Source organism: Bufo gargarizans, chromosome 4 (assembly GCF_014858855.1).
Source record: "Bufo gargarizans isolate SCDJY-AF-19 chromosome 4, ASM1485885v1, whole genome shotgun sequence".
NCBI classification, from domain to species: domain Eukaryota; kingdom Metazoa; phylum Chordata; class Amphibia; order Anura; family Bufonidae; genus Bufo; species Bufo gargarizans.
The window spans coordinates 104,511,114-104,799,471 of NC_058083.1; the positions used below are offsets into that span (position 1 = coordinate 104,511,114).

At 44.4% G+C, this 288,358-nt stretch overlaps 1 protein-coding gene across 2 annotated transcripts; it reads right to left on the reverse strand.

Annotated features, from left to right (window-relative positions):
• Positions 1 to 728: 728 nt before the first annotated feature.
• Positions 729 to 240,013, reverse strand: LOC122934932 (beta-galactoside alpha-2,6-sialyltransferase 1-like). 2 transcript variants are annotated; one of them, XM_044290608.1, is made up of 7 exons: positions 239,797 to 240,013; positions 220,008 to 220,195; positions 151,586 to 152,187; positions 147,245 to 147,342; positions 63,055 to 63,156; positions 3,704 to 3,878; positions 729 to 1,999 (listed from the first exon to the last, which is right to left on the reverse strand). In XM_044290608.1, exons 3-7 carry the CDS (start codon positions 152,142 to 152,144, stop codon positions 1,749 to 1,751), a joined length of 1,185 nt encoding a protein of 394 aa, XP_044146543.1. In that variant the 5' UTR covers positions 152,145 to 152,187; positions 220,008 to 220,195; positions 239,797 to 240,013; the 3' UTR covers positions 729 to 1,748. The 2 variants fall into 2 exon arrangements, with proteins under 2 accessions (XP_044146543.1, XP_044146542.1); XM_044290607.1 differs by lacking the exon at positions 220,008 to 220,195.
• Positions 240,014 to 288,358: the final 48,345 nt, after the last annotated feature.

A 288,358-nucleotide genomic window follows, 5' to 3' on the forward strand; every position in this document is an offset into this window, starting at 1 on the left:
TGTCTTAACATGCTGAGTCTAGCCAGCATCATGATGTTCTGTGCAGGTTGGTAAAAAGAGGCATGTCTACTGGCTGGCAACCCACGCTACGCCACTGCCAGTACATCACTTTAATAGTTACTATGTAACTAAACTAACAGAATTTGTTCTAGGAATTTTTATGCAGATGGGTGTACATAGTTGCCAACTGTCCCAAATTTACAGAGACTGTCCTTGATTTTCAAAGGCATATTTGGGCATTCCAGGGCCAAAAATGGGTGGAGCTAATAATAACCCTGCACATAAGTTGGAGTTTCCAGGAAGAGGGCGAGATTTGGGATGCCCCATTTTTACCAACCTAAACGCTGGAGTATGAGAGTAGCAAGATGAAGTAACAGCTGGACAGAAAGAACAGATCTAGGGAAGGCTTCTTAAGACAGTATGAAGAAGGGAAGACACTAGTTGTTAGTGACAGGTTGAAGAGGTGGGTTAGGTCTGGGATAAGCAAAGTGGTAACATTAAGGATGAGGTGGGATGGGATTAGGCACAGTTGTTGAGGTAGCATTTGCATTGTATGGTAGAAAGCTTTTCCTCAGCAATAGTGGAGAATGAGGTTATGTGGGAAGAGACCTGAGTAGTCAGCATCTGCAGTTTCCTCTTCCAAAGTACCAGCTATTGATTCCACTTGGTTTAGAGATGAATGAATTGTTTCTAAACTAACTGGATTGATTACAAATTTCACCCAAAAATATTCAAACAAATCTAAATTTTATTTAGACTTGGACAAATTGCGTAAGAAGATGCCCAACAACATTTTACTTTGAGAACTCGCAGGCAAAACGGGAGGGAGGAAGAAAATGAAGGATAACAGAACACTGGGTACCTCACATTTATTCACTTTATAATGTGAGCAACGATGGGATTGCGCAGTAAAACAGAGGGCACCACACATCCGCGAGACTTCGGAAAGTCAAGAGGGGGCGTCACTCAAAGTCAAGAGGGGGCGTAGTTACCTTGACTTGAAGCAAGTTGGCCGCTGCCCCCTTCACTGCAAGCTGACGTGCAAATTAGCCCGGACGGAGGATAAAAGATCGTTTTCTGACCTTATGCAGCATCGGGCTGCAGGATGAAAAGTATGATTAGTATCACACTGCGGGCTACCCTGAGGCACTGCTGGCGAGTTTACATGCCTTTAGGAGGTGACAGGTTCCCTTTAATTGGATGAATTATGTCAGTGATGACTTTCTCTGTATGGCGCTGCTAAACAAGTTTGCCCTACCGGTATATGCAGTAATCAGCAAGAAATAGATTGCAGTGCATGTGAGGTGCATCAGTTCACTTGAGATATGGTAAGAACGTCTTTCCTGGATTTGTTAGTCTGCACAACCTATAATCTTCCACTTCTGTTAGTCATTGACTTAAGGAAATATGTCTATATTAGGTGTATTTCTGGAGCAGATTGTGGTGCAAAGGTTCTTTGCGCCACAATCTGCGACTTTTCTCCGCTCACTCAAGGTCTACAAAAGTGGTTGTGGCGTGGCCAAGGAAAGGGGACGGGTTGGCAGGCCCATCTTATTCATCATTTTCTATGTCTGTTTTAGGCATAGAGAATGGTCTAAATCTACGCCAACAAGGGAGCTGGAGTAGATTTAGAAGCAGCGGTGGATCCGCCAAAGATATGTAAAGGCTGGCGCCTCTAAATAACATTGGCGGGTCCACTGTCAGCGCAGGGCCTTATTAAGACCGGTCTAAATGATCCTCCATATTCGCTACCCTGCTTTAGGCAAATGCTGCCTCATTCCAGGCAAGGTCACTTTGCCTTTCTCATAAACATCTTCCTTAGTTCCTTGGTTGAGTTTTTTAAATAAATTTTTCTCGTAGATAAGTGGATGGTAAGCTCCAAAAGTACAGGCAGAGTCAACGTTTGGTTTGAAATAATAACACCGGTCTGTTTGACGTAAAGATGGCAGAAATTCATAGACGTTGACTTTCTCACAAATATTCATCATCAACAGGATCCCTGTACGGAGAGAACAAATATTCATTGGTTCAAATTGTTGTCTCATAGTCTTCTAAATTGTACTTCACTAAATTGTACTGTGAGAAAACAGTTTAAAGGGCTAATTAGAAAGAAAAAAAAGGAAAATTAGGCCAGCAGAAGTGAAGTGAACTTGGATGGGTCATCCCCATGGACACGGAGGCTTTATTGCCATGAACGGTGGCTATATGGCTCCCGTGTGCTGCCATGTTGATTCTGCCAGGTGACATTGTTATGGAGCTATTCTGCCTGTACACCCTCTATTGCTGTGCATGCCAAGCTTCACTCTATATTTCTGTCCCTTTTACATAATCATTAATAAGTGCTTGTAGGATTAGCAAGTGGCTCTAGGGGTCCTCTATAAAGGTTATGTGCAAGTTTTATAGCATACAAAAGTTGGGATATTTTGGACGAATAACATTTTGAACAAACATGTGCAACTTTTTGCCTTTCTCCACCGCTGTCACCACTTTTTGGTTAAGTGGGCAGAGTTTATAAGATGCGCAGGGGCACCACAGCCCAATGAATTTACTAGTATTAGCACCAAAAATATTGCGCACATTATAACAGAAAACTTTCTAGTATACAGGCCATCACAGATTTAAAGGGGTTGCCGTGGTTCAGAACTGAACCTGGATACATCCCCATTTTCACCCGGGCAGCCCATCTGACATGAGCATCAGAGCATTTTATGCTCTGATGCTTTCCCTTGCCCTGCAAGGCCCTGCAAGGGCTTTTTCTGGAGATTCGGTAACGCACCAGGCTCTCCATGGGTTAGCTAGGAGGGAGCTTCCGCCTAGCAGTAAGCCCAGTGATGTCACTGACAGTAATGGCCGGGCTTTAGAGATGCCCTAGCTTGTAAAATGGTTAGGGCAGAGCTAACGCCTGTCCATTAGTGCTGGTGATGTCGCCAGGAACATTGCTAGGTGAAAGCCTCTGCCTAGCAGTGTAAAAATGTAAACAAAATAGCCCTTGCTTTGCGCAATTCCCCATGAAATTCCCCGATGCTCATGTCAGAGGGGCTGAGTGGGGGAAGAAGAAGGGGATATGTCCATTTAATAAATGTGTCCTTTAACACATTTATTAAGAGGCCTGTATCTCATAATAAATGGGTCACTTCTTACTGTAGCGGGCTTTTTACTAAGACTGGTGTGTGAAACATCAGTCTTTAGTAAATAGAGCCCCTATGAGTTCAGAAAGGTTATTCATTTGATACTATGAAGGTACAATTCACACAGCAGAGCCATATGCAAAGAGACTGTATGGCAGTGCACAGAGGCCACACAGCTGCCTAGTATGGGGCAACATTACCTTCATGTGCCACCACACAGACTCCATTGGGTGCCTAATAAGCAAAGATATTCTCCAGTATAAACAATGGGGAGCATAGCTCTGTACATAGAAGGAGAATGAAAAATTCTGTATGGAATCCGACTGAACAAAAACCTCCAGATGCCTCTCAGGCAGACTGGGGTACAGTAGAGGTCTCATGCACTTGAATGGGAACACTACTTACAAATTGAAGATGTGTTTGTATAAAGCCCAAGGCTGGATTCACACCGACAGTTTTTTTTAGCCAAACACAGGAGTGGATACAGAAGGAAGGAAATGTATAAAGGAAAAACTCATCTCATCTACCACATTTTGAATTTGTAAAAAAAAAACAACTATTTTCTATATTCTCACCGATAGACCCTGATGATGGAGGATTTGGTTGGATTTGTTCTGGTGAGTTCTCTTGAATGATGTTCCACAGTTGCCAAAGTGTTTGTGGTTTCAGGATATAAAACAGCTGCTTTGGGTTCGCTATTCGATGTTTCCTATATGGCTCAAAGAATTTGAATTCCGGCTTCTTATACCACTTAGGAGAAAAATGAGACAATCAATAGACTATATATATATGTATTGAACAGGATATGGGGTATACACACTGACGCTAACTGATGCAATGTCTGGGTCAGGTGCAAATTATAGTCTATGTTTTGTAGTTGTTCGTGACGCCAATTGGAACGTGCGCAGGGTACTATCACAGGGCCCTCCCAAGGTCTTATAACGCACGTCCCAGGTTAGGAATGCCAGAGTGGTGTAATGTCTCTGTATGGCAGTGGTAAATGTGTCAACGGTGTCTCCTACCTGAATACGGCTGGACTCCTGGCTCACTAGCAATAAATTGAGTGTAGTGATAGGAGGAGTAATAGGGGGATTTGGCAGCATATCCAGACCTCTCTAACTATCCTCCTGGCCAGCACAGGTGTCACTTTTGGCTTCCGACCACATCCTCTGAGATTTTCCACAGTGCAGAACATCTTGTATTTTTTGCTCAAATGCAAATAAAAGCTGAGAAATATTTTTTTTTCCACAATAATGCCTCTTATACATCGTCTTATTATGTTTTGGGAGACACCTATGTCATTTCCCGTCAAAAAAATACTTGCTGGTTGAATAAAAGTAACTTTAAAGGGTTTCTACCACATCGTTTTGACAAATTTAGCTGTCAGACACTAGCGATCCGTGTCTGCTCTACCAAACAATGCTATTATAATAGCTTTTTGTGCAGCCGTTTCCATAAAAAACTAGCTTTTATTGATATGCTAATGAGCCTCTAGGTGCTATGCGGGCATCTTTTCAGCACCTAGAGGCTCGGTCTACCTTCACAAAATGCCGCCCAGCGCGACCCTCCAGCCCACCCATCTCCTCTGGAATGCGATCCTACCTCTGAGTCAGCGGACAAATTCTCGCGCCTGCGCCGTGCGCATCTGTCTTCGGCGCAGTGAATGTCTGACCGCTGCCTGCACAGACATCTCGGTCATCGGCGCAGGCGCAGTGGAGATGTCTGTGCAGGGAGCGGTCAGACATTCACTGCGCCTGCGCCGAAGACGCGCAGGCCCGCCATCCAGAGGAGATGGGCGGGCTGGAGGGACGCGCTGGGCGGCATTTTGTGAAGGTAGACCAAGCCTCTAGGTGCTAAAAAGATGCCCCCATAGCACCTAGAGGCTCATTAGCATATCAATAAAAGTTCATTTTTTATGGAAACGGCTGCACAAAACGCTATTATAATAGCATTGTTTGGTAGAGCAGACACTAGCGGATCGCTAGTGTCTGACAGCTAAATTTGTCAAAACGATGTGGTAGAAACCCTTTAAGCTTAATTTGCCATGGGTATGAATAATTATGGGCAGCACTGTATATATATATATATATATATATATATACATATATATACAGTGCTATTGAATAAAACTCACAACACACATATAACAAGTGAGGGTAAAGGTACATGGAGGGTACATAAGGGAGGACAATTTTATGTTCCATAAGGTGGCCCTCAAGGACTGGGCAGAAACACATAGTATTACCATGCCACTGTTAGAGGATACAAAGATAGATAGAGTAGAAGTTGAAGAGCAAGGGAACCTGTCTGAGGTAGAAGAGTCTGATGCAGCATTAGTCTAGCCTCAAACAAATATAGCCCAAGCAGATGAACAAAGATGTTCATCACGTGCCAGAAAACAGATCTCAAAAATGCTGGAAAATTTAGAGCAAGAGGCAGCATTAAAGGAGAAAAAGTTTGCCCGGATGTATGATAGGTTGGTAAGGCTGATTAGTCAGCCTGCATTTGTGGGAGGGGCGGAGGCTCTTCATATACGAGCCACACCCTCACTCACAGGTGTGTGTTTTCAGGTGCACAGCTGCCGCTGGGTGTCATTAGCACACTAGGTTCTCTGGTGGTAGGAGTCTTTCTTTGCAGCATGGAGCTTGTTATTTTGCTCTCTGCTACCTTAGCATGCACGCGCCATACTACGTAAGTAGGTTGGGCCGGGGCCGTCTCTCCAGGCCGGTCGGATCCGACTTTGCTAGCGAACGGGAGGCTTCGCCTCAGAATCTGCTACCTCAGGTTTGCTCGTTTGGGCCTAAATACTTCCATTTGCTTTTCATTTTTGTCTGTTGGTAATAAGAGTTGGTTCCTATAAATCTTACAAGTTTCACTTTGCTTCGTTCGTCTCGTATGAAAAGTTTCTTTACAGCAATCCGGCTGAAGTAAGAGTTACCCGGGCTGCACCTGACGTCATGTTTGGAGATCGGACGCAGCGTTTATTGTTTAGGCCTTTTGCTGTAGCTGTTCCTTGCCATGTGTCTCCCCCCCCCCCCTTCTTCCCCCCGCTACCACCATCTTTAAACTTCATGTATTTCACTTTCGTAAGCCGTGTACCGGGGTGGGCTCCCCAGGATACAGCAAAGTCACAGACATGGAAGCATCACTGACACCAGCTTTATATGCAAGAATATAAACTTTACTTTGGAAACAGTATTAACACAAGTACAAACAGTATAAGTAATACCCCAGGCCCACAGTCACCGTCCCTGTCCGAGGGACAGGCCTAGCCTGCTGGCGTACACAGCTGAGCCTACAAGTCGCACTGTGCCGCTATAGAAGACACACCTAACCGGTGGCAGACGCAGCAGAGCCTGCAAGTCAATTACTGCACTGCAGTCTAGTACAGTAAGGCCTAACAAAGCTATAACCCTATCTAACTAGCGCATACAAGGCCTAGGCTAGTCTCTGTTACTTTAGGCGCCAAACAGTGAAGTACAATTGGTAATCAGATGTACTGACCTGCATCCGTTCTGGGCCCTAGGATGCCGCTTACCCAGGATGGCCACCAAGCTCTCAGCAACCGTGCGGCCTTGCTTGATGCTAAGGTTTTCTGTCCACACACTGGAACTGGTCTTCCTGGGACAACCTCTCTTTCAAAGTGCTGGATCCAGACAGGGGACAGCAGATGTTCTCCTTCCTTTGAGTATCCATTCACTGCCGGACATCTGCAAGCCAGGATGGAATCGGATTCAGCCCCTCACAGCACAATCCTTCCACCATGTCAGATCAACACTTACTGGTTCACCCAGAAGCATGCTGACTGTGCTGCAAAACAGCAGCCTCTAGTGCCCAGAATGCCAAATGACAGCTCCAGTACAATTTAAACATAAATATACAGGCAGAGCTTCTCCACAATCTCATACTTTCATGCTCCGCTGTTATCCTGAGCGGCATTTACACTTTCGGCTTTTATTTAATGTCTTATGCTGCATCGGCACGTCTTCACTGTACTGCACTTTTCTACTCTTGGTTCGTATTCACTCAGATTGGTCTCACACTCAAGCTGCGCTCACCTGTTGGCTGTTACATCTCATTCCATCCCCAGCCGACAGCCGGATCCGTATTACATGCCTGTTATTACATGTTGTATACTCGGCTTACAGCCATAGCTGCTACTGTTACTCCGTTTTCATGCTCTGGACGCACCACCCTGGTGTTCCCACCTTGCTCCACTCACAACCAGAGCTGCGTTTATACCAATCTTCATGCTCTGCTTATACCCAAAGTTGTGTTCACAGTTCTACTGCTACACCAGGTTGTATACCCCACTCACCAAAGCCGCTTTCCATGTCTGCGGTCACATCAAGTTAATATTCCGTTCACATCCAAAGCTGCGTCCGCATGTCTGCTTTTCACATCTTGTCCTATACTTCTTTCACTACTAGAGCTGGGTCCACATGTCTGCTTTCGCATCACGTCAATACTCTGCTCACTTTCAGGTTGCATTTATACGTCTTTATACCATGCTTTTCATGCGCCTATACCATGTTTTTAGGTACCACTCACATCCAAAGCTGCATTCACCCATTTGTTGTTACATCATGTGTTGTACTCTGCTCCCACTCAAGCTGCATTCTCCTGTTTATTGCTACATCATGGTTTTGCTCAATCTCACCGGGGCAGTCTGCACCCACCGCTCTGGTACCTCTCTCCTGACAAACATAACTGCGTTCTTTTCAGGCTTACGTTCCCTTCCTCGGTGGTCTGTCACATTCCATAGGCCTAGTTTCTGTTTAATCCTGTTTCGTATTTACTCAGACTGGTCTCCTGCCCCAGTTCACCAAACAGCTCCTCAGCGGAGGTCAGTGGGCCGATAGGAGTACGTTTTCTGCTATGTTTGCACAAGCTGTTCATTTGTTTGTCACGATATGAGACTTCTCTTAGCGAACTCGCAATGCCCCAGGCATTTCATGTTTACGTTTATGGTTCGCGGTGGTTAGTGTTTTATGTATGCACGTGCTTCGGATTACTAATGTCTATATTTTTACCGCCTGTTGGCAGTCATGTTCCTTAGGCCACCTTCTAACCAATCCAATCATTCAAGTCGCTTCATATGCCATCAGGTCCGGCTTACGTTTTAATTACTTATCGTCACCGCAACGTCATCCCTCTGGCTTCGGGGGCCCTATGACCGATCCGGCCTCATGGCTCCGGGGGCCCCTTGACCGCTTTTCATGTTTTGTTTGTTAAGGGTACGACATGGTTGTAGGCTGGTTAGTGTCCCAGGTTTCTGTTGGAGGTTATGCGAGTCCATGTCTTTGTCTTTCTAGGTTCTCGAGTCCCGGTTGCTTACTAAACCCGTTGGGTTAAGGCCCAATCTTTTCCCCAGCCGTCCTTAATTCTAAGGTTCGCATCCCGGCGGCTGCCCGGCCCCATGGGCCCCTGGTGGTTGCTTCAGCCCCATGGCTTCAGGGGTCTGACCAATGGTTGTCTGTCCACCTGTGCAGCTATGCTTTTGAATGACTCATATCTTTACCTGCTTATGTTATTAATTTGAGTTAATGTCCGTTATTATCTCCATTTTCTGTCACGTTTCCCTTCGTCTTTTCAGGTCATGCAGTTGAACTATTGGGGTCACCTTCCACGTTGGTCAGGTCTCGTTCCCAACGATATTTCGCCTTGCATGTTATTCAGGCCACGTAGTTTATCTTGGGTATCACCTGCCACATCGGTCAGGCTCATGGTTTAATTCACGTGCACCTTATTCATGTCACTTTTCATAGTTATAATTCTTAAAAAAAAAAAAAAAAAATGGCTTTGGGGGCCCGACGACTGCTTCGGCCCCATGGCTTTAGGGGCCCGACGACTGCTTCGGCCCCATGGCTTCGGGGGCCCGACGACTGCTTCGGCCCATGGCTTCGGGGGCCCGATGACTGCTTCGGCCCCATGGCTTCGGGGGCCCGACGACTGCTTCGGCCCCATGGCTTCGGGGGCCCGACGACTGCTTCGGCCCCATGGCTTCGGGGGCCCGACGACTGCTTCGGCTCCCATGGCTTCGGGGGCCCGACGACTGCTTCGGCCCCATGGCTTCGGGGGCCCGACGACTGCTTCGGCCCCATGGCTTCGGGGGCCCGACGACTGCTTCGGCCCCATGGCTTTGGGGGCCCGACGACTGCTTCGGCCCCATGGCTTCGGGGGCCCGACGACTGCTTCGGCCCCATGGCTTCGGGGGCCCGACGACTGCTTCGGCCCCATGGCTTCGGGGGCCCGACGACTGCTTCGGCCCCATGGCTTCGGGGGCCCGACGACTGCTTCAGCTCCATGGCTTCGGGGGCCCGACGACTGCTTCGGCCCCATGGCTTCGGGGGCCCGACGACTGCTTCGGCCCCATGGCTTCGGGGGCCCGACGACTGCTTCGGCCCCATGGCTTCGGGGGCCCGACGACTGCTTCGGCCCCATGGCTTCGGGGGCCCGACGACTGCTTCGGCCCCATGGCTTCGGGGGCCCGACGACTGCTTCGGCCCCATGGCTTCGGGGGCCCGACGACTGCTTCGGCCCCATGGCTTCGGGGGCCCGACGACTGCTTCGGCCCCATGGCTTCGGGGGCCCGATGACTGCTTCGGCCCCATGGCTTCGGGGGCCCGACGACTGCTTCGGCCCCATGGCTTTGGGGGCCCGACGACTGCTTCGGCCCCATGGCTTCGGGGGCCCGACGACTGCTTCGGCCCCATGGCTTCGGGGGCCCGACGACTGTTTTCAAACCAGCTGGGCTGATTGCCTGGTTGGTTGTCCATCTGTGCATCTAGGCTGATTTGGCCCCTATGTATCGCACACATACCTGCTTCCCTAATTTCCTAATAATCCATGTTGATCGCTCCATGTTGATCCATGGCTTCGGGGGCCCGACGACTGCTTCGGCCCCATGGCTTCGGGGGCCCGACGACCTGCTTCGGCCCCATGGCTTCGGGGGCCCGACGACCTGCTTCGGCCCCATGGCTTCGGGGGCCCGACGACCTGCTTCGGCCCCATGGCTTCGGGGGCCCGACGACCTGCTTCGGCCCCATGGCTTCGGGGGCCCGACGACCTGCTTCGGCCCCATAGCTTCGGGGGCCCGACGACCTGCTTCGGCCCCATGGCTTCGGGGGCCCGACGACCTGCTTCGGCCCCTTGGCTTCGGGGGCACGACGACTGTTTTCAGTCCTGCTGGGCTGATTGCCTGGTTGGTTGTCCATCTGTGCATCTAGGCTGGCCCCTATGTATCGCACACATACCTGCTTCCCTAATTTCCTAATAATACATGTTGATCGCTCCATGTTGATCCATGGCTTCGGGGGCCCGACGACTGCTTCGGCCCCATGGCTTCGGGGGCCCGATGACTGCTTCGGCCCTATGGCTTCGGGGGCCCGACGACTGCTTCGGCCCTATGGCTTCGGGGGCCGACGACTGCTTCGGCCCCATGGCTTCGGGGGCCCGACGACTGCTTCGGCCCCATGGCCCCTATGTATCGCATACATACCTGCTTCCCTAATAATCCACGTTGATCGCTCATTTTATGTTTTGACCGCAAACTGGTCCGGTTCGCCCTACAGCATTATTGTCATGTCTTACGCAGATATTTCGTCTTTCTTTAATTGTTCATGCTTTCGTTCAGGTCCTGCCAGAGGAAGAACAAGTAGGGCAATTCGCTCTAGCATTTCAGTCTCTGATTGTAGTTGATCATATCTTGTCAACCAGGTCCCCACGCAAAGTCTTTGCCTTTTTACCACGACCAGGAATTCATTTTCGCCAGTAGCTTCATTGCATTGCATTCCCTCACTCATGGGAGGGCATAGACAGAATCTTGTATATTATGGCTTCATAGCTTCTTGCCGCACTAACCTCCGACTCCCTACAACCACGCTGAATCGGATTTTGGACAAGGTCCAGCATTTTCTCACGGTAGAAGATTCAGATAGTAGGTCGGTCTTCACGTCTCAAGCGTAAAAACAATTCTCAGGGGCGCACAGTAGAACAAAGCGCGGATAGCTGTTGTCTGGGTAACTATTCAAGGATTCTCTTCCTATCTACATGGTTCTTTTTGGCCCTCATTCCTGCATAGTCTAGGCAGTTAGGTTTTGGTCCCATGATCTCCTGACGCTAGGGCATTGCCAGTACTCACACTAGAACCAAACTTTACAAGTTTCAGTTGGTTTTTATGATCCATTTCACAACGTTTTCTCGGTCCTCCATTCCGCTTTTGTGCAATATCCGCAATATTGAGCATCATGTCTCTGGCCTTGTCATCCACAAGATGGGTTGTAGGTTTCCTACTGCTCTTGCCTCACATACCCCGAATTTTCGCTCTAGATCCCGGATGCCTTGCAGTTGGCTTGGGGATTAGTTTGTACATGCCATTCAAATTCCTCTTCTACCCTACTTGGCTTGGTTTTTGCCCACTTATAGGCCTACCCACGATCATGGCTTAGGGCACACAACAAGCCATTTAGTGAGGTCAGCTAAGACACGCCTAGCTGGGTTAGGTTGTTCCCGTTGTTTTCTCCCTAGGGTTTTCCGGATACCTCTTGGCCGTAGCCATGACCACAAGTTGGTAAGGCTGATTAGTCAGCCTGCATTTGTGGGAGGGGCGGAGGCTCTTCATATACGAGCCACACCCTCACTCACAGGTGTGTGTTTTCAGGTGCCCCACCCTCCCTCCCTTATCTTCTCATTTCCACAGGGTATGCCCACTTATAGGCCTACCCACGATCATGGCTTAGGGCACACAACAAGCCATTTAGTGAGGTCAGCTAAGACACGCCTAGCTGGGTTAGGTTGTTCCCGTTGTTTTCTCCCTAGGGTTTTCCGGATACCTCTTGGCCGTAGCCATGACCACAAGTGGCAATTATACATTAAAGACATTCGTAGAAACATAGAAACATAGAATGTGTCAGCAGATAAGAACCATTTGGCCCATCTAGTCTGCCCAATATACTAAATACTATGGATAGCCCCTGGCCCTATCTTATATGACGGATGGCCTTATGCCTATTCCATGCATGCTTAAACTCCTTCACTGTATTTGCAGCTACCACTTCTGCAGGAAGGGTATTCCATGCTTCCACTACTCTCTCAGTAAAGTAATACTTCCTGATATTACTTTTAAACCTTTGCCCCTCTAATTTAAAACTATGTCCTCTTGTAGCAGTTTTTCTACTTTTAAATATTCTCTCCTCTTTTACCTTGTTGATTCCCTTTATGTATTTAAAAGTTTCTATCATAACCAAATGGAAAGAACATGGCACAACGGCAAACCTGCCAAGAGACGGCCGTCCACCAAAACTCATGGACCAGGCAAGGAGGGCATTAATCAGAGAGGCAGCACAGAGACCTAAGGTAACCTAGGTAAAGCTGCAGAGTTCAAATGGCAAGTAGTAAAGAGAGTTGAAAAAGAAGTTGCGGCACTCACCGAAGTGTGTCAAAGCTTTCTTTTTATTGTAGCTTCCTCAGCAGGTAGCGAACAGGATCCGGGGCGGACACATAGTTGCAGACAGCGACGGCCGTTTCGCGCGCTAGGACGCGCTTCCTCAGGCCACTGATTACGTCATTGCGCTTCCGTGCGCTTTATACAGGTGGAAACAGGGGACGGCCGACGCCGTCAGCAAGTACCTCACTCCACCGGATGTGACGTATAAAATACAAGCAAAACAACAGGTATGATTGCAATCTGGGGATTAATTGAATCAGAAAAAGAAGGGAGCAAGACATATTGAACATGTAGGGAAAGGGCGATTGTACAAGTATACATAAGAAACAAATGGCAAAATGACATCTCTTAAATTGCAGTCTACGAGGGATGAAATAACTGGTATAAGTGGCGGCGATAGATTACGATTCCCGACTAAGGACCATCTACTCGTTAGCACATCAAAGATTCTCCTTGGAGATCATGGAACTGGTACTGACACGGGACCAGCAAGAATATACCCATGTCATAGAACAACTAAGCAAGGCAAAGGAGGAGTTAAAAAAACGACTCATGGAGTCGCAATTCCTTGGATTTGAAAGAAGACTCAACAAAAAACTACTCGCCACACAAGCCGACATTAAAGACCGAAAGAGGGACAAATTTATCAGAGACAAAAGTGATTATGAGGCTGACCGTGTCTTTGACTGGGGCAAAAAACGAAATCGCCCTAAACGGGCCCCTCGAAGAGGGCGCCACAATTTCTGGGCCACCGACTCAGAATCCAGCGCCTCTGAGGGAAATGAAGCCAATCAAGTTGAAGATACAACTATCCCTTTAGAAAAGGCACGAGAAGGGGGCGTGGCAGACGCGGAACAGCAAGGGAGAGGAACCAGAAAGTCGACAAGAAGAAGACGCCAGGTCTCCTGGCGACAGTAGTTCCTGACGAACTCTTTGTCCAAACACCTCCTGAAAATGTGGTTCTCAATCTCACAGGCCTTGAACTGCCCCAGGGCTGTATCCCACTCCTCAATCGGGGGCTGGGATACAGCCTACCTGGGCGGTTCAGCCTGGTCGATTTTGAGATAGATCTGTTCTTGTCTATCCGCAAGTTATATCTTAAGCCGCCTCCCAGGCCCTCGAGCCCTTACAGGGGGAGGTCCCAGCCACTATGTCACTTACTGACTTTCATCTGTCTGATAAATTCAGTGATGAAGAAATTTCCTGTATCCATTTCCTCTCCAGCACTGAACCAGATGAATCCACAGACGCAGTACAACATTTCAGTAGATTTACAGGAGGCATCAGGTCCACCTTCCTTCCTCCCATGCCGGCCGGCTCACCAATTGATCTGTTCCACAAGCAAGTTTTGAAAGAAATGCGTGCGTTGGTGTATCCAGCAGCACCTTCCAACCTCACGGTGGAAGAATCTCATGCTTTATTGTGGTTAGAGAAGCAACAAAATATGGTGATTAAGCCGGCCGACAAGGGAGGGAATGTGGTCCTGATGTCTAGGGAGTATTATATGGAGGAGGCCAATAGACAGTTGGGAGATAACACAGTTTATATGAAGTTAAGGGGGAACCCGATACCTGAAATATCCTCCAAGCTCTGTCGGTTTATTGATCAGTACATATATAACGGATTTTTACCTAAAAATATTAGGGATAAACTTGTGCCAGCCTTCCCAAAAATTCCCACTTGGTACTTTGTACCTAAAATCCATAAATCCCTTACCCGACCTCCGGGACGTCCTATCGTGGCAGGCATCGGTTCAGTGCTGGAACCATTATCAGGCTATATTGACTGGCTCCTTAGACCACTACTAGGGAGTACTCCGACATACCTTAAGGACACGGGAGACTTCCTCCGGGCACTCCGCAGCGTAGAGTGGCGGGAGGAATTCAGTCTCGTGTCCTTGGATGTCGAGAGTCTTTACACCAGAATCCCCCATGATCTGGGGTTGAAGGCTGTTGACACAGTCTTGAGTAGAAGCAATAAGAGTGGGGTCTTCATTGATTTTGTCCACAAGGCACTGGACCTTGTTCTATCGAACAATGTCTTCCAGTTTGATGGACAGTGGTACCGCCAGGTACTAGGTACGGCTATGGGCACGCCAGTCTCGTGCACATTCGCCAACCTGTACCTGGCGGTATTCGAGGAGACCTACATTTTCGCAGTGGATAACCCCTATGTGAGCCATATTAGCCTTCTTTTAAGATATGTGGATGATGTTTTTCTGGTCTGGTCGGGGAGCGAGGAGTCGTGTCGTGCATTTGTTGATTATCTCAATACATGCAATCGCATGAACATGAAGTTCACCATCAATTTTGGTGGTGAAGCTCTGGATTTTCTAGATGTACATGTTACGGTAAAAGATGGAGTGGTACACACCTGTGGCCACCGTAAACCGACAGCGACTAACTCGCTCCTCCACCAGACCAGCTTCCACCCACCCTCAGTTAAACGCGCAGTTCCATATGGGCAGTTCGTCCGCCTGCGCAGGATAAATGATACGGATGAAGGTTTTCACCGCCAAGCTGGGGAACTCAGAGCCAGACTCATCAGTAGGGGCTATCCACTGCGAGAAGTCTCCGCAGCTTTATTAAAAGCGTTTTCACTTGATCGCAATTCTTTGCTCACCGAACGGAGTAACATTAATAAATCCCCACGTTTTGCATTTGCCTTTCAATACAGCCCGGTCGCTGAAATGACGCGGCAGATTATTAATCGGAATTGGGACCTTCTCAAGGGAGACCCCACTCTTAATAGCTTCACTGAAAATAGACCCTTGGTCACATTCAAAAGGTGCCCCACAATTAAAGACAAGTTAGTTAGAAGTGTCTTTTCTTCACCTCGTGAAGAAATTTGGTTGAAAAAACCTTTGGGCAATTTTAGATGTGGCCATTGCTCCTTCTGCGCACTTAACGTCGGCTCTAGGTATTTAACAATAGGTGGTGTATCACACACAGTACGGGATTTTATTAACTGCCGTACGTCCTATGTAGTGTATGTGGTTTTCTGTCCTTGTAAACACTTCTACATCGGAAAGACAATTCGCCCCCTCTTTGAGCGCATTCGCGAACATATTGGCTCAATTAGATCAGGCAGAGGCAGTCCACGCCTCATAGAGCATGTCCGCATGGCCCACGACGCGTATCCGCGTTGCCTCTCCTTTGCAGGCATAGAGCATGTCCGCCCCATCCCTCGGGGTGGTGACCGGCATCGCCTGCTCCTGCAGAGGGAGGCAAGGTGGATCATGCGCACGCAGGCCATGCAGGCGGTGGGTATGAATGATAGAAATGACATGTCTGTGTTTCTATGAACCTTCATGCGCTCGTATTTGCGGTGTGTTTTTTTCGCGACTTGTCCTTCCCATGTAGAAGCGAACCCTCCCCCTTTTTGGTTCTCATGGCAAACTGTGCTAATTTGATGAGGCCCTTATATATATATAACGAGTAGATGGTCCTTAGTCGGGAATCGTAATCTATCGCCGCCACTTATACCAGTTATTTCATCCCTCGTAGACTGCAATTTAAGAGATGTCATTTTGCCATTTGTTTCTTATGTATACTTGTACAATCGCCCTTTCCCTACATGTTCAATATGTCTTGCTCCCTTCTTTTTCTGATTCAATTAATCCCCAGATTGCAATCATACCTGTTGTTTTGCTTGTATTTTATACGTCACATCCGGTGGAGTGAGGTACTTGCTGACGGCGTCGGCCGTCCCCTGTTTCCACCTGTATAAAGCGCACGGAAGCGCAATGACGTAATCAGTGGCCTGAGGAAGCGCGTCCTAGCGCGCGAAACGGCCGTCGCTGTCTGCAACTATGTGTCCGCCCCGGATCCTGTTCGCTACCTGCTGAGGAAGCTACAATAAAAAGAAAGCTTTGACACACTTCGGTGAGTGCCGCAACTTCTTTTTCAACTCTCTTTACTACTTGCCATTTGTCTGCTATCAAGCTACTGTTTTGCCGAGCACCACATTGAGAAGCAATTTATACTGCATGTGGCCCGGTTCTAATACGGCCTGATCAGTGTATGCAGTGCCGCCTGACAATTATCTGCATCTCTCTAAATTTATTAAAGCTGCAGAGTTCCACAGCAGAGACTGGAGTATCTGTACATAGGACGACAATAAGCTGTACGCTCCATAGAGTTAGGCTTTATGAGTGGCCAGAAGAAAGCCATTACTTTCAGCTAAAAACAAAAAGGCACATTATGCTAAAGATAAAAATTATAAAAGCTAAAGCAAAAAAGTATAAAAGGGAACTTCAGTGATATGGTAGCGATGGTAGAAGAATCCGAATCAGAGTTTATGGCAGCATATGTCAACCTGTGGTTGTTTACAACACCTTCCCAGGATATTGTAAGGAACATGGACACATGTACTGCGGTCACTAAAGATTTAGTAAAGCTCATGAGAAAACTATCATCTGCAGCAAACTACAGTGCTTTTCAAAAGTATTGACCCCCTTGACTTTTTTCGTATTTTAGTACATTACAGCCTTAAGTTCAATGTTTTGTTAATCTGAATTTTATGTGATGGATCATAACACAATAGTCTAAGTTAGTGAAGCTAAATGAGAAAAATATATAAATAAAACTATTGTTTAGAAATAGAAAACAGAAAATTGCCATGTGCGTATGTATTCACCCCCTTTGTTAGGAAGCCCATAAAAAGCTCTGGTGCAACCAATTACCTTCAGAAGTCACATAATTAGTGAAATGATGTCCACCTGTGTGCAATCTAAGTGTCACATGATCTGTCATTACATATACACACCTTTTTTGAAAGGCCCCAAAGTCTACAACACCTAAGCAAGAGGCATCACTAACCAAACACTGCCATGAAGACCAAGGAACTCTCCAAACAAGTAAGGGACAATGTTGTTAAGAAGTCAGGGTTAGGTTACAAAAAATATCAACATTTTTGATGATCCCCAGGAGACGGCCGCCCACCAAAACTCACAGACCGGGCAAGCAGGGCATTAATCAGAGAGGCAGCACAGAGACCTAAGGTAACCCAGGTAAAGCTGCAGAGTTCCACAGCAGAGACTGGAGTATCTGTACATAGGACAACAATAAGCCGTACGCGCCATAGAGTTGGGCTTTATGTCAGAATGGCCAGAAGAAAGCCATTACTTTCAGCTAAAAACAAAAAGGCACGTTATGAGTTTGCGAAAAGGCATCATGCTCTGGTCTGATGAGACTAAAGGGTTAACTGCCTGAATGAGACGCTTAAAAATACTTTTATTTAATTACATTTAAAATGTGTGGCTATCCACCAGAATTGCACTTGTCAGGCTGACTTATGGAGGAGTGGCTCACACTTTGTTATATATATATGGTGCAGCCAAACTCATCCACAGTAACAGAAATAGTGTATCCAGCAGGAGGAGCTTGACTTAATACTCCAGTGTAATTGGAACACTAAAATCAGCGCTTCCAAACACAAAGTACAAACTGCTGTCACTTATTTTAAATAGCGGCTAAAGAGACGCACTGTAGATTTGCACCAGCGTATGTTGGCAGCACTCTATAGATGACAGGAGGTGTGTGTGGAACGTATTCTTAATAGGCAAAGTGCTTTCTATGTGCTGCACTTAACATCTAGTAACCCATAACGTCCCCCACACTGCAAATACCTGTCATATATAGACCATAAGTTCTCTGCCTAATATCGCGTTCACGCGAAGCATTTCTATGTCACCACCACCAGGGTGACATGTCATCAGGAGCTTAGGATGTGTAATGTAACAGTGGATTGCCCTCTTAACTCGGCATGTTTCCACTTTCAAAGATCACAGGGAAGATACTTCACGCCGAAGTTGGCGCACGAGCAGCGAGATCGATCAAAGCCTCCAGCTCTAATACGGCCATAGCGGCCGCCGAGAGCCGCTCTGAAGTAGAAAAGGCCACACCCACTGGCAGAGCTAGCGGCAGCGGAGATACAGCAATAAGGAGTGGTAAGTCCTCTATAACATCGCTGCCTTATCTAAGATCACTTAGGCACCAGAGGGATAATATGTTTAATGGTATGAATGGGCTAGATATACAGGGATAATCATGAAATGTACGCCACTGTACACAGGCAACCCCAGGAAGTATGTGACTGACAACACAGGTCACCACTGATGATACAAATATATGGTGGTTACTGCTTACAACCTCTGCATCCAGCGTTACCAATAGCAACCTGGGTCAAACTAGACTAAACTAAAACAGGTACAATCAATGGGGTCCATTATTTGTATTCTATAATATAACTCACATACCTACAGTACAGACCAAAAGTTTGGACACACCTTCTCATTCAAAGAGTTTTCTTTATTTTCATGACTATGAAAATTGTAGATTCACACTGAAGGCATCAAAACTATGAATTAACACATGTGGAATTATATACATAACAAAAAACTGTGAAACAACTGAAAATATGTCATATTCTAGGTTCTTCAAAGTAGCCACCTTTTGCTTTGATAACTGCTTTGCACACTCTTGGCATTCTCTTGATGAGCTTCATGAGGTAGTCACCTGAAATGGTTTTCACTTCACAGGTGTGCCCTGTCAGGTTTAATAAATGGGATTTCTTGCCTTATAAATGGGGTTGGGACCATCAGTTGCGTTGTAGAGAAGTCAGGTGGATACACAGCTGATAGTCCTACTGAATAGACTGTTAGAATTTGTATTATGGCAAGAAAAAAGCAGCTAAGTAAAGAAAAACGAGTGGCCATCATTACTTTAAGAAATGAAGGTCAGTCAGTCCGAAAAATTGGGAAAACTTTGAAAGTGTCCCCAAGTGCAGTCACAAAAACCATCAAGCGCTACAAAGAAACTGTCTCACATGCGGACCGCCCCAGGAAAGGAAGACCAAGAGTCACCTCTGCTGCGGAGGATAAGTTCATCCGAGTCACCAGCCTCAGAAATCACAGGTTAACAGCAGCTCAGATTAGAGACCAGGTCAATGCCACACAGAGTTCTAGCAGCAGACACATCTCTGGAAAAACTGTTAAGAGGAGACTGTGTGAATCAGGCCTTCATGGTAGAATATCTGCTAGGAAACCACTGCTAAGGACAGGCAACAAACAGAAGAGACTTGTTTGGGCTAAAGAACACAAGGAATGGACATTAGACCAGTGGAAATCTGTGCTTTGGTCTAATGAGTCCAAATTTCAGATCTTTGGTTCCAACCACCGTGTCATTGTGCGACGCAGAAAAGGTGAACGGATGGACTCTACATGCCTGGTTCCCACCGTGAAGCATGGAGGAGGAGGTGTGATGGTGTGGGGGTGCTTTGCTGGTGACACTGTTGGGGATTTATTCAAAATTGAAGGCATACTGAACCAGCATGGCTACCACAGCATCTTGCAGCGGCATGCTATACCATCCGGTTTGCGTTTAGTTGGACTATTATTTATTTTTCAACAGGACAATGACCCCAAACACACCTCCAGGCTGTGTAAGGGTTATTTGACCATGCAGGAGAGTGATGGGGTGCTGCGCAAGATGGCCTCTACAGTCACCGGACCTGAACCCAATCGAGATGGTTTGGGGTGAGCTGGACCGCAGAGTGAAGGCAAAAGGGCCAACAAGTGCTAAGCATCTCTGGGAACTCCTTCAAGACTGTTGGAAGACCATTTCAGGTGACTACCTCTTGAAGCTCATCAAGAGAATGCCAAGAGAGTACTTTGAAGAACCTAGAATATGACATATTTTTAGTTGTTTCACACTTTTTTATTATGTATATAATTCCACATGTGTTAATTCATGAAAATGAAAATAAAGAAAACTCTTTGAATGAGAAGGTGTGTCCAAACTTTTCGTCTGTACTGTATATCCTAGATATTCACATATTGGGGTAAAAATATAGTATTATAGATATAAATTCACAGGGGACATATTGGTCCCCAAATAACATGGATAAAGGAATAAAAGAATGGGGAGAAAAGAAAAAGATGAAGTGGAAAATGGAACCAACATATGTATTAGGAGACATCCATCCCCCACTTAAATATGCGTTTAGATGAAACATGTATATGAAATGTAGTCATTCAGACCAAAGGGTTTAACAGTCTGTAATGTAAAGGTCCATTTGGTCTCCTTCTGCAGCAGGAGGTTATCAACATTCCCCCCCCCCCCTCTTGGCGATACCGGAACATGTTCCATCCCTTGAAAGGTCACACACTGCTTTACTTCTGGATTAAACTCTGGATTAAGCTTACAGCTTTTTACTTCTGGAAAAACTTCTGGATTAAGCTTGCTGCTTTTCCAAGACTGCTTTACCAAGAGCTGATCTACAAGAGCATTGGAGATATTCAGGAGAAACTCAGGAGGTAATCTGGAGGTGGATACAATTTAAACAAGTAAGATTTGTTTGTTTAAAATCTTTCCCCTCTGTACAATGGCAGACCTGGTTCTGTGCAGGAATTGTTGTGCTTTTATTTCAGGTTCCACTCTTCAGAGGTTTGGATACTGTCTGATCTGTAGACAGCTCTCCATAATGCAGCCGGAAATTACCTTTTTGAAATATGAGATTTTTTAATTAACCACTAAACAAACTCAGGCTGAGAACATTGCAATTCCACTGCCACAGAGGCACCCTAGAAATGGAAGATGGGTTACTGTAGGTTCTGGTAGACTGAGAGTTGTGGATAGAAGGCATGTACCACAGTCTGTGGCTCTCCATAATTCATTTGCAGCACTTTCAGAGTGCAAGACCAACATGGAGGATGGCTTAAGCACAGTGAGTGAGGAACAATCATCTCCCATGCCTAAAGTATGTAAGACTGCAGCCAAAGACAAAAAGGAGAAGGTGAGGATTGATAGTAAGCAGCTGTTGGTGGGCGATTCCATCATAAGAGGTGTGAAGTTTGAGGAGAATGGTGTTGTGAGATTTCTCCCTGGTGCTACTGCTAGCAGGGATAGACAATGGATCCTTAATATTGTTAGGCAAGCAAAGCAGGAAAGGGAAGTGGATGTTATTCTCCATCTTGGGACAAACGATCTGGCTTGCAATGAGGTTTCAAAGGTGAAAGAAGCTTTTCACACATTGGAAAGGATATACGGGAGGTTGCATCAACTGTTTCATTCTCTGCAGTTTTGCCTGTGCATAACCTTCAGCATGACAGGAAGATGCGCATTAAGGAATTGAATGTATGGCTCGGTGAATGGTGTCTGAACCAAGGGTTTGGCTTTGTGTCTCATGTTAGCTCTTGTTGGAATGGAAAAGAACTGTACAAGAAAGATGGTTTGCATCTTTCTCTCAAGGGAACGAATGTCGTCGGTGAACAGTTCCAAGTATTTGCTAAGAAGCATTTAAACTAGGAAAGGGGGGCAAAAGAGTGATAATCCAGCAGTCCAACTGCCCCCCGGAACAATGCCAGAAGAGGCCAGTAGCACAAAGGTTAAGAAATGACAAGCTCAGAGTCTTGTCTACAAATGCTCGCAGTCTAGGGAATAAGATCAATGAACTAAAGGCATCTGAGAATATAGATGTAGTGGCTGTTACTGAGACGTGGTTCAAGGGGAGTACTGACTGGGATACATCAATACCTGGGTTCTCTCTATACAGGAAAGACAGAGAAGGCAAGAAGGGGGAGGGGTGGCCCCATGTGAAAGATAGCATAAAATCTAATTTGATACAAGTTAACGAGAACAATTTAGAGTCAGTTTGGGTTACCTTGCAGCTTGATAATCATAAAGTAACTCGTGTAGGTGTGATATATAGACCACCTAGCCAAGTCAAAGAATTAGATGATCTACTAGTTGAGGAAATAGCTAAAATGACATTGAAGGGGGAAGTTATCATTATGGGAGACTTCAATCTTCCACATGTAAACTGGAAAACCAAAATAGCTAGTTCTGCCAGGAGTACAGATATTCCAGGGATGCAGTCCGGAAAGGCGTCTGGTACGAGGTCCTGGAAGACGTACAGCGTCGGCTTGGTGAGGAGCAGTGGTTGTAGATGCGAGTGGCCCTGCGAATGCCCCTTCTGGGAGAGCAGCCCCTGGATGAGTGCGTGACAGAACTCGAGAGCCTGGAATGGAAGGAGATTTGGCTAGGCGACGCCTACCAGGTGGTACTTGATTCGGCACTCCCCCTGGATGGCTGAGCACGACAGACCCGAGGGTGAGGATTATGATGGCCCTGGCCTGTTTGAGGCCTTCGCAGAACCAGAGTTTGGAGATGCTGGAGAGTCCCGGTTCTGGGATATCTATGACTACAGGGAGGCTATGCATGATTGGGCTACAGCGAGAGAGGTAAGACAAGACCTGACATCTCTAGTGACAAAGGAGTGGGAGCAGGATCAGGATTACCAATACTTATTCAGCTCAATTCGGCCCCAATATACACTGCCAGAGAGCTGGATGGCAGTCCCAGACCTACAACCCTACAGCTGGGAAGACCCGACTGAAGTATCCCCTGCTTCAGTACCAGCTGCGGCGGTAGGGGACCTCATAAACTGGTCCTGGGGGAACCCCATATGGCAGGTGGAGATGGGACCGAGATCTCTCCACCGGCCCTACAGGGATGCAGGGCAGTCGGCCCAGATCCCCAATGGCAGCCGGAGTTTCAGGGAGTAAGGACAGTCGGTCCTGCTCCCCAGCGGCAGTATGTTTTGCAGGGAGAGGAGTGCGTCGTCTTCATTCCCCAGCGGCAGTGTACCTTGAAGGAAGAGGAGAGAATCGGTCTCTCTCCCCAACCACAGGGGGACAGCACCCCTAACTCCGATGGTGCAGATGGAACCGCGGTCTCTCCACCAGACCTACAGGGATGCTGGACGGCCAGTACAGATCCCCCACCAACCCCGCAGGAATGCCAGGAGGAGGAGGAGGTAAGCGATCCCTCCTCTCCACAGCCAATCTCCAACAAGTTCCTGGGGGTAGGATTCCCTGACCCCATACCAGCAGAAGAGCTGGCATCTGGGCAGAGCGCAGTTGGCCTCTGGCCTCCCCTATCCTCTTGTCCAGAGTGTGACTCCCCACAGGCTACCCCAGCAGAAGAGTTGGCATCTGGGCAGAGCGCAGTCAGCCTCTGCCCTCCCCTATCCTCTTGTCCAGAGCCTGACTCCCCACATGCTACCCCAGCGGAAGAGCTGGTATCTAGGCAGAGTGCAGTTGGCCTCTGCCCTCCCCTATCCTCTTGTCTAGAGCCTGACTCCCCACAGACTAGCCTAGCTGATGTGCTGGCACTAGGGCAGAGTACCGCTGATCCCTGCCCACAAAGCAACCTCCACTCCAAGCCAGGGAGCAACACAGAGACCCGGAGTACCAGTTACCAACATAACCTTGGTAGACTCACTGGACAGAGACAGGCTACCAAATTCAACAGGTCCAGTATGTGGTTGTGGGTGGACTGTCAGACTGTGCTGGATAACCAACTGTGTTTCGGATGCCTAAGAAAAGGCCATGTTACTAAGGATTTTAAGAAAAAGGCCACATGCAGCGTTTTCAAAGGACACCATCCTACACCACTACATGAAGAACGTCCAAAGAAAGATAAATCCTCAATGCCTAAAGATACTGAGGAAGGAAAGAAAATATTGGTATTCTCTTTCAGAGTGAGGAAAGGAGAAAGCAATCAATGGCTGTACCAGTGTGCATTTAAAATCCTAAACGGAGGAACAAGAAGGTATACACCTATGCACTACTGGATGCCCAGAGTGACGTTACCTTCATTGATAAAGAAATCTGCAAGAAATTACAAGTGGCTACAGAACCAGTGAAGCTCAAACTCACCACAATGATGGATAGAGACACATTAGTGTCACTGGACTGAGAGAGGACTTCATTCAAACTGCACATTAGATCTATCTCCAGCTTATACAAAAGATGATATACCTCTAGATTGAGATTGCATACCTACCTGTGAAACAGGTAATGAATGGGAGCACCTATCTGTCATATCTCATGAAATGTCCCTGCTGAAGGAGTTTGGTGTTGGACTGTTGATAGGTTACGATTGTCCCGAAGCCTTGGTACCACGACAGGTAATCACAGAAGGAAAAGGCTGAACCCTACGCTGTTCAAACTGATCTAGGATGGGGTGTTGTTGGAGGAAAACAGCAGATTGCAAACTCAAGACAGGTGACAGGTTTGTGTCATCGAATATCTGTCCAAGAGTTACCAACTGTAAGTCGAGTAAAAGTAATCAAGATCCTTGAATCTGACTTTGCAGATATAAGTTCTAAAGAAAAGAGTGTATCACAAGAAGACATAAAGTACGAGAACGACCTCGTCTGCCGAATAACAGAAATCTTGCCCTAGCAAGATTTAAATGTTTAAAGAAAAAGATTGGAAGAGACCCCAAATTCAAGCAGGATTATTTGAAATTCATGGAAGGCATCCTTGAAAAAGGACATGCAGAGAAAGTTAATAATCAGCCTAAAGAAGGAGAAGTGTGGTACATCCCACATCAAGGTTTTTACCACTCAAAGAAACCAGATAATATTAGAGTAGTATTTGATTGCTCAGCAAAGTACAATGGTGTTGCATTGAATGATCATCTACTAAAAGGACCAGATCTTACAAACACTATGCCTGGAGTACTCTGTAGATTCAGAAAGTATCCTGTAGCAGTCATGTGTGACATTGAGAAGATGTTCCACCAGTTTCATGTGAAGAATGAAGATAGAGAATTCCTGAGGTTTCTATGGTGGGAAGATGGAGATACAGACACAAAGCCAGCAGAATACAGAATGAAAGTGCACTTATTTGGGGCATCATCATCTCCAGGTTGTGCAAATTATAGTTTGAAATACCCGGCTAATCAGAATGAAAAGGATTGCCAGTCAGCAGCAAATTTTCTGAAGAAAAACTTTTATGTAGATGATGGTCTCATAAGTGAAATAAAGCCAACAGTTATGCACAAGAGGAAACCTGCGCCTTCACAAATTCATCTCAAACAACAGAGAGGTACTGGAATCTATCAGTGACTCTGAATGTGCAGCAACAATGAAGAATGTAGATCTCAATTATGATCATCTTCCAGTTCAGAACGTACTTGGATTTGGATGGAATGTAGAGAACGACTTCTTTGAAGTAGCTATTGAAGAGCAAGTTGAAACTAGACGAACCATTCCTTCCGCAGTGGCTTCTATTTTTGATCCATTGGTATTCTTGGCCCCAGTAATCCTCAGAGCAAAATAAATACTACAAGATTTATGCAGACAGAAGTTGAGATGAGATGAGCCCATACCTGAAAATTTGAGGCCAAGGTGGGAGAGTTGGATAAGAAACTTGCAAAACTTGAGAGAAGTTCGGATACACAGATGTCTTGTACCTCATGATTTCGGAAAGTACAAGAAAATAGAACTTCATCATTTTTCAGATGCCAGTAGTTATGGTTATGGTCAGGAGAAGAAAATATACACTGTGCCCTGGTTATGGGGAAGGCCAGAGTTGTATCTACCAGTATTCAGACAATACCAAGACTTGAACTGGCAGCAGCCGTAGTTTCAGCATCAGTAAGCAAGTTTCTGAAAGAAGAATTGGAATTAAAAATAGATGAAGAATACTTTTGGACAGACTCACAAGATGTCCTAGGATACATAAACAACAAAGCTCGGAGATTCCATATTTTTGTCGCCATTGAGATAATTCAGGAGATAACAAATCCGGAACATTGGCATCACATTGACACAAAGCATAACCCTGCAGATTATGCTTCAAGAGGCCTGAATGTAGCAGAATTGGAAAATTTTAATTGGTTCATAGGTCCAGCGTTCCTTTGGGAAAATGAAATCACGCTCAGTGAAGGTTACACAGAATTGTCTATGGGTTAACCAGAAGTAAAAGTTGTACAAACAATGAGCACTGCTGCCAAGTGTCAAGATGACATACTTGAAAGACTAGCCAGATGTTCAAAATGGAATACGGTCATAAATGTAGTAGCTTGAATTCAACGTTTGGCAAAGGGAATTATAAAGAAATAATTGTTGAATGTAGAGGAAAGACTGAAAGCTAAAGGAAAAGTCATAATACTCCTTCAACAGAGATTCTACAGTAAAGAGTTGAAGAGACTTAGTCAAAAACCGAAAAGGCTTTCAAACAACCATCCATTGTACAAGCTAAATCTTGTTCTGCAGGATGGTATACTGAAGATGGGAGGGAAACTGCAAAATGCATAGTTACCTAGCAGAGTGAAGTATCTGACAATTCTACCCAAAAATTCTACCTTCACAAGATTGATTATTGATCACTACCACAACATATCCTTGCATCAAGGAAGAAGCTTTATCCAAAGCTGTTTGAGAGTAGGTTGTTACTGGATTGTGAAAGGAAGCAAAGTTACAGAAAAGTATATAAGTAAATGTGTAGTCTGTAGAAAGGCACAAAGACCTACAGAAGAACAGATTTACCGGCACATCGTGTAAACCCATCACCATTAGGGATGAGCAAACCCGAACTGTATAGTTCGGGTTCATACCGAATTTTGGGGTGTCCATAACACGGACCTGAACCCGAACATTTTAGTAAAAGTCCGGGTTCGGGTTCGGTGTTCGTCGCTTTCTTGGCGCTTTTTGAAAGGCTGCAAAGCAGCCAAACAACAAGCGTCATACTACTTGCCCCAAGAGGCCGTCACAGCCATGCCTACTATTGGCATGGCTGTGATTGGCCAGTGCAGCATGTGACCCAGCCTCTATTTAAGCTGGAGTCACGTAGCGCCGCACGTCACTCTGCTCTGATCAGTGTAGGGAGAGGTTGCAGCTGCGACGTTAGGGCGAGATTTAATTCAGTGATCGATCTACAGCTGTGGATGATTGAACTGCTGCTATTCAATTGCTCACTGTTTTTAGGCTGCCCAGAGAGTTTTTCATTCACTTTTTTCTGGGGTGATCGGCGGCCATTTTGTGTCTTGTGGTGCGACAGCACAAGCTGCCACCAAGTACATTTGACCATCAATAGTGTGGTTATTTTTTGGCTATATCCTACATCAGGGTCAAGCTGTCACCAAGTGCATTTAACCATCAATAGTGTGGTTATTTTTTGGCTATATACTACATATGGGGCAAGCTGTCACCAAGTGCATTTAACCATCAATAGTGTGGTTATTTTTTGGCTATATACTACATATGGGGCAAGCTGTCACCAAGTTCATTTAACCATCAATAGTGTGGATATTTTTTGGCTATATCCTAAATATGGGGCAAGCTGTCACCAAATGCATTTAACCCTCAATAGTGTGGTTATTTTTTGGCTATATCCTACACCAGGTTCAAGCTGTCACCAAGTGCAATTAACCATCAATAGTGTGGTTATTTTTTGGCTATATCCTACATCAGGGTCAAGCTGTCATCAAGTGCATTGGTTATTTTTTGGCTATATCCCACATCAGGGGCAAGCTGTCACCAAGTGCATTTAACCATCAATAGTGTGTTTTTTTTGGCTATATCCTACATCAGGAGCTTGGCTGTGCATGCTATTTTATTGAGGGGTGAAATACAATTGCCAAAATAGCAGTACCCTAAATATGGTGTTTCAGCTGTGGCCAGCCAATTGTAATACTGTCTGCTGTCTGGCAAAGGATATATTTTTGTTCTGGGTTGAAATACAATTCCCAACTTAGCAATTTCCTAAATTTGTGGTTTTTGCTGTATCAGGGCTACTTTAAATCTATTCATTAAAAGGGTATATAAGATTCAAGGTGCAGATAGGGTCATTCTCAATAACTTCACACACACGCTACTGTGCATTTCCAAGTCTAATTCTGTCTGTAAACGTATACCTTTCACCCAGCGCCTAAATAATAGGCCTCAAATTTACATTAATCTAAATCTGTCGTTATTGCTGTGGCTGGTCAAGTTATTTAGTGTTCGTCAAAGCACAGTTTTTGTTCTGGGTTGAAATACAATTCCCAATTTAACAATTTCCTAAATTAGTGTTTTCTGCTGTATCAAACCTACTTTAAATCTATCCATAAAAGGGTATATTAGATTCAAGGTGCTGATAGGGTCATCCACAATAACTTCACACGCTACCGTGCATTTCCAAGTCTAATTCTGTCCGTAAATGTATACCTGTCATCCAGAGCCTAAATACTAGGCCTCAAATTTATATTCAGCTAAATCTGTCGTTACTGCTGTGCCTTTATTAGTGTAATACGGTATCTAAATAAATAGCCAGATAGTGTTAGGTGTCTGTAAAAAAAAGGCCTGAATTTGAATTCAATACATTGGGACAAATAATATTTTTCTTATTGTGGTGAACGGTAACAATGAGAAAAACATCTAGTAAGGGACGCGGACATGGTCGTGGTGGTGTTAGTGGACCCTCTGGTGCTGGGAGAGGATGTGGCCGTTCTGCCACAGCCACACGTCCTAGTGTACCAACTACCTCAGGTCCCAGTAGCCGCCATAATTTACAGCGATATTTGGTGGGGCCCAATGCCGTTCTAAGGATGGTAAGGCCTGAGCAGGTACAGGCATTAGTCAATTGGGTGGCCGACAGTGGATCCAGCACGTTCACATTATCTCCCACCCAGTCTTCTGCAGAAAGCGCACAGATGGCACTTGAAAACCAAGCCCATCAGTCTGTCACATCACCCCCATGCATACCAGGGAAACTGTCTGAGCCTCAAGTTATGCAGCAGTCTCCTATGCTGTTTGAAGACTCCGCTGGCAGGGTTTCCCAAGGGCATCCACCTAGCCCTTCCCCAGCGGTGGAAGACATAGAATGCACTGACGCACAACCACTTATGTTTCCTGATGATGAGGACATGGGAATACCACCTCAGCACGTCTCTGATGATGACGAAACACAGGTGCCAACTGCTGCGTCTTTCTGCAGTGTGCAGACTGAACAGGAGGTCAGGGATCAAAACTGGGTGGAAGACGATGCAAGGGACGATGAGGTCCTAGACCCCACATGGAATGAAGGTCGTGCCACTGACTTTCACAGTTCGGAGGAAGAGGCAGTGGTGAGACCGAGCCAACAGCGTAGCAAAAGAGGGAGCAGTGGGCAAAAGCAGAACACCCGCCGCCAAGAGACTCCGCCTGCTACTGACCGCCGCCACCTGGGACCGAGCACCCCAAAGGCAGCTTCAAGGAGTTCCCTGGCATGGCACTTCTTCAAACAATGTGCTGACGACAAGACCCGAGTGGTTTGCACGCTGTGCCATCAGAGCCTGAAGCGAGGCATTAACGTTCTGAACCTTAGCACAACCTGCATGATCAGGCACCTGCATGCAAAGAATGAACTGCAGTGGAGTAAACACCTTAAAAACAAGGAAGTCGCTCAGGCTCCCCCTGCTACCTCTTCTGCTGCTGCCGCCTCGGCCTCTTCTGCTGCTGCCGCCTCGGCCTCTTCCTCCGCCTCTGGAGTAACATTGGCACCTGCCGCCCAGCAAACAGGGGATGTACCACCAACACCACCACCTCCGTCACCAAGCATCTCAACCATGTCACACGCCAGCGTTCAGCTCTCCATCTCACAAACATTTGAGAGAAAGCGTAAATTCCCACCTAGCCACCCTCGATCCCTGGCCCTGAATGCCAGCATTTCTAAACTACTGGCCTATGAAATGCTGTAATTTATGCTGGTGGACACAGACAGCTTCAAACAGCTCATGTTGCTTGCTGTCCCAAAGTATGTTGTTCCCAGCCGGCACTACTTCTCCAAGAGAGCCGTGCCTTCCCTGCACAACCAAGTATCCGATAAAATCAAGTGTGCACTGCGCAACGCCATCTGTGGCAAGGTCCACCTAACCACAGATACGTGGACCAGTAAGCACGGCCAGGGACGCTATATCTCCCTAACTGCACACTGGGTAAATGTAGTGGCGGCTGGGCCCCAGGCGGAGAGCTGTTTGGCGCACGTCCTTCCGCCGCCAAGGATCGCAGGGCAACATTCTTTGCCTCCTGCTGCCACCTCCTCCTACTCAGCTTCCTCCTCCTCTTCTTCCATCTGCTCATCCAGTCAGCCACACACCTTCACCACCAACTTCAGCACAGCCCGGGGTAAACGTCAGAAGGCCATTCTGAAACTCATATGTTTGGGGGACAGGCCCCACACCACACAGGAGTTGTGGCGGGGTATAGAACAACAGACCGACGAGTGGTTGCTGCCGGTGAGCCTCAAGCCCGGCCTGGTGGTGTGCGATAATGGGCGAAATCTCGTTGCAGCTCTGGGACTAGCCTGTTTGACGCACATCCCTTGCCTGGGGCATGTGCTGAATTTGGTGGTGCAGAAGTTCATTCACAACTACCCCGACATGTCAGAGCTGCTGCATAAAGTGCGGGCCGTCTGTTCGCGCTTCCGGCGTTCACATCCTGCCGCTGCTCGCCTGTCTGCGCTACAGCGTAACTTCGGCCTTCCCGCTCACCGCCTCATATGCGACGTGCCCACCAGGTGGAACTCCACCTTGCACATGCTGGACAGACTGTGCGAGCAGCAGCAGGCCATAGTGGAGTTTCAGCTGCAGCACGCACAGGTCAGTCGCACTGCAGAACAGCACCACTTCACCACCAATGACTGGGCCTCCATGCAAGACCTGTGTGCCCTGTTGCGCTGTTTCGAGTACTCCACCAACATAGCCAGTGGCGATGACGCAGTTATCAGCGTTACAATACCACTTCTATGTCTCCTTGAGAAAACACTTAGGGCGATGATGGAAGAGGAGGTGGCCCAGGAGGAGGAGGAAGAGGGGTCATTTTTAGCACTTTCAGGTCAGTCTCTTAGAAGTGACTCAGAGGGAGGTTTTTTGTAACAGCAGAGGCCAGGTACAAATGTGGCCAGTCAGGGCCCACTACTGGAGGACGAGGAGGATGAGGATGAGGAGGAGGTGGAGGAGGATATAGATAAGGCATGGTCACAGCGGGGTGGCACCCAACGCAGCTCGGGCCCATCACTGGTGCGTGGCTGGGGGGAAACGCAGGACGATACGCCTCCCACAGAGTACAGCGTGTCCTTACCTCTGGGCAGCCTTGCACACATGAGCAACTACATGCTGCAGTGCCTGCGCAACGACAGCAGAGTTGCCCACATTTTAACGTGTGCGGACTACTGGGTTGCTACCCTGCTGGATCCACGGTACAAAGATAATGTGCCCACCTTACTTCCTGCACTGGAGCGTGATAGGAAGATGCGCGAGTACAAGCGCACGTTGGTAGACGCGCTACTGAGAGCATTCCCAAATGTCACAGGGGAACAAGTGGAAGCCCAAGGCCAAGGCAGAGGAGGAGCAAGAGGTCGCCAAGGCAGCTGTGTCACGGCCAGCTCCTCTGAGGGCAGGGTTAGCATGGCAGAGATGTGGAAAAGTTTTGTCAACATGCCACAGCTAACTGCACCACCACCTAATACGCAACATGTTAGCAGGAGGCAACATTTCACTAACATGGTGGAACAGTACGTGTGCACACCCCTCCACGTACTGACTGATGGTTCGGCCCCATTCAACTTCTGGGTCTCTAAATTGTCCACGTGGCCAGAGCTAGCCTTTTATGCCTTGGAGGTGCTGGCCTGCCTGGCGGCCAGCGTTTTGTCTGAACGTGTATTCAGCACGGCAGGGGGCGTCATTACAGACAAACGCAGCCGTCTGTCTACAGCCAATGTGGACAAGCTGACGTTCATAAAAATGAACCAGGCATGGATCCCACAGGCCTGTCCATCCCTTGTGCAGATTAGACATTAACTACCTCCCCTTAACCTTATATTATTGTACTCCAGGGCACTTCCTCATTCAATCCTATTTTTTTTTTTTTTTTACCATTATATTGCGGGGCAACCCAAAGTTGAATGAAGCTCTCCTCTGTCTGGGTGCCGGGGCCTAAATATATGACAATGGACTGTTCCAGTGTTGGGTGACGTGAAGCATGATTCTCTGCTATGACATGCAGACTGATTCTCTGCTGACATGAAGCCAGATTCTCTGTTACGGGACCTCTCTCCTCTGCCTGGGTGCCAGGGCCTAAATTTATGACAATGGACTGTTACAGTGGTGGGTGACGTGAAGCATGATTCTCTGCTATGATATGAAGACTGATTCTCAGCTGACATGAAGCCAGATTCTCTGTTACGGGACCTTTCTCCTCTGCCTGGGCCTAAATATCTGACAATGGACTGTTCCAGTGTTGGGTGATGTAAAGCCTCATTCTCTGCTATGACATGAAGACTGATTCTCTGCTGACATGAAGCTAGATTCTCTGTTACGGGACCTCTCTCCTCTGCCTAGGTGCCGGGGCCTAAATTTATGACAATGGACTGTTACAGTGGTGGGTGACGTGAAGCATGATTCTCTGCTATGATATTAAGACTGATTCTCTGCTGACATGAAGCCAGATTCTCTGTTACGGGACCTCTCTCCTCTGCCTGGGTGCCGGGGCCTAAATTTATGACAATGGACTGTTACAGTGGTGGGTGACGTGAAGCTTGATTCTCTGCTATGATATTAAGACTGATTCTCTGCTGACATGAAGCCAGATTCTCTGTTACAGGACCTCTCTCCTCTGCCTGGGTGTCACGGCTGGTGGTGGGGGAAACCCCCAGCCGTGCGGTGCCTGGAGATGGTAGGGTTACCCCTTGGCCGGGACCACAGAGTTAGGGAGCAGGTCACCTCCTATTGCATCCCTAACGCTGACCCTGTCTACTGTCAGTATGAGCCGACCTTGGTGGTAGGAGGGCTCATACGCCGGAACCTAAAAGTCCCTGCAAGCCCTCAAGTCAGCCCTGAACTAGGGGACAGAGTAAGACGACCTGCTCCTCCTAGACACGGAGGAGCAGGAGTCTCAACGGCCAAGCAACACAGGGGATACAAAAACAGCTATGGCAGTGGCAGTCAAATGGAACCAACTCATCACTCACCTGCCACAGACAACACAACCAGGAATCCATTTGCAGGTGCTGTAAGTACAAGACAACAACGGACACAGCACACACCAGACATCACACAGGAACCCTGGACCATAAGCTGCAATAACACAAAACCCCCCACACACCTAGATAACACAGTGTAACAAAAAAATTAAACTTATGACCGGAAGGGTGGCCCTTACAAGAAGGATGGAATCCACAGGAGGCTGCTTCAGCCAAGCATGACTGAAAGCAACCTACTGAGCTGTGCTCCAGACACAGGCTTTATAGGGCAAAGTGGCCACACCCACCGGTCAACCACTCCCAGTGACAAAACACACACACTGGGAAGGAAGTTAACCTTTCCAGCACACAGAAGGGAAAACACACATACAGGGGAAGTGACCAACCTGATCACCCTGTGGCTGTTGCCGCTGGCAACAGCATGGGTGGCAGCCGTCCTGGGAGACAGCCCGAAGGCCGAGACACTGCCACCACATGTACATAATACCAAACGTTGCCACGGGCAGCCACAGTGAAAGGACGATGTCCGTGCGCACCAAACAACTACAAGTGCACACCAGACATACAAACGAAGTGCATCCACACACGCACACAACTCCCCGGGAACCGCACACATGGCTGTTGTCCGCGGCAACCGCACTGAGGCCAACTACAATATGCCTCAGCTGCGGTTGAAACAACAACCACAACCGCGGGCAACTGTATGCGGCTCCCAAGGAGTCACGACCATAACCGTGGCCGTGACACTGGGTGTCTGGGCCTAAATATCTGACAATGGACTGTTCCAGTGTTAGGTGACGTGAAGCATGATTCTCTGCTATGATATGAAGACTGATTGTCTGCTGACATGAAGCCAGATTCTCTTTTACGGGACCTCTCTCCTCTGCCTGAGTGCCTGGGCCTAAATATCTGACAATGGACTGTTCCAGTGTTGGGTGACGTGAAGCATGATTCTCTATTATGATATGAAGACTGATTCTCTGCTGACATAAAGCCAGATTCTCTGTTACGGGACCTCTCTCCTCTGCCTGGGTGCCTAGGCCTAAATATCTGACAATGGACTGTTCCAGTGTTGGGTGACGTGAAGCATGATTCTCTGCTATGACATGAAGACTGATTCTCTGCTGACATGAAGCCAGATTCTCTGTTACGGGACCTCTCTCCTCTGCCTGGGTGCCGGGACCTAAATTTATGACAATGGACTGTTACAGTGGTGGGTGACGTGAAGCCTGATTCTCTGCTATGACAAGAAGACTGATTCTCTGCTGACATGAAGCCAGATTCTCTGTTATGGGACCTCTCTCCTCTGCCTGGGTGCCGGGGCCTAAATATATGACAATGGACTGTTACAGTGGTGGGTGACGTGAAGCCTGATTCTCTGCTATGGGACCTCTCTCCAATTGATTTTGGTTAATTTTTATTTATTTTATTTTTATTTTTATTCATTTCCCTATCCACATTTGTTTGCAGGGGACCTACATGTTGATTCCTTTTGCAGCCCTCTAGCCCTTTCCTGGGCTGTTTTACAGCCTCTTTAGTGCCGAAAAGTTCGGGTCCCCATTGACTTTAATGGGGTTCGGGACAAAGTTCGGGTCGGGTTCGGATCTCGAACCCGAACATTTCCGGGAAGTGCGGCCGAACTTCTCGAACCCGAACATCCAGGTGTTCGCTCAACTCTAATCACCATAATTTATTTATAGAGGAATGGATTGTTTTGGCCCATTCATCACCAAACAGAACCGCAAGGAGTACAAGAGATATGGACTAATATTTACATGTCTAAGCTCCAGAGCAATTCACCTGGAAATGTTAGAAGATATTTCAACAGACATATTCATAAACGCCTTGAGATGTTTCATAGCCATTAGAGGTACCGTCAGAGAGCTTAGACCTGACCAAGAATCTAATTTTGTCAGAGCAAGAATGAATTGAAGAAAACTCTAAAAGAGATTGATAAAGAAAAAGTAACATTTGTTAGAGAAACAGTGTGATTTTCATATGAATGCGCCACATGCAAGCCATACAGGAGGAGTTTGGGAAAGACAAATCAGAACTGTGAGAAATATGTTAAGGTTAGTGTTGAAAAAGAATGCCGGAAGAATATATGATGCTTCACTTAGGACCCTATTCTATGAAGTAATGTCTATTGTTAACAGTTGTCCACTTACAGTTGATAACATCAGCCACCCAACAAGTTTGGACCCTTTACTTCACCTTAAGTTTGATTACATACAGCCACCACCTGGCAACTTCACCAAAGAGGATTCATATGCTAAAAGGAGATGGCGAAGACTTCAATATCTATCAGATCAGTTTTGGACTAGATGGAGGAAAGAGTACTTAGCCAATCTTATGCTAAGAAGTAAATGGCAAACACCCAGAAGAAATGTCCAAGTTGGTGACATAGTGTTAGTGAAAGAAGAAGATTTAGCTAGAAGTCACTGGAAATTGGCCAAAGTTCTAGAAGTTCAAAAGGATGAAGACAAACTAGTAAGAAGAGTGTTGTTACAAATAGGAGACTCAAAACTTGACAAAAAAGGAAAACGTCTCACTACTCCACTCAAGTTGGAACACCCTATACAGAAGTTAGTTGTTCTACTTGAGAGTGATAAAAGACACTTGGAAGTTGAGAAACTGATGGAAAATTCTTCAAATTCATGTTCAAGTCCTACCTCTAAGAAGATAGAATTATAGGTAATTTTGGTGGGAGTGTAGCTGGCCAGCTAAGACCTGTCCTAGTTTGTTAATATAGCTTCTATGTGTATACAGCTAGACCTGCCAATAGCCTTAATACAGTTCCTATGTTTATGTGTTAAAGACAAAAGTAGAGTTATTTACTATGACATCATGTCATATAACTGTTATATACCGTATTGTGTTCACAGAAGCAGAAAATATAATATGCCTTTAAGAGTCATTATATAATGTAGGGTAAGCTCAATGACACAGCAGAAACAACAGAAAGCATAGGGTTAATCTGTTGTTGCTGGGCAGGAGTCTAAACAGATCATAGCCAACCTCACACACAGTGTCATGACCATGTTTATGGCCGTGACTCCTTGGGAGCCGCATACAGTTGCCCGCGGTTTGGTTTGGTTTGTTGTGTCAACCGCAGCTTGGGGCACTTTGCTGTCTGCCTCAAGTGCGGTTGCCGCGGACAACAGGTATGTGTGCAGTTGCCTTTGAGTTGTGTGTGTGTATGTATGCACTCTGAATGTCTGGTGTGCACTCTGTTTTATGTTTGGTGTGCACTCTGACATTTTCCCTTCACTGTAGCTGCCCGTGGCAACGTTTGGTTTGATGTACATGTGGTGGCAGTGTCTCGGCCTTTTGGCCGGCTCCCAGGACACGTTTGCCACACAAGTCGTTGTCAACGGTAACAGCTGCAGTGAGTATTTGTGTGTATTTCCCTTTATGTTGTCTCACTACACTTCCTGGTGTTGGAAGGGTTAATTCTCTTCTGTGTGTGTGATCACTGGGTGTGTCTGTGTGGGTGTGACTACTTGGGCCTATAAAGCCTCAGTGTTAATCTCCAGTCTGAGGGGTACTTCAGCCATGCCTAGCTGGAGTAGCCTCCTGTGTTATTTCACCTGCCAGTTGGGGCCACCCTTGCGGTCATAAGTTTAAGTTTAAGTTTATGTGTGATGTTTAAGTTGATGTTTTCCTTTATTATTCAGTGCAGCTATGGATCTGGGTTCCTGTGTGTGGATGTGTGTGTGCTGTGTCCATTGGTGTTTGGGTGTGGACACTTGCTGTATTGCACGGGATCTAGTCTGTGTGTCTGTGGCAGGTAGGTGTGGAAGTGCTTTTCAGCCTCCTGGCATATCCATAGGCTGTTTATGTTCTTTTCCCTTTGCAGCTTGGCTAGTGAGACTCCTGTTCCTCCGTGCCTAGGAGGAACAGGTCGTCTTACCCTGCTCCTTGTTCCAGGGCAATCCTGAGGGCTAGCAGGGACCCCAAGGCATCCGGTGTATGAGCCCTCCCACCTTCAGGGTTGGCTCATATGGTTAGGAGTCAGGGTCAGGTTAGGGACGCGATAGGAGGTGACCTGCTCCCTAATTCTGTCGTCCTGGCCAAGCAGCGCATAACATCTTCTGGCATCACACGGCTGAGGGTTTTCTCCAGCAGGAGCTGCTAGAAATCATTATTCACTAGAGAAAGGAGCTGACCAGACACACAGTTCCAGTCAGAGTCCAGTTTTATGGGAACAAGAGGCCAAAATAGGTATTTAGAACAGTTATATAATGTTCATATTGTTAGTATTGTGATTAGAACTGTATACTGAACCAGTTATATGTGTTTACTTACAGTTCCACCAAATTACAAATACAAATTGCAAGCATACAATTGTAAATTGCATCCAATTGCAAACTACAAAGTTCACAATCCAAATTCAAATTCCATATTGCAATACAAATTGCATACAACCATACCAGATCATACTCAACCAATCTGCAAATAGTTACTGCTAACTGCAAGTAGAACTATTAGTTAGACCTCAGATATACCTCTCAGCGAGATCATAAAGTGCTTAATAACTTAAAGTGACAGTACAGATACTCAACAGAGAAATATATCCACCGTTTTATGTTGAATGACAAGATTGAACAGTTGAACCACCATCTTATGCATACCGCCATTTTATGAATCTTTATGCAACAGGTGTTTTGTACATGGACTATCTGCTGCGGAGGCGGCAGTGTTATATGAAGAAAAGTTGAAGTTAATAAATAAATTATTTCAAGCATTTGGTGTGCTCTTGAAACCTACTGTTTCCATAGGATGGCGCTAGAGGAATTACAGAGTAATAGACTGGTTAGAATAAAAAGTCAGAGATACCAAAATTCTTCTAATGCCACAGCGCAAAAGGCACTTCATAGTGCTGCGCCTGCCACACCCTGATGCACCCTAACAGTAGAAACTCCCAAAAAGTGACCCCATTTTGGAAACTAAGGGTTAAGGTGCCAGTTTTATTGGTACTATTTTGGGGTACATATATTTTTTTAATTGCTCTATATTACGTATTTTGTGAGGCAAGGTAACAAAAAAATGGCTTGTTTGGCACTGTTTTTAATTTTTATTTTTTACAACATTCATCTGACAGGGTAGACCATGTGCTATTTTTATTATGATATCAAATATGTCTACTTTCTTTGTTTGTTTGTTTTCAGTTTTACATCATAAAGCATTTTTGAAAACAAAATGTTTTTGTGTCTCCATTTTCTGAACGCCATATTGTTTTTATTTTTCTGACGATTGTCTTGTGCAGGATCTCGTTTTTTGCAGGAAGATTTGACATTTTATTGGTACCATTTTTGGGTGCATATGATTTTTTGATCATTTATTATTATACTTTATGGGGCAAAGTGACCAAAAAAATTGGTTGTTTTAGCACAGTTTTTATTTATTTATTTTTACAGCATTCACCTGAGGGGTTAGCTCATGTGACATTTTTATAGAGCAGATCGTTATGGACGTGGCAATACCTAATGTGTACACTTTTTCTTATTTAAGTTTTACACAATAATAGCATTTTTGAAACCAAAAAAATGATGTTTTAGTGTCTCTATAGTCTGAATGTCTTAGTTAGGGTCTCATTTTGGTGAGATTGGTACTATCTTGGGGGGCATATGCCTTCTTGATCTCTTGGTGTTGCACTTTATGTGATGTTAGGTGCCAAAAAATGGCTTTTTTGGCACTGTTTACATTTTTTATTTTATTTACGATGTTCACCTGAAGGGTTAGATCATGTGATATTTTTATAGAGCAGATCGTTACGGATGCGGCGATACCTAAAATGTAAACTTTTTTAATTTATTTCACTTTAACACAATAATAGCAGTTTTGAAGCAAAAAAACACATATTTTAGTGTCTCAATTGTCTGAGAGTCGTAGTTTTTTTTTTTTGACCGATTGTCTAAGGTGGGCTCTCATTCTTTGCGGGATGAGGTGACGGTTTGATTGGTACTATTTTGGGGGGCAGACACCTTTCTTATCGCTTGGTGTTGCAATTTTTGTGATGTAAGATGACAAAAAATGCATTTGTTTTTATTTTTATGGTGTTTATGGATGGGGTGGATCATATGATATATTTATATAGCCGGTCGTTACGGACGCGGCATTTCCAAATATGTCTATTTATTATTATTTTTTCTATTTTTAACTTTTTTTTATGAATTACCTTATTTTTCGCCCTATTAGAAGCACCGGCCCATAAGACACACCTAGGTTTTAGAGGAGGACAATAATAAAAAAATATTTTCCTTTATACCTCAGGTCAGATGATCAATCAGACCCCCAATGTTAATCAGAACTCAGATCAGACCCACCAACCTTCAGCCATCCCTCATGTCAGCCATCTATCAGCCCTCATGTCAGCCATCTATCAGCCATCATGTCAGCCATCTATCAGCCCTCATGTCAGCCATCTATCAGTCCTCATGTCAGCCATCAATCAGCCCTCATGTCAGCTATCCATCAGCCCTCATGTCAGCCATCAGCCCTTATGTCAGCCCCCTGCCATCAGCCCAAATAAAATAAAAAACCTACTTACCTCTCCTGCTCCTGGACACTACCGCTCCTCACCATGATCCGCTTCATCCTGCTGTTGGCTGTCCTCTGTGAACACTGTGTGCAGCCCTGCACAGCTGATAGCCGAGGACCAGGAAACGGTGAGTACAGAGTCTTCACCACTTACTGATCCTCTGGAAGCACTTCATTATGATGCGCCCCATAAGACGCAGGGGCATTTTTCACCCACTTTGGGGGGGTGCGTCTTATGTGGTGAAAAAAACAGTAATTGGGGATTAATTTCTTTTTGCATGTGAAACTTTTTTTTTAACACTTTTTGTCCCCCATAAGGTCATACAAGACCTCTGGGGGACATTTAACTTCTTTTTACTTTTTTTCACTATTGATTTCTCCTATAACTGGGGCTGACATAGTAGCCCCAGTTACAGTGGAAAAACAGCCTACAGAGCTGTACAGCAGAATACAGTGCTGTACAGCCTCAGTGCATGGCTGATCAAGGTCTATGGAAAACACAACAGCTCCTGCACTCTCCTGGCCCCGGCAGTCACACAACCACCGGGCCGGGACAGGAAGCGCATAGCGCTTCCTGATCTGTATACACAGCGGACGTTGAGCTCTGTGTATACAGCTATCTAGAAAGCAGGGACACCTGGGAACTGTCCCTGCCTTCTCTTTGGGTTTCCCTGCTGTCAATAGCGTGCAGCTGCCATCTCTGAATTGATGTTCCAGAACGTCCATTCAGAGATAAACATCCACCCATAGGACGTTTATATCCTATGGGCGAATGTGAAGTGGTTAAGATTGTCTTCTTGTGACACATCATACTTCATGTTAGTGGAAAATTTGAGTCGATAAATTTTACCTTTCCAAATTCAAAAATTCTCAATTTTCTAAAATTGAAATTCTCTGCTTTTACGGTGGATAGTAGTAATGAACTAAAATAGTTATTACTTAACATTTCCCATACCGTATGTCTACTTTATGTTGGCATCATTTTGTAAATGTTATTTTATTTTTTAGGACGTTAGAAGGTTCAGAAGATAATTTTAACATTTTTAAGAAAATTTCCTAAACCAATTCAGTTTTTAAGTCACTTTGTGTGGAATTCAAAATAGAAACCCCCCTAAATGACCCCATTTTAGAAACTACACTGGTGAAATTTTTCAAAACTCATTCTAGAAACAGTTTACCCTGTTTATCCCACATTTCAAAATGTCACTTTTTTTGCTCATTTTCTATTTCAAACCAATCTTCCTGCAAAAAAGCAAGGTTTTACACCCAAACAAACCTCGAGATGTATTACTCTGATTCTTCAGTTTAAAGAAATACCCCATATATCATTATAAACTGTTATAAACTGTTATGCTATTGCATTTGAAGACATCCTAATGCAAACCTACAGGAAATCCCTAAAAAGTGAACCCATGTTGGAAATTACAACCCCCCTCCTCTCCCAAAGAATCTTTCAAGGGGGCAGTGTGCACTTTATTTCATAGAAAAAATAAATATTTGGCAGTGAAAATGAAAATTACATATTTTACAAGAAAATGTCACTTTATGCCCAAATTTTTCATTTTAGCAAGGGATAACAGAAGAAAATGCCCTCCACTATGTTTTATGCATTTTCTTCTGAATACAACTGCTGTATGGACACACCACAGTGCTTAGAATAGAAGAAGCACTATATGGCTTTTGGAGGGCAAATTTTGCTGGGACGTTTTTTTGATGCCATGTCCCATTTGAAGAGACCCTAAGGTACTCTTAGAAAGGAAACCACCAAAAAGTGACTCTATTTTGAAAACTACATCGCTCAAGGCATTCATTGAGGGTGTGGTGAGTGTATTGAAACACCAAGCGTTTCATAAAATATAGAAACACTTGGCTGCGAAAATGAAAAATAATTTTTTTTCCAATAAAATGTTTCTTTAGGCCCCTTTCACACGAGCGAGTATTCCGCGTGGGTGAAAAGAGTGATGCAAACGCATTGCGCCCGCACGGAATCCAGAACCATTCATTTTAATGGGGCTGTGTACATGTCCGTTGGTTTTCACGCATCACTTGTGCGTTGCGTAAAAATCACAGCATGTTCTATATTTTGCGATTTTCACACAACGCTGGCCCCATAGAAGTGAATAGAGCTGCGTGAAAATCGCATCCGCAAGCAAGTGTGGATGAGATGTGTTTTTCACGGATAGTTGCTAAGAGATGTTGTTTGTATACCTTGAAAACTGAACGCGGTTGCAGACAAAACTGAATGATTTTGTTTGCAAAATTGCACATTTTTCAGCATTTGCAACACATCCGGACCTAATCCGCACACGCTCGTCTGCAAGGGGTTGTAGACCCAAAAATTTTCAATTTCACAAGGGGTAACAAAATAAAATGCACAAGCAACTTGTTATGCAATTTTACTGAACACGGAGACACCCTATTTGTGATCGTAGACTGCTGTTTGGGAACATGACTGCGTTCAGAAGAGAAGGAGCAACATATAGATTTCCTAACATGGAATTTGCTTAGATTGTTTTTAGGGGCCATAACTTTTTTTTTTGTTGTTGACTGAGCTGTGTGCGAGCTAGTTTTTTGTGGGAGATGCTGTAGTTTTGTTTGTACTATTTTGGGGTACATTTGACTTTTTATTACTTTTTATACCATTTTTGGGGAGGCAAAAATTGCCACCAATGTAGCTGTCTGAGGGCTTGTTTTTTGCAGGACGGAATGCAGTTTTTATTGGTACCATTTTGGGGTAAATAATAATTGTTTTAACCCTTTTTAAACCATTTTTTGGGAGGTGAGGGGCAATTTTTTTTTTAATGGGATTTTCTATGCAATATATATTTAAAGGGATTCTGTCATCTCGTTTAACTTATAGAGCTGCGGACATGCACGGCTAGATCGCCGCTAGCATGTCTGCAATATACCTGTCCTATAGGGCTGTGTTCTTTTATTGTGTTTAAAAAATGAAGGTTAGTACAGGCCCTTGAGCTCCTTACCAGGGTCATTTACATATCTATAAAATCATTTTTTAAACACAATAATAGCACACAGCCCTATAGGACAGGTATATTGCGGACATGCTAGTGGCGATCTAGCTGTGCATGTTCGCATCTCTATAAGCTAAAACGAGGTGACAGAATCCATTTAATGATAACTTTATTCTGTAGGTCAAAAAGGTTATGGTGATATCACATTTATGTAGTTTTTTACATGTTTTACTACTTTTTTCAGCGTAAAATGATTTTTTTAATTAAAAATAAGTTATATTTTGCATTGCCACATGCTAACGCCCATAACATTTTAATTTTTGAGGGCTTTTTTTGGAGTACAAATTGACGGTTTTATTGGTGCCATTTTGGGGTACATATAACTTTTTGGTCATTTTTTATACCATTTTGAGGTGAGATGGACAAAAATTGCAATTCCGTCATTGTTTTTCTTTTTTTTTTGCTATGCCGTTCACTGTGCAGAATAAGTAATGTGATTATTCTATAGATCAGGTTGTTACGGATGTGGCGATACCAATCATGTGTACTGTATTAAAAAAAATTCTTTTCATTTTTAACCAATTATAAATAAAAATGAAAAAAGCTATATTTTTCATATATATATATATATATATATATATATATTATTTATTTATATATAAATATATTTTTAAATTTTTTTAAAAACATGTTTGGTATCCAAACCCACTTGGTTCTTGAAGATCCAGTGGATCTGATGGCAGTACAATACACTACAATAGTGGGGATCAAAACCTGTGACTGACATTACTATCCTCTGTTGGCTAGTCTGTACAGACTTTCCAATCAGAGCCATCGCCAGCTTGGGACTGCTCTCATTGGTCCCGGGGCCGGTTAGCTGAGATCCTTGGCTTTGTGTAAGGCCTCATGCACACGACCGTATGTATTTTGCGGTACGCAAAAAACGGATCCGCACAAAATACGGATGACATCCGTGTGCATTCCGTATTTTGTGGAACGGAACAGCTGGCCCTTCATAGAACAGTACTATACTTGTCCGTAATGCAGACAATAATAGGACATGCTCTACTTTTTTGCAGAATGGAAATACAGACATACAGAAAGGAATGCTCACAGATTAACTTCCGTTTTTTTGCAGACCCATTGAAAAGAATAGTTCCGCATATGGTCTGCAAAAAAAACGGAATGGATAAGGAAAGATAATACGTTTGTGTGCATGAGCCCTAACAGTCGCGATCTCAGAACTGTCACCATGTATATACATACAGTGACAGTTTAGTGCCATGACAAATATATTCGTCACATAGCATTACGAGGTTAAACATCAACCCTCCCCTGATAATTTTTGAAAACTTTAGAATATGAAATAGCATGAGACATTTTCCGGCACGGTGTCTTTTTAAACATGCTGTATGATAACACCGTTGAATGTACGTTTACCAATTGCCTTTTCCCACATCGACTCATTTATAAGAGATTTTTAGATGAAAAAGAATGCTAAAAAATACACATAATTGGTGTTGCCAGGTCCTTAATGACCTGATCTATAAGATGATCATCGTACTAATCGCACGTGGTGAATGCTGTTGAAAAATAAAATAAAACAATGGAGGAATTGCTTTTATTTTTGCCTCTCCTCCCAAAAAAAGTTAGAAAAAGTTATCAAAAAGTCATATGTATCCCAAAATTATACCAATAAAAACTACAGCCCATCCTGCAAAAAAATATAGAAAAATGTATGGATCTTAGGTATGTCGATGCAAAAAAAAAGATTTTTAATAAAAAGTGATTTTAAGATTTAAAAGTAATAAAACATGAAAAAAAAATAGAAATTTGGTATTGCCATAACTGTATCAATCCACGGAATAAAATTATCCTATCAAATGTACAACATGGAGAACCCCCTAAAAACTAAAAATTAAGAACACTGACAGAATTGCAAATTTTGTCTACTTCACCTTCTAAAAAAATTAAATAAAAAGCGATCAAAAAGTCATAAACACCCCAAAATGGCATCAGTTAAAATAAAAGATCGCACCGCAAAAAATGAGCCTTCACTCAGCTCCGTATACATAAATACAAAAAAGGTAAAGGGGTCAAAATATGGTGACTAAAAGAAAAAAATGTTTCCAAGGTTTTTTTTTCAGTCTTAAAATGTAAGAAAAAATATACATATGTGGTGTCGCTGGATTCGTTCTGACATGGAGAATAAAAGTAACTTGTCAGTTTTATCGCATATCAAACGCCATAAATAAAAAAAAAACTGTAAAACTGTGCCAGAATTTCCAATTCCATCCCATTTGGATTTTTTTTTTCCTGCTTCCCACTACATCACATTGGTGGCCCTGACATGGCTATGTGAATAGCATAATAAAAAAGGTATGGCTCTGAGAAGGCAGGGAGCGCAAAACGAAAACGCTTGACTGATGGCTAACCTCCGGCACTCCAGCTGTGGCGAAACTACGACTCCCGGCATGCTACATTCATTTCTATAGAGTTCTTAGAACAGCCAAGCAAGTGTACATCTTGGGAGTCATAGTTTTACCACAGCTGGCGTGCCGGAGGTTAACCATCACAGTCTTGGATAAGTAAAAGCATTCCATAGTTATTAGCACATAAAGTGACACATGTCAGATTTTCAAAAAGAGGCTTGGTCACAAAGATAAAAAATGGCATGTCTTGAAGAGGTTAATGACCTACGTGACCTAGAACATGCGGACCACAATGAGGTCTATAAATAGGATTAGGATGTAGACCATCATGCAACGCCTGGTTTTATAGTGAGAAACAGAAGTATTTGAACACCCTGCGATTTTGCAAGTTCTACCACTTAGAAATCATGGAGGGGTCTGAAATTCACATTGTAGGTGCATTCCCACTCTGAGAGACAGATTTATTTATTTTTTATCAGGAAATCACATTGTATGATTTTTATAGAATTTATGTGTCTTGCACTGCTGAACATAAGTATTTGAACACCTGAGAAACAGCAAGAATTCTGGCTCTCAAAGACATGTTACTTTGCCTTTAAAAAGTCCACCTCTACTCCACTCATTAATCTAACTTAGTAGCACCTGTCTGAGCTATTTAAAGACACCTGTCCACCCCACAGTCAGTCAGATGCCAACTATTACCATGGGCAAAACCAAAGAGCTGTCAAAAGACACCAGAGACAAAATTGTGGACCTCCACAAAGCTGGAAAGGGCTACGGGGTAATTGCCAAGCAGCTTGGTGAAAATAGATCAGCTGTTGGAGCAATTGTTAGAAAATGGAAGAGGCTAAAGACGACTGTCAGTCTCCCTAGGACTGGGGCTCCATGCAAGATCTCACCTCGTGGGGTATCATTGATGATAAGGAAGGCGAGGAATCATCCCAGAACTACAAGGGAGGAGCTGGTCAATGACATGAAGAGAGCTGTTACCACAGTTTCAAACATCACTGTCGGTAGAACACTACGCTGTCATGGTTTCAAATCATACATTGCACGGAAAGTACCCCTGCTCAATTCATCACATGTCTAGGCCCGTCTGAAGTTTGCCAATGACCATCTGGATGATCCAGAGGAGGCATAAGAGAAAGTCATGTGGTCAGATAAGACCAAAGTAGAACTTTTTGGTCTAAACTTCACTCGTCGTGTTTGGAGGAAAAAGAAGGATGAGTTGCATCCCAAGAACATCATCCCTACCGTGAAGCATGGGGGTGGTAACATGATGCTTTGGGGGTGCTTTTCTGCGAAGGGGACAGGACGACTGCACTGTATTAAGCAGAGGATGAATGGGGCCATTTATTGTGAGATTTTGAGCAACAACCTCCTTCCCTCAGTCAGAGGATTGAAGATGGGTCGTGTGTGGGTCTTCCAACATGGCAACGAACCGAAGCACACAGCCAGGATAACCAAGGAGTGGCTCTGTAAGAAGCATATCAAGGTTCTGGAGTGGCCTAGCCAGTCTCCAAACCTAAATCCAATAGAACATCTTTGGAGGGAGCTGAAACTCTGTTGCTCAGCGACAGCCCCTAAACCTGACAGATCTAGATGAGATCTGTGTGGTGGAGTGGGCCAAAAATCCCTGTTGCAGTGTGTGCAAACCTGGTCAAGAATTACAGGAAACATTTGACCTCTGTAATTGCAAATAAAGGCTTCTGTACCAAATATTAACACTAATTTTCTCAGGTGTCAGCAGTGCTAGACAAAAAAATTCTTTAAAAATCATACAATGTGATTTCTTGATTTTCTTATTTATTCTGTTTCTAAGAGATGGAATGCGCCTACAATGTGAATTTCAGACCCCTCCATGATTTCTAAGTGGGAGAACTTGCAAAATCGCAGGGTGTTCAAATACTTTTGTTCCTCACTTTAAATGAAGCTTATAGGTAGACTAGGAAACCAGGTCTACATCAGTTGCCAGCACATATAAGGTCTCATGCACACAGCTGTTGTGCGGCCATTCCATGCATTGGGGACCGCAATTTGCGGTCCCCAATGCACGGGCAACATCCGTGTGGCGGCCAGGATGGATTGAGACCCATTCAACTTGAATGGGTCTGTGACCCATCCACATCGTAAAAAATAGAACATGTTGAACAAGTGAATGGGTCCACATCCGTGATGCGGGGTGCACATGGCTGGTGCCTGTGTATTTCGGCCCCGCTGTATGCGGGCAGCAATACGGCCACGGCCAGGCAACAGCCATGTGCATGAGCCCTAAGCCTGATCTATGAATGCTCCAAGCCTGGTGGTAAATCAGACATATATTTAGAACCAGAACACAGGTCTAAAAAAAACTGCCATAAAAAATGACCCCCTCTGAGTCCTAGGAGGGTAGAGGGGGTGTTGATCGGGCATGCTCAGCCGAACACCAGTTAGGCACGAGCATCGCTATGGTCGGCCGGACACCGCGTGTGCTCGAGCGCGATGCTCTAGTCAGTGTATTAAAATACAATTTAGCATCTATTTCAGAATTGTTTTTGAACTCCCAACCCCTTGTACATTAGAGGCAAGGACCTTATCCACTCAGTTATAAATCTGAATGCTAAACTGTGCCAAAAGAAAACTCATAGAAGTTTCTGATGTAGTGAGTATTCCTATTCAGCAGAAGACTTATTTTATATTTCTGTGCAGGTCAACATGCAGCTCTATAGTGCAGTGACATTTATACATACAGTCGCAAGAAAAAGTATGTGAACCCTTTGAAATGATATGGATTTCTGCACAAATTGGTCATAAAATGTGATTTGATCTTCATCTAAGTCACAACAATAGACAATTACAGTCTGCTTAAACTAATAACACACAAATAATTAAATGTTACCATATTTTTTTTGAACACACCATGTAAACATTCACAGTGAAGGTGGAAAAAGTATGTAAACCCCTAGACTAATGACATCTCCAAGAGCTAATTGGAGTGAGGTGCCAGCCAACTGGAGTCCAATCAATGAGATGAGATTGGAGGTGTTGGTTACAGCTGCCCTGCTCTATAAAAAAAAAAACACACACATCAGTTCTGGGTTTGCTTTTCACAAGAAGCATTGCCTGATGTGAATGATGCCTCGCACAAAAGAGCTCTCAGAAGACCTACGATTAAGAATTGTTGACTTGCATAAAGCTGGAAAGGGATAAAAAAGTATCTCCAAAAGCCTTGCTGTTCATTAGTCCACGGTAAGACAAATTGTCTATAAATGGAGAAAGGTCAGCACTGCTGCTACTCTCCCTATGAGTGGCTGTCCTGTAAAGATGACTGCAAGAGCACTGCACAGACTGCTCAATGAGGTGAAAAAGGATCCTAGAGTGTCAGATCAAGACTAACAAAAGTCTCTGGCATATGCCAACATCCCTGTTAGCGAATCTACGATACATAAAACACTAAACAAGAATGGATTTTGTCGTGCCCGACAATTTCATGGGAGGATACCACAGAGGAATCCACTGCTGTCCAAAAAAAACATTGCTGCACGTTTACAGTTTGCACAAGAGCACCTGGATGTTCCACAGCAGTACTGGCAAAATATTCTGTGGACAGATGAAACCAAAGTTGTGTTGTTTGGAAGAAACACATGACACTATGTGTGGAGAAAAAGAGGCACAGCACACCAACAACAAAACCTCATCCCAACTGTAAAGTATGGTGGTGGGGGCATCATGGTTTGGGGCTACTTTGCTGTGTCAGGGCCTGGATGGATTGCTATCATCGAAATAAAAATGAATTCCCAATTTTATCAAGACATTTTGCAGGAGAACTTAAGGCCATCTGTCCACAAGCTGAAGCTCAACAGAGGACGGGTGTTGCAACAGGACAACGACCCAAAGCATAGAAGTAAATCAACAACAGAATGGCTTAAACAGTAGAAAATACGCCTTCTGGAGTGGCCCAGTCAGAGTCCTGACCTCAACCCAATTGAGATGCTGTGGCATGACCTCAAGAAAGCGATTCACACCAGACATCCCAAGAATATTGCTGAACTGAAACAGTTCTGTAAAGAGGAATGGTCAAGAATTTTTTCCTGACCATTGTGTCATCATTGTCTGATCTGCAACTACAGAAAATGTTTGGTTGAAGTTATTGCTGCCAAAAGAGGTTCAACCAGTTATTAAATCCAAGAGTTTACATACTTTTTCCACCTGCACTGTGAATGTTTTCATGGTGTGTTCATTAAAAATTCCATCACCCGGAGACGAGAGATAAAGTTTTATCAGCTGCCAGAGGCCTCTCCGCTTTACCGGGGCTACCTACATCAGTCCACCTGTATGCGGACTTAGCCCCATCTACACTCCACAGGAGGCGGGAAATGAGGCCGGTCACTCAGGCCCTACAGAAGGCGCAAATCAGGTACAGATGTGGTTTTCCCTTTAACCTAACTTTCCAACTAAATTCCCCACCTCATACGGTCCGGTCACCGTCAGAGGGGCTAGAAGCACTACAACGGGCCGGGATACAATGCGACCTGCAAAATCCATCAATTTCCACGCCGCTAACACAGCGGCCGGTGAGAGTATGGACTAAAGTTACTCCAGCCTCTACTGGTTCGAACACACCGAGGTTCACCTGACCTATACTTAATGCACCATACCCAGCGCTTTGCTGAGGACGTTTACCTCTCTCAGGTCCTGTTTTATATAAGTCTCTTAATATATGACCTAGAAATGTGCACATGGTTATGTTATTTTCTTATAGGGTATCGGCGATGCAGATTTTCATGCTGACCCTAATCATGGGTTTATGTGGAAGGATATTGTCCGCCGTGGTTTGGCTGACTTTGCTTCTACATCTGCTAACCAAACATGTTATAAGTTATGGGCCTCACAGCTCTTTTTGTTTTTCTACGTTAGTTTTTGCCCTTTTTATGTTGTTCTATCCTATTGACTTAGAGGCAATATGTACACGATTTGGAAAAATGTGATGATTCGGATTATTGAGCGGGAGGCATGTCTGAGTGCAGATGACGTTGGGTGTCTTCCTATAAACGGTTTCTCCCCCTAAATCTATACAATGTGTAAATTCTTAACTCATAATGTGAGGGGATTCAATTCCCCTAGGAAGAGGAAAGCAGCCTTTGCTATACACCTTAAACACACGCCCAACGTCATCTGTCTGCAGGAGACCCATTTCACTCCTACTTCCCATCCAAAATACAAGTATACCAGATACTATTCATCCACCTTCACTTCAAAGTGTAGAGGAGTGATCATCCTGCTGAGGAATTCCTTTCCTATAACTGTCACCCACTCACATATAGACCCAGAGGGGAGGTTTGTTATTCTGGTAGGGACCTGCAGAGGAGAAGTTTTATGTTTGGTTAATACTTACGCCCCCACTGTAGGCCCCATTTCATTTCTGGAGAGTATGGGTAAAATAATTGAGATGCTCTCCTACCAAAAAATAATTTGGTGCGGTGACTTCAATTTAGTTCTTCATCCTGTGCTGGACCGTTCAGCTCCACAACCCACCCCACGTCCCAAAGCCCAGACAAGCAGGATTAATCAAGTCCTACAGTCCCTCTCCTTAGCTGATACGTGGAGGGAATATAACGGCCCACAAAGTTGCTATACGTACTACTCCCCTGCACATCACATTTACTCTCGTATAGATTTGATTTTAGCATCCACTTCCAGTCTTCCCAGTTTGTTCTACTCCAGGCACCTAGTATCTTTCTGGTCAGACCATGATATGGTCATTTCTGATTTTACATTACCCCACCAAAACTACACCAGACCACCCTGGAGACTGAATGAATCCATCCTGACCCAACCTGCGATACTCACTCAATTGCAGGAGGATATCTCACACTTCTTTACCGATAATGCCTCCCCTGAAATTGATCCTATGATGCTATGGTTAACACATAAGGCATTTGTTAGGGGCAAACTGATAAGTATTGCGTCCAAACGAAAGAGAGAGCGTACCCAGACCCAAGTTAACCTTGAATCAAAACTGAACAAACTAGTATGGGCACACCCGAGATCCCCATCATTATACCTCATAAAAGCCATTAAAGATGTGAAACAGCAACTAAACATGATCCTCACTAACAACACGGAAAAGGCCCTTCGCTGGACAGGATCCTTCTATTACAGATATGCTAATAAGCCAGACAAATCTCAAGCTAGTCAGCTTAAAGCGAAACAAAATACTAACCAAGTATTTCAAATACGTACTCGATCAGATCAAGTCTCCTCCCATCCAGATTCCATCTACAAAACTTTCCACAAATACTATGAGCAACTCTACACCGCCCCTAGAGGGTACTCTGATTCTCAGATTGAGAATTTTATATCTTCAATAAGATTACCCATATTAACACCAGAGTCACAGTCAGAATTGTGTAAACCAGTTTCAGAAGAAGAAGTGACACATGCAATTAAGTCCCTCAAACTGGGAAAAGCTCCAGGCCCAGATGGATACTCCGCCCTCTACTATAAAAAGCTGGCCCCCGTACTTACCCCCCATATTACTAACCTCTGCAATCAGCTAATGCAGGGATCCACACCCCCTGAAGAATTTCTCAATGCTGCAATCACGGTTATCCCTTGCTCTCATCCAACTATGAGCCAATCTCACTACTGAACATAGACAACAAACTCTTTACCTCAATACTAGCAAATAGACTCAATACATTTCTCCCAGACCTTATCCACAGAGATCAGGTGGGGTTTATCCTGGGTAGAGAGGCACCTGACAACATTAGGAAAATCATGAATACCATACAGTCCTCTAATACAAACAAGACCCCATTGGCTCTCCTGGCGCTGGATATTGAGAAGGCTTTTGATACTGTCACCTGGCCTTACCTCTATAAAGTCCTCACTGCAATGGGCATTAAGGGCCCCTTTCTTATGGCTATCCAAGCACTATATTCCAAACCAAAAGCTAGTCTTAAAGGGAACCTGTCACCTGGATTTTGGGTATAGAGCTGAGGACATGGGCTGCTAGATGGCCGCTAGCACATCCGCAATACCCAGTCCCCATAGCTCTGTGTGCTTTTATTATGTATAAAACCCGATTTGATACATATGCAAATTAACCTGAGATGATTCAGAGCTTGAAAATGTGACTCTTCTCTGGTCACACAAGTAAGATATGACTCTTTTATGTTAATTTGCATATGTATCAAATCGTTTTTTTGACACAATAAAAGCACACAGAGCTATAGGGACTGTGTATTGCGGATGTGCTATCGGCGATCTAGCAACCCATGTCCTCAGCTCTATACACAAAATCTCAGTGACAGGTTCCCTTTAAACTCCCTACCACACTGGCCCACCCTATCCTGATTGGGAGGGGAATGAAGCAGGGTTGCCCACTCTCCCCAGCTTTGTTTGCCCTAGCCATTGAACCCCTAGCAATCCACATACGATCTCATAGTGACATTAAAGGATTATCAATTGGAAAAACTGAATATAAACTAAGTCTTTTTGCTGACAACTTATTATTATCGATCACCAACAACATTATGAGTGAGGGCCTGCTGCCGCTTTGCTGACTCTAGATAACCTGGGGCCGATCGCAAGTCCCCCTGACGGCGACGATGCATTCGGATGTCTTGTCTATTAACTTTTGATGTTATTGTCAGCGCAAACCATGTTGACTACGGGTTGAGGGGTAATCAGGGTTTGATTCCGGAGAGGGAGCCTGAGAAACAGCTATGGCTACCACATCCAAGCAAGGCATTGTGCGCACAAATTACCTATTGGGTATAATTAGGTGAGGGCTTGCAGGTGAGCTGACCCGGTAAAAGATTCACATCCATATGTGGTGGGACTAACCAATCTATGACAATTCCCACTCACCCGGGATCCTGCCCTAGCTTTATTATCATTAGGTATAGATACATTTACCTTTCTACATGCTATCATTATCTCTCATGTGTCTATAGCAGTAAGACACAAAATTGCCTTATCATGGAAAACTCAAACTCCTATACATATCTCTACTATTATCAAAATGGTTAACGAACAGTGTTGGTATGAGAAGATGTCTGCCTCGGCATTCAATTACTTAAATAAACACCTAGTTAGATGGGAAATCTGGACTTCATCCACATTATACTCACCAACTTCTTAAGTGCTCCTATATGATCTAAGTATCTTAATGTGTACTGCTATATATAGCAATGTATTTTCAATGCGTATACATTACTACAAATATTGTATTTTGCTTATACAAAGCCCTTACTCCTTTCATCTACCACTTAGATGATCTGACGCTCGATATTTGCCTTGTGATATAACAAAATATAACTACATACGTGATGTTATGATATATTCCTTCAAGTAACTTTATTAATGTTTTTTTACACTATAAATAACTTGTAAACTGCTGCCATGTCGGGTACCATTTTCTGACCTAATGTATGTAACTGAACATATATGGCACACAAAAATAAAAATGATGTTTTAAAAAAAAAGAAAGAATGAATCAGTTTGGCTCCATTCCGCCTCTATTCCACTTTGGAGGCAGACACCAAAACGGTGCTTGACGAAACTGAGCCAAATGGATACGTCCTGAAACACAATGTAAGTCAATGGGGACGGATCCGTTTTCACTGATACAACATGGCACAATAGAAAACGGATCCATCCCCCATTGACTTTCAAGATAGATCCGTTTTGGCTATGTTAAAGCTAATGCGGTTGTATTATCTGAACGGATGCGTTTGTGCAGATCCATGACGGATCTGCACCAAACGCGAGTGTGAAAGTAGCCTAACCTAGTGGATGGCCAGTTTGTCCGTATGCATGGTTTGACAACAAGCGCATTAGACAAAAATATTTCTGTGTTTGCGATTGATTCCACCCCTCTATCTCAAAAGTGTCTGTCTCAAATGGTGCAGGACATTCGTCTAAAGGTGGGAGATTCTCATATTGAATCAATTTCATGTTTTGTGCTGGAGGGTTTGCCTGCTCCTCTGGTGCTAGGTTTACCATGGTTAACCAAACATAACCCTACCATCGATGTGAGACAGATTCTCGATTGGAGTGATTACTGCATTGACAACTGTCTCAGCAAGTCGCTTTCTGTTGTAAGTACTAAAATGTTACCTTCTTTCCTTTCAGATTTTTCTGATATTTCTCTGAGGGTGGATACCAGGAGTTGCCTCCTCATTGGGAGTATGATTGCCCCATCAACCTTATTCCCAGGGCTAGATTGCCAAAGTCTCGGTTGTATAATCTTTCTGAACCAGAAAGAGTAGCCAAGCAAGAGTATATCACCGAGAGTTTGGCTAGGGCCTCTTTCACACGACTGTATGGCTTTTTCAGGGTTTTGCAGTCTGTTTTTCACAGATCCGTTGTTCCGTTTTTTGTTTCCATTGTCTTTCTGTTTCCGTTCCGTTTTTTTCGTATGGTATATACAGTATACAGTCATTACATAGAAAAAATTGGGCTGGGCATAACATTTTTAATAGATGGTTCCGCAAAAACAGAATGGATACGGAAGACATACAAATGCATTTCCGTATGGGTTCTGTTTTTTTTGCGGACCCATTGACTTGAATGAAGCAACGGAACATGAATTGCGGGCAATAATAGGACATGTTCTATCTTTCAACGGAACGGAAAAACGGAAATACGGAAATGGGATGCATGCGGAGTACATTCCGTTTTTATTTCGGAACCATTGAAAGGAATGGTTCCGTATATGGACCGTATATGGAAAGCAAAAAACGGCCCATAAATGGAAAAGAGTGTGAAAGAGGCCTAAAGGTCATATTAGACCTTCTAAATCACCAGTGGCTGCAGGCTTCTTCTTTGTTAAAAAAAAAGGATGGAACTCTTAGGCCATGTTTGGACTTCCATGAGCTTAATTGCATCACTATCCGTGATCCCTATTCCCTTCCTTTGATCCCAGATTTATTCAATCAGATTGTCGGTGCCAAGGTGTTCTCTAAATTGGATTTGAGGGGGGCATATAATCTGGTAAGAATCAAGGAAGGGGACGAATGGAAAACGGCCTTTAATACTCCTGAGGGTCAATTTGAGAATCTGGTCATGCCTTTTGGTTTGACCAATTCCCAAACTCTTGGCGCACCTTCACCAGTAGCTCAGGCAAATTGGGATAGGTTTTGAGAACCGCTGAACCACAAAGTTTAAGACATGGGCTAGGCATGGGATGTGTGTGAGCTTGCCGAGCTAAAAAGCCGCCACCAATTTACGGCCATTATTAGACACAACCATGCTTGGTTCTAGGTTGAGTGGCGAGAGCCACAGCTCAGTCTGGTCTCTTATCCCTTGCCACAGCTCTGCGGCAGTGTACTGTTTGTCCCCTAAGCATATCAGCTTCAGCACGGCTTGTTGCCACTTCCCCACTGCAGTGCTACACTGCTTCCGGCTATTGACTGATGACTGACTGGTGCTGCACGCAAATAATTTGAAGGGGGAAGTGGAGGAGGAGGAGGAGGAGGAGGAGAAGTGGTTGGAGCCACTAACGTAGGTGCTGGCAGCAACCCTGATCAACGTAGGGCCTGCAATCCTTGGAATCGATAGCGCCTGTGCCATCCCAGGGTACAACTCACTCCCGGCCTCCACAACATTCACCCAGTTAGCCGTCAGGGAAATGTAGCATCCTTGATCGAATGCACTTGTCCATGTGTCCGTGGTTAAGTGGAACTTCCCAGTAACTGCGTTGGTCAGGGCACGTGTGATCTTAAGCGACACATGTTGGTGTAAAGCAGGAATAGCACACCTTGAAAAATAGTGGCGGCTGGGGACTGCGTAACGCAGGACGGCCGCCGACATGAAGCTGCGGAAGGCTTCAGTGTCCACAAGACTAAATGGCAACGTTTCCAGGGCCAGTAATTTGGAAAGCTGCGCATCTAGTGCTATGGGCTGTGGGTGGGTGGCTAGGTATCTGCGCTTGTGTTCAAATGCCTGGGGTAAGAACATTTGTACGCTAAGCTGGGACACGGAAGTGGATGTGGTCGCTGATGGTTCTTGCAAAGGTCCAGGTGCAAGGCAGGAGGCATCCTGGCCTGCACATTCAAGAGGGGATTGGCCAGCACGTGACACAGGGGAAGAGGAGGCAGTGGTGTGACCCGCAAAAACAGATTGTGGACCCAGGCATTCGGACCACCTATTACAGTGATTTTATGCCATGTGATGGATCATGCTGGTGGTGGTGAGGTAGATAGTGTTCACACCCCTGCTCAGTTGCAAATTACAATTCTTTTGTCGTCCACACTTTCCTCAAAAAAGCGCCAGACTGCTGAACACCTACCCCTGTTTGACATGGCCCGCCTTCTCCCTTTTGCCACCCCACTGCCTCTTCCAGCCTGTTGCAGTCCTGCAGATCCCTCCCCCTCTGTACTGCTGTCCTTGCTCAGCTTTCCACCTTCCCAGGTTGGGTCAGTGACTTCATCGTCCACCACCTCCTCTTCCATTTCCTCACTCTGTGCTCATCCGCCTGACTTGTTGACCTAATCACAACCTCAGTTATTGATAACTGTGTCTCATCCTCTTCCTCAACCTCTTGAGACAGTAATTGCTGTTGAGTTATTGGCAACTGTATCTCATCATCATCCACCTCATTAAACAGTAATTGCCGTTCCCCATCGTCATCTTCTTGACTGTGGATGCTCAAGAGTTTGGGAATTAAGGCACAAGATCTGTCCCCTTTCAAGCATGCTTGGCGAGAGGACCAAATCAAGGAATGGCGAGGAAAAGAGGTCCTCGGAATATCCGAGCATGGGATCACATGTTTGGCCAGACTCTCTAAGGTGGAAGGAATATAAAGACTGGACTTGGTGGAAGACAGGGTGGTGCTTAACCAACTGGTAGTATTATCGGCTGCAATCCAACCGACCACCTGGTCGCACTGGTCTGACTTCAAGAGTGATGTCCTGCGTTGTCCTGCAAACTGGGACATGATGCTAGGTATCGTTGATGACTGTTTTTCTTGTGCTCTGGCAGCAGGCACAGTTTCAACATGCCCAGGGCCACGGCTTCTGCGTGCACCATCATCATCACGACCACTTCCCCCGTCCCTTACTGCTCACCTTCTTCATTTTAAATGTGATATATGCTTTAAAGTATGTCACATGTACAGTAACGTAGGATTTTGAAGTGTATGCGCCAAATTTTTTTAAAAGGTATTTGGGATGTGGAAACGTCAAACAGGAGAAATCCCGCAGATAATGTCAATACTGTCACCAGCGGCTAGTAAAAAATTACAGGGAATGTCACAGGTATTTGGGATGCGGAAACTTTATACAGGAGAGGTACCACCGGTAATGTCACTGTCCAAAGCGTGTACGTAAAAAGTACTCTGTATGTCACAGATAACATTTTTAGGCGCACACGTTACACTGCAGATGTGGCACTGGTAATCTCACTGTCCGCAACGGACACCATCTACAGAAATAGCACACTGGATGTCACCGATATTTTAGGTATGCGCACACTTTACACAGGAGATGTGGTGAGGATAATTTAACTGTTCGCAGCGGACACCGTCTACGGAAAAAGTACTTTGGATGTCACTGTTATTTTAGGGATGCACACACTTTACACAGGAGATGTGGCGCAGAAAATTTAACTGTTCGCAGCGGACACAGATATTTTAGAGATGTGCACACTTGAAAAGGTTTCTGTCACCTGAAAAATGGGTATGAAGCTGGCTGACATTAGCGATGTGCTAATGTCAGCTGAACATAACTATATTATTGACATTTCACTGGCTTTATTGAGAAAAACTAACTTTTATAATATGCTAATTCACCTCTAGTAGCAGGAGGGCATTGATCCTGCTCCTAGAGGCTCCGTTTGCCTACCTTTTTTCACGCCCTTCTTCTCTTGATTGACAGGGCCAGGCAGCCCTGCTCTACTCCCGCCGGCCGTGTCTGCAGTGTAAATCTCGCACTGTTCATTATTCGGCACAGGCGCAGTAAGAAAGCCAGCAGCCGCCGAGCGTCCTTCCCTCATTGCACCTGCATCGAATACTGAACTTCGCAAGATTTACACTGCAGATATGGCCGGCGGGAGGAGAGAAGCGCTGCCTTGCCCTGTCAATCAAGAGAAGAAGGATGTGAAAAGAGGTGGGCAAACGGAGCCTCTAGGAGTAGGTTCAACGCCCCCCCCCCCCCCCTGCTCCTAGAGGCAAATTAGCATATTATAAAGCACATTGCTAATGTCAGCCAGCTTTTCAGGTGTCACCCATTTTTCAGGTGACAGAAACCCTTTAAACAGTAGATGTGACGCGGATAATTTAACTGTCCGCAGTGGACACTGTCTACAGAAAAAGTACATTGGATGTCACTGATATTTTAGGAATGCGCACACTTTCCACAGGAGATGTGGTGCTGATAATTTAACTGTCCGCAGCGGCCTATAAGAAGCTATTTAGCGCAGGATGCGCTAAAAATATATATTGCTGCTGTCACACACAATAGTCCTTTTAAAGGCCTTTTGAGTCTCTGAAAAATTTTCTAATAAAAATCTTCCAATAACACTCCCTACACTCTGTCCCTTCCTATGCACAGCTCTCCCTAATACTGAGCAATTTAGTGCAGGTTGCGCTACAAACATAGTGAATATTGCTGCTATCACACACAATAGTCCTTAAAAGGACTTTTGGGTCTGTGAAAAGTTTTTGTAATAAAAATCTTCCAATAATACTCTATACAATGTCTTTCCCTTTCTATGCTCAGGTCTCCCTGACTAAGACTGAGCCAAGCACATGTCATTAGGTGCTTTATAGCAGTGTTCCCCAACTCCAGTCCTCAGTGCCCACCTGCCAGTCATGTTTTCAGGATTTCCTTAGTATTCAGCAGGTGATATAATTAGTGTCAATGCCTCAAGACTTACCACAGGTCTTCATTCTGTGAGATATTCTCAAATCATGACCTGTAGGTGGGCCCTGAGGACTGGAGTTGGGGAACACTACTTTATGGCAAGAAACTAATAGTGGCTCTCCCAATTACTCGCCCTGGATTAGTGCTCTGTCTATAGTGACTCACCCAGCCACTAGTGTGCAAAAGAATTCAAATGAATAAACACTAGGCAGGCACTTAATATCTGGGTAATACAAATTATGTGTTTATTGATGAATAAAAATGTTGTTTATTTGATAATGATTTTAAAACTTGGATTAGACTAAAAAGTGATTAAAAGGGTTGGCAGGATAAAAATGTATGATGGGTAGTAGTGATTCATATATCATTGATTGATGTGTCTTTTAATAAGTTGGTGGTTGAAGTTCGATCATAGATATGAATACCTAATGCGATTTTGTTGGTTGCAGGTAAATGTCCAAGGGAGTGAAAAAATTGTAATAGTGATAAAAATGATGAAAAAATTATCAAATAATAATAATAATAATAATAATAGTAGGTGATGATAGGAATAAGGTAAAATGATAAATAGATCAAAAATAGAATAAGGGAAGGATGAAGGATACAAAAGAAACTTTAGTCGATGAAGTAGATGTGTAGTTGGGTTATTCCAATGTCAATTATAGATGCTTAGTAAAATGAGTGGTGTGCGCCAGCAGGGTGAGTGATGGTTATGCCAAGAAAGCAGTGTATAGTAATAGGGACTAGTTATTACTCAGTGTGTTTGATGGCTCAATGTCCGCTATTGTCGGTGGTGTCCCATATGGCAATTAGCTAATACTCACCCTGCAGTCAGACTTTTCGCTGTGTGATAGCAGTGCTGGATTCAGTAATAGTCCCCGGCATCTTGCTGCTTCACGTTGTATGTTTGCGCGATCTGTGTAGCTGGCTTGGCGTCTCATGTGATCTGTCACGTGGTTTCCTCTGTGCCGGTCAGCTGATGCTGATGCTTCTATCCTGCGATATGTTGATCCTATTGTTTTCTTCTGGTTATGCAGAAATCCAAAATCCTTCAATAACGGTGTGGGTAATGGTGGGTATCACCTATGAGACTATACACCATTACCCACACCGTCATTGAAGGATTTCTGATTTCTGCATAACCAGAAGAAAACAATAGGATCAACATATCGCAGGATAGAAGCATCAGCATCAGCTGACCGGCACAGAGGAAACCACGTGACAGATCACATGAGACGCCAAGCCAGCTACACAGATCGCGCAAACATACAACGTGAAGCAGCAAGATGCCGGGGACTATTACTGAATCCAGCACTGCTATCACACAGCGAAAAGTCTGACTGCAGGTTGAGTACTAGCTAATTGCCATATGGGACGCCACCGACAATAGCGGACATTGAGCCATCAAACACACAGTGAGTAATATCTAGTCCCTATTACTATACACAGTTTTCTTGGCATAACCATCACTCACCCTGCTGGCGCACACCACTCATTTTACTAAGCATCTATAATTGACATTGGAATAACCCAACTACACATCTACTTCATCGACTAAAGTTTCTTTTGTATCTTTCATCCTTCCCTTATTCTATGTTTCATCTATTTATCATTTTACCTTATTCCTATCATCACCTACTATTATTACTATATAATAATATATGTAAATATATTATGGCTAAAAACTTATATATACATAAATGTTTCTGCCGGGATTCAAACTTGTACATTAGAGTCAAGGATGTTAACCACTACACTATAGAGCAGGGATCAGCAACCTTCGGCACTCCAGCTGTGGTGAAACTACGACTCCCAGCATGCACACTTGCTTAGCTATTTTCAGAACTCCCATAAAAGTGAATTAGCATGCTGGGAGTCGTAGTTTCAACACATCTGGAGTGCCGAAGGTTGCTGACCGCTGCTATAGAGCTACATGTTAATCTACACAGAAATATAAAATAAGTCTTCTGCTGAATAGGAATACTTACTACATCAGAAACTTCTATGAGGTTTTTCGGACACAGTTTAGCATTCAGCTTTATAGCTGAGTGGATAAGATGCTTTTCTCTAATGTGCAACATTGGGAGTTCAAATCCTGGCAGAAATTAGATTTAAATACCCTGGGGTGTCCCCAAGCACTGACTCCATATATGCATATACAGTCATGTGAAAAAATTAGGACACCCTTTGAAAGCATGTGGTTTTTTGTAACATTTTTAATAAAAGGTTATTTCATCTCCGTTTCAACAATACAGAGAGATTAAAGTAATCCAACTAAACAAAGAAAACTGAAGAAAAGTCTTTTCAAGATCTTCTGTAAATGTCATTCTACAAAAATGCCTATTCTAACTGAGGAAAAAGATAGGACACCCTCACATGTATTCCCTCTTAAATTGGCTCAGATCTCACACAGGTATATCACACCAGGTGCACATAATTAGTAGATCGTTACTCTGCATGTTGAATGAGGCTTGCCCTATTTAAACCTCAGACATTTAGTTTGGTGTGCTCCTGACTGTTGAAGTGAGAGTGAGCACCATGGTGAGAGCAAAAGAGCTGTCAGAGGACTTCAGAAAAAAGATTGTAGCAGCCTATGAGTCTGGGAAGGGATTTAAAAAGATCTCAAAAGATTTTGAAATCAGCCATTCCACTGTCCGGAAGATAGTCTACAAGTGGAGGGCTTTCAAAACAACTGCCAACATGCCCAGGACTGGTCGCCCCAGCAAGTTCACCCCAAGAGCAGACCGCAAGATGCTAAAAGAGGTCTCCAAAAACCCTAAAGTGTCATCTCGATAACTACAGCAGGCTCTGGCTACTGTTGATGTAGAAGTACATGCCTCTACAATCAGAAAGAGACTGTACAAGTTTAACTTGCATGGGAGGTGTGCAAGGAGGAAACCTTTGCTTTCCAAGAGAAACATCGAGGCCAGACTGACATTTGCCAGAGATAAAGTTGACAAAGACCAGGACTTCTGGAATAATGTTCTTTGGACAGATGAGTCCAAAATTGAATAATTTGGACACAACAACAGAGGACATGTTTGGCGTAAACCAAACACAGCATTCCAAGAAAAGAACCTCATACCAACTGTGAAGCATGGAGGTGGAAGTGTCATGGTTTGGGGCTGCTTTGCTGCAGCAGGACCTGGTCAGCTCACCATCATAGAATCCACGATGAATTCTACTGTGTATCAGAAGGTGCTTGAAGAACATGTGAGACCATCAGTTAGAAAATTAAAGCTGAAGCGGAACTGGACCATGCAACATGACAATGACCCAAAACATACTAGTAAATCAACCAAAGATTGGCTGAAAAAGAAGAAATGGAGAGTCCTGGAATGGCCAAGTCAAAGTCCAGATTTGAATCCCATTGAGATGCTGTGGGGTGACTTGAAAAGGGCTGTACGTGCAAGAAACCCCTCAAACATCTCACAGCTGAAAAAGTTCTGCATTGAGGAGTGGGGTAAAATTTCCTCAGACCGATGTCGAAGACTGGTAGATGGCTACAAGAACCGTCTCACTGCAGTTATTTCAGCCAAAGGAGGTAACACTCGCTATTAGGGGCAAGGGTGTCCTATCTTTTTCCTCAGTTAGAATAGGCATTTTTGTAGAATGACATTTACAGAAGATCTTGAAAAGACTTTTCTTCAGTTTTCTTTGTTTAGTCGGATTACTTTAATCTCTCTGTATTGTTGAAACGGAGATGAAATAACCTGACTGTAACTCTATATGGAGTCAGAGCAGGGACTCCTAATCTGAACTAGAGTCTGACCCCCTCCCCTCTTCAGAGCAGGAGGTGCCTGGGGTTCTCCTATTGACTTCCACTACTGGTTTGCTTATCCATAATATGCATATAAAAAAATACTTTCAGGACATGTTCATTTTACCTGATATATATCAGCATCATATGGAGCAGGATCCCACATGATCAATATCACATTTTTATATATACGATTTTCCAGGAAATGGTGATCGACCCTCGTAACGACCTGCAAGCAAGAGAAACATTATAAGATCTTATTATAATATAATAATATATTTATTGCATGTATTATACTACCATTGAATAAAAAAAAATAAGAACCCAGATAGAAATTTTGGATCGTTGCAAAACTTGGCATGCAGTTATATCTCAAGCAGAGATTTAAATGATTACAGGTGTCGTCTGATATCCTGTTCCCTTCCCCCCACTTGCTGCCCCCTCGTTTAGGAGGCTGTAATTGATGGGTCACATCCTCATTTTATGAATGAAGCGATTATAGAAGCATTGATAAAGCTAGGTTAGGAACCATTTTCTCTGACTTTTAGGCTAGGGCTAGACCGTGACATGTGTCGCGCAACTTCTTATCGCCGAAAAGTTACGCAACATTTTTTTATGCTAGTCAATGGTGTCGCACTGTGGCATGCTGAGACTGTGACACGACAATTGGAAAAAATCCATCTAAGGCCCCATGCACACGGCCGTGTTTCACAGCCGTGTGCGGGCCGTGGAACCGCGGCCTGGATCCCTCCTGAGAGCAGGAGCGCACGGCGTCACTGGTTGCTATGACGCCGTGCGCTCCCTGCTGCCGCCGCAATACAGTAGTACACTGGTATGATCTATACCAGTGTATTACTGTACTGTGCCGGCAGCAGGGAGCGCACGGCGTCATAGCAACCAGTGACGCCGTGCGCTCCTGCTCTCAGGAGGGATCCAGGCCGCGGTTCCACGGCCCGCACACGGCCGTGTGCATGGGGCCTAAAATTGATTTTTGTACGACATGTCGCTGTGTAGCCCTAGCCTTCCAGGCCTATATCAGTTCTGCCTTGTGATGTCAAAATCTTGGAGAAAGCATTAGACATTATTCTTGTAAGGGCTCATGCACACAACCATATTTTCTTTCCGTGTCAGTTCCGGTTGCTTTGCAGCCTGTATGCGGAACCATTCACTTCAACGGGTCCACAAAAAAACTGAAATTACGAAATTACTCCGTGTGCATTCCTTTTCCATATGTCCGCAAGTTAATTCTGCAAAAAAATGTCCTATTCTTGTTCATTTTGTGGACAAGGACAGGCATTGTTACAATAGGTCCGCAAAAAAAAAACAACGGATGCAACACGGATGACACAGGATTGTCTTCTGTTTTTTTTTGCGGATCCGTGTTATGCGGACCACAAAATACATACAGCTGTGTGCATGAGCCCTAAGGCTAGATTCACACTACCGTATGTGTTTTGCGTTCTGCAAATTGCAGATCTACAACAAAAAAAAAAACTGATGGCGTCCGTATGGCATCCGTTTTTTTTTGCGGAGCCATTGTAACAATGCGGTCCGCATTTTTTCTGGACCCATTGAAATGAATGAGTCCTCATCCCCAAAAAATGGAACGGACGCGGAAACAAAATACGTTCGTGTGAATGTAGCCTAAAGGTGATCTCCTCTTTTGTTCAATCTGCATCTATGGCAGATATTCCTATAGCTATAAATACATGTCATTTGTATTTGTACTTCCATTATTTCCAATAATAATTAATAGTGTTGCGCGATTCAAAGTTAACAAAGTGGAATTCGATCCAAATTTCAGGAACAATTTGATTAAGCTGAATTTCCTGGCGCTTAATGCTAACGAATGAAAACCCAAAACATATCTTATCCATTTGATCATGGAAAGAATGTCACGGCCATCTTGACTGAAGAAAACATGGCAATTCTCACATCACCACATCATCACGCTGGGTGGGCGCGGTGACGTAATCTCGAATGACTTCACTGCGCAGCGCGATGACATGGGGACATCACATGTCAGCAAACACGAGAATTGGCATGTTTACTTCAATCAAGATGGCCGTGACGTCCTCTCTGCGATCAAATCGATGTATTTTTTTGTTTTAACCCCTGGATGCGTTGAATGCAGCATCTGAGGGGTTAAATGATAGGGAGCAGTGCGATTGCTGTTCCCCCTTCATTACCCCCACTCCTTACAATGGGATGCGATTTGTTACGGAGTAATTCCTAACATTTTTGTTAACTTTGTTATTTTTTTTAAACTTTGCTCATCTCTACTTAATAATGTTGCCATTCATACAGCGTCTGAAATTAAATAATGAAGCGACAAGTTTCTTCTTGATATGGAACCTTTATGGAAAACATGGCTGGGTAGCTGCACATGGATTACCCCTATTAAACAGAGCTAATCTGGAGGTCAATCCATGACATCACAAACTGCAAATCCATGGCTAAAATCCATGGCAGAAAACCTTATGCCATACCAAGACTATTGCAAAACAGGAAAATAAAAAATACACAAGAGGTATATCAAATAAGATGGTACAATATAATGTTATATCCACTCAGAGGTGTAGCATGGGGGGGCAGGGGGGGAACATTGTACCGGGCACCAAATTGCAGGGGGCGCCAGTCAGCAGGCAGTAAAATGAGGGTATTAGGCAGTTAAACGGCACAAGGATCACAAATATGTGCTAGTGACAGTCTGCACCGGGTCGCCCAAACACAGGCCACAAGCAGTGAAGAAGAGTGAGTATTTTCTGACTCCAAGTAGGATAATGGAATCAACACCTTTGACCCCATGCTGGGTATAATGACCTCTGACCCCATGCTGGGTATAATTACCAGATGTTGATTCAGTTACATATTTATTCCCAGAGAATTCTTGTACAGTCACTCAGAATTGAGAAAGCTCGTTGGAAGAACGAGTGAAACGTTTTCAAGAAATCTCCAGTAAGTCCAGTTGCCTTGATTTATTCTTTACAGATATACCATGACCTGGATGAATGAGAACCTTCACAGACACTATGGGGGTGGAGAGGACGGAGGAGGATTACTATATATATATATATATATATATATATATATATAGAGAGAGAGAGAGAGAGATAGAGAGAGAGGGCCATAATGATATGGTTTCACTTTGTCTGTGTGCTGCTGGTATGTCCACACTTCCTGTTCAGGTGTGGATCATGTGACCTTTACCTTTCCATTTTTAGTCTGACTTTACCCATCACTCCTTGCTCTGGATAGCTTCATTTGGTTTTGGAAGAGCTGGAGTGTGGTTCTTGTTGAAGGAACAGATTGTCTTTGCTCTGTCATTACCTTTAGGGCATCCAAGGGTCACCAGGGTTTTCTAGGTTCCTGTGTATGGGCATCTCTACCATCGAGAGGTTCCCATACAGATAGGAGTTAGAACCAAGAGCAGGGTTTTATAGGTGGTGAGCCTTTTCCTTCCCTAGCGGTGAGGCTTAGTGTCTTTACCCTTCCTTCTTGTTGTCTTTTGGTGTTCTCCCCTATTACATCCTTGACACTGCCACATTGGAACTTATGCCCTCAGAGGGCGAAGTGATAGTGCTACTCAACTTGCACAGTAAAGAGCGCATTAGAGCAGCGGAGCACCAGCAAATACCACCATACAGCAACTGTTCCCTGAGTGAGCAAGCAAGACATCTCAGCGGATCTACCATAAAGGCCATAAAAACGTGCATTAGTCAAACTGTAGCTGACTCTTAAAGTGGCAGAACAGCAAAGGCAAGATAGTCAGAGAAAGAGCGCCATCCCTCCTGCGATCCCTAGAAAGAGAAAGGGATGCCTGGAGGGAGGCCAAAGTCCAGAGCTACTGCTACTGCAGTCAGCTAGTTTACCGCCACTAGGCCCAAAGCCTGCAGCTGCGTATCCAAGCCAGTGCATCGCAAGTCATCAGAGATTATTGCAAGTCATCACAGATCATCACAAGTCATCACAAAGCATCACAAGTCTGCACAGAGCATCACAACTCAGCGCAGAGCATCGCAAGCCTCCACAAGGCGATGCAAGTCAGCACAGAACATCACAAGCAGCATATCCAAGTCAGCGCATCGCAAGTCTGCACAGAGCATCGCAAGTCAGCGCAGAGCATCTCATCATATCAAGAATAGACACGTCTCTCTTAAGATTGACATTTGTTCCTGCTCTTCAGAATAAGGTCAGAGCTTTCCTTTTAGTACTTATCATTGCATATAGGCTTTGGCATAAAGAGATAATTTTGTTTTCAGAAAAATACTTTAAAGTAAAACAAAGGACAGTTTGTATTACATGGACTCTATTGCATTTAAAGTAAAAGTCATTTATTGCCTTCATTTTATCGCTGTTACATTTAAAGTGAGAGTCATTTATTTCTGCATTTGTCAATATTGCATTTAAAGTCAAAGGACTCTTAATATTCGTATTGATTGCCAGTACTGCATTTAAAGTAAAATGTCTGAGCTTGGTATTACCATGCCACTGTTAGAGGATACAAAGATAGATAGAGTAGAGGGGGAAGAGCAAGGAAACCTGTCGGAGGTAGAAGAGTCTGATATAGCATTAGTCCTGCCTCAAACAAATATAGCCCAAGCAGATGAACTAAGACGTTCATCACGTGCCAGAAAACCGACCCCAAAGAAGCTGGAAAATTTGGAGCAAGAAGCAGCACTAAAAGGAAAAAAGTTTGCCAGAATGTATGGTGAATGGAAATTATACATTAACCCCTTCCCGACCGCAATCTGTATATATACGTGATAGCTGCACATACCCCGTGCAGCTACCACGTATATATACGTTCTGGCAGTTCTTTAATCTAAGCGCTGCAAAGCGTTTGGATTAAAGCTTCTGCCCTTGCCCTGTATGCTGTCACGGACAGCATACAGTGCAGTAATGCCAGCAAGGGACCAATCAGAGTGGTCCCTTGCCAGCAATCAATACGATTGGTTAGTCTGTGAAGACTAACCAATCGGATCGTGGCAGTGTTAAAACGCCGGTTTCAGACTCTGATCTGCGCTCTGCAGATCAGAGCCTGAAATCAGTGTCCTCGTGCCCCTTCCCCAATCCATGCAGCCCCCCCATCTGTGCAGCGCCCCCCCGCCCCCGATCTGTGCAGACACCCCCCGATCTGTGCAGCCCATCTGTGCCCCTCCATCTGTTCCCCATCTTTCACAGTGCTGCCCCCTCCTTGAGTCTGCCCCCTGCTGGCATGACACCCTCCCTCTCCACCCCCTTCCAGCACTGCCCCCGTCTGCCCCCCTGCTGTGTTTGATGGCGGCGGCTCCATTCCTGCGCCGCCGCCATCATCAGAGTGTCAGCTCTATGCTGACACTCTGCTGTAAGTTCTGTAACCCCATAGATGCCGCGGAATCCATGGGGTTAATAGAGGGAGGGGGCTCCCTCTCTCCACCATCGGGGCTGCTGCGCGATAATCCGCTGTTGCCACCTACAGGGCATCTGAATATATTACACTTTGCAATGCAAGAGCATTGCAAAGTATAGTACAGCCATCAGCCCCACTGGATCCTAATGATCCAAGAGGGACTTGATAAAAAAAAATGTGAAAAAATAAATAAAAGTAAAAATTAATAAATAAAAATGTTAAAAAAAGCCTTTTCCTATAAAAAATGAAAAATAAAAAAATGCACATATCAGGTATCACCGCGTCCATAACAACCATCTCTATAAAGATATCACATGATAGACCCCGCCTGATAAACACCATTAAAAAAACCATTTTTGTCACCTTACATCACAAAAAGTGCAACAGCAAGCGATAGAACAGACGTATAACCCCCAAAATAGTACCAATCAAACCGTCACCTTGTCCCACAAAAAATGATACCCTATTTAAGACAATCGCCAAAAAAATACAAAAGCTATGGCTCTATAGAGACACTAAAACATAATTTTTTTGGTTTCAGAAATGCTATTATTGTGTAAAACTTAAATAAATAAGAAAAAGTATACATATTCGGTATTGCCACGTCCGCAACGATCTTCTCTATAAAACTATCACATGACCTAACTCCTAACTATCACATGACCTAACTCCTCAGATGAACGCTGTAAAAATAAATAGATGAAAACTGTTCCAAAACAGCCAATTTTTGGGTCACCTTGCCGCATAAAGTGTAATAATGATTGATCAAAAAATCCTATGTACCCAAAAATGTGACCAATAAAAACCTCAACACTTTCTGCAAAAACGAGCCCCTGCACAAGACGATCGGCAGAAAAATAAAAAACATATGGCGTTCAGAAAACCAATCCAGCACAATCTGCCTTCCAAAAACCGGATGGCATTCCTTTCCTTCTGCGCCCTGCCGTGTGCCCGTACAGCAGTTTACAACCACATGTGGGGTGTTTATGTAAACCACGGAATCAGGGTAATAAATATTGAGTTTTGTTTGGCTGTTAACCCTCAATGTGTTAAAGAATTTTTTTTTAGAAAATGGAAAATGTGAAATTTTGAAATTTAATCTCCATTTTCCTTTAATTCTTGTGGAACGTCTAAATAGTTAACAAAGTTTGTAAAATCAGTTTTGAGTAACTTGAGGGGTGTAGTTTCTACAATTAGGTCATTTATGGGGGTTTCCACTATGTAAGCCCCACAAAGTGACTTCAGACCTGAACTGGTCCTTAAAAAGTGGGTTTTGGAAATTCTTAAAAATTGTAAGAATTGCTTCTAAACTTCTAAGCCTTCTAACGTCCTAAAAAAATAAAATGACAGTTCCAAAATGATGCCAACATAAAGTAGACATATGGGGAATGTTAAGTAATAAATGTTTTATTAGGTATGACTTTCTGTTTTAGAAGCAGAGAAATTTTAATTTGGAAAATTGTGAATTTTTCCAAATTTTTGGTAAATTTGGAATTTTTTCATAAATAAAGGTGAAATATATTGACTCAAATATATGACTATCATGAAGTACAATGTGTCACGAGAAAACAATCTCAGAATGGCATGGATAAGTAAAAGTGTTCCAAAGCTATTACCACATAAAGTGACGCATGTCAGATTTGCAAATTTTGACCTGGACACTGGGGCATCAATGACCCTTCGTCATGAAAGGGTTAAAGACATTCGTAAAAAGCTAAAGCAAGAAAGTATAAAAGAGAACTTGAGTAATATGGTAGAGATGGTAGAAGAATCTGAATCAGCGCTTATGACAGCATATGTCAACCTGTTGTCATTTACAACACCTTCCCAGGATATTGTAAGGAATGTGGACACAGGTACTGCCGTCACTAAAGATTTGGTAAAGCTCATGAGAGAACTATCATCTGCAGAAAACTATGATGAAGTTAAAGCAAGAAGTAGAATGAATGAGCTTTTTATGAGAGACTATGCTAGGTCCTTAGGTGGTACCACAATTTCAAGTGTGACTTCCTTGGCTAGAAGAAGTGCCACCCATATATCAGAGTCCTCAAATACTTCAGCCAAAAGAAAGGAATTAGCTGAACAACTTGCTGTCAAGAGAGCAGAAATTGAAATGGAAACTGCCATCAAGGTGCAGCGCCAACTGATGGCTGAAAATGATGCATAACACCATCAGATGGTAGCTTAAATCGAGGCGCAGCGCCAACAGGTGAAAAGTTTTAAAAGGCAAAAAGAAGTTTAGATACTAGAAGCCAGACTCAGAATACATGAGAAGGATATGAGTCAGAGTAGTCATAGGTTCAAATCTGTACTAAGTGAAGAAACAGACTCCTACTTTCCTTCATATGCCCAGGAGAATGGAAGGAAATCTCCAGCATGTAGTGAAGAAATAAGTTATTATCCTTCCATCCCTGCTCATAAAAACAAAGAGAGGCCTAGTCCACTGTTAGGAAAAAGGTGTGTGAATTTACCCTCTATCTCTACCAGAAAAGATAAAGAAAAAGACTCATCTAATTCAAAACTAAGTGAGAAAATAGAACCGGATGATTCTATTGCTAGATGTCACGGCAATGCTCAGGAGAGTGTTACAACTATTGTCCCAACAGGACAACAGAGAACAGTCCTCACTAGACTTCCCGTGTCGGCACCCACTGTATTTTCAGGAGACGTACTGAAGTTCATAGAGTGGAAGGCAAGTTTTGAAATTATAATTGAGCAGTTATTCTACCTTCAGAGATATGTTAATGGAGAAGCAAAGAAAATTCTTGAATTGCAGACGAGCGTGTCCGGATAAGGTCTGAATGCATTGCGGCAAACCAGTGTGAGTAGGTAAGCAATTGCAGACAGTTTTTATCGCGCGAGTGCAATGCAAAAAACTGAATGCAGTACGCGGACCCGAACTTCTTCACAGAAGTTCAGGTTTGGGTTTAAGGTTGTGTAGATTGTATTATTTTCCCTTATAACATGGTTATAAGGGAAATAATAGCATTCTGAATACAGAATGCATAGTACAATAGGGCTGGAGGGGTTAACCCCTTAAGGACTCAGCCCTATTTCACCTTAAGGACTTGGCCATTTTTTGCAAATCTGACCAGTGTCACTTTAAGTAGTGATAACTTTAAAACGCTTTGACTTATCCAGGAAAAATTAGCAAATTTCAAAGTTTCTCTACTTCTGCAATACATAGTATTACCCCCAACAATTGTGATGACTTTACATTCCCCATATGTCTACTTCATGTTTGAATTATTTTGGGAATGATATTTTATTTTTTGGGGATGTTACAAGGTTTAGAACTTTAGAAGCAAATATTGAAATTTTTCAGAAATTTACAAAAACCCAATTTTTAGGGACCACTGCAGCTCTAAAGTCACTTTCGAGGCTTACATAATAGAAACCACCCAAAAATGATCCCATTCTATAAACTACACCCCTCAAGGTATACAAAACTGATTTTACAAACTTCGTTAACCCTTTAGGTGTTGCACAAGAGTTATTGGCAAATGGGGATGAAATTTGAGAATTTCATTTTTTTTGCTTGATTTTCCATTTTAACCCATTTTTTCCACTAACAAAGCAAGGGTTAACAGCCAAACAAGACTGTATCTTTATTTCCCTGACTCTGCCGTTTACAGAAACACCCCATATGTGGCCGGAAACTACTGTACGGCCACACAGCGGGGCGTAGAGTGAAAGGTGCACCGTTTGGTTTTTGGAAGGCAGATTTTGCTGGACTGGTTTATTTACACCATGTCCCATTTGAAGCCCCCTGATGCACCCCTAGAGTAGAAACTCCCTAAACGTGTACCATCTAAGAAACTACACCCCTCAAGGTATTCAAAACTGATTTTACAAACTTTGTTAACCCTTTAGGTGTTGCACAAGATTTAATGGAACATAGAGATACAATTTAGAAATTTCACTTTTTGGGCAGATTTTCCATTTTAATATTTTTTTCAAGTAACAAAGCAAGGGTTAACAGCCACACAAAACTCAATATTTATGGCCCTGATTCTGTAGTTTACAGAAACACCTCATATGTGGTTGTAAACTGCTGTACGGGCACACGGCAGGGCGCAGAAGGAAAGGAATGCCATACGGTTTTTGGAAGGCAGATTTTGCTGGACTGTTTTTTTTTTTTTACACCATGTCCCATTTGAAGCCCCCCTGATGCACCCCTAGAGTAGAAACTCCAAAAAAGTTGCCCCATTTTAGAAACTACGGTATAGGGTGGCAGTTTTGTTGGTACTAGTTTAGGGTACATATGATTTTTGTTTGCTCTATAAGTCTATATTACTTTTTTTGTGCGGCAAGGTAACAAGTAGAGTTGAGCGAACACCTGGATGTTCGGGTTCGAGAAGTTCGGCCGAACATCCCGGAAATGTTCGGGTTCGGGATCCGAACCCGATCCGAACTTCGTCCCGAACCCGAACCCCATTGAAGTCAATGGGGACCCGAACTTTTCGGCACTAAAAAGGCTGTAAAACAGCCCAGGAAAGAGCTAGAGGGCTGCAAAAGGCAGCAACATGTAGGTAATTCCCCTGCAAACAAATGTGGATAGGGAAATGAATTAAAATAAAAATTAAATAAATAAAAATTAACCAAAATCAATTGGAGAGAGGTTCCATAGCAGAGAATCTGGCTTCCCGTCACCCACCACTGGAACAGTCCATTCTCAGATATTTAGGCCCCGGCACCCAGGCAGAGGAGAGAGGTCCCGTAACAGAGAATCTGTCTTCATGTCAGCAGAGAATTAGTCTGCATGTCATAGCAGAGAATGAGGCTTCACGTCAGCCACCACTGCAACAGTCCATTGGCATATATTTAGGCCCAGCACACACACAGGCAGAGGAGAGAGGTCCCGTAACAGAGAATCTGGCTTCATGTCAGCAGAGAATCAGTCTGCATGTCATAGCAGAGAATCAGGCTTCACGTCAGCCACCACTGCAACAGTCCATTGTCATAAATTTAGGCCCAGCACCCAGGCAGAGGAGAGAGGTCCCGTAACAGAGAATCTGGCTTCATGTCAGCAGAGAATCAGTCTTCATATCATAGCAGAGAATCAGGCTTCACGTCACCCACCACTGTAAGAGTCAATTTTCATAAATTTAGGCCCAGAACCCAGGCAGAGGAGAAAGGTCCCGTAACAGACAATCTGGCTTCATGTCAGCAGAGAATCAGTCTTCATATCATAGCAGAGAATCAGGCTTCACGTCACCCACCACTGTAAGAGTCAATTTTCATAAATTTAGGCCCAGAACCCAGGCAGAGGAGAAAGGTCCCGTAACAGACAATCTGGCTTCATGTCAGCAGAGAATCAGTCTTCATATCATAGCAGAGAATCAGGCTTCACGTCACCCACCACTGTAAGAGTCAATTTTCATAAATTTAGGCCCAGAACCCAGGCAGAGGAGAAAGGTCCCGTAACAGACAATCTGGCTTCATGTCAGCAGAGAATCAGTCTTCATATCATAGCAGAGAATCAGGCTTCACGTCACCCACCACTGTAAGAGTCAATTTTCATAAATTTAGGCCCAGAACCCAGGCAGAGGAGAAAGGTCCCGTAACAGACAATCTGGCTTCATGTCAGCAGAGAATCAGTCTTCATATCATAGCAGAGAATCAGGCTTCACGTCACCCACCACTGTAAGAGTCAATTTTCATAAATTTAGGCCCAGAACCCAGGCAGAGGAGAAAGGTCCCGTAACAGACAATCTGGCTTCATGTCAGCAGAGAATCAGTCTTCATATCATAGCAGAGAATCAGGCTTCACGTCACCCACCACTGTAAGAGTCAATTTTCATAAATTTAGGCCCAGAACCCAGGCAGAGGAGAAAGGTCCCGTAACAGACAATCTGGCTTCATGTCAGCAGAGAATCAGTCTTCATATCATAGCAGAGAATCAGGCTTCACGTCACCCACCACTGTAAGAGTCAATTTTCATAAATTTAGGCCCAGAACCCAGGTAGAGGAGAAAGGTCCCGTAACAGACAATCTGGCTTCATGACAGCAGAGAATCAGTCTGCATGTCATAGCAGAGAATCAGGCTTCACGTCAGCCACCACTGCAACAGTCCATTGTCATAAATTTAGGCCCAGCACCCAGGCAGAGGAGAGAGGTCCCGTAAAAGAGGATCTGGCTTCATGTCAGCAGAGAATCAGTCTGCATGTCATAGCAGAGAATCAGGCTTCACGTCAGCCACCACTGCAACAGTCCATTGTCATAAATTTAGGCCCAGCACCCAGGCAGAGGAGAGAGGTCCCGTAACAGAGGATCTGGCTTCATGTCAGCAGAGAATCAGTCTGCATGTCATAGCAGAGAATCAGGCTTCACGTCAGCCACCACTGCAACAGTCCATTGTCATAAATTTAGGCCCAGCACCCAGGCAGAGGAGAGAGGTCCCGTAACAGACAATCTGGCTTCATGTCAGCAGAGAATTAGTCTGCATGTCATAGCAGAGAATCAGGCTTCATGTCAGCCACCACTGCAACAGTCCATTGGCATATATTTAGGCCTAGCACACAGGCAGAGGAGAGGTTCATTCAACTTTGGGTAGCATCGCAATATAATGGTAAAATGAAAATAAAAATAGGATTGAATGAGGAAGTGCCCTGGAGTCCAATAATATATGGTTATGGGGAGGTAGTTAATGTCTAATCTGGACAAGGGACGGACAGGTCCTGTGGGATCCATGCCTGGTTCATTTTTATGAACGTCAGCTTGTCCACATTGGCTGTAGACAGGCGGCTGCGTTTGTCTGTAATGACGCCCCCTGCCGTGCTGAATACACGTTCAGACAAAACGCTGGCTGCCGGGCAGGCCAGCACCTCCAAGGCATAAAAGGCTAGCTCTGGCCACGTGGACAATTTAGAGACCCAGAAGTTGAATGGGGCCGAACCATCAGTCAGTACGTGGAGGGGTGTGCACACGTACTGTTCCACCATGTTAGTGAAATGTTGCCTCCTGCTAACACGTTGCGTATCAGGTGGTGGTGCAGTTAGCTGTGGCGTGTTGACAAAAGTTTTCCACATCTCTGCCATGCTAACCCTGCCCTCAGAGGAGCTGGCCGTGACACAGCTGCCTTGGCGACCTCTTGCTCCTCCTCTGCCTTGGCCTTGGGCTTCCACTTGTTCCCCTGTGACATTTGGGAATGCTCTCAGTAGCGCGTCTACCAACGTGCGCTTGTACTCGCGCATCTTCCTATCACGCTCCAGTGCAGGAAGTAAGGTGGGCACATTGTCTTTGTAGCGTGGATCCAGCAGGGTGGCAACCCAGTAGTCCGCACAGGTTAAAATGTGGGCAACTCTGCTGTCGTTGCGCAGGCACTGCAGCATGTAGTCGCTCATGTGTGCCAGGCTGCCCAGGGGTAAGGACAAGCTGTCCTCTGTGGGAGGCGTATCGTCATCGTCCTGCCTTTCCCCCCAGCCACGCACCAGTGATGGACCCGAGCTGCGTTGGGTGCCACCCCGCTGTGACCATGCTTCATCCTCATCCTCCTCCACCTCCTCCTCATCCTCGTCCTCCTCGTCCTCCAGTAGTCGGCCCTGGCTGGCCACATTTGTACCTGGCCTCTGCTGTTGCAAAAAACCTCCCTCTGAGTCACTTCGAAGAGACTGGCCTGAAAGTGCTAAAAATGACCCCTCTTCCTCATCCTCCTCCTCCTCCTCCTGGGCCACCTCCTGTTCCATCATCGCCCTAAGTGTTTTCTCAAGGAGACATAGAAGTGGTATTGTAACGCTGATAACGGTGTCATCGCCACTGGCCATGTTGGTGGAGTACTCGAAACAGCGCAACAGGGCACACAGGTCTCGCATGGAGGCCCAGTCATTGGTGGTGAAGTGGTGCTGTTCTGTAGTGCGACTGACCCGTGCGTGCTGCAGCTGAAACTCCACTATGGCCTGCTGCTGCTCGCACAGTCTGTCCAGCATGTGCAAGGTGGAGTTCCACCTGGTGGGCACGTCGCATATGAGGCGGTGAGCGGGAAGGCCGAAGTTACGCTGTAGCGCAGACAGGCGAGCAGCGGCAGGATGTGAACGCCGGAAGCGCGAACAGACGGCCCGCACTTTATGCAGCAGCTCTGACATGTCGGGGTAGTTGTGAATGAACTTCTGCACCACCAAATTCAGCACATGCGCCAAGCAAGGGATGTGCGTCAAATTGGCTAGTCCCAGAGCTGCAACGAGATTTCGCCCATTATCACACACCACCAGGCCGGGCTTGAGGCTCACCGGCAGCAACCACTCGTCGGTCTGTTGTTCAATACCCCGCCACAACTCCTGTGCGGTGTGGGGCCTGTCCCCCAAACATATGAGTTTCAGAATGGCCTGCTGACGTTTACCCCGGGCTGTGCTGAAGTTGGTGGTGAAGGTGTGTGGCTGACTGGATGAGCAGGTGGAAGAAGAGGAGGAGGAAGCCGAGAAGGAGGAGGTGGCAACAGGAGGCAAAGAATGTTGCCCTGCGATCCTTGGCGGCGGCAGGACGTGCGCCAAACAGCTCTCCGCCTGGGGCCCAGCTGCCACTACATTTACCCAGTGTGCAGTTAGGGAGATATAGCGTCCCTGGCCGTGCTTACTGGTCCACGTATCTGTGGTTAGGTGGACCTTGCTACAGATGGCGTTGCGCAGTGCACACTTGATTTTATCGGATACTTGGTTGTGCAGGGAAGGCACGGCTCTCTTGGAGAAGTAGTGCCGGCTGGGAACAACATACTGTGGGACAGCAAGCGACATGAGCTGTTTGAAGCTGTCTGTGTCCACCAGCCTAAATGACAGCATTTCATAGGCCAGTAGTTTAGAAATGCTGGCATTCAGGGCCAGGGATCGAGGGTGGCTAGGTGGGAATTTACGCTTTCTATCAAATGTTTGTGAGATGGAGAGCTGAACGCTGGCGTGTGACATGGTTGAGACGCTTGGTGACGGAGGTGGTGGTGGTGGTGTTGGTGGTACATCCCCTGTTTGCTGGGCGGCAGGTGCCAACGTTCCTCCAGAGGCGGAGGAAGAGGCCGAGGCGGCAGCAGCAGAATAGGCCGAGGCGGCAGCAGCAGAAGAGGTAGCAGGGGGAGCCTGAGTGACTTCCTTGGTTTTAAGGTGTTTACTCCACTGCAGTTCATGCTTTGCATGCAGGTGCCTGGTCATGCAGGTTGTGCTCAGGTTCAGAACGTTAATGCCTCGCTTCAGGCTCTGATGGCACAGCGTGCAAACCACTCGGGTCTTGTCGTCAGCACATTGTTTGAAGAAGTGCCATGCCAGGGAACTCCTTGAAGCTGCCTTTGGGGTGCTCGGTCCCAGATGGCGGCGGTCAGTAGCAGGCGGAGTCTCTTGGCGGCGGGTGTTCTGCTTTTGCCCACTGCTCCCTCTTTTGCTACGCTGTTGGCTCGGTCTCACCACTGCCTCTTCCTCCGAACTGTGAAAGTCAGTGGCACGACCTTCATTCCATGTGGGGTCTAGGACCTCATCGTCCCCTGCATCGTCTTCCACCCAGTCTTGATCCCAGACCTCCTGTTCAGTCTGCACACTGCAGAAAGACGCAGCAGTTGGCACCTGTGTTTCGTCATCATCAGAGACATGCTGAGGTGGTATTCCCATGTCCTCATCATCAGGAAACATAAGTGGTTGTGCGTCAGTGCATTCTATGTCTTTCACCGCTGGGGAAGGGCTAGGTGGATGCCCTTGGGAAACCCTGCCAGCGGAGTCTTCAAACAGCATAAGAGACTGCTGCATAACTTGAGGCTGAGACAGTTTCCCTGGTATGCATGGGGGTGATGTGACAGACTGATGGGGTTGGTTTTCAGGCGCCATCTGTGCGCTTTCTGCAGAAGACTGGGTGGGAGATAATGTGAACGTGCTGGATCCACTGTCGGCCACCCAATTGACTAATGCCTGTACCTGCTCAGGCCTTACCATCCTTAGAACGGCATTGGGCCCCACCATATATCGCTGTAAATTCTGGCGGCTACTGGGACCTGAGGTAGTTGGTACACTAGGACGTGTGGATGTGGCAGAACGGCCACGTCCTCTCCCAGCACCAGAGGGTCCACTAACACCACCACGACCATGTCCACGTCCGCGTCCCTTACTAGATGTTTTTCTCATTGTTATGGTTCACCACAACAACAAATATATTATTTGGCCCAATGTATTGTATTCAAATTCAGCGGGATATAAATTTGAGGCCTAGTATTTAGGCGCTGGGTGACCGGTATGGATTTAGTGACAGAATTAGACTTGGAAATGCACAGAAGCGTGTGTGTGAAGTTATTCTGAATGACCCAATGTGCACCTTGAATATTATATACCCTTTTTGGGATAGATTTCAAATAGCTCTGATATAGCAGGAACCACTAAATTATGAAATTGCTAAATTGGGAATTGTACTTCAACCCAGAACAAAAAATGTGCTTTGACGGGCACTAAATAACTTTCCCAGCTACAACAGGACAGCGGTAACGAGAGATTTAGAGGGATTTAAATTTGAGGCCTAGTATTTAGGCGCTGGGTGACAGGTATGGGTTTAGTGACAGAATTAGACTTGGAAATACACAGTAGCGGGTGTGTGTGAAGTTATTCTGAATGACTCAATGTGCACCTTCAATATTATATACCCTTTTTGGGATAGATTTCAAATAGCTCTGATATAGCAGGAACCACTAAATTATGAAATTGCTAAATTGGGAATTGTACTTCAACCCAGAACAAAAAATGTGCTTTGACGGACACTAAATATCTTGCCCAGCAACAACAGTACAGCGGTAACGAGAGATTTAGCGGGATATAAATTTGAGGCCTAGTATTTAGGCGCTGGGTCACCGGTATGGATTTAGTGACAGAATTAGACTTGGAAATGCACAGAAGCGTGTGTGTGAAGTTATTCTGAATGACCCTATGTGCACCTTCAATATTATATACCCTTTTAGGGATAGATTTCAAATAGCTCTGATATAGCAGAAACCACTAAATTATGAAATTGCTAAATTGGGAATTGTACTTCAACCCAGAACAAAAAATGTGCTTTGACGGACACTAAATATCTTGCCCAGCAACAACAGTACAGCGGTGGGTAACGAGAGATTTAGAGGGATTTAAATTTGAGGCCTAGTATTTAGGCGCTGGGTCACCGGTATGGATTTAGTGACAGAATTAGACTTGGAAATGCACAGAAGCGTGTGTGTGAAGTTATTCTGAATGACCCTATGTGCACCTTCAATATTATATACCCTTTTAGGGATAGATTTCAAATAGCTCTGATATAGCAGAAACCACTAAATTATGAAATTGCTAAATTGGGAATTGTACTTCAACCCAGAACAAAAAATGTGCTTTGACGGACACTAAATATCTTGCCCAGCAACAACAGTACAGCGGTGGGTAACGAGAGATTTAGAGGGATTTAAATTTGAGGCCTAGTATTTAGGCGCTGGGTCACCGGTATGGATTTAGTGACAGAATTAGACTTGGAAATGCACAGAAGCGTGTGTGTGAAGTTATTCTGAATGACCCTATGTGCACCTTCAATATTATATACCCTTTTAGGGATAGATTTCAAATAGCTCTGATATAGCAGAAACCACTAAATTATGAAATTGCTAAATTGGGAATTGTACTTCAACCCAGAACAAAAAATGTGCTTTGACGGACACTAAATATCTTGCCCAGCAACAACAGTACAGCGGTGGGTAACGAGAGATTTAGAGGGATTTAAATTTGAGGCCTAGTATTTAGGCGCTGGGTCACCGGTATGGATTTAGTGACAGAATTAGACTTGGAAATGCACAGAAGCGTGTGTGTGAAGTTATTCTGAATGACCCTATGTGCACCTTCAATATTATATACCCTTTTAGGGATAGATTTCAAATAGCTCTGATATAGCAGAAACCACTAAATTATGAAATTGCTAAATTGGGAATTGTACTTCAACCCAGAACAAAAAATGTGCTTTGACGGACACTAAATATCTTGCCCAGCAACAACAGTACAGCGGTGGGTAACGAGAGATTTAGAGGGATTTAAATTTGAGGCCTAGTATTTAGGCGCTGGGTCACCGGTATGGATTTAGTGACAGAATTAGACTTGGAAATGCACAGAAGCGTGTGTGTGAAGTTATTCTGAATGACCCTATGTGCACCTTCAATATTATATACCCTTTTAGGGATAGATTTCAAATAGCTCTGATATAGCAGAAACCACTAAATTATGAAATTGCTAAATTGGGAATTGTACTTCAACCCAGAACAAAAAATGTGCTTTGACGGACACTAAATATCTTGCCCAGCAACAACAGTACAGCGGTGGGTAACGAGAGATTTAGAGGGATTTAAATTTGAGGCCTAGTATTTAGGCGCTGGGTCACCGGTATGGATTTAGTGACAGAATTAGACTTGGAAATGCACAGAAGCGTGTGTGTGAAGTTATTCTGAATGACCCTATGTGCACCTTCAATATTATATACCCTTTTAGGGATAGATTTCAAATAGCTCTGATATAGCAGAAACCACTAAATTATGAAATTGCTAAATTGGGAATTGTACTTCAACCCAGAACAAAAAATGTGCTTTGACGGACACTAAATATCTTGCCCAGCAACAACAGTACAGCGGTGGGTAACGAGAGATTTAGAGGGATTTAAATTTGAGGCCTAGTATTTAGGCGCTGGGTCACCGGTATGGATTTAGTGACAGAATTAGACTTGGAAATGCACAGAAGCGTGTGTGTGAAGTTATTCTGAATGACCCTATGTGCACCTTCAATATTATATACCCTTTTAGGGATAGATTTCAAATAGCTCTGATATAGCAGAAACCACTAAATTATGAAATTGCTAAATTGGGAATTGTACTTCAACCCAGAACAAAAAATGTGCTTTGACGGACACTAAATATCTTGCCCAGCAACAACAGTACAGCGGTAACGAGAGATTTAGAGGGATTTAAATTTGAGGCCTAGTATTTAGGCGCTGGGTGACAGGTATGGGTTTAGTGACAGAATTAGACTTGGAAATACACAGTAGCGGGTGTGTGTGAAGTTATTCTGAATGACCCAATGTGCACCTTCAATATTATATACCCTTTTAGGGATAGATTCCAAATAGCTCTGATATAGCAGGAACCACTAAATTATGAAATTGCTAAATTGGGAATTGTACTTCAACCCAGAACAAAAAATGTGCTTTGACGGACACTAAATATCTTGCCCAGCAACAACAGTACAGCGGTAACGAGAGATTTAGAGGGATTTAAATTTGAGGCCTAGTATTTAGGCGCTGGGTGACAGGTATGGGTTTAGTGACAGAATTAGACTTGGAAATACACAGTAGCGGGTGTGTGTGAAGTTATTCTGAATGACCCAATGTGCACCTTCAATATTATATACCCTTTTAGGGATAGATTCCAAATAGCTCTGATATAGCAGGAACCACTAAATTATGAAATTGCTAAATTGGGAATTGTACTTCAACCCAGAACAAAAAATGTGCTTTGACGGACACTAAATATCTTGCCCAGCAACAACAGTACAGCGGTAACGAGAGATTTAGAGGGATTTAAATTTGAGGCCTAGTATTTAGGCGCTGGGTGACAGGTATGGGTTTAGTGACAGAATTAGACTTGGAAATACACAGTAGCGGGTGTGTGTGAAGTTATTCTGAATGACCCAATGTGCACCTTCAATATTATATACCCTTTTAGGGATAGATTCCAAATAGCTCTGATATAGCAGGAACCACTAAATTATGAAATTGCTAAATTGGGAATTGTACTTCAACCCAGAACAAAAAATGTGCTTTGACGGACACTAAATATCTTGCCCAGCAACAACAGTACAGCGGTAACGAGAGATTTAGAGGGATTTAAATTTGAGGCCTAGTATTTAGGCGCTGGGTGACAGGTATGGGTTTAGTGACAGAATTAGACTTGGAAATACACAGTAGCGGGTGTGTGTGAAGTTATTCTGAATGACCCAATGTGCACCTTCAATATTATATACCCTTTTTGGGATAGATTTCAAATAGCTCTGATATAGCAGGAACCACTAAATTATGAAATTGCTAAATTGGGAATTGTATTTCAACCCAGAACAAGAAATGTGCTTGAACGGACACTAAATAACTCGCCCAGCTACAGCACTAGGGACAGATTTAGCTGGATATAAATTTGAGGCCTAGTATTTAGGCGCTGGGTGACCGGTATGGATTTAGTGACAGAATTAGACTGGGATATGGCCAAAAAATAAACAGACTATTGCTGGTTAAATGCACTTGGTGTGACAGCTTCACCCTGATGTAGGCTTTAGCCAAAAAACAACCACACCATTGAGGGTTAAATGCACTTGGTGACAGGCGCAGCTTGCCCCTGATTTTGTATATGGCCAAAAAATGAACAGACTATTGCTGGTTAAATGCACTTGGTGTGACAGCTTCACCCTGATGTAGGCTTTAGCCAAAAAACAACCACACCATTGAGGGTTAAATGCACTTGGTGACAGGCGCAGCTTGCCCCTGATTTTGTATATGGCCAAAAAATGAACAGACTATTGCTGGTTAAATGCACTTGGTGTCACAGCTTCACCCTGATGTAGGCTTTAGCCAAAAAACAACCACACCATTGAGGGTTAAATGCACTTGGTGACAGGCGCAGCTTGCCCCTGATTTTGTATATGGCCAAAAAATGAACAGACTATTGCTGGTTAAATGCACTTGGTGTGACAGCTTCACCCTGATGTAGGCTTTAGCCAAAAAACAACCACACCATTGAGGGTTAAATGCACTTGGTCGCAGCTTGTGCTGGCGCACCACAAGACACAAAATGGCCGCCGATCACCCCAGAAAAATGAGACTGACAAACGGTCTGTGCAGCCTAAAAACAGTGAGCAATTGAGGATCAGCAGCTCAATGATCCACAGCTGCAGATCGATCAGTTAATCAAGTCCTTTGGAGGAGTTAATCTGCCTAATCTCGCCCTACTGTCGCAGCCGCAACCTCTCCCTACGCTAATCAGAGCAGAGTGACGGGCGGCGCTATGTGACTCCAGCTTAAATAGAGGCTGGGTCACATGGTGCTCTGGCCAATCACAGCCATGCCAATAGTAGGCATGGCTGTGATGGCCTCTTGGGGCAAGTAGTATGACGCTTGTTGATTGGCTGCTTTGCAGCCTTTCAAAAAGCGCCAAGAAAGCGTCACAAAAGCGCCAAGAAAGCGACGAACACCGAACCCGAACCCGGACTTTTACGAAAATGTCCGGGTTCGGGTCCGTGTCACGGACACCCCAAAATTCGGTACGAACCCGAACTATACAGTTCGAGTTCGCTCATCCCTAGTAACAAGAAATAGCTTTTTGGCACTGTTTTTTTTTTGTTATTTACAACATTCATCTAAAAGGTTAGATCATGTAGTAATTTTATAGAGCAGGTTGTCACGGACGCGGTGATACCTAATATGTATACAATTTTTTTTATTTATGTAAGTTTTACACAATGATTTCATTTTTGAAGCAAAAAAAGTGTGTGTCTCTATAGCCTAAGAGCCATAGTTTTTTTCAGTCTTTGGGCGATTATCTTAAGTAGGGTCTCATTTTTTGCAGGATGAGATGGCTGTTTAATTGGCACTATTTTGGGGTGCATATGACTTTTTGATTGCTTGCTATTGCACTTTTTGTGATGTAAGATGGACAAAAAATGGCTTTTTTAAAACCGTTTTTATTTTTTTACGGTGGTCACCTGAGGGGTTAACTCATGTGATATTTTTATAGAGACGGTCGATACGGACACGGCGATACCTAATATGCATAATTTTTTTTAAAGTCTAAAGGCCATAGTTTTTTCAGTTTTTGGGCTATTATCTTGGGTAGGGTCTCATTTTTTGCAGGATGAGATGACGGTTTGATTGGCACTATTTTGGCGTACATGCGACTTTTTAAATCACTTTTATTACCTTTTTTGGGAAGTAAGGTGGGCAAAATTTAAATTTTCTCATAGTTTTTATTTTTTTATTTTTATGGCGTTCACCATGCAGGGAAAGTAACATGACAGTTTTATATATCAGGTCGTTACGGACGCGGCGATACCAAACATGTGTAGGGAATATTTTTTTTTTCATTTTTAATCAGTGATAAATGTGTTTTTCGATTTTTACTTTTTTCACTTTTTTTATCTTTTCTTTTTACCCAGACCCACTTGGGTCTTGAAGATCCAGTGGGTCTGATGTCTGTATAATACAGTACTGTACAATATATATTGTACTGTACTGTATTTTACTTACACTTTGTCTGAACAGATCTATGCCTTTAGCACAGATCTGTTCAGCACCATGGACAGCAGGATGCCTGAGAAGACGTCCTGTTGCCATGGGAACCTTCCCCGTCTGCGAAATTGTGGCCAGACGGGGAAGGTTCACTTTAAACTCATGACGTACCGGTACGTAATGGGTCCTTAAGGACTCGGGATCTATGCCATACCGGTACGTCATGGGTCCCTAAGGGGTTAAAGAAAAAATTCAAAATAATTTAATTCACCTTAATCCACTTGTTCGCGCAGCCGGCATCTCTTCTGTCCTCTTTTTTGAGGAATAGGACCTTTGATGACGTCACTGCGCTCATCAGATGGTCCATCACATGATCTTTTACCATGGTGATGGAACATGTGATGAGCGCAGTGACGTCATCAAAGGTCCTTTTCCTGTGCACAGCAAAGAAGAAGACAGAAGAGATGCCGGCTGCGTGATCAAGTGGATTAAGGTGAGTTATATTATTTTTTATTTAATTTTTACCCCTCCAGCCCTATTGTACTATGCATTCTGTATTCAGAATGCTATTATTTTCCCTTATAACCATGTTATAAGGGAAAATAATAATGATCGGGTCCCCATCCCGATCGTCTACTAGCAACTGTGCGTGAAAATCGCACCGCATCCGCACTTGCTTACGGATGCTTGCGATTTCCAGGCAGCCCCATTCAATTTTATAGGGCCTGCTTTGCGTGAAAAATGCAGAATATAGAACATGCTGCGATTTTCAAGCAACGCACAAGTGATGCATGAAAATCACCGCTCATGTGCACAGCCCCATAGAAATGTGGGTGCAATGCATTCACGTCACGCATTAAACCCGCATGGAAAACACGCTCGTGTGAAAGGGGCCTTATATAGAAAAGACGAAGAAGCCTGCAAGCAAGCTTGGGAAAAATTTTATGCAAAATATGGTCATTAGTGATGGACGAACATCTGCTGGGACGGTTTGCGAACTCGATCGCGCAAACGTGATCAAATGTTCGCGAACCGGGTCCCATTCATTTTAATGGCAGGCGAACCTGAAAAACCTTCAGCTGATATTTGCAGCCAAGAAATAATTACTAGAAGTGCACAAATAGTCCCACAACATGGACAGTGACATACCAGATGTATTATTCGAATTTGCGATCTCCAATCATTATTTTTTTCAATGCGAAATATCGGTAATTTCATTTTCGCGCACGCGCATGCGCAAATGCACTATAAAGAAAGTATATTGTCATACATAGAAAGTATATTATAACATTGTACAAGGAAGGCAATCCATTAGAATATACATAAAGATAAAACGTAACCTTTAATAATTTTACTATGAGGGTCCATTCACACGTCCGTAAGTGTTTTGGGGATCCGCAAAGCACGGACACTAGCAATGTGCATTTTGCAATTTGTGGACCTCACATCGACGGCACTATAATAGAAAATGTATAATATTGTATACTGTGCAATTGCAGACAAGAATAGGACATGTTCTATTTTTTTGCAGAAACGAAAGTGTGGATCCGCAAATGCGGAGGCGGACAGCACATTCCGGTCCCATTGAAAATGAATTGGTCTGCACCGTTCCTCAAATCTGCGGAACATAGGCATCTCAATACTGCAAACGTGTGAATGGAAAAGATATCCCTCAAAATGAAAATAAATTAAATTATTAAAGTTAAGCAAAAAGCATAGATGTGGTAGGCAATAACAAGGGTTCAGCAGTAGGGATGAGCGAACCCAAACTGTATAGTTCGGGTTCGTACCGAATTTTGGGGTGTCCGTGACACGGACCCGAACCCGAACATTTTAGTAAAAGTCCGGGTTCGGTGTTCGTCGTTTTCTTGGCGCTTTTTGAAAGGCTACAAAGCAGCCAATCAACAAGCGTCATACTACTTGCCCCAAGAGGCCATCACAGCCATGCCTACTATTGGCATGGCTGTGATTGGCCAGTGCAGCATGTGACCCAGCCTCTATTTAAGCAGGAGTCACGTAGCGCTGCACGTCACTCTGCTCTGATCAGTGTAGAGAGAGCTTGCAGCTGCGACTGTTAGAGCGAGATTAGGCAGTGATTTACTCCTCCAAAAGACTTAAGTCAGTGATCGATCAACAGCTGTGGATCATTGAACTGCTGTGCATTTAACCATCAATAGTGTGGTTATTTTTTGGCTATATCCTACATCAGGGTCAAGCTGTCACCAAGTGCATTTAACCATCAATAGTGTGGTTATTTTTTGGCTATATCCTACATATGGGGCAAGCTGTCACCAAGTGCATTTAACCATCAATAGTGTGGTTATTTTTTGGCTATATCCTGCATCAGGGGCAAGCTGTCACCAAGTGCATTTAACCATCAATAGTGTGGTTATTTTTTGGCTATATCCTACATCAGGGGCTTGGCTGTGCTTGCTATTTTATTAGGGGTGAAATACAATTGCCAAAATAGCAGTACCCTAAATCTGGTGTTTCAGCTGTGGCCAGCCAATTGTAATACTGTCTGCTGTCTGGCAAAGGATATATTTTTGTTCAGGGTTGAAATACAATTCCCAACTTAGCAATTTCCTAAATTAGTGGTTTCTGCTGTATCAGGGCTACTTTAAATCTATTCATTAAAAGGGTATATTAGATTCAAGGTGCTGATAGGGTCATTCTCAATAACTTCACACACACGCTACTGTGCAATTCCAAGTCTAATTCTGTCTGTAAACGTATACCTGTCACCCAGTGCCTAAATAATAGGCATCAAATTTATATTCACCTAAATCTGTGGTTATTGCTGTGGCTGGTCAAGTTATTTAGTGTCCGTCAAATCACAGTTTTTGTTCTGGGTTGAAATACAATTCCCAACTTAGCAATTCTCTAAATTAGTGGTTTCTGCTGTATCAGGCCTACTTTAAATATATCCCTAAAATGGTATATTAGATTCAAGGTGCAGATAGGGTCATTCTCAATAACTTCACACACACGCTACTGTGTATTTCAAAGTCTAATTCTGTCTGTAAACGTATACCTGTCACCCAGCGCCTAAATAATAGGCCTCAAATTTATATTCATCTAAATCTGTGGTTATTGCTGTGGCTGGTCAAGTTAGTTAGTGTCCGTCAAAGCACAGTTTTTGTTCTGGTTTGAAATACAATTCCCAACTTAGCAATTCTCTAAATTAGTGGTTTCTGCTATATCAGGCCTACTTTAACTCTATCCCTAAAAGGGTATATTAGATTCAAGGTGCTGATAGGGTCATTCTTAATAACTTCACACACACGCTACTGTGCAATTCCAAGTCTAATTCTGTCTGTAAACGTATACCTGTCACCCGGTGCCTAAATAATAGGCCTCAAATTTATATTCAGCTAAATCTGTGGTTATTGCTGTGGCTGGTCAAGTTATTTTGTGTCCGTCAAAGCACAGTTTTTGTTCTGGGTTGAAATACAATTCCCAGCTTAGCAATTCTCTAAATTAGTGGTTTCTACTGTATCAGACCTACTTTAAATCTATCCCTAAAAGGGTATATTAGATTCAAGGTGCTGATAGGGTCATCCAAAATAACTTCACACACACGCTACCGTGCATTTCCAAGTCCAATTCTGTCCGTAAACGTATACCTGTCATCCAGCGCCTAAATACTAGGCTTCAAATTTATATTCAGCTAAATCTGTCGTTACTGCTGTGCCTTTATTAGTGTTAGGTGTCTGTAAAAAAAGGCCTGAATTTGAATTCAATACATTGGGCCAAATAATATTTTTCTTATTGTGGTGAACAGAAACAATGAGGAAAACATCTAGTAAGGGACGCGGACATGGTCGCGGTGGTGTTAGTGGACCCTCTGGTGCTGGGAGAGGACGTGGCCTTTCTGCCACAGCCACACGTCCTAGTGTACCAACTACCTCAGGTCCCAGTAGCCGCCATAATTTACAGCGATATTTGGTGGGGCCCAATGCCGTTCTAAGGATGGTAAGGACTGAACAGGTACAGGCATTAGTCAATTGGGTGGCCGACAGTGGATCCAGCACGTTCACATTATCTCCCACCCAGTCTTCTGCAGAAAGAGCACAGATGGCGCCTGAAAACCAACCCCATCAGTCTGTCACATCACCCCCATGCATACCAGGGAAACTGTCTGAGCCTCCAGTTATGCAGCAGTCTCTTATGCTGTTTGAAGACTCCGCTGGCACGGTTTCTTAAGGGCATCCACCTAGCCCTTCCCCAGCGGTGAAAGACATAGAATGCACTGACGCACAACTACTTATGTTTCCTGATGATGAGGACATGGGAATACCACCTTAGCACGTCTCTGATGATGACGAAACACAGGTGCCAACTGCTGCGTCTTTCTGCAGTGTGCAGACTTAACAGGAGGTCAGGGATCAAGACTGGGTGGAAGACGATGCAGGGGATGATGAGGTCCTAGACCCCACATGGAATGAAGGTCGTGCCACTGACTTTCACAGTTCGGAGGAAGAGGCAGTGGTGAGACCGAGCCAACAGCGTAGCAAAAGAGGGAGCAGTGGGCAAAGCAGAACACCCGCCACCAAGAGACTCCGCCTGCTACTGACCGCCGCCATCTGGGATCGAGCACCCCAAAGGCAGCTTCAAGGAGTTCCCTGGCATGGCACTTCTTCAAACAATGTGCTGACGACAAGACCCGAGTGGTTTGCATGCTGTGCCATCAGAGCCTGAAGCGAGGCATTAACGTTCTGAACCTTAGCACATCCAGCATGACCAGGCACCTGCATGCAAAGCATGAACTGCAGTGGAGTAAACACCTTAAAAACAAGGAAGTCACTCAGGCTCCCCCTGCTACCTCTTTTGCTGCTGCCGCCTCGGCCTCTTCTGCTGCTGCCGCCTCGGCCTCTTCCTCCGCCTCTGGAGGAACGTTGACCCCTGCCACCCAGCAAACAGAGGATGTACCACCAACACCACCACCACCTCCGTCACCAAGCATCTCAACCGTCACCAAGCATCTCAACCATGTCACACGCCAGCTTTCAGCTCTCCATCTCACAAACATTTGAGAGAAAGCGTAAATTCCCATCTAGCCACCCTCGATCCCTGGCCCTGAATGCCAGCATTTCTAAACTACTGGCCTATGAAATGCTGTCATTTAGGCTGGTGGACACAGACAGCTTCAAACAGCTCATGTCGCTTGCTGTCCCACAGTATGTTGTTCCCAGCCGGCACTACTTCTCCAAGAGAGCCGTGCTTTTCCTGCACAACCAAGTATCCAATAAAATCAAGTGTGCACTGCGCAACGCCTTCTGTGGCAAGGTCCACCTAACCACAGATACGTGTACCAGTAAGCACGGCCAGGGACGCTATATCTCCCTAACTGCACACTGGGTAAATGTAGTGGCGGCTGGGCCCCAGGCGGAGAGCTGTTTGGCGCATGTCCTTCCGCCGCCAAGGATCGCAGGGCAACATTCATTGCCTCCTGTTGCCTCCTCCTTCTACTCGGCTTCCTCCTCCTCTTCTTCCACCTGCTCATCCAGTCAGCCACACACCTTCACCACCAACTTCAGCACAGCCCGGGGTAAACGTCAGCAGGCCATTCTGAAACTCATATGTTTGGGGGACAGGCCCCACACCGCACAGGAGTTGTGGCGGGGTATAGAACAACAGACTGACGAGTGGTTGCTGCCGGTGAGCCTCAAGCCCGGCCTGGTGGTGTGCGATAATGGGCGAAATCTCGTTGCAGCTCTGGGACTAGCCGGTTTGACGCACATCCCTTGCCTGGCTCATGTGCTGAATTTGGTGGTGCAGAAGTTCATGCACAACTACCCCGACATGTCAGAGCTGCTGCATAAAGTGCGGGCTGTCTGTTCGCGCTTCCGGCATTCACATCCTGCCGCTGCTCATCTGTCTGCGCTACAGCGTAACTTCAGCCTTACCGCTCACCGCCTCATATGCGACGTGCCCACCAGGTGGAACTCCACCTTGCACATGCTGGACAGACTGTGCAAGCAGCAGTAGGCCATAGTGGAGTTTCAGTTGCAGCACGCACGGGTCAGTCGCACTGCGGAACAGCACCACTTCACCACCAATGACTGGGCCTCCATGCGAGACCTGTGTGCCCTGTTGCGCTGTTTCGAGTGCTCCACCAACATGGCCAGTGGCGATGACACAGTTATCAGCGTTACAATACCACTTCTATGTCTCCTTGAGAAAACACTTAGGGCAAAGATGGAAAAGGAGGTGGCCCAGGAGGAGGAGGAGGAGGAAGAGGGGTCATTTTTAGCACTTTCAGGCCAGTCTCTTCGAAGTGACTCAGAGGGAGGTTTTTTGCAACAGCAGAGGCCAGGTACAAATGTGGCCAGCCAGGGCCCACTACTGGAGGACGAGGAGGACGAGGATGAGGAGGTGGAGGAGGATGAGGATGAAGCATGGTCACAGCGGGGTGGCACCCAATGCAGCTCGGGCCCATCACTGGTGCTGGGGGGAAACGCAGGACGATGACGATATGCCTCCCACAGAGGACAGCTTGTCCTTACCTCTGGGAAGCCCGGCACACATGAGCGACTACATGCTGCAGTGCCTGCGCAACGACAGCAGAGTTGCCCACATTTTAACGTGTGTGGACTACTGGGTTGCCACCCTGCTGGATCCACGGTTCAAAGACAATGTGCCCACCTTACTTCCCGCACTGGAGCGTGATAGGAAGATGCTCGAGTACAAGCGCACGTTGGTAGACGAGCATTCCCAAATGTCACAGGGGAACAAGTGGAAGCCCAAGGCCAAGGCAGAGGAGGAGTAAGAGGTCGCCAAGGCAGCTGTGTCACGGCCAGCTCCTCTGAGGGCAGGGTTAGCATGGCAGAGATGTGGAAAAGTTTTGTCAACACGCCACAGCTAACTGCACCACCACCTGATACGCAACGTGTTAGCAGGAGGCAACATTTCACTAACGTGGTGGAACAGTACGTGTGCACACCCCTCCACGTACTGACTGATGGTTCGGCCCCATTCAACTTCTGGGTCTCTAAATTGTCCACGTGGCCAGAGCTAGCCTTTTATGCCTTGGAGGTGCTGGCCTGCCCGGCGACCAGCGTTTTGTCTGAACGTGTATTCAGCACGGCAGGGGGCGTCATTACAGACAAACGCAGCCGCCTGTCTACAGCCAATGTGGACAAGCTGACGTTCATAAAAATGAACCAGGCATGGATCCCACAGGACCTGTCCATCCCTTGTGCAGATTAGACATTAACTACCTCCCCTTAACCATATATTATTGTACTCCAGGGCACTTCCTCATTCAATCCTATTTTTATTTTCATTTTACCATTATATTGCGGGGTAACCCAAAGTTGAATGAAGCTCTCCTCTGTCTGGGTGCCGGGGCCTAAATACTGTATATGACAATGGACTGTTCCAGTGTTGGGTGACGTGAAGCATGATTCTCTGCTATGACATAAAGACTGATTCTCTGCTGACATGAAGACTGATTCTCTGTTACGGGACCTCTCTCCTCTGCCTGGGTGCGTGGGCCTAAATATCTGACAATGGACTGTTCCAGTGTTGGGTGACGTAAAGCATGATTCTCTGCTATGACATGAAGACTGATTCTCTGCTGACATGTAGCCAGATTCTCTGTTATGGGACCTCTCTCTTCTGCCTGGGTGCCAGGGCCTAAATATATGACAATGGACTGTTACAGTGGTGGGTGACGTGAAGCCAGAGTCTCTGCTATGGGACCTCTTTCCAATTGATATTGGTTAATTTTTATTTATTTTATTTTTATTTTTATTCATTTCCTTATCCACATTTGTTTGCAGGGGATTTACCTACATGTTGCTGCCTTTTGCAGCCCTCTAGTCCTATTCTGGGCTGTATTACAGCCTTTTTAGTGCCGAAAAGTTCGGGTCCCCATTGACTTCAATGGGGTTCAGGACGAAGTTCAGGTTGGGTTCGGGACGAAGTTCAGGTTGGGTTCGGATCCCGAACCCAAACATTTCCGGGAAGTTCGGCCGAACTTCTCGAACCCGAACATCTAGGTGTTCGCTTAACTCTACTCAGCAGCACTAAATCAGGTGCTCGGCAGCACCAAATCAGATGTCCTACCACAATCCGGGGGGTTCCAGTGTACATCCATGAATCCGGAAAGATAAGCAAAAAAAAAATCTATCCCTGGGCTAGATGATGATGTGGTATTGAAGGACCGGGTGGGCAAAAAACTGTCCCTGATATTGCCCTACAGGGGGGTGCTATTCTGGCACCGATAGCTTAAAAACAGACCACCCGCCCTTAAAAGAGCGACCCCGTCTGGAACCTTACCCTAAAAAAATTGCCCTAGTAAGCCCCTAGTCCCTAGGCCCCTGACTTCCAGGTGATCACTATATAGATCTATGGGTTTTTGACACATTAGAAAAGTATATTATAAGCATATCGCACCCCTCTGTGTATCACACATATCGATAGTACACCTATACTAGTCCTTAAAATGATTTTTGTGGCCCTATTTGCTAGCGTTTGGTGTCCCTGCTCCACACAGCAACCTCTCTCTTGTGGCCCTATTAGCTAGCGTTTGGTGTCCCTGCTCCACACAGCAACCTCTCCCTACACTGGCAAAACACTGAATGTAAAATGGCGGCCAGATCTGGTTTATTTATAAGGTAGGGGGTATGTCCACGTACTGAAACGTCTCAATTGGTTGTCCTGTACCACCTGATGGATGTGTCATGGGTCAAAGTTCTTCACAATGTAAAAGAATATGGCAGGCGCGAATTTCTCCATATGTTCGCATGTTCGGCGAATCGCGAACACGCAAAGTTTGCCGTGAAACGACCGCCGGGCGAACCGCAAGGCCATCTCTAATGGTCATCCTTTCTTAGTACAAAGAGATTTTAGAGAGAAATTGAATAACTGGCCTAAAATAGGTCAAGAACACTTCAAACTCCAAGAGTACGGTGACTTCCTGCAAGCATGCAGCAATGCCATCCCACATGTTCAAGGACTGGAAGTTCTGAACGACTATCTAGAAAATCACAGGATGCTAACTAAGCTACCTCAAGAAATGGCTTCTAGATGGAATCGCTATGTGACTGAACAGTTAAATCTAGGCTAGAACTTCCCGAGTTTTAAAAAGTTCTCTGAGTTTGTCAATAAGGGAGTACGGATAGTATGTAATCCAGTAACATCCTCTTACATCTTAAAATCCTTAGAAGAAAGGCCTGCAAGAGAGATAAGACGTGCAAGAGCCACAAGCTTTGCAACCAACACAGCAGCTAAAGGTCCAGATACCTACGAGAGCAAGTTCAAAGTCACTACTGGGATCAGTAGAGAGAAAGAACTGAAAAATCTTCAGACTACCTTCAAGTGTATGTTCTGTGGAGAGAACTACTCCATACATAAGTGCCAACAATTGAAGGCAAGGTGTTCCAGGCTGGATAACCAACTATGTTTCGGATGCCTAAGAAAAGGCCATGTTACTAAGGAGTGTAAAGAAAAAGGCCACATGCAGCATTTGCAAAGGACGCCATTCTACACCACTTACGTGAAAAACATCCAAAGAAGGATAAATCCTCAATATCTAAAGATACTGAGGAAGAAAAGAAAGTATCGGTATTCTCTTGCAGAGTGTGGGAAGGAGAAAGCAACTGCACATCAATGGTTGTACCAGTGTGCATTTCAAATCCTAAAAGGAGGCAGAAGAAGGTATACACCTATGAGCTACTGGATGGCCAGAGTGATGTCAGCTTCATTGATCAAGCAATATGCAAATTACAAGTGGCTACTGAACCAGTGAAGCTCAAACTCACTACAATGACAGGGAGAGACACATTAGTGAACAGTCAAAGGGTCAAAGGACTGAGAGTTAGAGGACTGTATTCAAACTGCACAATACTGTAGATCTACCTCCAGCTTATACAAAAGACGATATACCTCTAGATCGAGATCGCATACCTACATGTGAAACAGCAAATGAATGGGAGCACCTATCTGTCATATCTTATGAAATGTCCCTGCTGAAGGAGTTTGGTGTTGGACTGTTGATAGGCTAGGTGCCATGAATGGTAATCGCAGGAGGAAAGGTTGAACCCTACGCTGTTCAAACTGATCTAGGATGGGGTGTTGTTGGAGAAAAACAGCAGATCGCAAACTCAAGACAGGTGACAGGATTGTGTCATCGAATATCTGTCCTAGAGTTACCAACTGTAAGTCCAGCAAAAGTAATCAAGATCTTTGAATCCAACTTTGCAGATTCAAAGTTCTAAAGAAAATAGTGTATCTTAAGAAGACATAAAGGTCGTACACACTCTAGAAGAAAGTATTCAGCAGAATCAACAAGGTCATCTTGAAAAGCCCTTACCTTTTAGAGAATGACCTTGACTGCCAATTAACATAAATCTTGCCCTAGCGAGAAAAAGATGGGAAGAGATCCTAAATTCAAGCAGAATTATTTGAAATTAACGGACGGAAGGCATCCTCAAAGAAGGACATGAATAGAAAGTTAATAAACCTAAAGAAGAAGGAGTGTGGTACCTCCAACATCAAGGTGTTTACCACTCAAACAAACCAGATATGATTATAGTAGTATTTGATTGCTCAGAAAAGTACAATGGTGTTGCATTGAATGATCATCTACTAAAAGGACCAAATCTTACAAACACTGCCTGGAGTGCTCTGAAGATTCAGAAAGTATCCTGTAGAGGTCATGTGTGACGTTGAAAAGATGTTACACAGTTTTCATGTGAAAAATGAAGATATAAACTTCCTGAGGTTTCTATGGTGGGAGGAAGGAGATACAGATTCAGAGCCAGCACTTTTTTGGAGCAGCATCAGCTCCAGGTTGCGGCAATTATAGTATGAAGTACTTGGCCACTCAGAATGAAAAGGATAGCCCTTCAGCAGCAACTTTTCTAACGAAAAACTTTTATGTAGATGATAGTGTCATAAGTCTAGAGTCTACAGAATCTGCAATCAAACTAGTAAAAGAAAGCCAAGAGTTATGCGCAAGAGGAAACCAGCGCCTTCACAAATTCATTTCAAACAACAGAGAGGTACTGGAATCAATCAGTGAGTCTGAACGTGCAGAAACAATGAAGAATGTAGATCTCAATTATGATCATCTTCCAGTACAGAACATACTTGGATTGGATTGGAATGTAGAGAACGACAAGTTCTTCTTTGAAGTATCTATTGAAGAGGAAAGTTGCAACTAGATGAACCATTCTTCATTCTTTCAGTGGCTTCTGTATTTGATCCATTGGGATTCTTGGCCCCAGTAATCCTCAGAGCAAAAGAAATACTACAATAATTCTGCAGACAGAAGTTTGGATGGGATGAGCACATACCTGAAAATTTGAGGCCAAGGTGGGAGAGTTGAATAAGAGACTTGCAAAACTTGAGAATGGTTCGATACTAAGATGTTTTGTACCTCATGATTTTGGAAAGTATAAAAACATAGAACTTAATAATTTTTCAGATACCAGTAGTTATGGTTATGGTCAGTGCTCCTACATCAGAGTAATAGGAGAAGAAAAGATACACTGTGGCCTGGTTATGGGGTAGGCCAGAGTTGCACCTACCAGTATTCTGACAATACCAAGACTTGAACTGACAGCAGCCGTAGTTTCAGCATCAGTAAGCAAGTTTCTGAGTGAAAAATTGGAATTGAAAATAGATGAAGAATATTTTGGACAGACTCACAAGTTGGCCTAGTATACATAAACAACGAAGCTCGAAGATTCCATATCTTTGTCGCCAACAGAGTTGAGAAAATTTGGGAAATTAATTCTGAACATTGGCATCACATTGACTAAAAGCATAACCCAAGCAGATCATGCTTCAAGATGCCTGAATGTAACAGAATTGAAAATTTCTAACTGGTTCACAGGCCCAGAGTTCCTTTGGGAAAAGGAAATCACGCCCAGTAAAGGTTACACAGAATTGTCAATGGGTGATCCAGAAGTAAAAGTTATATAAACATTGAGCACTGCTGCCAAGTGTCAAGATGACATACTTGAAAGACTAGCCAGATGTTCAAAATGGAAAACAGTCATAAACGTAGTAGCTCGAATTCAACGTTTAGCAAAAGGGAATCAGAAAGAAGGAATTGTTGAATGTAGAAAAAAAAATAAAAGCTGAAGAAACAGTCATAAGACTCATTCAACAGAGATTCTACAGTGAGGAGGTGAAAAGACTTAGTCAAGAACCTAAAAGGTTTCCAAACAACCACCCATTGTACAAGTTTAATCTTGTTCTACAGGGTGGTATATTGAAGGTGGGAGGGAGACTGGAAAATGCATTGTTACTTAGCAGAGTGAAGCATCCAGCAATTCTAGCCCAAAACTCTACCTTCACTAGATTGATTATTGATCACTACCACAACATATCCTTGCATCAAGGAAGAAGCTTTACCCAAAGCGGTTTGAGAGAAGGTGGTTACTGTATTGTGAAAGGAAGCTAAATTATTGCAAAGTATATAAGTAAATGTGTAGTCTGCAGAAAGGCACGTAGACCTACCGAAGAACAAAGAATGGCAGATTTACTGGCAGATCGTGTAAACCCATCACCATAATGTCTTTATCGCAAAATGGATTGCTTTGGCCCATTAATCACCATGCAAAACGGCAAGGAGTACAAGAGATATGGATTAATATTTACATGTCTGAGTTCCAGAGTGATTCACCTGGAAATGTTAGAAGATATGTCAACTGACGCATTCATCAACGTCTTCAGATGTTTCATAGCCATTAGAGGTACTGTCAGAGAGTTTAGATCTGACCAACGATCTAATTTTGAGCATTTGTTAGAGAAACAGCGTGATTTTCATACGAATGTTCAACATGCAAGCCATACAGGAGGAGTTTGAGAAAGACAAATCAGAACTGTGAGAAATGTGCCGAAAGAATAGATGTGTATTCACTTAGGACCCTATTCTATGAAGTAATGTCTATTGTTAACAGTCGTCCACTAACTGTTGATAACATCAATGATCCAACAAGTTTGGACCCTTTACCTCCCAACCATCTACTTCACCTTAAGTCGGATTACATACAGCGGCCGCCTGGCAGGTTCACCAAAGAGGATTTATATGCTAAAAGGAGATGGCGAAGATTTTAATATTTTTCAGAACTGTTTTTGAAAAGATGGAGGAAAGAGTACTTAGCCAATCTGATGCTAAGGAGTAAATGGCAAACACCCAGAAGAAATGTCCAAGTTGGTGACATAGTGTTAGTAAAAGAAGATTTACCTAGAAGTCAATGAAAATTGGCCAAAGTTCTAGAAGTTCAAAAGGATGAAGATAAACTAGTAAGAAGAGTGTTGTTACAAATAGGAGACTCAAAACTTGACAGTAAAGGAAAACGTCTCACTACTCCACTCAAGTTGGAACATCCTATACAGAAGTTAGTTGTTCTACTTGAGAGTGATAAAAGACACTTGGAAGTTAAGAACCTGATGGAAAATTCCTCAAATTCATGTTCAAGTCCAACCACTAAAAACATAGAATTATAGGTAATTTTGGTGGGCGTGTAGCTGGCCAGCTAAGACCTGTCCAGGTTGCTAGGATAGCTTATATGTGTATATAGCTAAACCTGCCAATAGCCTAAATAAAGTTCCTATGTTTATGTGTTAAAGACATTAGCAGATTTATTTACTGTGACATTATGTTGTGGATGTCATATAACTGTTATAATTTGTGTTCATAGAAGCAGAAAAAGATAATATGCCTTTTAAAATGCATTTTGTAATGGAAGGTAGGCTCAGTGACACAGCAGAAACAACATAAAGTATAGTGTTAATCTGTTGTTGCTGGGCAAAAGTCTAGACCAATAACAGCCAGGTTCTCACACAGCAAGAGCTTTCACCAATCACAGCCAGCCTCACACACAGCCTGTCTGGGAATTGCCCCAGCTCCTGCGGCTAGAATCATTATTCACCAGACAGGAGCTGAAGAGACATTCACTCCACTGAAAGCTGAGTTTTATGAAAACAAGAGGCCAATATAGGTATTTATAACAGTTATATAATGTTCATATTATTAGTTTTGTGTTTACTGAACTAGATATATATGTATTTACTTACAGTTCTACCAATTGCAACCATACAATTTCAAGCTACAACTTGCAAGCATTTAGATTCCATATTGCAATCCAAAGTGCACACAGCCATACAAGATCATACTCAACAAATCTGCAAACAGTCACTGCATACTGCAAGTGAACTATTAGTTAGACCTCAGATATACATATTAGAGAGATCATAAAGTGCTTAAATAACTTAAAGTGAGAGTACAGATACTCAGGAGAGAAATATATCCACCATTTTATGTTGAATGACAAGATTGAACAGTTTAACCACCATCTTATGCATACCGCCATTTTGTAATACCTTTTAAACACGTGTTTTGTACATGGACTATCTGCTGCGGAGGTGGCAGTGTTATATATGAAGAAAAGTTGAAGTTAATAAAGAAGTTATTTTAAGCATTTGGTGTGCTCTTTAAACCTACTGTTTCCATAGAATGGCGCTAGAGGTATTACAGAGTAATAGACAGTCTGGTTAGACTATGAAGTGAGAAATACCAAAATTCTTCTAATGCCACATCGCAAAAGGCACTTCATAGTGCTGCGCCTGCTACAAAGGGGGTTAGTCAGCAAATCCCAGTGCGCAGGTGCACACCGCCATGGCAAAGACTTGGAGGAAAAAAAGATAGCGCTAATGCTACGCTTATTTATAAAGTGAGATGCTTGGCCAATGCATTTTGTACAAAACCATCTGAGCCTGTCTGCCGAACATCAAGGCGATCTCTGTTAGACGGGTCCTAACACTAAATACTACCTGTTATGAGCCATAATGGCTGCCATAAAGTTCAGGGAGTGTTGGATACACATGAATGCTGGATCCACTCTGCTTTTTACCATTTTTGGAGCCATAATGCCTCCATTACAAGGGATGCAGGTACCAACATGCATGCCGAGCCCACTCTATACCTTTCCTTGTGCCAGACAGCTTCCAATGAATGTAGTGAGAGCAGGCAACAGCTTTATACTGAAACTAATTAAAATCAACCTATGGGGCAGACAGGCTAATCGTCAAACATGTAACCCGTGGCACCCTTGTGGATTTGGTGTTACCGCCATGGATTGCATCCAGGCCTGCCTCTTCTTCTCCTCCTTCTACTCCATACTTTGTCTCCTCCTCGGTTGACTCCACCTTTTCCGCTGCTACCGCCTTTTCAGCTGCACCCCTCAAGGTCCCCAAAACCTATTCGACGTGCCAGGTGAGACATTGCCATGAAGTACTGCGGCTGTTGAGCCTGGAAGCCAAGAGCCACACTGGTCCTGCACTGCTTTCAGCTCTGCGGTCACAGGCCGATCAGTGGTTAACCCTGCTCAATTTGACATTGGTAAAGTGGTGTGTGGCAACTATGCCAATCTGCTGAGCATGCTGAAACAGGACAAAATTACACACGTATCGTGTATGGCACACGTCCTGATCTTAGTCGTGCAGCAATTCATTGCCAAATACCCCTGGTCGAGGACGTCTTGCGGCAGGCCAGGAAAATCTATGGCCATTTTAGAAGATCTTACACAGCCATGGTTCGCCTTGCTGATGTTCAGTGGCGACACAACCTGCCCATCAGATGTCTGATTTGTGACAGTCCGACCTGCTGGAACTCCACCTTGTATATGCTTGATAGGCTTCTCCAGCAGCAATGTGCCGTTAACGACTACCTGTACGAACTTTTCAGCAGGACAGGTTCTGGGGAGCTTGGTTTCTTTTCACTGTGCCAGTGGCTGCTCATGCAGACTTCTGCGGCCATTTGATGAGATCACCAGCCAGGGCACTATTAGTGAAATCGTACCTTACGCCTTCTTTCTGGAGCATGCATTGTGTCGTGTCATTGATCAAGCCATCAAGGAGCAGGAGTTGGAAGATGAGGAAGTCACAATGCTAAATGAATTCCCGGGGGGCTACTCCATCTGAGACAAGTCAGCAGGAGTCAGAAGAGGAGTCAGGGGAGGATAGTGGCTGGGGGGAGGAGGAGCAAGAAGAGCAGGCTTTGAGGGGAACTTTAAATTTTTTGGGTATTCCTGGTGTTGTCCATGGCTGGGGGAGGAGACCGAGGACGACATTCTCCTGGGCGATGAGCAGAAGCCAGGGCGCTCCACCGCCTCCAATTTAGTGCAAATTGGAGCCTTCATGTTCCAGTGTATGAAGAGGGACCCCCATATAAAAAGCATAAAGGGCAAGGACCAGTACTGGGTGTCACTACCAGAGCTTTGAGACGTTCTCATAGCTCTGTTTCCACACCCCTGTGATGATGTCACTGCTAGAGCTAGGAGGAGTTCTCTTCCCTGTTTCTCCGCCTCTGTGATGAGGTCTTTACTTTTGGTTTCCTTCCTCCCAGCTGTTCCTCCTGTGTTTGATTTCGCTGCCTTTAAATCGCCCCTCCTCCTTTGTAGAGGTGCGGATTATACTCTTCATTTTGAGCTGTATCTCTCGCTTGAGTGTCTTCACCTGTATTACTTCTCTTCACTGGATCTGTGTCCTGCTGATGCGAGTACTTCAGATATCGTCTGCTGACTTCGGATCTGTTTGCACTGTGATGCAGCACCTCAGTTAAGTGTACAGACATTGTGTTTATCTGTTCTTTGCTGACTGGATCCGAGGCGACCCCGGTTCCGTCCATATACTGAGCAGGGCACCGGTGGCCGTGCCCCTTCCACTATTGTAGGGGTTTCAGTGGTCTTCAGCCTTAGGTACGCGGGCATGTCTCGATCTACCATTCGGATCCGGACATGCGCATAGCAGCTTAGGGAGAGCTTTTAGGGTCTGGCAGGGGTCACCCTTATTCCTCCCTAGAGTGGGTCCGTCAGTTGTTATTCTCTGTGTACACTCTTGTTGCTCATTTACAGCCGTGACATTATAATCCACCAAACCGTCCTTTTTTGACATGGATCCGCTTTCTGACCTGGTTGACCGCATGCAGGGTCTTTCTTTGGAGGTAGCGGATCTCCGTCAATCTATGACTCAGCTTCAAGCACTGGGCTCTGCTCCGGCCCATGGAGTCTGTTTTGAGCCAAAGGTCTCACTTCCGGAGACGTTCTCCGGGGGCAGTGAGAATTTTGTTTGTTTCAGAGAGGCATGCAAACTCCATTTTTGCTTGTGTCCCCATTCCTCTGGTAATGAGGAACAGAGGGTGAGGATTGTCATCTCCCTGCTCAGGGGTAATCCTCAGACTTGGGCTTTTTCCTTGCCATCGGGGGATCCCTCCCTTCGATCCGTAGAAAGATTTTTTTTAGCCCTGGGGCAGATATATGATGACCCGGATCGTGTTGCTCTGGCTGAATCTAACTTACGTTTGTTATGCCAGGACAAACTGTCTACTGAGCTTTATTGTTCCGAATTTCGGAGATGGGCAGCTGATACAGGTTGGAATGATGCTGCACTCCGGAGTCAGTTCTCTCATGGTCTCTCAGAGAGATTGAAAGATGCGTTTGCTTTCCATGAGAGACCAACGTCCTTAGAGTCTGCCATGTCATTGGCGGTACGCCTTGACAGGCGTCTAAGAGAAAGAAACGAGACCTCTCTGTCCAGTCATTTTCAGTCTAGGGGCAGTGGTGCGGACTCATTTAGTGTGCAGGGGCCTCATCCTCTCTCGGTTCCCTCTGTGGAGGAGCCCATGCAGCTAGGTCGACTTGCCCCAGATAAAGGAGGATTTAGTCCTCAGAGAATGGTGTGTTTTTGTTGTGGGGGCATAGGTCATTTTGCTAATGTTTGTCCGTCTAGGAGATTCTTGAACTGTACTAAGAGTTATAATAAGAGAAAGACCTCAAAAAGTAAATCATCAAATTCTGCTTCATCTGCTACTTTGGGCAAAGTTGATGTAGGAATTGATGCTTTTCCTCTGACCTGCAGTTCCCGTTTTCTCCTTTCTGCCAGGGTAGCGCTAGGGAGCAAAGTAATTTCTTGTGAAATTTTTGTCGATAGTGGAGCGACCGTCAATCTTATTGATGCTCAATTTGTAGCTATGCATGGTTTTCAGGTTTGCACATTAGAAAAGGATATACATGTTTTTACTATTGACTCTGCTCCACTCTCACAGAGATCCCTGAAGGGCATTGTTCACAATATCCGGTTAGCAATAGGTGACACTCATGTGGAGGATCTATCTTGTTTTGTCCTTAACGGATTGCCTTCTCCTCTAGTTTTGGGGTTACCATGGCTTATTAGACATAACCCCACTATTGATTGGCAAGGAAGGCAAATAATTGAGTGGAGTGAGTTTTGTAGAGAGAATTGTCTCTCAGCGATTTTTGCAGAGGTGTCTACTAAAACGGTGCCATCATTTCTCTCTGAGTTCTCGGACGTGTTTTCTGAGAGCGGTGTTCAGGAGCTACCTCCTCACCGGGAGTTTGACTGTGCCATTAACCTCATTCCCGGCGCCAAACTGCCAAAAGCACGCCTCTACAACCTCTCACAACCGGAAAGAATCGCAATGCGAACTTATATTTCTGAGAGTCTCGATAAGGGGCATATTCGTCCCTCAAAATCTCCTGTTGCCCCGGTTTTTTTTTTGTTAAAAAGAAAGATGGCTCTCTGAGACCTTGCCTAGATTTTAGGGAGCTGAACCGTATCACGATTCGCGATCCCTATCCTCTTCCTCTGATCCCGGACCTCTTCAACCAAATTGTTGGGGCCAAGGTTTTTTCCAAGTTGGATTTGAGAGGCGCATACAACCTGGTCAGGGTCAGAGAGGGGGATGAATGGAAAACGGCCTTTAATACCCCTAATGGGCATTTTGAGAATCTCGTTATGCCTTTCGGCCTGATGAATGCTCCAGCCGTCTTTCAGCATTTTGTTAACAGCATTTTCTACCATTTAATGGGGAAATTTGTATTGGTGTATCTTGATGATATTTTGATTTTTTTCCCCTGATGTTCAGACCCATCAGGATCATCTTTTTCAGGTTCTGCGGATTCTGCGGGAGAATAAATTGTACGCCAAGCTGGAGAAATGTGTTTTTATGGTATCGGAGATTCAATTTCTGGGTTTTTTCCTCTCTGCTTCTGGTTTTCTCATGGATCCGGAGAAGGTCCGTGCTGTGCTGGAGTGGGAGCTTCCTGAGAATCAGAAGGCATTGATGCGCTTTCTGGGTTTTGCGAACTATTACAGAAAGTTCATTTTCAATTATTCCTCTGTTGTCAAACCCCTCACTGACATGACAAAAAAGGGGGCGGATTTTTCCTCTTGGTCGGAGGAGGCGCTTGCAGCTTTTTCTAAGATTAAAAAGAGTTTTGCGTCTGCTCCCGTCTTGGTGCATCCCAATGTTTCCTTACTTTTTATTGTTGAGGTGGATGCTTCCGAGGTGGGTGTGGGGGTAGTTGTTTCTGCCCTGTATTCTGATTTGGAGGCCGAGGTCCAGGCTGCCCAGACTGAGGTACCTCTCTGTTGTCCTCCTGGGAAGTTGTTTGTGCCTCCTAAGTTACGTCACAAACTCTTCAAGTAACATCATGATACCGTTCTTGCTGGTCACCCCGGGAGTAGAGCCACGGTAGATCTCATTGCTCGGAGATTTTGGTGGCCGGCTCTCCGTAAGTCGGTGTAGGGTTTTGTGGCTGCTTGTGAGACGTGCGCTCGCGCTAAGGTCCCTCGTTCTCGGCCTTCAGGTCCCCTTCTCCCGTTACCCATACCTTCCCGTCCTTGGACACACCTCTCCATGGACTTTATCACGGATCTTCCTCGTTCCTCAGGGAAGTCGGTGATCCTGGTGGTGGTGGACCGTTTTAGCAAGATGGCTCATTTCGTACCCTTCCCTGGTTTACCCAGTGCTAAAACGTTGGCGCAAGCTTTTGTCGACCATATTGTTAAATTACATGGCATTCCCTCGGATATTGTTTCCGATAGAGGCACGCAGTTTGTGTCCAGATTCTGGAAGGCTTTGTGTTCTCGTCTGGGGGTTCGGCTGTCCTTCTCTTCTGCTTTTCACCCGCAGTCGAATGGTCAGACTGAGTGCGTCAACCAGAATCTGGAGACATATTTGCGCTGTTTTGTGGCAGAGAACCAGGAGTATTGGTGATTATTTCTCCCTCTTGCTGAGTTTGCTCTGAACAACCGTCGTGAGGAATCTTCTGATAAGTCACCATTCTTCGGTGCATATGGGTTCCATCCGCAGTTTGGGACATTCTCGGGAGGCGCTCCCTCCGGTTTGCCTGAGGAGGAGAGATTTTCCTCGTCTTTGTCTACCATTTGGCAAAAGATTCAGAGTAATCTTAGAAAGATGAGTGAGAAATATAAGCGTGTGGCTGATAAGAGACGTATGCCTGGTCCGGACCTGAATGTGGGTGATCTGGTGTGGTTGTCTACAAAAAATATTAAACTGAAGGTTCCCTCCTGGAAATTGGGTCCCAAGTTCATTGGCCCTTATAAAATCTTGTCAGTCATCAATCCTGTTGCCTTCCGTCTTGATCTTCCACGGGTTTGGAAGATACATAATGTATTTCACAGGGCTCTTTTAAAACCATATGTCCAGCCCACGGTACCCTCCTCTTTGCCTCCTCCTCCGATTTTGGTTGATGGCAATCTGGAGTTTGAGGTTTCCAGAATTGTGGACTCTCGCATTGTCCGCAGTTCTCTTCAGTACCTCGTTCATTGGAGGGGTTATGGTCCTGAGGAGAGGATGTGGGTTCTGGTGTCGTACATTAAAGCCACTCGCCTCGTCAGGGCATTTCATAGGGCTCATCCTGATAAGGTGGGTCCTGGGTGTCCGGAGTCCACCTGTAGAGGGGGGGGGGGGGGTACTGTCACTACCAGAGCTTTGAGACATTCTCATAGCTCTGTTTCCACACCCCTGTGATGATGTCACTACTAGAGCTAGGAGGAGTTCTCTTCCCTGTTTCTCCGCCTCTGTGATGAGGTCTTTACTTTTGGTTTCCTTCCTCCCAGCTGTTCCTCCTGTGTTTGATTTTGCTGCCTTTAAATCACCCCTCCTCCTTTGTAGAGGTGTGGATTATACTCTTCATCTTGAGCTGTATCTCTCGCTTGAGTGTCTTCACCTGTGTTACTTCTCTTCACTGGATCTGTATCCTGCTGATGCGAGTACTTCAGATATCGTCTGCTGACTTCGGATCTGTTTGCACTGCGGCTGCAGCACCTCAGTTAAGTGTACAGACATTGTGTTTATCTGTTCTTTGCTGACTGGATCCGAGGCGACCCCGGTTCCGTCCATATACTGAGCAGGGCACCGGTGGCCGTGCCCCTTCCACTATTGTAGGGGTTTCAGTGGTCTTCAGCCTTAGGTACGCGGGCATGTCTCGATCTACCATTCGTATCCGGACATGCGCATAACAGCTTAGGGAGAGCTTTTAGGGTCTGGCAGGGGGTCACCCTTATTCCTCCCTAGAGTGGGTCCGTCAGTTGTTATTCTCTGTGTACATTCTTGTTGCTCATTTACAGCCGTGACACTGGGTGGCAACATACTTAAACCCCGGTACAAACACAAAATGGCGGACATGTTGCCAGCATCACAGAAGGCTGTCAGAATGCAGCATGTTCAGGCCTTGCTGCGAGAGATGCTGCATTCTGCTGTTGTGGGTGCTGGCAGAGGAATTTCCATCCATAGCGAAACAGGTGCGGGTACCAATCCTACCACGCCTGCAAGAAGAGGGCGGTTTAAAGATGTGTTGGTCACTTCAGATATGAGATCATTCTTGCAGCCAACCCATTGACACCCACCCTCCGGATCCAGCCTCAGGGAACGCCTAGGCCGACGGGTGTCCGACTACAACGGGTTAACGGCCGATGTGGACGCTCTGAGAAGCGAGGAACCACATGACTACTGAATGTGCAGGCTTGACCTGTGGCCAGAGCTGGCACAATTTGTCATGGAACTCTTGGCTTGCCCCTCGTCGAGTGTCCTGTCCAAAAGGACGTTCAGTGCAGCAGGGGGGATCGTGACCGATAAGCGCACTCGCCTAGCTCACGACAGTGTGGACTACCTCACATTTCTAAAAATGAATGTGGCATAGATCTCGGAGGAAATCAACACCTGTGACAAATAAAGAATGATCCTTGTCTTATGTATACAGTCAGGTCTAAAAATATATTGGAACATTGACACAATTCTAACATGTATGGCTCTATACACCACCACAATGCATTTGAAATGAAACAAACAAGATGTGCTTTAACTGCAGACTGTCAGATTTAATTTGAGGGTATTTACATCCAAATCAGGTGAACGGTGCAGGAATTACAGCAGTTTGCATATGTGCCTCCCACTTGTTAAGGGACCAAAAGTAATGGGACAGAATAATAATCATAAATCAAACTTTCACTTATTAATACTTGGTTGCAAATCCTTTGTAGTCAATTACAGCCTGAAGTCTGGAACGCATAGACATCACCAGATGCTGGGTTTCATCCCTGGTGATGCTCTGCCAGGCCTCTACTGCAACTCTTCAGTTCCTGCTTGTTCTTGAGGCATTTTCCCTTCAGTTTTGTCTTCAGCAGGTGAAATGCATGCTCAATCGGATTCAAGTCAGGTGATTGACTTGGCCATTGCATAACAATCCACTTCTTTCCCTTAAAAAACTCTTTGGTTGCTTTTGCAGTATGCTTTGGGTCATTGTCCATCTGCACTGTGAAGCGCCGTCCAATGAGTTCTGAAGCATTTGGCTGAATATGAGCAGATAATATTGCCAGAAACACTTCAGAATTCATCTTGCTGCTTTTGTCAGCAGTCACATAAACAATAAAAACAAGAGAACCAGTTCCATTAGCAGCCATACATGTCTACGCCATGACACTACCACCACCATGCTTCATGATGAGGTGGAATGCTTAGGATCATGAGCAGTTCCTTTCCTTCTTCATACTCTTCTCGTCCTATCACTCTGGTACAAGTTGATTTTGGTCTCATCTGTTCATAGGATATTGTTCCAGAACTGTGAAGGCTTTTTTAGATGTCGTTTGGCAAACTCTAATCTGACCTTCCTGTTTTTGAGGCTCACCATTGGTTTACATCTTGTGGTGAACCCTCTGTATTCACTCTGGTGAAGTCTTCTCTTGATTGTTGAATTTGACACACATACACCTACCTCCTAGAGAGTAATCTTGATCTGGTAAAGAATTCTTTGTTCATCCACCACAGTTGTTTTTCGTGGTCTTCCGGATCTTTTTGTGTTGCTGAGCTCACCGATGCGTTCCTTCTTTTTAAGGCTACTTTCACACTAGCGTTCGGCTGTCCGCTCGTGATCTCCGTTTGAAGGGGCTCACGAGCGGACCCGAACGCTTCCGTCCAGCCCTGATGCAGTCTGAATGGATGCGGATCCGCTCAGACTGCATCAGTCTGGCGGCGTTCAGCCTCCGCTCCGCTCGCCTCCGCACGGACAGGCGGACAGCTGAACGCTGCTTGCAGCGTTCGGGTGTCCGCCTGGCCGTGCGGAGGCGTGCAGATCCGTCCAGACTTACAATGTAAGTCAATGGGGACGGATCCGTTTGAAGATGCCACAATATGGCTCAATCTTCAAGCGGATCCGTCCCCCATTGACTTTACATTGAAAGTCTGGACGGATCCGTCCGAGGCTATTTTCACACTTAGCTTTTATATGCCAATATAATGCAGACGGATCCGTTCTGAACGGAGCCTCCGTCTGCATTATTATGATCGGATCCGTTCAGAACGGATCCGATCGAACGCTAGTGTGAAAGTAGCCTTAGAATGTTCCAAAAAAGGTTTTTGGGCCATGCCTAATGTTTTTGCTATCTCTCTGATGGGCATCCGAAACACAGTTAGTTATCCAGTACAAATGTTTTCTTTTTTTCTGGGGACTTCATCTTCAATTGTTGGCACTTATGTATGGAGTGGTTCTCTCCACAGAACATACACTTGTAGGTAGTCTAAAGATTTTTCGGTTCTTTCTCTCTACTGATCCCAGTAGTGACTTTGAACTTGCTCTCGTAGGTATCTGGACCTCTAGCTGCTCTGTTGGTTGCAAAGCTAGTTGCCCTTGCACATCTTATTTCTCTTACAGGCCTTTCTTCTAAGGATTTTAAGACGTAAGATGATGTTACTGGATTACATGCCATCTGTGCTTCCTCATTGACAAACTCAGAGAACTTGGGAAGTTCTTACCTAGATCTAACTGTTTAGTCACATAGCGATTCCATCTAGAAGCCACTTCTTCAGGTAGCTTAGCATCCTGTGGTTTTCCAGATAGTCGTTCAGTACTTCCAGTCCTTGAACATGTGGGATGGCATTGTTGCATACTTGCAGGAAGTCACCATACTTTTGGAGTCTGAAGTGTTCTTTAGGACCTATTTTAGGCCAGTTATTCAGTTTCTCTTTAAAGACTCTTTGTACTAAGAAAGGATGGCCATATCTTGCATTCAATTTTCCCAAGCTTGTTTGTAGGCTTCTTCATCTTTTCTATATAAGTTACCTTCAAAAACTTCCTCAGCTTCTCCACCAACATATCTCTGAAGGTAGAATAACTTGTCAACTGGACTCAAGCAATGATGCTCAATGATCATTTCAAAACTTGCCTTCCACTCTATGAACTTCAGTACATCTCCTGAAAATACAGTGGGTTCCGGAACGGGAAGTCTAGCGAGGATTGTTCTCTGTGGTTTTGCTGGGAGAATGGTTGTAACACTCTCCTGAGGATTACCATGGCATCTAGGAATAGAATCATCCGGTTCTATTTTCTCACTTACTTTTGAATTAGGTGAGTCCTTTTCTTTATCTTTTCCTGTAGAGATAGAGGGTAAATTCACACACCTTTTTCCTAACACTGGACTAGGCCTCTCTTTGTTTTTATGAGCAGGGATGGAAGGATAATAACTTATTTCTTCACTAGATGCTGGAGATTTTCTTACATTCTCATACGAAGGAAAGTAAGAGTCTGTTTCTTCACTTAGTACAGATTTGAACCTATGACTACTCTGACTCATTTCATCCTCATGTACTCTGAGTCTGGATTCTATGATCTTAACTTCTTTCTGCCTTTCAGAACTTTACATCTGTTGGCACTGTGCCTCGATTTAAGCTACCATCTGATGGTGTTGTGCATCCTTTTCAGCTTTCTTTTCAGCCATCAGTTGGCACTGCACCTCGATGGCAGCTTCCATTTCAATTTCTGCTCTCTTGACAGCAAGTTGTTCAGCGAATTCCTTTCTTTTGGCTGAAGTATTTGAGGACTCTGATATATGGGTGGCACTTCTGCTAGCGAAGGAAGTCACACTTGAGATTGTGGTACCACCTAATAACCTAGCATAGTCTCTCATAAAAAGCTCATTCATTCTACTTCTTGTATTACCTTCATAATAGTTTTCTGCAGATGATAGTTCTCTCATGAGCTTTACCAAATCCTTAGTGACCGCAATACATGTGTCCATGTTCCTTACAATACCCTGGGAAGGTGTCGTAAATGACCACAGGTTGACATATGCTGCCATAAGCTCTGATTCTGATTCTTCTACAGTCTCTACCATATCACTTAAGTTTCATTTTATACTTTCTTGCTTTAGCTTTTTATACATTTTTATCTTTGGGCCAATTTTCTTATTAGATCATTATTGAAGTTTAAGTTTTATATTGATCATCTGGCTACTCTTGTTGTACAATTTAGGTGGTCTATTTCAATTATCTAGCTATCTCTGCTGCTTATTTATACTTTTTACAAATGCCTTTAATGTATAATTTTCATTTATCATACACTCTGGCAAACTTTTTTCCTTTCGGTGCTGCTTCTTGCTTCAAATTTTCCAGCTTCTTTGGGGTCAGTTTTCTGGCACGTGATGAATGTCTTAGTTCATCTGCTTGGGCTATATTTGTTTGAGGCAAGACTAATGCTATATTAGATTCTTCTACCTCAGACAGATTCCCTTGCTCTTCCCCCTCTACTCTATCTATCTTTGTATCCTCTAACAGTGGCATGGTAATACTAGGCTCAGACATTTGACTTTAAATGCAATACTGACAATCAATACGAATATTAAGAGTCCTTTCACTTTAAATGCAATACTGACAGATGTAGAAATAAATGACTGTCACTTTAAATACAACAGCAATAAATATCAGGCAATACATGGATTTCACTTTTAATACATTAGAGTCCGTGTACTACAAACTGTCCTTTGTTTTTATTTAACATCTCTTATTTCTGAACACAAAAAATTTCTCTTTATGCCAAAGCCTATATGCAATGATAAGTAATTAAAGGAAAGCTCTGGCCTTATTCTGAAGAGCAGGAACAAATTTCAATCTTAAGGGAGACATGTCTTTTCTTGATATGATGCGATGCTTGCGCTGACTTGCGATGCTCTGTTATGACTTGCGATGCTCTACGCTTAGTTGTTATGCTCTGTGCAGACTTGCGATGCTTTGCAATGACTTACGATGATCTGTGATGACTTGCGATGATTTGCGTTAATCTGGACACGCTGCTGCAGGCTTTGGGCCTAGTGGCAGGAAAATAGCTGGCTGCAGTACTTGGTCTCTCCGTGGAGAGCGGTGCAGGCACTCTATCTCTGGACTTTGGCATCCCACCATGCATCTCTTTCTCTCTCTAGAGATCGCAGGAGGGTTGACTATTTTGCCTTTGCCGTTCTGCCACTTTGAGAGTCAGCTGCAGTTTGACTAATGCGCACATTCTATGGCATTTATGGTAGCTCCGCTGAGATGTCTTTGCTTGCTCACTCAGGGAACATTTGCTGCGCGGCGGTATATCCTGGCGCTCCGCTGCTCTAATGTGCTCTTTATTGTGCAAGTTGAGGAGCGCTATTGCTTCGCCCTCTGAGGGCAATAGTTCCACTGTGGCAGGTGCAGCACTATGAAGTGTCTTTTGCGCTGTGGCATTAGAAGAATTTTGATATCTCTGACTTTTAGTCTAACCAGACTGTCTATTACTCTGTAATTCTTCTAGCTCCGTTCTATGGAAAGAGTAGGTTTAAAGAGCACACCAAATGCTTGAAATAACTTCTTTATTAACTTCAACTTTTCATCATATGACACTGCCACCTCAACAGCAGATAGTCCATGTACATAACACGTGTTGAAAAGATATTACAAAATGGCGATATGATTAAGATGGTGGTTCAACGGTTCAATCTTGTCATTCAACATAAAATGGTGGATATATTTCTCTCTTGAGTATCTGTACTCTCGCTTTAACTTATTTAAGCACTGTATGATCTCTCTGAGTGGTATATCTGAAGTATAACTAATAGTTCTGCTTGCTCAACTTGGTTTGCAGTTTGCAGTATGCAATTGCTAATAATCTGGTATGAGCATTTCGCAGTTTGTATGCAATTTGTATGGAATCTGGTTTGTATGCTTGCAATTTGTATTTGCAATTGTAGTTTGCAATTTGTATTTGCGATTGGTGGAACTGTAAGTAAACACATATATATATATATATATATATAGTTCAGTATACAGTTCTAAACACAATACTAACAATAGGAACATTGTATAACTGTTCTAAATACCTATTTTGGCATCTTGTTCTCATAAAACTGGACTCTGACTGGAACTATGTGTCTGTTCAGCTCCTCTCTCTGGTGAGTAATGATTTCAGCAGCTCCTGCTAGGGGAATTCCTAGACAGGCTGTCTGTGAGGCTCGCTGTGATTGGTGAAAACTCTTGCTGTGTGAGAAGCTGGCTGTGATTGGTCTAGACTTCTGCCTAGCAACAATAGATTAACAATATGATTTCTGTTGTTTCTGCTGTGTCACTGAGCTTACCTTACATTACAAAATGAATCTTAAAGGCATATTATCTTTTTCTGCTTCTGTTAACACAAAATATAACAGTTATATGACATCTAAAACATGATGTCACAGTAAGTAACGCTGCTTTTTCTTTAACACATAAACATAGGAACTATATTTAGGTTATTATCAGGATTAGCTGTATACACTTATAAGCTATACTAGCAACCTAGGACAGGTCTTAGCTGGTCAGCTACTCTAACGTAGGTGCTGGCGGAAACCCTGATGGAATTAGGGCCCGCAATCCTTGGCGTCGGTAGCACCTGTGCCATCCCAGGGTACGACTCTCTCCCAGCCTCCACAACATTCACCCAGTGTGTCATCAGGGAAATATAGTGTCCCTGGCCGATAGCACTTGTCCATGTGTCAGTGGTTAAATGGACCTTCCCAGTAACTGCATTGGTCAGGGCACAGTTGATGTTATAGGACACATGCTGGTGTATGGTGGGCATGGTACACCGTGAAACTGTCACCGCCACTTCTGTGAGAAGGTCTGTTAGATAATCTTCTCTACCTGCATGAAGTTCTTTGTTTTGGTTTCACTTTGTCATCTCCTTTCCTTCTCCCAGCTGTCACCTATTTACACTTTGCGGTTTATACTTCTTCTTGGATTGTGTTCACTGCTGGATGCTGCTTCTGCTGATTCCTCAGATAAGTCTGTTTCCTTTATCTGTGTTTCCTTGCTAGCTTGATTCTAGGTGACCCTGACTCCGTCCGTATTAAGTGCAGTGAGCCAGTGGTCGTGTCCCCTCACTATTATAGGGTTTTCAGGTGTCATCAGACTGCGGAAGGCCTCAGTGTCCACAAGCTTAAATGGCAACATTTCCAGTAATTTTGAAAGTTGTGCATTTAATGCTATGGCCTGTGGGTGGGTGGTTGGGTATTTGTGCTTCTGTTCAAATGCCTGGGGTAAGGACATTTGTACACTGCGCTGGGACATGGAAGTGGATGTGTTCGCTGATGGTGCTTGCAAAGGTCCAGGTGCAGGGTGGGAGGCATCCAGGCCTGCGCCTTTGACATGGGATTGGATAGCTGGTAATACAGGGGAAGAGGAGGCAGTGGTGTGACCCACAGACACAGATTGTGGACCCAGGCGTTCGGCCCACCTATTACGGTGCTTTGGTGCCATGTGGCGGATCATGCTGGTGGTGGTGAGGTAGTGTTTATGCCCCTGCTCATTTTCGTACGGCACAAGTTGCAAATGACAATTCTTTTATCGTCCGCACTTTCATCAAAAAAGAGCCAGACTGTGAAACACTAACCCCTTGGCAAGGGAGAGTTCAGCAAGGGGGTGCTCTGGGGAACAGTTGCGGGCCTGTTAGGTGTGGCCCGCCTTCTTCCTTTTGCTACCCCACTTCATCTTCCAGCCTTTTGCGGTCCTGCGGATCCCTCACCCTCTGTACTGCTGTTCTCGCTTGGTTTGCCACCTTCCCAGGTTGGGTTAGTGACTTCATCATCCACCACCTCCTCTTCCACTTCCTCACTGTGCTCATTCTCCTGACTTGCTGACCTAACAGCAACCTCAGTTATTGACAACAGTGTCTCATCCTCATCATCAACCTCTTGAGACACTAATTGCCGTTGACTTATTGGCAACTGTGTCTTATCATTATGATCCACCTTGTGAAATCCTAATTTCCGTTCCCCACCGTCATTATTCTGACTCAGATTGTTGTAATAGCGATTTATACCTAGTGAGACCTCTATGCCTAGCCTGTATGAGCAGATATAATCACTGCGGACAATCCATATCAGATAGCTTGAACTCACCAACACCAAGTTTATCCGAGTAAGTTGCTTTATTCTGTAGCCAGATAACAGACTACAGCAGAAAACAGATGGATTTTGATGTTGTGCGGTGTTGTGTGGTCAAAAGATGATGGTTTTGCAAGCTAGCATGAGAATACAAGTGTACCTGTTGAATCCCAGGAGCAGAATGAAGAAAACAAGAAGTGAGGTACACAGAAGAAGGGATGGAGCAAATAAATGAATGACATATGATGAACAGAAAAAACAAAGTGCATTACCAAAAACAGCCACTAGATTTGAGCATATGACAAAATATAGAATATATGAATAGTTCAACAAAATAAATTATATAGATTTAACTGCGTAGCAGCACAGTCATCTTCTTGTGACTGTGGATTCTCAAGAGTTTGGGAATCAGGACACAAGATCTCATGTTCCTCTTCAAGCGGGCTTGTCGAGAGGCCCAAATAAAGGAATGGCACTGATCACTTGTTTGGCAAGACTCTTCATGGTGGGAGGAAGGATGATCAGGGTGAGGATTGTGTTGACCAGACTTTTGGCTACTGAGACTGGACTTGGTGGAAGACTGGGGGTGCTTAACTGGCTGGAATTATTATCTGCTGCAATCCAACCGACCACCTGGTCGCACTGATCTGACTTTGAAAGTGTTGTCCTGCGCCACCCTTCAAACTGGGACATGAAGCTAGGTATCGTGGATGTTTTTTTTTTTCTTGTGCTCTGGCAGCAGGCTCAGTTTCAACGCGCCCAGGGCCACAGCCTCTGCGTGCACCATCAGCATCTCGGCCACTTCCCTGTCCCTTACTGCTCGACTTCTTCATATTAAATGTTATATATGCATTAAAGTTTGTCACATGTACAGTAGCGTAGGATTTGTAAGTGTATGCGCAAATAAATAAAAAAAAGGTAATTGGGATGTGGAAACGTCACACAGGAGATATACCGCAGATAATGTCGCTGATGTCAGTAGCAGCTAATCTAAAATTACAGGAAATGTCACAGGTATTTGGGATGTGGAAAGGTTGCACATGAGATGTACCCCAGGTAATGTCACTGTAGGCAGCAGACACCGTCTATGGAAAAAATACACTTTATTTCACTGATATTATAGGGATGCGCACACTTTACACAGGAGATGTAGCACTGCTAATTTCACTTTCCGCAGAGGACAAAGTCTACGGAAAAATTACACTGGATGTCACAGATATTTTTGGGATGCACACATGTTACACAGGAGAAATACTGCAGATAATGTCGCTGATGTCAGAAGTGGCTAATATAAAATTACAGGGAATGTCACAGGTATTTGGGATGTGAAAACATTACACAGGAGATGTACCCCAGGTAATGTCACTGTCCGCATAGCATCCACATTATGGTGGATGCTATGGGGAAGGGGGAAAGGAGTACTATGGGGTCATCTATGGGGGACACTAAGAAGGGGTATTTTATACTTGCAAATTATGGGGGACACTGAGGCATCTACTGGGGCACTATATAGGGACATTTTATACTGGTACATTATGGGGGGCACTATGGGGACATTAGCTCAACTGGGGACATTAAAGAGGGGTATTTTTTGCACTGGCACACATTGTAAGGAGGCATTTTTTTGTACTGTCACATTATGCAGAGAACTATTACTACTGGGTGGCATCATGGTGGGCTTTGTTACTACTGAGGTTCTATGGGGAACATGATTACTAGTATTGGCACAATGGGGACATTATTACTTCTGGGGCACAGTGGGGACAAGTTGGGGGCACCACTATTACTACCAGGTGTGCTCTAGCAGAGAATTATTTTGGGAGCAGTATTACTGTGGGGCACCTTGGCACAGTATCAGCTTATCATAGTTATTTTTAGGGGACGTTATGTTTACACTATTAGTGTCAGGGACACTATTTGCTGGGCGCGGTTATTTTTGGACACTGAGTGCCAATAATTATTAAAGGGCACTATCTGCATGGTACTAGTATTATCAGGGGGTGTATCTGTTTCTGCAGTATAATATTGGGGAGCACAGCGGCACAGTATTGGGGGTGATAGGATGATTTGTCCAGAAGATGGGAGGATGATGGAAAAGTAGTAAACTAAGATTATTTTTGACAAACTGCAGAGATGAAAAATGGCTGAAAAATGGTGGTCTGGTCTTAAAGGAGAAGATGAGGAAAGAGAACATCTACATCAAAGGAGACATCACTGGATGTAAGAGGTATGTGTGCTGTATTTCCCTGTATGTTCTGTAGTGATATACGTAATGTTAGGAGTGAAAGGGTTAGGGGTTAGCTTTTTCAATTTTTGCCTCAGGCAGCAGAAAGGCTGGGTGCACCCCTGAGTACACATAACATAAAATGGCTACTAATTCTGGCAAGAAGAAGGGAGGGGGCGGGCAGCAGAACAGGGCAACATGTAGGGAGACAAGAGGGACAATGCAGTACAGAAGTTACATTAATGCAAATAATCCATGACATGGGACATGACACGCTTGTCTAAATAAATGTGCCCATTTGTTACATCATTTCATTCCGGCTGATCAGATTAGTTCTATGCCTATTGTTCACATTCAGCCTAGCGCTGGATAGCATCCAATACTGTAGTGTTAAAAACAGGTGCACTTTCAGCAGTAAACGAGACTAATAAAACTAGACTAACTCAGCATTTTTGCGACTAAAAATAGTCGCAAACACTATAGTGAATGTGCCCAATTTTCTCCAGTGACAAAGCTTGATTTGTATGTGGTAGTTGAAGATTCCTTCTTATGTTATTTTGTTTTTAACTAGTATTATGTATTTAATTATGGTAATGAATTATGCAAATGAAGAACAGGTGCTTGACTTGCCACACTATTAGGCAGCAATGTTTATAATGACAGTCTATGGTGGAACATGCACAAAAGTCCATCCAAGTATGTTGCTTGTTGCAGTGCAACACCATAGACTTTCATTACATAAAATGTTGCACAACATTACTGCGACATGAATGTCATGCGGCATAAGTCGCTGGGTAGTTGTACCCCTTTGTCGCGCAACTGTAACGCCCCCAAGCGGCATTACCACTCCTACATCCTGCTTCTGTCTGTATATGCAATAACCATGTCATCTCATGCTTTTATTCCAGGTCCTCCATGTAGTGTGCATCTATTCCTATGCATTAGTGTTTGCACATGCAATAACCTGGTTCCCCAGCGGGTGGCAGCATACTTGGCAAGCTATTCTACAGAGTGTGGAAACGGGCTTTCCAGCTCTCTTAGACTCTCCTCCAAGGAGAAAATATGATCTAGTTAGAACCAGTTGGTTCCTGTACTGCATGCTGTAGGGAGAAACGTAGATGCTCGTCCCTGTGGGACTGACCTCTCCCTAAAGGCCAGCCAGGAAGAAGTTCCCAGGATTACAGTAATAGACAGACTTAGAACAACAACATCAAGCAGAAATGAAAGCATTCCTATTTGATATTGCTGACATAGCAGTGCTGAGAGAGTGCACTACAGTTTTAGCAGAGAAAAGTTTGTTTTGCAGAAGCTGTTTGCCAAAGTCCTGCTAAATCCTGTTGGTAACCAAGACAAGTTCTGTGGATTGTTTGGATTACCGTTTATTACAAGTAAAAGCAATTGTTCAATGTTTAAACAAGTCTGGACTCAACTTTATTTCTACACTATCCAAGTTAATTACCCCTATTGCACTGCTTCAGGCGACCAAGTCTAGGATCCAACCATATCCAGGTAAAGAGCACCGTGACATGTGGAACACAACACCTTCAGGTATATTGTGGTCACTTTTACACCATCCTGGCAATCCTACACCTGGGTACCATCAATTCACTTAAAGGGAGCCTTGTGCTTCCGTTGCTGGAAGGCAACTGGCGTCACGACTACTTACACAAACAGAGGGACATATAATCGTAAAAACCTCTTGAAGGGTAAGGGATACCCCACACGCTGAACCTGTCCGTTGCATCATTTGGTGTCACAAACAGGATTTTGATAATGCAAAACTGTATGCCATAAAAATATAAAGCCTAATTTACCGCAAAGTGATTAATCAGCCATCTTTAACCTTGATGACACCGCTTCTTCTACAGTTCAGAAGCGGGAAAGACGAGAGGTCCAGCCCTGCCTACAGGGAGCAACTTCACAGTAAAGAGAAGGGAAGTGGCATCTCCGCCCCCAAAGCTCCTCCTTCGTCTTCAGCTCACACCAGCACCAGGGAAGACAAAGGAAATCAACGGTGCCCTTACAGGAAGTGAAGCGGCGGCCATCTTGGAAAAGGGCAAAGGCAGTTCTCTCTTCACCGAATCCCGAGAAACTCCATCCAGAGATCTGATTGAGTACTGCTGGGGAAAATAACTTTATTAAAGACCCTTTGGGACTGTTATCTGTCTGCCAGAGCATTATACTCCCCAAAATGCACAGTCGCAGCAACTATTAAAGGAGTCACACACCAATTCAGCTGCCGTTGCCCATAGCAACATGCACAAAAACGCAATCTAGCCTATATTTACCCTTCTAGTCTGGTAGAAAATACCCAAAAGCCATGTCTGACAGTGAAGATAACAACCAGTCAGACTGCAGCAATCCACCTGCGGCAGCCGCATGCGACATGCCTCTTGCTATGCAGGGGCGTAGCTAAAGTCTCATGGGCCCTGGTGCAAAAGTTCAACTTGGGCCCCCCTTCCTCATTGCTTTGTGGCAAGGGGTAGAGAAGCACATAGTCTTCACGCTGCGCACTCCCACTCCCCTCCAGCCAGAGGTGTAACTTGACCAGCATGCATTTTCTATAATACTGGTGTCTTCTTATGCACCACAACGGTCTTTGAGCCCCCTCAGGCTCCTGGGCCCAGTAGCGACTGCTACCTCTGCACCCCCTATAGCTACACCCCTGACTATGTGATTATCAATATAGGCATGCAAGCAAAGGACCAGTCCAAGTCTGTGTAGGCGGATCCAACTTGACAGAAGGCAAGGGCAAAACAGGTATTCAGGGGCCAGTGATGCCACAGTGCAGCACAAAATACTTCCGCCCCCACTGCAGTAGAACTCAGGAGGGCACCTGGTGCTCCTAGCATTAAATAATGCTGACAGCACCAGAGTGTTATGTACCCATCCAACGGCTGTGAGGAGGGCTCGGGCGGCCCCCAGGGGTAGGCAACCTCCGGCACTCCAGCTGTTGTGAAACTACAACTCCCAGCAGTCATAATTGCTCTGCTCTTAGAACTGCTGGGAATTGCAGTTCGACAACAGCTGGGGTGCCGAAGGTGGCTGACCCCTGATGTAGGGTCTGTGACAGGTCTGCCCTTACCCCCCCCCAACGAGTTCTAGCCAGGAGCATGATATGATGGTGGTTAGGGCTCATGCACACAGCTTTCAAATATATATAATGAAAGCGATAATTGGGAGGAATATGCGGTGTCAGGCCATTGCTAAAATACATGAAGCCCACCGGGGCACTCGGGAAAGCGACATTTGATATTTGCCATTCGGTGTTCTTGGAAAGGAGGGTGACCACCTTTTTTGCGCGCAGTAATGACAGACATATTGCTTAAGACTCATAGTCATTGGTTTATTATTATTTTTTAACTTTTATTTTTGAAGAAAATTTTCCACAGCTCACAGATAGAACATTTTCCCTCAGAGCCTATGTTCATTTTTGAGGGCTATTTTCCCTCAGCACAGTTCAGTCATTAATCCCAATTCATCCCTGTTTACTAAAACTTCCCCCCGACGTTAGTCTCCACACCTCCCCATTGACTGCGACCTTCATCTGTATTATAAAGTACTGTAGAGGGCCCGGCCAGAGGCTGTTCAAAACTCACCTCGCGCCGCCAGCCACCGCACGTCCGCACAGTCACTGCCGCCTGCTGCTTCTGAGTGTCTGACTGGGAGGGAGCCGGAGATGCGCGGAAACCATGCCTCCGGGCGGCTCCTCCTCACTCAGTCACTCAGACCTCACTCAATGTCTGCTTCCGCGGCCGCCCCCTCTGACACACGTGAGCTGCCTACTGCGCTGCGCCGTGCGCACTGCCCCCGGTACTATTAGATCACATTTTGAATAGGAGGCGGTGGGGGGGCTGTGGGCCCCCTGGCTAAGGGGCCCGGTCGCAATTGCGACCGCTGCAACCCCTGTAGCTACGCTACTGTTGCTATGCCATATTACTTTGGAGAACCCTGGCTCCCACGTTATGCAGGAGAATCCCATTCACTGAGGGAATTCCGCGATAAAATGCTGGCTAAGTTTAAACTATATCCAGTATCTCAGGACCAGAAAGTTGAAATCCTGATTGGTTAGTTACAGGGAGCTGCCCTCCGAGAGGTCAAGTCCTGGCCCCAGCTAGAGCGAAAAACAGCTTAACAGATCCTAGACTGACCTTTGACACTAGGACCGCCTCTGAACTGAAGATGCGTTTCTTTGGGACAGCAGTCCACAGAGTCATTAAGACACTTTGCCCTATCCCTCCAAGAAGCTATGCGGTCAGTTATCCAGCTAGATCTCCATAAAGCTGAGGGACAAGATCAGACCCTCAGAATGAAGTTTATCGAAGGTGTCCTTGACGAACCTCTAAAACGCCAGCTTAAGATGCTGTAGGTTCAACACCTGGATATCCCGTTCTTAGATTTTAAGGAGCTTGCTATTGACATCCTGGGGAGCAATCACCACTCTGAACCGCCTGAAGATAGGAAGGCCTGGCCCATCCTGCAATCCACTGTCCATGGCCAGATAGCGGAGTGTGGGGCCCAGCCACCTGTCCCAGATGCTGTGGAAGCCCTGATTGCCCAAGTTGCTCGCCTAGCTGAGAATATGGAGAGAATGAGGAAGCAGCTAGAGACTGGAATAGCAGCCCCAGGCCAAGTAAGGGACCACTACACCCAGAAACCGCCCTCCACCTGGTCCGCTAGAGGATCGACGTTGACCAATTGGTGGGTTGTCAAGCCCTCTGCATCAACACACCGGGAAACCGAAGTGCCGGTATTGTCAGAAGTATGGACACACTGAAGATAATTGCTAGCAGTTAAACGAATATCCCCTGAGGCCAAAGACCGCCCCTCAGGAGGAAGAATACTAGGTCCCCAAGATCCAGCCTTTATGCCTAGATATGTGGGAGGCCGCCCTGTGATTGAGGTTAGCATCAACTGATTAACGTTTTCTACTTTGATCGACACCGGATCTGAAGTAACTACCATCCGCCGATCAGCATTCGAAATATGCCTCAAAGGAGCCCAGTTGACACAGCCCCTGAAATCCTGGATGCACATCAGAGCAACTAACGGCCAAACTGTACCCATCCTAGGTTATTGGGAACCCATCTTACGGATTGAAGATACCGAACTCCTACACCAGGGAGCAATCGTGATCCAAGTTCCAGATGACGATAAAGAGCCTGTTGTCCTTGGGATGAATGTAATCGGGAACTGTTACACGAAAGTGCAAGAAGCCTTGAAGAAAACCCTACTAACAGCACCCAGTGCGACTCAACATGTCATAAGCCAGACCCTCCAAGTGTTAAATGCTCCACAAAAATTCAGTAACCGACTGTCACGGCGGACAAGCACTAAGACAAACAGAAAAACCAAAAACCGGGCTCTGAGCGAGAAGCAGGGGAAGGGTCACCTCCTAGCTGATCCCTGACCTCTCTCCCTGCACTGCTCAGCCCACGGGCAGACCTTAGTGGTAGTAATGCTGTGTCCTCGTGCCTAGGCTAATACACCCTAACTTCCCAGAGATGGTGAAAAGGGGAAATAGGAGCACCCTGCTTGCACAGAACCTGGATGGGAGAGAAGATATAAACACAACTAACAGAGTAAACAACAAGAACAGAAACCACACTTATCTTAACAGAGCTGGGGCAGCAAACCTTCCTTGCTTGATTCCTAGGCCAGACTTATTTCTATAACCCGCTCAGGGCACTGGAAATGAAAGCCATTTAAACTAATGACCCCACCCAGTGCACCTGATGGGAGGCGGATCCAGCACGACTCCAAAACAAACACTAAAGACATGCTGCTATTCTGGCCGACCTCCGCATATAGTCAGATCCGGGCATAACACCGACAGGGAGAAATCTGCCACGTTTGCATCAACGATGCTCAACCTATTAGACTTCAACTTGGAGCAGACACCCTGATATGGTGCCGAGCTTGCATCGGGGTCCAAGGTCAGGATTACCAGGCCCTTGTGGAGCCCCAACAATTACAGGATCACCCTCTTGTCTGAGTCACCCGGAGTCTGGTCACTGTTCGTGGAAAAGTACCCATCCGCTTTGTCAATCTAAGTGATGAAACTGTGGAACTAAATAAATATTATCCAGTGGCGAGTCTACGTCATGTCCGTCTACAAGACATCCTGGATTCCTCTACTGCTGCTGCACAGCAATCGCTTCAAATAGCGGATGCAGCCAAAGATCCGTCTGAACTACTTTTGTGGGCTGAACTACACATTGGAGATGCCACCACCTCTGCCAAACAACTCAAAGGTGTGTTGGACTTAGCCAATGAGCACCACCAAGTCTTCAGTAAATACCCCTTTGACTATAGTCAGATGAGCTTAATAAAACACACTATTCCCACTGGCACTCACCCTCCAATCAAAGAAAGATATTGGCCAGTACCTCCTGCCCTATACCAGCAGGTGAAGAAGATGATTCAGGACATGAAAACAGCCAATGTCATCCAGGATATTCCCCTTAGGTACCCTTGGAACTTACCCTAAGCACAAGCTGAGGGCGGCTTGCCTCTTAAGTAAGGGGGAATGTAACTCCCCCAAGCGGCATTACATCCCGCTACTGTCTGTATATGCAATAACCATGTAATCTTATGCCTTTATTACAGGTCATCAGTGTAGTGTGCATCTATTCCTATGCATTAGTGTTTGTTCATGTAATAACCTGGTTTTCCAGTGGGTGGCAGCATACTTGGCAATGCTACTCTACAGAGGGTGGGACCTGGCTTAACAGCTCTCTTAGACTCTCCTCCAAGAAGAAAGTACAATCTAGTTAGAACCAGTTAGTTACTGTACTCCATACTGTAGGGAGAAACGCAGATGCTTGTCCCTGTGGGACTGAGCTCTCCCTAAAAGCCAGCCAGGACAAGAAGTTCCTAGGATCACAGTGAGAGACAGACTTACAACAACAGCATCAAGCATAAAGGAAAGCATTCCTATTTAATATTGCTGACATAGCAGAGCTGATAGAGTACACTACAGATTCAGCAGAGAGAAGTTTGTTTTGCAGAAGTTGTTTGCCTGCCAAAGTCCTGCTAAAACCTGTTGGGAACCAAGACAAGTTCTGTGGATTGTTTGAATTACCGTTTATTACAAGTAAAAGCAATTGTTCAATGTTTAACCAAATCTGTACTCAACTTTATTTCTACACTATCCAAGTTAACTACCCCTATTGCTTCAGACGACCACGTCTAGGAATCCAACTGTATCCAGGTAAGGAGCACTGTGACACGTGCAACACAACATCTTCAGGGATATTGTGGGCACTTCTACACCACCCTGGCAATCCTACACCTGGATACCAACAATTCACTTGAAGGGAGCCTTGTGCTTCCGTTGCTGGAAGGCAACTGGCATCATGACTACTTACTCAAACAGAGGGACATATAATCGTAAAAACCTCTTAAAGGGTAAGGGATACCCCAAAAGCTGAACCCGTCCATTGCACAACAAATGTCGTCATGTAGCCCTAGCCTAAGTAACACAGCTGTGTTTATTCTGCATTTTGTGAAATGGAATGACCTGCCCCTAATAGTGTTGTCCTATCCATATTCGTAATGCAGACAATAATAGGACTGAGGAAGCACAGGAAGCGTGAAACGGCTGTTGCCTTTTGATGTGCTGTACCCGCATCCACCATGTTTTTAGAAATGGAACAATATAAGCTGTATTGGACAATAATAGGGCATGTGGATGTATAGACATGGAATGTACACATTCCATTTTCGGCCCTGGGTCATTTTCTGGTCCTGTTGAAGTGAATGTCTGCAAAAAAAAAACTGGACTGGACACACACAAAAAAAAAACGTTTGTGTGCATGGGCCCTAAAAGTGAATTATGTTCTGTGCATTGAGAAAGGTCAACGGTATGATCAAAACACATTTGTTGTACCTAGCAGTACAGGAATTTTCTTATGTGATTTTTCAATAAAAGGAGTTGCTTTTATCTTGGTGTTGGATCAATACTTTGGTTAAACACACTGCACTGTCAGATTTGTCATGCTTTTGAAAAGTGAAAATATTCTAAAATGATCCCTTTTTTAGGGAAGATGTCTGTTGGTGTTTATACACACAATGTGGTATCAGAAGACACAATAGCTTGTATTTAACAAGTGGTCCAAAAATGTTTGTATTATAGTGCCGGCCATGTGCAATTTGCAGATCTGCAAAACACTTACGGATGAATGAATGGACCCTTAACTGGTAGGATACCAGCACCGTATATGTACGGCTCTGGGAACTGGGTCAGAAATCCCAGCGCCGTACAGCTAAGGTGCGCTAATTGGGCGGCCGCAGCTCTTGTGCCCTCCCGATCAGCTGCAGTGGTCCGGCAGTCACTGATAGCTGCTGACTGCGGCACGTGCGGTATCCTGACATGTTAATGTGTCCATTGGGTCCCTGCGCTGCCGTGATAGGAACCCGTTCCCCAGGCATCGTGGCTGCCATCCGTGACAGCCTGTGAGATACAGCCCCCTGGATCTCATAGACAGGAAGGCTGTAATTGTACAAACCGGATTCCAAAAAAGTTGGGACACTAAACAAATTGTGAATAAAAACTGAATGCAATGATGTGGAGATGGCAAATGTCAATATTTTATTTGTAATAGAACGTAGATGACAGATCAAATGTTTAATCCGAGTAAATGTATCATTTTAAAGGAAAAATACGTTGATTTAAATTTTCACGGTGTCAACAAATCCCCAAAAAGTTGGGACAAGTAGCAATAAGAGGCTGGAAAAAGTAAATTTGAGCATAACGAAGAGCTGGAAGACCAATTAACACTAATTAGGTCAATTGGAAACATGATTGGGTATAAAAAGAGCTTCTCAGAGTGGCAGTGTCTCTCAGAAGCCAAGATGGGTAGAGAATCACCAATTCCCACGATGTTGCGCAGAAAGATAGTGGAGCAATATCAGAAAGGTGTTACCTAGCAAAAAATTGCAAAGACTTTGCATCTATCATCATCAACTGTGCATAACATCATCCGAAGATTCAGAGAATCTGGAACAATCTCTGTGCGTAAGGGTCAAGGCCGTAAAACCATACTGGATGCCCGTGATCTCCGGGCCCTTAAATGACACTGCACCACAAACAGGAATGCTACTGTAAAGGAAATCACAGAATGGGCTCAGGAATAATTCCAGAAACCATTGTCAGTGAACACAATCCACTGTGCCATCCGCCGTTGCCAGCTGAAACTCTACAGTGCAAAGAAGAAGCCATTTCTAAGCAAGATCCACAAGCTCAGGCGTTTTCACTGGGCCTGGGATCATTTAAAATGGAGTGTGGCAAAATGAAAGACTGTTCTGTGGTCAGACGAGTCACGATTCGAAGTTCTTTTTGGAAATCTGGGACGCCATGTCATCCGGACCAAAGAGGACAAGGACAACCCAAGTTGTTATCAACGCTCAGTTCAGAAGCCTGCATCTCTGATGGTATGGGGTTGCATGAGTGCGTGTGGCATGGGCAGCTTGCATGTCTTGCGTGTGGCATGGGCAGCTTGCAATTATCTTGTTGAAAAATGCAGGGTCTTCCCTGAAAGATGATATTCTGCCACAGATGTACGTTAGAGATTATCCCCTGATTGGTTGTGAGTGATAGCCCCTGTACAAGCAATGGTAGATAGCTGAACTCACTAATATCTCCAGATATAGGCACCAGTTGCATGTGATGATCCAGTGAGGAGAATACAATGGTGAAACTTTGAAATGCAGGGAAATGAGGGTATGCTAGAGGATATTAGAGGTTAAAAAGAATAGCTCTCACCATCTTGAAGGTCTGCGACAAAGAGGAAGTACGAAGGACCTTACAGAGGATGTGATGTCACAAAAGAGGGAGGAGAGCAATGCAATGGAAATTTACATAACACACTATAAATGGTATTATAAGAATAACCAAAGGGTGGCAGCGTTACACAACATAGTAAATGATAATATAATGCAAACACAACAATTGTAGAATACAAGAATAAAGGCTGGAACAGCACACTCCCCGTCTGAAATCCTTGGATTTCACTATATATGCAACTACAGAAATGTCCATGAAATGTTGGAACCTGAAAGACAAAAAACAAACAAAAAAAAACATACTGGAAATGGTGAACTGGAACAGTCCAACGCCTTGGTTCTTCTGGTTGCCAGGAATAAAGTTCCTCAAGTAAAGAATCATTCCTCCACGGGTAAGAGAAGAACAATCTCAGATGCAGGCCTGATAAAGGATTTGGGATGGCCTTGTTTTGCGATGGTCACTTCCACCTTGCGAACTTTGCCATCTTCACTGATGAAGACCTTTGAGATGAGTCCCATGGGCCAGGAGTTTCTTTCCACCTTTTGGTCTTTCATGAGTACAAGATCTCCTATCTGTAAGTTTGGCTTGACCTGTTGCCACTTTCTACGTGCTTGAAGAAGCGTTAAATACTCCTTTTTCCACCTTCTCCAGAAACAGTCGGCCAGATGTTGAACGTGCTTCCACTGTTTCAGATATATGTTACTAGAAGAGGACTCTTCAGGTGGATTAGGAACAGATCCAAACTTCTGAGTGAGAAGAGTTGCTGGAGTAAGAATGGCAGGGGATTCTGGATCCATAGATACAGGTACAAGAGGTCTTGAGTTGACAATAGCAGATACCTCAGCCAGGAAGGTAGTCAAAGTCTCATGGGTGAGCCTTGAGAAGTTTGAGTTCATAAGCATACAGTCCAATATTTTGCGGGTGATGCCTATCATTCTTTCCCATGAACCGCCCATATGAGAGGCATACGGGGGGTTAAAGATCCATGTACAACCATTATTGGCTAAGTAGTCTTGAACTGGTTTAGAGTGAATTTGCAACTCTCGACAGGCTCCTATGAAGTTGGTTCCACAGTCAGATCTTATTTGCTTTACTGGTCCTCTGATGGCGAGGAATCGTCTTAAAGCATTGATGAAGCTAGAAGCGTCCATGGATTCTATTGCTTCAATGTGTATAGCACGTACACTTAAGCATGTAAACAACACTGCCCATCGTTTGCTTTCTGCATGACCACCTCTGGTCTTACGTGCAGTGACTGTCCATGGCCCAAAGACATCCAGACCAACATAAGTGAACAGTGGTTCGGTGCTTGTCCTATCAACTGGCAAATCAGACATTTGTTGATGTTGTAATTTTCCTCTCGCCTTGCGACAGTTAATGCAATGGTGAATAATATGAGCAACCTGTCTTTTTGCTCCCACTATCCAAAGACCTGCGGCTCTTAAAGCGCCCTCAGTGAAATGTCGGCCTTGATGCTGGACTCTTTCATGATAATGCCGTATCAACAGTGTAGTAACGTGGTGTTTGGCAGGAATAATAAGGGGATTCATTTCTGCAATCTCTAGCTTAGCCTTGTTTAGACAACCACCAACTCTTAGCATGCCACGATCATCAATTACTGGTTTCAAGTTGACAATGGGGCTGCCTTTTGGCATATCTTGCTTGTCATGTATACATTTCAGTTCCATTTTAAAGGCACTCTGCTGTACGTTACCTATCACAAGCAATTCACTTAGAATAATGTCTTCTGCCGTTAGAGGTTTATGGCACAGGTGCCAACTGCGACAGTCAGTGTTATGCTTCTCAGCATGAAAACAATGAACAATGTGGACTAACCTTGCAATGATGTGAATGAGTCTTGACCATCTAGAGAAGCGTTCAAAGCGATGACAGCCCAAGCCAGCGCTCCTTTCAGACTTGGTGACGAAGGTACTAACTTCAGGCCGAATCTCTGGATCTTCATGAGGGTCCTGGAGACTGAAGACGTCTTGGATAGGAGTTTCTTCATTCTGGTTCAGCAGAAACTCTGGACCTGTCAACCAAGAAGAAGTTGCAGAGACTCTTCCAGATTCCGGTCTGGTGGCGCAATCTGCAGGATTGAGATGAGATGTAACATAGTGCCACTGTTCAGGTTTAGAGGATCTTCTAACCCTTTTGATGCGGTTACTGACATAAACGTAGAAGCGTTGTGACTGGTTGTAGATGTAACCCAGGACAACCTTACTGTCTGTGTAAAATTGAATGTCATCCACCTGAATATCCAGCTCACGTTGTATAAAGTCCGCAATCTCTACGGCTAGCACAGTCCCACAAAGTTCGAGTCTAGGAATGATGTGCTCAGGTTTTGGAGCTAATTTTGCCTTTCCAAACAGAAATCCAACATGTGCTTGATTGGAATAGTCTATTACCTTTAAATAAGCAGCAGCTGCGATGGCTTCAGTAGACGCATCTGAGAAGATGTGGATTTCTCTCCTCCGAGTGGCTGTAAGGGATGTTGGAGTGTAACACCTTGGTATGTGAATACTGTCTAATGCATGCAAGCATTCCTTCCACAACTCCCACTTTTGTTGTTTGTCAGAGGGCAGTGGAGCATCCCAGTCAGATACAGACTCTGAGAACTGTCTTAACAGGAATTTGCCTTGTACAGTCAAAGGTGCCACAAATCCCAGGGGCTCATATAGGCTGTTCACCACTGAGAGAACTCCACGTTTAGTAAATGGTTTATCTGCACAGTTAACTTGAAATCCAAGGGAGTCATTTGCTAAGTCCCACCTTAGGCCCAGACTTCTCTGTACTGGTGGATTATCTATCCCTAGATTCAAATCTCTGAATTCTGTGGCATGATCGCTGGGCTGGAAGGCTTTCATTACGGCAGCGCAGTTAGAGGCTATCTTATGTAACCTTAGACGAGACTTTGAAAGCATACCTTGTGTCCTTTTGAGCAGATCTATGGCCTCCTCCGCTGTAGGGAAGGATTTGAGTGCGTCGTCCACATAGAAGTCTCTCACGACAAAGTTTCTGGCATGTTCCCCAAATTCTGACTCACCATCTAAGGCACCTCCGTAGGCCATATGTAGCAACCGCAGGTGAAGGACTATTACCAAACACGTGCACCTTCATGCGGCATTCAACCATTTCTTTGCTGGTGTCATTGTCTCTATGCCGAAGAAACCTGAGGTAGTTTCTATGATCTTGCCGCACGATAAAGCAATGGAACATTTGTTCAATGTCAGCAGTAGAGGCTACTGGCTCCTTTCTGAATCTCATGAGCACTCCCACCAGATTATTGGTCAGGTTCGGACCGGTGAGAAGGACGTCGTTCAGAGATACGCCATTATGTTTGGCACTTGAATCGAATACCACTCTTATTTGGTTTGGTTTCCGTGGGTGATAAACCCCAAAGGATGGAAGGCACCAGCATTCTTCATGTTCTTGTAAGGGTGGAGCCAGCTCTGCATGATCATTGCGAAATATTTTTTCCATGAAGGCCACAAAATGACTTTTCATTTCTGGTTTGCTTTTTAACGTACGTTGCAAGGAGATGAATCTGGAGAGTGCTTGTTCCCGGTTGTCAGGAAGTCTGGCTCTTACAGCACGGAAAGGCAAAGGTGCAACCCAGTGGTTAGATGCATCTTTGAAGAATTCATCGTCCATTATTTTAATAAACTCTTTGTCATCCATGGACAAGGCCAGTTTGTCGTCGTCTGGTGTTGTACAAAACACAGTTTTTCCCAAGTTGTCATAACTGGTAGGAATGATGTCTGGTGTCTTTAAGAGGTTAGAAAGCCTTTCCTTCACCTCATAATGATGAACACATGGCTTAAAATGAGATGTGCGACCATTGTTGAGCACAAAGGTTTTGAAGGAGTTCACTTGAGATGGTTTGTGGCTCTTATTTATACATACATCGCCCACGATTACCCAGCCTAAATCGAGTCTCTGTGCATATGGGGCATTATCAGGACCGTTGCATTGTTGACGCACCTTGTGGACTCTCAGAATGTCTCTCCCAAGCAGAAGTAGGATGTCAGCATTCATGTCCATAGGGGGAATCTCACTAGCCAAATGTTTCAAGTGGGAATGATGATATGCAGCTTCTGGAGTAGGAATTTCATCTCTTTCATCTGGTATTTGGTCACATTCAATTAACGTTGGCAAGGGTATATGAACGTTTCCTTTTATGGAGGAGATAAGGTATCCAGTGGCTCTTCTGCCATACGTCTCTACACGACCAGAACAAGTGTTGAGGGTATATGGTGTTGCTTCTCCTGCTATGCCGAAAATCTCAAAGAATTTAGGTTTTGCCAGAGACCTATTGCTTTGTTCATCAATAATTGCGTACATTCTGATGGCTCTTTCATATTGCCCTTCTGGGTAGACGTTGACCAAACACACCTTTGCACAGCACTTAGAATCAGCCTCCTTGCCACATATCGCCATACAGGAAGAGGAAATAGTAGTTGTAGCTAATTCTTGAGCCGGTGGCTCCCCGCCATGAAGTGCGACGGCATTGGTCGCAGCTTGAGATGGTGCATTGTCTGAAGGCAAGATAGAATGCATTGCTGTAACGTGCTTGTCACTGCTGCATTCTGCACACTTGATAATAACCTTACAGTCTTTCGCCATATGATTAGATAAGGCACAACACTTGTAACACATTCCAAGCTCTTTGAGTATCTCTCTGCGTTTTTGCAAGGTCTTTGCCCTGAGCCCACGACACTCCTTTAAAGGATGAGGTCTTTTATGGATGGGGCACATGCGGTTAGGGTCCTTTTCTTTGAGGACAGGGTATTCCTTCCTAGTGCAGGTTGAAATGAGTGGAACATTGGTTTTCCTAACGGATACTGTCCGCCTTAAGTCTCTACATTTATTTGTGGTGTTGTCATACCTTGAACATGAGGATGAAGCAGGTAGAGTGGATTCAGTGAAGTCAAAGCTGGGGTCATTCTTCTTTCGAGCTTGGTCACTGATGAATCTGGTAAAATAAGAGAAAGAGGGAAAAGACACATTGTGTTCTCTCTTGTATCTGGAGCCCTGGTCTGCCCATTTCTCTTGCATGCCATGTGGTAGTTTGGACACTATTGGATTGACGCCATGGGCGGTATCAAGGTAACTCAGTCCTGGCAGACGTGGGTCCATTTTTGCCAATTCAAGTTCTTTTAGTAGGTCGCTTAGATCCTGAAGTTTGCGATTGTCTTTGCCAGTTATCCTTGGGAAGGCTTGAAGTCTCCTGAATAGGGCACTTTCTATAGCTTCTGGACTGCCATAGGTCTGTTCAAGTCTCTCCCATGCTGCAGCGAGACCTTCCTCTGAGTGGCCTGCATGAACCACTCTTAATGTCTTTATGCGTTCTGCAGATTCTGGGCCTAACCATTTGACGAGCAAGTCAAGTTCCTCCATGGCAGTGAGGTTTATGTCACCGATTACTGCTTTAAAGGTCGATTTCCAGGCCCTGTAGTTTTTGGCACGGTCATCAAACCTTGAGAGACTAACGTTAATCAGCTCCCTGCACATCATGTATCTGGCAAAGTCTGACATGTCTGATCTCCCACTCCATATTGCTGTATTGCATTGTGGTGTCTCTAGAGCATGTGGGGGCTCTGGCAGATAAGGTTGAGATTGATCAGGATGGAATGATGTGGCATAAGGATTAAGCTGCGGTTTAGTCTCTGGATGATCAGCCTGTTTGGTGCTAGATATTACCTTATTACTGGGCTGTGATGCTTTCTGGTACTCTGGGGGTTGGCCTAGTTGGTGAGTTAGAAGTGGCGTTGGTGCATGCGATTTTACAGGAGGAGTAGGCGATGGTTGCCTTAGCACATACCTGGCAGTGCGGTCAGCTGGGTCTTCCTCTTCTCCTGGGACGAAACAGTCTGGGTCGGTACCTTGGCCTAATGCTTGCTTGAGGACCTTTAGTTTAGCTAAAGTAGCTGCTTCTTCCCTTTCTGTCTGGAGGATCTTTAGCTGGGCTTCTGTCTCAGCCTCCATTTCTGCTTTCTTAGCCTCCATTTCTGCTTTCTTAGCCTCCATTTCTGCTTTCTTCTTTGTAATCTCCGCCTCCTTCTTAGCAAAGGAACTTCTTACGCTAGCTTCCTCTGCTTCTGCCCGGACTTCTATAAGCTTGTCATGCAATGCTGACCTTCCGGAACGAGAGGTTTTGGAAGATGAAAGGGTATATTTTGTATGTTTACTTGAAGTTGATCGATGGGATCTCGCCTCCTGTAAGTGTGCGATGCGGAGTTCTGCCTTGCTCTTAGCATCTTGTACTAGGGCATCCTTCTCTTCAAGGAGATTCTTTCTCTCACTCAGCTCCTCTGAGGCTTCGTCAAAATCAGAGTCGCTCAGGAAAGTGATGTACTTAGCAGAGAGTCGCTGATAGCGGACATAGGAGTTAGTTAAGCGATTCAACGTTGTGGTTAACTTTGTTGGGTCGTTGTTATATTGTAAAAGAGCTGCTATATAGTGTTCAGTTCTCTGCCATAAATCGTTTAAATTGTCACTGAACTCTTCTTTGGTTGCCTCAAAGTTCTCTCAGATCTTTTGTGTTGGCTTGATAACACGTTTAGATCGTACTGCTTGTTCTTCAGTTAACATGGACTCTGCTTCCTGCATATCTGAGTTTTTGGGAGCAGGGTGACTTTCTATATGTTCAGTTACTGAGAGATCCACTAAGCCTCTTGTGGACATGTTATTACTGTTTAAGCGGTACTGTCTCTTTAAGAGGGTATTCCAGCTTGTGCACTGTGCTTATGAAGCCACGTGCGTATAAGATGGCGGACAGCTCTAAGCTCGCAGGCAGACTGTGTGTAGACATGCAAGACTGTAGATTTAAGCTTCTTTTTGACTATTCTGCCACAGATGTACATTAGAGATTATCCCCTGATTGGTTGTGAGTGATAGCCCCTGTACAAGCAATGGTAGATAGCTGAACTCACTAATATCTCCAGATATAGGCACCAGTTGCATGTGATGATCCAGTGAGGAGAATACAATGGTGAAGCTTTGATCATTTATTGATTTGCCTTGAAAACAAATGCAGGGAAATGAGGGTATGCTAGAGGATATTAGAGGTTAAAAAGAATAGCTCCCACCATCTTGAAGGTCTGCGACAAAGAGGAAGTACGAAGGACCTTACAGAGGATGTGATGTCACAAAAGAGGGAGGAGAGCAATGCAATGGAAATTTACATAACACACTATAAATGGTATTATAAGAATAACCACAGGGTGGCAGCGTTACACAACATAGTAAATGATAATATAATGCAAACACAACAATTGTAGAATACAAGAATAAAGGCTGGAACAGCACAGATGACGTCTGGATGAGAGCATATGGTGCCCATCAATGCAGAAAAATATATTCAGGTTCTAGAACAACATATGCTCCCATCCAGACGTCATCTCTTTCAGGGAAGACCCTGCATTTTTCAACAAGATAATGCCAGACCACATTCTGCATCAATCACAACATGGCTGCGTAGGAGAAAGAGTAAGGTGCAACAAAGAAGGCCCAAGACGATTGAACAGTTAGAGGCCTGTATTAGACAAGAATGGGAGAGCATTCCTATTTCTAAACTTGAGAAACTGGTCTCCTCGGTCCCCAGACATCTGTTGAGTGTTGTAAGAAGAAGGGAAGATGCCACACAGTGGTGAAAATGGCCTTGTCCCAACTTTTGGGGGATTTGTTGACACCATGAAATTCTGATTCAACATATTTTTCCCTTAAAATGGTACATTTTCTCAGTTTAAACTTTTGTTCCGTGATTTATGTTCTATTCTGAATAAAATATTAGAAGTTGGCACCTCCACATCATTGCATTCAGTTTTTATTCACGATTTGTATAGTGTCCCAACTTTTTTGGAATCTGGTTTGTATTACTCTGGTAATACACTTACAACCAATGCATTACAATACAGAAGCATTGTAATGCATTGTAAAGGGGATGAGACCCCCAAAAGTTGTCCCAGAGTGGGAATTTTTTTTTTTTTTTTTAAAGATGTAAAAAAAAAGTTTTCCGGGGTACAAACCCAAAAGACATGGCAGATACTGGCTGGGATCTTACATAGTGCCAATGACATATCCACTGCCATCATAGCTATACCGTCATGATTGGCTGAGGCTGACTGCAAGACATTATGGGCAAACCTGCTGGGATGGAGTCATGTGATTCTTCTTCATCTTCTTACTTTCCCTGTATTCCCATATGTAAAAAGGCAGTATCATGGACGTTCCGGTGGCAGGTACCAGGAGATTGGAGAGACTGGCAACTCATGGGTTAAATTGACAAGTTCACTGTGAATCTTTTTGTGTCTGTGTTTTGGTGAATGCCACACCACTTGCTTCAGGTGTTGCTTGTTGGCAATTTACATTTCCCATAAGTAGATGCTTCTCACTCTTGGAGGTGCAGTTTATAGATTTTCTTCCTGCCTTAAAACTAGCTAGTCGGTTGTACTCTGTGGTGCTTCTGGAGTTGCCAGTTTTCTACTTTCAGATAAGTCTTTTCTTTTCTTATTGTTTTATGTTTGTTATATTCCCTGTTGTTGTATCTGGGCCTGAGACAGAGACTTCCATTCGTCCATCTGGGGAGGAATGGGTTGTCTCTGGTTCTAACCTCATTCCAGGGCCTTATATGGATATTAGGGCTTAGGTATCCTGCATATGAATATTCCTACCTTCAAGGTCTATTTATATTGCTAGGTAGTTAGGGCCCAGATTAGGGTTGTTTAGGTGACCTGTTCCTTCCCTAGTTTCCAGGCCCAGTTACTGTTCCCCTTCCCTCCTGTGTTTAGCGTGGAGTTTTTCCCCCACACTGATCGTGACATTATAAACCGCCGAATAACCGTCATTTTGTTGTCTGTATCAGTTCGGCCATGGATGTTATCGCTTCACTGACTGGACAGCTACAGGGGTTGTTTCTGGAGGTGGATGACCTCTGCACGACCATCTCACAGATGCAGAGACTGTTGGCTGATCCTAGTAGTGGTTACTTGACCTGTTCTGAACCTAAAGTTGCTCTCCCGGATAGATTCTCGGGGGAGTGATAATTTAATTCAGTTCAGGGAAGCGTGCAAATGGTACTTTAAGTTGCATCCACACTCATCTGGGGACAAGAGCCAAAGGGTGATTATTTCATTACTTAAAGGGGATGCCCAGTCCGGATCACAGTCTCTCCAATCAGTTGATACATTTTTCAGAGCTTTAGGTCTCATCTATGATGACCCAGACCGAACCCTGGCCGAGACTAATTTACAAGGCCTGCTTCAGGGAGAGCATTCAGCGGAAATCTATTGTTCCGAATTTAGAAGGTGGGCTATGGATACTGAGTGGAACGATCCAGCTCTCCGTAGCCAGTTTTGTCAGGGATTATCTGAGAGGCTGAAGGACGATTTTGCCTTTCATGAGAATCTTGAGTCTTTGGAAGCCGCTATGTCTTTGGCTGTATGTATTGATAGACGCCAGAGAGAGAGATCTAGGGGCCCACTTTCTCAGGACGTTCTATTACATAACGTCCCATATTCTTTTGACTCTTTGGGTGAAGAGACTCCTGAGCTTGTACCTGGGGATGAACCCATGCAATTAGGGGGAGCGACTCCTGGATCTGCTTGCAAAAGTAGGAGTCGCAAGCAGGGAGTATGTTTTTTCTGCGGTCAAATGAGACATTTTATCAATATATGTCCAAGCATTCAGTGGCAAAAAGAGAAACAAAAAGGGGTGTCTAAATATGATCTATCGGAGGTGTGAGTGGGGAGTCAGAGAATGTGCATTTTTCCTTTCCTTACCCGATTTCTCCTGACTGCCAAGGTGGCGCTCGAGTCAAAAACTGTGGGAATTGAAGTATTTATCGACAGCGGGGCCGGCGTGAACCTGATTGATACTCAGTTTGTCCGCATGCACAGGTTATCACCAAATACATAAAAAAATGACATTCCTGTATTTGCTATTGATTCTGCCCCTCTAACTCAGAGGTGCTTGTCGCCAGTTTTGCATGATTTCAAATTAAGAGTGGGTGACTTTCATCAAGAAGTTATCTCGTGTTTTGTCTTTGAAGGTCTCCCTGCACCTATGGTTCTGGGTTTACCGTGGCTTGCCAAGCATAATCTAACTATCGATTGGCAAGCTAGTCAGATTCTGGATTGGGGGGACTATTGCATTGATAATTGTCTTAATACATCCTTTTCTGTGGTTACTACTAAGGCTGTACCCTCTTTTATATCCGAGCTTGTCGATGTGTTTTCTGAGAGTGGATGTCAGGATTTACCTTTTAATCGGGAATATGATTGGCCTGTCAATCTTATTCCCGGGGCTAAATTGCTTTAATCTAGGTTGTATAATCTTTCTGAACCTGAAAGGCAGGTCATGAGAGAATATATTGCCGTGAGTTTGAAGAAAGGGCACATAAGACCTTCCAAGTCTCCAGTGGCTGCAGTGTAAAAAAAAAAATGGAGGTCTTCGGCCATGTCTGCATTTTCGTGAACTCAACCAGATTACTACCCGTGATCCTTACCCTCTTCTCTTTGATTCCCGATTTGTTTAACCATATTATTGGTGCCAAGGTGTTCTACAAGTTGGACTTAAGGGGGGCATATAATCTGGTTAGGATCAATGAAGGGGATGAATGGAAGATGGCTTTTAATACTCCTGAGGGGCACTTTGAAAACCTGGTCATGCCTTTCGGGTTGACCAATGCCCCGGCGGTCTTGCAACATTTTGTGGAGAGCTTTGTGATCGTGTATTTGGATGACATTCTTATTTATTCTCTAGACATGGAAACACATCAGACTCATGTGAGATAGGTGTTACAGATTCTAAGTAATAATAAATTGTTTGTAAAATTAGAGAAAGGTGTTTTTCCGGTTCACGAGATGCAGTTCTTGGGCTACCTGCTGTCATCTTCGGGTTTTCGAATGGATCTTGAGAAAGTCCGTGCTGTATTGGACTGGGATCAACCCAGAAATCTGAAGGCTCTTATGCGGTTTTTAGGATTCACCAACTGTTACTGAAAATGTATTAAGAATTATTCAACAGTAGTAAAACACTTAACGGCCATGACTGAGAAAGGGACGGATGGTCTGATTCGGCGTTGCAAGCCTTTTCTGCGATTAAGGAATGCTTCTCTTCTGCTCCCATATTAGTGCAGCCAGATGTGTTACAACCGTTTATTGTGGAAGTGGACGCATCTGAGGTGGGGGTAGGAGCAGTTTTGTCACAGGGCCCATCACCTGGTAAATGGCGACCATGTGCATTTTGTTCAAAAAAACTATCCCCCGCTGAGAAAAATTATGATGTGGGTAACAGAGAGTTGCTGGCCATTAAATTGGCTTTTGAGGAATGGCGTCATTGGTTGAAAGGGGCAATTCATCTGATAACAGTATTCACTGATCAAATCTGGCTTATATATAGTCGGCGAAATGACTGAACCCAAGACAAGCCAGATGGGTCCTGTTTGGGATTAAGAATGTCAAGGCCTTGTCACATAGTTTCCCTGGAGGTGGTGATTTTGAAAACCTGAGTCCCATGCTATCTAAAGGGATGGTGATATCCGCCCTCTACCCTGACCTTGAGGTGAAGGTGTTAGAGGCTTAGGGAGACGTACCAGACTCGTGTCCCTCTGGGAAAATATTTGTGCCACCGGAATTGCATCATAAGGTGTTGGAGGAACATTATTGCATGGTTCTTTTTTTTTGAAACATGAAATTTTATTGAGTTTTTTTTAATCAAGTATAAGAAATAATGACATTTGGTACAAATCAAGCAAGGATTACATACAAAGTCATAAGGGGTTTGAGGAGGAGAAAAGGAAAGGGAGGGGATGAGGGGGAGGGAGGGATGAGGGAGGGATGGGGGAGGGAGGAAGGAGGGGGGAGGGACAGAGGATAATAATCATATGAAATATGAAATAGATGAACCAGATATAATGATGTTTTCGATTATAAAAGGTACAGTTTTCATAAGAAACGTCAGTATTTAGTGGTAATAACAAAAATCAAGAAAAAGTAAAGTAAAGTGGTACACCAATAAGGAAAATTCACAGGTATAAAATGGTTCATAAGTTTGACATCTTAAGAAGTTATATATAAGATATGTTTTCTTGTGGAATGTCAGTTAGGTCTCAGTTATATAACTAAGGAGTTTGCTGGATAGGATCCAGCATGAAAGGTGCTATTCAGCCAGATTTCCCAATATTTGTAAAATGTATCTTTTTTTAAATAAAGCAGAGGCAGCTACTCCTTCGTACCAAAAATTATCTTCAACCTTTTTTATAATTTCAAGATCATTGGGAATGTAGTTGGATTTCCAATGGGAGGCGATGAGTTGGCTTGTTGCAATACATAAATGGCCAAAAACAGTTCTAAAATCAAGAGGAATGGTCTCAATACCTATAAAAAGAAGTGCCAATTGTGGTGAAGGTGTGATTGGTATTTGACAAATTTTTTCAAAGATGTAGAAAGCTTTTAGCCACAAGGAATTGATCGGGGGGCAATCCCACCAGCAGTGGAGGAAGGTTCCTTGTGGGTGTCCACATTTCCAACATTCAGGGGAACTATCTGGGAATAGCCTATTTAATTTTGTCGGGTGATAATACCACCTATATAGAATTTTCCTAGATATTTCTAAATGGGAGATGCATCTTGAGATATTAGATATTACATCGAATGTAGGGAACCATTGTTCTGTGGATAAATTAATGGATAGATCTTGAGACCATTTTTACTTGATTTCTTGTAAGGGGTCTACTGATTGAGTGATAAGAACTTCATATGTTTTGGATATCCCTTTTCGATTAATGTTTTGATTTAAGAGCCATCTTGTGAGAAAAGTTGAGGATGGATTATTGTTATTCCGTTTTTGAGGTTTGGTGAATATTGTGTTAGCAATGGCGTGTCTGATTTGGAGATATTTATAGAAATCTTTTGCTGAGAGTCCATAGCACTGTGAGAGTTCCGAAAAGGGTTTAAGAATGTCATTTGTGAGAAGATCATTGATATTACATAAGCTCTTTTCTTTCCACGTAGAAATGTCTAGATCTGGAATATAGGATTCTAGTATTGAGATGTTATAGTCTTGAAGGGGTAAAATAAATAATTGACGTTTATTGGCGACTGTGTCTCAAACATTGAAGATAGCCTTAATAGTTGCCAAGATGCTATTGGGGTGAAACTTGAAAAGAGACATAGCTGTAAGAAGGTCTTTTAAAGGGTGTTTACCAAGAAAATGTTTTTCTATACGAGACCATTCTTTTTGCTGATCATTGTGCCATAGGTATTTTAATTGGTCTAGGATTGTGGCTCTATAGTATTGTATGATCGATGGACAATTTAGACCACCTTCTTTTTTAGGAAGGTAGAGAATGTCCACTTTTATTCTGTGGAATTTACCCCCCCAAATAAAATGTAAAAGAGATTTTTGAAAATCCTTAAGATATTTGATGGGGATTGGGATAGGAAGATTTCTGAAATAATATAAGATTTTGGGCAAGATGCTCATTTTTATAACTGCAATTTTGCCTAACCAGGAAATACCTTGTGTCTTGAGATTTGTTAGTTTGATCTTGATATCCTGAAATAAGGGAATGTAATTAAGAGTAAATGTTTCACTAGGAAGTGCTGTCAGGTTAATCCCTAGATAGGGAAGAGATTTTTTAACCCATTTAAATTGAAAGGTTCGTTTTAGAGTCTTAACAGTTTTCTCCTGTATTCCCAAATTTAGGATTTGAGATTTTGTGGTGTTGATTTTGTAATAGGATGCCTTCGAGAAGGATGTTAATATATTGCAAGTGTGGGGAAGAGAGGTGGTGGGATTGGATAGTAGTAAAAGAACGTCATCAGCGAAAAGGCCTATGCGATGGTCTTTATCTGAAATTGAGATGCCGCTAATATGGGGGGATGATCTGATATGACTGGCTAGTGGCTCCATTAAAAGGGCAAAAATTAAAGGGGAGAGGGGACATCCCTGTCTGGTACCGTTTGAGATGGGAAATAAATGGGATTTAAATCCAGAGGAGTAGACAAAAGCTTGGGGCGATGAATATAAATTTAATATACCAGATAATAGGGGGCCATTAAATCCAAATTTTTTCAGGACTGAGTGGAGGAATCCCCAGTGAACCCTGTCGAACGCCTTCTCCGCGTCCAGTTAGAGGAGCAAGGAAGGCGTACGACAGGTATGGGCTATTTCAATTAGGTCCAGAAAACGTCTTGTTCCATCTGATGTTTGTCTATGTTTGACAAAACCGACCTGATCGGAATCTATGAGACTTGGTAATATATCTGCTAAGCAATTAGCTAAGATTTTGGAAAATAATTTTAGATCAGTATTTAAAAGACATATTGGTCTAAAATTGGCGGGTGTGTTAGGAGCCTTCCCTGGTTTGGGCAAAGTAATTATTATTGCTTGAAGCATTTCTGTAGGGATACCCTTATCATGCATCATGTGTTGAAAACAGCAAAGTAAGTGGGGAGTTAAGATATGAAAAAAGGATTTATAATATTCATTTATAAAACCATCTGGACCCGGGGATTTATTTATTTTGAGGGTGGAAATAGTGTCAAGTATTTCTTGTGAAGAAATAGGTTTATTTAAAAATGAAAGTTGATCTGGGGATAAAAGGGGAAATGATAAGTTATTCAAGAACAAATTGATATCTTCTGTGGTTGGTTGGTGGGAGTTTAGGTCATTTTTTAAATTATAAAGGGAACGGTAATAGTTAGCGAATTCTTCTGCAATTTTAAAAGGGTTAATTATTTTGTTCTTATTAGAGGACCACAAGAAAGGAATTCGGGAATTTGCTGCTTTATTTTTAAGTTTATTAGCTAGCATTTTGGAGGCTCTATTCCCTTGTCTGTAAAACTGTGCCTTGGATTGTCTGAGATGTCTTTCAAAGTTGTTTTGCATGAGTAGATATATTTCATGTCTGATGCTAATGATTTGTTGAGAGAGATGGGAGGTTGGGGATTTTTGGTTATCTTTTTCCAAAATATTAAGTTTGTCATGTAATTTTTCTAATTTGAGCATTCTTTTCTTTTTTTCCTCTGAAGAATATTTGATAAAAAGACCTCTTATTACCGCTTTGTGGGCGCACCATATTGTTGTTGGATTAATCTCAGAACTAGTGTTAAGTTCGAAGTAGTCTGTTAATGCCTTAGATATTAATTCCTTGTAATGTTTATTTGATAGTAAAAGGTTATTTAATCTCCATGGGGAAGAATGTTTGAGATTGAAAGTTTCTTGAATGGAGATTGTAATAGGGGCGTGGTCAGACCAAGTAATCAGGCCTATCTTGGAGTCCACCACCTTTTGGAGTAGCCATTTATTAACTAGAAAAAAATCTATTCGGGAATATGAGTTGTGTGGATTTGAAAAAAAGGAGTAGTCTGATTCCGAGGCATGAAATGACCTCCAGGCATCGAACAGCTCTTCCTTGTGACATAGATCTTTAAGTTTATAGTTGTCTTTCTTACTTACAGGAGTAGATTTGTCAATGCGGGGGTCCATTACCAGATTAAAATCTCCGCAGATAATGATGGAACCTTTCTTTTGGGTTGAGACGGACTCCAAGATAGACCTAATAAAACTTAAAGTTCTAGAATTAGGGGCATATATAGACACTATAGTGTAAGGTGAATTGTTAACCAAACATGTAACAATAATACATCTACCCATTGGGTCTACATCAAGAGATAAGGTTTGAAAGGCGATAGATTTTTTGATAGCAATTAATACACCCCTCTTCTTATTGAAGGCATGTGAAAATAAAATAGTAGGAAAGTCTTTATGACTAATTCTGAAGCTGTCTGCTTCATTTAAGTGCGTTTCTTGTACGCAGAAAATATCACAACCCAATCTGTGGGCTTCTTTCCATAGAAATGAGCGTTTGGCAGGGCTATTAAGGCCCTTGACATTTAGGGAAGCAATTCATAAGACCATAATGCGTTATCAGGAAAGAAGTGCGCAGAGGGGACCCAAGTACAAAAAAATAAAATAAAAAATACCTGCAGTAGCGAGATGATCAGTAGAATTTTAATGTACCATAAACAAGTAGTATTACACAAAACTGTGAAATAATGTAAAACTAAGAAAAAAAAAAATAAGAGTAAGGTAGTAAAGTCCGGTTCTAAGTGAACCAATGCGACCCCAGGTCGCTAACATGACATGGGAGGTGGTGGTAAAGATTAAAGTGTTAATCTTCTTTTAACATTTTCAAACCAGTCTATTACTATTTGTAGAATTAGACTGATAATAGAGCACCTGTAATGGCACTAGCCAAACTTGAAATGGTATCTCATTTTGGAGAAGTAGAATTTTTTGGAGAACCAACTACTGTCCATTCCTGGGCAAGTGTATGGTGTTTCTTCTTTGGTGGGCTTCCCGGTTCTTCTGGATCCTTAATGAGAGTGTTTTTGGATAAGAAGTTCATTGCTTCTTTTGGAGAAAGTAGCACCGAGGTGCGTCCGTTGAAGTGAACTATAAGCTTGACTGGGAATCCCCATTTATAGAGAATTTTTTGCTCTCTTAGAATTTGTGTGGTTTTAGTGAATTCCCTGCGTCTAGCTAGGGTGGCAGGTGAGAGATCTGTGTATAGGGAAATTTCTTGAAAGCGTTCAGGAAGATTAGGCTTTTTGGCTGCAGCTTTGAGGATTGAGTCCTTGATGTGGTAATAATGGATCCTTGCTATAGTGTCCCTGGGCAGGGAAGCTGGGATAGACTTAGGCTTAGGAAGCCTGTGGGCTCTGTCTATTAATAGATCCGCGTTAGAAGCTTGAGATAGAAGAGCTGAAAACAAATCAATCAGGTATTCCTGCAGCTGTTCGTCTTTTACTGCTTCTGGTGTATTTCTGAATCGAATGTTGTTCCTTCTGGATCTGTCTTCAATATCTGCCAGTTTTAGCTTAATAGTAGCTATATCCTCTTCTGCAGAGTTATGGGCGTCCACAAGGCAATTATGAGACGCTGTGAACTCCTCCATCTCCTGCTCTAGATGTGCCGTGCGGTCTTCTATAGCAGTAATATCTGCTTTCAGCGAGGAGAGAGCTGCCTTAAGATCATTGTTAATTGACGCTTTAAGATCAGACAGTAGATCTTTCATAACTTCTAGAGTTATAGGGCCCGCATTGGATGATTTCTCTGCACCCATAAAATCTGGGTGTACAGGGGATGAGGTAGAGGAGTGTGACTTGCCTTGCGATTTGTCCGATATACAGGATGGTGATCGGTCGGCTGGTGAGTTATGAAGAAAACCGCAGGCAGGAACAGCTTCATCCCTCGTGGGGGTTAGGGACTCCCGCGATCCGGCGCCATTTTGGAGTGATGCCGGGCTGAAGAATCTTGTAAGTTTAGCCGGAGTTCCAGGTCTTCTTTTGCCCCTCGGCATCTTGAGCATGACGTTTGACCTCTTTAGCTGATCGGGAAGTAGTAGGGCTAGTTATTTCTTCTGTAAAGAAGTCCTTTGAGCCGCTTTTAGACTGTAAGTCACGGAGCTACAAAGACATGCGATTGCTCCTGGTGCGCTTCAAGCCACGCCCCCCTGCATGGTTCTTACAGGACATCCTGGGAGTAGGTCCACTACCAGCCTCATATATCGTAGATTCTGGTGGCTGGGTGGCATAAGTGTGTGAAGGACTATGTGTCAGCCCTTCACAACCTGTGCATGTGCCAAGGTGACACATACTTGACCTTCTGGATCTTTACTTCCATCACCCATTCCGTCCAGACCATGGACTCATGTGTCCATGGACATTTTTACTGATCTACCTAATTCTTCAGGAAAGACAGTTATTCTGTTGGTAGTTGATCCCTTTAGTAAAATGGTACATTTTATTGCATTACCAGGCCTACCTAATGCACAGGTATTTGTTGACAACATTGTGAAACCTCATGGCATTCCCTCTGACATGGTCTCAGATCATGGGACTCAGTTTGTTTCCAGATTCTGGAAGGCATTCTGTACTCGTCTGGGAATTCAACTGTCCTTTTCTTTGGGTTTTCATCCTCAGTCGAACGGACAGACTGAGCACACTAATCAGCGTCTGGAGACTTACTTCAGATGTTTTGTATCTGAGAACCAGGAGGAGTGGTCTTCCTTTTTGTCTTTTGCAGAGTTTACCATAAACAATCATAGGTAGAGTAATTGAACTGGATGGGGGGCACTCTATATTTGGCCGCACATGTATATTGTATTAAAATTATTTATTACCACAGATTTGTATAAAATTAGCAAAATAATAAATAACCAAAAAAATAAAAAATGGGCAATGAAAAGGCAATTAGACTGACAATGTCAATAAAAGCAGCAGAATGTCTATCTTTTTGGTTTTGGCACTAATAGATACCTAGCATAGAATTTTCACATTTGAATCATGATTTCATAAGTATCAAATCCCAAAATCGCCCTTAGGATATGGTGATGTTTTTGCTATGCAAAGTCCCAATTAGCATATGAATCGCTGTACTTTTGCTGTGCAAAGTTCGAATCTAGTAATATAAATATCTCTTACCCCTCGTGGTTTGTTGTGGTTTACTCACAGTGGGTAGATAGATGTCCTGTTTATTTGGTCGTCTTGTGTGAAATAAAATCGCACATATATCGAGGTTCTCACCGCGATACTTAGACTGTCCAGGGTATATTGTTGCAGGACCTGTGGCGTCCCACGTGGTCTGCAATATCCCTGGTGATCGGTCACCTGACTATCACGTGATTCTGAATAGGAGCGTGTCTTTGGTGCCGAATCAAACGGCTGGTGTTTCAGCTAGAAATAAGCAGTCTTGCACTCTTTTTCTCTCAGGTTGTCCTTATAGTCATATATTCCTTTTTCTTTTCTTTTCCTTTTGTCTTTTCGACCCTCGCTGTTCAGTACTAGACGCGTTTCGGGGTTAAAGGTACCCCCACTAACACTTCAGTGTTTTCATTTTTTTGAGCTCGCATAAACAATCATAGTCAGGAGTCCACTGGTCAGTCGCCGTTTTTTGGGGCCTATGGATTTCACCCACAGATTGGGCACATTTTCTGGTTCTAATTCTTCAGTTTTTTTGTCATCATTGTCATCGGTATGGCAAAAAATTTAAAATAACTTGAAAAATATGGGCAACAAAAATAAACGTGTGCCTGACAGGAAACGTATGAATGGTCCGGACCTAAGTTGAAGGTACCTTCCTGGAAGTTGGGTCCAAGGTTTATCGGCCCATATAACATCACAGCCATTATTAATCCTGTAGCTTTTCATCTTGAGCTTCCTCGGGCCCTCAGGCCCTGAAAATTCATAATGTGTTCCATAGGAACCCTTACAGCCATCTTCCTTGCCACCCGCTTCGGTCATGGTGGACGGTAATTTGGAATTCGAGATCTCTTCAGTTTCTTGTCCACTGGAGAGGTTATGGACCGGAGGAGAGGACGTGGGTCCCGAAATCCGACGTTAATGCCAATCGTTTAGTGAATGCCTTTCATAGATCTCACCCGGATAAGGTCGGTCCTGGGTGCCCAGAGGTCACCTGTAGAAGGAGGGGTACTGTCACGGATGCTCCCGTGGCAGGTACCAGGAGATCGGAGAGACTGGCAACTCATGGGTTAAATTGACAAGTTCACTGTGGATCTTATTGTGTCTGTGTTTTGATGAATGCCACACCTTGCTTCAGGTGTTGCTTGTTGGTAATTTACCTTTCCCATAAGTAGAAGCTTCTCACTCTTGGAGGTGCGGTTTATAGATTTTCTTCCTGCCTTATAACTAGCTAGTCGGTTTTATGTGGTGCTTCTGAAGTTGTCAGTTTTCTACTTTGAGATAAGTCTTTTCTTTTCTTATTGTTTTGTGTTTTTTATATTCCCTGTTGTATCTGGGCCTGAGACAGAGACTTCCATTCGTCCATCTGGGGAGGAATGGGTTGTCTCTAGTCCTAACCTCATTCCAGGGCCTTATAGGCATATTATGGCCTAGGCATACTGCATATGAATATTCCTACCTTCAAGGTCAATTCATATTGATAGGTAGTTAGGGTCCAGATTAGGGTTGTTTAGGAGGTTACCTGTTCCTTCCCTAGTTTCCAGGCCCAGTTACTGTTCCCCGTCCCTCCTTTGTTTAGTATGGAGTTTTCCCCCCACACTGATCTTGACAGGCAGACTCCATTTTGATTGACTTCTGTGGGATGAATCCCAAAAACTTCAAATTCATAACAAATTTGATTTGTGTTAGAATCTATTTGGTTATCTCTATATTTCACACTAAAATTGTGCTGTAGTTAGCAGTGTGAGCAGGTGAAGCATTTGTGTCTATGGGTGGGCTTTGGGTCTATTTGTGTGCTAGGGTGCCTGTAGGGGCATTGCTACAGTGGAATTAGGGGAAGCAGTTGCCACTGTGCTTGAACTCAGAAGGGACCCAGTTGATGAATTTGCTGTGGGGCCCAATCAGCTCTAGTTACACTACTGAGTGCCTGCTGCAGGGTGACAACAGAAGACTGAAAGGGATTTTTAATACTCTTACTTCTGATACATAACAGATTAGACATAGATTATACACGCCTCATCTCTTGTGGAATACAGTACCCCGAATTAGCACATCTCACACCCTTTGCCAGTTGCTGCACACAATAGCAGTCTCCCTTTAACAAAAGGCTATTTAACATCACACCTCACATACAATTACAGCAAACTGTGACTAGTCAGTCAACTTATTAGCATGTAGACTAAACTTGTTCAATATGTAAAATAACTCTTTTTATGTATTGTATATAGCAGATACCAGTATTGATTAACAAAGTTTCAGCTGTATCTTGCCAAACATGATCCCCAAGGCCTCCTAAGAATACCAGGATTGTTTCAATTGGATCTTGCCAGACAATATGCTCCCACCCCCAAAAAGCCCTATAAGTATGTGCTGGAAATAAAGATTTCAGATATTTAACAACCTAAGTTAAGTCTGGGCTGATATTTATCTCCTGATCAGAGCAAATAGGATATTCGTTGTACAGGGAAATATTCACGGGTTGGAGGTCTGATGCCTCCTCATATAACCAGCATAAACCTGCCTGAAGAAAAAACGCTAACAAAGACATAGATTATTAGAGCCTTAATTTTAATGAACTCATGGTAGAGCCTGTGAATGCAGTTCTGTCTGCTGACGACTTTGCCGAGGCATGGTATTATTTAGTATACAATGTATGAATGTAGGCTGTTAGGGAGCTCTGTCCTTATCAACCATCTTTACATTTACCTGTGAATTTATCAGACGAAATGTTGTTTTCGATCCCACGTCAATCTCAAATTCTTTTGTAGGTGCAGCATTAAACCTAAGAACAGCATCATGGGAGTCTGTAAATGCAAAAACACACCCTGTGGTAAATTTACAATTCATTTTATTCTTTATTAGCTCGTGGGCTCCTGGTTTATGTTAGTTTCCCATTAATGGAAATGGTAGCATTGTCTACATTTAGAAAATAAAGGGGTTGGGCTGGTGTTTTATATTGATGACCTATGCTCAGGATAGGTCATCAGTATGTGATCAGCAGAGGCCTGACACCCGCCACCCACTTCGATCAAGCTGCGAGCCCTGCTTCCTCTTCATTACACTGTGGGTTGTCTCCCTTGTAGTGGCGGCATAGTGTCATTACATGTACTTGTTCCATTCAAGTGAATGGAGTGAGCACTTGTAATTGCACTTGCTTCCGAAACAATCGGCAGTGTAATGAACAGGAAGTAGCGCTCGCATGGAGCGCCGCCTCCTCTTCAGACAGCTGACCAGCAGGAGTGCCGGATGTCAGACCCGCATAAGTAGATCAGGTATTGATGACCTATCCTGTGGATAGGTCATCAATATGAATGGCAGGACAACCCTTTTAAGCTTGATTTACATTGTCCAACTGAGCAGGCAATTATCGGGAAGAGACCATTCCTTCCTGATAACTACCTTCTTAACAGTGGAGGTAAAGACATGCATTTACATGCAGCAATCTCCACCTCTCTCATTTCACCCATTCGACTCGTTTATCAGGTGATCGGCAGAACATTCACATATGTGTTTTCAATTCAGGTTTTGAGATGCGGCAGAGAATCTCAGAACCTGAATTAAACTGAAAACTGAACAAACCTGATCAGACATGAAAATCATTATAAATCAATGGGCGCCGGGTCAGTCTTTTTCTGTAAAGAAAAGAAAAAAAAATCAGGCACCACTGACTTAGGGTTCTTTCACACTTGCGCTGTTGGATTCCGGCAGGCCCCAAAACACAACTGAACTGCACTGATGCATCCTGATCAGTTTTGTCCCCATTCACAATGCCGTCTCTCAAAACCTGAATTAAAAATGCAGATGTGAAAGTAGCCTTGGGGTACTTTCACAATTGCGTCAGAGGATTCCGGCAGGCAGTTCCGGAATTCCAGACGCAAACTGATGGCATTTGTCAAGAGAAATCCAGATGTGGATCCGTCTGACAAGTGCATTGAAATACCGGATCTGTCTCTCCGTTGTGTTACGGAAAAACGGATCTGGTATTTTTCACAGATTTAAAGGTCTCCGCATGCGTGGACCGGAAGAACGGATCCGTCAATGCAACAATTTTAATGCTGGATCGAATAAATTTTTTTATGGAAATTAATGCCGGATCTGGCATTCTGGCAAGTGTTCAGGATTTTTGGCCGGAGAGAAAAATGCAGCATGCTGCAGTATTTTCTCCGGCCAAAAAACGTAAGAAGGATTGAACTGATGCATCCTGATGCTTACTGAACGGAATGCTTTCCATTTAGAATGCGTTGGGATAAAACTGATCAGTTTGTTTCCGGTATTGAGCCTCTGTGACGGAACTCAATACCGGAAAAGAAAAATGCTAGTGTGAAAGTACCCTTATAAAGGCCGCTTGTGAAATAATTGAAATAATGTTCTGAGCGGACACTGAATGGACCCTATTATAGTCTGTGGAGTCTTTAGGCTCTGTTAGGCTAAGTTAGGTCTCAGTTACAGTCAGGTCCATAAATATTGGGACATTGACACAATTCTAACATGTATGGCTCTATACACCACCACAATGGATTTGAAATGAAACAAACAAGATGTGTTTTAACTGCAGACAGTCAGATTTAATTTGAGTGTATTTACATCCAAATCAGGTGAATGGTGCAGTAATTACAACAGTTTGCATATGTGCCTCCCACTTGGAACCAAAAGTAATGGGACAGAATACTAATCATAAATCAAACTTTTACTTTTTAATACTTGGTTGCAAATCCTTTGTAGTCAATTACAGCCTGAAGTCTGGAACGCATAGACATCACCAGACGCTGGGTTTCATCTCTGGTGATGCTCTGCCAGGCCTCTACTGCAACTGTCTTCAGTTCCTGCGTGTTCTTGGGGCATTTTCCCTTCAGTTTTGTCTTCAGCAAGTGAAATGCATGCTCAATCGAATTCAGGTCAGGAGATTGACTTGGCTATTGCATAACATTCCACTTCTTTACCTTAAAAAACTCTTTGGTTGCTTTTGCAGTATGCTTTGGGTCATTGTCCATCTGCACTGTGAAGTGCCGTCAAATGAGTTCTGAAGCATTTGGCTGAATATGAGCAGATAATATTGCCCGAAACACTTCAGAATTCATCCTGCTGCTTTTGTCAGTAGTCACATAAACAATAAATACAAGAGAACCAGTTCCATTGGCAGCCATACATGCCCACACCATGACACTTACCACCACCATGCTTTACTAATGAGGTGGTATGCTTAGGATCATGAGCAGTTCATTTCCTTCTCCATACTCTTCTCTTCCTATCACTCTGGTACAAGTTGATTTTGGTCTCATCTGTCCATAGGATGTTGTTCCAGAACTGTGAAGGCTTTTTTAGATGTCGTTTGTCAAACTCTAATCTGACCTTCCTGTTTTTGAGGCTCACCAATGGTTTACATCTTGTGGTGAACCCTCTGTATTCACTCTGGTGAAGTCTTCTCTTGATTGTTGACTTTGACACTTAGTGTTCTTGATCTGGCCAACTGTTGTGAAGGGTGTTTTCTTCACCAGAGAAAGAATTATTCGTTCATCCACCACAGTTGTTTTTCGTGGTCTTCTTGGTCTTTTGGTGTTGCTGAGCTCACCGGTGCGTTCCTTCTTTTTAAGAATGTTCCAAACAGTTGTTTTGGCCACGTCTAATGTTTTTGCTATCTCTCTGATGGGTTTGTTTTGTTTTTTTCAGCCTAATGATGGCTTGCTTCACTGATAGTGATAGCTCTTTGGATCTCATTTTGAGAGTTGACAGCAACAGATTCCAAATGCAAATAGCACAGTTGAAATGAACTCTGGACCTTTTATCTGCTCATTGTAATTGGGATCATGAGGGAATAACACACACCTGGCCATGGAACAGATGAGAAGCCAATTGTCCCATTACTTTTGGTTCCTTAAAAAGTGGGAGGCACATATACAAACTTTTGTAATTCCTACACCGTTCACCTGATTTGGATGTAAATACCCTCAAATTAAAGCTGACAGTCTGCAGTCAAAGCATATCTTGTTTGTTTCATTTCAAATCCATTGTGGTGGTGTATAGAGCCAAAAATGTTCGAATTGTGTCCATATCTCAATATTTATGGACCTGACTTTATTTGCAGAATTCGTCATTTCCGTTCTCCTGCTCCTCAACGGAGCTGGAGAACGGAAAGGAGAAACGGTGATGTGAACGAGGCCTTAAAAACAATCCTCTAGCCATATTTATGACTTATTTACTTCCCCAAAAATTGGAGAGCCTTAGGGATGAGCTAATCGACTTCGGATGAAACATCCGAAGTCGATTTACATAAGACTTAGTTCTAATACTGTACAGAGCAGGAGCTACATACAGTATTAAAATGTATTGGCTCCGATGAGCCGAAGTTATTGCTTTGCGAAGTCTCGCGAGATTTTGCGCATTAACTTCATAAATTAATTTGTACTGTAAAAAAACATTTCCCGGGTTCGGTTCCAAGGTACCACTTGGGAAACATGCAAATTAGGCCTTTGGTGCCACAAGAACGTTACTATTGCTCTATTCTCATTTCTGTGACCAGTATTTCTGTGACATTCATCTCACTGGCTACTTTGATTGACAGGGCTAGGCAGTGGTAAATCAGCCAGAGAGAAGCTGGCCACAAAAAGAAGTGGAGCGTGGGTTCTACAAATTGCATATTAAAGGGAATCTGTCACTAGTTTTATGCTGCTAGGTTCTAACAGCTCCAGCTTATGCCAATGAGTCCCTGTATTCATGTGCTCACGGCTCTGTCCGCCCCCCTGTCTGATTGACAGTTTTTTTTCAGCAGCAGGTGGGCAGGGTAAGCCAGAAGCTTATGAATATGGGGACTCATTGGCATGTGCTGGAGCTGTTTAGCACAAGATTTTAGCAAAATACCTGGTGACCCAGAATTTTGCTAAGTGATTTGTCACTAGTTTATGTTGCCCTTATTCAGGACACCATAAAACTGGTATCAAAACTCAGGAACGGAGCCTTGGATTGACAAAAGGAAAACAGTGTTTATGTGTCTATGGGAGGTCTAGGGAGGTCACTGGTGACAGATTTCCTTTAAAGGACTGTCCTACTCACCTATCTCTTGTCCAAGTTTTGAACCTATTAGAGATCCAGCTGAAGATACTACAGCACATTGTCTTAGTTTCCCCACTACTTCATGAATGTCCTTGTCGGGCAGATATTGACTCCAGGAACTTGCACTATTTGGTAGGTCAGAACTCTTCAGTGTTGTCAGGTTCACCCTGTGTTTAAGCTGGAAGAGAAGTTCACGTGGATTGTGTTGCTGGTTTATGGTGCCCTGGAATCTGACTTTGTATGTGTTCATTGACTGGTATCTTTTTCTCTCTTTCTGTAGTTTCTGGATCAAGTCGTTGGAAGTCATTTCCTTTTCCCACAATTTAGCTCTATTATGTTTGGGTTGACTGCTGTGTTTTGGTAAGTCATGCTTCTTTCTACTTTCATTTGATGAAATATTCAACGGTTTGTATTTTGTGGTGGAAATATACTGGTTCACATCCTCCTCAGTATTGACAATATATATTTTTTTATTTATGGAAAGACCATTGTAGAGAAACCAGCAAACGCACAGGGCTATAGAAGTGATGAGTCCTCGTTTTAATAAGAAGCGAACCATGGTAATAGGTGCAAAAAGGATGGAATAAGTTGCTCTTTAATATCTACAAAATATATAAAACATTCAATGTATTTAGCAGTTTTCTGAGTGACGTATTAATATCTACATGTAAAATTTACAATGTAAATAGTAAAATGAGCAATGAAAGAAGAGTGTAGACTGACACAAGCAACTCCATAAGGAATCTCTTCTCAGCCCTATACCAGGTTTTGTTTATTATCTTGGATCTGGAAGTTTATTGGTGAGAAGGTGTGACAACATCGGTACCTGCATTACTTGCCAGTTGTTGTGACACACAGAGTAAAGCTGTTCTGGGCCATTACATATAATTCCATGTGGTCTGGGTAAATAGCACAACCATTTGATATGAAATCCCCCCACTTATTTGATCAACCTGCGGCCCTCCAGCTGTTGTAAAACTACAACTCCCACCATGCCCTTCACTAAGCTGATAGCTGTAGGCTGTCCTGGAATTATGGGAGTTGTAGTTTTCCAACAGTTGGAGGGCCGCAGGTTGAGCATGCCTGTTATAGATTGTATGTAGCTGGCAAGCAAAGACCTGTCCTAGGTTTCTAATATAGCTTGTGTGTTTATACATCTCAACCTGCCAATAACCTTAACACAGTTCCTATGTTTGTGTGTTAAAGACAAAAGCAGAGTTATTTGCAGTGACTACATGTTTGGATGTCATATAACTGTTATATATTGTGTTCACAGAAGCAGAAAAGATAATATGCATTTAAGATTCATTATTTAATGTAAGGTAAGCTCAATGACACAGCAGAAATAACAGAAAGCATAGAGTTAAACTGTTGTTGCTGGGCAGGAGTCTTGACAAATCCTAGCCAGCCTCACACAGCCCAGGAGTTTTGACCAATTACACCTCACACACAGCTTGTGTGGGAAATTCCCCTAGCAGGAGCAGATGGAATCATTAATCAACAGAGAGAAGCTGAACAGACATTCACTCCACAAGATCTGTGTTTTATGGAAGCAGAGAGGACACAATAGGTATTTAATACAGTTATATAATGTCCCTACTGTTAATATAGTGTTTATTAGTGATGAGCGAGCATCCTCGGCCGAGTACCGGTTCGGCTCGAGCATTGCTATGCTCGGCAGATCCGAGCACTCAGCCGAGTACCACATGTGCTCGAGCGCCATGGTCGAGTCTCCTCCTCGCACGTTTGGCGCCTTCTAAGCAGCCAATAAACATGCTGGTAAGTATTGCCATCACTTTAATGCCATTAGCGTTGTTTTCTGCTGGCATTACAGTGATTGGCTGGCCGAAACACGTCATCAAGTGTTATATAGCACCCGGTCACGCGGGTTCGCTCATTGCAAGTCAGGGAGAGCTGCTGTTAGGAAGGGACAGACAGTGTAGGGAGATTGTGATTACAAATTACTCTTTCTCAAGACGTATCAAAGACCCAAAAGGCCTTTTAAGGACTACTGTGTGTGTTAGCAGCAATTTAAAGTGCAGATTTGCAGTTTTAGTTTATTTTATTTTTTACAAAAAAAATCACTTCATTGGTTATCTTAAAAGAAGGTGTCTGCAGTGACTTCTGACATCTGTGCAATACCTTCTGTGTATCAGAGGCATAGATAGGAAGAATATCAGTTAAATCAATATTTTTTTGTCCCAGGATCTGACCACATTTTTGCTGTTAGCTATTTAACCCTTTAATCTCAGTGCTCTGCAATAGAATACCGTCTATGCACTTCAGGGCCATATATTGGGATATAGTAAAAATCAATATATATACAAATTTCACTTAATCTGCACAGTTTTCTTGTCAATGGTTGAAACCGTCTATCGCAGTGCATTGCATTTCTATACCGTCTGAGTGCTTCAGGCCCATATATCTGGAGAAATTGAAATTCAGTATATATACACATTTCACTAAATCAGCACCCAGTTTTCTTGTCTGCGGTTTAAAACAATAATCGCAGTGCATTGCATTTCTGTACCGTCTGTGTGCTTCAGGCCCATATATTGGAAATAATATAGTCATACATATAAACATCATAAAACAGTGTCTGTACTGCAGATTACAATAATCTGTGGCTAAAATACTGTCCAAAATCTGTGCTGTTCTGTGTCATATACTGCCCTGTATCGGAAAACTGATTTTGTGGACAGTAAAAATAACAGCGTCACAACCAGTAAAAAATCCATAAATATGAAGAAGGCCAGCACTAAGGGACGAGGAACAGGCCGTTATGCTGATGGTTCAGGCATAGGTGTGGAACTGGTAGCAATGAAACTGTACCTGCTGCCAGTGCACCCAAAAAAAGTTATAAAACCATACCCAGCTTCATGTTCAACTTAGCTAGGCGGTGCACAACAACACTGTCCAAGTCAGACCAGTGCGAACAGTTGGTCGGTTGGCTTGCTGACGATAATGCTTCCAGTCGGCTAAGCACCACCCTCTCTTCCACCAAGTCCAGTCTCTCTAGCCAAGAGTCTGGTCAGCCAACTCTTCGCTCAGATCATCCTTCCTCCCACCATGGAGAGGCCTGCCAAATGAGTGATCCCACACTCGGATATTCTCAGGAGCTCTTTTCAGCTCCACTATTAGATTTGGCCCTCGCGGCCAGCATGTTTGAAGAGAGACCTTAAATATTCTGCCCTGATTTCCAGACTCTTGAGCCTTCACAGTCTCAAGAAGATGATGGTGGTGAACGTCAATCATTAGTTCACAAGGTGGATGACGATGAGACACAGTTGTCAATCACTGAGGTTGTGGTTAGGTCAAGACAGGAGGATGATCAGAGTGAGGAAGTCGAAGAGGAGGTGTTGGACGATGAGGTAATTGACGCAACATGGGAAGGTGAAAAGCTGAGCGAGGACGGCAGTACAGAGGGGGAGGGATCCGCAGCACCGCAACAGGCTAGAAGAGGCAGTGGGGTTGCAAAAGGGAGAAGTCGTCCCACACCAAACAGGCCTGCAACCGTTACACCGATCACCCCCATGCGTAAATCAACCTTAGCAAGGGGTAGGTGTTCTGCAGTATGGCGCTTTTTTGAGGAAAGTGCAGAGGACAGAAGAGTGGTAGTTCGCAACCTGTGCAGTACCAAAATGAGCCTGCTCAGCTTTCGGCCCTCACTACAATGTTTTATGGGGTTTGCTTACCTTCAGGCCCTCACCTCCAATGTTTCATATGATCTGCTCAGCTGTAGGCCCTCACTACAATGTTTCATGCAGTCTGCTCACCTGTAGGCCCTCACCGCCAATGTTTCATATGGTCTGCTTAGCTGTAGGCCCTCACTACAGTGTTTTACGGGTTTGCTCACCTGTAGGCCCTCACCTCCAATGTTTCATACGGTCTCTTCAGCTGTAGGCCCTCACCTCCAATGTTTCATATGGTCTGCTCAGCTGTAGGCCCTCACTACAATGTTTTATGGGGTTCGCTAACCTTTAGGCCCTCACCTCCAATGTTTCATACGGTTTGCTTACCTGTAGTCCCTCACTACAATGTTTTATTGGGTTTGCTCGCCATAAGGTCCTCACTACAATGTTTTATGGGGTTCGCTCACCTTCAGGCCCTCCAATGTTTTCCAATGTCAGCTGAGAAGCAGGCCCTCACCCATAATGTTTTAGAGGGTAACCAGCGGGCCCTTGCTCCTAATGGGTAAGCAGCAGTCTATTATTAATAATTTTTAAAGGTTGTGTATGATGTCCTCTTTTATGTGTAATAAAAGGTGCATTGGAGTACATGTTCCTTATAATTTTTGGCAGGCCTTTTACCTAGTGCATAGGCTGTATGAGTGTAGCAGTCCAACTACCTGAACAATTGTAGCACCATGTGAATGAGGCCCTCCTTTATGTGATATAGAGGCTGTATCTCTTTTTCCTTGTAATTTTTGGCAGCACTTACACTGTATATACAATTGAATCTACAGGAAAGAATGCATCAATGTAACAATTTTTCCTCTAAAAAGTGTTGTTGTTTTTTTGTGGGGACGGGGTTTTGGGTGTTTTTTTGTCAGTCTGTAAAAGTGGCGTACAACTTGGACAACATGGGTTCCAGCAACGTCATTGGTGTCCAAGATGCATCCAGACATGGTCCCCCTGCTGTTCCTGATCGATTTCAGAGGTGTTTCTATCACTTTCAGACCTTTTCCTATGAACCAGGCACCCTCCCCTCATCCGAGCAGAGGGTGCCTGGTCGCCTCCCATTGACTTCCATTATACTCGGGTGCTCGGCCGAGCGCACGAATATTGCGATGTGTTCGGACCGAACACACGAACACTTATCACTAACTGATTATAACTGTATACTGAACCAGTTATATGTGTGTTTACTTACAGTTCCACCAAATCAAATTGCAAACTACAATTACAATTTTTTGTACAATCAGCTCGTTGGAAGAACGAGTGAAACGTTTTCAAGAAATCTACAGTACGTCCAGTTGCCTTGATTTATTCTTTACAGATATATACCATGACCTGGATAAATGAGAACCTTCACAGACATACAATTACAATAGCAAACTACAAAGTTCACAATCCAAATTCAAATTCCATATTGCAATCTAAATTGCATACAACCATACCAGATCATACTCAGCCAATCTGCAAATAGTTACTGCTAACTGCATACTGCAAATTGCGACCAAATTCAGCAAGTAGAAATATTAGTTGGACCTCAGATATACCTTTCAGAGAGATCATAAAGTGCTTAAATAACTTAAAGTGAGAGTACAGATACTCAAGAGAGAAATATATCCACCTTACCGCCATTTTGTGATATCTTTTTAACACGTGTTTCGTACATGGACTATCTGCTGCAGAGTGGAACCAATAGACAAAATACATGAACATCAATTGCTAATATTTTAGAATATTATACTATATTGGGAAACAGACTTTTGATCCCTGGTGAGCGGACACCTGACGCGCGTTTCACCAATCTTTTCCGTAGGGGCAGCAGTGTTATATATGAAGAAAAGTTGAAGTTAATACAGAAGTTATTTCAAGCATTTGGTGTGCTTTTTAAACCTACTGCTTCCATAGAACGGCGCTAGAGGATTTACAGGGTATTAAACAGATATATCAAAATCCTTCTAATGCCACAGTGCAAAAGGCTGCGCCTGCACAGTGGAACTATTACCCTCAGAGGGTGAAGTGATAGTGCTTCTCAACTTGCACAGTAAAGAGCTCATTAGAACAGTGGAGTGCCAACATATACTGCCGCGCAGCAACTGTTCCCTGAGTGAGCAAGCAAAGACACCTCAACGGAGCTACAATAGAGGCCATAGAACATGTGCATTAGTCAAAATGCAGCAGACTCTTAAAGTGGCAGAACGGCAAAGGCAAAATAGTCAGAGAAAGAGCGCCAACCCTCCTGCAATCCCTAGAGAGAAAGATACGCATGGTGGGAGGCCAAAGTCCAGAGCTAGAGTGCGCGCTAGAGATGTCGTGTACATAAAATTTTCCGTTCGCGAACGGCGAACGCAAATTTTCGCAAATGTTTGTGAACGGGCAAACCGGGCAAACCGCCATTGACTTCAATGGGCAGGCGAATTTTAAAACTACAGGGACTCTTTCTGGCCACAATAGTGATGGAAAAGTTGTTTCAAGGGGACTAACACCTGGACTGTGGCATGCCGGAGGGGGATCCATGGCAAAACTCCCATGGAAAATTGTGTAGTTGACGCAGAGTCTGGTTTTAATCCATAAAGGCCATAAATCACCTAACATTCCTAAATTGTTTGGAATAACGTGCTTTAAAATATCAGGTATGATGTTGTATCGATCAGGTAGTGGAACGGGTACGCCCGCTTCACAGTGACAGACCAAACTCCCTGTTTAACGCACCGCAAACAACCGCAAACAGCCCATTTGCACAACCGCAAACTCCCCATTTGCACAAGGTTGGATACCAAGCTAGCCATATCCCGTTCCTTGTCCTCACTGATGTCATTGAAGGTCTCTTCCTCCACCCAGCCATGTACAACACCAACGGTCCCCGAAAGGTGACAACAAGCCCCCTGGGACACCTGCTGTGTTTGGTTCCCTGTTTAATCCCTGTTACTTCCTCTATCAGGGGACGTGTATATGGCATCGATTTTAGGAACCGGGAGATGGAAAAAGACGCTTGGTCGGTCCTCCTACTTCAATTTTAGGGCACTGTGAGTGCAATCGAATGTGCCACCAGATATGAGCGGCGGGTTAAGTAGTACTATTCTTATCAGTTTAATCCCTGTTACATCCTGTAACGGAACGCCTAGCACCCCGACCAGGTACCTCTGTCGATAGATGCTCCTAGTGCTTCCAGAGGACTCCAAGCACTCCTCTCTACACCAAAACCACCACAGGAGCCGGGAACAAGCTCTTAAAAGAGCTTATACTCAGGGGAGTATTGTGATATAGCAATCCCCAAACATGAGCCAAAACTTCATGAAGGTATAAAAGCAGCATCTGACTGTACTTGCACGTACAGCTTCTTTTATTCACAATCCACAAACATAGTACTGCCCACAGGGTTTTGAAATACAAACAATCAATATACTACAACACATACAATGCAAGCACAGCAACCAATTGGACACGCCCCCAGGGGACCAGAAGGGAGACTGCGACACAGGACAGATATGTAGCAATTCAGGATACACAGACACAACACATCCCCACAATGTCGCCAATACACATGTGGAGACAACAGGACAGAAATCACCATTTAAACACACAATGGGACAATGGCACAATGGGACAATAGAAACACACCCATCATATTCCTCCCCTCTGTCTAGGAGACAATTGAGTCAATTTCTGTATCCACTCAACTATCTCCCAAGCTGAAAAGTTACACTTCTTATAAATTGTTACAACTTTGTGAGTTTACATTGTCCATACATATAACTTACATCAATTTAACCAGTATAACTTGGGGACAAACCTATCCAAAATTCACTTGAATAGGTTCAGGGGTTTAAAAGTTTGTAAAAGTATCTTAAAGGGCCGTAATCCTGGGGCAGGAGGCTGGCAAACAGCCCCCACCAAAACACAGTGGCGAGGTTGGTTTCGGCACACATCTCCCCCTCCCAGGGAAGACTAACCAGATACCTGACCTCACGTTCAGTACCTGAGTTAGTCTGGCAGTCCAACCACAACCTAATACTGGACCTGTTGAATCTTGGGGCCTGGCTCTGTCCTGTATGTCCCCAGTAGGGATGAGCGAACTCGAACTGTATAGTTCGGGTTCGTACCGAATTTTGGGGTGTCCGTGACACGGACCCGAACCCGGACATTTTCGTAAAAGTCCGGGTTCGGGTTCGGTGTTCGTCGCTTTCTTCGCGCTTTTGTGACGCTTTCTTGGCGCTTTTTGAAAGGCTGCAAAGCAGCCAATCAACAAGCGTCATACTACTTGCCCCAAGAGGCCATCACAGCCATGCCTACTATTGGCATGGCTGTGATTGGCCAGAGCACCATGTGACCCAGCCTCTATTTAAGCTGGAGTCACATAGCGCCGCCCGTCACTCTGCTCTGATTAGCGTAGGGAGAGGTTGCGGCTGCGACAGTAGGGCGAGATTAGGCAGATTAACTCCTCCAAAGGACTTGATTAACTGATCGATCTGCAGCTGTGGATCATTGAGCTGCTGATCCTCAATTGCTCACTGTTTTTAGGCTGCACAGACCGTTTGTCAGTCTCATTTTTCTGGGGTGATCGGCGGCCATTTTGTGTCTTGTGGTGCGCCAGCACAAGCTGCGACCAAGTGCATTTAACCCTCAATGGTGTGGTTGTTTTTTGGCTAAAGCCTACATCAGGGTGAAGCTGTCACACCAAGTGCATTTAACCAGCAATAGTCTGTTCATTTTTTGGCCATATACAAAATCAGGGGCAAGCTGCGCCTGTCACCAAGTGCATTTAACCCTCAATGGTGTGGTTGTTTTTTGGCTAAAGCCTACATCAGGGTGAAGCTGTCACACCAAGTGCATTTAACCAGCAATAGTCTGTTCATTTTTTGGCCATATACAAAATCAGGGGCAAGCTGCGCCTGTCACCAAGTGCATTTAACCCTCAATGGTGTGGTTGTTTTTTGGCTAAAGCCTACATCAGGGTGAAGCTGTCACACCAAGTGCATTTAACCAGCAATAGTCTGTTCATTTTTTGGCCATATACAAAATCAGGGGCAAGCTGCGCCTGTCACCAAGTGCATTTAACCCTCAATGGTGTGGTTGTTTTTTGGCTAAAGCCTACATCAGGGTGAAGCTGTCACACCAAGTGCATTTAACCAGCAATAGTCTGTTCATTTTTTGGCCATATCCCAGTCTAATTCTGTCACTAAATCCATACCGGTCACCCAGCGCCTAAATACTAGGCCTCAAATTTATATCCAGCTAAATCTGTCCCTAGTGCTGTAGCTGGGCGAGTTATTTAGTGTCCGTTCAAGCACATTTCTTGTTCTGGGTTGAAATACAATTCCCAATTTAGCAATTTCATAATTTAGTGGTTCCTGCTATATCAGAGCTCTTTGAAATCTATCCCAAAAAGGGTATATAATATTGAAGGTGCACATAGGGTCATTCAGAGTAACTTCACACACACCCGCTACTGTGTATTTCCAAGTCTAATTCTGTCACTAAATCCATACCGGTGACCCAGCGCCTAAATACTAGGCCTCAAATTTAATTCCCTCTAAATCTCTCGTTACCCACCGCTGTACTGTTGTTGCTGGGCAAGATATTTAGTGTCCGTCAAAGCACATTTTTTGTTCTGGGTTGAAGTACAATTCCCAATTTAGCAATTTCATAATTTAGTGGTTTCTGCTATATCAGAGCTATTTGAAATCTATCCCAAAAAGGGTATATAATATTGAAGGTGCACATAGGGTCATTCAGAGTAACTTCACACACACCCGCTACTGTATATTTCCAAGTCTAATTCTGTCACTAAACCCATACCTGTCACCCAGCGCCTAAATACTAGGCCTCAAATTTAAATCCCTCTAAATCTCTCGTTACCGTTGTCCTGTTGTAGCTGGGAAAGTTATTTAGTGCCCGTCAAAGCACATTTTTTGTTCTGGGTTGAAGTACAATTCCCAATTTAGCAATTTCATAATTTAGTGGTTCCTGCTATATCAGAGCTATTTGAAATCTATCCCAAAAAGGGTATATAATATTGAAGGTGCACATAGGGTCATTCAGAATAACTTCACACACACGCTTCTGTGCATTTCCAAGTCTAATTCTGTCACTAAATCCATACCGGTGACCCAGCGCCTAAATACTAGGCCTCAAATTTAATTCCCTCTAAATCTCTCGTTACCCACCGGTGTACTGTTGTTGCTGGGCAAGATATTTAGTGTCCGTCAAAGCACATTTTTTGTTCTGGGTTGAAGTACAATTCCCAATTTAGCAATTTCATAATTTAGTGGTTTCTGCTATATCAGAGCTATTTGAAATCTATCCCTAAAAGGGTATATAATATTGAAGGTGCACATAGGGTCATTCAGAATAACTTCACACACACCCGCTACTGTGTATTTCCAAGTCTAATTCTGTCACTAAATCCATACCGGTGACCCAGCGCCTAAATACTAGGCCTCAAATTTAATTCCCTCTAAATCTCTCGTTACCCACCGGTGTACTGTTGTTGCTGGGCAAGATATTTAGTGTCCGTCAAAGCACATTTTTTGTTCTGGGTTGAAGTACAATTCCCAATTTAGCAATTTCATAATTTAGTGGTTTCTGCTATATCAGAGCTATTTGAAATCTATCCCTAAAAGGGTATATAATATTGAAGGTGCACATAGGGTCATTCAGAATAACTTCACACACACCCGCTACTGTGTATTTCCAAGTCTAATTCTGTCACTAAACCCATACCTGTCACCCAGCGCCTAAATACTAGGCCTCAAATTTAAATCCCTCTAAATCTCTCGTTACCGTTGTCCTGTTGTAGCTGGGAAAGTTATTTAGTGCCCGTCAAAGCACATTTTTTGTTCTGGGTTGAAGTACAATTCCCAATTTAGCAATTTCATAATTTAGTGGTTCCTGCTATATCAGAGCTATTTGAAATCTATCCCAAAAAGGGTATATAATATTGAAGGTGCACATTGGGTCATTCAGAATAACTTCACACACACGCTTCTGTGCATTTCCAAGTCTAATTCTGTCACTAAATCCATACCGGTGACCCAGCGCCTAAATACTAGGCCTCAAATTTAATTCCCTCTAAATCTCTCGTTACCCACCGCTGTACTGTTGTTGCTGGGCAAGATATTTAGTGTCCGTCAAAGCACATTTTTTGTTCTGGGTTGAAGTACAATTCCCAATTTAGCAATTTCATAATTTAGTGGTTTCTGCTATATCAGAGCTATTTGAAATCTATCCCTAAAAGGGTATATAATATTGAAGGTGCACATAGGGTCATTCAGAATAACTTCACACACACCCGCTACTGTGTATTTCCAAGTCTAATTCTGTCACTAAATCCATACCGGTGACCCAGCGCCTAAATACTAGGCCTCAAATTTAATTCCCTCTAAATCTCTCGTTACCCACCGCTGTACTGTTGTTGCTGGGCAAGATATTTAGTGTCCGTCAAAGCACATTTTTTGTTCTGGGTTGAAGTACAATTCCCAATTTAGCAATTTCATAATTTAGTGGTTTCTGCTATATCAGAGCTATTTGAAATCTATCCCTAAAAGGGTATATAATATTCAAGGTGCACATTGGGTCATTCAGAATAACTTCACACACACACGCTTCTGTGCATTTCCAAGTCTAATTCTGTCACTAAATCCATACCGGTCACCCAGCGCCTAAATACTAGGCCTCAAACGCAGCCGCCTGTCTACAGCCAATGTGGACAAGCTGACGTTCATAAAAATGAACCAGGCATGGATCCCACAGGATCTGTCCGTCCCTTGTCCAGATTAGACATTAACTACCTCCCCTTAACCATATATTATTGGACTCCAGGGCACTTCCTCATTCAATCCTATTTTTATTTTCATTTTACCATTATATTGCGAGGCTACCCAAAGTTGAATGAACCTCTCCTCTGTCTGGGTGCCGGGGCCTAAATATATGCCAATGGACTGTTCCAATGTTGGGTGATGTGAAGCCTGATTCTCTGCTATGACATGCAGACTGATTCTCTGCTGACATGAAGCCAGATCCTCTGTTACGGGACCTCTCTCCTCTGCCTGTGTGCTGGGCCTAAATTTATGAAAATGGACTCTTACAGTGGTGGGTGACGTGAAGCCTGATTCTCTGCTATGATATGAAGACTGATTCTCTGCTGACATGAAGCCAGATTGTCTGTTACGGGACCTCTCTCCTCTGCCTGGGTGCTGGGCCTAAATATATGCCAATGGACTGTTGCAGTGGTGGCTGACGTGAAGCCTCATTCTCTGCTATGACATGCAGACTGATTCTCTGCTGACATGAAGCCAGATTGTCTGTTACGGGACCTCTCTCCTCTGCCTGGGTGCTGGGTAGTGTTGAGCGCGAATATTCGAAAAGCAAATTTTTTTCGCGAATATCGCAACTTCGCGATTTCGCGAATATTTCGAATATAGTGCTATATATTCGTAAAAACGAATATTCGTTTTTTGTTTTTTCCCCCCCCCACAAAATTACAGTACACATATAATTGATTGTTTCCCAAAGGTCCAACAGCTCAGATCTTACTCACATTGCCTAGAAAGTGATTGAGGCGCGAATCTTCGTAAGGCGATTTTATTAGCGCACATGCGAATATCGGCACGTCCCAGAACAGAGGCAAAGGGCTTTGCATTCATACATTAGTGAATTGAGTTGCGAATCTTCGTAAGGCGATTTTATTAGCGCACATGCGAATATCGGCACGTCCCAGAACAGAGGCAAAGGGCTTTGCATTCATACATTAGTGAATTGAGTTGCGAATCTTCGTAAGGCGATTTTATTAGCGCACATGCGAATATCGGCACGTCCCAGAACAGAGGCAAAGGGCTTTGCATTCATACATTAGTGATTGAATTGAGCTGCGAATCTTCGTAAGGCGATTTTATTAACGCAAATGCAAATATCTACACTTGTCCCCAGAACAGAGAGGCAAAGGCCTGTGCATTCATATAGTATAGCACCATATTCGCGAATACGTAGAACTTCGTAAAATTCGATTTACGAATATTCGTATTTTTTATTTTACTTTCCACCTTACAGATTACATTGATCTGTACTCTGTCAACTACTGTCATCACCCCCCACTGTATCTCGATTGATTCCCAAAAGTCTCACATTCCCTAGAAAGTGATTGAGGTGCGAATCTTCGTAAGGCGATTTTATTAGCGCACATGCGAATATCTACACTTGTCCCAGAACAGAGGCAAAGGGCATTGCATTCATACATTAGTGATTGAATTGAGTTGCGAATCTTCGTAAGGCGATTTCATTAGCGCACATGTGAATTTTGCATAGCATATGTATTATGCGATGCGAAAATTCGAATTATCGCATATGCGAAATAATAACGAATTTGAATAATCGCGAATATTTTACGAATATTCTTTCGAATATTCACAAAATTTCGCGAATTCGAATATGGGACATGCCGCTCAACACTAGTGCTGGGCCTAAATTTATGACAATGGACTGTTGCAGTGGTGGGTGACGTGAAGCCTGATTCTCTGCTATGACATGCAGACTGATTCTCTGCTGACATGAAGCCAGATTGTCTGTTACGGGACCTCTCTCCTCTGCCTGGGTGCTGGGCCTAAATATATGCCAATGGACTGTTGCAGTGGTGGCTGACGTGAAGCCTCATTCTCTGCTATGACATGCAGACTAATTCTCTGCTGACATGAAGACAGATTCTCTGTTACGGGACCTCTCTCCTCTGCCTGGGTGCCGGGGCCTAAATATCTGAGAATGGACTGTTCCAGTGGTGGGTGACGGGAAGCCAGATTCTCTGCTATGGAACCTCTCTCCAATTGATTTTGGTTAATTTTTATTTATTTAATTTTTATTTTTATTCATTTCCCTATCCACATTTGTTTGCAGGGGATTTACCTACATGTTGCTGCCTTTTGCAGCCCTCTAGCTCTTTCCTGGGCTGTTTTACAGCCTTTTTAGTGCCGAAAAGTTCGGGTCCCCATTGACTTCAATGGGGTTCGGGTTCGGGACGAAGTTCGGATCGGGTTCGGATCCCGAACCCGAACATTTCCGGGATGTTCGGCCGAACTTCTCGAACCCGAACATCCAGGTGTTCGCTCAACTCTAGTCCCCAGCTGTTGAGTGGGCATCTGCTACTCCTTGCTTCCTTGTGGTTCTCCAGCTTGGAGCTGTAGGTACTTGGTGGGCAGAGGCCGACTGTGCTCTGCCCAGATGCCAGCTCTTTTCTGGGGTAGCCTGTGTGAAGTCCGGCTCTGAAAAAGAGGATAGGGGAGGGTAGAGGCCAACTGCGCTCTGCCCAGATGCCAGCTATTCTGCTGGGGTAGGCTGTAGGAAATCCGGCTCTGGACAAGAGGATAGGGAAGGGCAGAGGCCAACTGCACTCTGCCCAGATGCCAGCTCTTCTGCCGGGGTAGCCTGTGGGGAGTCAGCCTCTTGACAAGAGGATAGGGGAGGGCAGAGGCTGACTGCGCTCTGCCCAGATGCCAGCTCTTCCGCTGGGATGGGGTCAGGGAATCCTGCCCCCAGGACCTTGTTGCGGATCAACTGTGGAGAGGAGGGATCGTTTACCTCCTCCTCCTGGCATTCCTGCAGGGTTGGTGGGGGATCCGTACCGACCATCCAGCATCCCGGTAGGCCTGGTGCAGAGACTGCGGTCCGATCTGCACCTGCCGACTGGGGTTCCTCCCAGTACCAGTCTATGAAGTCCCCTACCTCCACAGTTAGTGAGGAAGTAGGGGATACCTCAGTGGTGACATGCCAGGGGTAGGGCTGCAGGTCTGGGCCTGGTATCCAACTGTCTTGAATCTTTCACTGGGCTTGAATGGAGCGAAACAACTGTTGATAATCTTGCTCCAGCTCCCACTCCCTTTGGACCAGAAAGGTCAGATCTGCCCCCACCCCACTAGTTGTAGGCCAATTGTGCAAGTCCCACCTGTAGTCAGTAATGTCCCAAAATCTAGACTCTTCTGTGCTCCCAAAGTCAATGTCTTCAAACGACTCCCACAATAACCCATGGCAATTATATTCCTCACCTTTGGGCTTGGCGTACTCCTCCATCCATGGAGACTGTCGTACTGTGTCCCTTCATAGTGCTTGGTAAGCATCATCCAGCCAGGTTTTCTGCCATACCAGTGTCTCAAGCTCTGACACCCACTCTATCAATGGTTGCTCTCCCAGTAGAGGTAGTCGCAGCACCAATCGCATTCGCAATCTCTGCTCCTCACTGGGAAGACTCTCACCCCTCCGACGCTGCACGTCCTCCAGGGCCTGGTGCCATACGCCTTTCCGCTCGGCATCCCTGTAATTTGGGTGATCTTCCCCTGGAATGCTGTGCAGGAACCAACGGCATCCATATTGCTGTAGCCAGGGGCGCTGTACGGATAGCAGCGTTGCCCTCAATATACTCCACGAACTGTGTCTCCGAGCTGCTTCTCCTCACACTAGGATGCCATCCCACTGCTTGCCACCAATGTAACGGAAAGCCTAGCACCCCGACCAGGTACCTCCGTCGATAGATGCTCCTAGTGCTTCCAGAGGACTCCAAGCACTCCGCTCTACATCAAAACCACCACAGGAGCCAGGAACAAGCTCTTACAAGAGCTTATACTCAGGGGAGTATTGTGATATAGCAATCCCCAAGAGTGTAGTTATCGCATTCCCCAAACATGAGCCAAAACTTCATGAAGGTATAAAAGCAGCATCTGACTGTACTTGCACGTACAGCCTATTTTATTCACAATCCACAAACATAGTACTGCCCACAGGGTTTTGAAATACAACCAATAAATATACTACAACACATACAATGCAAGCACGGCAACCAATTGGACACGCCCCCAGGGGACCAGAAGGGAGACTGCGACACAGGACAGATATGTAGCAATTCAGGATACACAGACACAACACATCCCCACAATGCATCATGGTTTCCTCCTCTCTGCCCTGGAGACACCCGAGGAGCAATTCAATTATCTCTCAGGACAAAGAGAAATCGCCAATACACATATGGAGACAACAGGACAGAAATCACCATTTAAACACACAATGGCACAATGGGACAATAGAAACACACCCAGCATATTCCTCCCCTCTGTCTAGGAGACAATTGAGTCAATTTCTGTATCCACTCAACTATCTCCCAAGCTGAAAAGTTACACTTCTTATAAATTGTTACAACTTTGTGAGTTTACATTGTCCATACATATAACTTACATCAATTTAGCCAGTATAACTTGGGGACAAACCTATCCAAAATTCACTAGAATAGGTTCAGGGGTTTAAAAGTTAGTAAAAGTATCTTAAAGGGCCATAATCCTGGGGCAGGAGGCTGGCAAACAGCCCCCACCAAAACTATGTGGCGAGATTGGTTTCGCCTCGCGTCCCCTATCAAGGGACGTGTATATGGCATCGATTTTAGGAACCGGGAGATGGAAAAAGACGCTTGGTCGGTCCTCCTACTTCAAATTTGGGGCACTGCGCGTGCAATCGAATGTGCCACCAGATATGAGCGGCATGTTAAGTAGTACTATTCCTATCAGTTTAATCCCTGTTACGTCCCCTATCGGGGGACGTGTATGGAATAGATTTTAGACAACCACAAAGAGTTGTCAATAGTTGACACACTCATGACATAAATTGTATTCCTCTATGCAACAATCTTGGTGTAGTGATGACTGTGCTTGTGCGCACGTTTGGGAGATTGCAGGCGATGGGGGTTTTCAAAGCCTATGGTCATGCTGAGGTAGTTCAGTGACAGTTAAGTGACCCAGAAAACAATGATTCTGCAGTGTGGGCCCATTGTTGACCTAGTAGGCTTTAATGATCACCTTAGATCAGGCATACTCAACCTGCAGCCCTCCAGCTGTTGCAAAACTACAACTCCCAGCATGCCTGAACAGCCTACAGCTATCAGCCAACAGCAGGGCATTGTGGGAGTTGTAGTTTTACAACAGCTGGAGGGCCGCAGGTTGAGCATGCCTGCCTTAGATGATCACAAAGAAAATTAATGTTTTTTCTATGCAAAATTATCCAGCCGATCGCTTTTGGTCTGTTCACAATGAAGCAATGACCTTATCATCTGGGGTGTGCCAACATTGCCATTGCCAACACACTCATAGAGGTGGTCGCTTCATTGTGATACGCAAGCCCCTTCACCACAACAAGGTAACGATCACGAAGGGGAATTGACACATGTATGTGCCTTTTTTTTGGTTTGGTTTTTGAAGCCACAGTGCAGCACCAAAGGCCAGAAAAATTAGCCCAAGGCAGCTCATCTCAGTCATCAGGCCTTTTTTAGTCGAATGTATCGCCCACTGTCAGTCCCTTCGGGATCCATCCCTCATTCATCTTAATAAAGGTGAGGTAATCTAGACTTTTTTGACCTAGGCGACTTCTCTTCTCAGTGACAATACCTCCTGCTGCACTGAAGGTCCTTTCTTACAGGACACTTGAAGCGGGGCAGGCCAGAAGTTCTATCGCAAATTGGGATAGCTCAGGCCACAGGTCAAGCCTGCACACCCAGTAGTCAAGGGGTTCATCGCTCCTCAGAGTGTCGATATCTGCAGTTAAGGCGAGGTAGTCTGCTACCTGTCGGTCAAGTCGTTCTCTGAGGGTGGACCCCGAAGGGCTGTGGCTATGCGTAGGACTTAAAAAGCTCTGCATATCCTCCATCAACAACACGTCTGTAAAGCGTCCTGTCCTTGCCGGCGTGGTCGTGGTAGGAGGAGGATTACTTTCGCCTCTTAGATTCCCATTGTGCTGTGACACCACCCTTCCTTACTGATCTCACTGAAGGTCTGTTCTTCCCCCAGCCACGTACAACACCATGGGTACCAGATAGGTGACAACGAGCAACCTGGGATGCCTGCTGTGGTTGGTCTTCCTCCTCCTCAAAGCCACATTCCTCCTCTGACTCCTCTTCCTCAGACTTCTCTTCAAGCGATGCTGATAAGGCTGTTTCTGGTGGTGATGATGGTGACCACAACTCTTCCTCTTCCTCTTCACGCTCATCTACGGCCTGATCCAGCACTCTTCGCAGGGCACGCTCCAGGAAGAAAACATATCGGATGATGTCGCTGATGGTGCCTTCGGTGTGACTGACTAGGTTTGTCACCTCCTCAAAAGAACGCATGAGCCTACAGGCATTGCGCATGAGTGTCCAGTAACGTGGCAAAAAAATTCCCAGCTCCACAGAGGCTGTCCTAGCACCCCGGTCATACAAATACTCGTTGACGGATTTTTCTTGTTGGAGCAGGCGGTCGAACATTAGGAGTGTTGAATTCCAACGTGTCGGGCTATCGCAAATCAAGCGTCTCACTGGCATGTTGTTTCAGAGCTGAATGTCTGAAAAGTGCGCCATGGCCGTGTAGGAACGCCTGAAAGGGCCACACACCTTCCTGGCCTGCTTGAGGACGTCCTGTAAGCCTGGGTACTTATGCACAAAGCGTTATGTGCCATGCACGGCACATGTGTCAACTTGCCCAAATTCAATGCCGCCAACAAATTGCTTCCGTTGTCACACACCACTTTGCCGATCTCCAGTTGGTGCGGAGTCAGCCACTGATCCACCTGTGTGTTCAGAGGGTGGACAGGAGTGCTGGTCCAGTGTGACTCTCTGCTTTCAGGCAAGTCAACCCCAAGACAGCGTGACACTGTCGTATCCGGGATGTGGAATAGCCCCTGGGGAGCTGGGGGGGGGGGGGTGCCGTTGATGTGGAGCAAGACGCAGCAGCAGAAGAGGACTCAGCCGAGGAGGTTATGGAAGAGGATGGAATAGGAGGAGTAGAGGAGGTGGCAGCAGGCCTGCCTGCAAGTCGTGGCGGTGTCACCAACTCCTCTGCAGAGCCACCCATTCCATGCTTGGCAGCCGTGAGCAGGTTTACCCAATGCGCAGTGTAGGTGATATACCTGCCCTGACCATGCTTTGCAGACCAGGTATCAGTGGTTAGATGGACCCTTGCCCCAACACTGTGTGCCAGACATGCCATGACTTTCTTTTGCACAATCGAGTACAGGTTGGGGATTGCCTTTTGTGCAAAGAAATTTCGGCCGGGTACCTTCCACTGCAGTGTCCCAAAAGCTACAAATTTTCTGAAGGCCTCAGGCTCCAGCAGCTTGTATGGTAAAAGCTGGCGGGCTAAGAGTTCAGACAAGCCAGCTGTCAGACGCCGGGCAAGGGGGTGACTTTGTGACATTGGCTTCTTATGCGCAAACATGTTCTTGACAGACACCTGACTGTGGGCAGATGAGATGGAACTGCTGAAGGCGAGAGGCGGAGTGGCGGGTGGTTGAGAGGGGGCAAGGAGGACAGCAGTGGTTGACGTGGCTTAAGATGCTGGACCAGGAGGAGGATGGTGGCTTTGAGTTTGTGTGCTGCTTTTAATCATGTGTTGATCCCATAGGCGTTTGTGATGTGAGATCATGTGCCTTCGCAAAGCAGTTGTACCTAAATGGGTGTTGCACTTCCCATGACTCACAGGTTGCAAATGGCATCGCTGTTACCAGAGGCAGACACACAAAAAAAATGCCACACAGCTGAGCTTTGCAATGATGGCATTCTGGTGGTGGCAACAGCATGCGTTGATTGGCGTGCGGTCTGGCTGACCCCGGGTGCCGATACATGCTATCTGACTGTGCCACTAGCTACTTGCAACGACCTCCCCCTGCTTCCAACTCGTCTCCTCCACCTCTCTGTCTCCCCATCTGAACTTTCCCCCTATTCTTCTTCTCTTCAAACGGGCACCCATGTGACATCCACGGACACATCGTCATCATCAACCGCTTCACTTGTATCTGACAACTCAGCAAAGGAAGCAGCAGCGGGTACAACATCATCATCATCACACCGTACGTCCATCTGTGTAATGCTGCCTGACTGAGACATATCCCTGTTATCTACATCCTCTTGCAATAATGGTTGCACATCACTCATTTCTTCCAACTGATGTGTAAATAACTCCTCTGACAGATCAAGTGAAGCGGCTGTGGTGCTAGTGTTGGTGGTGGCGGCAGGCGGGCGAGTGGTCACTTGAGAGGTGCCCAAAGCTGAGCTGGAGGAGGATGGTGTGTCAAGGTTCCGAGGGAAGCTGTAGAAGATTGGGTGTCCTGTGTTAGCCAGTCAACTATGTCCTCAGAACTTTTCAAATTCAGGGTACGTGGCCTCTGAACACTGGGCATTAGTCTAGGGCCAAAGGGAATCACAGCACCATGACCATGACCATTTTTTTTAGATTAGTTAAGTTTCACTATGCATGCAAGCTACTGTGACACAAGATATGAGTTGCGCTGAAGTGACACTATGCACTGCACTGGGCCTTAAACACACAAACACGTGTGTAACTGACTGCTATTTATTCAGTCAAAATTGTTTTTTTTCTTTAACTGTAATAGAATGTGACACCAGATATGAATGGCGTTGAAGTGACACTATGCACTGCACTGGGCCTTAAACACACAAACACGTGTGTGCAACTGACTGCTAGTAATTTACAGTCAAAATTGTTGTTTTTCTTTAAATGCAATCAAATGCGACACCAGACATGAGTTGTGCTGGTGACACTATGCACTTGCATGGCTGTGAGCCTGACACACATGCTGGCAGGCAGGCAACTGCAATTTGATTACACAGGAAAAAAAAAAAAAAGCAGACTGATGTTCTAGCCCTAAAAAGGGCTTTTTGGGGTGCTGTCCTTACAGCAGAGATCAGATGTGTACTTCAGGACTGCAGTGGACACTGAATACACTTGCCTAGCTATCGATTTCCCTATTAAATCAGCAGCAGCTACACTGTCCCTCCTCTCACTAAGAATGCAGCTTCCGAATGAATCTAAAATGGATGCTGTCCAGGAGGTGGGAGGGTCTGCTGCTGATTGGCTGGAATGTTTTTGCTGACTGTGAGGTACAGGGTCAAAGTTTATTCAATGATGATTTATAGGGGGCGGTCTGAACATCGCATATGTTCGCCTGCTGCGGCGAACGCAAACAAGCCACGCTTTCCATGAATAAGCCACGTACTACAGCCAGCTAGTTCCCGCCACTAGGCCCAAAGCCTGCAGCAGCGTATCCAAGCCAGCGCATCGCAAGTCATCACAGAACATTGCAAGTAGCGTATCCAAGCCAGGGCATCGCAAGCATCACAAGTCTGCACAGAGCATTTAAGCCTTTAAGACTGACATTTGTTCCAGCAACCTACAGATCACAGTATCCTGCTCTTCAGAATAAGGTCAGAGCTTTCCTTTATTTCTTATCATTGCATATAGGCTTTGGCATAAAGAGACATTTTCGTGTTTAGGAATAAAGTAAAACAAAGGACAGTTTGTATTACACGGACTCTAAAGTATTTAAAGTGAAAGTAATTTATTGCCTGCATATATTGCTATTGCATTTAACGTGAAAGTCATTTATTTCTGCATTTGTCAGTATTGCATTTAAAGTGAAAGGTTCTTTAATATTTGTATTGATTTTTATAGCATTTAAAGTAAAATGTCTGAACCTGATATTACTATGCCAGTGTTAGAGGATGCAAAGATAGATAGAGTAGAGGGGGAAGAACAAGAGAACCTGTCTGAGTTAGAAGCGTCTGATGCAGCATTAGTCTTGCCTCAAACAAATATAGCCCAAACAGATGAACAAAAACTTTTATCACGTGCCAGAAAACTGACCCCAAAGATGCTGGAAAATTTGGAGCAAGAAACAGCATTAAAAGGAAAAAAGTTCGACAGAATGTATGAGAAGTGGAAATTATACATTAAAGGCATTCGTCGAAAGCTAAAACAAGAAAGTATAAAAGGGAACTTGAGTAATATGGTAGAGACGGTAGAAGAATCTGAATCAGAGCTTATGGCAGCATATGTCAACCTGCAGTCGTGTACGACATCTTCCCAGGATATTATAAGGAACATGGACACATGTACTGCAGTCACTAAAGATTTGGTAAAACTCATGAGAGAACTATCATCTGCAGAAAACTATGATGAAGTTAAAGCAAGAAGTAGAATGAATGAGATTTTTATGAGAGACTATGCTAAGTCCTTAGGGGGAGCCACAATCTTAATACAATCTTAAGTGTGACTTACTTCATTAGCAGAAGCACCACCCATATATCAGAGTCATCAAATACTTCAGCCAAAAGAAAGGAATTAGCTGAACAACTTGCTGTCACGAAAGCTGAAATTGAAATGGAAGCTGCCATCAAGGTGCAGAGCTAACTGATGGCTGAAAAGGAAGCTGAAAAGGCTGTACAACACCATCAAATGGAAGCTGAATTGAAAAGTCTGGAAAGGCAAAAAGAAGTTAAGATCATAGAAGCCAGACTCCAGGTACACGAGGAGGATATGAATCAGAGTGGTCATAGGTTCAAATTTGTACTAAGTGAAGAGGCAAACTTCTACTTTCCTACATATTCCCAGGTGAATGGAATGAAATCTTCAGCACTTAGTGAGAAGGTCTCAGAAAGACAAAGAGAGACCCAGTTCAGTGTTAGGAAATAGGTGTTTGGATTTACCCTCTATCTCCACCAGAAAAGAATTAGAAAGGGACTCACCTAATTCAGAAATAAGTGAGAAAATAGAACCGGATAATTCTATTCCACAATGCCATGGCAATACTCAGGAGAATGTTACAACCATTGTCCCAGTAAGACCAGAGAGAACAGTCCTGCATCATTGCTTCAGTCCAGTCAACAAGTTATACTACCTTCAGAGATATGTTGGTGGGGAAGCAAAGAAAGTTCTTGAAGATAACTTCTATAGTAAAGACGAAGAAGCCTACAAGCAAGCTTGGTAAAAATTAAATGCAAGATAAGGTCATCTTTCTTAGTACAAAGAGCTTTTAGAGAGAAATTGAATAACTGGCCTTAAGTAGGTCCTAAAGAACACTTAAGACTCCAAGAGTATGTTGACTTCCTGCAAGCATGAAGCAATGCCATCCCACGTGTTCAAGGTCTAGAAATACTGAACGACTATCTAGAAATCCACAGGATGCTAGCCAAGCTACCTGAAGAAGTGGCTTCTAGATGGAATCGCTATGTGACTGAACAGTGAGATCTAGGCAAGAACTTCCCAAGTTTTAAAGAGTTCTCTGAGTTTGTCAGTAAGGAAGCACGTATAGCATATATTTATTTTATTTTATTTATTTAATTTTATGCACTTATATATGCATGTAATCCAGTAACATCATATTGCGTCTTAAAATCCTTAGAAGAAAGGCCTGCAAGAGAGATAAGACGTGCAAGAGCAACTAGCTTTGCGACCAACGCAGCAGCTAAAGGTCCAGATACCTACGAGAGCAAGTTCAAAGTCACTACTGGGATCAGTAGAGAGACAGAACTGACAAATCTTCAGACTATCTTCAAGTATATGTTCTGTGGAGAGAACCACTCCATACACAAGTGCTAACAATTGAAGGAGAAGTCCCCAGATGAAAAGAAAAGTTTTGTACTTGAGAACCAACTGTGTTTTGTTTGTCTAAGAAAAGGTCATGTTACAAAAGAGTGTAAGAAAAAGGCCACATGCAGCATTTGCAAAGGACGCCATCCTACACCACTACATGAAGAACGTCCAAAGAAAGATAAATCCTCAATACCTAAAGATACTGAGAAAGGAAAGAAAGTATCGGTATTCTCTTGCAGAGTGGGGGGAGGAGAAAGCAACGGCACATCAATGGTTGTACCAGTGTGCATATTAAATCCTAAAAGGAGGAACAAAAAGGTTTACGCCTATGTGCTACTAGAAGCCTAGAGTGACGTCACCTTCATTGATCGAGAAATCTGCCAGAAATTACAAGTGGCTACAAAACTAGTAAAGCTCAAACTCATCACAATGTTGGGGAGAGACACATTAGTGAACAGTCAAAGGGTCAAAGGACTAAGAGTTAGAGGACTTCATTCTAATTTACATTAGATCTACCTCCAGCTTATACAAAAGACGATATACCTCTAGATCGAGATTGCATACCTACCGGTGAAACAGCCAATAAATGGGAGCACCTATCTGTCATATCTCATGAAATGTCCCCACTGAAGGAGTTTGGTGTTGGACTGTTGATAGGTTACGATTGTCCCAAAGCCTTGGTACCATGAAAGGTAATCACAGGAGGAAACGGTGAACCCTATGCTGTTTAAACTGATCTAGGATGGGGTGTTGTTGGAGGAAAACAGCAGTTTGCAAACTCAAGACAGATGACAGGATTGTGTCATTGAATATCTGTCCAAGAGTTACCAACTGTAAGTCCAGCAAAAGTAATCAAGATCCTTGCATCCAACTTTGCAGACATAAGTTCTAAAGAAAACATTGTATCCCAAGAAGACATAAAGTTCATACACACTCTAGAAGACAGTAGTTAGCAGAATCAACAAGGTCATATTGAAATGCTTTTACCTTTTAGAGAATGACCTCGTCTTCCAAATAACAGAAATCTTGCCCTAGCAATATTGAAATGGGAAGAGATCCCAAATTCAAGAATCATTATTTGAAATTCATGGAAGGCATCCTTGAAGAAGGACATGCAGAGAAAGTTAATAATCAGCCTAAATAAGACGTGTGGCACATCCCACATCAAGGTGTTCACCACTCAAAGAAACCAGATAAGATTATAGTAGTATTTAATTGCTTAGCAAAATACAATGGTGTTGCATTGAATGATTATCTTCTAAAAGGACCAGATCTTACAAACACTCTGCCTGGAGTACTCTGTAGATTCAGAAAGTACCCCGTAGCGGTCATATGTGATGTTGAAAAGATGTTCTACAAGTTTCATGTGAAAAATGAAGATAGAGTTTTCTATGGTGGGAGGATGGAGATACAGATTCATTGCCAGCAGAATACAGAATGAAAGTACACTTGTTTGGAGCAGCATTGTCTCCAGGTTGCGCCAATTATGGTATGAACAATCAGAATGAAAAGGATTTCCCAACAGCAGCAAATTTTCTAAAGAAAAACTTTTATGTAGATGATGGTCTTATAAGTCTAGAGTCCACACAATCTGCAATCAAACTAGTGAAAGAAAGCCAAGAGTTATGCGCGAGAGGAAACTTGCGCCTTCATAAATTCATCTCAAACAACAGAGAGGTACTAGAATCCATCAGTGACTCTGAACGTGCATTATCAATGAAGAATGTAGATCTCAATTATGATCATCTTCCAGTCCAGAACGTACTTAGATTGGGACGGAATGTAGAGAATGACAAGTTCTTCTTTAAAGTATCTATTGAAGAGAAAATTGCAACTAGACGTACCATTCTTTCCGCAGTGGCTTCTACATTTGATCTATTGGGATTCTTAGCCCCAGTAATCCTCACAGCAAAAGAAATACTACAAAAATTATGCAGACAGAAGTTGTGATGCAATGAGCCCATACCTGAAAATTTGAGGCCAAGGTGGGAGAGTTGGATAATAGACTTGCAAAACTTGAGAGAAGTTTGGATACCCAGATGTTTTGTACCTCATGATTTCGGAAAGTACAAGAAAATAGAACTTCATCATTATTCAGATGCCAGTAGTACTGGTTATGGTCAGTGCTCCTACATCAGAGTAATAGGAGAAGAAAATATACACTGAGCCCTGGTTATGGGGAAGGCCAGAGTTGCATGTACCAGTATTCAGACAATCCCAAGACTTGAACTGACAGCAACCGTAGTTTCAGCATCAGTAAGCAAGTTTATGAGAGAAGAATTGGAATTGAAAAAACAGAGTTGAGAAAATTGGAGAAATAACAAATCCGGAACATTGGCATCACATTGACACAAAGCATAACCCAACAGATTATGCTTCAAGAGGCCTGAATGTAACAGAATTGAAAAATTCTAACTGGTTCACAAGTCCAGAGTTCCTTTGGGAAAAGAAAATCACGCCCAGTAAAGGTTACATAGAATTGTCTATGGGTGATCCAGTAGTAAAAGTCATGCAAACATTGAGCACTGCTGCCAAGTGTCAAGATGACATACTTGAAAGACTAGCCAGATGTTCAAAATGGAATACGGTCATAAATGTAGTAGCTCGAATTCAACGTTTGGCAAAGGAAATCAGAAAGAAGGAATTGTTGAATAAGACTCATTCAACAGAGATTCTACAGTGAAGAGTTAAAGAGATTTAGTCAATACCCTAAAAGGCTTCCAAACAATCACCCATTGTACAAGCTTAATCTTGTTCTGCAGAATGCTATACTGAAGGTGGGAGGGAGACTGGAAGGATCCAGCAATTCTACCCAAAAACTCTACCTTCACAAGATTGATTATTGATCACTACCACAACATATCCTTGCTCCAAGAAAGAAGCTTTACCCAAAGCTGTTTGAGAGAAGATGGATACTGGATAGTGAAAGGATGCAAAGTTATAGCAAGTAAATGTGTAGTCTGCAGAAAGGCACGTAGACCTACCGAAGAACAAAGAATGGCAGATTTACCGGCAGATTGTGTAAACCCATGACCACCATTTCTTTATAGCGGAATGGATTGTTTTGGCCCATTAATCACCAAACAGAACTGCAAGGATTATAAGAGATATGGACTAATATTTACATGTCTGAGCTCCAGAGCAATTCACCTGGAAATGTTAGAGGATATGTCAACTGATGCATTCATCAACACCGTAAGATGTTTAGAAACATAGAATGTGTCGGCAGATAAGAACCATTTGGCCCATCTAGTCTGCCCAAAATACTAAATAATATTTAGCCATTAGAGGTACCGTCAGAGAGCTTAGATCTGACCAAGGATCTAATTTTGTCAGAGCAAAGAATGAATTGAAGAAAGCTCTAAAAGAGATCGATAAGGAAAAGGTAACTGAGTATTTGCTAGAGTGTGATTTTCACATGAATGCTCCACATATAAGCCATACAGGAGGAGTTTGGGAAAGACAAAACTGAATTTAGAGAAATGTGTAAAGTTCAGTGTTGAAAAAGAATGCCGGAAGAATAGATGATGCTTTACTTAGGACCCTGTTCTATGAAGTAATGTCTATTGTTAACAGTCGTCCACTTACAGTTGATAACATCAACGATCCAACAAATTTGGACCCTTTGACTCCCAACCATCTACTTCACCTTAAGTCTGATTAGATACAGCCACCACCTGGCAAGTTCACCAAAGAGGATTTTTATGCCAAAAGGAGATGGCAAAGAGTTCAATATATGTCAGAACAGTTTTGGAATAGATGGAGGACAGAGTACTTAGCCAATCTGATGCTAAGAAGTAAATGGCAAACACCCAGAAAAAATGTCCAAGTTGGTGACATAGTGTTATTGAAAGAAGAAGATTTACCTAGAAGTCAATAGAAATTGGCCAAAGTTCTAGAAGTTCAAAAGGATGACGACAAACTAGTAAGAAGAGTGTTGTTACAAATAGGAGACTCAAAATTTGACAAAAGAGGAAAACGTCTCACAACTCCAAATCCAAGTTGGAACGTCCTATACAGTAGTTAGTTGTTCTACTTGAGAGTAATAAAAGACACTTGGAAGTTGATAACCTGATGGAAAAGTCTCTAATTTCATGTTTAAGTCCTACCACTAAGAACATAGAATTATAGGTAATTTTGGTGGGAGTGTAGCTGGCCAGCTAAGACCTGTCCTAGGTTTTTAATATATCCTGTGTGTTTATACAGCTAAACCTGCCAATAACCTTATCACAGTTCCTATGTTTGTGTGTTAAAGACAAAAGCAGAGTTATTTGCAGTGACTTCATGTTTGGATGTCATATAACTGTTCATATATTGTGTTCACAGAAGCAGAAATGATAATATGCCTTTAAGATTCATTATATAATGTAAGGTAAGCTGAATGACACAGCAGAAACAACAAAAAGCATAAAGTTAAACTGTTGTTGCTGGGCAGGAGTCTTGACCAATCCTAGCCAGCCTCACATAGCCCAGGAGTTTTGACCAATTACAGCTAGACTCTCACACAGCTTGTGTGAGAAATTCCCCTAGCAGGAGCTTCTGGAATCATTATTCACCAGAGAGAAAAGCTGAACAGACATTCGCTCCACAATAGCTGTGTTTTATGGAAGCAGAGAGGCCAAAATAGGTATTTAAGGCTACTTTCACACTAGCGTTCGATCGGATCCGTTCTGAACGGATCCGATCATATTAATGCAGGCGGAGGCTCCGTTCAGTACGGATCCGTCTGCATTAATAACTTAGAAAAAATTCTAAGTGTGAAAGTAGCCTGAGCGGATCCGTTCAGACTTTCAATGTAAAGTCAATGGGGGATGGATCCGCTTGAAGATTAAGCCATATGGTGACATCTTCAAGCGGATCCGTTCCCATTGACTTACATTGTAAGTCTGAACGGATCCGCTCGCCTCCGCACGGCCAGGCGGACAGCTGAACGCTGCAAGCAGCGTTCAGCTGTCCGCCTGTCCGTGCGAAGGCGAGCGGAGCGGAGGCTGAACGCCGCCAGACTGATGCAGTCTGAGCGGATCCGCTCCATTCAGACTGCATCAGGGCTGGACGGAGGCGTTCGGGTCCGCTCGTGAGCTCCTTCAAACAGAGCTCACGAACGGACCTATGAACGCTAGTGTGAAAGTAGCCTAAAACAGTTATATAATGTTCCTACTGTTAATATAGTGATTAGAACTGTATACTGAACCAGTTATATGTTTGTTTACCTACAGTTCCACCAAATCCAATTTCAAACTACAATTGCAATTGCAAACTACAAAGTTCTCAATCCAAATTCAAATTCCATATTGCAATCCAAATTGCATACAACCATGCCAGATCATACTCAACCAATCTGCAAATAGTTACTGCTAACTGCATGCTGCATATTGTGACCAAATTCAGCAAGAAGAACTATTAGTTAGACCTCAGATATACCTTTCAGAATGCTCATAGAATGCTTAAATAGCTTAAAGTGAGAGTACAGATACGCAAGAGAGAAATATCCACCATTTTATGTTGAATGACAAGATTGAACAGTTGAACCACCATCTTATGCATACTGGCATTTGGTGATATTTTTTCACATGTGTATTGTACATGGACTATGGCAGCAGTGTTTTAATATAAGAAAAGTTGAAGTTAATAAAGGAGGTATTTCAAGCATTTGGTGTGATTTTTAAACCTACTGTTTCCATATTATGGCGCTAGAGGAATTACAGCGTAATAGTCTGGTTAAACTAAAAAAGTCAGAGATATCAAAATTCTTCTAATGCCACAGTGCAAAAGGCTCCCTAGGACAGAACTCAATACCAGAAAAGAAAAATGCTAGTGTGAAAGTACCCAGAGTGAAGATTACTCAGTATGAGAGGCAGAGCAATGTTGGGAGTTGTAGTTATTTAACTGGGACTGTATGTTAGGGCTGAAGGGAGGGAAGTTATTTACATTGGACAGTGAGGTGGAGTGATGTTAATTACATGGGACCGATATTTGGAAGTGGCTGGGGTAGGATGGTGTTATTTACATGGGACTGTATGTTGGGGGTAATGTTATTTATATGGGACTGCATGTTGAAGGCAACTATGGGTGGGAGTGATATTATTTACATTGGACTAAAAGTTAAGGGGTAATGTTATTTACATGGGACTGCATGTTGGAGGTGGATGGGGAGGGGGTGATTTTATTTACATGGGATTGTATGTTGAACAGGTCTGGGGAGGGAGTGATGTTATTTATGTGACACTGAATATTGAGGAGATGATGTTATTTACATGGGACTGTATGTTGAAGGCAGCTGTTGAAGGGGTGATGTTATTTACATGGGCCTGTTCTTTTCGGGGCGGGAGATAGAGAGGGATGTTATTTACATGGGACAGTATATTGGAGGGGGCTCGAGGGATGGTGTGATAATATTTATATGGGACTCTATGGCGGAGGGAGGGAAATAGTGTTATTTACATGGGACTGTATTGCGGAGGTGCTGAGGAATTATAATTTCTGAGGACACTAAACAGATAAATATAACTACAGGGTGCACTGCAGGCAGCATTATAAACATTTGGGTGCTTCAGGGCAAGCATTATAACAGTAGGGGGCGATATAAATACTTGCGGCACTGTGGGGGCTCTATAGGAGAGACTTATAGTTCCACATTATTTCTACTAAGAGCACTATGGGGGTCCTTTATTACTACTTAAGGTCTGTAGAGAGCTTTATTACCACTGGGGGGGACAATAGGGGGCCTTATTTCTACTGGGGGCTCTGTGAGGGTTTTATCAATACTGGAAGGCTCTTCTACTAATGGAGGCACTCTTGGGGAGTGTTATCATGGTTGGGGGCACTGTAGGGGGCAGTATTGCTAATGAAGGCATTCTAGAAGGGAATGTGTTGTAATCTAGCACAGACGTTTCTGGTAAACCCTTGCTGTGAGTGGTTAAGCATTATCCTGCTGAAAAATACCAGTTGGAAGCCCTGTCATGAAAAGAACACTTGTGGTCTCGGAGGTGATGGACTGTCGCAAGTGATGACTCCAGATCATCATTCCAGCAGTTGGGGCAGTGTGTTGCTCCATAGCAAAGGCAGGATTGAAGCACTCACCCCGAGGTCTTCATACTCAGACCTGGCCGGTGCGGTATCCCGAACAGAACCTGATTACTAAAGACAAAATGGTTCTACTTCATAACAGTTCAGGTTTCTGTCAATGCCAGAAACCTAATGGGCACGATGACACCAAATTTCCTTCTTCTAAGTGCCTGGAAATGGACTTTGTAAGCATTTAAATTATCTACATTATAAAAATCAATGTCTGTCTGGCCTCTATAGGCATCCTGACGCCTGTACCGATGGACACCAAATTTGGCACATAGGTACTCTGTCTGTCTGGGCAGGTTTTCATAAAGGTCTCAGTTCTCTAGGACATACTGTTCTTGAGATATTTCCAAAAATGTATTAGCCAATAGGAACTCGCAGGTTTTTCACTCATAACCTGTCATACACATGGACACATGACCCTTATTAGCCACAGGTCCTTTATTCTTAACATACATACATACATACAGTTTTACATAAGGTTTCCATAACAACGCAGACATTTTTCTTTACTGGTATAGGTCACTTTTGAGGGGACGGGGTGCTGTGGAAGTCATTGTTAAGGGAACAGGCTGCAGTGGAGGTCACTGTTAATGGGGTGGGTTGCTGTGGAGGTTACTGTTAAGGGGGCAGGGTACTGTGGAGGTCACTGTTAAGGGGGTGAAGTGCTGTGGAGGTAATTGTTAAGGAGACGGGGCACTGTGGAGGTCACAGTTAAGAGGGTGGGGTGCTATGGAGGTCACTGTTAAAGGGGTGTGGCATTGTGGAGGTCACTGTTAAAGGGGTGTGGCATTGTGGAGGTCACTGCTAAGGAAATGGAATGCTGTTTGGTCACTGTTAAAGGGCAGGGGCACTGTGGAGGTCACTATTATGGGGGACAGTTAATAAAATAAACAGTGTGTAACTGGTGAGGTATATAGGACTACTAGTGATTTGCCCCATGAAAAAAATAGGGCATGGATTGGCCTCCTGGGCACCCTTGGAACAAATCGAACACTTCATACTTGGACAGTGTCGGGTATTTTCTTTTAATACATAAAACATGCCCTTTTTCTGGGGTTTTCAACTCCTATAGAGGTTGCTATAGGAAAAAACATCAGAAAAAAGGGATACCTAGAGCATGCTATATTTTGACAAAAAAAGTCCCAAAGTGGTATATCCAAAAACACTATATCTATAGTACTTTCAAATTGCACTACATAATTTAGGGCATACCCACAAGTACTGAAAATTATTGCAGAAAATTCTGCAGTGTTTTCACAGTAAAAAACATATGAACTACATGCAGTTTTGCCCCAGATAAGCCAGTGGAATTTACCCTCTCCATTATAAAAGCTGAAATCCACTGGGGAGAATCACAGCATACAGTAAACTGACATGTTGCAGATTTCAAAGCTACCAGTCAATTTAAGTTGCATTTTTTGTACGCAGCATGTGAATGAGATTTCTTAAAATCTTATCCACTTTGCTGATACTGTACAACGCTGTGGATTTGCAGCACCAGTGATGTACTAAGGGAGAGGCGTGGGGGGGGGATGGCGGTCCGCCCTGGGTGGCGGCACTCAGGGAGTTGCAAGAAGCAATGAGCGCTTCCATCAATACAGATGGAAGCGCTCATTGCTGGAGCTGGGTCCTGTAAGTCGCTGCTCAGCTCCCTGCGGTCCTCCCCTCCTTCAGGCCGGGCGTGCACAGAATGGTGAAGCAGGAAGGAAGACTTCTCCACGCTCCACCATTCAGCCTGCAGACACAGATCGCGCTGCCAGCATGTAGCCTGGAAATCTGCATAAGCTCTGCCCATACAGTGCTGCAGAGCAATCTGTGCCTGAAGGGAAGAGAGGTATGTGAGCTTCAGGAAAGGGACAAGGTGAGTAGTTACATTTTTTTTATTAGGTTTTCTTTGTTAGTTTTTTTAATACAGAGGTGGCACAGAGGTCTTTAGTACTATGGAGGGGGCACAGAGGGCATTACTACTATGGAGGGGGCACAGAGGGCATTATTAATGTGAAGGGGGCACAATGGGCATTTCTCCTATGGAGAGGGCACAGAGCCAAAGGGCATTACTCCAATGAAGGGGCCACAGAGGGCATTATAACTGTGAAGGGGGCACAATAGGGATATCTACTATGGAGGAGGCACAGAGGACGTTACTAGAACAGTGGACATTACTACTATTAAGAGGGCACAATGGGCATTATTACTGTGAAGGGGGCACAATGGGCATTATTACTATAAATGGGGCACAATGGGGATTATTACTATGAAGGGGACACAATGGGGATTATTACTGTGAAGGGGGCACAAAGAGGGCATTTCAACTGTGAAAGGGGCACAGAGAGGGCATAACTACTGCAAAGGGGGCACAATGTGTGCATAACTACTGTGATAGGGCACAATATGGCCATAACTACTGTGAGGGGTGTGACACAGTGAGGGGTTGTGTCTGGCAAGGCAGGTATTTTTCTCCCAGCATGTGCGGCTGGGCTGATTTCCAGCCAGATGAGGTCAAATACTGGAGTTTAAGTGCCGGTCCGGGTTTTGGCAGCACCTGACTGTCCTTAACCGCCTCCGGACCGCCTAACGCAGGATCGCGGTCCGGAGGCGGCTGTCTGAGGCAGAGTCATGCATCTATGCGTCATCTCGCGAGACGCAAGATGACGCTCACAGCCGGGGAGTTACATCATCAGCCTGCCAGTCAATGATCATCGCTGGCAGGCTGATGATTTAAAATAAAACGAATCACAAGCCATTTAAAACCTTATATTTATAGATATAAGGTGTTAAATGGCTTCTCTGCTCCTCTGCTTATTCTTTTGGTCGGATGGTTTCAGCAGAGGAGCAGACATAACAGTGAGTACACCAAACACCACACTTAGCCCCCAGATCACCCCCATCACCCCAATTAACCCCTTGATCGCCCCTGTCAATCACCTAGTGAAAGGGAAAAAGTGATCAGTAGACTGTCACTTTTTTTTTCCACTGGTATTGACTGATAGGTTTTAGGATAGTTTAGGCCCCTTGGTTAGGTAGTTAACAATCGTTTAGCGCCCAGCCCACTGCATCGCAGTCACTGATTTGAATCAGCATTTGTACTTTTATAGTATCTGTAAGTGATCAAAACTGATCACAGTCAGATCTATAATAGTATTAGTGTCACCTTAGTTCGCCCTACACCCAAAACGCAGTGTTTGCCCGATCAGGCCTGATCGGTCGCCCACACGTGCGTTCACCCACGCCCGCCCCGCCGCAGTGACAAAAAAATATTTTTTTTGATCACTGCACAATCACTTTACAAGCGCTGCGGCGATAAAAAAAAAATCAGTTTTGATATTTTTTATCAATCACAGCGGCCTTCGGTACTTTGCTAGCCTCCCATTTGTAAGACAGGCTTGCTTTTTGTCTTGGGTAGTCTCAGGGAATACCCCCTAAATTTAGTAGTCCAAATGTCAAACAAGGGGTATTCTTCTGAAGAGGCCTACAGGTTTCTGACCCAGTCGGATGAGGAATGTGAACCCTCATCTGATGAATCCAGCGGGTCAGAATATGAACCTGTAGAAAGCAGTGGCAGTCTGACCCAAAGTTCGGACGAGGAGGTTGAGGTCCCTGATACCAACAGGCGTACCCGGCCCCGTGTTGCTACACCACAGGTTGCGCAGAATCCGCTTCAATGGCAGCAGAGTGGGGCTGGCGCTGTCAGATTACGTGGTGAGGCATACACCAGCAGCGCAGCCCACACTGGACCTAGTACCAGCACTGCCGTACAACATGGTGAATTGGCGAGCACCAGAAGGGCAGTTGAAGCTGGTACGGTGGCACGTGCAATAGTTACCCCGTTGCAGCCACCACACAGACAGGCCCGTAGAGCCCCTAGAGTCCCTGAGGTTCTGGCAAACCCTGATTGGCAGTCCCCAACTTCAGCCGTACCATTAGTTCCCCCTTTCACCACCCAGTCTGGAGTTCGGGTGCTCAGACAGCTCAGATCGGTTAGGCCCTGGGATTTTTTGAGCTGTTCTTGACTGCGGCACTCTTGGACATAGTCGTGGCAAAAACAAATCGGTATGCCACTCAATTTATAGCCGCCAACCCGGGAAGCTATTTTGCCCAGCCTTTCCGGTGGAAACCCGTCCAAGTTTCCGAATTAAAACATTTTCTGGGCCTTCTCCTCAACATGGGTCTAACCAAAAAGCATGAATTGCGGTCATATTGGTCCACGTACCCAATTCATCACATGCCCATGTTCTCTGCTGCCATGTCCAGGGCACGATTTGAGGCCATCCTGCGTTTCCTGCACTTTAGCGACAACACCACCTCCCGTCCCAGAGGCCACCCAGCTTTTGACCGGCTCCACAAAATTCGGCCCCTCATAGACCACTTCAACAACAAATTTGCGGATTTGTATACCCCTGAGAAAAACATCTGCGTAGACGAGTCCCTTATACATTTTACCAGGCGCCTTGGCTTCAAACAATACATCCCAAGCAAGCATGCCCGGTATGGGGTCAAATTGTATAAGCTCTGTGAAAGGGCCACAGGCTATACCCACAAATTTCTATGAGGGTAAAGATCAGACCCTGGAGCCGGTCGGTTGCCCTGACTACCTGGGGAGCAGTGGGAAGACAGTCTGGGACAGTCTGGGTGTCACCCTTATTTGGCAAGGGGTACCATCTTTATGTGGACAATTTCTACACAAGTGTGCCCCTCTTCAGGCATTTGTTCCTAGAACAGATTGGCGCCTGTGGCACCGCGCAAACTAGTCGCCGAGGCTTCCCCCAACGGCTCGTTACCACCCGTCTTGCAAGGGGGTAAAGGGCTGCCTTGTGTAATGAAGAACTGCTCGCGGTGAAATGGAGAGACAAGTGTGACGTTTACATGCTCTCCTCCATTCACGCAGACACGACAATACAAATTGAACAAGCAACCAGTGTCATTGAAAAGCCCCTCTGTGTCCACGACTATAATTCGCTCATGGGAGGGGTGGACTTCAATGACCAGATGTTGGCACCTAATTTAGTTTCCCGATGCACCAGACGCTGGTATAAGAAAGTGTCTGTGTATTTAATTCAATTGGCTGTATATAATAGTTTTGTTCTCTACAGTAAGGCTGGGAGAACAGAATCCTTCCTCAAATTTCAGGAAGAGATCATCGAGAACCTCCTGTATCCAGGAGGTTCTGTGGCCCCATCCTCCAGTGTAGTGAGCCGTCTACACGAGCTACATTTCCCCAATGTCGTTGCCGGTACCTCAACCCAACCGTCACCCCGAAAAAGATGTTGTGTCTGTAGCAGGAGTGGAATAAGGCGTGACACCCGCTATTTCTGTCCTGACTGCCCTGACCACCCTGCCCTATGCTTAGGGGAGTGTTTCCGGAAGTACCACACACAGGTACACATAGGGATTGCATCTCACAGGACAGGCACGCAGGGCTATTAGGCCCCATTCACACAGAGCTGCTGCAAACCTCTCCTTTCACCTGGGACAAAGTGCATAATGTACTTCGCCACATCTTTGGGCGATTTGCACATTGTCCCATGGGGAAGGAGAGGTTTGTCCTATAAAGGTAAAAAAAAAAAAAATCACCAGTAAGCAAAAAAGTTAACGTTCTGTTCAAAAAGTTTAATAAAGTTTATATGTTCCGTTCAAATGTTATTATAAAGTTAATAAATTTATTGCGTTGCGGCCTGGTTTTTTCTTTTTTTTTTTTTTTACCTTCCAGGTGGACCAACCGATGGACTAGCTGCAGCACTGATGTGCATTCTGACAGAAGCATTGCGCTGCTGTCAGATTTCTCCTCTGCAGTAAAAGATATGTTTGCCGAGGCATATGAGCTGAGGGGGCGGCGGTGTTCATATGCTTTGGCAAACACTTTGTATATAAAAATAAATAAAGCCCGGCAATGATTTATTCATCCACATCGATTGATGTGAATGGAGAAATCGGGTTTGCCAGGGCATACGAGCTAAGTGGGTATGGATGTTGGGCGGAGCTCCTATGTCCTGGCAGACGCCTTTCCCCTCCTTTTTTTTTTTTGGCAGAGATTTTTTCATCCACATTGATCGATGCGAATGAAGAAATCTGTGCCCAGAGGCCCAAAGGCTGAACGGAAAAAAAAAATCTCATTACCTGTATGCTCAATATAAGGAGAATAGCAGAAACTCCTAATGCTGGCCATACATGTAATGATTGCGGAGACCCTCAAATGCCAGGGCAGTACAAACACCCCACAATTGACCCCATTTTGGAAAGAAGACACCCCAAAGTATTAGCTGAGGGGCATATTGAGTCCATGAAAGATTTAAGTTTTTGTCCCAAGTTAGCGGAAAGGGAGACATTGTGAGAAAAAATAAAAATCAATTTCCGCTAACTTGTTTTTTTTCTATGAACTCGCCATGCCCCTCATTGAATACCTTGGGACGTCTTTTTTCCAAAATGGGGTCACATATGGGGCATTTATACTGCCCTGCCCTAAAGCGTGAGAAGAAGTCTGGGATCCAAATGTCTAAAAATGCCCTCCTAAAAGGAATGTGGGCCCCTTTGCGCATCTAGGCTACAAAAAAGTGTCACACATGTGGTATTGCTGTACTCAGGAGAAGTAGGGCAATGTGTTTTGGGGTGTCATTTTACATATACCCATGCTGGGTGAGATAAATATCTCGGTCAAATGCCAACTTTGTATAAAAAAAATTGGAAAAGTTGTCTTTTGCCGAGATATTTCGCTCACCCAGCATGGGTATATGTAAAAAGACACCCCAAAACACATTGCCCAACATCTTCTGAGTACGGCAATACCACATGTGTGACACTTTTTTTCAGCCTAGGTGGGCAAAGGGACCAACATTCCAAAGAGCACCTTTTGGATTTCACAGGGCATTTTTTACACATTGTGATTTCAAACTACTTCTCATACGGTAGGGCCCCTAAAATGCCAGGGCAGTATAACTACCCCACAAGTGACCCCATTTTGGAAAGAAGACACCCCAAGGTATTTCGTGATGGGCATAGTGAGTTCATGGAAGTTTTAATTTTTTGTCACAAGTTAGTGGAATATGAGACTTTGTAAGGAAAATAAAAATAAAAAAAAATAATAAAATCATCATTTTCCGCTAACTTGTGACAAAAAATTAAAAGTTCTATGAACTCACTATGCCCATCAGCGAATACCTTAGGGTGTCTACTTTCCGAAATGGGGTTATTTGTGGGGTTTTTCTACTGTCTGGGCATTGTAGAACCTCAGGAAACATGACAGGTGCTCAGAAAGTCAGAGCTGCTTCCAAAAGCGTAAATTCACATTTTTGTACCATAGTTTGTAAACGCTATAACTTTTACCCAAACCATTTTTTTTGCCCAAAGACATGTAGAACAATAAATTTAGCGAAAAATGTATATATAGATGTCGTTTTAAAAAAAAAAATTACAACTGAAAGTGAAAAATTTCATTTTTTTGAAAAAATTGCGGTAAATTTCGATTAATAACAAAAAAAGTAAAAATGTCAGCAGCAATAAAATACCACCAAATGAAAGCTCTTTTAGTGAGAAGTAAAGGAGGTAAAATTCATTTGGGTGGTAAGTTGCATGACCGAGCAATAAACGGTGAAAGTCGTGTAGTGAAGAATTGTAAAAAGTGGTCTGGTCATTAAGGGTGTTTAAGCTAGGGGGGCTGAGGTGGTTAATAAATTTCACAAATTTTTCTTTTACATTTTCGGGTGACATTAAACAATTTATTTTCTGTCATAGACCCCTGCTCTATCAAGTAGACAGGTTAATAAATTTCACAAATTTTTCTATTATATTCTTGGGTTTACATTTTACAATTTTGGACGTGAATAAACTCTTCTTTAATTGATGCGCGCCACCTAATTTCATTCAATGCTTAAACTTTAATAATTTGTCCCACATTTGCGCTTCAATAACTTTTCCCATATTTCCGCTCGATCAAAAAAAAATTGAATCCATTCATCTCCCTTGGATGTGGTCTCTCTTTCTCACGCTCCCTCTCCGGCGTGGAACCCTGATTCACCGATAACCCTGATCAACATGGTAGGCTCAGAAAAGAACATCGAAAGTTGATAGAGCAGATATCCAATTGGATCATAAACATCACTGGGACGTGCAACATAGTGGGGCAGTATGTTTGCATACGCCTAAACGAACTGACTGATGGTTATACCCCCTGCAACTTCTGGGACTCCAAAATGGGCACATGGCCTGAGCTTGCCCTTTACGCCTTGGAGGTGCTGGCCTGCCCTGCAGCCAGTGTATTGTCTGAACGTGTGTTTAGCACGACTGGAGGGGGTTATCACAGGTTATATTTCCCAATGAAAAATAAATTTAAAACAAAAAATCAATGTAGGCTACCTACTCCTCCTCCACCGCCGCTTCCACCTACACCGCCACAACCACCGTCTCCTCAACCTCCTACTCCATATGGACCTCGTCCTCCTAGATCAAGATTATTAGTTTAAATTTTTACGTATTTTATGTTATTTGAAGTCATTTCCCTATCCACATTTGTTTGCAGAGCACTTGCCGTGCTCTTAACCACATTTTTCTGGCATTTGCAGCCCTCTAGCCCTTTCCGTGACATTTTTAGAGCCATTTTAGTGCTCAAAAGTTCGGGTCCCGAACCCATCGAACCCGAACACCCAGGTGTCTGCTCAACTCTACTCAAATTGTTTTGATATTTTGGGAGTATATATTATTTCATTCATATATCTGAAAGCTCAAGTCCACTTTCTTATTTGTTTGCAATGAACTTTCCCATGACCTTAAAAACGCATGCGATTTTGATGCGTTGTCAATGCGTTTTTTCTTCTGAATATGCGTTTTTTTTTGTGTACAATTGCTCCTTACTTCAAATAATAACCTTATGTATTTGTTTTCAATATATTGTAAAATATTATAAAAATATAAAAATGAAATATCAATAAAATTAAAATATATAGAAAAAATATATAAACAAATATGTATAAATAGACATAATCTTATAATTATGCAGTGATGTAATCATGTGACAAATCAATGTCTTATTATTCATCAAGTTCTCTTGTAGTTACTTCTAACTAATAGGCTTTTTCTTTTCTACAGGTCTGTGTATTGATATGATGGAGAAGAGGCTAAAACCCCAACAGGAATTGTGTAGTATATAATTTAATACAAAATGGGATTCCCTCCTTATTAAATAGTCGGAAGCATTGATACGACTGATTGTGAAAAGAAGGACTCAAATTCTGGATGAAATAACTGAAAAAATAGATCAAATGAAAGATATAATAGATACATTACCACACAATGAGGAATTTAATATGTGGCAGGAAAGATTATGTAAGGGGCTAGATAGAACAGAACAGGAAACTATAAATAAAGAAAAAAACAAATTCAGGAACTATACAAGAGCTGAACATAATGAAAAAGTGGAACAAGAGAAACAAAGCAATACACAATCTGAAGATAGACAAACACATGAAATAGAAATTGACAATTCACAAATGACACTGTTCCAGTCACAAACAAATTTGAAATGTTATCAAATCATCACTTTTTTTAGACAGAAAACCTCCACATCACCAATCACGAGTTTGACAAATAGTCACCAGAACGAATTCACTGACAATCACCACCGATGACACATCAATGCAATTTGAGACACAGATACGACAATCAGGAGTGTGAACACAGGCCACAACCACAACAGAGGACATTATATTCACGGAACCAGTCCTAACACACAATATAAAATTACATACAAGAGACAACACAGAGACAATATCACAAAGAATTCACACGAGAGAGGAAGAAAAAGATACAAAGAGGAAACAGAAAGAAGAACCAATTAATTTATGAATTAGGGAAATCAAATAGTGATAATGTTATAGTGAATCTGAGCTCAGTGACATTAACCGATGCACAAGTAAAGTTACTAAATAAAGGTTTAAAATTTGCACCCACAACAAGATTAAATAAGTTCGAAACATACATAGGAGTAGAAAAATTTGTTAGGAAGTTATGCTTGAAGAAATATAAAAAAAAACTGTTACTTTGGAAAATATACCGATACAGAATTGAAACAAAAACCAAAAATCTATCCAAAACAGGAAATAGGGCAAGAAATAGCAGCCTTCAGAAAGTGTGTAGAGACAGATATAAGGGGGGGGGGGGGATTTTAAGAAGAAATAACCTTTACAACACAAGAAATTCAGGCTATAAAACAACTACAAAAATCAGAAAATATTATCATCCGACCGGCAGATAAGGGAGGTGCTTAGCACTTGTTGGCCCTTTTGCCTTCACTCTGCGGTCCAGCTCACCCCAAACCATCTCGATTGGGTTCAGGTCCGGTGACTGTGGAGGCCAGGTCATCTGGCGCAGCACCCCATAACTCTCCTTCATGGTCAAATAGCCCTTACACAGCCTGGAGGTGTGTTTGGGGTCATTGTCCTGTGGAAAAATAAATGATGGTCCAACTAAACGCAAACCGGATGGAATAGCATGCCGCTGCAAGATGCTGTGGTAGCCATGCTGGTTCAGTATGCCTTCAATTTTGAATAAATCCCCAACAGTATCACCAGCAAAGCACCCCCACACCATCACACGTCCTCCTCCATGCTTCACGGTGGGAACCAGGCATACTTGAGAAAAAAGATATCTAGCACCTCGATTTTTCGTGCTTAAACGATGTTTATTCCAAAAACCAAGTGTACAGCGGTAAAATCCTCAGAGTACAAGCCCCAATACTGTCTATGCGTTTCGAACCCAGTGGTTCTTAATCATGACCTTCACAATAAATTTCTGAGGAAGCATATATATAGGAGTGAACACATATATATAGGTGGGAACCAGGCATGTAGAGTCCATCCGTTCACCTTTTCTGCGTCGCACAAAGACACGGTGGTTGGAACCAAAGATCTCAAATTTGGACTCATCAGACCAAAGCACAGATTTCTACTGGTCTAATGTCCATTCCTTGTGTTCTTTAGCCCAAACAAGTCTCTTCTGCTTGTTGCCTGTACTTAGCAGTGGTTTCCTAGCAGATATTCTACCATGAAGGCCTGATTCACACAGGCTCCTCTTAACAGTTGTTCTAGAGATGTGTCTGCTGCTAGAACTCTATGTGGCATTGACCTGGTCTCTAATCTGAGCTGCTGTTAACCTGCGATTTCTGAGGCTGGTAACTCGGATGAACTTATCCTCCGCAGCAGAGGTGACTCTTGATCTTCCTTTCCTGGGGCGGTCCGCATGTAAGCCAGTTTCTTTGTAACGCTTGATGGTTTTTGTGACTGCACTTGAGGACACTTTCAAAGTTTTCCCAATTTTTCGGACTGACTGACCTTCATTTCTTAAAGTAATGATGGCCACTCGTTTTTCTTTACTTAGCTGCCTTTTTCTTGCCATAATACAAATTCTAACAGTCTATTCTGTAGGACTATCAGCTGTGTATCCACCTGACTTCTCCACAACGCAACTGATGGTCCCAACCCCATTTATAAGGCAAGAAATCCCACTTATTAAACCTGACAGGCCACACCTGTGAAGTGAAAACCATTTCAGGTGACTACCTCTTGAAGCTCAATAAGAGAATGCCAAGAGTGTGCAAAGCAGTAATCAAAGAAAAAGTTGGCTACATTGAATTACGAGATGACCCGAACAATGGCCGATATAACATTTTACAGCGTCTACTTAGCCGCCGTAGAGAGAAATGAAAGAACTTATATCTGTGGCAGCGAGAGTGGTGAATAACACGCATGTTACAAGGGACCGGCCGGGATCTGAAGAAACGGAGTCCTTAAAGGATGTGGTCCAGGCCCTGCGGGCGGAATTGAAAGAGCTTCGACTGGAAGTGTCCCAGATGAAGGCAGCACCGTCCCAGACTCCGGAAACGGTCCCCGCACCTCGTTCCACTCCACCCAGAACAACCCCGGTGAGGGGGCCGGTCAGAAGAGGCCCCTTCTGTTAGGCTTGCCGAAAGTACGGCCATATGGCCAAAGAGTGCCCAGAACAGGTAGCGTCTGAGCTGACGTTAAACTTCCGACCGCTGGAGTAGCTGGGCGTCCTGCGGCGGTGCACCAGAAGTTAAGTCCTCTGCATAAAGAACGTGATGTGTATGCCAGCAGCCCCGTATTAGAAGCCGAGTTGGAAGGCCGAAAGGTTTGTTGCCTAGTTGATACAGGTTTAGAGTGCACCCTAATGCCTCTGGAGTTCTTCGAGAGGGACTTTGGGCATATGATGGAGCGCGAAGATGTGAGCGTCATCAGGCTGACGGCTGCCGATAATAGAGAGATGGATGTTCGAGGGATAGTCTGGATGCGGGTCGGAGTGTTTGGGCAAGACATCAGCAAGAAATGGGTCATGCTGGTGGACCATTCATCCCGGAAAGGAATGGACGTGACCCTGGGCATGAATATACTGAGAGACCTAGACCATCAACTCTATGCCAAGGAAGGGCCGAAGTACTGGCAACGAGCCACCGCACACCGGCCTACCCAGAAGGTCTTACAACAAATGGTGAGGAGCTGTAGCCTGCAAAAGAGTAACCTGTCCGGATGGGCCATTGGAGACGTGAGGGTGCTACGGAGGACTCTATTGAAGATCCCACCTCGGAAGAAGCGAATATTGATGCTGCCAGCGAATATTGATGCTGCCAGTGGGGGCTGGATGATGACTGAATGGACTGGAGGTTCTGATCGAGCCCGGCCCCTCGCCATTGTGTGCCTATACACTGCTGTAATGTTGAGGACTGCGAATTAACCGTCCCCGCAAACACCCTGTTGGCCAAAGTTTATGTGTCCAAAGGGGGTATCGCACGATGAAGGGGCTTCAAGCTGCAGCCAGATAGGAGATCAGCCTGGACCTATGCTGTGGAAATCCATTCAAGGGAAACCCCGACAGCGAAGTGTAACAGTCGAGTGATCATGGCCCGTATCGGGGTGGACTGCAGAACCCTGACCACGGGGGAACAAAAAGCTGCTCGAAGACACCCTCTGGGAATCTCAGGAGGCCTTCTCAAGACAGGATGAGGACTTTGGGTGTGCTACTGCTATCGAACATGAAATCCCAACTGGCGATGCTGCGCCGATCGGGGAACATTACCGGCAGATCCCACCTAAGATGTATCAGGAGGTGAAAGATATGGTGGCCAGCATGTTGGAGAACCGGGTGATCCAGAGAGTCAAAGTCCGTGGGCTGCTCCAGCAGTCTTGGTGCGGAAGAAAGACGGGAGTCTCCGGTTCTGCGTGGATTATCAGAAGCTGAATGCTCAGACCGACCGGGATGCCTCCAGAAGCTCACCTCCAGAAGCTGTGACAGCTTGGGACGGCTACGAGACCATGGGCTCAAGATCAAGCCAAAAAAATGTTCCGACAGCAGATAGAGTACTTAGGACATGTGGTCACCCAGGAGGGGGTAAAACTTGCCCCCAGCAAAGTGGAGGCTGTTAAGAAGTGGCCCCGGCCAAGTACACTACGGGAGGTACGGGCTTTCATGGGACTGGCTGGCTACTACAGGAGGTTTATACCCGAATTCGCTCATCTGGTGGGCCCGTTAAATGAGTTGCTAAGAGGCACGGCTGGGGGCCCGAAGAAATGCCCCATCGACTTGGGGCCCCGGCAACAAGAGGCCTTTGAAGCGGTGAAGGAGGCGCTCACCAATGCCCCGATCCTGGCTTATGAGCGGTTTTTATACCCCATTCCTACTGTATACTGATGGAAGCCTACATGGTCTGGGGGCCATATTGTCCCAAGTCCAGGATGGACAGGAGAGAGTCATCGCCTATGGGATCCGGTCCCGAAGAGAGTCAGGACACAACCCTGATAACTATAGCTCCTTTAAACTGGAACTACTGGCACTGGTGTGGGACATGACCAAAAGGTTTGCAGAATACCGGACTGGTGCAGAAGTGACCATGTTGACGGACAACAATGCGTTGGCACACCTGGAGAATGCCAAGCTCGGTGCACTCAAGCAAAGATGGTTGGCCCACCTCTCTAAGTAAAAATACTGCATCAAGTTCCGGTCCGGTAGGGAGAACGGCAACACCGATACACTCTCTCTCTCGTTCCAGTAGGACAGTCGACTCAGAGAGCTGATGAGGATTTAGAGGATACTGAAACTCCTGACCTTGGTCGTTTACCTCTGTTTCCGGATGTGGCACATTCAAGTAGGGTGGCGTCTGGAATGACGCTGGTGCTGGGAAAACGTTGACTGATTGTGAGAGAGTCCAGAATAGCTGCCGGGATTTGTGGAAAGTGAAAGAATGGGTTTGGAGCAAGATCTGGCCTTGGCCAGAAGAACGAGCCCATCTGACCCCAGAGGGTCAGAAGTTGTTAAGGCAGTGGGACAAGCTGACAATTACCCAGGGCCTGCTGTGCCGGATCATATACTTACAGTCAGAGCTGCAGTACCGGCAACAGATTGTCATTCCCATGTCGTTGGGACCGGAGGCCGCCAGGGAGCTCATTTTGAGAGCGACAAAACGTTCAAGTGGCTCCAACGGTTGGTATACTGTCCAGATCTGGCCGACATTGTGGCTGCGGCATGTCTTAAGTGTCGATGCTGTGGGTTGAGTATGAGTACTGAACAGTGGGCTCCTGTGCAGACCATCCGCACCTCAGTGCCCCTAGAACTTCTGATGATCAATTATGTACAGATTGGGTACTCTACCTCGGGACACTCGTACTATCTAGTCATGACATATCACTTTACCAAGTATACGGTGGCTGTGCCCACCAGAGACCAAACCGCAGAGTCGGCGGCTGTCTGTAAACACTTTATACAGGTGTTCGGGTGTTCACGGAGGATACATTCTGACCAGGAAGCATGCTTTTAGGGTACTCTAATGAATAAACTGTACCAACTGTATGGGATTGAACGCTCCCACACCACTCCATATCACCCACAAGGAAACGGGGCGTGCGAAAGCATCAATCGCACCTTGCTTCAGATGCTGCAGACTCTGGAAGACAGTCAAAAAGCCCAGTGGCCCGCGTACCTACCTGAGTTGATGTGGGCCTATAACAACAGAGTACACAGTACCACCAGATACTCTTCACATATGCTCATGTTTTTACGAGCCAGACGGGAGATTGAAGATCTCCACATGCCCAACCCGATGGAGCCCCCACCGAGAAGTACCACTGCATGGGTGCAGGAGCACCGCCGCCGGCTGAGAGCAGTCCACAAGGTTGTTGGGGAGCGCCTGGGACAGGTGATACACCCTAACCCAAGACCACTGCAGAAAGATAGGTATGTCCCGGGTGATCGGGTGATGGTCAAAGCCAAATGACCGTCTGGAAAGTTGGATGGACAGTGGGAGGCAGTTCCATACACGGTGAAGAGAAGGGTAGACCCTGCTATTCCGGTCCTTGAGGTAGAGCTAGTAGGGACAGGGGGACCGTCACGGAACTTACGCCGTAATATGTTGAGACGTTGCAATTTTGATGAGCCGGTGTGTGCCTCCTTATGCTCCGAGTATGGAGGAAAGTCACTCAGATGAGGAAGAGGAGGGATGGTGGGTTGTCCCTGCCCAGGTGTCCACAGAGGTTCAGGCTGTGACACGTTTGCCACCAATGTGCAATGCTGAACAGTCAACAGCTCCTCTCTTGTCAAATATGCCTGATGTCCCCAGTACTTCTGAAACCTTCAATCTGAGAAGGTCAGTGAGGCCCAATGCTGGTGTGCCTCCACAGCGCTATGCCCAAGAAGAGTTTGTATGGGGAGTTTGTATGGGGAGAGTTGCCAAGGACGACAACTTCGAGTGAGGTGGCATGTGAGATTGTGGAAAAACTCAGCCTGTATAATGTTTATGTTCAAATTGTATTGGAGCTGTCATCTGGCATCCTGGGCACTAGAGGCCACTATTTTGCAGCACTGTGAGCACACTCTGATATCTGCATATGCAAAGCAGATGATGACTCATGCTAGCTGCTTCTGAAAACCAGGAAGTCTGAGCTGATCTGACATGGTGGAAGGATTGTGCTGTGAGGGACTGAATCCGATTCCATCCTGGCTTGCGGATGTACGGCAGTTAATGGACACTCAAAGGAAGGAGAGTATCTGTTGTCCCCTTTCTGGATCCAGCTCTTTGAAAGAGAGGTTGTCCCAGGTAGACCACTTCCAGTGTATGGACAGAAAGCCTTATCATCAAGAAAGGCCGCATGGTTGCTGAGTGCTTGGTGGCAATCCTGGATAAGCGGAATCCTAGGGCCCAGAACGGAAGCAGGTCAGTACACCTCATTACCAATTGTACTTTACTGTTTGGCGCCTAAAGTAACAGAGACTAGCCTAGGCCCTGTATTAGCTAGTTAGATAAGGTTATAGCTTTGTTAGGCCTTACTGTACTGGACTGCAGTGCAGTAATTGACTTGCAGGCTCTGCTGCGTCTGCCACCGATTAGGTGTGTTCTCTATAGCAGCACAGTACGACTTGTAGGCTCTGCTGTGTGCGCCAACGGGCTAGGCCTATCCCTCGGACAGGGACGGTGACTGTGGGCCTGGGGTATTACTTATACTATTTGTACTTGTGTTATTACTGTTTCCAAAGTAAAGTCTCTGTTCTTGCATATAAAGCTGGTGTCAGTGTCGCTTTCCTTGTCTGTGACTTCGCTGTATCCTGGGGAGCCCACCCCGGTACACAGCTTACATAGGCAACAGAACCTTCAGCGTTATTTGGTAGGGCCGAATGCAGCTCTACGAATGGTGAGGCCAGAACAAGTACAGACGATAGTGGATTGGGTGGCTGACAGTGCCTCCAGTTCCTTCACATTGTCTCCCACCCAGTCTCCTGCTGAAAGATCAGAGTTGGCACCTGCAGCACATGTCCATCAGTCTTTCACCTCACCCCCTTGCAAATCAGCCAAGCAGTCTGAGCCCCAAGTCATGCAGCAGTCTCTTCTGCTTTTTGATGACTCTGCTAGCAGGGTTTCCCAGGGCCATCCACATAGCTCTGCCCCAGAAGTGGAAGAGATTGAGTGCACCGATGCCCAACCACTTATGTTTCAGGATGAGTACATGGGAGGACCACTGCAGCACATCTCGGATGATGACAAAACACAGGTGCCAGCTGCTGCGGCTTTCTGCAGTCTGCAGACCGACAAGGAGGGCAGGGGTAAAGAGTGGGTGGAAGATGATGTGGAGGATGATGAGGATGATGTGGTGGGTGACATTAAACCATTTTTGCTGATGAAAAACCCCTGCTCTGCATAGGTGACAGGGACTTAAATTTCTAAAATTCGGCTTTAATTGACGCTCGCCCCCTGCTTTCATTCGATCCTTCCGCTTTAATAACTTGTCCCACATTTCCGCTCAATCACATTTCAGCCATTGACCTCCCTTGGATGTGGTATCCCTTTCTCACGCTACCCGTGATCACCATGGTAGGTGCAGAAAAGAACATCGAAAGTTGATAGAGAAGATATCCAATAGGATTGTGGACGATCAGGCAGAAGTTATCTAGAGTCAACAAAGCGGCAGCAGGGCCTCTCCTGTCTAACGTTTCCAAATCCAAAATACCCCAGTGACATTCCCTGTAAATTTGTATTAATCATTCCAACAACAGGGCCTCTTAAGAGTCCTGTATTGTTATTTATCGTCACTACCTCCCTGAGTCGGGAGTGGGTCATTTCCGCCCCCCCCCCCTCCTTTACTTGGAAGCTTCTGCTTCAATAATTTTTCCCACATTTCCGCTCAATCACATTTAACTTCATCCATTGACCTCCCTTGTATGTGGTATCCATTTTTCACACTCCCTCTCCGGCATTGAACCCTGATTCCCCGTTACCCGTGATCACCATGGTAGGCGCATAAAAGAACATTGAAATTTGATAGAGAAGATATCCAATTGGATCGTGGACATCACGGGGACGTACGACATGGTGGAGCAGTATGTGTGCACACGCCCTCACGTACTGGCTGATGGGTCTGCCCCCTTCAATTTCTGGGTCTCCAAATTGGGCACATGGCCTGAGCCCTGCAGCCAGTGTATTGTCTGAACGTTTGTTTAGCACGGCAGACGGGGGTTGTCACAGACAAGCACAGCCGTCTGTCCACAGCCAATGTGGACAAGCTCATGTTCATTAAAATGAACCAGGCAGGGATCCCACAGGACTTGTCCGTACCTTGTGCAGAATAGACATGTATACCGGCCTCACCCAGCCATTGTTGTACTACAGCGCACTTTCTTTGTTTTCGTTTTTATATTTCCCAATCTTTTAGGGTCTACCCAAATTTGAAAAAAATAAATAAAAATTAAAACCAAAAAACTGTGTAGGCTACCTCCTCCTCCACCGCCGCTTCCACCTACACCCCCACATCCACCGCCTCCTCAACCTCCTACTCCATATGGACCTCCTCCTCTTAGATCAAGATTATTTTTTATTTTAATTGCAGAGCACTTAATGCTCTTAACCACCTTTTGCTGCCATTTGCAGCCCTCTAGCCCTTTCCATTACTTTTTTAGAGCCATTTTAGTGCTCCAATGTTCGGGTCTCCATTGACTTCAATGGGGTTCAGGTTCGAGGTCAAGTTCAGGTCCCGAACTCGCACTTTTTTGTGAAGTTCGGCCGAACCCGTCGAACCCGAACATCCAGGTGTCCGCTCAACTCTAGTAGGTAGAAGACCCTGTGTGTATCAGCAGTGTCATTGTACAGTTGGGACTTGTAGTCCTACACATACAACATACTGCTGAGTCTCCCAGCAGGCAGACATGTCACTCAGGGCAGCACTTATATTCACTCCCTTTGCAGAGCAGGGATTGTTGTTATTGCAGGTAAACAAAGGGCCAGAAGAGAACCAGGGAAATGAGGAAATATAACTTTTGGGGGCATTTTTAAAGGTCTGCGCATGCGCAGACTGGAAAGCCGGATACGTTTTGCCAGAACACTTAATGCCGGATCCGGCATTCCGGCAAGTGTTCAGTATTTTGGGCCGGAGATAAAACTGTAGCATGCTGCGGTATTTTCTTGATCCAAAAAAACATAAAAGGGAATAAACTGATGCATCCTGAACAAAATGCTCTCTATTCAGAATGCATTAGGCTAAATCTGATCAGTTTTTTTTTTGGTATTGAGCTCCAGTGACGGAATTCAATACCAGAAAACAAAAACGCTAGTGTGAAAGTACCCTTACCTAAAACTTGCTGCTCAGTTATATATTGCTACCCATCAGATTTACAGACCTACATATTTTTTTTTTCATAACTCATACAACCCCTTTAACTTTGACCTTCACAGCAGCCCGCCCCTTTAACAGTGAGTTTCACATATGGCTGTATTGGATATAAACCGTACAGTAAGGTGCATGCAAAGAATCCTTTATACGATGGGTATTTTAAATGTCCAGTCTCTATTTATATAAAAGTAACAATATATAATATACTAGCAGAAGGACCCGGCTTCGCACTGGTATATTTCATCTATTTAATTTCATGTTTCTGTGTGTCGTTAAAAGATAATCGAAGGTATCCTCTATAACAGTGACATCAACAGTACCTGCCCCTTTAACAATGACCTCCACAGTGCCCACCCCTTTAACAGTGACCTCCACAGTGGCCCTCCCTTTAACATCGACCTCCACAGTGCCCGCCCCTTTAACAGTTACCTCCACAGTGCCCACCCCTTTAACACTGACCGCATCTTAAACAGTGACCTGCACAGTGCCCGCCCCTTTAACAGTGACCTTCACAGTGTCTGCCCCTTTAACATTGACCTCCACAGTGCCCACCCCTTTAATAGTGATCTCCACAGTGCCCGCCCCTTTAACAGTGGCCTCCACAGTGGACACTCCTTTAACATTGACTTCCACAGTGCCTGCCCCTTAAACAGAAGACCTCCACAGTGCCCGCCCCTTTAACAGTGACCGCATATTTAACAGTGACCTGTACAGTGCCTGCCCCTTTAACATTGACCTCCACAGTGCCCGCCCATTTAACAGTGACCTGCACAATGTTCCCCCTAATCGTGGCCCCCCTTTAGGAAAAGAACCCGAAGGGGCCTAGGGAGCCACAAAAGAAAAAAGCAATCAGATTTGCAAATCCATGAGAAGGAGGAGACAGGTCTCATGGAAGCAGTAGAGACTCCTCCTTTTGTATCTTCCCAGTGCAATTTTCCTCATGTTGTGGTCAATCTCACCTCGTATGAGTTGCCTCCGAGCTGTCTCTCACTCCTCCGTCGAGGGCTGGGATACAGTTTAGTGGAACAATTCAGTTTGGTGGATTTTGAAGTAGATTTGTATAAGGCAATACGTAAATTATTTCTTAAAAAAATGTTTACTGAGAGTAGTCACACACGTCCCCCACCCCTGCCGGGTGAGGTCCCTGCACACATGACATGTGCTGATTTCCACCTAAAACAGCACTTTAATCAGGAAGAAATTGAATGCGTGAATTTTCTTGCTGAGATTGAGAGTACATCAGATACGGCCCTTGTAGATCAAATCAGGTTTTTGGGTTGCATCAGGTCCACTTTTCTCCCTCCCATGCCGACCAGTTCTGCCATAGACCTCTTCCACAAAAAAGTGCTCATGGATGTACATGCACTGGTTTACCCAGTGGCACCTCCCAATATTACTCGTGAGGAATGGCTAGCCCTTAAATGGCTTAGTGGGTTAGATGACGTAGTCATAAAGCCCGCCGACAAGGGAGGGAATGTGGTCCTGATGACCAGGGATTATTATTTGGAAGAGGCATTTAGACAGCTTGATGATAGGAATATTTATGAGAAACACGTGAGAATCCCGTTCCTTCTATACTTGTTAAGTTGCATGCTCTTCTTGACAAGTACATTGACATCCAATTTTTACCTAGGAATATTCTAGACAAACTCAGCCCTAAGTTTCCAAATAATCCCACATGGTATTTCGTTCCCAAAATACATAAGTCACTGTTCCGACCTCCCGGGCGACCTATTGTGGCTGGTGTCGGGTCAGTGACTGAACCCCTTTCCAGATACATTAACTGATTATTAAGACCTTTGCTTAGAGGCACTTCAACTTATCTTAAGGACACCGGGGACTTCCTCTGCACCCTCAACAATTTTGAGTGGTGGGAGGAATTCCGCCTTGTGTCCTTGGATGTGGAAAGCCTATATACAAGGATTCCCCATGACTTGGGACTACATGCCATTAATATGGCTCTTAGCCGTTCTGACAAGGGCAGTACCTTTTCCAAATTCAGATTTGATACTTGCCAATAACGTGCTCCAATTTGACCGGCTGTGGTACCGCCAGATACTAGGTACAGCGATGGGTACACCTGTGTCGTGCACTTTTGCCAACCTGTATCTGTCGGTATTTGATGAGATGTACGTCTTTTCGTTGGGGAACCCCTTTCTGAGATACATTCATCTCTATTTATGCTTTGTAGATGATGTGTTCTTGGTCTGGTCGGGCAGTGAGGAGGTTTGTCAGCAGTTTGTACAACATTTGAATGGTACTAACCACATGAACATGAGGTTCACATTGAATTTCGGCAGCGATTCGTTGGATTTTTTTGGGATGTAAGGGTCCCAGCTTAAAATGGTGCTCTTTGCACCACAGGCTTTCGCAAGCCTACTGAGACCAACTTGCTGTTCTACCAGACCAGCTTCCATCCCTCTGCGGTAAAAGATGCAGTCCCTTTCGGGCAGTTCATCCGCCTCCGCTAGAAACAACAGCACTGATGATGGCTATTTTAGGCAGGCCCATCAACTAAAAGAGAGATTCTTAGAGAGGGGCTAACCACATAGGGACGTCCTTGAAGCCTTACATCATGACAGTCATTATACATGCTACAAACTCCTAAATGACAGGATGAAAGAACGCGACAGTGACAGATTCACGCTTGCTTTCAAGTTTAGTCCTGCTGCTGATATAGTGAGACAAGCAATGTTAAGTAATTGGGACCTCCTTAAGGGTGACTCTAGTCTGGGGGACTTGGTTTCTAAAAAAACATTGATTACGTTTAGGAAATGTCACACCCTCAGAGACAAATTAGTCCATAGCGTGGTGAGACGACCTAAACAAATGGATTGGCTACAGAGTAAGAAGCCACTTGGGAACTTCAAATGTGGCACTTGTTCCTTTTGTCCACATAATTCACGGAGCAAGATGTTGCATCTTGGTGAGGTCAAATATAAAATTAAAGATTTCATTACTTGCCGAACGTCTTTTGTGGTTTATGTCATTATTTGTACATGTTGTATGTTCTATATTGGAAAAACTATAAGACCCCTTTTTGAGTGGGTGCGAGAGCACCTGGGCTCTATTAGAACGGGACGGGGGTCTCCCCGCCTAGTTTAACATGTCCCTGCGGTCCATGGCAGTGTTCCAACGTGCCTCTCCTTTGCAGGTATTGAGGCTGTGGGGCCCATCCCTAGGGGAACTAATGCCACGGGACCGCATGGCCTTAATGACAAAAATGACCTGGCCGTGTTTCTTTGAATACATCCTCTATGCTTGTATATGTAGTAATTTATGTTCTGTTTATGTCCTATTCTCTCATGCATCCCTATCTTGAGCTTTCTTTTTTGCTTATATACATTGTTGTGTGCGCACATGTGGTCTCTTTGTTTCTGTTTGGTTTTAATTGTATCTCTGTTCACCTGTGGAGCGTGTTGACGCCACCATAGCGATGGTCGGGCTGACGCCTATTTGTAGCACGGCTGTGGGCAGAGACGTCACAGCGGTCCGAGGAAGCGCTAGTCACAGCGCGAAACGGTCGTCACCGCCTACCAGCAGTGAAGGGCATACCTGCTCCCCAGCTTGCCAACCTTCATGTTATATGAATTCAAAAGCATTGGAGTTTTTTGCAAGACAGTTGTGAGTGCCGCAATCTTTTTTACCTACCATATATCCAATACACCCATATGTATGGCCATTGATTGATTATTTTAACTATTTACCTACATAGGTTTAGAGTGTGATTGCGACCATTCTTTTCCATTTTTCTATTTGCAGGTTCCTTTACCCTGCTTGAGGAATTTTGTAATTTTTAGGTATATTCATGTGTTTTTAAGGGGTCATTTTATTTGCGTTATTTGTGTTTTTTTATCTTATGTATTAAAATAGACTTTTCTCAAATAATCCTCTCTCCGTGTGCTACTAGATGTAGAGTGCCTGTCTATATATCAGCTATCCATATATTTCTGACAGGGTGAGTAAGATAGACATAGAGCACCTAGTACATGATAGCAGACAGGTGAGCCACCTCAATTCTGAACATTATAGTTGTACCCTATGTTCCGCGACACGTGTCGTCTTATAGTCCTAGCCGAAAGCTGACCTACAGCAGTGAAGAAAAATGGCTGGGTTGTTATGGAAACCAGAAGTAAAACTGCGTGTACGTGGAGACTAAGGGCCTGCCAGCTTCTATTGGCTGATAAGGGACCTGTGACCATGTGTATGGCAGTTGGGATATGAAGAGAAAGACTTGCAGGCTTGTATTGGCTAGAGAGCTGTGACTCCTACAAGATTTCTTTCCGGGTAGCAAGGGATGTGTATACCAAGTTTTGTTGAAATCAATGGTTGCGTTTTTGAGTGATCGTGAAACCCTATATGTCTTTCTTTATATATACAGTATATAGATAATATTGATGAAGGAGAAGATCAGAAGGATGATGTTATACGGATTATTTTACCTTTTAATTTATTTTACCCTTTAATGCACAATATAAGAAAATAGAATAGATTATAAAATGTCATTGGCATCATATTCTGAAAGATAAGGACATTAGCCTCTTGATAAATACTACTCCTCAAATAATTTATACAAAGGCCCCAAATTTGGGACCAAAAATAGCACCATCTATTAAAATGAAAAAGGGGAGATCAGTCTATGCATAATTGGCTCAATATAAAAGGATTTTTCAGATGTGAAAAATGTAATAATTGTAGGAATACCACATTCTCAAAAAAATAATTCTTGACATGTAATAAACTAATGTTATATACATAATTGAATGTACCTGTAAAAAACAATACATAGGGAGGACGAAAAATGTCACTCCAAAAGAGGATATCTGAATACATAGGGAATATAAGAAACGTATATAAGAAACATTCCTTATCCAAACACTTTAAACGGTTTCACAACAAAGACCCAGGAGGTTTGACCTTCGCTGCCTTTGAAAAGGTAGAAATACATTGGAGAGGAGGGAATCATGTGACAAGGATGTCACGTTTAGAATCAAGGAGAATCTTTGATTTTAATACAATTATACCTGGGGGACTCAATGCTGAGTTGGACCTCTTTGGCTTCCTGTAGATTAGGGATGGGTGCCCTTCACTGATGGGAGATCGGAGTCAGGCTGTTTACCAGCACCCTGATCTCTCCTCGGTGGGAGGCCCCCATCTCCATCACATCAATGCACAGACCTGTCGAAAAGAAGAAGCCTATTTGTTAGAAATAACTACAAGAGAACTATAATGAATAATAAGAAATTGATTTGTCACATAATTACATCACTGTATAAGATTATGTCTATTTATTTATACATATTTGTTTTTATATTTTTCTATATATTTATTTTTTATTTTTTATTATTGATATTTAATTTTTATAATATTTTATAATATTTTACAATATATTGAAAACGAATATGGTACATAGGGTTATTATTTGAAGTAAGGAGCAATTGTACACAAAAAAAACACATATTCAGACAAAAAAAACGCATCAAAATCGCATGCATTTTTAAGGTCACGGGAGAGTTCATCGAACAAATAAGAAAGGGGACTTAAACTTTCAGATATATGAATGAAATAGTAATAATATATGCTCCCAAAATATCAAAACAAGTTGAGTTGATGGTAATTAAGAATCCATTTTGGATCTTGGGAAAGACTGAATATGGGTATATAAGTGGGTTGGATATCTGATGAAACATGGCCACTGAAGGAGTTAGACAAACTCCGAAATGCGTTTGGTATTACAGATGGAATAACAAAGATCCAGGACCCATAGAATACTCATCTATTGCCAGAATACAGTTTCCATTGAGGAAAAGTTGGTGCGCTCAAAGGACATTACAAATACCACTCAACTACAACTGACCGGCCGAGTGTATTTGCATTGCACTACGTGCACCTCCGAGAACAGTGATACCACGTGAGACGCCGACACGGCGGGTAGTGGCGTCTGCCATAAATCTCACCTTACCTCACTAGTGCCATGAGGGACGCAGGTGGATTTACCCTATGCCACCAACAGTGAGCACATCATACGGGTCATTATTAAATACCTGTTACTTTGCCAAATACCTGCTGCCTTACTGCTACCAAGTGGGATGTAGGGTCGGGTTACATTGTACCACCAACACTGAGTACAATATATGGATCAGCATTAAGTTCTTATTATCAAGGAAAGATTAATAAAGTAGCATTTTTGACTGAATACACTAACAAATACTAACTCAATGCATTGAGATATTTTATCTTCATCTTCCTTTTCGTATACGGTCAGAATGTACTACCTCCCATTTACTGGAAAAACATTTATGTCATATCTGAACTTATGGTATTGGATATAATATTTGCTACTTACATTAGTTGTATCCATTCTTCTTAGTCTGTCATACATATAGTATATTAATCGACTATAGTGTTGATCGAGCACCAAAGTGCTTGTGTGCTCTACCGAGCACAATGAAAGTCAATGGGAGAACCCCAGGCACCCCCTGCTCTGAAGAAGAGATGGTGTCTGGTTCACAAAAATAGGTTAGAAATTGACGGAAACCCCATCAAAATGGTTTGGAAACAGCATTAAGAGGATGGCTGGATGCGTCTTGGACTCCTATTATCTACAACATACAATTGACAACCACACAAAGGCTATATGAACAGCGCCATCTATTGGTTTCATAGTTTGACAAGACTATTACTCTTGTCATAAGACTATGAAACCAATAAATGGTGCTGTTCATGAGTAGTGTAGATCGCAAAATTTTCCATGCAAATGTTTTTTTAGCTGAAAAGAACAAGGCAGATTCTGTGCATTTGCATGTCTTTCCCATATGCCCATGTTTATGCAAATTAGTTTTTACATGACAAAACTGTATAGGAAGGTTATTGAATATTATGTTAGGACAATCAGAAAACTTTTTGCCTCCCTAATGATATTGATCTAGGTGTGAAGGTCCACCCAAGCCATACAACAGATCTGAAGTAACTTTGAGGCTTACTGGCTTTCAGTCAGATGAGAGCTGGTTTGGAATGTCTCATAGTGCACAAGGCTGCTATTGTAAGGTATGCTGACTAAGCCAGTCATCTGTCTCATGGATAGATTGATGGCTTGCATATACCTGGCTTTTGCATATTATAGCCTTTAGCCTTTGTGTGGTTGTCAATTGCCTTATAGCCTTTGTGTGGCTGTCAATTGTATGTCATAGATAATAGGAGTCTGAGACACATCCAGCCATCCTCTTAATGCTGTTTCCAAACCATTTTGATGGGGTTTCCATCAATTTCTAACATTTTTTTGCGAACGAGACACCCTCTCTTCTTCAGAGCAGGGGGTGCCTGGTTTGATGCTCAGGTCTCCCATTGACTTTCATTGTATCAAATTGTACTTGAGCACCCGCAGTATTCGGCCGAGCACTCGGATGTGCCGAGCGGCCAAGCATGCTCGCGCAACACTAATCGACTATACTCCATTGAGATCATCCAGTTATATCTCTTATTTTTCATATGTGTATAATTTATATGTGTAAAATCATAGTGAACTAGTGGTATTAAACAATACCCCTTTTTTCCTATATTAGTTATATGGTTGACAGACATTGTGATTTCATCAATTATACCATAGATGCAACGCAATATTAACGCTGTCCAACTTTAAAGGGAACCTGTCACCGGGAGTTTGGCCATAGAGCTGGGGACATGGGCTGCTAGATGGCCGCTAGCACATCTGCAATACCCAGTCCCCATAGCTCTCTGTGCTTTTATTGTGTTAAAAAAACTGTTTGGATCGATATGCAAATGAACCTCTTATGTGTCCTGTATCCGGAGATGAGTCCAGCGGAAAGGAGCCCAGCACCGCCCCGCGTCCTCCGAATCTCCTCCTTGCTGGCTGACGTCACAGAGCTGGAGCGCCGAAATCTCATGATGCGCAAGCTAGCGCATGTGTAGTTCGTTCCCTGTGCTGATGTCAGCACAGGGAATGAACATGATGCCAACACTGCGCATGCGCTAGCTCGCGCATCGCGAGATTTCTGCGCTTCAGCTCTGTGACATCAGCCAGCAAGGAGGAGATTCGGAGGACGGGGGGCGGTGCTGGGCTCCTTTCCGCTTGACTCATCTCTGGATACAGTACTCATATCAGGTCATTTGCATATCGATCAAAACAGTTTTTTAACACAATAAAAGCACAGAGAGCTCTGGGGACTGGGTATTGCAGATGTGCTAGTGGCCATCTAGCAGCCCATGTCCCCAGCTCTATGGCCAAAATCCCGTAGACAGGTTCCCTTTAATTTTTTATTTATATATTTTTTATATCTTCATTTTTTTGGTTTGATATTTTAGCTTATATGTCTTTGTAGATGTATCAATAAATATGTATATGTTTGACATGACCTAATATACATGTGGTTATTGCTCATGAATGGTTCCAAGTGAAGAGTGCATGTCTATAAAAGTATATACGGTGATGGTCAATTAATAAGTATTTTATGAGGTATCACTTGAAAACCGAGAAATTCAAATTTAGAAAATAGTGAGTATTTATTTATTTTTACCCTGATTAACTCCTTAAAAGCCTCAATTGTAGCCTTAGATGCCGCGATCAGTAATGAAAGTGGCATCTGAGGGGTTTAATGATAGGGGCAGCGCGATCACCGTTCCCCATCAATTCATCAGGAATCAAATTTCTTTGTGTAATTCGGCAAAGCCGCAGAATCAAATTTTTCATAACTTTTCTTATCTCTACTTTATAATGTATTACCATACTCCTGTCTTTCTAGCACATTATCCTCTGTTACTAAGGCACAGGTTGCAGTAAGGGCTCTTTCACATCTGCGTTCTTTTCTTCCGGCATAGAGTTCCGTCGTCGGGGCTCTATGCCGGAAGAATACTGATCAGGATTTTCCTAATGCATTCTGAATGGACAGTCCGTCCTTCAGGATGCATCAGGATGTCTTCCGTTCCGGAACGGAATGTTTTTTGGCCGCAGCAAATAGCGCAGCATGCTGCGCTTTTTGCTCCGGCCAAAAATCCGGAACACTTGCCGCAAGCCCGGATCCGGAATGAATGCCCATTGAAAGGCATTGATCCAGATCTGGCCTTAAGCTAAACGTCGTTTCGGCGCATTGCCGGATGCGACGTTTAGCTTTTTCTCAATGGTTACCATGGCTGCCGGGACGCTAAAGTCCTGGCAGCCATGGTAAAGTGTAGTGGGGAGCGGGGAGCAGCATACTTACCGTCCGTGCGGCTCCCGGGGTGCTCCAGAGTGACGTCAGGGCGCCCCAAGCGCATGGATGACGTGATCGCATGGATCACATGATCCATGCGCATGGGGCGCTCTGACGTCATTCTGGAGCGCCCCGGGAGCCGCACGGATGGTAAGTATGCTGCTCCCCCGCTCCCCGCTCCTACTATGGCAACCAGGACTTTAATAGCGTCCTGGCTGCCATAGTAACACTGAAAGCATTTTGAAGACGGATCCGTCTTCAAATGCTTTCAGTACACTTGCGTTTTTCCGGATCCGGCGTGTAATTCCGGCAAGTAGAGTACACGCCGGATCCGGACAACGCAAGTGTGAAAGAGGCCATAGGGTAGCACTAATGTGCCCTAACAGCAGAGTTAGTGAACTTACAGTCCTGGTTTCCTTTCTGGGTCCCAGGGCTGACTGCAGAAATCTTACCTAGCCCCCGATTAGATCACTAGGACCCAATCAGAGGGAGAATCCCCTTTGATCATGCTGTCATCACAGACTGCGGCAATAAAAGCGTTAACAGTTGGGACTGGAGCTATCTCCAAAAGGCTGCTCTAAGAACCAGCGCTGTTAGTTACAGTTCATTCAGTAGGTGGTCCTTAAGAGGTTAAAAGTCACAAATTTTGTCACAATCTAGGACTTACAAGTTTTGGACTTTTTTATGCAAGAAAGGCCGAATGCACACGGCTGTTTTTCACGGCCATGAGCGGTCCGTGGAACCGCGGCCTGGATTCCTGCTGAGTGCAGGAGCGCACGGCGTCATGGGTTGCTATGACGCCGTGCGCTCCCTGCTGTCGCCACAGTACAGTAATATGTAGTGTCCCACTAGGTAGGAGTGGGCACTACACAAGGGTCAATTGGGTAGGGTGTTGCTTCTACTCACAAGGGACAGTGATATTGTATTGATCTATGCATTTAATGTATTTTTCAATGTGTTTTTGCACTTGTATATTTCCCCTGTTATATGCTTTGCAGGCCTAGTGGGGTGTAGTTTAGCATTCCAGACACTAGAGGGAGATAGGGAGCCCCTAGTATAAATGTCCAGGCCCAGACAGGGAGGGGTTAGGTCATAGTCAGGAGTCTGTGGAGACAGAAGTGAGAAGGCACCAGCCCAGGATATGCTGAGGGCCTCCTCCTGACATGCAGCTGGACAGTCCTGGTTCCTAGCTATACCAAGACGCTAGAAGGAGTACAGCCTGCTTGGAGACCGATTGTATTCCAGGGGACTAGAGGAGTTACCTCGTCAGCCTGAAGCTCCTGAGACTAAGGATAGCTCAGTTGAGATACCCCAGTAGTAGAGATGTGCCTCCTGGGAGAAACCTGCAGTACCCTCCAGCCAAGCAGAGCCAGAGTATCCAGCTAAGATAAGTAAGCTGATGGGCAGAGGACCTATAAAGACAGTGCAAGGGTCAATACGGGAGGAAGATTATTTGCCAAGGATAAAAGCCAGCATTTAGGCGTCCGGGCCTTGGGATAGAAAGCCAGCCAGGAGTTCAAAAGGAACAGTGTACACTATTTCTGAGGAGAAGGTACAGCCTGGTCTGAGTGTGTGCATTATTATTACCCTCCGAGTATCTTGCAAGATTATACCTGCCATTATTTAAATAAGCCTGTTTGTGCAGCATATGACATAAGGGACTGTATTACCATCTTGATGTACAAAGTTGGACTGTTATAAGTAAAGCAACGTTTGGTTCACCATACCATCTGTGTACCTCACTTATTGCTACTGAAAACCGGTGTGCCACCGTTACAGGCACTGGCGTCACGATCCTTAAAGGGACCTTGCCTCAGGCACTCTAAACACCTGCAACAACCAGGGCACCTCACCCAACATCAGGCCAGGTCTCTACACCCAGAGTGTGCCCCAGATGAACTAGTGTCTGCCTCTCATTTACTGCTGCATGCCTGCCCAGGGTCCCCCAAAAAGTGAGTAACCCTCGATTGCCCATACCGTGACCTCACTGTCGCTATACCCTGCAGGTCTGGCGTGCTGCATAAATTGGCGTCACGAACAGGATACGATCATTCCTGCGCCATTGCGGATACAAAAACTGTGTGCTGTTATTGTTATAGTGACCAAGCCCTAATTGTTTTATTAAAAATTGCTGTGCCAAAGTGAACTGTGATAATTTGCGGTGTGAAGATTATATTGTCTGGACTATTTGCTGCTTATTTAAGCCACCGCTTGCTGTCAGTGAATAGACAGCGATTTTGCTCAAAGATGGCCGCTTAACCTGACTGGATTTGTTTGCTGCGTCATCTTCATACTGAATTGGCGGTAAAAATTGGCGCCTTCTGCTGAAAAGTGCGGGAAAGGCTATATGTCCGCGCCACCGCCCTGTCTGGACATTTGCATGTCTGTTTAAATGGACTCCGCCTTCCCCATACTGGAGTACCTGGGGGGCGGCCTCCCAGTGCAATGGGAGGACCTGTCTGAAATTGTTGGCGCCACCCTGTCGCTCTCCAGAGAAGGATTGAGCATGTTGAAGAGTGAAGACTGCTCTGCTGGGATGTCTGCGCCTGATCTGCTAAAGATGAACATTGTTGGTGTAGAGCAAGAGGACGCTCCACCGGCCTACTCTCCGGGACCGGAGAGACCCACCTGCCCGCCACCGAGGACGCAACCAAAGACCTACTATGGCTCCTGGAGAGACTTTTTCCAGCCCTCATTCAAGTGGTCAGCATTAATGGCAGAGATTCGGGAGGCCGCAATGAAGAAAACTACCAAGACCAAGATCTACTATGAAGAACTGGCAAAGACCGTTCATGAGTGCCACACTGACACCCAACCCTGCCTGGAAAGGAGAATGGGGTTGGTTGTGGCCTTTGACAAGGACCGAGGCTTCGGTTTCATTAAAGACTATATTACCGGCAGAGACTTATACATGAATCGGAGGTCCGTCAAGTGGAGTTACCTCCCCGAGCATCTGCATAACCTCCGCGAGGGAGAGGAAGTAGAGTTCACCCCTGCCGAGGGCCTGCAAGGCCCCTACGCCACTGCCGTATCCCGTCCTAAAAAGAAAACGGAGGACTGGGACCTTGATGAGGACTACCCTGGCTGCGAGCGCGAACCTGTGCGCTCTCCAGAACCGGCCCATCATGCCTTCCAAGAACGGGGCTCCTTCATTGACCCGAACGTCTTTTGGCAACCTACAGTGGTGATGAAGAGGGTAAGCCCATGGACCTCACCGGAGCTGCCTCGCAGGGAGAAGACTGTCCGTGAACTGGAAGATGCCGAAAGATTCCGTGCTGCCCTGGACAACATCAGAAGAGGAAGAAAAGTGGACGCCTCACCTGAACCTGCAGCGGCTGTGCAGGATGCGCCAACTCCTGTACAAGTGCCGGCGGCGACAGCGGAGGACAGCGATCCCGACTCCGAAAGCCTGGACGACCAGATTGTGCGGCTGGAGAAGAAACTGCGTGAGCTGCGCCAGATTGCCTCCGCCAGGATCCAGACTCCACCTGACCTGAAAGAAAAAGGACTTAAGGACTCGGTCGTCTCCGAGTCTAAGGTGAGAGTACCTGTCCCTTCTAGCCGGCCCGCTTTAGTGTCAGCACCTGCGGTGAGATCTTCCTACGCTGTGCACCGGCGCACAGAGCCAGTCGTCCAGGAACCCACCGGACCGCTTGCAGGAGCGGTACCCAGGCCAGTACAGCAACCTCCAATTGTCATGCCTGCACCGGTGCGGTCAGCAACCCTGATTACCCCTAGGCCTATGGGGCCAATACCTATTAGGGGTCCGTTCATGCTGCAGTTGCCCCCCCAATACTGTGTTGTGGGCACATCCGCCTGTTGATTCTCAGTACAGGCCTAGTCTGCAAATGGAGCCAGGGAGCACCACTGTGATGCCAAGTGGATTTGACTTGCCCCTGTGAATTGGCCTGCTAGGCCATTGATTTGATTTATTTTGCCAAGGGACCCTAAATAAAGTGGATTAACCCTTTCAGGACAGGAGTCCTTCATTGTTTTGGCCCTCTGTTGCTGCTGCCAGTTACCCACGGCTCAGAGGTAATAGTCGGCCACTGAAATACCAATTGCAGCAAGGCCATATTGTTTACAGGACCTCCTGCCTGCTTTCTCAGAGTGAAGAAATAATCCCAGTTGTGCCTATTTTGCACCTTTAACCCTTTCACCCCTTTTTCAGGTTGATTAAGGGTACTGCAGCACTTATTTTATATGTGCCATTTTAATGATGTGGACTATTTTCATGTGCTGTCACTTTTACTATGCAACGTAAATATTAAAAGAATGCGCCCAGGGATAGACTCTAATGTACAAGAGCCTCTGAGATTTTGCTACTATTTTAAGGGAATGCGCCCAGAGATGGACTCCACTGTAAACCAGTTTTTGTGATCTAATACCTTCTGCTGGTTTGGGAACACTTGCTATGAATAAGAAAGGAACCTGGGTACGGACTCATGTTTGTTCTTTGAGCCTCCAAGAACTTTTAAATTGTTTTACATTTTTCTACGGTTCTATTATGGACAATTTGATTAATATGGACTATCCTGGTATTTATTGATACGCTGTGCCAGGTCAGCGCCCCTGTTCCCTTATGTTATCCTGAGAGAAGAGAACGACACCCCTTTTCACCGAACTTGCTCCTTAGCCAGTGGAACTGCCTGATGTATACACATGATGTATTTTCGCAAATGTAGATCTATTTTCCTGCTTTGCATTATTTTTCTATTTCAGGTGCAGTATCCAGCTGGGCAGGGCCCCTTTCAGGCTGCGCCGAGGACGGGCAACGTCATAGCGTGGGGGTATGTAGTGTCCCACTAGGTAGGAGTGGGCACTACACAAGGGTCAATTGGGTAGCGTGTTGCTTCTACTCACAAGGGACAGTGATATTGTATTGATCTATGCAATTAATGTATTTTTCAATGTGTTTTTGCACTTGTATATTTCCCCTGTTATATGCTTTGCAGGCCTAGTGGGGTGTAGTTTAGCATTCCAGACACTAGAGGGAGATAGAGAGTCCCTAGTATAAATGTCCAGGCCCAGACAGGGAGGGGTTAGGTCATAGTCAGGAGTCTGTGGAGACAGAAGTGAGAAGGCACCAGCCCAGGATATGCTGAGGGCCTCCTCCTGACATGCAGCTGGACAGTCCTGGTTCCTAGCTGTACCAAGAGGCTAGAAGGAGTACAGCCTGCTTGGAGACCGATTGTATTTCAGGGGACTAGAGGAGTTACCTCGTCAGCCTGAAGCTCCTGAGACTAAGGATAGCTCAGTTGAGATACCCCAGTAGTAGAGATGTGCCTCCTGGGAGAAACCTGCAGTACCCTCCAGCCAAGCAGAGCCAGAGTATCCAGCTAAGATAAGTAAGCTGATGGGCAGAGGACCTATAAAGACAGTGCAAGGGTCAATACGGGAGGAAGATTATTTGCCAAGGATAAAAGCCAGCATTTAGGCGTCCGGGCCTTGGGATAGAAAGCCAGCCAGGAGTTCAAAAGGAACAGTGTAGAAGGTACAGCCTGGTCTGAGTGTGTGCATTATTATTACCCTCCGAGTATCTTGCAAGATTATACCTGCCATTATTTAAATAAGCCTGTTTGTGCAGCATATGACATAAGGGACTGTATTACCATCTTGATGTACAAAGTTGGACTGTTATAAGTAAAGCAACGTTTGGTTCACCATACCATCTGTGTACCTCACTTATTGCTACTGAAAACCGGTGTGCCACCGTTACAGGCACTGGCATCACGATCCTTAAAGGGACCTTGCCTCAGGCACTCTAAACACCTGCAACAACCAGGGCACCTCACCCAACATCAGGCCAGGTCTCTACACCCAGAGTGTGCCCCAGAGGAACTAGTGTCTGCCTCTCGTTCACTGCTGCATGCCTGCCCAGGGTCCCCCAAAAAGTGAGTAATCTTCGATTGCCCATACCGTGACCTCACTGTCGCTATACCCTGCAGGTCTGGCGTGCTGCAAATACACTGGTATAGATCATACCAGTGTATTACTGTATTGCGGTGGCAGCAGGGAGCGCACGGCGTCATAGCAACCCATGACGCCATGCGCTCCTGCACTCAGCAGGAATCCAGGCCGCGGTTCCACGGACCGCTCACGGCCGTGAACAATGACCGTGTGCATTCGGCCAAAAACTGTTAGAGCGATAATAAATATCCCCATTAGGCGTCTTTCACACAAGTGATATGGATTGTGTCAGGATCTGTTCTGGAAAAAACTTATACTTTTGCACCCAAGTTCAATCCGTTTTTTTCTGCTATTCAGCGTTTTTGTTTTTTCCATCCAGATTGAATCTAGATTGTAGGCATTATTCACGCACGTAAAGAAAAACTGAAGCATAACAATCTACATCTCCCAGCAACCATCAGTGAAAAACTCATTGCATCTGTTTTTCATGCAAGCCCTATTCACTTCTATGGAGCCAGAGCGACATAAAAAACACACAATATAGAACACACTGCGATCTTTGGTGAATGCAAAGATGATGCATGAAAAATGTGCACAGACCCCCTGAAATGAATGGGTCAGGATTCAGTGCAGATGCTATGCTATACTTTGCAACACGCACTGCAAGCGGACAGAAAACTTGCTCATGAGAAAGTTTAGTGTTCAAAGGTAGACATTTACTTTACTTTACTTATTTCCCAGCAACTGGCTGATTGCAGTAGAAACTACAGCTCTCAATATTAATTTCCACCTTATAGGATAAAATGTCCTAAATATCTTATTTTATTGAATGTGACAAATCTCATGTACTCCAAAGTGCATGATTTTATTTTCATATCTACACCACCTCCCCAGCAAGTGATATGTGAACGTAACTTGACTATCAAGAATTTAGCATGTGATCTGCTAGCATAAACTACAGTAATGTGACACTGGCACTCAGTTCACCATATGAGGACAGTGAATACAGTCTGTGCCTTACCTTACCTTGCAGGGCCATCGTGCCAACATTAGCACCCGGGCCGCACCTCACCTTCTACCCGCACAACCTGCAAGTCCCCCAGTGACTGTATAAAATATTCCCACACTGCCAAGTATGGCATTTTCCCTCCACCACTGTGTAATGCCTGCTTGCCACTGCTTTTATGAAATTGTGCATTGCCACTGTGTTCCTCACATAGCATGTGTCTCCTGTATAGCAGATTGGGTACCCCTTTGGCGTTTGGCTGCAGATCTTCCACTGCATCCACCCTGCTGTCTCACAAGCCACGCTGCCACCCTGACCCCCTGATGACAATGCCCCCTCTTTACCCAGCTCTCATGTGCGATCATCATCTACATGTCGTAATAGAAGTCTATGGCCTGTATAACAGATCCGTCCCGTTTCCGTTATGAGGGAGAGGACTCCCCTGCATAACGGAAAGGGGACGGATCCATTTTGCAGCCCATAGACATTATGACGGAATGCCTCTAAAGGCATTCCGTTATGAATTCCGTCATAGAATTGCATTATGTTCCGTGGTAACGGAATCCATAACGCAATTTACCTTTTACCACCAAACGAAGTGTGAACGAATTTCAAAATATGAAATTTGCTAATCTCTACTAATGTCCTTGAGCCTAATTCTTAGATTTAAGGAAGTAGAACTTTTTTTGTTTACTTGTTTACTCTAGTAGTTTTATCATTTCTGAGTAGTTCCATTTTCAGGTACGAAGCAATTAAGTCGGCCAACTCATAGACATAGACACAATGCGGTATCTATGGAGATCTGAAAGACCCCTCCCAAATATCTTTATTAATATAGAAAAATATATTAATGGCAAATAGCTCACTCCTCTACAAATCTGGAATGGGTGCTCTAGTCTCAGCTGATTCACTCTATCAAACAAAGGAAGTATTCACAATGTGGTTTGAGACTGGCACTCCCACGTGTGAGTAATGGCAATTATATCTGAAATATTCACAATATTTATTATATAACACAAGATAAAAACTGATCATAAAATATGCTAAAAACTTATCTAATAGCTGCAGCAGATATCCTTAGTAAATGAATAATGAAAATATAAGAATTGTATAATAAAAATGAAAATAAAAAGAGTCCAATGATAATATCAAAAAATGGTAAAGATCCCTAAATAGAGGGTAAAAAATTTAGGGATTTTTACAATTTTTTGATATTATCATTGGGCAATTCTTATATTTTCATTATTCATTTGCTAAGGATATCTGCTGCAGCTATTATATAAGTTTTTAGCATATTTTATGATCAGTTTTTATCTTGTGTTATATAATAAATATTGTGAATATTTCAGATATAATTGCCATTACTCACACGTGGGAGTGTCGGTCTCAAACCACATTGTGAATACTATCTTTATTAATATACCTTTATGATAATAGGAGAAACTGTGTGTTTCTGAGCGGTTACAATACTTAATAATCAACGTGGAGCATTACATAATTGCACATGATAGCCTATTCTATTGGCAACATCTTGCAGTCCTAAAACTGGGTAACAGTTCATTTGACAGATTCTGGTATATATTTGGACTTGTATAAAAAAAAAATATTTTCCAGAGTTTCTGAGAACATAGATAGATATCAGCTCACATTATTGACCATCTGTTATCAGGTCATTGCATCCCAAATTGGATGAAATACTCATGTCATTGCACAAGTTACCAGCACTATTACAGTTGTGCCAGTACAAGTACACATGGCCTTCAGAAGATGTCCTAAGACCTAGAAATTATTAACAGTGGAATAAATGATAACTTCACAGTGAATATACTTTTTAGAGAAATAAGGTTTACCTATATGAATATATGCACAATATAATCATGCATGTTATAGAGAATTTCTGACAGTGACCCCATTACTCTCACTATAGCTAATCGGGTGATGAAAGACAGCGCATGTCCAATTTCATTAAGCAATTTAACATTTATATTTTCTTAAAGGAAATATGTCACATTGATTAAGCTGATCTTACTGTGAGCAGCATATTGTAGATCTGGAGGAGCAGAACAGATTGATCATTTTGTGGGAAAAGAGCTCATAAATTATTGTAATCTCTCTTCATTCTAGATTCAGGAGTCCGGTGGGCGGTCCTGCTCAATGACTGACAACTATCTCTGCATGTACATTCAGACATGGAAGGCTTTGATTCATGCAGTTTGGCCACGTACTGGGCCTCTAAACCCCAAATGAGCAGGGATTTAAAGGGGTTGTACAGGATTAGAAAAAGATGGCTGATGTCTTCCAAAAACAGCATCATGTCTATTCACAGGATGCCTATTCACAGTTCAGTCTCATTCATTTCAATAAGGGCTCATTTATACAAATGTAGGGCCACCACGCAATACATAGCATCGGCCGTGTGGACTGCATGCTGCGGATGCAAACCTATTGACTTGAATGGGTCTGCAATCTGCAAAATATGACAAAAGATAAGACATGTCCTATCTTTTGCGAAGCAGAGGCACGGATCGGAAGCCCAGGGAAACCGTCAGAAGCCCTTCCTTGGGCTGTCAGGACCATGCCTCCATACTGAAAAAGTTAGGACATGTTCTATGTTTTGAGGATCGTTGACCCATTCAAGTCAACCAGGGCATGCCAACCATACAGTCCTGTAAAGCTGAGTAGTAATACCAGACACAACCTATGGATCAGTGTGGCAAAGCCATGTTTAGCTACTGCTTCACAACCCTTTTAGGTGATTAAATACCATGTTAAACTCAATATTTTCATCGAAGATTATGCATCAATATTCTCAGCTTCTGTGTATCATGCTTCCCTCAGTAAAAATACAATATTTGATGTCACAGGTTCACCTTAAAAGTTTGCACTTTCTCCAAATACATATTCTTTGAATTGAGTGCAAAACAGAAGTGTCAAAGAGAAGCATAGGGTAAGGAGAAAATGTATTCTCCACAACTACTGAAACTGCTTTAGACCTCTTTCATTATTTATGGTTATATCTTTATACCTTTCACAACTGGGGCACATCCTGGTTCTGATGGTTCTGGGTGGTCCTGATGGTGGTACGGGGTGCTTTTGATGGTGATAAAATGTGAGGTGCAAGGCAGGGTCCCTTGGCAATTGATGAAAGTATGGTGGTATATTGTATCGATGCAGGCAATAATGACACCTGGTTAACAGCAGAATGGTTCTTTACTGAAAAATTAAGGGCAGTAGTCACAGTTCTTGGCATGTATGGACTGGCAGTTTTTACATAATGTGCAATTTCCACAGTTTTTACAGGGTAAACAGCTGCAAAGGTAGTTAATGGGCCATGCACTTGCATCAGTGGGGTGGTGACAGGTTTTCCCGCCAAGAGCAGGTTGGTACTGACATTTGGACGCAAAATGTAAGTCACCGCAGCAGTGGCACAGCAAAAATTTTGAATTAATCCCATGTGTGCTGATCAGCGGCAATTTATGTAGTACCATAGTTCATTCACTAACAGCAAGCAAGGTTGGCAAGATGAATGATGCACACACAGCACAATAAAAAAAAAATTTCAGCCATACACATATGTAGTTAGCAAGTAGGCACAGATGAATTATTCTGTTTGTGATGCAAAAAATATGTAGCAAGCCCAGGAGACAGGGAGATAAGAGGATAGAAGTTATAGTAGCAAGAATGGTGGTTGTACACAGTTGGGTGATATTATTATGACCACTAGCTAATATCCAGAGTTACAGCCACATGCAGAATGGACAGCAGCTAGGTGGACTGGGAGTGACTCAATAAGGTCCTGGTAGGCTGTCACAGGTATCTGGAGCCATGCCGACAGCAGTGCATCCCACAGCTGCTGGAGGGTGCATGGGGAGGTTCATAGACTGAACCTGACAATAGCAGTGGTCTCACAGATACTCAGTTGTTCAACTCTGGAGAATTAGGTAGTACTTGGAAGTCTTGGTCATAGTCTTCCAACCAATGTTGGACATTTCTAGATGAGTCATGTCACATTTGCAGTGAGCCTCAGAGGAGCCAGTGCACATAATGGGAGTGACAGTGGCCCTGATGAGATGTTATGTCATGCTGCACTCCCTCAGACCATTGTTCCCCAGGTTGTCAGTGTATTGGAAAGTGGTTTGTAAAATCAGGTCCCGAGCTACTTGAGAAACCTTAGCGCGGTGCTCAGGCTCAGACATGTCCTCCAAGCAGGATATGTTGGCTAATCTCTCAAATTTATACCAGTGTGAGGATTAGTAAGACCGCAGAGTGCACCTGTCTTGATAGGCACAGGAGCATGGGAGCGTCTGACATGTGATGCTAGACTCCGCCCCCCGCCCCCCTGCACGCTGGCCGCCCAGATCGCCCGCTCGCTGAGCCTGCTGTGGAACGTCGCCTGAGATGCTGATGCCTGGGTCCTGACCTCTGCCTGCCGCAGCTGGAAGCTGCTTGACGGAGACACCGCCGTCCGGGTGATGAGTCACTGAGTCACTGAAGCAGTTGGTGGTGAGAATCGGAGGAGCGGAGAGGATCCGTATCAGTGGAGGTGGTGAGCTAATGGAGCTAGAGAGGCTGGGACTGTGTATGTGAATCAGGGGTGAAAGACGGAGATTGCAGTGTTTTGTTTAAAGTCTGCTGGATTGTCTGCCCCCTCTCCCTATGGAGTGAACCATCGTTTTTGCCCTTTTGAATCTGTATGGTTGCCCCCCACTGTGTAATAAACAGTGCCAGAGATATCTTAAAAAGGGGTGAAGAAAGAAGAAAGAAAGACAGAAAGAAAGAAGGACAGTGTGGAGAGCAAGGGGGGGTAGGAGTGAATATAGTGGGGCTGAGGTGCAAAATTTAGGGGTTGAGTGTTTTCCTAGCTTGACTTTGACTAACCTTCTGAAGAAGTTCTTTTATAGGACTAACCTCTAATCTTCCTAACATTTATTAATACCTCCAAACTCTCCCGAATTAAACAGGGACTAATTCATTCTTACATTTACCCAGCTTTACCCTTGTATTTAATAGTGTTAAGTGGACATTTGTGGACATTTGTTTCGACGAATATTCGTGACGTCTCCATTTCCTTTTTTTTGTGGAAAGGTGGACACCATCCTTTGACTAACCATGTCCGACTTCTCTGGATAATAGGAAAACGCCTACAACTTGGTTGCTGGACTCGTTCTCCCCTTCTTTTTTTTTTTTCCCCTCTCCCCTTGTAACATCAACCTTTTTTTTTGTCATTAACAAACTTTTTATTTATTTTTTCCTTTATTTTTTTCTTTTTTGACTAAGTTGATTGAGTATGGTTATGTCGAATTGATTGATTTTTGTAATAGATCAGTATATTGCAAAATTCAGTGGTATCAGTGGTATCATATTTCTATAGATTTAATGTTTTTCATGACAATTATATTTTGGTAATACGGAAGGAGAGGGAGGGAGGGCAAGAAAGGGGAAGGAAGGTGAGAAGAGGGAGCTTAAAATGCCACCCAAGAAAAAGGAGAAACAGCGCGGCCCTACTGGCGGCAGTGGTAGGAGATCAGTAACAGGGATTGAATACATTTTTGGTTCTAAATTCGCCAGGTTCTAGATGTAGAGCCTCAGGGTTCGATGCATGAGAACGGGTCTATCGGTGGGGTGGGAGTGCGGGGACCCCTGGCGTTATCCACAGAGAAAGATGCAGGAATGGTGAAGGACATATTTTGCACAGTTTCGAGGATGTAAAATGTAATGGGTAATATAGTGACAGAGATCGGTGCAGTGCAAACTGATGTCAGTGTAATGCGGGATGAGATAGAGAAATTAAGGCAACGATTGCATGAGATGGAAAAAAAGATTACCGCTCTGGAGCTCTCCGTTCAGAATTTAGAGAAGGAGGTCGTACTTTTAAAACAGACGAATAGTAAGATGGAACAAAAATTAATAGACCATGAAGACAGATCAAGAAGAGCTAGTATAAGATGCGTGGGGATCCCAGAACGGGCAGAGGGGGATAACTGTATGGAATTTTTGGAGGGATGGATAAAGGAGAATTGCAAAGAGGGTATTCTTTCCCCATTGTTCCCCATTGAAAGAGCACACAGGGTCCCCACAAAAAGGCATTTTACCAATATTTGTCTAGGCAACTCTCCTAGACAGATATTGGTAAAATGTTTACTTGCTAAGGATCGTGATATAATACTATCTGATGCTAGAACCTCCGAAAAATACCAGATAAACGGTGAAAAGATAAGACTCTTTCCAGATTATTCAGCTGACACTAATGCCCGGAGAAAAGAGTTTATAACGGTTAAAAGAGATTAAGGGAAGCAGGTTTAAAATATAGTCTACTTTTTCCGGCAAAATTAAGGGTGGAATATAAAGGAAGGACTGTTTTTTTTCAGATGCTGGTAGATGTTAGCGAGTGGGCAGACGGGATCGGCTTTTGAAGTGGGGGGTCGCGGAGGGGATAGGGAGCCAATATGCTAAGTTATGGAGTCGCCCTGACTGCTGGTCAGTAGAAAGGGGGGTACTTAGGATGGCTGGGGTATTTACGGGAAGAGGGAGAAGGGACGCGGGTTTTTTTTTTTTTTTTGTTCTTACCTCTCTGATAGATGGTTAGGATTCTTTCATTGAACGTGATAGGTTTACGAGAGAGGGTAAAGAGACATGCTGTCCTTGAGTGGATGAGGAGGTTCTTGCCGGCTGTCGTCTGCCTCCAAGATGCACACCTAGACAAGGAATCTTTAAGGTGGTTAGAGAAGAGATGGATAGTGGAAGGGTACCATTCGGTATATACTACCTATTTTAGAGGGGTCTCAATTTTGATACACAATAAGATCAAATTTGAGTGTGTTACATGTGAGGCCGACGACTGTGGCAGATACCTCTTCTTACAATGTAATATAAAAGGGGTTAAAATGGTAATCGCAAATGTATATATTCCACCACCATATAAGCCAGATGTCTTGTATGAATTGCATAGATTTATGTTGTATAGACAAGAGTGTATAATGATTGCGATAGGGGATTACAATGCGGTAATGGATCCACTCAGGGATAGAACATCTACCAGAGGGGGAAGAACACAAAAGGTAGATTTGTTTAAATTAGCCCAGGAATTCAACTGGATTGATGTTTGGCGGTTTCAGAACCCAGAAGAAACCATGTATTCCTGCTACTCTAAATTGCATCAAACCTGGTCAAGGATAGATATGGCCCTGGGAAATAAAGTATCTTCCTATGGCTTTATCAGATCATTTTGCAGTGGTATTGGAATTGGATTTGTACAGAAAGAATATTTTGCCACTGTTCAAGTTCAACTCGCACTGGCTCTCGTTGATTTCAGATAAAAGTAACGGAGATGTTAAAAACCTTCATCCAGGAGAATAATAATTCCGCAAATAGATTAATTGTTTGGGATACTGCCAAGGCATATTTAAGAGGACTGCTGTTTAAAAGGGTGAACTACTGGAAGAAAAGTTTTTAGTGTGGCAAGCTGCCCATGCCACACGCACTCATGCAACCCCATACCATCAGAGATGCAGGCTTATGAACTGAGCGTTGATAACAACTTGGGTTGTCCTTGTCCTCTTTGGTCCGGATGACATGGCGTCCCATATTTCCAAAAAGAACTTCGAATCGTGACTCGTCTGACCACAGAACAGTCTTCCATTTTGCCACACTCCATTTTAAATGATCCCGGGAAACGCCTGAGCTTGTGGATCTTGCTTAGAAATTGCTTCTTCTTTGCACTGTAGAGTTTTAGCTGGCAACGGCGGATGGCACGGTGGATAGTGTTCACTGACAATGGTTTCTGGAAGTATTCCTGAGCCCATTCTGTGATTTCCTTTACAGTAGCATTCTTGTTTGTGGTGCAGTGTCGTTTAAGGGCCCGGAGATCACGGGCATCCAGTATGGTTTTACGGCCTTGACCCTTACGCACAGAGATTGTTCCAGATTCTCTGAATCTTCGGATGATGTTATGCACAGTTGATGATGATAGATGCAAAGTCTTTGCAATTTTTCGCTGGGTAACACCTTTCTGATATTGCTCCACTATCTTTCTGCGCAACATTGTGGGAATTGGTGATCCTCTACCCATCTTGGCTTCTGAGAGACACTGCCTCTCTGAGAAGCTCTTTTTATACCCAATCATGTTGCCAATTGACCTAATTAGTGTTAATTGGTCTTCCAGCTCTTCGTTATGCCCAAATTTACTTTTTCCAGCCTCTTATTGCTACTTGTCCCAACTTTTTGGGGATTTGTTGACACCGTGAAAATTTGAATCAACGTATTTTCCTTTAAAATGATACATTTACTCGGATTAAACGTTTGATCTGTCATCTACGTTCTATTACAAATAAAATATTGACATTTGCCATCTCCACATCATTGCAATCAGTTTTTATTCACAATTTGTTTAGTGTCCCAACTTTTTGGGAATCCAGTTTGCCGATAAATTTGGTTTCTTTTCTGGTTTAAATATTAACTGGGGGAAATCTCATATGATGAGATTAGGAGATGCCCAGTCACAGGGGGATGTAAGGGTACACGTGCTTGAAAAACACAAGAGTTTTAAATATTTAGGTATTCAAAGCTAAATGTACTCCCCATAATAAAAGAACTTAGAAGCAAAATACATATTTGGAAAAGATTACCGCTGTCAAATCAGGGTCGGGTAAATCAAATAAAAATGGTTCTCCTCCCAAAAATACTTTATGTTCTACAAAATTCCCCATTGAGACTACCGCAGAAGATTTTTAGGTTACTTGATAGCATAATGGGGGATTTCATTTGGAAGCGTGCTATACCTAGGATAAAAAAAAGTGCTTCAGCTCCCTAGTAAGAGAGGGTAGACTAGCTGTCCCGAACTGTTTAACACAATATAGTCAGATAAAAGGTAATTTGAATGGATTAGTGGGAAGGCAGGGACTAAATAAATTGGGTTGGAGAGAGGATTGGAATCACTTAGAGGTATTGGAATCAGGCACACTAGGGAAAAAGAATACAGCAAATAGAATATTTAATTCACTGGAGTATGTATGGGTGGAAATTAAAAAAACATTAGAGATTAATGGTTTTTTGCACTATACACCTATTTGGAAAAATTTTAATTTAAAGGAATTCCAAACGATTAGGACATATAGATTGGGAAAGAAGGGGGATGAAGTATCTAGGCCAGATATTCGAGGAAGATAAACTGAAGGACTTCAGTACACTGGTTAGGGAGTTTGGGATCCCCCAAAATGATTTCTATAAATACTTCCAGCTCAAGGATGCGTTGAGGACAGAGGTGCAGGTAGACAAATATAAAAAGGAACAATCAGATAGATTATACACATTTACCAATGGAGAGGAAAAAAAAGGAACAACTGCAAAAAGGTACAGGATTTTGATGGAGGGAAAAAAAATCTGATTACAATACTTGCCGGGAAAAAATGGGAAAAAGAATTACAATTTTTTACGGAAGAGAAATGGAAAGATGCCCTTAGAAGTTATACTATGGTGTCGGATAGGGGCTCACATAATATATCACAGTTTTTCATAGTGCATAGATTACATCGATCCCCTTGGATGTTAAAGAGAATGGGCGTGAGAGCCTCAGATAAGTGCCCAAAATGCAGGGGAGAGAAAGCAGACCTAATACACTGTTTCTGGAGATGCCCTAGATTGTTTAGATATTGGAATGAAATAGCTGAGATAGTATCAGTACTTTTGGAGGTCCAACTGTCTGAAGATCCAGTAGTTTGTATATTAGGAGCAACCAAATAGCTGAAGTTAAATAAAGAGACACGATTGGTCCTGGGTAAAGTACTTTTCCAAGCTAGACTCCTTATATTGAGGAATTGGGTAAAAGAAGATCCCCCGACAGTGGGACAGTGGCGAGAAGCAGTTGTTAACTTGATTAAAGTGGAACGGGTTACTGAATGCTATATCAAAAAATCAAAAAAACTCGAAGGAAATGTGGAAAAATGGCTATATTAGGGCTTGGAAGTTGGATTTTTTAAAATTTTTAATTTTTTTTAATAATTAATATTTTATTTTTTATTTTCCGTCCCTCTCCCTTGGGGTGGTGGGTGGGAAAAAATAGGAAAAAGTTATAATAATTAATTTGTAATATGGATTTTTTCATTGTTCAATTTTGGTGATTTGAGTATAAATGTATATGTTTTTATAAAATTGAAATAAAGGAAGATTTAAAAAATAAATAAATAAATAAAATAAAGAGTGCACCTGTCTTTGTCTTTGTTATATTATTTTTACTGTTTATCACATCCACACATTTGCTATCCTGTGTAGGATGTCCATTGTGGTACTTGTCGTCCGCTGCAGGCATCCTCCATTGTACGCATTTTTGCTGAGGATTGCCATTAGCAGTGGACCACAAGTGCAGGATCTTCCCCCCGGTATAGATGTACCACTGCATATGGGGTTGAGCACTTCCTGCTTTTTAATACCACGCCAATCTGTAGTTTGTAAAATCAGGCCAGAAGTAAACAGTATTAACTTATGGCATGTCCAGCAGTAGTTCATTCAAAGTGTAGTTTCAGTCACCAGGTAATGAGATATGGTAGATGGCTAGGTGCCAGTTGAATGGCACTTGCAGGGACTTGTGAATATATAGGTGTCCATGGAATGATACAGCCGTGCTGTTTGATTGGCCTGGTAAAGGTCTAGGTGATGACTATCTGAGCCGTAGTCCCTCACCTGCAGCAGGATCAATTTCTACTTCGGTTTTAATGACCACTCTGCTGTCTAGGCGAACTGAAGTTCTTTTTAAACAGTGTTCTTCACTCTGGCACTCTTCCTGGAGTGAAGGTCTTACATGAGAACTGGTTATGGTCTTTTTGAGTATGAGCTCTGGCCTGTGCTTCCTATCTCCTCTCTGTCAAGACTCAAACTCCCCCTTCTGGCTTAAAGTAGGGCCAGCCCAGCAGAAAACTAATTATATTAACAATACATAACACAATTGCAAATACCCGCAGGTCTGGGGTACTACACATTGTCTTACTGGAAGACCCTTATGTCCCGGGGAAGACAATCAGCATGTATGAGTGTATGCGATCTGCAAGGATTTATTCATAGCCAAAATGGTTGAGAGTATCTTCCACATGGATGAGTGTCATGAAATACAATATGTGCCGAAAAAACTATCTCAGAATGGCCTGGATAAGTCAAAGTGTTTTAAAGTTATTGTAGTGTCCCACTAGGTAGGGGTGGGCACTACACGAGGGGCAATTGGTGTGCATGTTACTCCTACTCACAAGGGACAGAAATGTTATATTTAATTGTGCATTTAATGTATTTTCTAATGTGTTTTTATATGCAATGTTCCCCTGTATGATGCAATAGCAGGCCTAGTTGGGTGTAGTTAGACATCCCAGACACTAGAGGGAGATAGGGAGCCCCTAGTATAAATGTCCAGGCCTAGACAGGGAGAGTTAGTGTGCAGAGTCAGGAGTCTGAGAAGACAGAGGTTAGAGGGCCTCCTCCTGACATGCAGCTTGATAGCCCTGGCTGCTAGCTATGACCAGGAGGCTAGTGAGGAGACCTAGCCTGCCTGAAGCCAAGAGAGCCTTAGTTAGCTCTGAAGTCACCCCAGTAGCAGGACCGAACCTCCTGGGAGAAACCCACAGTCATTCACCAGACAAGTAAGGCTATCACAGGGAAAGATAAGTAACCCTGATGGGCAGATGCATTAGAAAGTAAAGCAAGGATTTAATTAATACCAGAGGAAGACATATTTACCAAGGATTTAAGCCACCATTTAGGCATCCGGGCCTTGGGATAGAAAGCCAGACAGGAGTTCTAGAAGGAACAGTGTACGCTATTTCTGAGGAAAGGTACAACCTGATTCTGAGTGCATTGTGGATTTACCCTCTGAGTATATTGCATAATTAATACCTGCCATTTTGTGGAGTAAGCCTACTTGTGAAGCTGTGATCTAAAAGACTGTGTTACCATCTGATGTACAAAGTTGGACTGTTGAGCAAAGCAACGTTTGGTTCACTATACCATCTGTGTACCTCACTTATTCCAGCTACAAACCGGTGTGCCACCGTCAAAGGCACTGGCGTCACGAAACCAAAAGGTACCTTGCCCCAGGCACTCAAAATACCTGTAACATCCAGGGCACCTCATCCACCATCAGGCCTGGTCCCTACATATAGAGTGTGCCCCAGAGGAACCGTGTCTACCTCTCCTTCATTGCCACATGCCTGCCCAGGGTTCTCCAATACAGTGAGCAACCCTCGTTAGCCCATAACCGTGACCTCACTTCGCTATACCCTGTAGGTCTGGCGTGTTGCATAAATTGGCGTCACGAACAGGATACGAACATTCCTGCGCCATTGCGGATCCAAAAACTGTGTGCTGTAAATTGCCTTAAAGTGACAAGCCCCAATTGTTTTATTGAAAATTGCTGGGCCAAAGTGAACTGTAGTAATTGCGGTGTGAAGATTGCATTGTATGGACTGTTTTCTGCTTATTTAAGCCACCGCTTGCTGTCAATGAATAGACAGCGATTTTGCTCAAAGATGGCCGCTTAGCTTGATTGGATTTGTTTGCTGCGTCATCTTCATACTGAATTGGCGGTAAAAATTGGCGCCTTCTGCTAAAAAGTGCGGGAAGGCTATATGCTGGCGCCACCGCCCTGTCTGGACATTTGCATGTCTGCTGAAATGGACTCCGCCTCCCCCATACTGGAGTACCTGGGGGGCGGCCTCCCAGTGCAATGGGAGGATCTGTCTGCAATTGTTGGCGCCACCCTATCGCTCTCCAGAGAAGGATCGAGCGTGTTGGAAAATGGGCGAGCCCATGGCCCTCACCTGAGCTGCCTCGCAGGGAGAAAACTGTCCGTGAACTGCAAGATGCCGAGAGATTCCGTGCTGCCCTGGACAACATCCGAAGAGGAAGAAAAGCGGACGCCTCACCTGAACCTGCAGCGGCTGCGCAGGACGTGCCACCCACCTTACAAGTGCCGACGGCGACAGCGGAGGACAGCGATCCCAACTCCGAAAGCCTGGACGACCAGATCGTGCGGCTGGAGACGAAACTACGGGAGCTGCGCCAGATTGCCTCCGCCAGGATCCAGACTCCACCCGACCTGAAAGAAAAAGGACTTAAGGACTCGGACGTCTCCGGGTCTGAGGTGAGAGTACCTGTCCCTTCCAGCCGGCCCTCCTTAGTATCGGCACCTGCGGTGAGGTCTTCCTACGCTGTGCACCGGCGCACAGAGCGAGTCGTCCAAGAACCCACCGGACCGCTTGCAGCAGCGGTACCCAGGCCAGTGCAGCAGCCCGCTATTGTCATGCCTGCACCGGTGCGGAGAGCAACTTTGATTACCCCTAGGCCTATGGGGCCTATACCTATTAGGGGTCCATTCATGCTGCAGTTGCCCCCCAATACTGTGTTGTGGGCACATCCGTCTGTTGATCCTCAATAAAGGCCCAATATACAAACGGAGCCAGGGAGCACCACTGAGATGCCAAGTGGATATGACTAGCCCCTGTGAATTGGCCTGCTAGGCCCTTGATTTGATTTATTTTGCTAAGGGACCCTATCAAAGAGGATTTAACCCTTTCAGGACAGGAGTCCTTCGTTGTTTTGGCCCCCTGTTGCTGCTGCCAGTTACCCACGGCTCAGTGGAGGCGGCAAACCACTGAAATACCACGTGCAGCAAGGCCATATTGTTTACAGGACCTCCTGCCTGCTTCTGCAATATTTGAATCCAGTTGTGCCTATTTATATGTTGCACCTTTAACCCTTTCACCCCCTTTTCAGGTTGATTAAGGGTATTACAGCACTTATTTTTATATGTATGCCATTTAAATAATGTGGACTATTTTATGTGCTGTCATTTTATTATGCAACTCCAATTGAAAAGAATGGGCCCAGGGATAGACTCAAATGCACATGAGCCTCTGAGATTTTGCTACTACCTCAAAGAAATGTGCCCAGAGATGGACTCCACCATATGAGAGCCTCTGTGATCCTTGTACTTCTGCCCTTACTTATCTGTCACTTTTACTGAACAATTTTACAAGAAAAGAGCCTGGGTACGGACTCATGTTTGTTCTTTGAGCCTCCAAGAATTGTTATTTAATGTTTTTACATTTTCTATGGACTACAACTGTTCTATTATGGACAATTTGCACTTGAAAGTATTATTCTGGACTATCCTGGTATTTATTGTTACGCTGTGCCAGGTCAGCGCCCCTGTTCCCTTACATGATCCTGAGAGAAGAGAACGACGCCCCTTTTCACCGTAACTTGCTCCTTAGCCAGTGGAACTGCCTGATATATACATATAATGTATTTTTCGCAAATGTAGATGTATTTTCCTGCTTTGCATTATTTTTCTATTACAGGTGCAGTATCCCGCTGGGCAGGGCCTCTTCCATGTTGCGCCGAGGACGGGCAGTGTTATAGCGTGGGGGTATGTAGTGTCCCACTAGGTAGGGGTGGGCACTACACAAGGGTCAATTGGTGTGTGCGTTACTCCTACTCACAAGGGACAGAAATGTTATATTTAATTGTGCATTTAATGTATTTTCTAATGTGTTTTTATATGCAATGTTCCCCTGTATGATGCAATAGCAGGCCTAGTTGGGTGTAGTTAGACATCCCAGACACTAGAGGGAGATAGTGAGCCCCTAGTATAAATGTCCAGGCCTAGACAGGGAGAGTTAGTGTGCAGAGTCAGGAGTCTGAGAAGACAGAGGTTAGAGGGCCTCCTCCTGACATGCAGCTTAATAGCCCTGGCTGCTAGCTATGACCAGGAGGCTAGTGAGGAGACCTAGCCTGCCTGAAGCCAAGAGAGCTTTAGTTAGCTCTGAAGTCACCCCAGTAGCAGGACCGAACCTCCTGGGAGAAACCCACAGTCATTCACCAGACAAGTAAGGATATCACAGGGAAAGATAAGTAACCCTGATGGGCAGATGCATTAGAAAGTAAAGCAAGGATTTAATTAATACCAGAGGAAGAGATATTTACCAAGTATTTAAGCCACCATTTAGGCATCCAGGCCTTGGGATAGAAAGCCAGACAGGAGTTCTAGAAGGAACAGTGTACGCTATTTCTGAGGAAAGGTACAACCTGATTCTGAGTGCATTGTGGATTTACCCTCTTGTATCCTGCCATTTTGTGGAGTAAGCCTACTTGTGAAGCTGTGATCTAAAAGACTGTGTTACCATCTGATGTACAAAGTTGGACTGTTAAGTAAAGCAACGTTTGGTTCACTATACCATCTGTGTGCCTCACTTATTCCAACTACAAACCGGTGTGCCACTGTCAAAGGCACTGGCGTCACGAAACCAAAAGGGACCTTGCCCCAGGCACTCAAAATACCCGTAACATCCAGGGCACCTCATCCACCATCAGGCCTGGTCCCTACATACAGAGTGTGCCCCAGAGGAACCGTGTCTACCTCTCCTTCACTGCCACATGCCTGCCCAGGGTTCTCCAATACAGTGAGCAACCCTCGTTAGCCCATAACCGTGACCTCACTTCGCTATACCCTGCAGGTCTGGTGTGTTGCATTATCACCACATAAAGTGACACTGGTCAGATTTGCAAAAAATGCCCTGGTCCTTAAGGTGAAAATGAGCTCGGTTCAAAAAAAAATATCTGCATAATGGCTATGCTTTGCAGAATCATAACTGTGAAGGAGCAGGACTTTTTTGGGCTTCCCTAATGTCTTTTTCATCCTAATCAGTCCCCTCTTCAGCTGCACATCTAGATACATTTCTCTCATTAGGTGTTTCCTTTATATGGAATCTGCCAGCGCTGTACTACTGTGATGTCCTTTCCTTTACTTCCCACTATGTTTATCTTCATCTCCAGAGCTCACAGAACAGATAAGAAGGGGGAGATCACACTTGCAAAAAGGCAGAAGGCTCCTGTGATCCTCAGAAGCAGTGTAGAAGCAGTTGTTTTATCAGGCTCAGGATTTCCGCTAGCTCTGACCCCCCCCCCCCCCCACACACACACTTCCTGTGAGCTGTCTTCTGTGTGTCTGTTACTTAGGATGGATCTTGCCTGACAACATGCAGTAGACTGCAAAATAGGAGGAAGTGAGACCCCTAGTGGCCATGACGTTACAGCTTCTTTTTAAGGTGGCTGATCTGTTACCAGTGAACTTGGCAGCTGAAGTTGGTTCCATATGTGCCCACATTGCTGAGAAAAATTATGTTTTACTATATGCAAAAGAGTCTATAGGAGCAACAGGGGCGTTGCCGTTACACCTAGAGGCTCTGCTCTCTCTGCAACTGCCTCTTTGATTGACAGAGAGGGCCAGGTATTATGATGTTTTAACTGCCTAACCCTGTTAATCAAAGTGCAGACTGCGTGGAAGGTGCAGAGAAAGAGGAGTCTATAGGAGTAACAGCAAAGCTTCCTTTCTTGGAGTGTGGGTGGAAACCCATGGAAACATAGGAAGAATATACAAGTTCCAGGCGCATGTTGCCCTTGGTGAGGTTGGAACCATGGACCCCAGCGCTGCAAGGCACCATCACAAACTTGTATTTTCACTTTCATTTTGTGCTGGTCATCTAATAATAATTATAACAATAATAATAATAATAATAATCTCTAAATTACTAAAATCTCATAAACACTTATTTAAGCCACATTCTTATCAGTAAGATAATAATTGATCTGTGTTGAGTGTTAAGGAGGTCAGAGAGCAGAGATAAGGAGCTGTCAGCTGAGCTGTCTGATATTTTTGATCAACACCAACTGAAAAAAATATTTTTAGATTAAAATGAGCACAATGCTAATATTTTGGGCTTACAAATACTAATGAAAAATATTTTCCAAGTACTGAACGTGGCCTAAAGGTATGTTCACATGTGCAGGACTGTCCCAAGTATCTGAATGAGGCTCTTTCTGCACCATGTGCATGGATTTTTACAGACCTCCTTCAGACATATGAAACAGTCATATAAATTTATGTAACAAATCCACCATATATGAACATAGAGGCACATTTATCATTTACGACAGAATTTGAGACAGGTCTAATTTGGAACAGGTGGCCTATTTTGAGTGAGATTTATCAAAAGTTGCACGTTATTGATAATTTTGTTGCAAATTCCATATAGATGTGAGACTTTTCAATGCTTTCCTATAAAAAGCATCCAAATTAGTCCATATAAACCCTACACAGACATGGTGCATTATGGAGCTGATCCACAGCATGTGGCCAAACTCTTATCTGAGTTTCTTGCTGCAAAAATTGGAAGTCAAGAAAACTGTGCCGCAACATCAAATTCAAACACTACAGCTATGGTGGGGAACTGAACAGGGTTGCACACAAGGAGTTTCTTGGGTAAGGAGGGGGGGGGGGGGCAGTCACATAATTTGCTGTGGGGCCTATTGCGGCGTCCAAAAAGGCCCGTATTATTAAAATATAGCAATATTTATCCCATATAGCGAATGGCGTAATGGAATAAAAAATCTAAATGTTCAATTCACCATTTTTTCATAGCTTCACTTACCCCCCATAAAATCAATAAAATGTGATAAAAAAGTCACACACACTCCAAAATGGTATCAATAAAAACTACAGGTCATCCTGCAAAAATGAGCTCGGTAGACTTAACTATTAAAAAGTTATGGGGGTCAGAATATGGCAATGCAAAAAAAATATATACATATTTTTGTTCAAAGTTTTTCCTTTGTCAGTATTTAAACACAAAAACCTACACAATTGTGGTATCTTTGTAATCGTACTGACCCAGAGAATGAAGGGCACAGGTCAGTTTTGCCACATAGGGAACACCATAGGGACAAAACCTGTAAAACTGTGGCGGAATTAGTTTTTTTTTCCAATTCCACCCCATTTGGAATTTTCTCCCCGCTTTCCTCTACATTGTATGCCATATTAAAGGGTGGCATGAGAAAGTACAACTTTTCCCTCAAAAAACCAGCACTCATATGGCTATGTGAAAGGAAAAATAAAAAAGTTATGGCTCAGTGAACACTGGGAAGAAAAATGAAAACACAAACGAAAAAAAAAACAAGAAAAAAAACATCTGGTATTGAAGGGGTTAATATACAGCTAAGACGCAACACTTGGACATAAATGTATTAACATCTGTGATTTGTATGTTTTCTGCAGCCTAGATATGGATGTTGTAATAAATGTATTGCCACCTTAAAAACTAGCAATTTGGCCAGACAGGAAGGAAGCTGTGTTCTAGATCAGATGTATAAAGTCTAGAAAATGGAACTCATGAGAAATTGGCGAAGACACAAAAGTCGCATAAGCGCACTCAGATATTTTTAGATGAAAAATCAGGCGTACCTGGCTTTATAAATAAGCCTCATAGTGTACCCAAATATTTAAGCCCAGGCACTTTAAAAGTGGAGGTACTCTTTAAAGGGTTTCTATCACCAGAAATACCGTTATGTAGCTGACTGACATTAGCGATGCGCCCATGTCAGCACTACATAACAGTGTGTTTCTAACGTTAGTCCCTGCAGCCGATTTTGTTAAAAAAGCACTTTTATTATATGCTAATGAGCCTTTAGGTGCTATGTGGGTGTAAAATCAGCACCAAGAGGCTCCGTCCTCTCACCCTGTATTCCGCCCAGGTCCAGTGTTGTGCTAGCCCAGCATCTCTTGATTGATGCCACTGTTCCCTGCATCGTTGGCGAAATCCCCCGCCTGCGCCGTTCACTTCTGTCTTCGGCGCAGTGAGTGAATGATGCGATCCTGCGTGCCTGCGCCGTTCACTTTGGTCTTCGGCGCAAGCGCAGTGAGTGAAGGCCGCTCTCATGATGCCGGCTTCCTCACTGTGACGTAGTCGGCGCAGGCGCAGTGAGGAAGCCGGCACCAGGATCGCATCATTCACTCACTGCGCCTGCGCCGAAGACAGAAGCGAACGGCGCAGGCGCGGGATTTCGCCAACGATGCAGGGAACAGTGGCATCAATCAAGAGGAGCTGGGCGGGCACAACACTGGACCTGGGCGGAATACAGAGTGAGTGGACGGAGAGTCTAGGTGCTGATTTTACGCCCACATAGCACCTAAAGGCTCATTAGCATATAATAAAAGTGCTTTTTTTATCAAAAACGGCTGCAGGGACTAACATTAGAAACATACTGTTATGTAGTGCTGACATTAGCGCATCGCTATATCAGTCAGCTACATAACAGTATTTCTGGTGGTAGAAACCCTTTAAAGAGTACCTCCACTTTTAAAGTGCCTGGGCTTAAATATTTGGGTACACTATGAGGCTTATTTATAAAGCCAGGTACGCCTGATTTTTCATCTAAAAAAATCTGAGTATGTGCAAGCCAACAATCTATCCATGAGACAGATACAGGCAGCACACCTTACCATGGCAGCCTTGTGCACTATGAGACATTCAAAACCAGTTCTCATCTGACTGAGAGCCAGTTAGGGTACTTTAACACTTGCATTGCTGGATTCCGGCAAGCAGTTCTGTCGCCGGAACTGCTTGCCGGATCTGGCAATCTGTATGCAAACGGATACCATTTGTAGACAGATCCGGATGCGGATCCATCTCACAAATGCATTGCAATACCGGATCAGTCTCTCCAGTTGTCATGGCATGTGCAGACAGCAAAACCAGAGCCGTTTTTTCAGAACACTTGGGGCCAGATCCGGCATTAATGCATTTCAATGTAAAATAATGCCAGATCCGGCATTCCAGCAAATGTTACAGAATTTTGGACGGAGAAAATACTGCAGCATGCTGCAGTATTTTCTCCGCCCAAAAACCGTACAGTGACTGAACTGAAGACATCCTGATGCATACTGAGCGGATTGGTCCATTCAGAATGCATTAGGATAACACTGATCAGTTTTTTTCCAGTATTGAGCCCCTAGAACGAAACTCAATACCAGAAAAGTTTAACGCAAGTGTGAAAGTACCCTTAGCCTCATATGTTGGATGGCTTGGGTGGACCTGCGCACCTATATCATTATTATTAGGGTGACAAAAAGTTTTCTGATTGCCCTAGCATAATATTCAATAACCTTTCTATACAGTTTTGTCATGTAAACTAATTTGCATAAACATGGCCATATGGGAAAGATGTGCAAATGAGCAGAATCTGCCTTGTTTTTCAGCAGAAAAACCATTTGCATAGGAAATTTGCGATAAAAATTCACGATTACAATATTCGTGATCTACACTACTCATGAAGAGCGCCATCTATTGGATTCATAGTCTTGTCATAAGACCATGAAACCAAATAACATATAAAGCATCATCAATCCTTACATAAAGACGCACTACCATGAGACTACATGACAATAAATCCACATGAACTCCAAATTAGTTACACCTCCAGGAATACCTATAATAAAAAGAAAACTTTAAACCACATCACTTGTATAGAAGGGGGGAGGGTTAGGGGGGGAAGGGAAATGTTTAGGGAAAGGATTATTGCACTGTTTATATGTGTTTTATATTTGTTTTTACTGCACATATCTGTAAAAAAAAGTAATATGACCTGTAATTTGATCCAATATATACCTTTGAATGTAAATGTGCAAATTATCAAAACCTAATAAAATGTATTTAAAAAAAAGACTATGAAACCAATAGATGGCACTGTTCATGAGTCATGAACAGCGCCATCTATTGGTTTCATAGTCTTGTCATAAGTCTATGAAACAAATAGATGGCGCTGTTCATGAGTCATGACAGTTATGAACCAACTCTTAGGGTAGGGTACTTAGGGTACTTAGGCTTAGGGTACTTTCACATTAGTCGCAAGGGATTCCAGCAGGCTGTTCCAGTGGGTGAACAGCCTATCGGATCCGTCCTGCCACTAGTTCACGTGTGCCCCCGGACTGCCGCTCCGTCCCCATTGACTATAGCGGGGGCGGACAAAAAATACTGCATGCAGTACTTTTAGTCCGGCTGCCTCTCGCCGTGCTGCCACTGGAACTCTGCCCCTGCCCCCATTATAGTCAATGGGGACGGAGCGGCAGTCCGGGCGGGGGAACATGTGAACTAGCGGCAGAACGGATCCGACAGGTTTTTCACCTGCCACTAGTGTGAAACTAGCCTAACTGGCTCTTAGTCCGATGAGAGCTGGTTTTGAATGGTTTTTCGGCCGAGCATTCTCGATCAACTCTACTGGCTAGGTTAATTTTTCCATCAAGTTGTAAACTGCTTATTTCTATGGTTACGACCACCCTGCAATCCAGTAGAGGTGGTCGTGCTTGCACACTAAAAATACTGGACTATACCTACTCTCATGGTCCAAGCCACCAAAGAGGCCTGTGCTTTTCCCTGTATTGTGCACGCACAACCACCCTTGCTGGATTACAGGGTGGTCGTAACCATGGAAAGAAGCAACATATTATGTGATGGAAAAATGAATCTAGTACATAAAGGAAGCAATATGGACAATCACAAGACATTAGTGAGTGCCTTATATTAACTTTCTCTACATGATAAATGTCATTTCCTGAAGTGTGACAACCCTTTTAAGAAGCAGGAGTCAGGCACGAAGCTACATTATACATCCCCGATACAATCCAGCAGTTTAACACCTTATATGCTGCGGTCAGTACTGACCACAGCATCTAAGTGGTTACAGAAAGGGAAGTGGCTTTGTCTCTCACAATGCAATCACAGGGCAGCACGGGGTTGCCAAGACAGTTTAGGGCCCAAGACTCGGCCTCTAGCCTGCCATATATCCCTTTCTATTCGGTCTTCCCTTTTGGCAGGGATAAATAGGCATTATGTAAGTTCTTAAAGTAACTGACACAATACACTGCAAATGCAGAATAATTTCAATTGAATGGGTCCGCGATCTGCAACGTACATTGGGAGGCATGGCACTCCATAGTGTTACCGCGGGCTTCCACTCCGTTCCACACCACTCCGTATCTTGCCGATTGCTGACCCATTCAAGTGTTTGCGGGCCGCACAAAATGGCACCAATGAAAATTACAACTTTTCCCACAAAAAGCAAACTCTCATACAATGAGAATGACTATGTGAAAAAAAGATTTGACTGTGAAAAAAAAAAGATTTTTTTGTGCAAAAGTAGGGAAAGAAAATAAAAGAACTATATAATTGTTATTGGCATCATCGTACTGACACGCACAATAAAGTTATGTCACTTATAGCACACGGTGAACGCAATAAAAACAAAACCCAAAAAACAAGGGTCGAATTGCTCTGCTGTTTTCACGATGTCCCTCCCCCTAATACATTAGATGTACCTCAAAATAGTGCCATTTAAAAATAGGAAAAACAGGTCCTCATGCAACTGTCGACGTAAAATGTAAAAAGCTATGGCTTTTGAAATGCAAAGATTTAAAAAAATTGAAAAAGAAACATGTCTATAATCCAAAATAAGGTTAATTTCACATGAAATTTTACAGGGTCAATGAGTTTTCAAAAAATGTTTGATATGTTGTGGCGACATCAAAAGTTTTGATCGGTGGGGGTCTGAGTGCTGAAGCCGGGCTACAAAAGGGGTAGGGAAGCATTCACATATTACGCTCTCTGGTTGCAGAGGATATGCGAGCACTTCTCTCTCTTCATTCTAGGGATCAGTGGGGGTCTGTGACATATCAAAAGTTTTTGGAAAACTCATTGACCCTTTAAATAACGTGTACAAAAATGCAATAGTAACAATGATTATGAAACATCACATGTGGTGGAAGTAACCTTTTGCAAATACATTTGAAAGCTTTCAGTCCTGTTTTGCACAATCTCTAGAGTTGAAAATAAGCATACGGTTTAAATTGCACTTATAGTCCCACAATCGCTAAACTGCTACAGGTTGTAAATTGCCCTCTGCTATATAGCATGACAAAACAACAGCTGCTAGACAGCACATGTGCTTACCAGGCTCAGGGTGTCATCTCTGCTGGAATGGTAATATCATATGCTCTGGGCTTTGCTCTCCTTCTTCTTCACCTTATCATCGGCTAACATGGTATAAGCCTAAACGCTTCAAGTTATCAACACTTTAAAGGGACATTTGCTTCTTCTACACTAAAAATGCAAAGTATTCAGGACTGAGAAGGATTCAATGAAAAACACAGAAGTGACTGAAACTTTAATGGACAATCGGAGGAGAGGCAGAAGCAGGAACTGGGAGGTACAAAACACTCTCACTTCATAAGAAAATGGAAATTTAAAGTGAAGCTACTTTGTATAAAACTATGATGAGCTAAATTCATTATTTTCAACCCTTAGGCCCCTTTCACACGGGCGAGAATTCCGCACGGGTGCAATGCGTGAGGTGAACACATTGCACCCTCACTAAATTCGGACCCATTCACTTCAATGGGGCTGTGTACATGAGCGGTGATTTTCACGCATCACTTGTGCGTTGCGTGAAAATTGCAGCAAGCTCTATATTGTGCGTTTTTCACGCAACGCAGGCCCCTCAGAAGTGAATGGGGCTGCGTGAAAATCGCAAGCATCCACAAGCAAGTGCGGATGCGGTGCAATTTTCACGCATGGTTGCCAGGAGACGATGGTGATGGACCATGTGATGAGCGCAGTGATGTCATCAAAGGTCCTTTAGCCAGGTTCTGAAGAAAGTAGAAAGAAGAGGAGATCCGCTATGCGACCAAGTGGATGGGGTGAGTTCAATTAGTTTATTATTTTTAACCCCTCAATGGATTTTTTGCTAAGCATTCTGTATTAAGAATGCTATTATTTTCCCTTATTACCATGTTATAGGGGAAAATAATAAAATCTACAGAACACCTAACCCAAACTCGAACTTCTGTGAAGAAGTCCGGGTTCAGGTCTGGGTACCAAACATGCCGATATTTCTCACTCGCGTGCAAAACGCATTAAAACGCGGATCCGGGTCCAAACGCGGATCCTCAAAAAATATGGATGACGTCCGTATTACATCTTTTTTTTTTTTTTGCAGACTCATTGTAACATTGCTTATTCTTGTCTACAAAATGGACAAAAATACGACATGTCCTGTCTTGTTTGTGGGACTGCGGAACGGACATACAGATGCGGACATAGAAATGAATGGATCTGGGTGTGATCCACAAAAAATGTGGATCAAATGTGGACCACAACTACAGTTGTGTGTGGGCCCTTAAAGAAGGTATCCCACGACAATGATGATCGCAGTTGAAGGTCTAACCGTCAGGAGCCCCAGCCATGTGCAGCGACTGGGTCTGCAGAGGAAACACGTGAGGCACAGTTGGCCGATGGGGGTAGTAGTTGATTTACTCATGGTTAGCAGAGCCTCCCTGGGCCGGTGTGCAGTGATGGGAAGGATGGCACCAGTTCCTTCAGAGTACTCTCGGTTTGTCCAGGGAATCCCGCCAGATGGTGTTTGAGGTGCCCTGAGTGGAATGGGTTTTTGTTAAGGTGCCTTGGCGGCAGGGTCTCTGGTGTTCGTGATACCAGCACCGTTAGGTGCAAAAGGAAAGTAATAAAATAAGTCCAGACTTTGTGTGAAGTTCAATAGCAGCTTTACTTGAATAAACGTTTCTCCAACAGTTTACAGACTTAATCTTGGCTCCAGCAGGCGTTAGCATTAACTCTGGCAGGCAAACTCATCTCTGCTACAACTGTTGCTCTCTGGCTCTTCTGTACTGACAGGCTTAAATGGAATCTTTGCTTTCTGCTTTAGGCTGCAACTACTCTCTCTGTACAGTAGTCTGACTCTAGATTAATCCAGGGAACTTTTCCTCCTGGCTGATGAGGCTCCAAGCTGTGGCCTCCATATCCAGCAGAGCTGAAGGTGCTCTAGCTGGCTAGGCAAGTCACATCCAGCAAGGACGTGGACCTGCTTCCTCCTTTGGCAGGGGTTACTCTCTACTTACTCTAACTAACTAACTAACTACTAGTCTCTCCTTAGAGAGGGGGTATAGAATGGAAAGAAGGGTTCCATCCAATGCAAAGTAGCACTGCCATGTTCGCTGCCACCTCTGGTGAACCAGGTACATTACATTTGAGCATAACAGTTACAAGAAATAGATAGGCACATTGTGATGGACCTGAAATAAATACCTATATAGGAGACAGTAGCGGGGTACAGAAGTGGTAATGGCACTCTGGGTCTTTACCTACCCCCTTACTTAACCTCTTTAGGACACATGACGTACCGGTACGGCATGTTGTCCCGGTACTTAAGGACACATGACGTACCGGTACGTCATGTGTATTTCCGATCACCGAAGCCCGGTGGGTGGTGATCGGAACAAGGTGCCTGCACAAATCGTTGAGCAGGCACCTTGGCTAAATGCGCGGAGGGGGTTGCCGCAAACCGCAGGTCAATTGAGACCTGCAGTTTGCGGCTTTTCAATCGTGCGGCGGCGGCGGGCAGCGGTGCCATCGTGTCCCCATGGGGCTGTAGGGGGGACCTGATGGCATGGAAGGCAGCACGATTCCTAAGGAAGGCATTGCGCTGCCTTCCGGTGACGAGCCTGTGAGATCCAGCCCCCTGGATCTCACAGGCAGGAAGCTGTATGAGTAATACACACAGTATTACTCATACAGCCAATGCATTCCAAAACAGAAGTATTGGAATGCATTGTAAAGGATTAGACCCCCAAAAGTTGAAGTCCCAAAGTGGGACCAAAAAATAAAGTGAAAAAAGTTGAAAAAATAAAATTTCCCCCCCCCAAAAAATTTAAGTTTTAAGTAAAAATAAACAAAAACGGCATTTTCCCCAAATAAAGTATTAGGTATCGCTGTATCCGTATCGACCGGCTCTATAAACATATCACATGACCTAACCCCTCAGATGAACACCGTAAAAAATAAAAACTGTGCTAAATTAACCATTTTTGTCACCTTACATCACAAAAAGTAAAACAGCAAGCGATCAAAAAGGCGTATGCCCACCAAAATAGTACAAATCTAACAATCACCTCATCCTGAAATAAATGCGCCTCTACCTGAGACAATTGCCCAAAAAAAAAAAAAAAACTATGGCTCAGAATATGGAGACACTAAAACATCATTTTCTTTTGTTTTAAAAAAGCTGTTATTGTGTAAAACATAAATAAATAAAAAAGTATACATATTAGGTATTGTCACGTCCGTATCGACCGGCTCTATAAAAATATCCCATGACCTAACCCCTCAGATGAACATCGTAAAAAATAAAAAATAAAAACTGTGATAAATAAACCATTTTTTGTCACCTTACCTTACAAAAAGTGTAATAGCAAGCGATTAAAAAATCATATGCACCCCAAAATAGTGCCAATCAAACCGTCATCTCAGCCCGCAAAAAATTTGACCCTAGCTAAGATAATTGCCCAAAAACTGAAAAAAACTATGGCTCTCAGAATATGAAGACACTAAAATATGATTTTTTTTGTTTAAAAAAATGATATTATTGTGTAAAACTTACATAAATAAATGAAAAGTATACATATTAGGTATCGCCGCATCCGTATCGACCGGCTCTATAAAAATATCACATGACCTAACCCCTCAGATGAACACCGTAAAAAAATAAAAATTTGAACTGTGATAAATAAACAATTTTTTGTCACCTTACATCACAAAAAGTGTGATAGCAACCTCAAAAACTGAAAAAACTATGGCTCTAAGACAATGGAAACACTAAAACATGATTTTTTTGTTTCAAAAATGAAATCATTGTGTAAAACTTACATTAATAAAAATAAGTATACATATTAGGTATCTCCGCATCCGTAATAACTTGCTCTATAAAATATCACATGACCTAACCCCTCAGGTGAATGCCGTAAAAAATAAAAATAAAAACGGTGTAAAAAAGCATTTTTTGTCACCTTACATCACAAAAATTGTAATAGCAAGCAATCAAAAAGTCACACGCACCCCAAAATAGTGCTGTAACTGCACCCCGGGCATAAAAGGGGGTAAAACCGTTTAGGCAATCTTCCTCTTCCAGAGCTACAGGCACAGCTACTTACAGAACACCAAACTCCCGAACGGCATACAAGGGAATGCTCCAAACTCCCGAACGGAATACAGCATAGCACCCCAAACTCCCGAACGGAACCTCGCGAATAGCTGCTAGCAGACGAATAGGAAACGCACCCAAGCGGCTTACACTCCTAGCAATCAGTCTCTAACAGCAAACAGTGAATCCCCCCGAAGAACGAGACGAGGCTCTGTGTTGAGGGTCAAGCAGTGGTCAGCCAGAGCTGCGTGTTTATTGATCTTATATACACATTCTTACACATTAACAATTCACTGACGAGTATCTGGTGTTAGGTATACGTTCCACCATCAAAAATTATATCACTGTAGTACGGAACTCTATGAAAATTAGATAAAACTAATACTTTATTATTTAAAACAAGGGGGGAGGGGAAGGGGAAAACTACAACCTATATATAAAATTCTAGATGACCACAGCTCCTTCGTCTGGTTTCATTGAGTCCCTGTATATGCGGCTCCTTTTAGGTTACTTTATGGATTGTAACGGGTGCAATATAAATTAGGGCATGATCTTTCTTGATCTGGTTGCCACTTTAAACGGGACACCCGATCCTCTGTAGTCAAAAGGGGTCTCTTGCGAACACTCGCTAAGTCGCTACAAGCATCACCTTAATTGTGACATGTGGCAGGACTTTTCATTGTCCCTGCCGCTGTGTCTTATTCTGTAATCAATATCGTAATCAACACACTTGACCATATACCATCATGAAACCTCTATCCCGGTCCCTACAATACCATACTGCCGCAGTAATGTACAGCCGCCGCTTGGTCACTTCTATATTCAGGATACGAATGTTTTGACATTCGTCTGAGATCGTCTCACAGAGGGGGTGGAGTGATGGGGCGGGATGGCTGATACGGCGGTGCCGCGCCTCCTGTCTCCCCATTGGCCGCCCCAGAGGCTTGACTCAGAAGAGGGCAGGAGGTCTCTCTTTATATAGCGCGCGTCCTAGCGGCCGCGCATGGCCACTTAGTGCTGACAGCTGCAGCCTCTGTTACGGAGGTTAGCAGCTCATCTTGTTTGTCTCGAACCCACATTTTTATGCTCCTGATGAGCCACACATGGCGAAATGCATCGAGCGATGAGTGGGGGCAAACTTATGCTTTTTGCATGTGACTTGTATTGCGCCCACACTGCAGTTGAGGTCTGTGGTACCCCAGCCCTCTGCAGTTCGTGAGCAGTTGCGATCAAGCTCCTCTTTTGCTCTACCCAGCTAAGTCTAGTGTCCCTTGATTCGTGCTCGTAGGGCCGGCACTTAGACATCTGGTTCACACACGAACAGATGGTTCTCATGCAGGTCAGTCCCTATGGGTAGATGTTTATCAATGGATTAGCTTGTTAAATTTAGTCCAGGGCACACCAAGCTGGTTCCTTTGAGCAGAGCACCTTGTCCGTACCATGGTCCATACTTCTGGCTGTATCAGTTCATCACGGCCGGCCTGGTGGTGCAGCTTTTAGTAACACACCAGTAGTGGACTTTCTAGTGACCCTATCCACAACTGAGCGGTACCGCCCATTGCGGTTCCAATTGCCATCTTTTTTTTTTAATTATATTTTTATTAATTTTTCAATAAGAATATGAGAGTAACAGGGTTACAAGGTATTGGAGCGCAGGCCAAGTCAATAAGCAAGCAGAATGTTACAGGTGTAAAAAACATATGCATGAGATTAACAGTTGCACATAAAGAGATTGATGAGACAAGTGATTGAGTAGATGAATAGATGGATGAGGCAACCAGGGATAATGGTTGTGTGTGATTGGAATAGAGTGTTGCTGAAAGGGTAGAGTATGGCTGGGTCAGTTATGGAGTGTTCTGTGACGCATACTCAGATGTACAGATGCTCAGGGCTATAACGTGTATACCAGGCGCCAAAGGTCTAATTGTGTTTGGGAGCCCTGTAGGACGACCATGGGAGCCATTTTTTGAGGAATACAGTGTGTGTGCGGGACTCCCAGGAGGACATTTCCTCAAGCCTATGTAGTTAGTCAACCTTCTGTAGCCATTGCTCCAAAGAGGGTATTTGAGATTGCAGCCAGAATGAGGGGAGTAAGAGCTGGGCAGCTATCAGCATCTGGGAGAAGATGTAGTTAGTCAACCTTCTGTAGCCATTGCTCCAAAGAGGGTATTTGAGATTGCAGCCAGAATGAGGGGAGTAAGAGCCGGGCAGCTATCAGCATCTGGGAGAAGATGAAGGGGGGTTGTGGGTAGCCCTTGTCCTGACTGAGGGACAATAGGGCCAATTGGGGCGAGGGTTGAAAGTAAGAGTGACAGACTTTGTTTGCCAGTGAGAATATGCTGACCCACCATTTGTTTATGGGGGGGGCACGACCACCATATGTGAAGGAAGGTTCCTTTCTCTTCTAGGCACCTCCAGCATGTGTCCGATGCAGACCGAGAGAAGAGGGCGGTCTTATCTGGTGTGTTGTACCACCTAGTGAGGATTTTGTATCCATTTTCCTGGATTCGGAATGGTTCTTTTATTTCTCGATTCCATCCAATTGCCATCTTGATCCGTCTCAGACACTGTGGTTAGGTGGTCATCTAGAATTTTATATATAGGTTGTAGTTTTCCCCTTCCCCTCCCCCCTTGTTTGAAATAATAAAGTATTAGTTTTATCTAATTTTCATAGCGTTCCGTACTACAGTGATATAATTCCTACACATTAGTACCACCCACAGGGTTTTGTAAAACAACCAGTAACCACGTACAATACACTTAGATACTCCCATATAAAATCCTTCCCTTTGCCTGTGATACAATTACCTTAAACAATGGGTTAATGTAATTATCACAGGCAGGAGAATACATAGTTTTACACAATGTCTTCTGTCCTGGAGACAATTGGGAAGTAATCCAATTTATCTCACAGGGCAGAGGCAAAACTTAATTAGCCACATGATAGCAAAAGACAATAAAAGACATAAGAATATTTAACTGTGCAGCTATTGCATAAAACATAGACATTTAACATATCCCCAGATAGCTCAGGTCTGAGCGCATTCAATTATTAGGTGAATGGCACTCAGACTACACGAATACAGTTCAATCACCATGGAGCCAAATTCTTTCAAATAGTCTTTGCAGGGGAAAATCAAGCGTTTCAACATGGGGCCATAGTCTAAAGGAAGCAGGCGGGCAACCAGGCTTCTCCAATGCAATGTGGCGAGACTGGTTTCGTCACATAGTAACATAGTAACATAGTACATAAGGCCGAAAAAAGACATTTGTCCATCCAGTTCGGCCTGTCATCCTGCAAGTTGATCCAGAGGAAGGCAAAAAAACCTGTGAGGTAGAAGCCAATTTTCCTCACTTTAGGGGAATAAAAGTTCCTTCCCGACTCCAATCAGGCAATCAGAATAACTCCCTGGATCAACGATCTCTCTCTAGTAGCTATAGCCTGTAATGTTATTACGCTCCAGAAATACATCCAGGCCCCTCTTGAATTCCTTTATTGTACTCACCATCACCACCTCCTCAGGCAGAGAGTTCCATAGTCTCACTGCTCTTACCGTGAAGAATCCTCTTCTATGTTTGTGTACAAACCTTCTTTCCTCCAGACGCAGAGGATGTCCCCTCGTCACAGTCACCGTCCTGGGAATGAATAGATGATGGGATAGATCTCTGTACTGACACCTGATATATTTATACATATTAATTAGAATAACCCTAATTTTGATAATCTTTCAGGGTACTGTAGTTGCCCCATTCCAGTTATTACTTTAGTTGCCCTCCTCTGGACCCTCTCTAGCTCTGCTATGTCTGCTTTGTTCACTGGAGCCCAGAACTGTACACAGTACTCCATGTGTGGTCTGACTAATGATTTGTAAAGTGGTAGGACTATGTTCTCATCACGGGCATCTATGCCCCTTTTGATGCAACCCATTATCTTCTTGGCTTTGGCAGCAGCTGCCTGACACTGTTTTTTGCAGCTTAGTTTGCTGTTTATTAAAATTCCTAGACCTTTTTCCATGTCAGTGTTACCGAGTGTTTTACCATTTAATAAGTACGGGTGACTTGCATTATTCCTTCCCATGTGCATAACTTTACATTTGTCAGTGTTAAACCTCATCTGCCACTTATCTGCCCAAGACTGCAATCTATCCAGATCGCTCTGTAGTAGTATACTGTCCTCATCAGTGTTAATTACCTGAGGTACTCCACTAGTGACAGTGATCCAATCTGAGTATTTACCATTATTAACCACCCTCTGTTTTCTATCATTGAGCCAGTTACTTACCCACTTACAGACGTTTTCTCCCAGTCCGAGCATTCTCATTTTATATACTAACATTTTATGTGGTACAGTGTCAAATGCTTTGGAGAAGTCCAGATACACGACATCCATTGATTCGCAGCTGTCAAGTCTAGAACTTACCTCCTCATAGAAACTGATTAAATTTGTTTGACATGATCGATCTCTCACGAAGCCATGCTGATATGGCTTTATTTGCTTATTTCCGTTAAGATGCTCTAACATAGCATCTCTCAGAAAACCTTCAAACAGTTTACCCACAACAGATGTTAAACTTACCGGCCTATAGTTTCCAGGCTCTGTTTTTGGACCCTTTTTGAATATTGGCACCACATTTGCCATGCGCCAATCCTGTGGGACATTCCCTGTCAATGTAGAATCTGCAAATATCAGAAATAAGGGTCTGGCTATGACATTACTTAATTCCCTTAGGATATGGGGGTGTATGCCAATCCGGTCCTGGTGATTTGTCTATTTTAATCTTTTTAAGTCGCTGTTGCACTTCTTCCTGGGTCAGACAGAACACTTTTAATGGGGAATTTATTTCAACATTTGGCATGTCATCTGACAGTTTATTTTCCTCAGTGAATACATTGGAGAAAAAAATATTTACAGCTTTGCTTTCTCCTCGTCGCTCTCTGCGACTCCCCCCTCATTACTCTTTAACGGGCCGACACCTTCAGATTTATACTTTTTAACATTTATATAATTGAAGAACATTTTAGGGTTAGTTTTACTCTCTTTGACAATTAATCTCTCAGTCTCTAGTTTGGCCGCTTTTATTTGTTTTTTACATGTTCTATTTTTTTCCTTATAGTTTTTCAGTGCTTCCGTGCTACCTTCCTGTTTTAGTGTTTTATATGCTTTCTTTTTGTCATTTATTGCTTTCTTTACAGTTCTGTTTATCCACATTGGTTTCTTTTTGTTCCTTAACCTTTTATTCCCATACGGTATGTACCTCTCACAATGAGATTTTAGGATGCTTTTAAAGATATCCCATTTTGTGGCTGTATTTTTATTTGTGAGGATTTTATCCCATTTAGTTAGGCCTATGGCCTCTCCTAGTTGGCTAAATTTAGCTTTTTTGAAGTTTGGTATTTTTGTTCCTCCCTGTAGAAACGCTCTCTTGAATGATAATTGGAAGGTTATTACTTTGTGGTCACTATTTCCCAGGTGTCCCCCAACCTGCACGTCTGTTGTTCTGTCAGGCCTATTGGTTAATACTAAGTCCAGTATGGCCGTCCCTCTAGTCGGGTCCTGAACCAGTTGGGAGAGGTAATTGTATTTGCTTATTGCCAAGAACCTGTTTCCTTTATGAGAGATACAAGTTTCAGTTTCCCAGTCTATATCTGGGCAGTTGAAGTCCCCCATAATAACCACCTCATTATTATTTGCCGCCTCGTCTATCTCGTTTAGTAGTAGATTTTCTGTGGACTCTGGTATATTAGGTGGTTTATAGTAAACTCCTATTAGTAATTTATTATTGTTTTTAGCGCCATGTATCTCTACCCACAGTGACTCCACATGTTCATGTCCCTCACTTATATCTTCACGGAGTGTTGTCTTTAGACCGGACGTCACATAAAAGCAGACCCCTCCCCCTCTCCGGTTTTGACGATCCTTTCTAAACAAACTGTAACCCTGTACATTAACTGCCCAGTCATAGCTATCATCCAGCCATGTCTCAGTTATTCCCACTATGTCATAGTCCTCCTCACACATCACTAATTCCAGTTCACCAGTTTTATTAGTCAGGCTTCTGGCATTAGTATACATACATTTGAGAGTTTTATGTATATTTTTTACTCTACACCTTTCCTTCTGAACTGTTCTAGTCCCTTCTTCCATTCCTCCCCCAGTCTCACTACCTTGCCCCCGGTCTCTATCTGCACTATCTTCCCATCCTATAACATAATTACCCTTCCTCCCAGTCCCTAGTTTAAACACTCCTCCAACCTTCTAGCCATCTTCTTCCCCAACACAGCTGCCCCTTTCCCATTGAGGTGCAGCCCGTCCCTACGATAGAGCCTGTAGCCGATAGAGAAGTCGGCCCAGTTCTCCAGGAACCCAAACCCCTCCTTCCTACACCAGTTCTTAAGCCACTTGTTAATTTCCCTAATCTCCTGCTGCCTCTCTTGTGTGGCCCGTGGTACAGGTAGTATTTCGGAAAATACTACCTTTGAGGTCCTTGCCCTCAGCTTTTGACCTAAATCCCTGAAATCATTTTTAAGGACTCTCCACCTACCCCTAACTTTGTCATTAGTTCCGATATGGACCATGACCGCTGGATTTTCTCCAGCCCCTCCCAGTAATCTGTCAACCCGATCCGCGATGTGTCAAACTCTAGGGCCAGGAAGACAGCACACTGTTCGGCGATCACGGTCTTTGTGACAGATTTCCCTATCTGTTCCCCTAATAATTGAGTCTCCCACTACCAGCACCTGTCTGGCCTGCCCTGCTCTCCTGGTCCCCTGCTTACCGGAGCTGGCATTCCCCTGACTGGCAGAGGAAGTGTCTGGCTGCGGCAGTGCCATCCCTGGACTGACATCCCCCTCATCTGCCAAACGTGCAAACTTGTTGGGGTGTGTCAGATCAGGGCTAGCCTCCCTGGCACTCTTCCCTCTACCCCGCTTTCTAACTGTTACCCAGCTAGCTACCTCACTTTCCTCAGCCTCCTCTCTGTCACCCTGCCCCTCAACTACCCCAAAGAGTGCTTGCTTGGTGAGAAGCAAACTCTTTTGCAAATTGTCAATGCCTCTCAGTGTTGCAACTTGCCCATTTAGAGACTCGATTTGCGATTCCAAACGGGTAATTTGCTCACATCTTGAACAAAGATATGCACCCTTGAACTCCTGTTCCAGAACTGCATACATCATGCAAGATGTGCACTGGACTGCGTTGTAAATTGTGCAACACATACTAAATGGGGATTACACCATCAAAGCAAAAAATACAATATAATGTAGTACTAAGAAACTGGCTAATTACAGTCCCCCACTGAAGTCCCTGAATCTAAAGTCGCTTAATCTTAAAGAGGACCTTTCACCAGGAAAAAGTATGTAAACTGACTATACCGACGTGTAGAGCGGCGCCCAGGGATCCCCCTGCACTTACTGTTATCCTCGGGCGCCGCTCTGTTCTCCTGTTATAGCCTCCGGTATGTTCCTAGTTAGGCTCCACCCAGGGGAACCTGCCGCGGTCTCTTTCTCCTATGCTGTAGCGCTGGCCAATCGCAGCGCTCAGCTCATAGCCAGGCTATGAGCTGAGCGCTGCGATTGGCCAGCGCTACAGCATAGGAGAAAGAGATGCCGGCAGGTTCCCCTGGGTGGAGCCTAAGTTCCCCTGGGTGGAGCCTAACTAGGAACATACCGGATGCTATAACCGGAGAACGGAGCGGCGCCCGGGGATAACAGTAAGTGCAGGGGGATCCCTGGGCGCCGCTCTACACGTCGGTATAGTCAGTTTACATACTTTTTTCTGATGAAAGGTCCTCTTTAAGTCACACACTTACGCAACCACACTTAATCAACCACGCGTCGCGGTCAAACTCGCGTTATATATCTCCTTATATAAATAAATATAGATGCAGCTCACCACACCAGCCTGGTTTGTTTCCCCTCTGGATTCAAAGAGGCTGTGCTGCTCACACTGCTGAGTTTTTATAGTCTCCTAATTAGACAACCACACCCGAATTAGACAGCCACACCCTAATTACTCACCTGTGCAACCCCTGGAGAAGGAAAAAAAAAGTGTTATCACAGCATACAATACAGTCAAATACAGCCACTCAATGTCCACAACTAATTTACCTCTCAGATACTCCCTCACTTAATCTTAAGTCACACACTTACGCTACCACACTTAATCAACCACGCGTTGCGGTCAAACTCGCGTTATATATCTCCTTATATAAATAAATATAGATGCAGCTCACTAAACCAGCCTGGTTTGTTTCCCCTCTGGATTCAAGCCAGGACATCTCTCCCCTTTTCCAAACAGACTAACAGGGTATATGACTTTCTGCCAGTCAGTGCCCTTGTTAGTCCAGCAGTCCACCCACAAAACAGAAACAGCAGTACAGCCCACCCACAATAAATGGTTACTACACCTGAGCAAGGGAGAAACCTGTCCATGTCCAGGTGCCTCATTACGGCTGTGTGGGGGACTGGTAGACTGCCTTGGTGGGTTGCTGAGTGGGCAGAGACCAGAGGTACTCTGCCCTGGTGCCAGCGCTACCACGGACGTAGCCTGGTTGGAGCCTGGTTGTTGAAGGGGGAGACCGACTGTCTCCACTTTGGATACACAGCTTTGCTGTTGTAGGGAGAGACCGACTGTCTCCCCTTTAGATAGACCACCATGCTGCTGTGGGGGGAGACCGACTGTCTCCCCTTAGGACAAACAGCCCTGTTGCTGGGGGACAGGACCGACTGTCCCTACCCCCTGTGCTGTGGGTGCAGAGACCACGGTCCCATTTGCACTGTTGTGGGGCTTACTGTCTCCCCCTGGTACGTTAAGCTGAGGCTGGGGATAGGGGGTAACAATCTCCTCTCCCATACATACTTCCAGCCGCTGGGGAGGGCAAACGAGCGTCTCCGCTCCCAATACAGTGTCCTGCTGCTGGGGAAAGGAGACTGGGCTCTCTATTCCCTGCTGGACACTCTGCTGCTGGGGTGGGAGGACAAAGCTCTCCTTTCCCAATAAAACACTCTGCTGCTGGGGGACAGGACCGACTGTCTCTGCCCCCTGTAACTCAGCCTGCCGCTGAGGAATGAAGACTGGGCTCCCTATTAATTCTTGTGGAACACCTAAAGGGTTAACAAAGTTTATCAAATCAGTTTTGAATACCTTGAGGGGTGTAGTTTCTAGAATGGGGTCACTTATTTGAGTTTCTACTCTAGGGGTGCATCAGGGGGGCTTCAAATGGGATATGGTGTCAAAAAAACAGTCCAGCAAAATCTGCCTTCCAAAAACCGTATGGCACACCTTTCCTTCTGTGCCCTACCGTGTGGCCGTACAGCGGTTTACGACCACATATGGGGTGTTTCTGTAAACTCAAACTACAAATTGGCGTGGTATTAAAAAGCAGGAAGTGCTCAACCCCATATGCAGTGGTACATCTATACTGGGTGAGCAGATCCTGCACTTGTGGCCCCTTTGTTAATGGCAATCCCCAGCAAAAATGCATACAATGGAGGATGCCTGCAGCGGACCACAAGTACCACAATGGACATCCTACACAGGATAGAAATTGTGTGGATGTGATAAGCAGTCAAAATAACATAACAAAAACAAAGACAGGTGCACTATGCTGCCTTACTAACCCTCATACTGGTGTAAAATTGAGAATTAGCCAACATATCCTGCTTGGAGGACATGTCTGAGCCCGAGCACCGCGCCAAGGTTTCTCAAGTAGCTCGGGAACCTAACGCTAAACCTACCTGGGCCGTATGGGCAATACCAGGAGCCAGTGGGCGAATTACAGGTGCGCAAGGTCCGACTCAAAGCAATCTCCCAGTAACCTCCAGCATGTGACCATGCATACAATGGGAGGAGGCAGAGAGCTCTGAGCCCCACCCAAGACTGGCTGATATAGCCCGGGCCTCACATGTGCACCAGAATGCTGCCTGTGGATGGAAATAAAGGCACATTCAGACTAGGAGTTTCTACACCTCCAAAAATTCTAAATACAAACTACAATTTGGCGTGTTATTAAAAAGCAGGAAGCGCTCAACCCCATATGCAGTGGTGCATCTATACTGGGTGGGCAGATCCTGCACTTGTGGCCCGTTGCTAATGACAATCCCCAGCAAAAATGCATACAATGGAGGATGCCTGCAGCGGACCACAAGTACCACAATGGACATCCTACACAGGATAGCAATTGTGTGGATGTGATAAGCAGTCAAAATAACATAACAAAAACAAAGACAGGTGCACTATGCGGTCTTACTAACCCTCATACTGGTGTAAAATTGAGAATTAGCCAACATATCCTGCTTGGAGGACATGTCTGAGCCCGAGCACCACGCCAAGGTTTCTCAAGTAGCTCGGGAACCTAATGCTAAGGCCTCTTTCACACGGGCATTGCGGGAAAATGTACGGGTGCGTTACGGGAACCCCCGCGATTTTTCTGCGCGAGTGCAAAACATTGTAATGCGTTTTGCACTTGCGTGAAAAAAATCACGCATGTTTGGTACCCAAACCCGAACTTCTTCACAGAAGTTCGGCCTTGGGATCAGTGTTCTGTAGATGGTTATAAGGGAAAATAATAGCATTCTGAATACAGAATGCATAGTCAAATAGAGCTGGAGGGGTTAAAAAAAAAATAATAATAATTTAACTCACCTTAGTCCACTTGTTTGCATAGCCCGGCATCTCCTTCTGTCTCCTTTGCTGAAAAGGACCTGGGGTGAGCATTAATTACATGAACAGGACGTCACTCTGGTCATCACATGGTCAGTCACATGATCTTTTACCATGGTGATGGATCATGTGATGACTGTGACGTCACCAAAGGTCCTTGTTGCTACACAAAGCTAAGATGAAGACAGAAGGAGATGCCGGCTACGCGAACAAATGGACTAAGGTGAGTTAAATTATTATTATTTTAACCCCTCCAGCGCTATTTTACTATGCATTCTGTATTCAGAATGCTATTATTTTCCCTTATAACCATGTTATAATGGAAAATAATAATGATCGGATCTCCATACCGATCGTCTCCTATCAACTGTGCGTGCACTATGCGGTCTTACTAACCCTCATACTGGTGTAAAATTGAGAATTAGCCAACATATCCTGCTTGGTGGACATGTCTGAGCCCGAGCACTGCGCCAAGGTTTCTCAAGTAGCTCGGGAACCTAACGCTAAACCTACCTGGGCCGTATGAGCAATACCAGGAGCCAGTGGGCGAATTACAGGTGCGCAAGGTCCGACTCAAAGGTCCTCCAAGCAGGATATGTTGGCTAATTCTCAATTTTACACCAGTATGAGGGTTAGTAAGACCGCATAGTGCACCTGTCTTTGTTTTTGTTATGTTATTTTGACTGCTTATCACATCCACACAATTGCTATCCTGTGTAGGATGTCCATTGTGGTACTTGTGGTCCGCTGCAGGCATCCTCCATTGTATGCATTTTTGCTAGGGATTGCCATTAGCAATGGGCCACAAGTGCAGGATCTGCCCACCCAGTATAGATGTACCACTGCATATGGGGTTGAGCACTTCCTGCTTTTTAATACCACACCAATTTGTAGTTTGTATTTAGAATTTTTGGAGGTGTAGAAACTCCTAGTCTGAATGTGCCTTTATTTCCATCCACAGGCAGCATTCTGGTGCACATGTGAGGCCCGGGCTATATCAGCCAGTCTTGGGTGGGGCTCAGAGCTCTCTGCCTCCTCCCATTGTATGCATGGTTACATGCTGGAGGTTACTGGGAGATTGCTTTGAGTTGGACCTTGCGCACCTGTAATTCGCCCACTGGCTCCTGGTATTGCCCATACGGCCCAGGTAGGTTTAGCGTTAGGTTCCCAAGCTACTTGAGAAACCTTGGCGCGGTGCTCGGGCTCAGACATGTCCTCCAAGTGGGTTAGTAAGACCGCATAGTGCACCTACGATAAAAAAGAAAGGACCGGCACTCACAATTATTATTCAATGATGCTGTAGTTTATTCAGTCACATATTATAGAACATAGTGACGCGTTTCAGCACAACACGTGCTTTCTTCAGACTATGCAATTGCATAGTCTGAAGAAAGCACGTGTTGTGCTGAAACGCGTCACTATGTTCTATAATATGTGACTGAATAAACTACAGCATCATTGAATAATCATTGCGAGTGCCGGTCCTTTCTTCTTTATCGTAAGTTTTGGGACGCCTCCCCATTGACTCGTGCACCACATACATCTCAGCAGTGCCGACCCTTCTCTACAAAAGACGCATAGTGAACCTTTCTTTGTTTTTGTTATGTTGTTTCTGTAAACTACAGAATCAGAGCCATAAATATTGAGCTTTGTTTTGCTGTTAACTCTTGCTTTGTAACTGGAAAACAATTATTAAAATGGAAAATCTGCCCCAAAAATGAAATTTTGAAATTGTATCTCTATTTTCCATTAATTCTTGTGGAACACCTAAAGGGTTAACAAAGTTTGTAAAATCAGTTTTGAATACCTTGAGGGGTGTAGTTTCTAGAATGGGGTGGTTTCTATTATGTAAGCCTCACAAAGTGACTTCAGACCTGAACTGGTCCTTGAAAAGTGGGTTTTTGAAAATTTCCTCTAAGCCTTGTAACATCCCCAAAAAATAAAATGTAATTCCCAAAATGATCCAAACATGAAGTAGACATATGGGAAATGTAAAGTAACTATTTTTGTAGGTATTACTATGTATTATAGAAGTAGAGAAATTGAATCTTGGAAATTTGTAATTTTTTACAAATTTTCGGTAAATTTGGTATTTTTTTTATAAATAAAAATTATTATTTTTTACTTCATTTTACCAGTGTCATGAAGTACAATATGTGACGAAAAAATAATCTCAGAATGGCCTGGATAAGTCAAAGCGTTTTAAAGTTATCACCACTTAAAGTGATACTGGTCAGATTTGCAAAAAATGGCCTGGTCCTTAAGGTGAAATAAGGCTGTGTCCTAAAGGGGTTAAGAACCAAGCCGCCCTCGGCTTTTGCTTAGGGTATTTTCTCTAAGGGTACCAAAGGAAGTTAAAGTGCTGCATAACACAATAGACTATTACATACATAGACTGACATAGAGATGGCAACCTTCAGATTCCTGCCTATATGAATAGGGTGTCTTTCCACGGTTTTCCCTCTCGCAGCGAATAAGACAAATAATGCACAAAGCACTCAAATACTCCACGACGTGGCCACAGTCATATGTGGACCCTGGGGGTGTCATGTACTGTAATTCCTCCACGATGCTATGATACGCCCGCAAATAGAAGAGTGGCTTCATCCTGTTTTCTCCTCCAGCACCAGGGTCTAATCATTCTTTGCGCTTCTTCACCCTGATGTCTGACCAGGTAGCTACAAAATTTTCTTTGGCTTGGCTATGCAAAAGACCTAAGGTCATGCACAACCTTGGCAAAGCACAAGGCCCTAAAACATATACCAATTAGGAGGATGAGGCAGTGCTCTCCAATCTCTGCAGACACATATTAGCAGCGGGTCACCCTTGGCGGTGTTGGATTTGCTTGTGACTTACCACTTGGTTCCCCCTGTGTAACAATACAATACCATGTATACCTAGGCTATCTAGCTAACACAAGTTCACATAGGAAGCATTAGAATTTAATGTCCTCAGAGGCAGTCCATATGAGCAAAGACGATGTTAGAGCTGCTTGTGACGTATCAGTCATCCTCAGAGGCAGTCCATATTGACTGTAAAAGTAAGGTGCTGACTATTTGGCTAACTATATAAAGTCCAAAGTCCATACAAAAGTGCATAATATCACATTGTGGCACCTAAAAATAGAATACACACAATGGGCACAATATACTTGAACGTTGCTGAAACTAGAAAAGATTAGTTAGTGCAAATCACAGTGCAAATAGATGAGGCAACATTTAATGCAATTAAATCAGTTTTGAGTCCTTTTCTTCAGTGCTTGAGGATGACAGTAAGTGAACCAAATGAGAACATGAAATGCAACAAAGTCCATTGTAATCCCAGGGAATTAGCAATGTCATTATTTGTAATCCAATAGGTAGGTTAAAGTACAAAGTCTCTGATGGGCAAAACACGAGCTTTGCGTAGGATAAAACGCAGAAAAAATGTCTTTCTGGGCACTTGACTTGGAACGTTGCATAAAGTTTGGTTTAAAGTCTCAAGGAACCTGAGAAAGGGGGTAAAAAGGGATATAAAAAGGCGCAAAACGTGTGCAACTGGGACTTTAGAAGCAAGACTGGAGTCCAGGTGGGAGTCCACTAAAGTGGCAGTAGGCTTAGAGGTGGCCTGGGGAACTAGCAAAGAAAACAACCTAACAGAGTCCAACTTGACTAATGGGTCCCTCCCAGCTCCATAGGGTCAATTTCCTAGGATTAGGGAAACATAAAGTTTACTCACTCATAGTGTTCTGGTGATGATGGAACGTCTGTCTCCAGGGGGCTCCCAGAGTCCCATTCATCACAAGACAAATCTGCTACACATCCTGGCCTGAACATTGCTTTGACAGCAGTGGGCTCCAGCCCATGATGGGGAATCCGTAGCTTTCCAAGTGTCGCTGTACAGCCATGCGACGCATCTTCTCCATAGCAGCCTCCTACTCCTTAAATGCTGACATCGGGGCTATGCACTCGATCCAGGAGCGTGGACGATTCTGCGGGGGCTGGTCAGGCTCCATGGTAGTGATTGCAGGGTACCATACCACAACAGGCTTATAAAACTGACTAGTGGTTTGGTAACCCAGCTGCAGAAAACGCAGTGGCGGGCTGTGGGCATCAACTCTCCTGGTGGATGGCACTGAGATGATGGGTCCCTTTTCTCTAGGCCTCCGTTCTTTTTCCCAATACTCGGGTTCTGTCAGGGGTCGTATGACACCGGTGGCGTAGGCGCCGCAAGGTCCTTCAGCGGGGGTGTATTCTACAACCTCCCCCACATGGAGGTTATGCTGGGTCTCTGGCAGATAGGACCTCTTCACGAAAGCGTCCCGGCCGGACTTTTCATACCGGAGGAAAATAAACCCTTGCTCTTTAGAAAAGGAAAAGGACCTTCCCTTGCCATCTCTGCAATATTGGTAATGAGTCCAGCAGCTGGTCTAACATTTTTTTTTGTTAATTCTTCGTAATACTTATTTTCTAAGTGTACCTTGGTATGACTAACGGAGTGCAGCTCCTTCATCACGCTTCATCAATGAACAGAACAGCGGGGCTCAACTGTTTCGGCGGGGTCAACATAAAGTGGGGGCTCGATACCCCTGCTCCTCCATTTTGCGGCCCAGGCCTCGTAACTGCGGGCCCACTCCTCCTTGGTCTCCTCCTCGGGGAACGGGTGTCTCTCTTTCTCAGGCTGCAGCGGAGGGCAAGCAGCCATGCTGGAATTCTCGTCTTCTCTAGCAACACTGCAGCAAGGTACCTATTAGTGACATATACTGTACATCATCCGCAGACTGTGTCTTTTTGCGTAAATTCAAATAATCAGCGCCACATTTATTGTCTATAGTGTGCGTTTAATTCACATCCGTGACATATACAGTACTCCTTTCAAAAACTGTTTCTTGAGCGTACATTTAAATAATCAGGGGCCAGTCCTCATCTACTGTCTTTGTAGTGTGTGTGTGTAATACACATCCGTGACATATACAGTACTCCATCTGAAAACTGTTTCTTTAGCATACATTTAAATAATCTGGGCCTAATATAGTGTCCATATTCTGTGGGTTTCTGTGACATATACAGTACGCCATCCGAAAACTGTTTCTTTAGAGCAAATTTAACTAATCTGGGCCTAATATCGTGTCCATATTCTGTGGGTTTCTGTGATATATACTGTCCTCCATCTGAAAACTGTGTCTGTACTGCAAATTCCAATAATCTGGGCCTAATATAGTGTCCATAATCTGTGGTGTTCTGTAACCAATACTGTACTACATCAGAAAACAGTGTCTGTATTGCAAATTCCAATAATCTGGGCCTTATATAGTGTCCATATTCTGTGGTGTTCTGTGACATATACTGTCCTGCATTCGTAAACTGTGTCTGTATTGCAAATTCCAATAATCTAGGCCTAATATAGTGTCCATAATATGTGGTGTTCTGTAACCAATACTGTACTACATCAGAAATTTGTGTCTGTATTGGAAATTCCAATAATCTGGGCCTAATATAGTGTCCATAATCTGTGGTGTTCTGTAACCAATACTGTACTACATCAGGAAACAGTATCTGTATTGCAGTTTCCAATAATCTGGGACTAATCTAGTGTCCATAATCTGTAGTGTTCTGTAACCAATACTGTACTACATCAGAAAACAGTGCCTGTATTGCAAATTCCAATAATCTGGGCTTAATATAAGGTCCATAATCTGTGGTGTTCTGTAACCAATACTGTACTACATCAGAAAACAATGTCTGCATTTCAAATTCCAATAATCTGGGCCTAATATAATGTCCATATTCTGTGGGTTTCTATGACATATACTGTCCTGCATCTGAAAACTGTGTCTTTAGTGGACTGTAAAACAATCTGCGTCACATTTAGTGACAATACCATTAATATGAAGAAGGCGAGCACTAAGGGACGGGGAAGTGGGCGTGATGATGATGGTGCACGCAGAGGCCGTGGCCCTGGGCAACATGAAACTGTGCCTGCTGCCAGTGCACCAAAAAAAAAAAAAAAATCATCCAATGTACACAGCTTCATGTCCAACTTAGCTGGGCGGCGCAGAACAACGCTGTCCAAGTCGGACCAGTGCAAACAGTTGGTCGGTTGGATTGATGAAGATAATGCTTCCAGTCGGTTAAGCACCACCCTCTCTTCCACTAAATCCAGTCTGATCAACCAAATCCTCACTCTGATCATCCTTCCTCTCACCATGGAGAGGCTTGCCAAACGAGTGATCCCACACATGATCTGCCACATGGCATCCAAGCACCCTAATAAGTGGTCCGAACGCCTGGGTCCATAATCTGGGTCTGTGGGTCACACCACTGCCTCCTCTTCCCTTGTGTTATGCACTTCTGGCCAATCCCCTGGTCGAATGCGCAGGCCCAGATGCCCATCACCCTGCACCTGGACCTTCGCATGAACCATCAGAAACAACATCCACTTCCCTGTCCCAGCGCAGAATCCAAATGTCCATAACACAGTGATTTGAACGCAAGCGCAAATACCCACCCACAAACCCACGTCACTAAATGCGCAACTTTCCAAATTACTGTCTCTTGAAATTTTGCCATTTAGGCTTGTGGAAACTGAGGCCTTCCACAGCCTGATGTTGGCGGCCAAGCCTCAGTATGCAGTCCCCAGCCGCCGCTATTTTTCACAGTGTGCCATGCCCGCCTTACACCAGCATATGTCCCAGAACATCACCTGTGCCCTGACCAACGCAGTTACTGGGAAGGTCCACTTAACAACGCACACATGAACAAGTGTTGGTGGCCAGGGATGCTACATTTCCCTAACTGTACACTGGGTTAATGTTGTGGAGGCCAGGAGTGGGTCGTACCCTGGGATAGCACAGGTGCTTCCCAAGTCCACGATTGCGGGCCCTACGTCCATCAGGGTCTCTGCCAGCAGCTATGTTACTGGCTCCAACCCCCACTTCTCCTCCTCTGCCGCCTCCTCCTCCGCTTCCACCTCCAGCAGCAGTCAGCCATCAGTTGCTAGCTGGAAGCAGTGTAGCACTGCTGTTGGTAAGAGTCAACAGGCCGTGCTGAAGCTGATCTGCTTAGGAAAAAAACAGCACACCGCCGCAGAGCTGCGGCGGGGTATAAGGGACCAGACCGAGCTGTGGCTCTCACCACTCAATCTACAACCAGGCATGGTTGTGTCTGACAATGGCTGTAACTTGGTGGTGGCTTTGGAGCTAGGCAACCTGACAAAAATGCCATGCCTATCCCCCGAGCTACAAGTGAAGGCGCGCCAAATGTGTGCCCATTTCCGCAAGTCGTCCACAGCTTCAGCGGGTCTGTCAACGCTTTAGCAGCGCTTGCGGCTTCCAGCTCACCGTCTGTTGTGCAACATGAACTCTACATTCTACATGTTGGCCAGGCTTTGAGAGCAGCAGAGGGCAGTTGTGGAATACCATCTGCAACATGGTCATCGCCTTTCGAGTCAACAGCCACTATTCACAACAAGCGAGGAGTGGGCATTGATGACAGACCTCTGTGAGGTTTTAAAAAACTTTGATGAATCCACACAGATGGTTAGTGGTGATAACGCTATTAACAGCGTAACCATCCCACTGCTGTGTCTACTCAAATGATCGCTGCTCACAATTAAGGACGACGTTCTGAATGTGGCAGAAGAGGAAATGGGGGAGGACATTACAGAGGGTGATAGCCAGACCACCCACAGTTTGTCTTCTCAGCACAAATTGGACCATGAAGAGGAGGAGGAGAAGGAGAAGGAGCTGGAGACAGTTGCCTCTGCTACAGAGGGTAGTACCCATGAAACGTTAATTCCATCTGTTCAGCATGGATGGGCAGAAGAGGAGGAGGATGAGGAGATGGAGAGTCATCCTGATGTCGACGTTGACGTCTTGCCTGTTGGTACTCTGACACACATGGCTGACTTCATGTTAGGCTGCCTTTTGCGTGACCCTCGCGGTATATGCATTTTAGATAACACGGATTACTGGATGTTCATCCTTCTCGACCCCCACTACATAGAGAACTTCTCTTCTCCCATTCCTCTGGTGGAGAGGACAAGCAAAACGGTGCTATACTAGAAGGTTCTTGTTGAAAAATTGCTCTAAAGTTGATAGGGCAGACATCCAAATAGATTGTCGCCGTCACAGGGACGTGTGATTGCCTAGAAGTTATCTAGAGTCAACAAAGTGGCAGCAGGCCCTCACCTACAAGTCCAGTCTCAGTAGCCAAGAGTCTGGTCAACACAATCCTCACCATTATGGCACTCAGTGGAGGACGCTCGTTCTGCCGCTCCATCCTCAGTGCGCCTGCGCCGGGTGTACATGTGACGTCATTGGCGCAGGCGCACTGAGCGAGCGTCCTCCACTGAGTGCGCCTGCGCCAACTGAAGACCGGCGCGAGATTTAAAACACAGACAGGGCCAGTCTGAGAGCGAGCGCGTCCGCTGGCCCTGTCAATTAACATGAGGAGGGGGCATCATTATGAATGGAGGATGCGGCTGCTAGCAGCAGGTAGCCACCCTACCTGCTGCTAGAGAGGTAATTTGCATATTATAAAAGTCAGTTTTTTTATATAACTACTGAACCAAACGGAGTAATAGCCCTATATATTGAGAAATCGCAGCATAAGGATTTTAAGGAGACAAAAAAAAAAAAGGAGTTCAGTGGAGTGACAGAAGCCCTTTAAACAAGAAGACTCACTTGGTCCGTTTCGGCACTGATGGCGAGAAGGCATTTGATAGGGCTAACTGACTATTTATGCAGTACAGCCTCAGTCAGTTTAGCATTCCAGATACTTTTATCACTGCCATCATGTAAGTTTACTATATCCCCAGTGCTAGAATACATATCAATGGCATATTGTCTGAAGCCTTTGAAATTAGAAATGGAACCCAACAAGGATGTCCATTGTGCCCCACTCTGTTCATTTTAGTAATGGGACATTACTACAGGCCATCAAGGAACACGATCTTTAGAAGACTGATAGTAGGAGAGTAGGTACACAAGAGTGCTGCTTTCCCAGGCGACCTCTTATTGATCTCCAACCCCACACACGCTTTCCTATGTATATTAGACCTTTTCAACAGGTTTGGATCCCTTTCTAACTTTAAGGTTAACTACACTGAACAAAAACATAAACGCAACACTTTGGGTTTTGCTCCCATTTTGCATGAGCTGAATTCAAATATCTGAAACATTTTCAACATTCACATTACTCTCAAATATTGTTCGCAAATCTGTCTAAATCTGCGTTAGTGAGCACTCCTTTGCTGAGATAATCCATCCCACCTCACAGGTGTGGCATATCAAGGTGCTGATTAGACAGCATGAATAGTGCACAGGTGTGCCTTAGACTGCCCACAATAAAAAGACACTCTGAAATGTGCACAGTTTTGTCTTACTGGGGGGAAGGGGGGGCTGTTAGAAAACCAGTCAGTTTCTGGTGTGCCATCATTTGCCTCACGCAGTGCAACACATCTCTGTCACATAGAGTTGATCAGGTTGTTGATTGTGGCATGTGAAATGTTGGTCCACTCCTCTTCAATAGCTGTGGGAAGTTGCAGAATATTGTCAGGAACTGGAACACCCTGTCGTATACGCCGATCCAGAGCATTCCAAACATGCTCAATGGGTGACATGTCCGGCGAGTATGCTGGCCATGCAAGAACTGTGATGTTTTCAGCTTCCAGAAATTGTGTACAGATCCTTGCAATATGGGGCAGTGCATTATCATGCTGCAACATGAGGTTATGGTCGTGGACGAATGGCACAACAATGGGCTTCAGGATCTCGTCACGGTATCTCTGTGCATTCAAAATGCCATTACTAAAATGCACCTGTGTTCATTATCCATAACATATGCCTGCCCATACCATAACTCCACTGCCACCATGGGCCACTCGATCCATAACGTTGACATCAGCAAACCACTCCCCAACACAACACCACACATACTGACTGCCATCTGCCGTGAACAGTGAAAACCGGGACTCATCTGTGAACAGAACGCCTCTCCAACGTGCCAGATGCCATCAAATGTGAGCAGCTCTTTGTCTCTTTCCTGTGGAGGGGTAGGAGACCCAGATTGGCTTATGACAGATTAATCAGGGGGTGGATTTGGCCTCCTGGATTCGCAATCATACTATAAAGTCATCAAACTAAATAGATGGCTACAGCTGTGTATCCCACTCTTCCTAATATTGAGTTCCGGTATAGAACTAGCGAATCTGTCAACTAGACAGTTGGCGGAACTGTGGAGACTCACAAAACCCTCATCTACCCCATAAGGCTTAACTAAAAGCATCTATCTCAATACACATTCCCCCTTAACTGGTTCACCCCTTTTCTCCAAACCACCAAAACCATACCCCCCACTATAATACCTTACCTACTCTATCCACACATAAAAGATATCCCCGCAATTCTGGCAAAAATTTCAAGATGTGTCCCTCTCAAATTTTTTAGAACAGTTAGGCCCAAAGAACAAGATTGCATTCTTCTGCTCTCGTTTTATTCCAGAGAGAAACTTTCTTAACACGCAGGAGTTAACTTGATCATGTTTAAAAATTCTCAACACTTACTCGGTCCTTAGATACGCCACATGGCTGGACAAGATCACACAGGGATACGCCATTCCCAAACATGCTATCTCCCTTTTGTATCAATCCATACTCTTACCCAAAGATAACATTACATTAGAAGTTGGGAGAGAGACTTGGACAGGACATTCTCAGAGGCTGAGATAGCCCAGATTTATCTATGGTCTCAGAGGTTTTTTTTTAAATGTGCACCAATCCAGGAACACTCCAATAAAACCAGATGGTACAAAGACCCTTAGAAATTACGGGATTGGATATGTTCTGCGCCGATGCGAAAAAGAACAAGGTTAACCAGATCACATATTGTGGTTTTGCCAGGCCATAATAGACTACTGGACCCAAGTAGAACGCAATATTGAAAGGGTTTTCCAATTTTTTTTTTACCAATTAACTATGCCTTTCAGGACAGCTGCCTTCTCAAATAGCTTATTGGCGGCAGTCCCGAGTGTCGGACCCGTACTGATCAGATACTGATGACCTATGCAGAGGATAGGTCACCAGTATGAAATTCTTGTAAAATCCCTTTAATGCAATCTGTGGGACTTCCATTAGGCACCAACCTGAATCTGTCTTGCTATGGTTGCCATAAACGACATGGACGCCAGTGGGATCTGATCTGCCAATCATGCTGGTCCAAGCCCCTAGACTATTGATTCCATTAAGGCTACTTTCCGTCCCCATTATAGTGAATGGGGCAGGAGCGAACTTCCGGCGGCACACATGGGATACCGATTAGTACGGATTCCTGCCAGAACAGCTTGCCGGACCCTGCTAGAGCAAGTGTGAAAGTAGCATAAAATGGCTAATTACTTTGTCACCTACCATTCACTTATGGCATTCTAAAGTGAACCAAATCTGCCTTATGGAAGAACTGGTTATTTGGGAAGCTAGGAGTTCAGAGAATAACTAGCAAACTAGTACATGGATTGCAGGATAAAACTTACCAGGAAAGATTAAAGGACCATAACATGTATAGCTTGGAAGAAAGACGAGACAGAGGGGATATAATAGAAACCTTTTTCAATACAAGGTAAAAGAGGAGAGAATATTTAAAAGAAGAAAAACTGCTACAAGAGGACATAGTTTTAAAGTAGAGGGGCAAAGGTTTAAACGTAATATCAGGAAGTATTACTTTACTGAGAGAGTAGTGGATGCATGGGATAGCCTTCCTGCAGAAGTGGTAGCTGCAAATACAGTGAAGGAGTTTAAGCATGGGATAGGCATAAGGCCATCCTTCATATAAGATAGGGCCAGGGGCTATCAATAGTATTTAGTATATTGGGCAGACTAGATGGGCCAAATGGTTCTTATCTGCCGACACATTATATGTTTCTATGTTTCTAGGAAGCACACTAAATTCCTCAAAATCTGGACCCCTTAGAGATTATTTAGGCAATCCTGTATAGCTGCACACAACCCTACTTGAAAGTAAATGCTTGAAGCCTTTACGACCATCTAATCTCTGATTGCCATGCACTCTTCCATGCCCTAGTGACCAATCTCTGCCCAGCAACTCCCTACCACTAAGGTCCAAAGTCCAAAAAGAAACAGAGGTTCTTTATGTTGAGATGTACAATTGAAACCAGATGTTTACATACACTATATAAAAAGACACATATGTATGTTTTTCTCAATATCTGATATAAAATCAGAATAAACTCTTTCCTGTTTTTGGTCAATTAGGATTACCATAATTATTATTATTTGCAAAATGCCAGAATAATGAGAGAGGGAGAATATTTTAAGGCATTTTTCTTACTTTCTGCAATGTCAAAAGTTTATATACACTAAGATTACTATGCATTTAAACAACTGGACTGCCCATATGATGATCTCATGTGTTTCAAAATGGACGAACATCGGCCGGGACGATTCCCGAACGCGATTGCGCGAACGCAATCAAATGTTCGCGAACCGCAAGTTTACACCTGGCCCCATTCACTTTAATGGCAGGCGAACCTGAAAAACCTTCAGGTCATATTTGCAGCCACCAAATACTTACAAGAAGTGCACAAATCGTCCCACAACATGGGCAGTGACATACCAGAGGGGGATCAATGGCAAAAATTCCCACAAAAAATATGTATTTTAATCAGGGGCCATTTTTGTGCGTCTTAAAAGGAAACTCTCAAAAATGTGCCATGCTGGAGACTAGAAAAAAATTATTTTAGGCCACGGGAGTACAGGCCCCAAACATTAGGCATTCACCTGACAGAAAACATTAAAGGGAACATGTCACCGGTATTTTGTGTATAGAGCTGAGGACATGGGTTGCTAGATGGCCGCTAGCACATCCGCAATACCCAGTCACCATAGCTCTATGTGCTTTTATTGTGTGAAAAAAACTAATTTGTTCCATATGCAAATTAAACTGATATGAGTCCTGTCCTTGAGATGAGTCAGGGACAGGACTCATCTCAGGTTAATTTGCATATGTATCAAATCAGTGTTTTTACACAATAAAAGCACACAGAGCTATGGGGACTGGGTATTGCGGATGTGCTAGCGGCCATCTAGCAACCCATGTCCTCGGCTCTGAACCCAAAATCCAGGTGACCGGTTCCCTTTAAGTGATTATGTGGCTGGAGGTATATTGGACGAAGGGAAAACAAATGAGTTGTCTCACCAGTAGGGATCAGCGAACCCGAACTGTATAGTTCGGGTTCGTACCATATTTTGGGGTGTCCGTGACACGGACCCGAACCCGGACATTTTCGTAAAAGTCGCTTTCTTGGAGCTTTTTGAAAGGCTGCAAAGCAGCCAATCAACAAGCGTCATACTACTTGCCCCAAGAGGCCGTCACAGCCATGCCTACTATTGGCATGGCTGTGATTGGCCAGAGCACCATGTGACCCAGCCTCTATTTAAGCTGGAGTCACATAGGGCCGCCCGTCACTCTGCTCTGATCAGCATAGGGAGAGGTTGCAGCTGCCACGGAGGGGGCGAGATTAGGCAGTGATTAACTCCTCCAAAAGACTTCATTCAGAGATCGATCTGCAGCTGTGGATGACTGAACTGCTGCTATTGAATTGCTCACTGTTTTTAGGCTGCCCAGAGCGTTTTTCAGTCACTTTTTTCTGGGGTGATCGGCGGCCATTTTGTGTATTGTGGTGTGCCAGCACAAGCTGCCACCAAGTGCATTTAACCCTCAATGGTGTGGTTGTTTTTTGGCTAAATCCTACATCAGGGTGAAGCTGTCACACCAAGTGCATTTAACCAGCAATAGTCTGGTTATTTTTTGGCCATATACTACATCAGGGGCAAGCTGAGCCTGTCACCAAGTGCATTTAACCATCAATAGTGTGGTTGTTTTTTGGCTAAATCCTACATCAGGGTCAAGCTGTCACACCAAGTGCATTTAACCAGCAATAGTCTGGTTATTTTTTGGCCATATACTACATCAGGGGCAAGCTGAGCCTGTCACCAAGTGCATTTAACCCTCAATGGTGTGGTTGTTTTTTGGCTAAATCCTACATCAGGGTGAATCTGTCACACCAAGTGCATTTAACCAGCAATAGTCTGTTTATTTTTTGGCCATATACTACATCAGGGGCAAGCTGAGCCTGTCACCAAGTGCATTTAACCCTCAATGGTGTGGTTGTTTTTTGGCTAAATCCTACATCAGGGTCAAGCTGTCACACCAAGTGCATTTAACCAGCAATAGTCTGGATATTTTTTGGCCATATACTACATCAGGGGCAAGCTGAGCCTGTCACCAAGTGCATTTAACCATCAATAGTGTGGTTGTTTTTTGGCTAAATCCTACATCAGGGTCAAGCTGTCACACCAAGTGCATTTAACCAGCAATAGTCTGGTTATTTTTTGGCCATATACTACATCAGGGGCAAGCTGAGCCTGTCACCAAGTGCATTTAACCCTCAATGGTGTGGTTGTTTTTTGGCTAAATCCTACATCAGGGTGAATCTGTCACACCAAGTGCATTTAACCAGCAATAGTCTGTTTATTTTTTGGCCATATACTACATCAGGGGCAAGCTGAGCCTGTCACCAAGTGCATTTAACCCTCAATGGTGTGGTTGTTTTTTGGCTAAATCCTACATCAGGGTCAAGCTGTCACACCAAGTGCATTTAACCAGCAATAGTCTGGTTATTTTTTGGCCATATACTACATCAGGGGCAAGCTGAGCCTGTCACCAAGTGCATTTAACCCTCAATGGTGTGGTTGTTTTTTGGCTAAATCCTACATCAGGGTCAAGCTGTCACACCAAGTGTATTTAACCAGCAATAGTCTGGTTATTTTTTGGCCATATACTACATCAGGGGCGAGCTGAGCCTGTCACCAAGTGCATTTAACCCTCAATAGTGTGGTTGGTCAAGCTGTCACACCAAGTGTATTTAACCCCTTAGGGACACAGCCTTTTTACACCTTAGGACCAGGCCATTTTTTGCAAATCTGACCAGTGTCACTTTAAGTGCTCATAACTTTAAAACGCTTTGACTTATCCAGGCCGTTCTGAGAATGTTTTTTCGTCACATATTGTACTTCATGACACTGGTGAAATGAAGTCAAAAAAATATTTTTTTTTGCACCAAAAAATACCTAATTTAACAAATTTTTGGAAAAATTAGCAAATTTCAAAGTTTCAGTTTCTCTACTTCTGTAATACATAGTAATACCCCCAAAAATTGTGATGACTTTACATTCCCCATATGTCTACTTTATGTTTGAATTGTTTTGGGAATGATATTTTATTTTTTGGGGATGTTATAAGGCTTAGAAGTTTAGAAGCAAATCTTGAAATTTTTCAGCAATTTACAAAAACGACATTTTTAGGGACCAGTTCAGGTCTGAAGTCACTTTGCGAGGCTTACATAATAGAAACCACCCAAAAATGACCCCATCTAAGAAACTACACCCCTCAAGGTATTCAAAACTGATTTTACATACGTTGTTAACCCTTTAGGTGTTGCACAAGAGTTATTGGCAAATGGGGATGAAATTTGAGAATTTCTTTTTTTTGTCAAATTTTTTATTTTAACCCATTTTTTCCACTAACAAAGCAAGGGTTAACAGCCAAACAAGACTGTATCTTTATTACCCTGACTCTGCCGTTTACAGAAACACCCAATATGTGGCCGTAAACTACTGTACGGCCACACAGCGGGGCATAGAGTGAAAGGTGCGCCGTTTGGTTTTTGGAGGGCTGATTTTTATGGACTGGTTTATTTACACCATGTCCCATTTGAAGACCCCTGATGCACCCCTAGAGTAGAAACTCCCTAAAAGTGACCCCATCTAAGAAACTACACCCCTCAAGGTATTCAAAACTGATTTTACATTCGTCGTTAACCCTTTAGGTGTTGCGCAAGAGTTATTGGCAAATGGGGATGAAATTGGAAAATTTCATTTTTTTGTCTAATTTTCCATTTTAACCCATTTTTTCCACTAACAAATCAAGGGTTAACAGCCAAACAAGACTGTATCTTTATTACCCTGACTCTGCCGTTTACAGAAACACCCAATATGTGGCCGTAAACTACTGTACGGCCACACAGCGGGGCATAGAGTGAAAGGTGCGCCGTTTGGTTTTTGGAGGGCTGATTTTTATGGACTGGTTTATTTACACCATGTCCCATTTGAAGACCCCTGATGCACCCCTAGAGTAGAAACTCCCTAAAAGTGACCCCATCTAAGAAACTACACCCCTCAAGGTATTCAAAACTGATTTTACATTCGTCGTTAACCCTTTAGGTGTTGCGCAAGAGTTATTGGCAAATGGGGATGAAATTGGAAAATTTCATTTTTTTGCCTTATTTTCCATTTTAACCCATGTTTTCTACTAACAAAGCAAGGGTTAACAGCCAAACAAGACTGTATCTTTATTACCCTGACTCTGCCGTTTACAGAAATACCCAATATGTGGCCGTACACTACTGTACGGCCACACAGCGGGGCGTAGAGTGAAAGGTGCGCCGTTTGGTTTTTGGAGGGCTGATTTTTATGGACTGGTTTATTTACACCATGTCCCATTTGAAGACCCCTGATGCACCCCTAGAGTAGAAACTCCCTAAAAGTGACCCCATCTAAGAAACTACACCCCTCAAGGTATTCAAAACTGATTTTACATTCGTCGTTAACCCTTTAGGTGTTGCGCAAGAGTTATTGGCAAATGGGGATGAAATTGGAAAATTTCATTTTTTTGCCTTATTTTCCATTTTAACCCATGTTTTCTACTAACAAAGCAAGGGTTAACAGCCAAACAAGACTGTATCTTTATTACCCTGACTCTGCCGTTTACAGAAATACCCAATATGTGGCCGTACACTACTGTACGGCCACACAGCGGGGCGTAGAGTGAAAGGTGCGCCGTTTGGTTTTTGGAGGGCTGATTTTTATGGACCGGTTTATTTACACCGTGTCCTGTTTCAACCCCCCTGATGCACCCCTGGAGTCGAAACTCCCTAAAAGTGACCCCATTTTGGAAACTACGGGATAAGGTGGCATTTTTTGGGGGAGTATTTTTAGGGTAAATATAATTTTTGGTTGCTCTATATTACATTTTTGTGAGGTAAGGTTACCAAAAATTGAAATTCTGATATTTCATCTCCATTTGCCATTAACTGTTGAGGAACACCTAAAGGGTTAATAAAGTTTGTATAATCATTTTTGAATACCTTGAGGGGTGTAGTTTCTTAGATGGGGTCAATTTTAGGGAGTTTTTACTCTAGGGGGGCATCAGGGGGGCTTCAAAAGGGATATGGTGTCAATAAAAAAGGCCATCAAAATCGGCCTTCCAGAAACCATGTCGGTCCTTTCCTTTTGCAGCCTCCCTTTTACGGATACAGCAGTTTACGACCACAAATGTGGCGTTTCTGTAAACTGCAGTATCAGGGTAATAAATTTTAACTTTTGTTTGGTTGTTAACCCTTGTTTTCTTACCGGAAAAAACGGACTGAAATGGAAAAGTGCCAAAAATAGCGGTTTTGGCACCGTTTTTTTGTTTTTTTTTTAACCGTGTTAATCTGGGTAGTTAGGTCATGGGATATTGTTATAGAGGAGATTCTTACGGACGCGGCAATATCTAATAAGTCTACTTTTTTTTACAATTATTTAGGTTTTTGACTATATTATCTTTTTTGATACAACTTTTTTTTTTGGGTATCTCTAAAGTCTAAGTGTAATTTTTTTAATTTTCTTTTAGCCAATTATCTTATGTGGGGGCTCATTTTTTGCGGGATGAGCGGACGGTTTTATTGGCACTATTTTGGGGGCTATATGACTTTTTGATCGCTTGCTATGAAACTTTTTGTTATGTAAGGTGACAAAAAAAAAATTTTTTGCACCTATTTTTTTTTTTTTTTTTTACTGTGTTAATCTGGGGGGTTGGGTCATGGGGTATTTTTATAGAGGAGATTCTTACGGACGTGGCGATACCTAATAAGTCAACTTTTTTTTTACAATAATTTAGGTTTTAGACTATATTATCCTTTTTGATACCCTAAAAAAAAATTTGTATCTCTAAAGTCTAAGAGTCATTTTCAATTTTTTTTTTATCTGATTATCTTATGTGGGGGCTCATTTTTTGCGGGATGAGATGACGGTTGTATTGGCACTAATTTGGGGGCTATATGACTTTTTGATCGCTTGCTATTTTATTATGTAAGGTGACAAAAAAAAACTTTTTTTGCACCTTTTTTTTTTTTCTGGACCGTGTTAGGCTACTTTCACACTAGCGTTCGGGCGGATCCGTTCAGAACGGATCCGCCCATAATAATGCAGACGGAGGCTCCGTTCAGTACGGATCCGTCTGCATTATTTTAGCAAAAAAAAGCTAAGTGTGAAAATAGCCTAGTACGGATCCGTCCAGACTTTCAATGTAAAGTCAATGGGGGACGGATCCGCTTGAAGATTGAGCCACATTGTGGCATCTTCAAACGGATCCGTCCCCATTGACTTACATTGAAAGTCTGGACGGATCCGTACGGATCCGCACGCCTCCGCACGGCCAGGCGGACACCCGAACGCTGCAAGCAGCGTTCAGCTGTCCGCCTGTCCGTGCGGAGGCGAGCGGAGCGGAGGCTGAACGCCGCCAGACTGATGCAGTCTGAGCGGATCCGCCTCCATTCAGACTGCATCAGGGCTGGACGGCTGCGTTCGGGTCCGCTCGTGAGCTCCTTCAAACGGAGCTCACGAACGGAATACCGAACGCTAGTGTGAAAGCAGCCTTAATCTGGGGGGTTAGGTCATGGGGCATTTTTATAGAGGAGATTATTACAGACGCGGCAATACCTATGTCTACTTTTAATAAATTATTTTAGTTTTTTTGGGTGTCTCAAGTCTGAGAACCATTTTTTTTTTTTATCCCATGTCAGTCCTAAATTGGGATATAAATTTAGTACTCCATGGAAGTGTGATACTCCCTGAAGCAACCGTCAATGCAGAGGCCCGGATGATCGGGGCATGTGTCGCACTGAGTAGTCGTGTCCTTCCGTATCCCCCTCCTGCGACACACTCTGCACTTTTTTTGGGTTCGTCCCTTCTTTCCAGTATGGGGGACCACACCTGGAAAGTGTTGGCCAGGGACGATCCGGGCGCCTACAGTTCCCGAGGTACTCCGGCCTGCTCTTTCCCGGTCCGAAAAGATCAGGGCCTTGAGGACTGCCTCATAGAACTGGAGGAATGTCCCTGTGCTGCCAGCGCTTCGGGATAGTACAAAAGAGTTGTACATGGCAACCTGCACCAAGTAGACCGCAACTTTTTTGTACCATGCCCGGGTTTTGCGCATGGCGTTATATGGCTTGAGGACTTGATCCGAGAGATCAACTCCTCCCATATACCGATTGTAGGCGACGATACAATCGGGCTTGAGGACCGTTGCCGCGGTACCTCGCACAGGGACAGGGGTGATGCCGTTACCATGAATTGTGGACAGCATAAGGACATCCCTCTTGTCCTTATACCTGACCAGCAACAGGTTTCCAGTGGTAAGGGCACGGGTCTCACCCCTGGGGATGGGTACCTGGAGGGGGTGGGCAGGGAGGCCGCGTTGATTTTTCCGCACGGTCCCACAAGCGGACGTGGATCTGGCGGCAAGGGACTGGAACAAGGGGATACTGGTATAAAAGTTATCCACGTACAAGTGGTAACCCTTATCCAGCAGTGGGTACATAAGGTCCCACACGAGTTTCCCGGTAACACCCAGAGTGGGGGGACATTCTGGTGGTTGAATCCGGGAATCTCGCCCCTCGTACACACGAAATTTGTAAGTGTACCCTGAGGTACTCTCACAAATTTTGTATAGCTTCACGCCATACCTCGCCCGCTTGGAAGGCACATACTGGCGGAAAATGAGTCTCCCCTTGAACGCAATGAGAGACTCATCAACCACGACCTCCCTTCCAGGTACATAGGCCTCCATGAATTTGGCCCCAAAGTGATCGATGACCGGCCGTATCTTGTACAGACGGTCATGGGCAGGATCACCTCGGGGTGGACATGCTGCATTATCGGAATAATGCAGACATTTCCTGATGGCCTCAAACCGGGAGCGTGTCATAACCGTACTGTAAAGTGGGGTCTGATATAGGACGTCCCCACTCCAGTACAGCCTGGCACTGGGTTTCTTGACCAGGCCCATATGCAGCACGAGGCCCCAAAATGTCCTCATTTCGGCTGCACTGACCGGCGTCCAGCCACCGGGCCTGGCCAAAAAGGAGCCCGGGTGTTGAGCGACGAACTGTTGGGCGTACAGATTCGTCTGCTCCACCATCAGATTTACCAGTGAGTCACTGAAAAAATGACAAAAAAAGTCATATTCAGTGTAGCCCACTGTGGAAATCTGGATTCCTGATTGGCCTACAAAATCAGGAATCACGGGCTCGTATCGCTCTGGGCTACACCAGACAAGTTCACCGGCAGGGTGCTCCGGTGGATTTAACTGGTGGGCCGGGAAACCAGTACGAGCCCCAGAGCTGCTCGTACTAGTGTGGGCCACAGGGTCCCTAACATGGCGGTCCCCTTGCTCCGCCTGGCGGCGTCTCCGCCGCCTTGGGGGCTCATCATCATCGCTAGATGATGAGGAGGATGCGGATGACAACAGGAATGTGGGGTCATCCTCATCCTCACTGGGACTCTCGGACTCGGAGGCAAGCTGGGCGTATGCCTCCTCGGCCGAGAACGTCCGGCGGGCCATAGGGGAGTGTGTGTCTGCGTGTATATGTGCGTGTGTGTAACTCTTTATTTGGTGTGCGTGTGTGAGGGGGCACGGGTGTTCACGAACTCACCCTAAAACTAACAGAAAAAAATAAATAAAACTAACTAAAAAAAGGGCAAAAAAGTGAGGAAAAAAAATTCAAAACTGCTGATCAACCGTCCGAAGTTGATCAGCGGTGGGGTGTGCGATGCGCTTACAGTGGCCGGACGCTAAGTGCCGGTCACAGTCAGCGAACTCAAAAAAAAAAAAAAAAAAAAAGCACCCCAAAAAAGGTGGGGGGGGGGGGGCAAGTGGCAGGGGGAGGGGGGCAAGTGGCAGCACCCCTGGGGGGTCTAGGGTCACACAGCTGTGCTGTGGACCCCAGACACCCTAACTAGGGTGATGCAATAAAAAGTAAAAAAAAACTAACTTTCCCTTTTTTTTCCCTGCCTATCCCAAACTTTCCCTAGCTGTCCCTATGTACCTGATGGGGTGCTGGGGCACAGATCGGGTCCTGGGGGCACAGATCAGGGGTGCTGGCAGCGATGGTGGACACAAGCAGGCAGCTCCTCTCTCCTCCGGCGCTGGAACACAAAAGGAGGAGGAGAGGGGCGCCTGCCTCTTTTGAATCTGCCGCCGCACCGCCCCCTGACCAATCAGAAAGCGATCCTGAGTGGTGATGTCACCATCACCACTCAGGATCGCTGGATGGTGATTGGTGGAGTGAAATCACACCACCATCACCATCCTGTTCCGGGTTATCGGGTCTTCAGAGACCCGAATAACCCGGAAACGCAGAAAACCGCAGGTCTGAATTGACCTGCGGTTTTTTGCGATCGCATACATGGGGGGGTCACCGGACCCCCCGACGCATTTGCCCCAAGTGCCTGCTCAATGATTTGAGCAGGCACGGGGTTCCGATCGCCGCCGGCCGCGCGGCGGTGATTGAAAATGCACAGGGCGTACATGTACGCCCTGTGTCCTTAAGTACCAGGGCACAAGGGCGTACCTGTACGCCCTGTGTCCTTAAGGGGTTAACCATCGATAGTGTGGTTATTTTTTGGCCATATCCCAATCTAATTCTGTCAGTAAACCTATACCTGTCACCCAGCGCCTAAATACTAGGCCTCAAATTTATATCCAGCTAAATCTGTCGTTACTGCTGTACTGCTGTGGCTGGTCAAGTTATTTAGTGTCCGTCAAAGCACAGTTTTTGTTCTGGGTTGAAATACAATTCCCAATTTAGCAATTTCCTAATTTAGTGGTTTCTGCTGTATCAGAGCTATTTTAAATCTATCCCTAAAAGGGTATATAAGATTCAAGGTGCACATAGAGTCATTCTAAATAACTTTACACACACGCTACTGTGCATTTCCAAGTCTAATTCTGTCAGTAAACCTATACCTGTCACCCAGCACCTAAATACTAGGCCTCAAATTTATATCCAGCTAAATCTGTCGTTACTGCTGTACTGCTGTGGCTGGTCAAGTTATTTAGTGTCCGTCAAAGCACAGTTTTTGTTCTGGGTTGAAATACAATTCCCAATTTAGCAATTTCCTAATTTAGTGGTTTCTGCTGTATCAGAGCTATTTTAAATCTATCCCTAAAAGGGTATATAAGATTCAAGGTGCACATAGGGTCATTCTGAATAACTTCACACACACGCTACTGTGCATTTCCAAGTCTAATTCTGTCAGTAAACCTATACCTGTCACCCAGCGCCTAAATACTAGGCCTCAAATTTATATCCAGCTAAATCCGTCGTTACTGCTGTACTGCTGTGGCTGGTCAAGTTATTTAGTGTCCGTCAAAGCACAGTTTTTGTTCTGGGTTGAAATACAATTCCCAATTTAGCAATTTCCTAATTTAGTGGTTTCTGCTATATCAGAGCTATTTTAAATCTATCCCTAAAAGGGTATATTAGATTCAAGGTGCACATAGGGTCATTCTGAATAACTTCACACACACGCTACTGTGCATTTCCAAGTCTAATTCTGTCAGTAAACCTATACCTGTCACCCAGCGCCTAAATACTAGGCCTCAAATTTATATCCAGCTAAATCTGTCGTTACTGCTGTACTGCTGTGGCTGGTCAAGTTATTTAGTGTCCGTCAAAGCACAGTTTTTGTTCTGGGTTGAAATACAATTCCCAATTTAGCAATTTCCTAATTTAGTGGTTTCTGCTGTATCAGAGCTATTTTAAATCTATCCCTAAAAGGGTATATTAGATTCAAGGTGCACATAGGGTCATTCTGAATAACTTCACACACACACGCTACTGTGCATTTCCAAGTCTAATTCTGTCAGTAAACCTATACCTGTCACCCAGCGCCTAAATACTAGGCCTCAAATTTATATCCAGCAAATCTGTCGTTACTGCTGTACTGCTGTGGCTGGTCAAGTTATTTAGTGTCCGTCAAAGCACAGTTTTTGTTCTGGGTTAAAATACAATTCCCAATTTAGCAATTTTCTAATTTAGTGGTTTCTGCTGTATCAGAGCTATTTTAAATCTATTCCTAAAAGGGTATATTAGATTCAAGGTGCACATAGGGTCATTCTGAATAACTTCACACACACACGCTACTGTGCATTTCCAAGTCTAATTCTGTCAGTAAACGTATACCTGTCACCCAGCGCCTAAATAATAGGCCTCAAATTTATATCCAGATAAATCTGTGGTTACTGCTGTGCCTGTATTAGTGTAATACGGTACCTAAATAGATAGCCAGATAGTGTTAGGTGTCTGTAAAAAAAGGCCTGAATTTGAATTCAATACATTGGGCCAAATAATATTTTTCTTATTGTGGTGAACGGTAACAATGAGGAAAACATCTAGTAAGGGACACGGACGCGGACATGGTCGTGGTGGTGTTAGTGGACCCTCTGGTGCTGGGAGAGGACGTGGCCGTTCTGCCACAGCCACACGTCCTAGTGTACCAACTACCTCAGGTCCCAGTAGCCACCATAATTTACAGCGATATTTGGTGGGGCCCAATGCCGTTCTAAGGATGGTAAGGCCTGAGCAGGTACAGGCATTAGTCAATTGGGTGGCCGACAGTGGATCCAGCACATTCACATTATCTCCCACCCAGTCTTCTGCAGAAAGCGCACAGATGGCGCCTGAAAACCAAGCCCATCAGTCTGTCACATCACCCTCATGCATATCAGGGAAACTGTCTGAGCCGCAAGTTATGCAGCAGTCTCTTATGCTGTTTGAAGACTCCGCTGGCAGGGTTTCCCAAGGGCATCCACCTAGCCCTTCCCCAGCGGTGGAAGACATAGAATGCACTGACGCACAACCACTTATGTTTCCTGATGATGAGGACATGGGAATACCACCTCAGCATGTCTCTGATGATGACGAAACACAGGTGCCAACTGCTGCGTCTTTCTGCAGTGTGCAGACTGAACAGGAGGTCAGGGATCAAGACTGGGTGGAAGACGATGCAGGGGACGATGAGGTCCTAGACCCCACATGGAATGAAGGTCGTGCCACTGACTTTCAGAGTTCGGAGGAAGAGGCAGTGGTGAGACCGAGCCAACAGCGTAGCAAAAGAGGGAGCAGTGGGAAAAAGCAGAACACCCGCCGCCAAGAGACTCCGCCTGCTACTGACCGCTGCCATCTGGGACCGAGCACCCCAAAGGCAGCTTTAAGGAGTTCCCTGGCATGGCACTTCTTCAAACAATGTGCTGACGACAAGACCTGAGTGGTTTGCACGCTGTATGCAAAGCATGAACTGCAGTGGAGTAAGCACCTTAAAAACAAGGAAGTCACTCAGGCTCCCCCTGCTACCTCTTCTGCTGCTGCCGCCTCGGCCTCTTCTGCTGCTGCCGCCTCGGCCTCTTCCTCTGCCTCTGGAGGAACGTTGGCACCTGCCGCCCAGCAAACAGGGGATGTACCACCAACACCACCACCTCCTTCACCAAGCATCTCAACCATGTCACACGGCAGCGTTCAGCTCTCCATCTCACAAACATTTGAGAAAATGCGTAAATTCCCACCTAGCCACCCTCGATCCCTGGCCCTGAATGCCAGCATTTCTAAACTACTGGCCTATGAAATGCTGTCATTTAGGCTGGTGGACACAGACAGCTTCAAACAGCTCATGTCGCTTGCTGTCCCACAGTATGTTGTTCCTACCCGGCACTACTTCTCCAAGAGAGCCGTGCCTACCCTGCAAGACCAAGTTGTCATAGCAGACTGATTCTCTGCTGACATGAAGCCAGATTCTCTGTTACGGGACCTCTCTCCTCTGCCTGTGTGCTGGGCCTAAATATATGACAATGGACTGTTACAGTGGTGGCTGACGTGAAGCCTGATTCTCTGCTATGACATGCAGACTGATTCTCTGCTGACATAAAGCCAGTTTCTCTGTTACGGGACCTCTCTCCTCTGCCTGGGTGCCTGGGCCTAAATATATGCCAATGGACTGTTCCAATGTTGGGTGACGTGAAGCCTGATTCTCTGCTATGACATGCAGACTGATTCTCTGCTGACATGAAGCCAGATTCTCTATTACGGGACCTCTCTCCTCTGCCTGTGTGCTGGGCCTAAATATATGACAATGGACTGTTGCAGTGGTGGCTGACGTGAAGCCTGATTCTCTGCTATGACATGCAGACTGATTCTCTGCTGACATGAAGCCAGATTCTCTGTTACGGGACCTCTCTCCTCTGCATGTGTGCTGGGCCTAAATATATGACAATGGACTGTTACAGTGGTGGCTGACATGAAGCCTGATTCTCTGCTATGACATGCAGACTGATTCTCTGCTGACATGAAGACAGATTCTCTGTTACGGGACCTCTCTCCTCTGCCTGGGTGCTGGGCCTAAATATATGACAATGGACTGTTGCAGTGGTGGCTGACGTGAAGCCTGATTTTCTGCTATGACATGCAGACTGATTCTCTGCTGACATGAAGCCAGATTCTCTGTTACGGGACCTCTCTCCTCTGCCTGGGTGCTGAGCCTAAATATATGACAATGGACTGTTACAGTGGTGGCTGACGTGAAGCCTGATTCTCTGCTATGACATGCAGACTGATTCTCTGCTAACATGAAGCCAGATTCTCTGTTACGGGACGTCTCTACTCTGCCTGGGTGCCTGGGCCTAAATATATGCCAATGGACTGTTCCAATGTGGGTGACATGAAGCCTGATTCTCTGCTATGACATGCAGACTGATTCTCTGCTGACATGAAGCCAGATTCTCTGTTACGGGACCTCTCTCCTCTGCTTGGGTGCTGGGCCTAAATATATGACAATGGACTGTTGCAGTGGTGGCTGACGAGAAGCCTGATTCTCTGCTATGACATGCAGACTGATTCTCTGCTGACATGAAGACAGATTCTCTGTTACGGGACCTCTCTCCTCTGCCTGGGTGCCTGGGCCTAAATATATGCCAATGGACTGTTCCAATGTTGGGCGACGTGAAGCCTGATTCTCTGCTATGACATGCAGACTGATTCTCTGCTGACATGAAGCCAGATTCTCTGTTACGGGACCTCTCTCCTCTGACTGGGTGCTGGGCCTAAATATATGACAATGGACTGTTGCAGTGGTGGCTGAGGTGAAGCCTGATTCTCTGCTGTGACATGCTGACTGATTCTCTGCTGACATGAAGCCAGATTCTCTGTTACGGGACCTCTCTCCTCTGCCTGGGTGCTGGGCCTAAATATATGACAATGGACTGTTGCAGTGGTGGCTGACGTGAAGCCTGATTCTCTGCTATGACATGCAGACTGATTCTCTGCTGACATGAAGCCAGATTCTCTGTTACGGGACCTCTCTCCTCTGCCTGGGTGCTGAGCCTAAATATATGACAATGGACTGTTACAGTGGTGGCTGACGTGAAGCCTGATTCTCTGCTATGACATGCAGACTGATTCTCTGCTGACATGAAGCCAGATTCTCTGTTACGGGACCTCTCTCCTCTGCCTGGGTGCCTGGGCCTAAATATATGCCAATGGACTGTTCCAATGTGGGTGACATGAAGCCTGATTCTCTGCTATGACATGCAGACTGATTCTCTGCTGACATGAAGCCAGATTCACTGTTACGGGACCTCTCTCCTCTGCCTGGGTGCTGGGCCTAAATATATGACAATGGACTGTTGCAGTGGTGGCTGACGAGAAGCCTGATTCTCTGCTATGACATGCAGACTGATTCTCTGCTGACATGAAGACAGATTCTCTGTTACGGGACCTCTCTCCTCTGCCTGGGTGCTGGGCCTAAATATATGACAATGGACTGTTGCAGTGGTGGCTGACGTGAAGCCTGATTCTCTGCTATGACATGCAGACTGATTCTCTGCTGACATGAAGCCAGATTCTCTGTTACGGGACCTCTCTCCTCTGCCTGGGTGCTGGGCCTAAATATATGACAATGGACTGTTACAGTGGTGGCTGACGTGAAGCCTGATTCTCTGCTATGACATGCAGACTGATTCTCTGCTGACATGAAGCCAGATTCTCTGTTACGGGACTTCTCTCCTCTGCCTGGGTGCTGGGCCTAAATATATGACAATGGACTGTTCCAATGTTGGGTGACGTGAAGCCTGATTCTCTGCTATGACATGAAGACTGATTCTCTGCTGACATGAAGCCAGATTCTCTGTTACGGGACCTCTATCCTCTGCCTGGGTGCTGGGCCTAAATATATGACAATGGACTGTTGCAGTGGTGGCTGACGTGAAGCCTGATTCTCTGCTATGACATGCAGACTGATTCTCTGCTGACATGAAGCCAGATTCTCTGTTACGGGACCTCTCTCCTCTGCCTGGGTGCTGGGCCTAAATATATGACAATGGACTGTTACAGTGGTGGCTGACGTGAAGCCTGATTCTCTGCTATGACATGCAGACTGATTCTCTGCTGACATGAAGCCAGATTCTCTGTTACGGGACCTCTCTCCTCTGCCTGGGTGCTGGGCCTAAATATATGACAATGGACTGTTGCAGTGGTGGCTGACGTGAAGCCTGATTCTCTGCTATGACATGCAGACTGATTCTCTGCTGACATGAAGCCAGATTCTCTGTTACGGGACCTCTCTCCTCTGCCTGGGTGCTGGGCCTAAATATATGACAATGGACTGTTACAGTGGTGGCTGACGTGAAGCCTGATTCTCTGCTATGACATGCAGACTGATTCTCTGCTGACATGAAGCCAGATTCTCTGTTACGGGACCTCTCTCCTCTGCATGTGTGCTGGGCCTAAATATATGACAATGGACTGTTACAGTGGTGGCTGACATGAAGCCTGATTCTCTGCTATGACATGCAGACTGATTCTCTGCTGACATGAAGCCAGATTCTCTGTTACGGGACCTCTCTCCTCTGCCTGGGTGCTGGGCCTAAATATATGACAATGGACTGTTGCAGTGGTGGCTGACGTGAAGCCTGATTCTCTGCTATGACATGCAGACTGATTCTCTGCTGACATGAAGCCAGATTCTCTGTTACGGGACCTCTCTCCTCTGCCTGGGTGCTGAGCCTAAATATATGACAATGGACTGTTACAGTGGTGGCTGACGTGAAGCCTGATTCTCTGCTATGACATGCAGACTGATTCTCTGCTGACATGAAGCCAGATTCTCTGTTACGGGACCTCTCTCCTCTGCCTGGGTGCCTGGGCCTAAATATATGCCAATGGACTGTTCCAATGTGGGTGACATGAAGCCTGATTCTCTGCTATGACATGCAGACTGATTCTCTGCTGACATGAAGCCAGATTCTCTGTTACGGGACCTCTCTCCTCTGCCTGGGTGCTGGGCCTAAATATATGACAATGGACTGTTGCAGTAGTGGCTGACGAGAAGCCTGATTCTCTGCTATGACATGCAGACTGATTCTCTGCTGACATGAAGACAGATTCTCTGTTACGGGACCTCTCTCCTCTGCCTGGGTGCTGGGCCTAAATATATGACAATGGACTGTTGCAGTGGTGGCTGACGTGAAGCCTGATTCTCTGCTATGACATGCAGACTGATTCTCTGCTGACATGAAGCCAGATTCTCTGTTACGGGACCTCTCTCCTCTGCCTGGGTGCTGGGCCTAAATATATGACAATGGACTGTTCCAATGTTGGGTGACGTGAAGCCTGATTCTCTGCTATGACATGAAGTCTGATTCTCTGCTGACATGAAGCCAGATTCTCTGTTACGGGACCTCTATCCTCTGCCTGGGTGCTGGGCCTAAATATATGACAATGGACTGTTGCAGTGGTGGCTGACGTGAAGCCTGATTCTCTGCTATGACATGCAGACTGATTCTCTGCTGACATGAAGCCAGATTCTCTGTTACGGGACCTCTCTCCTCTGCCTGGGTGCTGGGCCTAAATATATGACAATGGACTGTTACAGTGGTGGCTGACGTGAAGCCTGATTCTCTGCTATGACATGCAGACTGATTCTCTGCTGACATGAAGCCAGATTCTCTGTTACGGGACCTCTCTCCTCTGCCTGGGTGCTGGGCCTAAATATATGACAATGGACTGTTGCAGTGGTGGCTGACGTGAAGCCTGATTCTCTGCTATGACATGCAGACTGATTCTCTGCTGACATGAAGCCAGATTCTCTGTTACGGGACCTCTCTCCTCTGCCTGGGTGCTGGGCCTAAATATATGACAATGGACTGTTACAGTGGTGGCTGACGTGAAGCCTGATTCTCTGCTATGACATGCAGACTGATTCTCTGCTGACATGAAGCCAGATTCTCTGTTACGGGACCTCTCTCCTCTGCCTGGGTGCTGGGCCTAAATATATGACAATGGACTGTTGCAGTGGTGGCTGACGTGAAGCCTGATTCTCTGCTATGGGACCTCTCTCCAATTGATATTGGTTAATTTATATTTATTTTATTTTTATTTTTATTCATTTCCCTATCCACATTTGTTTGCAGGGGATTTACCTACATGTTGCTGCCTTTTGCAGCCTTCTAGCTCTTTCCTGGGCTGTTTTACTTTGACTTCAATGGGGTTCGGGACGAAGTTCGGATCGGGTTCGGATCCCGAACCCGAACATTTCCGGGAAGTTCGGCCGAACTTCTGGAACCCGAACATCCAGTGTCCTCTTAACTCTACTCACCAGGAAAAGTGAGTGCGCATACACTTCTTTCTGGATACTGCTCAAGGATAGTCAGCAATGTCAAAAGGAAAGGGAGCAGTTACATAGTAAAACGTAACTTTTAATATATTCAAAAAATACTCCCATAACCGGGAGTTCAATAACCCCTTACAAACATATATAGACAAACAGGTGCGGAGGGCAGCTGTCGATGGGTTGGCTGCAAGAAGAATCTCATTTCCGAAGTGACAAAAATATCTTCAAACCGCCCTCTTCTTGCACTCGCAACTGTTTCTCTTTGTGTGGAAATTCCTCTGTCAGCGCCCCCAAAACAGCAGAATGCAGCATCTCTCGAAGCAAGGCCTGGAAATGCTGCATTCTGACAGCCCTCTGTGATGCTGGTAACATGTGTGCCATTCCCTCTACCTGGACTGTTACAGTGGTGGCTGACGTGAAGCCTGATTCTCTGCTATGACATGCAGACTGATTCTCTGCTGACATGAAGCCAGATTCTCTGTTACGGGACCTCTCTCCTCTGCCTGGGTGCTGGGCCTAAATATATGACAATGGACTGTTGCAGTGGTGGCTGACGTGAAGCCTGATTCTCTGCTATGACATGCAGACTGATTCTCTGCTGACATGAAGCCAGATTCTCTGTTACGGGACCTCTCTCCTCTGCCTGGGTGCTGGGCCTAAATATATGACAATGGACTGTTACAGTGGTGGCTGACGTGAAGCCTGATTCTCTGCTATGACATGCAGACTGATTCTCTGCTGACATGAAGCCAGATTCTCTGTTACGGGACCTCTCTCCTCTGCCTGGGTGCTGGGCCTAAATATATGACAATGGACTGTTGCAGTGGTGGCTGACGTGAAGCCTGATTCTCTGCTATGGGACCTCTCTCCAATTGATATTGGTTAATTTATATTTATTTTATTTTTATTTTTATTCATTTCCCTATCCACATTTGTTTGCAGGGGATTTACCTACATGTTGCTGCCTTTTGCAGCCTTCTAGCTCTTTCCTGGGCTGTTTTACTTTGACTTCAATGGGGTTCGGGACGAAGTTCGGATCGGGTTCGGATCCCGAACCCGAACATTTCCGGGAAGTTCGGCCGAACTTCTGGAACCCGAACATCCAGTGTCCTCTTAACTCTACTCACCAGGAAAAGTGAGTGCGCATACACTTCTTTCTGGATACTGCTCAAGGATAGTCAGCAATGTCAAAAGGAAAGGGAGCAGTTACATAGAGCATAGTAAAACTTTTAATATATTCAAAAAATACTCCCATAACCGGGAGTTCAATAACCCCTTACAAACATATATAGACAAACAGGTGCGGAGGGCAGCTGTCGATGGGTTGGCTGCAAGAAGAATCTCATTTCCGAAGTGACAAAAATATCTTCAAACCGCCCTCTTCTTGCACTCGCAACTGTTTCTCTTTGTGTGGAAATTCCTCTGTCAGCGCCCCCAAAACAGCAGAATGCAGCATCTCTCGAAGCAAGGCCTGGAAATGCTGCATTCTGACAGCCCTCTGTGATGCTGGTAACATGTGTGCCATTCCCTCTACCACCATGACATACAGGTACATCAAGGTGAGTGAAGGGGTTAGATACTCTCACATTTGCTGCCACTGCTCGTTTGTGATTAATTAATTTGTAACAAATCAAATTTCTTGTCGAACTTCGGCACCTTAATGTTGTCTGAAGGACCCAGTGTAGCTTTGGGGCCATCCAAAACCTGGCCACTGCAGTTACCTCAAATCTGTTATATCACTCAGCAATGCTGGTCTCCAATACACTGTATCAACTCTTCTACATCACTCAACTATTTTGGCCTCTAGTGCTACACCACTTTCCTGTTTGACTCAGCTGTTTTAGATTTCCAGCTCTATAGCTTCATACAGACTGTCCATCTGGTTATACCTGCCTTCCTGCCCTGCTGCACCAGTATATCCTGTCCATGTGGCTAAAGACCTGTTCTTCTGTAAAAGCAGATTAGCAGGTCCCCTTCACCAGATGAGAACATAACAATTACATACACATATGCACATACACTAGGGCCAACTTCATAAAGCCAATGAACACTCAGAGGAAGCCCACACAAACAAAGAAGGAACAGAAAAACTCCATGCAGATGTTGTCCTTGATAAGATGCAAATTTAGGACCCTTGCACTGCAAGGCACCAACATTAACCACTGAGCAACCATGCTTCCCCATAGCTAGAATCAGGTAGTTGTAATACCCTAGAGTGGTATTCCTATACCCTGCTACTGTCTGCTAGTTTTCCTGCCAGTTTATGTCAAAACCTGATGGAACCAAGAAAAAGCCTGAATATTGACTGGATGCAAGTTTAATCACGTAAAGCTGTTGAACATAAAGCTGTTCAACAAGTAAAGCTGTTGAACGTAAAACTGTTGAAGTCTGACCTCGACTTATTCTCCACCTCCACCTGTATTCTCCCCTTTATTTCGGAGCCAAACCCTAGGACTCGACGGTATCTAGGCAGGAGCACCGTGACACACACAGAAAATTATTGGGGCCACACCACACAACTTGGCATTCCTATATACCTGGGACATGATCGGCCCTGCGGGGCTGCACTTTGCATATTTTTTTTTTTTATTAATATTTCTTTATTATTATTATAAATAGCACATTAAATATACAGTATCTGACCGTCCAATGGGTCATTACAATGGTCATTCAAGTTAACTTTTTACCCATACCACCCCCCCGGTCCCAAGTGCATCGCTATTTATACAAACAGTACAAAATACCATATATAACAACAGTATATAGCTATATTTATCTTTCCTTTCCCCTTCTCCCACCCTCCCTCTTCCCCTTTACCAATAACCTTTTATTACCAGCGTCTCAAAAATAATCATCTATATATCAAATAGAAATTAGAACTTTATTTACAACCATCGGAAAAAGATGGAGAGAAAAGGAAAGGAAAAAACATTCCATTCTTATTCCCTACATACCCAAATATTTTTACTCTCCCATTTCCCGCCCCCCCACCCTCCTTAGGGGGGGTGGGGGAGGGGGAGACATGTAGTACAAAAATAAATAAATAAATAAATAAATAAAATAAAATAAAATAAAATAAAATTTATCTATCCAGCCCCTAAAGTAACCAGCTCTTCCATATTTCATCCATAGTTTTTCCTTTTCTACTGTGGCCCTCCATCACCCGTTCATCTTTAATCATGTCCTCTACTGTCCGCACTTTGTATAGTTAGGCAACTGTTTGTGCATATGTAGCACCGACATATTCCACAGTACTGAACAGATATCACTTACTGTCCTCACTGGGGCTCACAATATAATATTCTATTTTTTTGCTCTTAACATTTCATTTTGTACATTTTTGAAGTGTAGAAGATAACTTATTGAGTTGAGCGGACACCTGGATGTTCGAGTTCGACGGGTTCGGCCGAACTTCATAAAAAAGTTTGCATTCAGGACCCGAACTTGACCCCGAACCTCATTGAAGTCAATGGGGACCCGAACTTTGGAGCCCTAAAATGCCTCTAAAAAAAGTCCTGGAAAGGGCTAGAGGGCTTCAAAAGGCAGAAAAATGTGGTTAAGAGCATGGCAAGTGCTCTGCAAACAAATGTTGGTAGGGAAATGACTTAAAATAACATAAAATATGTAAAAATAAAAAATAATAATCTTGATCTAGGAGGAGAAGGTCCATATGGAGTAGGAGGTTGAGGAGGCGGTGGATGTGGAGGTGTATGTGGAAGCGGCGGTAGAGGAGGAGGAGGTAGCCAACACTGTTTTTTGTTTTTGTTTTATTATTTAATTTTTTTGTTCAAATTTGGGTAGACCCCAAAACATTGGGAAAAAAAACAAAAAAAAAACAAAGAGAAAGTGCGCTGGAGTACAACAATGGCTGGGTGAGTCTTGTGGGATCCCTGCCTGGTTCATTTTAATGAACGTGAGCTTGTCCTCATTGGCTGTGGACAGGCGGCTGCTTCTCTTTGATAACCCCCTCCTGCCATGCTAAACAAATGTTCAGACAATACCCTGGCTGCAGTGAAGGCCAGCCCCTCCAAGGCGTAAAGGGCAAGCTCACG

Bases quoted from the DNA above. Each gene is read 5' to 3' on its own strand.
- LOC122934932 (XM_044290607.1), bottom strand. From the start codon at position 152,144: ATGGTTCGCTTCTTATTAAAACGAGGACTCATCACTTCTATAGCCCTG. The intron at 147,343-151,585 runs GTGAGTAGGACA...TTGCATTTACAG, and splicing joins AAAACTTGGACAAGAGATAG to ACTCCCATGATGCTGTTCTT. The intron at 63,157-147,244 runs GTAAATGTAAAG...TCTTGCTTGCAG, and splicing joins TTCGTCTGATAAATTCACAG to GTCGTTACGAGGGTCGATCA.